This window comes from Semicossyphus pulcher, unplaced genomic scaffold, assembly GCF_022749685.1.
Source record: "Semicossyphus pulcher isolate SPU_LCO1_2020_fin unplaced genomic scaffold, fSemPul1.0.p SCAF_14, whole genome shotgun sequence".
Taxonomy (NCBI): Eukaryota; Metazoa; Chordata; class Actinopteri; order Labriformes; family Labridae; genus Semicossyphus; species Semicossyphus pulcher.
The window spans coordinates 20,288,988-20,565,000 of NW_027211648.1; the positions used below are offsets into that span (position 1 = coordinate 20,288,988).

Below are 276,013 nucleotides of genomic sequence, written 5' to 3' on the forward strand. Positions count from 1 at the left end.
AAAGCTAGTAACATTTGTTGCAATGATAGATAATCATATTTATTGATTCACTTAACAGAGTCATTTGCTAGTTATTAAGTTGCTAGCGGAAATATTAGCCATTAAGTGGAAAGCCCTGTTTAAGGAGTGTCGCTTGTAATTCATAATAGAGAAATTAATGCAACTATTGTTGGGTATTGAAGTCTTTCAATAGCTGTCTTGCCATCATCATGCTCATCATACCAATGCATTACACTGAACAAAAGAGCTAAAGACTAATTATTGGAAGATCCACACAAACTAGTGAGCTAGCGAAATATTGTCTACTCTAGCCAAATTCCCAATCTTCCTCTATTAATTAAGCCATTTAATCATCCAGCACACTAATTGCATAATTAAATCACTGCCTCCTGGGTGCTACTGATGTGCACTGGGTAATCTGGTGCAAAAATACCACTCATCAACAATGTGGGTTGGTTGATAATGGTAATGGATGGCTAGGACCACAGCAACTCGCCGATGACAACTTGCTTCATAAATACTAAAAAAGGTTATGATCAGTTTCATTATAACCTGGATGTGACAAAGTAGTAGAGAATAGTAGTAGAGAAATGAAGAATAGTGTTAATGCAGATGAATCTTCCTGCATGTGCCCTACTCATCTTAAAGAAGCTATTCAGAATTATGTCATATTAAACTGTCAATTAAGAAAAGAAAATTTTTGTTTTTGTAAGTGAAACTTTTCCGATGATCAAATACACTACTTTTAAACTGATTAATATTCACTTATTATTTTCAATGTTTTTATTTGTGTGTATTTTTTCTACTCTGTATGCGTTGTAGTGAAACTTGCAATAATGAATCCACAGAGTTTTAAGTAACCTTTAGTCTGTAATAATACTTTACACATTTATGATAATTATAAGTTACATTTATTTCAATACATTTTAGGAAAGTCAGATTCAGAATTACCAATACCAAAAAGACAAAAGAAAAACACTTAGTGTCATTTAAAAAAGCCTTAATCTGCACAAAAGATACAGCCCCTTATCCAAATACAACAGCATGCTGTAGCGCTCCAATTTAGCACAATTGTGGTCAGTCGACACGAGTGTGACCAGCACAAACACCTTGTGTGTTGGCATTGTCGGGTCTGCTCGTCTCAGCACAAGACTCAGCGGCTCCAGCCAAGTGTTTAAATTCCTGAAGAGCCTCCAGAAGAAATTAGTATGTAATGGCCACACTCTGCAAGAAGAAAGACCCATTATGGCTTTCCACTGACTGTACTTGGCTTTCATTTGTGAGCTAAATGGATGCGCGTGAAGGTGAGAGTTCACTAGCCATTCAAGTATTTGGCTTTAACTGGCTCCAGCACTCTTGCTTTAATTCAAGCAGAAGGACAAGTATGAATAATCGCTCTGGATAAGACTCATTGTAACCAGCAGCATGAACCCCCCCAACACACACACACACCACCAACCCCCTGCCCTCGTAATGGCTGCTGAAGCTTAATGACAAAATACCATTTACATCATGCCTTTTAATTTGCAATTTGCCAGCTTTTGTTGCTGCTATCTGATTTTGGTTTGTTAGCTGCACACTGTATTATTTTGATGCAAATTTCCTCACAGCTCATCTCGACTGGTTCTAATTTCATGTTTGTTTATCAGAGCTAGAGAAAATAGCTAGGGAGAAATGGGTAACTCTAATCAATGTAAAATAGAACACAAAATATCCAATGATTATGAATCCGCCAAGGCTGGCAGGCTGTGCAGAGAATTGAGGCTGTAGGATGAAACAGCCCATGTGGTATCTTGGGGACAAAGAGACCACACCCAGCTGACACTGTGGGGATGATGTAAAAAAAATAAGGTTTTGAAGAGAAATGTCTGTCATCGGGCCTGTGACGAAGGAGTGGCTGGTTTATTCAAATACACAGGAGTATACAGCCAAAACTGCTAATACGAGGCCCCAAGGGTGTTCATCTCATGTAATATATGCACAGGCTAATTTATTGCACCAGGACTAATTTCCATTGCTTGTGCTTGGAGTTGCCTTGCTAATTATGGAATGTTTTTTTTCTTTTAACCATTTTTTCTCTCCCTGATTCATAATTGCACATCCACATTCAGGGCCAGTGTCTTTGCAAATGAGATGAGGCCTTGCCATTTGGCATTCACGGCCCCCCCACACCCAGGTGAGCCCACAGCCCACACAGGGCACAAGCAACGCTCCGTTTCCTTCCAAAAAACACCCACCCTCCCAATCATCCAGGCTTGGATCTTTGATGGGCTCTGCCCCCAGAACTGCTATGACCATCTCAGAAATATCAGATAGGCTGGTGTGTAATTAGACTTGGGACTTTAATTAGGAAAAGTTAACTGTTAGATGAAAGCTGTCACATCTGTGATACGTACTGCTGGTTCAGTGGAGGGATCCCAGGGGGGTCTGCATCAAAAGGCCCTTCCCTGCTGAGCGGGCCCACTCTAGCATGTTCTCATGCGCCAAATCAGGCCCTCTGAGTGGCAGCGGATGTGAGGGGATGGAAAAACAGAGGCACATACACAAGTTAACTGCAAAGGAGAGACGAAGAGGAGGAGGAAGAAGGAAAAGGGAACGGAGGAAAAACAGAATGACAGAGAAGAAAGGGAAAATATCGCCGAGCCGCTCGGCTGCTTTTTTTTGGTGTCTCGTTAAATGGCGAACACGGCACAGACACAAAGGGATCTGAGGGAAAACAATGTCGCTTAACAAGACATCACTGGCTCATCATTAGCAATTTGTTGAGGGCATAATTTTCCCCTGCCCCTTGCATAATAGGTGCCCTGGGATATTGCCGATGCTTTTGTGTGCCCTCATTTGGCTATTTATTTACTTGGCTCATGTCACAAAAGAGATCTGGCCACCTCGAGCGAGAGCCAAGATAACACTGTTATGGCTGCACATCACAGCCCTATTAAGGTGGAGCTCCTTTAATTGACTCCCCCAGCTCATTGCCTGACCTGGAGTCTCACTGATCCCACCCAACCAATAACAGGCATCGTCTCACAGGGCAAAGCTTAGAGAGATGTGATGTTTTTGTTCCACTTGTTTTGGTTGATGTGGTGTTAAATGGCCTTGTTATTGGGCGCACTTGTTTGTTTTTATGCATCGTGCTCCGAGTTAAGGTGCTAGTTATTCTGTATTGTGATTGAGCTGCTCTCTCTCTCTCTCCTGTCTGCCTCATGCTCTCTCTCTCTGCACGGGAAAAATACAACAGCTGCAAACTGCTGTAGCAGCGTTAAATATGGTGAAACGGCTTGACGGATATCACTGCCATTAATCACAAAAGCGGGCGAGGAAGCCTTATAATTTCATTGTGTGCGTTTCCTGTTTACCCATCGCCACAGATGGTACTGCCAGCGCTCCACAGAGGAGCTCTCACACTGTTGTTCCATCGCCCCCGCTTTCTGTGGCCCCTTTTGTAACAGTATAGACATTGAGTTGTCATTTACATTCAACAGACACATACACAGGGGATGGATGGATGGGTGAATGGATGGATGGATGACCAGAGTCATGGCAACAACGCAGCTATTTGGAAAACAAAACGCATTTTTCTGGAAATGGAAAGAAATTGATGATGCGAGCTTGGCGCAGAGCTGACAGATTGCGATGAGTATAATGATGTGCATAGACTATCTGAGGACCCCCGGACTTCCTGTGACTTGCCCCTTTTTTCCACCCATCGTTCTTTTTGAATGACAGCATTCACATCAGTGTGACTGTAATACGATTGTGTCTGCTGTTGAGGAAATGAAAATCAAGTATTTGACCTTGGAACTTACAAGTGGCTTTTTCTTGTGCTGTAGTGGCCTTCAGACTGTTGCTGCTGCAGCATTCCCTCTTTATTTTTTCATAATTGTTAAGCCTTCATATCAAGACTAAACAGCTTTAATGTATTCTGTCCATAGCATAGCTGGAATTTGCATGAATTTATCAGGCTTAAAGCCAGGCTGCCTGTTCTTAGTCCTTCATTGCGTGTGTTAAATGTACGCACATGCACACAGCAGCCCCGTGTCTGCTGCTTTGACATAAAACTGTGCTTCGGCAAGGCCAAATGAGAAGATAGTGAAATCGATTTCCACATTGTATTTCACACCCTTTCATCAGGCCCAGCCCTCGTGGCTGGAACGCTTGTGATTTCAAAAGCACTTAACATACGCCAGCCCCTTTGTTCAAGAAGCAAACTACTTCTGAGGAGACATCAATGCAAATAAAACCAACTAGCAGAGCGAAGGGAAACTCGAGCTGAAGAACAACCAAATTACCCGTAGTTAATACGTCTTCATTACAATTTCTCTCTCTCTCTCTCTCTCTGTCTTTCTCTCTCTGTCTCTCTCTCTCTCTCTCTCTCTCTCTCCCCAGCATACCAAAGATTCTCAGCGCTAATGATTTTCTGGGTATTAAAGAGGCACCCACTGCTGTCACTCTGGATATGAAACAAGAAAACAGATTATTGTTGAGATCACCCACTGTGAACACCCAAATGATACTTAAAAAATAATGATGTTCTTAACCATACTCATTAACAGCACAGTGCAGGAAAGAACAATACTCTCCTCCAGGAAAGCCAAACAGATTTCAAATTAGAGCATAAAGCAGAGAGGCAATCAGTTTGGAAAAAACACTGAGGATGGAAACAAAGCAGACGGTGTGGTGATATTCTGTTTCCACGCACATGGATTTGTGTACACTAGCGGTGGTTTAAAGTGACGGAACATTTGGCTACGGTTATTGTTGTAACTCTGCATCTTTTGTATTTTTTTTTTACACATGAAAGGCATTCAGATATAACCCTATATAGTAACTTGTTGCAACGCATATTGACTACCTACTATCTGTGGGACGTGCGTGTAGTTGATGCCGTATGCATCAGAACATATTGATAATTAATGTTCCCTCACTGTTCTTCACTTCAGACAGGTTACACACTGTATATTAAAATACATCTGCTATGTTTTCCCTGCTGAAAGATTTGGCATCACACGATAAGAGAAACAGAAAAGTAGTTTTTGTTTTGAATACAAGGTGGCATGTAAGAGAAATTATTTTGCTTGGCTAATTTGAAACTGTAAGTTTAGAGCTCACAGCTTGACAGGAAGTCCATTTCAACGAGCTGCCAATGAATAACCAGAGCCTCATTTCCATTACATAGGAGAACGATTCAAATATTGGCCTATAAACAGACAGTAAAGGAAGTCCAATGTTCCATAACTCAAGCCTTGTAATGGCGTACTTTCCTGAATAGGACAACTAGGGACACAGTGGGATTGTTCAGTTCTCGCCAAGCCAAAACGATTCTTTGTCAGCCAGGCATAAATAACATAGTGTTGATTGTTCTGTCAAAGTTAATCTGACAGCTCGTGGAAGCAGTCATTTATCTAATGACAGAGTTTCTATGACGACAATCGATCCTCCTGCAGCCTGGGATGTGTGTGTGTGTGTGTGTGTGTGTGTGTGGTATTGAGGAGGGGTGCTAAACACTTGCTGTTGCCTGTGTTAGTTACACAGTAAAACACATTGAGGAACAGGAGACAGAGACGCTTTGTGGTGATGTGCAGCTTAAAGTAGTTTCTTTAATACATTCTTAAACTAACACAAAGTTTTTGTGTGCACTCTTTGATCTTATACTAAAACTATATAATTATATCAGCATGTACAACATTGGACATGTTTGCACTTATCCAAAAGCTAATAACTTCAATTACACAGCATTTTTGTTTCCACCATTAAATTCTACCTGCCAATCTGTGATAGGATTAATTGCTGCTTGCATTCACAGAGCCAAGTGAACACTGATTACTTTATCTCAAGTGTAGTTAATGTAACATTTATTTTAGTATAACATCATCAAACATTCATTCTTGTATTTTTGTCTGAGGCTGGATCTTTTAGAGCTTCTCTGTTAGAGGCATAAAGTAAAGATACACATTTTCCATAAAGTTAATAAAGGAGAATCAATCATCAGAATAGAATCATTTAGAATAGTTAGATTATTATCGAACTATTAATATTGATCCATGTAGATTAAAAAATTATTGTTGCCTTGTGATATAATATGTTGTGCGGCGCTACAAAGTCTGAAGATTTGCAAATTTTAAGACCAACATTGAGAATTTTTTTTCTGTCTAAAACATCCTATATTGCCTCCTTCTCTTTTCACTCCTTCAGTCATGGCTGTGGTAACTTTAAAACTTTCACTGTGAGTAAATGACTAAAGAGAAACCATATTAATGTTGCCATTTCTGCCGTTGAGGGCGCCTGGCTGTTGTGTGCTGCTTGAGAGAGAATATGGAGCAGCTCACATTATATGTCAGGAAATGGAGTCAGAAATATCCCCACTCTTGGACACTCCAAAACACTTAGCTAAATTCTCGCTGTTACATTCTTGTCGCACCAAACAGGTCACTGCTATGGCTGTCATATGACCTTGATGAGTCATAACAATGACTATGTGGTTTAAGGTAGTGGAGGGCCAGCAGGAAATAGATTGAAGTATTCTCGGAAAGGTGTCCTTGGATGTCTCCGTTATCAAAGAGTTGCTATATAAATGTCTCTTTTAATGCGAGTCCCCCTCTTTGGACTTATGCTCGTCCCCAGAGAACTGTAATGACAGCTAGAGGAAGCACACATGCCTTTATGATGATATGCATCCCTCGTAATGAAATGCATTATTATTGCGAGAATGCTGAACGTTGTCGAATGTATTTTGGATTATAATGAGTTGAAGGACATTGTGGAGCACTGAATGACCCAGAAGCACTGGGTAATAGCTAGCAGCAGAGAAATTAAAATATTTTCTTGGCAGAAGTCTGGTTGCATCTGCTTAGCCCTGTCAGTACTTTTAACATCCTATTACTCTGAGGAACATTCAATGTAGTATCCATTTAATTCCAAAAACTGCACTGCTGTTGCAACTTGTTTTGCTTCTTTATGAAATGAGAAAATATAAGACAGACTTACTATCTGTGTCTGCTTTCCTAATGTCCAAGTGTTCTGATTCTTGACAGCATGTCTCAAACAGGGTACGTGCTGGAGAAGAGGGCAGACAGAACCTTGACAAATATCATCCATAACATTAAAATGGCCCCTATTGTCATTACGGACAGAGAGATTAAATTCATCTCATCAGACGTAAGTATGACTGGTGCCTCAATAGGCTGATGCCAAGCGGCAAGCCAAGAAGATTAGCAGGGCACTGATATCATTATTTCCGCCTATCAGGGATTTAGCAGGGAGGCAATTGTAATTTCTAGGCTTATTAGTTCACACTCGGAGGAGAGAAAGCCCAGTGATAAAGCTGACTGTGACAGCCGGGCATTCCAGCAGCAAGTGCTGTCACTGTGACACTGACCAAATGCCAGTGTGCCTCTGTCCCTGTAATCCTGCCTAATGGAGGTTAACACACAATACAAAGAGGTCCTCATCAATGATCACAACAAGCAGCACATTTGCATTTTTAAGTTATAAGAGCGGTCACAGAGAAAATAAAAATTAGGGAGGCTGTGACTTGTGGAAATGAAGAGGAGGCGTGGGGAGGGGGGGATTTCATTGGGCGCACATCGAGATGCAAGCGCACACGTACACACAGGCGCATCAAGTGTATTTTAAAGTTGTGTGGAGAAGTGGAGCAGCAATCTTGAGGGTGGCAGGCAGGCAGATCCTCTTGGCAATTCAAGACATCTGCCTCTTCTGCCTGGGCAGCCTGTGCCAACGCCGGCCCCTGGAGAGAGCCCCGTTCCCAGCACACTAAAGCCCAGAAGTGTTTGTCTAGCCTAATAAATATTGCACAGCGCTTCCTCTTAATCTCATTAATGTTTGTGCATGTCTGTTGGTGGCTGTAGATATAAACAAGGGATGAGCATTAAGCCCTTAAAAAAAAAAAAGACGGCCGTCATCGACGCCACCGGCCACCTCCCTGGATATACAACTTTGGTCGGCTTGCTTTAAGCCAGCGAGACGCAGAGTGACTGAAAGACTTAAAGCACACAGGCATCACTATCTGCTCCCTAACACCTGAGTTCATCCCCAGTTAGATTCGTCTCTGTAAATCCAGCATAGGATTTGGGGGCTGTCATATTTGGGCCAGATGAAGATATCTGCGGCTCTGTTTGGCAACATGTCTTCTTAATTATGCCTAATTTGTAGACCAAATAGCCGCTTATCACTGGCACTGTCTGTGACAGCTTAATAATCTCCAACCTCAGTGTGGGTGTGTGTGAGAGAGCGTGACCGGGACCTTAATATGATTTGTGTGTTTTGGTGTCATGGTTTAACAGCTTTATAAGCCAGCCCGGTGATAAGTATCATGTTATTAGGGAGTTACATATTTGACTTTATTTTCCTCAAAGGAGGCCACATTGTGACCAATTCGTATTATAATAATGGCATTAATCAGGGTCTCCTGGGAGGAGCAGAGAGGTGATTTGCATTGCAGCAGCTGACTGTTCTGTTAATATCTTTGCATGCATAGACTCCAAGTGTACGCTCTAGAGAGGGTTAGGGGCAGAAGAATAGAAGCAACCTAAAGGATTATGTGCACGTCACACAAACTATTAAATGTCATTGTGGTGATTATTGATGACGAATTGTGGAAGGGGCTGCTGATTGCTTTAAAAATCAGCATCGTTGTTTTTCCTCTCTTTGTGCATTCCTTCTTTCGACATCGTTTCTAAAGTGATTGTGTGTGTGTCTGTGTGTTTGTGTGTGTGTAACATAAGGAGGGGGTATGGGAATGGAAGTAGAGGTGGGCGAGAGGGCCCTGATGGCCCTGCAATGAAATCTGCCTGAGCTTGCCTCTACCAGCTGCAATTATCATTAAGCCTCCAATGGAACGGGTCCACTCCAGAGACACCTAAAAGCCGTCGTAGACCCACACATAATATTGTATTAAATGGGACCAAAAAAATCAATACACAATGCAAATGAAAAGCAGGGGAGTAGGATCCACTCAGTATGCATATTTCCTGTCAAGTACACTTTCTGACCCGCTGAACGCCGTTCGTGCCGGAACTCAGTACTTTTGAAAATTACTGATGATCTCTTGTTATGAGCCCCTATCTGCCTGCCTGCCACTATTTGTGATACGCTTGTCTAGCCGCGTGTGCTGAAAACCTGCTCGCTTCCTCGCTGAATTAAAAGAGTTTGTCCATGAACTGAGGAGAATGTGCTGCTTATGTCCTTTTTGTACACAGTAAATGGAAATGTTGATAAATACCTCCTCCCATGAAGCACTTGTTTTGTGGCGGCTGTGTGCGGCGCACAACGGCACAAGAGAGCTAATTATGAGAAGGATGAGCCGGGGTGACGAGCGGGGTGGGCAGCTACTTATTTTGCCGCCTTTCTTTCCATTGTATGGAGATATTATTTCTGGGATGTAAACATTTGTGTTGCATTTGTGTGTGTTTGCCTGTGTGTACATGTGTGCAGCATTGGAGGGTGCATACAGCACATGGAAGAAATGCTCCAGCAGGAAGGAAAGGAGCCTCTGAATGCATGTTCTCCGTTAGTGCAAACAGATAAGTGCTTATCATATACCTGTAGCCAGGAGGTCATATCCAATATAGCCAAGCAATTCCTGCGAGCTCACTTCCCCTGGTTGAATTTGCAATCTTAACTGGTAGGGTGGTCCCTTCTATTGTAAACAGGGCACACACTGGGTTGTCAAGGTATTCTCTCAGAGGCCCACATTCACTCTGTCCCACAGAAGCTATTTATTCTCTCTCTCCTTCTTTCCCTCTCTCTCTGTGTGTGTGTCTCTCTCTCTCTGTCTCTCTCTCTCATTCACACACACATAAACAGCTGGACACAACATGCACATATGATTTGAAACATTTCTTATTATTTGGAAGCATTTTTAGATATATACATCATAAAGCTTATCTGTTCACCAAATGTCACATTATTACTCCCTGTAGTGGACTGTGGGGTGTCAGTATTACAGATCTCCAACTTGTGGTAATAATCTAATGCAGCGGTTCCCAAACTTTTAATGCAACGCACCCCCTTCTACATCCCGACCAGGTTGATGTACCCCCAACCCCCAACAAAGAAACGCAACATAGCCTATTTATAGGCGCATTACAGGCAAATTTAATTCTGCACAAATAATCAAGATATTCAAAACATTCAACACATCACTGCAACAAACTTACGCACAAGTCCTTACTTTTAAAGAGCAAAGAAGATGAGTGAGGGCGAGGGGAAACGCACAGGCAGACAAGCCCATCATAAGTGAAGATGGGGAACATGCTGTCATATTTTCAACCGCTTGAAAGAAAAATGGAATCGAGTTTAAATTACAATTACCAAACATAGCATAGCGGTTAAGGAAATTAGAACATCAGCAGCTGAATTTGAATTTCCAAGTGAAAAATGCCACTTGACATGAAATAAATACACCATTACACCACCATTACATTTTTCCTCACGCGCACCCCACTTTGCGAATTGCGGCCATGTCAGTAGTGTGTGTATTTAATCTTTAAGAATAATTATAATATAATTTACAAAAATATCATTAAAAATATGTTATTTATAGACTAGCACTCTGTGTACTTGGTCATTTGTTTCAATATGTAAAGTATTTCACTAAAGAAAAAAACACTAAAAATAGGCTTCTGAGAAAACCAGTTTTGCAATGTAACATGTACATTTACTGTAGTAAAGTGCAGATTTGAGGCACTTTTATCAATGCTACATTGTACATCCACATCATCCAAACGTCATTTTTACTTCACAGCAGATATCTGACAGCTACAGGCAAGTGAAAGAATTAAGAATGCCTCGTTCATAACATGTAAGGACCTTCTGAAATATGTTCAGCATATTTCAAGCACTTCCTGGTCCCAGCTTCACTAATGGGAAGATTTGCTGCCTTTCCTTTTAACTTTTTGGATTGTTTTTAATAATTTTGAGGTGTGTTGAGGAAAACAGTTTGATGGTGGCACTGTGGCCTCTGGGTAGTTGTGGCAGCATTTGTCATAATTTTAGAATCTTTACAAACCAGCAATCAGTCGGTTATTGGAGATAATAATCATTGTATTAATCCCACAAGACAAATATCATTAGTTTCGGTCTTTTTTGGAGATATTTCAAAATCCTACTTTTACATACGAAATAACAATCGAAAGACATCATATATAATAGTATAACCATCACCAGGGGCATTACAGTATGATAAATGTTCTTAAAGGCCAGCTCCAGTCATGTTTTAAGACATATAAAATGCTTAGCTTGAAATAATAAATTGTGTCTGATATGTTACTGCAAAATGCATTTATTTACCTTTAAAAATTCTCCCAAGGCATCTCCTCCTTCTCCCAGATAAAAAATTCCCAAATCTACATAGTCCCCGCCCACTATCGCATTTCCATCCGCCCCCTCCGTCCTGAAAACAAAACACGTCTCTGCCATTGTTAAGTGTCAACTTGTTGAAACCTAAGTTCCTTTTTACAGTGCCAATTCAATGCGGGATTATTACGCCTGTTACGTTCCGTCTTTTATGCAAAATGCACGGAGGAGGAATGGTGGAGCGAAGTTGTTCCACCTCTGAGCCGGCAGTGGAGGTAGTAACAGAGCTATGACGCTATGTAAAAACACACACTGGGGCGGCTGTATGCCAGTATAAAAAAGGCTGCAGGACATTGGCATTACGGCGCTATGGTGGAACCACAGTGTAAAAAGGGCTTCAGCTAGCCTGAACTTTAGTAGTAGTAACATTAACGTTAGTAGTCAGTATTGAGTTTGCAAAAATTACGATGACGGTTACAGCTGGCTCGCGCATCGCCGAAGTGGTTGCACATAATGATGTGCTTAAAGTCACCCCGTCAATTAACGGGATTGGCTCCTTAGGTTTGTGACGTCTCAAACCTGCCAATCTGAAGACGTGTTGTTCAGCCTGTCCTTGGTGCACTGCAGTTTAAAAGCAGACAGGCCCAGCCATGGAGATGACTGCTGATGTTGTCTCTGATATGTCTTGTAGCACATGAAAAACACCACGTGGAGATGTTTACAAGGTTAAACACTGGATTTTTACTGGAGGGGGTCTTTAATTACTTACTCCAGCACCGGAAACAACATCTGACTGACTTGCTGGTCAATTAATAATGATTTTTAAGTGTATTTTTGAATGTTAATCAATTTTTTCTTTAAGAATTCAGATAATTTAAGAATCTTTTTAAAATCTGTCGGCCTCTTTATGACACATCCAATTCATCATTGCAGAGCAGAGATGAGCTGTTATCTAATTAGCCCCCAGCTTACATGCTTGTAAGTACACAAGAACAATATTAGTCCCACACTTGGATTTCTCTCTCACTCCTGCTTTCCTTTTCACACTTTCGTTTTTTTCAACTGCATCTCAGCGGTGGAGAACATTTGTGAATTTGTCTTAGGTCAATGGTTATGATGTGAACTCATTATAGGAAAGGTCAGACCCATACATAAATGTATACTAGGCTAGTGTGAGCGCAGCCCGTCTCAGAGAAGGATCTCAGGATACTTAAAGGACTTCGCCCTGGGAAGAGAGAAGGGCAGACCTCACAGGAGGTTCACAGGAGCTCACTGTCTGTCTCAGCCAGGCAGCCAATCCCGTGTCTCACTTCACTGATTATGCACACTTTGCCCACCACAGTGGAGATACTCCACAGGGAGAGGGGCGAAGAAGCACGATTTTCTACGTCGCCGTGTCTAAATAATGATGTTGGAGCCATGAACAGGGGTGCCCGCTATTCCCCTTGGAGTTTTGGTTCATGGCCTGTCGCCTCTCTGGTTAAGGCTCCTGTCTCTAATGACCCATGTCAAAGACTAGCCCGCACTGCTGTAATGACATATCGTATCTCATCACTTAGACCCCACACTGACAATTATAATCATATATATAGCTTTTGCTGCCGGATCAGGCCACTATTATGACAAATTGATATGGTGATGAGAGACGCGGCCGAAGGAGAAGGAGCTGGGAAGTGGAACAGAGAGAGCAGGGGAATATGTCCAAGCACAGCGCACAGCAATGAGAGATGACTGAAGACACCTAGTGAGGAATTGCAGTATCAGTGTTCCTTACACAGGGTTTCATTCTTCACACAAGTTATTGTTCATTCACCCCCTCGCCCCTTAAAGAGTCATATCCTGCTCTGTTTGGGTAAAGAACACTTTGTGTCTGTATGGGCCCTGTCACTCCCCTCTTGTTTTCTACAATGGGGGTTTTTAAGCTGCCACACTAGATGTGTAAAAACCCTTCCCTTTCTGATGGGGCGAGGGCAGGGACCACCAGCATACTTGGCCCCTCGGCCCCGTGATGCACCCGAAACAAAAGTGCATTGAGAGTCTCCCCAGTTTTTGTTCGTCGACCCGGAGGTACCAACACCCACAAGGCACTGGACTCACTTCCTGTGCTGCGCTTTGCTGTACATTTATTACCCTGTTCTGCCAATAACATGTCCTTCAAGCTCCAAGATGGATGTTTGCTGAATGAGTTAACCTTGTGTACATTTGACAGTGGCGATTGGTGGTCCACTTCTTTGAGGCTGTTTTGGCACAAAGAGGCTTTTTGTCCTTGATTTTCCGTTTCTCTTCCTTGTGTTCTTCATGTTGTTCTTTGTTCTGTGCTTCCCCTTCTTCCATCCTAAAAATGAAGTACCCTTAGGGGCAGGCTTTTCAATTCAGCATCTTTTTATTTCCTATGCTACACAATGTTTATACATCCACAATATCTCCCTCTAGTCCCAGCCCCCCGTTTCTCCTCAGCCCAGCCTCCGTGCCCCAGCCCTGCCTGTCCTGCAGCAGATTTAGCTTTTGTTGGCTAGTGTTAATAGGATTAAAATGGGTTACTAGCTCAATCACAGAGAGCTTCAAACCATCCCTAAATGTAAGTGTCTCATGGGGGTCGGGGGGCATTGTGGTTCTGTCTTTCCCCCCTCTGGCAGCCCTCCTGATCGGAGGAGAAACCCCAGGCCTGATGGGGGTGGCAAAGGTTTGGCCTCCAGGAAAATCCGCAGGATTATGTCAGCACTCATTACAATGTACACAAAGACCACAGGATCAGTAGGAGCACAAACGGAGCAGTTAAGTCAAATAGGGTGGGCCAGGGGATTCTCCGCTTCCACCCTGACATTGATTAGCCTTTGTGCTCCGCGACTCCCCACATTCAGGCTGCAGCCGCTGGGTACGATGATCGGCAACGTCTAAAGTTAGCGCTACACTACCTTAAAATTGACTAGAATATAAATTGTGGGGTTTGGTCTTACGTTTCATTTTGGGATTACAAAACGAAGTTGACCTGTTAGCAGGAACTGCAGGATTTAGCCTGATGTTTCATCTAAAGTCACAGATTTTTACCAAGCAGACAAAAACAGCTGGCTATGATAGAAATTAATTCAGCTTTGGCAGGGTAGATATTGTGGGTATAGTGCACCGTGCCCAGCACCCATACATAATTAGACAGTGGATGAGAATAGTGGGGATCTATTGTGATAATGTGAGGTCACATCGCTCTTGAACATCCATGATAATGACCATATCCAATGAAGTTGTATCCATTAGGCATGCTGAAGTGTCCAGCAACGCATTCACACAGCCCTGAGACTCACACATACACACATGCATATACCTCATTAGCATAGCGCTTAAACACGAGTGAAAACAGATAATTAAAAAAATAAAGCACAATAAACAGCCGGACAGGATTAATATTCTGCTTCTCATTAAAACACTACAAATGCATGCTGGGTGGTGCATGTGCGTGACTACTACAGTGTCGCCCTCCAAGGCTACAAACATGAGGGGCCGGCCTGAGATGGATGTTTGTGTTCATTTGAATAGGCACTCACGGGCAATGTGTCCCACCCCTACGTTTAGCACACATTCTCATATGTGACGATAACACACTCCTCCATCCACTGACGCACACACACTCAAAGACTGAAAAATACATGTTTTGTGTTTATGCACACGGACACACACACCATCTTCAACAAAATGCTTTTGTCTATCAGTGCGCACACTTGTGTTAAGCAATGCAAAACGCCACATTCCCAATTCACTAGTGCTTGTGCATGCTAAAAAGGGCTGATTTATCAGCAGTGTGTGTTTGGCTACTATGGAGGCATCGCTGCAGCGATGTTCACAAAATATGCATCGAAGCTATATCTACAAAGAACATGGGTTCATTTTACTGACCAGCAAATATAATACAATATCCGTGTTCCCTGCGCTCAAGCCATTTCACAGATGTGGCATTGCCAATATGTCCTGACTTAACAACAGGGAGCGTATGAGGGGATTTTGTTTCCATTTTGCTGCATCAGGTTAGAAAACAATGCACTTGGTCCGCACAGAGAGTACACAGTGATGCCTGTTAAAGTAGCTTCTCAGTGAAGATTGCTGAGGTCCTTTAAGAATATTACAGTCATATGGGTTTTCCTTCCACACATATCTGTTTATTTATTTACCTAGATTAGATCATAAAATCATGAAATTACCCTAAAATTGCTTTTTTGAGACTGCACACAGCATATATATTTATATATTTTGCCCTATCCCCTCCTGTCAGCGTATTCATAAATGTTGCTGGAAAATTTCTTATTCTAGCAATCCTCCAGATAGCCAGAGCCCATTTCCATAGCTTTAAATAATGTCAATCTGGGCAAACCCTGGATTGAAGCCCCTGAGCCGGAAGGCACAATTTCTCCTTTGCCTACAGTCTGATAATTTTCGGAGCTATTGGCAACTTGGGAATTTTGCAGCCTTATCACTTGGGCTCAGCGAAGTTCACTGCCACTAATCGGTGCAGGGATCACTCATTCAAGGATTGCATGATCATGTTTTTTTCCAGGGCAGTGACAGCTGTCTGCACCGGGGCATTAGCAATGCAGATGAAGCAGCCTAATAGGTTAATGCGTAACACACGAAAATTAGGTTTAATCCCCAAGCGAAATAATCTAACATTTTCAAATTCCTTGATGTGGGAATAGAGACATCGCCTGTGACTCAATTAGGTGCAATGCAGATCAAAGCAAATTTACCTAGAGCATGTGCCCTAGATCCCCAGCACGCAGGCATGTGTATGTGTGCAACTGTGTGTGTGTGTGTGTTTGTGTGTGCGCATGTGACAGTGAGGGATATGGCAGCGTGCCTGTCCTCATAATGCTGCAGGCAAACCCGGGGCGGCAATAACATCATCATGACAGGACCTCTGCCTGCTTATTTATTCCCTTTACTTACCTCACTGCTCAAATAATGTCAATGCACACATGCACACGGACATACACACCCTGAAACACACACACACACACACACACACACACATTTGAAAATGAATAGCCTTAGCGGTGGAACCTGCAGAGAAGTGATAACTGAGACGGTGTGAGCAGCCTCCGTCACAGCGGCAGTGTTTTCAGCCTAATTGGAACTAAGTACCAGACACATGTGGGAGCAAATATATGTGGCGATTCATATGCATGTGGTCAGGTTGGGATATATTTCTTATTCAAATCTAAATTGAATGGGGGCTGGCTGAATCCATTCCAAATGTAGCACTAATGTTGGACTCTATCCTGCATCCTGCCCCATGATTACTGTTAATAAGCTCCTGCCATGTGTACATCGGGAGACCCTATACAGTGCACTGTAATGGGAAAGGAACATCAGGGTTGTTTGTGTGTATGTGTGCACATACGTGTGCATGTATGTGTGAGTATCATTAGCTGGGTGCAGCTGGCCATTAGGGTCCCAGGGTGGGTGTTGTTTTGCTCTTCTCCTGACTGTAACTCTGACCACCGGCACTTTGTTAAAGGACAAAACATTTCCTCATTGCCTCTCACACAAGTGTGTGTGAGTGAGGTCGAGACTGATTTCTCAAAGCAGGTAGCGAGTAATGAAAGACACACTCTAAGCTTTCACGAATTGGCAATCGAGAGGGGAGAGAAGACTTCAGAAATAAGCACTGTTTGGGGGTGGGAAGCGTCAAAACGCACCAATTACTATCCCCAGACAGTTACCCCTCCAAAAAAAACCCACACACACTGAAATCAATGAGGACACAAACTGAACAATCAGCTGCAACTAGCTATCAACAATGGAGTGGAATATGCAAAAATGCCAATTAAATGTGTTAGCATACGCGCAGCTTTTTTTTGTATGATATCCCAACATCTGTGGCATTAGCCATGGCTCTCTTTATGTAAAATAGAGACAGGGAAATGAATACGCAATCTACCACTGTGCTTTCATCATTAGTGCGCTCCAACTCACGGCTCTGCTGCCTCCCAAGCCGCCTGAGTGGGGAGCGAGAGGAACATTTGTGTGCCCTCGCTTGCCAAATTAATTCTTGTCTTGACATCTTAATTCTCAGTTCTTGTGTGTGGTCAAATCAGCCTACTATAGAAAAGCAATCAAGCAATTATTCCCAAATTATATTTGCCCAACACACACTGATTGGTTATTCTTTTCTTATTGAGTAAGCTCATTAATTCTGAGCAGCTTGCTTGTTATGCCTCTGCCATTACTCCTTTCCCCTCTCATCCCCTCTCTCTCTCTCTCCTTGTCGCTCGGGCTCTCTCACCCCCTGCTCTTCATCATGCACACTCACTCCCAGCTCTCACTCCCACTCCTCTTTCCCTCTCTCTCCAACAGATGCACCCTATCTTCCAGCCCCAGCCTGCTGATGTTTTGGAGATGACATACACTACAAAAGCCCCATGATCTGTGGCATTGTCTAGTCGGCCAATTACTATTCCCATCTCTGATTAACTTTGATGTGGAACCTAATGAGATAAGGCAGCTTATCAAGGCAGCAGCTGATAGTGGTCTCATTTATTCCTGTGGCTGGCACCCAAGCAAGTGACAAAAACTAATGAGGAGGAGTTTATAAGGAAGCTCAGGTCTAAGAGAAGTGTGAAATTGTTCATCTGCAGTTCATCAGCTCCCGCCTGAAACGGCCTCGGCATCGTCAGAGCGCAGCGCAGGGGACACTCCACATAACAGCAAAGTGGCTCGCGCTAGAACAAGAGCGACCGAGTTCCTCTGTTTCTGTCTTCCTCTCGTTCCTTCCCCCTCAACCGTCTTTCTCTTAACAGCTCCTTTTCCCGTCTCCAGGATCTAATGTTGCAGCTAATTGCTCAGGTTGTTTAGTTGTGAGGAGTGGAGGAGTGTTTGTGTGTGTGTGTGTGTGTACGAAGCTGCTGCCTTTGCCTGATTTCCAAGAGGTGAAAGCTTAATTTTCCACTTCTGTCGTCTGTGTCTATTTTTATTTTGTTATTCGCTCCCATGTGTGGGACTATGATATTTTTTTTTCATTAGAAGTCATTTGAATTACTTCAGATTGTAGTCCTTTATAATATATTACATTTTAAATGATTTTTTTTAACATACACATTCTGTTTAAATCCTTTTTTTGTTTTAATGCTTAAATTAATCAACCTTATGGCTCGAAAGAATCAGTTAAAATACACATTTTGCATTAAATAACATCAGCTGAGTTGAGGTAAAAATAGTTTCTTCTTCTTATTGCAATTTAAATGCACTACCTTCTCTAGTTTCTGTGCCAGCGCGAGGCAGTGTAATAATTCCTTTTCTTTAAAAGGCTTGTTAATATTTTCTTATCAACAATACCACTACATTGTAATGAAACAGGCCTTTTAAATAATACTTTTGTTGTGAAGCAGCAGCACATTCTTGAAATGCAGTTGACGAAGGAGGGAAAAAAAATACCCTGAAGTGAAATGAACTGTGAATTCTCCTGCACGGACTGTGTGTAGAGAGGCAGGAAGTGTGTGCCTTTTGATTTGGAGTATAAAAGTAAATAATATTTGTACATCTAACACATACTCGAAGTGAATGAGCAGCCCCTGAATGTGTTTCTATGAGCAAGTGGAGAGCTCTACAGACTTTAAAGCCGGAGCCCAATTAAGCCTCGCCTCATCGGGAGAGGGAGAGGAGCTGAAAGCTGAATACATAAGATAATGCAGCCGCACTAAAGCAGCCAGCGCGCTCAGTGTAAAATTAGAGAGGGAAGAAAAAATCTTGATAAAGAGAGAAGAAAAAGCAGGGACAGACAGTAGGGGGAAGAAGAGGAAAAGAAGTTCCTTTGGGCCAATTTCCTTTGAAACTGGTTAACCAAATACAGCTATTCATATTCAACACAATTAATAGTGTCTCTTTCTTGTTCAGACGACACATCATAACGGGCAGAGGGGAAGAGAGAGAAGAGGATTTCTTTCTCCCTCCAAATTGTAGCCAATTTAAGGACAAAGCGGTACCCTCTAGTTCCCCAGAATAGGAGTCGCCCGCATAAAAGAAGACTGACATCCAAATCTCATTCAAGGACGCAATTTCCAAATGCTAATCATAATCTGCAGATGTTGGCCACTGATACATCCATTTATTTATTTATTTTGGAAGCGTGTCTGTGCCCATTTGGACGGCCTGTGAAATTTGAAACAAAGAGGGAAAATCCCTTCTTTTTGAGGCATGTTGAACAGTGTGTGAGACCAGCCACAGTGTGGACATCTGCACCATGTTCAGATGGTGTGTGTGAGCAAACACACACAAAAACAGCCATTCAAACACACCGCGCAGATGAACGCTAAGGCACATGCACAGAGGGAAACTGACAGACAACACTCACTCACATACACACCCATGTCCTCTTTTTTTTATTTATTTTTTTTACTTCTCTGGCTCTCCCTTTCTCTGTGGGTCGTTTTAGAGTACCTCAGATGTGTCATCAGACATTGGTTTCCATCTGAACCTGAGGGAAAAAAGAAATACTTGACAGAAAGGTATATGAAAAGAGGACACTCTGAATTTTTGACATTCTTTGCACAGCTGCTTCAAAATGAGGAGGATGGAGAGGCAAGGAAAAGCAACTCCAAGACGTGTTTTTGTTTATTTGCTGCCTTTTCTCCCTTCCCTCTTTCAGGGAGATGGAGGCGAGCACAAGGCCACAACTCACTCATCCTTGTATAGAGGGACTCACTGCAGTGCCGTGAAAGAGAAATAGGCATGGCTAAATTAATTCTGGGATCTCTTCTATTCAGCCAGACTCAAAAAGGGTAACCCCTTTTTTTCCATTTAGCTACCAAATGCAAGGTGAAACTCAGCTCGACTTGTCAGTTAGGTGGCATTAAATATGCTGCTGCCTTTGATAGGTAAATAGATACTGTGGTAACTGCTGCAGCTAACAAGTAATTAGATTCATTCAAACCAGGGCTTCAATTGAATCAGTTCTGTTTGTTGGCTCCTGGCTTCTCATTCTTAACATAATTTGCATCTTTTTCGATCATTTTTGCTCTTGTTTTCTTCAGTTTTTTCGTAGGTAAATATACTGATAAATGTCCTTGATAAATAATGCATCAGAAAACATCCATTTTTATTGCTGTTTACTATCGCTCGGGCATACTCTCTTTGAGATTCTAGCTTGTATATGAATACAGACAGTACATATAAATGCTTCAGGAGTGTGCTGAGAACATGGTGACCCCTCGTCATGTTTGCAGTCATGCTGCCCTCCATCATCACTGATTGACTACCTCGGCTCATGTCATAATTAATATTCATACTTCTCTGCATGTGATCCATGCTGAATCCATTCTGGCACAGTGGGGTTAATACTTGACTACAAAAGCCATTGATTGAGGTGCCACTAGAGAGATGAGTATTCTGTTGCTATTTGTCATATTTCATGGTGGCTTGGACGTTCTGTATAGACGCTTGTTTCCTGTGAAGACAGTTCCTGGACGTTTCCAGCGCCACCGTTGGCTCCTGGCTCCCTTTGTTGACTTTGTCCTGTCTCCCCCCCAACCCCCCCCCCCCCCCCCCCCCAATAAACAATCCTCCCAGCTGATAGTGTGCCAGGTTCTGTTTGAAACAATCAGTACTCATGCCCCTCTCAAGCATGCCAGGCCAATCAAAAGGCAGGGGAAGACAAACAGAGCTGTGCAGCTGTCCTCTGAAAACAAAATGAAGCACTTCCGGGGCCAGCGCGGAGGACCGGGGATCTGGGTGCACCCTAAATGGACCATTGTACTCGTCCTGAAAAACCTTCAGGATCACACAGCACCCAATTGTGGGCCAACTGACACTCCACCACACCCATCCACTCCCCCACCTATAAATCACACATTTACCTTCACTGCCAACCCAAATTTGTTTTATCACTAATTCACTCCCTCCTTCTCCTGGTTGCCGAGACGTCGTTGTATTCTTCAGGGAAGAAAAGACTCTTCCTGCTACAAATGGCTGCGGTATCCCCACCCACCCTTCCTCCAGTCAGCAGCAGCAGACTCTGTGAGGCAGACACCATGTCCAGCCGCCAAAACACTCAACATGCCACAGCGGTCTGACTGGGTGCTGAAAGCGCGTCTGCATTTTAATATTCAGTGCACCAATTCATTAACATTCTATTTGAGCCTACAATAGAGACTGGAGAGGCTCTGACCCTGCAATTCCCTGATCAAGGTCAGTAACTAAGAAAATAAAATCTGAATTGCATCCTGGCACACAATTGGATCCTCCAGCCCTGCCATATCCCCGCTTAAGAAAATAAAATTACCCCCCCTCCTCCTCCCCCACAGCATGATGAACGTATTCACTATGTTCTCAATAGGGGCACTTTGGAATGAAAAGACTGTGCTTCAAAAGTAAAAATTATTATTTTAATCCTACAATATAAAAGGCAAATTCATCTTCAGGACAAGCATTCGCAAAGTACTCCTGTCATCACAGTGACCCTTGTAAATTAGGGATTTGTTAAAGTTTGAAGTTTTTCTATTTAGGCTCGTGCACACAAATACATGCGCACACAGGGGAGTGTAAAGGCACTCATAAAAGCGCCATGGCTTTTGTAGATCACCCAAGCAGTTTTACAACCCATGCCAACTATGCAGTGCAGTGTCTGTAAAAGGTCAGCCTAACTATTTACATCCCTGCACATATGGACACACACACACATACACACACACACCAAGAGTCAAGATAATAAATCTCGCCGACCAGTCGATTATGTGATTGGGTGTTTGACAAAGGGTGAGCATGTTGCTAACACGTTCCCTGTCAGTAGAGGGGCTATATGTGGGTAGACACAAAGCCTCATTAAAATACATACAGAGCCGGTGCTGCTCCAGTGGGTGGGAAAGATGCTCCATCAAGATGTCGTTACAACAAGGCTATCTCCACCCACTGGCATGTATCTCCCTCACACTGTCCTCCCCCATGCCTGGCCGGCACAATGGCAGGCTCCTTTATAGCCAGTGTGGGCCATTCCCTCCATTCCCTGCGAGGTCAGGGCCTAATCCTCGGGGAGTTCTCACATTGTGTTTTAGCGAACTGGGGTCAAACTGTTTGAAATGAGGGGGTTTAGTTAAACATCTATTAGGCAGGCCCAGTGTGTTGGGGTGCGCTTGATTTATGTGCAAAGCTGTTGTGTTCAGCTGTCGGGATACTCAGCAACGTATTGGGCTGCGTGTTCCACAAGTCCTGTATGTGTCACAGCGGACAAAAAAATCCCACGGCATACGTCGCCTTAAATAATACACGTTGACCCAAAGTTCACCTTAACACATGTCCACCTACACATACAATGTGTAAAGAGTGAATATGTTGCAGAATAGTTAATGTGTCTCTCTTCTTCTTTGCCATTGAGAGGCGCTGTGCCGGGCAAAAAAAAAAAAAGGGGAGGGGGGAATTAAAGAATAAAAGTTGAAAGTGTAGCTGTGTTGTCAGCAGTGCCGTGTAGGCCAACTGCCCTGTTAGTGAGGCTGACATTCAAAGAGAGTTGGGATGCCGACAACAATCCCACAACCTCCTGCTGCGAGAAGACATTTCGCATGGTGGCCGAGTGCTTTGATACAGCTCTTGTGATCCTCGCTGCCGTGGCTTTGAGAAAGCGCACACACACACACACGCGCACAGCACAGAGCCCAGGCCACTACCATTACATACCATTTGAACACAGTGCTTTTTATATATTCCAGAATTTTTCCCTTATTATTGTCATGAAACCTCCCTCCTCCAGCTGGGCATTAAACACGTTTGTATGGAAATTTGGATTGTTCGGTGCACTTTGTTGCTATCGTCATTCTCTGGTTTGTCCATTTCTGAAATAACTAAAAAATGTATTACACATGAAACTGCTTAGTATTTCCAGAGAAAAGACTACTTCATTGAAAGCATCCTCTTGTCATAACTAAATAGAGAAAAATTAAAACATGGCACTGTCCTCATGCTACCCATTAATAGCAAGGCTGTCTGGATAATAGCAATAAGCAGTAATTCAGGTTAGTGAATATAGAGCCCACTTTTAAGACTAAAGGCAAATAAGCTCCAATAATTACCGAGGCACTATGCAGTCATTTTTCTGAGCAGGGGTTACTGAATGGTTGCCTATTACTTCACTCTCTCTGCACCAAATGCTTAAGATAATGACCAGTTACTAATTGGTGCTTATACCTTATATCAGTTTGTGCAGAATATAATTGCAGCTATTATGGTACTAAATAATCATTGGAATTAGCATCTTTTAGCAAAAACCGTCCTAAATAGAAGTATGGAGCATTTTCCAGGAAGGGGTCTTCGTGTCGATGCACCACCGGTTGATTCATCATTAACTAGAGGGTTCAGGGCAGAGGGAATGCCTTTCCAATCATGTTGTGGTGTCAGTGCATCTTCTGCACCAGCTAATGGAGGCACTGATGTAGCACATTCACATCTGTGCGGTGTGTGTGTGTGCCTTCTTCAGTTGCATATTAAGCATGTTTATGTGCATTATGTGTTCATGTAGCTGCTTGTGCGTGCTCATGGAGTGCACAAGCTCAGCGAAGGATGGGAGGTCTATCTTCTATGCAGATCACGCTCCTCATGCTTCAGCAGCTCCTCCTTTGTGTTGGCCCTTCCGTCAGCTGTTGACTTCCTAAGTGTCTCAGACAGCCATGTTTCTGTCCGCGCCTCTGTCCACTGCCTTGTCCCGCTCACATTTCTGAAGTCCGCTGACTGCTAATGGCCGTGTCCAGACAAAGAGCCCACTCTGTGGCCACTCTGTGGGGCCAGGCTGGGGGCCGTGGACCACCAGGAGGGAGGGGGCCCAGAGAGGAGGAGACACTAGGAGGGCTGGGTTTGGGAAAAGGGAAAAAGGGAGGGTTGAGGCTGGGAAGAGCACCGGCTCTGCCTGCCTCTCTACACTCATGTCACGCTTGTGTGACAACCACTCCTCTGTGCTTGTTTGAACTGTCCTTCCCAATTAGCACTAATAAGTCACTCTGTAAGGATGAGCAAGCATAGTGTGCCCAATCACCCCCTAATTTACATACACATAAACAGATTTGTACACAAAACACAAACACACACATTCTCTGTTTCCCCCTAAGCTTACGAGCCCATGAAAATCCCAGGAGCACAACCCCACTAATAGACAGAGAAAGCCCAAAAGGCATCTCATTCCCTGCAAACAAGTGCCAGTAAAGAGGCAAATTAATGGAAAGTCGTTTGAAGGGTTTGCTTAAGAATAATTTTACTCTGGCGTCTCACTACCACTGAAGAATTGATTAGATCCACGCTCAATCAAAGTGCCTGAATCAATAAAGAGCAGAGCAGGCATGCTCCAGCCCAATTTATTCTCAGCATCACTCTAACATAAGTGTCACAGAGAAACAGAGAGAGGGAGAAAGAGGTAGAGAAAGCCGCTCGGACAGGTGATAACAGGAAGGCCCAGCTGAAACTAAAAGCTAGTGTAATGGCGGAAAGGCAGGTGTGCCTACATCACATTAGCTCAAAGCCTTACAGCCTCTTTAGGGATGCAGAACGCAGCTTTCAATCTTCTGAGATTGTTTCACTAATACACATTTTGTTCAAAAAGTACGAAACCTCGAAGAAATAATGACTGTTTATACTTTTAAGAGAAAATGTTGAGTTGTAAGGACAGACATTCAGCACCGGGAAGAAAGAACTCTGGAATAATGACTTCACTTGTGTTTTCTCAAAGTACAGACTGGAGGTCTTAGTCAAGCTCTGCTGTGCGCGCCTGTTTATTGTTGCCTGCTTGTTTATTGTCATGCAGAAAGCAGAGGAGGTATTAAAGGCAGATTCCGCCCTTATTTTAAAATGTGCTGCTGAAGATTAGAGCGCTTGCCAAACACTGTGGAAACACTTAATTGATTTCCTTTGGACTGTTTACCTCGACTGCGGCCCTCCTAGAGCCCAGCACTCGCTCGCATGCATGCACACACAAACACACACACACACGTAGAGTACAACCCTGGCCCCATTGACGCCAACACAGGCCTGCCAAGAGCCTCATTAGTATTCACAGCAGTGGCATTTGCCAGCCCGAGCGTTGCCGTGGTGATGCTGCCCACACAAGTGATGATAAATGGTGCTTTCAGCTTCTCTGCCTTCCATAGAGCAGAGCAGGGAGCTGAGGAGTTGCTGGCTAGGACCCAGCTACAGCCGCGGCTAGCAAGGCCTCATCCCCAACGCCGGGCAACTGACGCATGACTACACAAGCCCGGGGCGGCTCCAAGGCTCTGGGCTAAGGGGAGTGGTGGGTAAGAGGGGTTTGGTGCCCAATGGGTTGTGTGTGCCTGGATATGGGGGGGAAGAGATTTAAGTTACATTTTGTGTGTGTGTGTTGGGTGAGGGGGAGGAGGGGGAGGAGGAGGAGGAGCAGGCATGTTGGGAAGAAGTGTGTGCTTGAACTTGTTATTGTTGGCTGAAAAAGTAATGTCAGCTTCAGTGTTTCTCGAGTGTGTTTGTACTCGGTATTTTTCAGTTATGTGATAATCTGATAACAAGTTAGTGACATGAAATAAAAGTTTATTCATAGCCTATAATTAGTGACATAATATAAAATTAAATATCAAAATTTGAAAGATGTATTTTTCATTATACATGAAAATATATTTAATTTCGTTTAAAGATAAAATACAATTCTTATTTATTTATTTTGCACAAGTTTTGATTTTTTGTGAAATGTCTCAGTGAAACTCCTTTTTAATCATTAGAAATCATCTTTTGATGTTGACGCTAAATGTCCAGAAACACACACTATTCATCTTTAAGACAGCTTTAAAATTATACATAAAATGTATATTAAACTTTAAAAATATGTTTTAATAGAAATATTTCATCATTTAAATACTTATTATTTATTTAATTTAATAAATCTTACATAAAGTTAAAGAGTCAAACGCTGGACTGGGATGAATATAAGTACTTTGTTTTATATGTAGTTCATTTAAACCATGACTTCAGGTAAACTATTCTGTTTACCGCACAATATGTACGACAGCAAAAATAACTGATTAATGTGTGAATACATGTTTGATAGACTAAGCACTCAAATCCAGCGTCAAATGACTACCGCGGACTGATTCAGTCCCCTCCTGTTTGTTTTACAGCAGGTGTCAGCATGAAGGCTGTTTGAGCCTTAAATCAGCGTAGACAAACAGAGGGTTAAGGTATCCAGCTACACTTTCCTTCCCCAGAGCCCACACATACAGACGTGTAAGCAGGGAGGACGAGGAGGCTGGACTGAAATCCTCCTGATCCTAGTTAAACAGAGGAAGACGGTGTGATTCCCACATTATGGTGCACCGATACGAAGCGCATTAAGGGCCGGTCTGATTTGAAATCATTGTATCTTATTAGAAATAGTGCCACAGCAGAGATGTGGGAGTGTATTTACGTCTGGTTTTAGTAATTATAGCGATTATGTAAACTGCATTTAAATTGCTTCAATCGTTTTGTGTGAGTGTGTGTGTGTGTGTGCGTTTGAAAACTCCCCTTTATGATAGAATATAAAGGTACATAAGAGCATAAATTATTTATATTTTCTTTAAAAATGGAGACATTGTACTTGGAGGCAGGAGTTCAAAATATACCGAATGCATCATAAAATACTTGATGATCTACAGAGCCCACATTGTCTTTATTATCCAATCTTGCATATTCTTATTCATTCTGTCTCTTTTTCACAGTTGAATCCACAACAGAACACTTCTTCCAGCATCAGAGTTGTCCACAGGCAAACACAATATCTACCTCACAATTACCGCACAGCTGGCATTTGCATTATACAATCTTCTTACACAATCCTTCTCTCTATTCGCAGCACAACCAAAACGCTCTCTTCATCTTTGTTTATCAGTATATTGGATTCAGAACTTGGTCGTGAACATGTCTGATGAAATTACAGTAATTCTTACTCAGTCCTTGGTCGGCCAAACTTGAGGATGACCGCCCCTTCAAAAGATGGCTTGACCCTTCCAAAATCAAGCCTGATTACCCATCTCTAGGACACTAAGAAGCGCCCAACTTCAAAAGCAGCAGAGACAATCAGGGGTGGGAGGGGGTTGGGGGGTCGGGGCAGCGCTCAGAAACCTCAGCCCTGTTCTGTGGCAGTGTGGGCCAGACTGAACGGTCTCAGCCAGGGGGCCGGGGCTATTAAAAGATAAATGTATTTCTCTCTTCCATTATTCATGATGTGAGGAGGTGGGGAGGGAGCAGGGAGCCAGAGGCTTAGCGCAGCAGTGGATCCCTCCTCGGCCTCGTCAGGGCCAAGGCCCCCTCTGCACCCGCTGCACCCAAACCCTGATGCAAGAGAGGGTAAGTGGGGCGGGGGAGTACGGGCGACAGCTGTGGGGTGACAGAGGGAGATAGAGAGATAATGCAAAAGTACATATTCCTACACACACATTAAATATTGCAATTAAATGTCATTATAACAACTGCATATAATACATTTGAAGCAACTGCATAAGGACGAGTTGTCGCATCATGTGAAAATAATCTCATCAATTTCTTCTGTGGAAATGTTTTTAAGTCACTTTCTCTGTCACATAAATATTATGCACACAAATCAGAAGCCTGGAAGCAGCATCTGAATGAATAACCTCTCAGCCACTGATTAAGTAAAGGGTTTGGGCAAATACTTTGAGGACATCTTCTCCACCAGAGTGAATGGGAAAGTGAGCTTTTGTCCAGCTCGTCTCAGATGTGCAAGAAAAGCAGATTAAGATGACCCGAGTGTCACTCATTTGGAGATGAGTCACTGTTGAGAAAGCCAAACACATGAAGAGAATGTCAAACAGCAGAAACAGCTCAGCCTCATGTATTTGCTGCTTTTACTTAAATGCAATATTTTCCTCTTGATAACCAAAGACAAACACTTTTAAAGTTTTTGTATATCCGTAATGTGAATAATATGACGTTTTTCTCATTGGAGCAAGACAAAATAAAGGAAAGTTTTTCCAATATGTAAGAGAAACAACACAGATTTATATTTTGATATATTAATATTTTTGGTACTGGGTATATTTTTAAAAGATTAAGTGATAAAAAATGATTCAATTGTGCTTTACAAAAACATTTATCTTGCATGCCTCGTGATGAGAGAAACTACCTGTTCATGTTTTAATCAAATCCCTTCCAAATTGTTTTATAATTACCTATAATTGAAAACACACTGTGCAATTTTGCTGCTTCATGCCAATATCTATTTTCTGCTGGTGCTAAAATCATGCTGGCATTATGTTTGTCTCAACAATGGCAATCACTGTTATCGCTGCTGTTCGTTTTCAAGCATACTTCCACAAATTATTTTCTGGACGAGATCACAAATAAAGCAATACATTTCAAATCTATTTCCAAAAACTTCTTTCAAATAAGGAAAATGTCGCTGACCACAAAGCAGTCAATTAAAATGTGTTCATTCAAAAGAGGCATTCTTACATAATAGTACAATGTAGTTTTCATGTCCATTAAAAAGTGCTTTTCCCTCGGCACAAGTGGTCCCCATCGCTTATATTCACAAATTTGAGATACATTATACGAGCATAAAATGCACAGCGATGCTTGGGAGAAAAGACGAGCTCTGTGACAGAGTGGAGGGTGGTCTGAACACATCAGTACTCATGACTCCGTGCTGGGATCATTTGTTTCCAGACAAGAGGGCGTGAGGGTGGGAAAAAGGAATATAAGGCCGCCAGGGAGGTGTGGGAAGGGTGGCGAGGGGTGGGCTTGTTGATCTGTTTGTGTATGTGTGCGCACTTGGACAGATGAGTGTGTTTTATCTGTCTCTGTGTACTGTGTTAATGTGGATCACTATTCTTGCTTTGCCACTTACGCATTCTGGCTTGAATTAGACACAAGAGACAAAAGGCTTCATATTTGCGCTTGCATGTCAAGGATTACTTGTTCCATTGAATGTGCCCCCCTATTATCTGCTTATCACTCTCTGTGCTCTTTAATCTCTTTCTTGTCTCTGCTCAATGGCTTCCTCTCACTGTCCTCCCGTCACAAATGTAGCCTTTCTCCCCTTCTATTTTTTAACACTTACAAAACTGAAAAGGCCTGGCCTGGTCTGGGCCACCTGGAAGCACCAGTGAAGCTTTCTCCCAGGCCTGGCTCCCTGCCACTAGCCAGCTGTAGCATTGTGAGTGGCCCATCTCAATTAATTCCATGCATTGCAATTGTTGCCGGGCACTGTTTACAGCCACCTCCTACTCCGCCTGGGTAGCCTCTCCGATTGTCCCGGGGCCTCCCTTGTTTAATACTGTTTTGCAAGTTATTAAGCCCTGGAAGTCCATTAATCACAGTTCACGGGCTGTGTAAGCCCACACAAGGCAGTCAGAGGTGGGGGATGGGGAGGCACACTCGCTGTCCTCAATGGGCTTAGACGGTGGTCCATTCAGATCCCTAACGAGATCATTACCACTAACTAAATACAAACCTGACCCCACGACCCGCTGGGAAATTACGTAGGAGCTCCCTGGTGCAAGACATTAATATACACCCTCCTCCATCTCCACCCCTCCCGTTTTCCTGCAACAGTGCGTAAACGCCCACCCCCAAAGTCTCCCAATGCAACCCAACCCCGCTCCCCCACCCCACCCTCTTGTCCATTCTCACTTTCTTGCCAATGGACAGAAAACTAAACCTGTCATCAAAAGGGGCCTAATCACTGCTGTGGTTGTGGTAAACCAAGCCTGACAGACATTTCACTGAGGCCTCAATGGCCACATCAGTGCCACCTCCCTAGCCAGCCCCCCTTCTTTCTCTCGCTTTCTCTCAGTCCCTCGCTCACTCTTTTTACCAGGCCTCTGGCCAATGAGCAACAAACACCCAGGGGCTTTTCAGATTACTTGACACACTGTGTCCACTTTTGGGAGGGAGACCACCTGGTAAGCTCATTTTAATACAAAACCAGTTCAGTCTCCTCTCCCTTTTTTCCCGACTCCGCTAATTCCGCCTCTCAAGCCAAGCTACCACCATGAATTCTGTCTAATCCAGTGACCCCCACAGAACATTCCTGGTTTTACACTCCTCGGAAGAGGCTGGATTTGGGCGGATTACATGCTTCCAGTTCTGTTTGGAGGCACCTGTGACTGGAAGTGGAAGGAAGGACCAACGATGAAACATAGAAGGGGAAGAAATGGAAAGAATCCTCCTTTCTTACTAACTTCCCCCATTTTATTCTTCACTTTTTCAGTCGTTGGTAGTTCAATTCCTCCCCTCACGTTTACTGCAACTTTTCAATTGTAGAAGTCAGGTTTGATTTCCAAGCAGCCATACATGGTAACCTTTGGGGCGGGGGGCCAGGTAGGGTAGGAAAAGACATGACAGAGCAGGGGTGAAGGATGTGGGTTGGTTTGGGGTTCGCGCTGACTTTCACTTTAGCCCCTCAGCTTATGTTAAGATGTTGTCACTTTCACCATCTCAAGTGTTTCCACTTCAGATGCCGGAGCTTAGCTCTTGCAGTGGGCCTTGGGGGGGTTGAGGAGGGAGCGAGGGCAAGAGGGAGGAAGTCTGGGAAGATTTCCATTTTAAACAAGCACAACTTTGTCACACTGTCACCTGACTACCATGGCACCCCCTTTGCAATGTTCCCCCAACTTCCTGTCTCCTCTTTGCTCCTTTCGTGCCTCCTTCTCTTTAGCTGCCTCCCTTCATCTTTTTCAAGAACTCTTTAAGGCAGAGTTTCCGCCCTGAATTCCTCTGCCAATGTGATGAATTGTATCTCACTGCCTTTGGAGTATTTTGCGCAAGGCACTTAATTGTTTCGCTCTTTTTTTTCACAATATCATGGCGGATGCTTAAGCTGTGCGTGCAGTTGTAGATGTGCATATTTTAAATTAGGTGTAATATCCCCCACTTTAATCCACGATAAGATCTCAATTGTTCCATGATGTGAAATGGAGATGCGGCGACAACCGGGGCTGAATTAAATCGAAATCTTAATTTACCTGGATATTATCCTCCAGTGAAATATAATCACTGACTGAATAACTGGGCACACCAGCAAATTCTTAATTGACTCTTAATGAGTGTCATGGAACATATGCCTCAGTGCAGATGCAGAGATTAAGAAAAGGCAGCTCAGCAGGCTTAGAGAAAAAATATGAGCCAAAACATGAGCGTGACCACAAACAAACATACACACATAAACGCACTCATATTTTCAAATTATCCACTCTGGAAAACACAACTATAAATATATAAATACAAAATTACAGACAAAAGCTCACACCATAGGCTGGTTGTTGAGTGTCTACCTGGCGCTGCATTGATTGTTCCTCAACACTGACCAATTGTAAGCTCATAATGATGATCTCTGGCACGACAAGTGATTTTAACCTGCCTGTGGGCCGCCCCCGCACCGAGTCACAGATCAGCTGCCCCATGTAAACAAAAACATTAGGAGAGCGTTCCACATTTAAGAGCACACTAATTACAGTCATTCCCATCTGAAGTACTTTCTGCTGCAATTTGCTCAGATCACCAAACCTCCAATCCCTCTCATGTAAACAAATAAACTCTCACGCAACAAAGAGATAAAGCAAATAATAAAATAGACACTGGCGCTATCGTAACTCGCTGGGGGCACTGTGTTTGAAGTAGGCTTCAAATAGTATCATACTACTCTACAGTGTGGAGTCCTAGTGTTGTGCACATCCCCAGTGAGGAATAATTACAAGGGGGGGGTTGTTGATGTGCTCAGGAAAACAAATCATTTACTTTGCAACGGCAGAAAAGATGTATGCATTCCAGATGGACAACATGAAAATTTATGTTGTGCAAAAAATCTTTAAAACTAACATTTATTTGTATCTTTTACATTTGAGATGCTCCATATCTAGGTCATAATCCAAGGCTGTCTGGGTGTGTTGAATTGAAGACGCCCAACAGGTGTTAAATGGTTCACTTCTCCCTCCAGTTTTTTCTTGATAACAATTACTAAATTACCAGTTGCTACTCAGCATCCCTTCATTCTTAAATGGTCTCAACCTTTCACCTAGGCCCATAGGCACCAGGGCTGTTCCATGGCAACAGATAGGGGAGTGAATGTCACTGCAGCCCTCTCAAGCCCTCCAGGTGAGTGTGTTTCTCCAGTGGTAGAGGAAATGAAGCAAAAATGATGGAGTGTTTGTTTTCTGACATTTTGTCTCTCTGCGGCCTCATCAGGGCTGAGCCTCGCAGACGTCAAGTGTTAATTTAGGGTTCCTGCCGAGCGTGAGCCTGTCAGCGGTTGAGGCTTGGAGGAGGGAGGTGTGCTCTTGCAGAAAATGACCCTTCTGGTCTGATTGTCTTCTGGCCCGCAGACTGGCACTGAGAGGAAAAACAAAGACGCGGCGAGGGAGAGAGAGGTGGCTGAGTGCTAATGCACCTCGCAGCAATTAGAGAGGCTTACCTGACTGTGTGAGCACAGCACGCAAACACACACACATCTGAAGGTACACTCAGTAAAGTAACCCACCCACCCCCCCAAAAAACACATACTGCACACTCAGGTAAATGCACACACACCAGCTGATGTCAGCACAAACACTGACAAAAGGAAGACTCCTCCTTTTGAAGAACTTACTCACTTACCAAACACATACACAAGTGGACACTCACTTTCACCATGGCTCATTCCCAGTGGATGGCTTCCCGCCATCTTTTAGCACAGTGATTAATTGGCCTGAGTTTATGATAGTCCAACCCTTTATTCTGTGAAACTTAAACAAAAAAGACAAGCCTCTCTAAAGATTACAGCAGCACATTAACCACAGAGTGAACCATGAAATTGCTTTTTCCCCTCCTGCAGTGTTGTGACTCTATAGTGGTCATTGGCAGTCAGGGGGAAGTTGCACGGGCATTAGTGTTACATCACTGATGGAAAACAAAACACAACATCTTGGTGGAGCTTAGCTGACCAATGCAGGTCAGCTGACCAGCTTGGACCAATAGGAAAGTAGATGCAGGTGTGGCATTGAAAAGAAATCGCCTCTGTGGAGATGATAGGTAATGCTGTTTTATTCGTCAGAAGAGTCAAGTTTTTTCAAAGGGAGTCCAGAACATCAAATTCACTGTGATAAAGAGGGTTTAGGGGCCTGTCACACTGGAAGGAAAGGTTAATTCTGTAATTATTTCAGTGTGAAAAATAAATAATGTACCCTTTGCCGTTTCCATCATTTCCTAATTCGCTTGGAAATTCATTTTCTTTTCTTTTTTTTTCACTCCACCTAGCCCAATTCAATCACTTGAGTTCATCTGTCTGTGTTATGCAAATCTGAGCGGCTGAGATTGAACCCATTTGAATACCTGGTTCAACTCGCGAGCGGCGGGGCTGATAGAAAAGATGAATTCTTCCGTTTCAATGTGCCTCCCTTTTGCACCCAGTCGCGTAGTATCAAGGCTACCTTTTTACACGGTGCTCTCATTTATTTTAGCCCATTGCACAATGCTGCTCTGGCAGTCAAATGTATGAATAAGGAGAGAGAGACAATCTCTCTCTCTCTATTCCCCGCTCTCTTTCTCTCTAATCCTCCACAGAGAGGGGAAGTATGTATGTAAGATCATGGACACGAGCAGAGGAGACCGAAGAAGATCATTTTGACCACATTGGAAGGGGGTTTATTTGGAGCTAAGGATTGCCTAACATCCTCAATATCTGCTCATCTTTCCTAATAATAATAAAAAAAACATTTCGTCCAACTGGTTAGGATTTTGATTGACAGCCTGCCCCGGGCCTTAGTAAGGCTAAGGCCAGTGTCTTGGAGGCATGCAGACACAACACAGGAATAAGTCCAGGCATCCAGGCGCACAGCGGGAGGCTAATAGACTATCACAGAGGAGCCCCCCTGAAGCTCGATGCATTGTGTCAGGGCCTTGTCTACTTCACGCACATTAAGGATCACATGCCACAATTTCACAGTACAGCGGGGGGACCGACCCCCACCCCAGCCCCTGATTGGCCAGTGATGGATGGTGTTGACAGTTACAAGCTGAGTACCAAGTGGAGCAACACAAAGGTCAAGGTTGACGCTGCCAGTGTGGTCTAGCTAACAATGGAAGGTCTCCATAGTAGGAAAAGCTGTTTATACTAAACACTAACTATGCAGTGTGTTGTATGGGCACAAGGGGCTTTAGTCATTTGAAGCCTTGGTTTTTTTAAACAGCCGGAGTTGCTAACCGCAGTACTTTAATCCAGGTACTGCTTAAAAAGTGGAAACAAAATAACTAAAAGGTTGCTTTTTTAAAGACACTTAAAGGCACATATGTGTGATGAAACCACCTTGCTCCTGTTGCAGATAGCAGGTGTTGCATTTTGTACCACATCACTCTGAGAAGAGGTGAATAAAACAGTTGTTCCCACTGCAGTGTCCTGCAGGAGTGAATTTTTTCAATATAGCACTTCAAGTTGAAGACATTTCTCCGGTCATTTTCCTCCAGTACTTCAGTGTAATTCTTTTTTTCTCTCCCCTCCATTTTTTCCCCGGCGACTGCAGTATGTGGCAGTCTGAATTGTGTGTTATTACCCAGCAGGAGACAATATCATTACCACATATTTGCTGTCAAGGGTCTGCAAAGAATGGTGCTGTCTTGGGCCTCAGTGATCTAACAACCTCACACAGGGCTCCAGAATTACCCACTCCTGGCTGGGGGAAGTCAAACACTACCAGTTAGAGAGGGGAGTGAACAAAAGAGAGGTACCCTCTCTCTCCCCCTCTCTTGCTCTCTCTCCCTCTCTCGTGAAGATAGAAGGGGACACACCTCCTCTGCGCCAAACAGAGGATGCTATTCTCCCGCGCCTTGATAGAAATATATGTTTGTTTCAAGTGCTGAATGATATGAGACTGCAAGGAAGATGTGCACTGGCTGCATGTATGACAGAAAGGAGACGTATAATAATCTTTGTGATATAGTGTTTGATGAGAAGCTCATAATTACAAGCACTTTAACAAGTTCTTGCTTGATACTACCTCTAAATTCTTCATGAAGAAATAAGAGGGCAGCATGTCAGGCTGTGTTCCGCCAATAACAGTGTATGTGTGTACAAGAAATGTCAAGTTTCTTTTCTGCTTTCCTCTTAACATATCACATTGTGACAGGGTTTCAGCATTTGAAAGGGTTCATGGAGATTTGTCATATGTCTGACGAAAATAACTTCAGAATGGACAAACAATCCCTTTCATGAAAACTGCTATTCAGACTTTGTAACAATGTCTTTCTCATAAGACAAATAGAATTGCTATCATTTCTGGTGACAGCTTACAACAAACAGACCAACAGTTTATGCATACTGAGTGACAAAGCCATCTATTTTCTTTCCGGAAAAACAGGCAATACACACTGGCAATTGAACCACAAATGAGGAGTGAAAAATTCAAACTTTCTCTCCCATCCACCATCATTTATACAAGCCATAGAAATATTTGATTGCTCTTGCATATCTCCTCACGCTTAAGGAGGCAGCCAACCAATACCCATCCCTGTAAACAAAGTCTGGGACTCTATATGAGCCTATCATTTAAGAATCCAAGCGAATCAAGCTTGCAAACAATCAGGAGGGAGCGGGAGAGAAACTCTGCGAGAGCTCTGTCTTTCAGGGCTTTGAAGGTGTAAACAGAGACCCTTATTTAAGGTAAGATGCGGCTGTGCATCCTTGATACACCTCTGCGCTGAAACAAGGCAAGAGTCCTTCATTTTTTTTTTTTCGCACAACAATAGGGGTTCAGCTCTTGAGGAAGACATTCATATTCATGAATTCAAGATGTATAGTGGTAAATTATGAGCATGCGGCTCCGACGTTACTCATAAGGGGTGGAACGTTTGGAACTTGCAGACCATTTTCATAAATAAACACAGAGTATGAATTCATGTTATTTATAAAAACAGAAAAAATATGTTATTGTACATTTGTGGAGTGTACACTTTAGGAGAAGAGGAAATTCTTAATCATTTCTTTAATTAAATGTAGTGCCCTTATCGGAAGATGAAGAATAGAGAAATGTAGAAACCAAGAGTGTTGCATGGTATACAACTTAGGAGGGGGTCATCTGCAGCACAGTAACATTCCCTTTATTCAAAGGTGGACCACCTAGCTCATTGTAATAGAGAATTTAATTACTGCGCTCTTCCTGCATTCACCGTTCTGCAAGTGATATCCATGCATCAGTCAGATCCGGTATCTGACATGATATTAAATTTGAACATTTACACCTTTACAAACAGGGAGCACTCAAAGACATCAGGTGATAGGACGATATGATAACGTTTTGAAATCGTTGCCACTAAATTAACCTGATTCTAATAGGATTGGAGGTAGATAACACGGAAAATTACTGTTTTTCTTTTCAAGGCGATACACAAAATGGAAGCGCTACAAATTGATTCCTATTTCCTCCCGAGATGCCCCCCACCCCCCATCCACACATTTTCATAATTTCAGATGAGGCGATATGGCGTTAATATTCCCTATCTTATCTTGTCACATCCTGAAATTGTTGGAGAGGATATGATTAGCTGAACAATAGCATGAGAAATGCACTTTATGAAGGCTATCCAGGTTTTTATGACAAAGAGAGTGGAGAGGTGGAGAATGGGCCAGGAAGCAGACATGATGGCAGTCAAATGCCCTCATTTCTGGATCTTGACTCGTCACAGCAGGCATTCAGAAGAGCCCGGGGCTTCACTATACTTGCGTGCCCACCGGTGTTGGCCATTCACAAATAATTAGCATTTTATTATTGTTTATAGGCCATTTAGGAAGCAGGAAGACAAGCCTGAGCCAATGGTGCAAGGAGGGCTCCAAAGCACAGTGTTTTGGACTGGTTAAATGCACCATTAAGCCTTTTAAAATGAGCTCCACCCGTCAGAGACTAAAAACAAACGTGGCTTTCTGGCTATCAATGGGCACCACTTAGAGGAAACAATGCCCTGTTGAGGCCCACCAGTTTCCTCATCAATGAACATCAAAGATGAATGAGCCCTGGCTGACAGCTTTGTTTTGACTCTGATACCCACAAAGCCCTGCTCAATATCATCCCGGTCCCGCTCCTCTGAGCTGCCCTAACAGGTGCGACCGCTCCTCTCAATGCATCGTTTGACAAGACCACGGATGGGCAGGGGAGGTGGGGGGCTTTGGTCCACATCCGCCTTAATCCATTCTACTATAAAAAACACTTTGAAAAACAAACGTTTGTTTGGCCAAAGTCAAAGCCCTGGAGCCTGGGGCTCATCCGTCTGTCTGCCCAGGCTTTCCCCCCTTTATTCCTGCTCGGTTTTGTCAGAGCTTCTACCCTTCCCTGCTTATTTGGACTGGACATTAAACAAGACCCGAGAGGATCTGATTCCCAGCCATTTCCCACAAGAGGAATACACACAGTTACAACAGCCAATTGTTTGGATTATGATAACAGCGCCTAAAGAAGAAAGTGGGGGCAAAACACTTTGTAAAGGAAAACAACCTCTAAGATTAAAAGAGGCAGAAACAGATCAAACCTGATTACCATTTAAGTTTCTCTTTAGACGGGGAGCATTTTAAGCCGGGTAATTTCTGAGCTCCCCTTTTTCTGCAGTGAGAACTGTGCGTTTTTCTGCCAGTGATAGGCTCCCACTACTTCATGGGGAGATTAGAGCTCCTCCACTCAGGGATATAGAAAGGCCTTCAGCCTGGCAGAGAGAGAGAGAGGGAGAGCCAATGTTGAGCATTTTAATCTAGAGTCACAAAGATAAGATGCAATGGCAGATCAATATGTGCTCTATGGTGGCAGCTCCCTGAGAACTTGTCTCTCTGGCTGTGTACTGAGAAGCCTTTTACCCTGTGTGTCCCATGGCTTCATTTCTCCAACGACCAGCTATCTGTAGTGACTGTCTCACAGTGACATCTCACGCCGGGGCATGTTTAAACCCAGACACCACGCAAAAACAGAATGAATATCTAAATAGGATCGCCTGTGAAATTTGCAACGATAAATCTCTCCAGGAATCATCCAGTTTGAATATTTGATATCATATCTGTCCTTGGCTACCTCAGGGGGCGAGGCAGGTGTGATAAGGGATATTCAGAGGGGTGATTAGATAAAAGAAAGCTAAATTCTTTCTCTTTGATTGTAGGAGATGCATAGCAATGGTATTTGCACTCTGCCACGTCTGTGTGACTGAAGTAAAGTGTATAGTGGCATTTCAGGATGCCATTTCTACTTAATTTGCTCTCCTCTGCATCAGTGCGGCGTTCCATCATCCCAGCATCATCATCAGATGCCCTGTCAGTGTTGAGGCGTCAAAAAAAGATAAAATAAAAATTCCTCTGTGCTTTGGAGGATTGGCACACTTAAAAATGAGACACCTTGAACTCCTTTAATTTTCAGCCAGATAAACTGCTCCCACAGCTTGTCATTATGTTTTAAGTAGACAAAAAATCACTCATACAGACATTGTTAGCACACACAAGTGGGTTACGACTTCTCTCTTTTATGTCAGTTTCGAGCAGCCCGCATCCTTCTGTGTTTACCCCCGTCCTTCACATTTCAGCATCCTGCCTCCGATGAGGCTTTTGACACGACTGTGTCCCAAACAGAACGAGATCATTAAAGGAGAAAATGCAAGGTGCTGTCGTTTGTTTTTGTTTTTATCCCGGGCAGCAGTTCAGATACAGCAAAGGCTCAGAGCCAAACTGAGCGCTGAAAAAAAAAAAAAAAGGAAAGTGCTGAACCAAATCTGCGTTTGTGAGCACAATACACGTAGTGTAAAAGACAACTGCAGTGCTTTGGGTAAAGGGTGGATGCTGCAACTTGTTTGTGTGTGCATGTTTGTACACGCATTCGCTGATGCACGCGCATGTGTGTGAGTGTTTGTAAGCCGGTGTGACAGCAGACCTCGCTGAGGAGGACTAGCAATCACTCCATTCAGCATCTGCTGCCACACAGCTCATATTGTCATTCCCCAGTTTAAAGGAACCTTGAGCGGCTTCAAAGATCTTTTCAAAGCCTTAATCCTAATAGGTCGCGGTTTGTTCTGTCACATCAAAAGGGGGAGAGAGGAGGTAGGGGGAATAATGCATCGGGGCTGGCAGAGATTCTTAAGGGCGGAAGATTGGCAGAGGATTTGCAGTGCGGGGAGGACTGAAATCTGAAATATCGGACACAGAATGCCTGCTGTAATAGATATGAAATAGGTCTTCTCAAAAGCATGAAAGGCTGACATTTCCAGAAAGTTTGTCATGAGAAGGCCCTTTTATTCCCCTTCGTCTATCTGCGTTTGTACTGCCACCTTGTCCACAGTGGAAATACGCAAGTGTCACTCTAACAGGTTATAGAATAAGATTGGACATTTTAGATTTTTTTGAACCCGCCTCTTCCCTTTTTTATTGAATGTTTAGAATTTCCACTGAGAGACCAATTGAGTTCTGCCTTCTGCTTAGCACTCAGCTTAAAATGTTATATTTAGCACTTGTGTCCTGACCCTGTTACAGCCAGCTGAATGAAATATCAGCCTCAGACCTTATACATTACATATAAATATATATAGTATATACTATCTGCGAGACTTACTTGATAAGCATTCATTGCCCTCAGTGTGAAATGTTTCAGTGACATAGCCGATAGAGTTTCAAATCATTGCTGCTGCAGCATATTGTGGCTGTGAGACGTGCTAGACCATAAGTGTCACTTGTGTGTTTACTCGTCACCTCTCTGACACTTTATCAGCTCTGAAGGTGTCTTTCATGCATTTCACCTGATCGACTAAGCAGACAAAGAGATCCGGCCCGTGTTTCAACAGTGCACAAGTGTCCAACTAATTGGGTGCTCATGGGAAACCAAGCATTGATTTTCTGTCAGCATGTCTACCACCCAAATAGTAACTGGGCTGTTTGTCTTTTCCTAATGATGCACCATGTCCCATTGATAACAGCGATAAAACAGGGCTGGGATGTCGCATAAGCAAACGTGGACACACTATACCCGTGGGAACCCGTATATAATGCTGCTTTTAATTGTATGGGTTTGGGGAAATAGGTAGGCAGTGACTAGTGGGAAGTAAACAAAGTTTGTCTGGGATGGAAATGGACTGAGTTGTCTGACAAAAACATACCTTTTCAGCTCTGTAAAGGCGTGAAATCCCTCTTGTGCTTGTTATTTCACACTCCTGTGGCTCCAACTTGGGCCAGCAGTGGCACAGTAAACAAACAAACACATGTGAATTCACGCAAAGCACACGCGCACACACACACACACACAAACCCACACAGTGTGCTAAAGAGAGGGGATTTTGGCAGAGAAGTCACTAATGACCTCATGTTTTCAGGATCCTTGCTCACACAGAATACGAATCCTAGAATCTCACAGAACATTTTTTGCAAATTATTCCACAACATTACATCTCTAGAATAAATGGAGGCATCGTATATTGGTCGAGAATTATGATATAACCAAGGCTGTCGTCTGTCCTCCATACATTCCCTCTGAGCTAGGAAACATGGCTCTGCTGAGCACACAGAGAACTGTTATGTATAAATAATGGTTTCAGTATCAGGCTGGACAGTGTGCCAGCCACCTGCTGATCTAACCACACACAGGTAGAGCCAGCCCGGGTGACACGGGGCTGCAGACATGGGCATTCAATCTGCCAGCAAACTAATCAGTGAAAGGGATGAACTCCAAGCTTATCAGAGGGGGTCATGGATGTAGGTGGAGGAGGCAGGGAGGTTTTTTTACGCAGCCCAGCAGGGTGACACGAGCCCTAGAATGGGAAAATTCAAAAACCCAGTGTAGGAGGTTGGAAGAGCACAACCCTCGAGGAGGTGAAGGAAGCTTTGCTGCCTACCACCCACGCATTACCTGAACATGTCAGCCTCTGATGCTAACACCTTCAGCTTAACTATGATATCATGAATGCCTGGTTCACTTGGCTTGCAATGGATATCTAGCAGACACTGTATTATTGGCAATGGGCATTTGTGGGTCTAAATGCAGTATCATTACCAACAGCAATGTTAGACTGATAATGAAATTTCAATTGTTCGGAGGTGCCTTGAATCCCATGTCTTGAACTAAAGGCGCATGCTCAAGTATTGCATTGTCTCTACCCTGCACTCCCCTGTTAAAAACAACAATTCATTTCACAGGATAAATGTCTGTCTTTGAAGCACAAGGCCCCAGGTTGAACAGTTAGTCTTTAAATTCAAGAATATTCTTTTGCCTCCGCACAGTGATGCAGCGCTGAATGGAGGCATTATTTCAGCTCCTTAACTGATCACCACTGGAAACCGTTCCGTATCAGCATTTAAAGGTACAAGACTGTAATTCAGGAGGTAATTTCACATCTTAACAGAATCCAATTAAAAGCATGGACGTTTCAATTAAACATCCCCCTGGCTGGTCGCTACAGTGTCACAGCACAAGTGAAATTGAAATCAGATTACGGTGAGAACCTGGAGAAGTATTTTTCAGTGCAATAAGGATCATGCATTCCTGATAGAGACCCCTGTCATGCATACTGCAGGAAAAAAAACTAGCCTTTCTTTGCCAACATTAGTCATTTAATTCTCCCTCCTTATTAATTTCACAGCAGATTACCTGAGAAGATACAAAATGCTGTCAGCAAAGAGTTTTAATTAAGTGTGGGGTATATTGCTATGAGTGCCTTATGTGAAACTGCTGCCTTATAATGCTCTTGTTTTAATTACTTCAGAGTGCCCCCTCATTAACCTCTGTGGAGATGTGCTCCAAACTACAGTGTGCATTACAAACACCAGATTCAGAAATAGCTTATATCCATATACTGAGCTTCATATTTGTAGTGTGTGGAAAATATGACATTAGCAGAATTTAATGCAGGACCAAGAGCTGTTTCCTTGTTATTTTTCTTTCCCTTTTTTTAAAAACATTTTAAAATAAAATAAATAGGCATTTACAATTATTAACATTGGGCTTTGAACTTGTTAATTGTGCGATAACCTTGGCGGTTAAGGGCACCATGACGACCCCTGGTGGGAGCTGTAATCTTCAATTACAGGCTCATGTTTGTGTCTTATTTAAAAGTAAAATCTGCAGTTAACAAATGATGTTTCCAGTGTATTACCTCTTTATTACAATGTAACAGTTGGCCTAAATGTATTTCATGAAATGTATTTAATAAAATTTTATCAATATTATTTTTATTTTTCACTCATCGTGACAGCATAAATAATAGGTGGTGTACAACAAGTTAAATTAAAGAAGGTGTTCTTATTCGATACTTTATGTGTGTGTGCAGGTTGAGTCAAATACAGATTGGTTTTGTCTCATCGTTTCATTTCACTATCCATGTCATGCAGATGTGGGTGGTCTCACTGCCTGAAAACCAGGAACCACTGTGGACATTTCCCTTTTGATCATTTTCATCCTGACGTTTGTGAATGGTCACACATAGATTTAAAAAAAAAAAAGGGGTCCTAAAGAGAGCTCCTATTCACAATATGAGGAAGGATAACTGAGCCACTGTCCACCCCAACACCTTAATGTGGTTTAACAGGATACATTAGCTTTTAATGGCACTTAATTGTACAAAAAGGAAATCCATAACCACATAAGGAGAAAAGTCAAGTATTTCCAAGCTCTTTATAAGAACAATTTAGAGCAGACAAGTGCTTTTCAAACCTTGGATTGGAATCAGTCCGGCAGCCTGGCCATGATAAGGCAGTCTCTCATTTGTAAGGCTACAGTGCCACCATTTGGTCACATTGAGGTCTTCACTTCACTGCCAGGCCTTGGTAATTGGCAGTTCTAGGCCTGTATGAGAAATAATAAATTACAGTGGTTTATACTCTGGAAATCCCATTTTGAAATAAATGATCTCATTCAAATATAATGTCACAGTTGGTATCGTAATTGTCTAATTCTGCATAGAACTATCTTTGAGGAAGCAATGTGGGGCTCTACAGCAGACTATAATGTGGAATTGTCTAAACCTACGGTATATCATTTCAGAAAATAGCTGGACCCGAAAATACCTCCAGGTGCAGGATTAGGGAGGGAAGAAAACATCCAGTCCCATTGTTATTGTTGATAGATTATAGTAGGTCCATGCCATCTTAGATAATGAGCAATAACCTGCACTTGAAGAACAGGGAAGGTTTGCCAAGAAGGAACGGTGATTACAATCAATTAAGGATGGTGACAAAGCACCAACAATAACCCTGTGTATGTGTGTGTGAGCTTGTTTTTTATTCACGCATCCCTCCAAACTACCCTGTTTTGTGTAATCAACATCTGTTGTGACAGGCAACCTCCTCCTTTCTTCGAATGGCCCACTTCAGATAATGAGTGTCATACCAAACTGCAGGGCAAAGGCTGATTTTACTCCTCTTTTTAATCCTCCTCTATGGCCTCCGCTCTCGCTAGCCTCTGTTCTCTCTTCTATCATTCAAGACATCCATTGTGGAGAACCTTGAAAAAGAGAGACAGACTCTCACAACATTGTCAGTGCTCAGTTTGTGGGGGTGGGAGATGTAATAAAATGCAGTCTTGCCTTCTATAGTGAGAGTACAGGATCCTTCAAAGAAGTGGCCTTAACACTTGTAAATGACACAGTGATTGTCTTAATTTAACTTTCAGCATTGAGTTATTCAGACACAACATATTCCTTTATGAGACCTTTCTTTCATTTTCTTTGGTTAAAGTTTCCACTGCTATTGCTTTATTAATTATTGTTATCCCTTTGTAAAAATAATAATAATACTCGTATATTTGTTGGCCATGTGTAGAGTACATTCTATTTATGAAAATAAAAAGAAACTTGATTGTATGCGTAGCTTGCATTTGTATTGTGTTGTTTTTTTTGGCTCAAATCACCAAAGCTTCAGGCGCCATCTCCTGGTCATCCCCGAACCTCACGGTGAATATCTCTTTTAATTTTTGTGAGTGCGATAAATTGAAAATGTATCTACTCTTTCATATAAGTAGACTTGATATTATAAGACTAAGAATGGAAAAACACCATGTTGCATAATGAGTGTGTAATGGGGGGGCACAGTGGCACAGTTATTAATATGTCTACTTCTTTATGATTGGACTTAATCTAAAAGTCTGAAAAGATTGCTCAGTCCCAAACTTGAACTCCATTTTAACTCTACAGTCTAAGCTCTGTCTTCAATGAGATGTGAATAAAATGTGTAAATAAAATCATTTTCCCAGCTTAGCCTCAAAATTAATTGCCTCCAAAATAAGACAGATAGGTTCAGACAAGCGAAAGTGTAAGATTGCACAGAATGTCGGTTTATTGGGGCTGATTAACGGATGCATCCAATTTCTTCAAACTTAAGATTCATCTCAGAACATAAACACTTTTTTTTCATTTGCAAAATGGAATTTGCTGCTTGCACAACCATGTAGAACAGATTATTCTGAAAATCCATTAAAGTCATGAGCACACTGAACTCTGTTCAATTTAGCATAACCCTAAGTTTACTTTAAGTGCGAGAGAGCTCCTCTATTTGAAAATTCCCTTGTATTCTTACATTCATTCATCACAAGCTCCAGTTTAAAGTGTCAAGTGGCAGCAGCTTGAGTGAGTAGTGAAGCTCTTCTACCTTTTTTCTCTTTGTAAGTGCAACTGTAGCAAGGTGTGAATATCAAAAAATACAGGTTTCTTTCATCTGGAATTTAGGTTTCCTGGTTCATCAGAACTATTGAAACAACAATAGCATTTAGCTATGAAAATTAAAAGGAAGACAGACTGTATTCTAATACAGGCTTTGACCATGATGTGACCAGGTTCTATAACTGGGGGTAACCACAGTATTTTATAGTGAAGGCACAGGCATCGCCTTACATGTATACATCATGAACAAAGTGATCATTTCACATTTAAACTAAAGCACATTGTCTCAGATAGAACTCATCACCTACATTTAATTACTCTATTGCACTGCAGAAGTAATTACTCTATTTATACTTCACATATTAGGAAAAGCACAATTGTAATCAATAACATAGCAGTGACTCTATTCCATTTTAATGTTTCAGTTAGCCGTCTACCAGCAAGAGCCCTGTAACCAAAGCAATGTAGCCATATTAGTTACTAATCACACTTTATGCTTATCATGCTTGACAAGTCCAAATGTCTGCTGTGAAAACTGCCTGACAATAACAAAAAGTGAGCAAAGATCATCTATTTTATTCCTAATAACAATGTAATAATGTATTAATGACAAATAAAAAAATGTGGTTATCCAGTTCTGTTAAATATAAGACATACAAGCCAAATGTGTACAGGCTGCACTGTATACACTCCAGAGCACCTTCAGCGGTAGACTGAGACCACAGAGGAGCAACACAGAGCGCCACAGGAAGTCTTTTCTACCTGTGGCCATAAGATGAAAATGGAGCATGATGGGACTGTTTTTTTTATCACCAGGTGCAACTTCTGATATCATGTGCAATAACACTTTCTATATCTGGCTATATTATGTTCATTAATAACAATAAATAATGCAATAATACTTTTCTGGCCACATTATTCATGTTGATATTTGTAGAATGCATAATCATGTGCAATACTTCTGCTTATTTATTAGTAACATATTCAGTATCAGGAGCAATACAATCTTTTCTTAATTATTGTGTACAAGTACATTCTATATCATGCACTACAGTATCTTTAAATTCATAATCTTGTGCAATAGAAGCTTTAACTACGTAATAACTGTCAATTTGAACTGCCACCATTACTTCCTGCCTACTTTTGTAGATAACTATTGTAATATTGTTTTTCTTTTAGGCACTGTGTCTTTTGCATTAACCCATACACTTTATATTTTATATTGTCACTTATATTTGGGGGGCGGGGGGTTGTATTTCTCTAATTTTGTACTGTATTTTTTCTGGCACTAGAATTTCCTTTGGGATTAATAAAGTTGTACATTATCTTATCTTAACATTTACATTACATTATACATACAATATATAATGTTATTCTACCGTCGAAATGTAAACATTCATTCTGAATTAATTTTTATTTTATTTTAAAATAGTAAAAAAGAAAACACCTCCTGTGATACATTCACATTTTTTGAAGCTAGTCAATAATAGATTGATAAATTGACAGAAATTAAATTGACAATATTTTTCTAAGTAATTATGTAATCTAAAATGTCCCAAAACAATCAGTATTTCCAGCTCCTCAAATATGTATATTTGTTTGTTTGTAGTATTTTATAATATGAAGAAGCTAACAACGATTGGGTTTATTCCAAACATATAATCCCTCTTCTGCATATGTGTTTTCCCGGTGCGTTGCATGATCAAATGAATCATCAAAAACGTAAATTCCCATCTCCTCTCTGTAATGTTGAACTATATCTAACACCAGAGGGCGCTTGGGAGCTATTGTCACATCCAGACCCCAACATCCTTTTGATCAAACCTGTATTGTATGGGAGTAAGTGGTATCGACGTTATTGACTGTTGATGAGAGCAGATTCATGCAGGACATTGCATTAAAGCTTTTAAAAGTCTCAATAAAAAAAAAAACAACCCAGTATTGAACTAGACCAAAGTATCTCCGCACAATGCAGTGTTTTGCAAATAATAGAGGTATACTGACAGGGGAAGTGGTTAATAAAAAATCAAGAAAAAAGCTAAACACTGGAGTTGCAAGGTGGATCGGTTATAAACAAGGAGGCGTATTCATGTTATTCAACCACTCCTCTCTGTCAGGCTGTGCTTCCGTGTTTACACACCCACAAAAAAAACACAGGACACTAGCGGCCGTCGGATGAATGTTTACCGAGCAGGCATAGAGTGGTGGTGAGGGAAGTGACAGTCACACTGGAGGCTCCGTGCATGGTGAAACACAGGTGATTTCAGCGTCCACGGTTGCATTTTACAGCGGAATGTTCACTCGAAGGGGGCATGGAGACGTCAAGAAATCAACACAGAAAGTTCTGGACCCAAAGAAGGATGTACTGACCCGGCTCAAACACCTCCGGTCACTGTTAGGTGAGTGAAATGTCACCGGGCTTTTGATGCTGCATCGCCGAGGCTAAGCTAGTCGAGCTAGCTCAGCTAACGTCAAACAACGCGTCAGGTTAGCTGACGGTCTGTCACCGCGGTGACTAATGAAAGCATGCTGACAGGTAACGTAAATAAGCACAATGAAAAAAACAACCATTGCAATTTGAAGTATTTGATACTGTCCTTCCGTTTTCATATATTATTGTGATATTCCGATATAAGACGAGTGACACTGTGTTAAGGCATGGATGCTAGCAAACGTTAGCTAGCTCCCCTTGCGGCTAACCAGCTAGCCAATGCTAACTGATGCTGCCTTGTCAGTGCATGAGAAGCAGATTCAAGCACAACATTCAGTCTTCATTCAGTCCTGTGTCATACTGGCTTTTTTTTAAAGAACAGTAGCAAATGCAACTCTCTGGCTCAACACAGTCACTAGTCACCGTTTATTTACTTTGAGCAGAAGTGAGAGTGCACCTTGCAGCCAGCTGTTTGCCTGGTTGAGGTGCTATCAAGTGACTCTAACTTACCCTAGAGATACATTACACAAGATAGAAGCATAGCAGGCATAGAAAATGTAAATCTGCCACTCATTTTTTTCTTTCCTAGGACAAGGAAGTGCAATAGTTATGACAGTCATAAAACGGTTTTGTAGCTGTTGTTCCAACCCTGTCTTCCTCCACTTCTTCAGTAGAGGTTATGAGTTTCTCTGCAGCAGCCTGGGTTTTCCTGCACCTTAGTCTTGTATTGCTCATAATGGAACCTATTTTCCAATTCACTTTCAATGTTTTATTTATTGATCAACTATTATGATGCTTGTAAGTGTCCATATAGTGGATTTCTTTGCCGTTGAGTGTCTAAATGCAAAATCCAATTGGCAAACCCTACAGCATAACTTCTGTTACAATAGTTTTACATATTTATTTACTTCCCACCTGAGTAGACTCATTCTCTTACAATCAAGGTGACCTTTGTTGTATTCGGGACTGTAGCAGATTCATCGTTACGTCACAGAATAAACAGGGTCAGTGGGTCCTGTGGGATACATGTGATTGGACTAAAGTTGTCAATATAGAAAAACTGCAATGGTCTCATAATACATCAACTGTATGATGTGCGCTTCCCCAGTGTTTCGGTCAAAGTAGGTCACTGGTGCTCAGGTATTGCCCTTAGACTTTGGCTGTATTGAGGATGAACTTCTAGTTGTAAAACAGTTAAATCATCTATCAATTTATCATGTATTTTTACTATACTATCTTACTGAAATAAGTTTTCTGATAAATATTACAGATTTAGCACTTTTGATATGCTTTGATACCAACATATACCAAAATATTAAAAACATTATGGTTGTATTTAAAAAAAAATATGAACTATCCCTAAAGCTTCAAGATATCTTGCTGTCACTGGCTTTAAAAACATTTAACTTTAACAGGAATCCCTGTGAATATAATACCTTCCTGTTGTTAATGGTTTGAACCATTTGTTTGAATGATGCATGCTTGCTTGTAGCCTTTTCATAGTGGTATGTTTGCTTTTTTATTGATCGCTTGCATATTGGTACAGCTGCGGCAGCCAGTATCAACCTAATAGTTTTCATAAGCTTGAGCAAAACAGTTTTACGTTTATATGGTTAGATCTTTCTTCTACCATAGCACACTTTCAATGTCAAGGGTTGTTCAACCAAAGTGGAGGTCAATACTCGACTACATGGCCTTTCTGTTTTTCTTTCCCTCATGTGCAGTTAGAGATAAGACTGGTCTGTTTGTCCAGCAGCTGATAGTAGGGCCTACATGTTGATGTCCCCCAACCACCCTAATTTCACTGTGCTTTCAGCTAAGGAAGGATTTCCTCCTGGAGCTGCTGGTTCCTGTGTGGACAGGAAGCAGTGATGAGAGACGGGGTGCTGTGGCAGACAGGACAGGGACTATAGGGAATATTGCTGGCCCCCGGTCATTGCTGTCACCATCTTGTATGTTTGTAAATCATACTATTAGTTAGTTATACTTGCAAGAGTAGCATTTATCTTTGGTGATGGGAGAAACTTTTGAGCTAAATTCCCTGACATTATGATTTTGAAATATCAGCTGTTATAGAGTATGTATAACAGTTACATTACACAAGTTTTTTGATAGAGCCTGTGATGTTTAGAGGGCTCTGAAAGTTTTATTGTTTAACACACATGCATTCATTTTTAAGATGAGATGCTACTTTATTGATCCCCCATTGGGGGAAATTTACATAGATTGGGCAGTATCCAGCTTAGCTTTCCATACAGTAAATAGTAATAGTAAATAATATAATTTTACAAGTGAAATGTCTTATATTTCAAGGTATCCCTGAAAATGTGTGCAAATGTTGAGTTATTATCACATTGTTAACCTTGTCAAAGACCCGTCTAAATTCACTGTACATTTACCTTTATGAAGAGTATAGCCAAGTATTTTGTAAGCTTTGTCTCATTGTGTCTGGGCCTTTGTAGTACCAGAATCAAACATCTGTTAAACAAGCTTGTTGAATTTAGAGGTAGTTGTAGTATCAGTGGTATTGGAGTTGAAAGGACAATCTATAGTCTGGGCTATTTTCAGAGTGGCCCTGTATTGGTTTTCTGCTCACTGAGCAGATCTGTGGGATAGAGTGTGAAAGCTGCTGCATGTTAATTTGCTGGTCATGCCTGGCTGGATTTGGCTGAGGTTGTTAATTACAGGAGCCTGGCAAACCACCTGATCACTCACTGCTTCCCTCAATGGAGGCACAAACAGCTATTCCTCTGTTTCTGGTTAGTGTTCGCTGTTGCATACTACTAACCAGATTTCTACTAAAATAAGCCTAGAGTTAAAAAAGCAGGAGGGTTGCCTGGGAAATACCCATTGATTCCACAGAACTTTTTGTACTTGCCACTTCCACATGGAGGTCGGAGGTCAGGGTCAGGTGTAGTAGAACAGTTGGTGCTGCTGGGGCAAGTAGTGATTCGATGTCCAGATCAAATAGCAAATGGCATGGCAAAATAAGGGCTGAAGCACAGCCCTCTGGTTGAAGGACAAATTACAACATCACCTAAGCAACTGAATACAACAAGCTATATCCTAAGGAGGTATTGTTTGTTTCCCTTGTTCTCTTCAACTTATATAAACAAGCTCATTCTGACTCTGTTGGTGACCTGCATGGGGACAACAGTTAATGTGTGCAAGTGTTGATAGTGATAACAGCCAGGTGTGTTTGTTTGTGGGTGTTGGAGTGTGAGCCAAATGTAATACTTTTTAAGGAAGCTCTCTTCAGAAAAAATGCAATATAGTGTCATTACAGTTACTTTTCTCCATTTGAGTGCTTTTAAGTGTTGCTGGAGTCAGGGTCAACTGAAAGCGCTGTTGTTATAAGAGGAAATCACAAGGTGAAGCACCAAAGGAAACAATGAACACAACATTGGAAGGGCTCTTCAGAAGGTCTTCTGTGTGGCTGAAGTAAAGGCTGACATCACTCGACTTCTGATTCTCCCCTTTTGTAAAACACTTAGCTTAGACTTTTGAATAACTTCAGGCTCTTATCATCTTTTATTCCACACTATGTAGGCATGATATCGGCACTCAAGTGTGGTGCAATATAACCATCATAGTAAGCCATCATAAATGGTTTTATTAACTTTTCAGGGTCTTTTTTCTCTTGCAGGCTATCACGCACAGAAGTCGATAGACATTGAGTCTCTATGCTATTGTGATGAAGGATAGAAAGAAATGCCTGATTTCTTTTCTTCAACAGTTATACAGTATTGTCATTACAGTTTTCAGTGTTCTGTATTACAATGGTAATACAAGACCTCTTGTGGATGAATTAAGCCTTTTGTCACTGATAAGACAAAAATACTATTTTATTTCTAAGTGAAAATGAATCTTTACAAAGTGATTCACACTACACACTTGGCCAAAATATCAGAAAATGTACAAGATAAAGCATTTGAAGCAATATTATGATTTATTGAAGATATGTCATGTTGAAGATATGATAGGCAGTGATTAATAGGTCATTGTCTGGCTTTGCCTATTACCATAATAGCTCCCGTTATTGTGCTGCTGGCATCTAGCGTCTAAGCTCTTGCCCATAGCATGCTATCTGTGGGGCTGCTAGACAAGGGGATATATATGCTATACATTTACATTACTTAGTAATCTAAGGGTGCATGACATTGTTAAGAGCGAGGAAGAACCTTTTCAGGGATTAGATTCAGATCGGTTTTGGTCAATGATGTTTTGTAATTTAAATTCCCCGGCCAAACTCACCACCAGTCCAAACCCATACATGCTATATATTATATCTTTTATGAAGACCCTTAAAATCTTTGTCTATGAGAAGTGTCATTGTGGTACAGATAGTGCAGCTGAGGCTAGCTAGGAAAGGAGCCAGACATGTTTGCCGTTTACATTTAGACTGTTTATCAGCAAACACTTATTAGCAGGTGCATGCAGAGACTAGTATGTTGTGAAGCAGCATTACTTGGGAGTGCTGAGTTCTTGTTGCTGGAGGTAAAAGGTAAAGGTAACCGTTTTGCAGTTGGTACACTGTAAATGTTCAAATGGACATCTTTTTTTTTATTTAAATCAGATTTGTGAAGCTCTTTAATGAATACATAAAATGTTTCTCTCTTCTCTTAGTCCTGCTTTTTAGGTGGCATGTGTGGCTTCCTCTTAACTGGTAGCAAGACGAGCATTTGGCAGTATAAAGACGCCCTTTGTCCCGCAATTCCTGGGCCATTAGAATCGCAAACTATGCCATTATAAAAAAAAAGTTTACTTTTTTTAGGCTTTTGGCTGATTCATTTTTATTTTATGCCATTTCTTTCTTTTCTTGTCCAACTACTTTTTCTAGAGTGGAATCAGAGCTTAGTGGTTATGTAATGGTTCTTTTGTTGTTTAGCTATATCAAGTAATAGATACGTTTTATATATGTATATATATCAAAAGATATCACAGGAAGCTTTTGAAACATTCTTCATCTTGTTTTTCTGTTTTAAAGTCCTGTGGTATAACTGTCATGTGTTTCAGAGCTTCCTTAAAACGCAAATTTCAGATGCTGTATGATAGAAATCACATGGTGTTGAATGAAAGGCTTTTTTCTTTTTGCTGCTGTCCTGATGGAGAGCCAGAGATAGGAAAACACCAGTGCTCTGTGTTCAGCTGTGGATCATATCTGGTGATTTAACACAGCCTGTGAAAAACCAGTTTGACTAGTTACACTGTTTGCCCGTCCTGCTTTTATAATAGCCAAACCTAGCCCAGAACCTACGGTTTACTGTCACACCACTGGCTATCGAGAGTTGATCTTAAGGTGGATTTATATTCCCCTGCTAATCTGTTTTGGATTTCCAGGTCTAAAATGCAAGGAAAACAAACACTTGGCTTTGGGTAACAGTATTACAAGACTTGTTAAAGAGCAGGCTTGCAACAATAGTGAAATACTGGGTGGCAATTGAGAAAAACAGGAAATCAACAAAATCTCTTTATACGCTTTGTTTTTTAGGTAGCACCTTTGTCTTTCCCTTCTTTAAACCCCTGAGTATTTTTTCTAGAAAAAGAAGTGAGGGATTATTTAAAGTTGTAGTTAAAAGGCCATCACAACCAATAAAAGTGTTTCTGTAGGACTTTGATTTTAAGTGGATGAAAACAAAGATGGTGAAAAACTTAAAACACATTTTTTTTAAGTGACTGACAGTGAGAGTCAATAAAAAATTTGCTACTTTAGTTTTGGTTCCTGAGAGTCTGTTTCTTCTACTGTCCCTACGGTGTCCCTACAGTGTCCTTGTGACTTCACATTGTATCCCTTTTGCTTGAATTGATGACAAATTAGCAAATTGTTTGGTGTTTAACTTGGCTTTTCTTTAAATATTGTCCGCCCCCCAGTTCAGGGAGGGTGTCCCTAACATCCCAAAGGAGTCATTTTACAGGCCAACAAATATAACCCATACACTGACAAAGATAAGGATTTTAGGGCATCCTGAAGAGTTGGAGTAAAAGTTGCCAGTTTAGCAGCTCTTCAGTGCTAAGCTGCTGAGATAAGCCACTCTCTCATGTGTGAGCTCAGACTGGGTTAAGGTCAGGCCTGCCAGTTCTGCTGTGACTCTTTCACACTGTGCTCAGTGTAGAGCCATAGGCCCCAATCTGTTACACAGCTAGACACTGACTGCAAGTTGAGAGGCATTCATGCAGCTTTTGGCACAGTGGCATCAAAATGAAATTATATGCACCAGAAGTGTTATGATTGACAGAAAGCCCATTTCATAATGATTACAGTTCTTGCATTTGTTTTAATTCAGCTGAAATTTGCACTGAATATGTATCATATCTGATGTATCATATGTCTTAATGACACTCTGCTTTAGCATTATCCTGAGCGTCCCGTTACTTCTTCAGAGACATTACAAGCCTGTTGACATTTAAAGGTTTTGTTGTTATAGACTGCCTTACCTTATATGAATTGTAGCTCATGCTGTGCTTCTGTCAACTCACAGAGCTCTGCATGCTTTGCTCCATTGCTTTAGCCTGGCAGTATGTCAATCATTCTCTGTGAAAACATTGCTCCCATAGGATGATACATTGCAGGGCCAAAGCAGTAATTCATGTTTTCTCCTAGTGAGCTCAAAATCAAACCTGGCAGATCCACATGGCCATTAGTCCACTATTTAGCTGCATATTGAAATCTTTATGAGCTAAAACAATCCGTAGAAGATGAGGCTATAGAGAAAACTAAGTGACTTGGCTCCAATCGACCCCCTGATAAGAAACATCAATTTGGCTCAGTGAGTGCTGAATTATGATTGACATCTCCAGACTGGCACATCTTGGAGCACATTCAACAGAATTAAAAGCAGCTGTGTGTTATCAAGGCTTCATACGCTGATCAGACATAACATTCACCGTTTCCTCCAGACTTTTTTTCAGCAGCGGGGGTAGAGGGTTTTGTTGTACTTGGATGGTGCGCGCATGCCGGTAAATGCCAGTGTTCGGAGTGAATGACAAAATGACTTGACTACAAAACAAACTTTAAAACACATATCTGTATTTACACAGAAGGCACTTTGAAGGCTCAGTGGCAAAGTTTGCAGCCTGGCTGAGAGCACTGAATTTTTCTTTGTTTTTTAAAGAGCTCTAAGGCTCAAATGGCTCCCTGATTATATATATATGGTTTTTAGGCCTACTCATGCATTAATGTAAAATAATTCAAAGGAAAAGCCGTGGGGTGTGCAGTGGTAAGAACCTACCACAAGTGGTCCAAGGAAGGAAAACTGGTGACCGGCGACAGGGTAATGGGCAGCCAAGAATCACTGATGCATGTGGGGACAGGAGACATCTAACAGAAGAGCTACTGTAGCTACTGAGCTACTGCTCAAATTGCTGAAAAAGTTAATGCTGGTTCTGATAAAAAAGGTGTCGGACTCAGAACACACAGTGCATCACAGTTTGTTGGGTATGGGGCTGTGTGGCCTCAGACTGGTCAGGGTGCCCATGCTGACCTTCAATGGGCAAATGAGTATCAAAACCAGACCATGGAGCAATGGAAGAAGGTGGCCTGGTCTGATGAATCATGTTTTCTTTTACATCATGTGGATGGCCTGGTGCGTGTATGTCGCTTACCTGGGGAAGACGTGGCACCAGGATGCACTATGGGAAGAAGGCAAGCTGGCGGAGGCAGTGTGATGCTTTGGGCAATGCTCTGCTGGGAAACCTTGGGTCCTGCCATTCATGTGGATGTTACTTTGACACATCACCTACCTAAGCATCATTGCAAACCAAGTACACCCCTTCATGGAAACCGTATTCCCTAATGGCAGTGGCCTCTTTCAGCAGGATAATGAGCCCTGCCACACTGCAAAAAATAGTTCAGGAATGGTTTGAGGAACACAACGACGAGTTGTTCCCCAGATTCCCAAGATCTCAAAACAATTGAGCATCTGTGGGATGTGCTGGACCAACAAGTCCCACCTTGCAACTTACAGGACTTAAAGGGATCTGCTGTCTTAGTGCCAGACACCTCAGCACACCTTCAGAGATCTAGTGGAGGCCATGCCTTAATGAGTCAGGGCTATTTTGATGGCAAAAAGGAGGGCCTACACAATATTTGGCAGGTGGTCATAATGTTATGGTTGATTGGTGTATGTGGCTCATACAGCGTGCTACATATTGAACATTAACTCTGTAAACTGCATCATGTGACGGACTTGCCGTCCTCAGCTGGTTTCAGCAAATTTATGATTAAACTCATTTTACTGTGGTCAAACATCAACCTCCTTACTGAGCAATGGGCTGCAAAGCACTGCCTGCAGTTAATCTGTTCCTGTTTGCTCCATATCATTCTTTTTTTAACTTCTCTGTGACTAAAGAAACATTACAAGAGAGAGCACATACAATACAAAATAGAGTCCAAATGTACTTTAAGGAAAAAAAAAAAGTAAAAATCATGAAATGTGCATTTAGTCTATTCAGTTAACTATAATGTGGCTTTTGTAGCTTTCTTTTTCTGAAAAAAAGATTTAAATATGTTTTGTTATCATTAAACAGCACATTATTTGTACTGAAGTCTGTCTTTATTGAAAGAAAACAACTCTGATCTTTTAAATGATCAATCTCTTGCAGTTTCTTTTAATTTACTATGGTGCTTCTTTGTTTGTCGACCACCATTTAGCAAGGGAAACGTCCTCTATGGTGCATACATCAGCTTCCACATTAGCTACCACCTCTGTATCTTTTCCACTATGTGTTGGCACCCTCCAGGCATCCCTCTGCTGGGGCCCTTAAAGAGTCCTCTGTGTCTGATGTGAGCATACTGGCAAAGAAACCTATCAGTCTATTCTCTCATCTCCTTTCTGGCAAGAATCTAGTGCACCTGCAGTGTTAGCCAGCACAGGCCGAATGCAAATGACTGTGTGTCTGATCAAAGGCCTGATTAAACTGCTTTTGGAGTATGAGGTGGCATATTAATGAATTTGCTTCAGGCGGCATAAACGCATACATTGTAAGTTTCCTGAAGAGTTAAATTTGGTTTAATTCAACCTTTGAACGTTAAATGTGAGTACTTATGGTACATGTGTCGTGTGCGGATCAAGTTTGAACAGGGAGCTGCGCACAGAGAAGCCAGACGTTTGGTTTTGAATGTGTAAATATACCATAGGCTTCAACTGACTAGATGACCTTCACCCGTTGGCTAACAAGGCCTATGTGCACACTGCTGTGTGCACTCTCGGTGCTTGCTGGGCAAACCCAGTTCAACATCAGTTCATTAGAAGAGCAAGCAACAGAAAAGGGTACTAAATAATCTGTTTAGGCTTAAAATTATGCTGCTGTGCCCACAAGATGGATGGTTTCCGTTGTTCCATCTTTGCCTTATGTAAAGTTCTTATGCACAAATGCATGCAATATGTTCTATAAACTGTGTGGGACTCAAGAGTTCATTCGACCCTTTCACCCTTTGCCACAGAGATCAGTCTGACCCTCAGTCATGTGAGGACATATGAAATATCAGAATTGTATTAATCCAGCCACAAGTGAGACAATGATGGCCGAATCTTCGATCTGACATTTGGGTGGGATAATTTCCTCAGAGTTTTTGTCGAAATGACAGTGGTGTTATAAAATCTACTTCTATAGAACATTTTGAGAAGATGCCCATTTTCCTGCCATTTTGGCCTTTAGCTTTAGCTGAACTTCATTATTTTCCAGCTGGTCCTCTCACATTAGGTTGGAACATCTGCCCTTTCCTGACACTTAACAGGAAACATATCACAAAGGAGAATATTGTCATCTAAACCTGATGGTCTGTCTGGCATGTGTTTATTAATTCTACAAGGGAATATTGCAGGTCTCTTGTCACTGTCAGCAGAATCCAGTTTGTTTTTCACACAGTTTTTAGGCAGTTTATTTTGTATGTGGTCTATTAAGTCAGCCGAATAGTAGTCAGCTTTTTCTCATAAGCTGCCTAAACCAAAGTAAGCTGAGCACTTAGCATCAATCAGCAAGAAGTAGAATTACTAGGATAGCATTTTGAGCAATAATTGACCCTTGGTTTGTTTTGTTTCTGAACTTTGCTCTGTTTCCCTGCACCCCTCCATCCCTTCTCCTTTCGCTTTTAGTAGTTCTTCAGCAACCTCCCTTTTACAAGAAGTGCTTTATGTGTGAATCATGTCCTTTAGAGTTGGCATTAACTTTGTTTTCTCAAACAAAGGCATTCTTAAGCTCATCAGCTCATTCAGTTGCTGTCACCAGTGTTGGGGCACAAGGTTTCCACCCACCATAATAGTCCTGTGTGATCACAGCTCTCTGCAGCTGCTGTTCATCCTGTGTAGTTTCCCTGTCTGTGACATGAGAGTCTTGCAGAAGGAGGGGTGACAATTGGAGGATACATCTATCTTGTTGGGCTCAGAGGATACAGTGTCATCCCCTGCATTCCCAGGGCCCGAAGAACAGGTTCTGTCTCTTTCTGTTCATATGCTGTTACCTGAGAAGTCAGAGTAGGCCAATGAATGAAGGGTCTCGCTGGAGATAGCAGCTTACAAGCTGACAACTGCTCTGTAAAACTTCAACCAAACCTGAACAAAAAGTCTGACCTAAACCAGACAACAGGAAAAAAACAGAGCCAGTAGAAAATTACTGGGTGTCATTTATTTAGTCTATTATTATTTATTCTATTATAGTTGTCATTGCTTTTATTTATAACCTTTTACTACTAAACCTCCCCCAGGGAAATCTGAGGTAATAACCAAAGGGACCAACTTATTCAGCCAGACAGTTCTTGTGTAATTGTCTTATACACTCATATGGAGAAATTAATTTTGATGACAAGAAAGATCTGTTTTATTATTTTTGATCTCATGAATTGCATTGTATGTAAAAAAAAAAAAAAAAAAATAGTAAAAAAATAAAAACAGTAGACAACAGATGGCTTTTTAACGCATGAGGATTGATGCTCACCTTTGACAGAAACTGAAATATTTTATCCCCCCTGGAAAGAAACTTCTAATCGATACACCTTGAATTGTAGATTTGGACTTTGTCTCACTGTTACTACTGGGAGGCTTATCACTGTCGTGTAAGCCTTTTTGATTTTTAGCATCCACCTGAGATTCTTGCTCCCTGTCAGAGGGCCTCTGATCTTTTTTTTTTTTTTTGACTTTTTTGTTTTTCCCCCCTCTAGACCTCTCCATCCATCCGTCATGCTCCAGTGGTTGGTTAGGGGCGTTTTAGCAGATGGGGAGCAGTGAGTTTGAAGGCTGGAGTGCATAAGATGATGGCTCTTTGAGCAATGTGTGCACAGCATGACATACAAACAGGATTATCATAGAGACCACACATTTCTCTCTCTATCTTTCAAATGTTCACAGGCAAATTATCATCACAGCTCCGACCTGTTTTATACGAATACATTACATTTTTAGTTAAACATGTTCATGTATTGATTAAGAGACAGACAGGCCAAAGCTACTCTTAATTGTTTTCTGAGAGATTTTGGTGATTGTTAAAACATTAAACAAGTCAGCTTGTTTTGTTTTATCTACAGCAGACCACCTAACATGCATGTGCTGTTTTAACAGCAGCACACATACACTTTTCTTATCCTCTTCTTTTATTTCAGCTATATTCTAAAATTGCTGGTTAACTAGCATTTAGGGAACCCTCCCAAAAGAATAATCTGTTTTGGGTTTTTTTAAACTAAACCATGAGATGACTAAGGCTAGCACCTTCACATGTTGTATATTGGTCTGGGTCATAATTATTTTAAAATAAATAGAAAACTAAACACCATTTAAATTCTGTCTGAAAATGTATCTGGCACACACAACTCAGGTAGTACATTAACCATAACAGTAGTTCACCACTGACACACAGACAACATGCACATCCTCTGGTGTTGTCCGTTGCAGCTGCTGCCGGAATACAGAATTGCAACATTTGCTTTTCACTGGTCTCTGCATGGACAATGCATACTCCTGTCATTAAAATCTTCCACAGTTCCACAAGTTCCACAGTGAGTGTGAGGTTGCACAGAGGTGTGTGGTGTCAGTGATGGTCCCTAAATGTATAAGTGTTTCTTTCTTTAAGAAATAGAGTTCTTGCACTGGACATGCTTTTTTTGTGTGCAAGGCACAATAAAAGAATGTGATGAAAAATTAGATCAGATTCCAAAAGTATTAATAGAAAATCTGTCTCCGGCTACCTGGGAGTGTAGTGTTTTTTGACAGTTGATATTGCACATCTTTATCCAGTTCCTAGTTTTTAACTTTGGTTAAAACTGTTTTTCACCATTTCAAGGCTGAAATACAGTCGTGCCTTTTACTTGATATTCCCATAATCCATCTTCATTATCTTTGCTTGAATCTCAAGGCAAAATAAGTCATCTCAGTATTTGTCACACACTACATCATTCCAGCACTCCCCTTGAGCTGGACTGCCTCTGGGAGTCTTCCAATTTGCCATGTGGTAGGGGGAAAATCTCAACAGAAGGTGAACCTTAATTGCTGTTATTGTGCCAGGACTCCTCCTGGCCTATATTTGATTATTCAGACCAGGCCTATCTCATTACCACAGTATGAGAAGTATGGCAAATAATGATGTTAATCACATGAAGAATTTGGGATTTTGTCAGTGCCAGTCTGTTCGTGACTGTACACATGTACCACCTATTTCTCTGATTTACTATTGCAAAATAATCGCATGGAGCCATCAATGCGTGGCTTCATTCCAGCCCAGCCTTCTCCATTTTTAGATGACCACAAGAAATAATCCCCAAACTCATGCAGGCTGAGAACTGTAACTAGCTTCATGGCTTTTTCTCAAATTGAGAAAATCCGTGGAACACACTGCTGAAGTTAACAGTAATCAACATATTGCAGAGCAGAGAGTGGAATAATCTCTGTACGAGAGTTGAACAAGTTTTTCCTTTTTTCCACAGATTTCATTGACAAGAGTGAACTGAAGGCGTTCTTCGAGAGCAACTGTTCTCAGGTTTATTTTATCTTCTACGAAAGTTTCATTACACTGGAAAGCAACTTAAAACAAAAAGGTGAGTACAAACAGTTTTTTTCTCTTTTGTGAAGTACACACTCAGCAGCTGACTACTTTCATCAATGTGGTTCAATAATTAACCATTTCCCTGCTCTCTCTGGAAAGTGTTTCTTCTTGTGCTTATTACCCTCTGCCCCACATTAATAGTGCAGGAAGCATAAGCCTACAGAAAAGCAGGTTCTCTATATGTCCAGTATAACTCCAACAGTTTTGGGGTTAGGGGATTAATTCCCACTGGGAGTATGCTCTCATGGCAACACAAGTTTCTTTGAATGAGTGTTCACCAAATGGCCTGTATTACTGTTACATTATTGATGAGGCTAATGCAGTATAGCTCCTAGTTGTGTGTTTAAAAACCTAAGTACTTTCCTTGTGTTTCAGGGAACAAATCTCAAAGGGAGGAGCTGGACTCTATTCTCTTTATTTTTGAAGTAAGTCCTTTGTGTTTTTCTGTGTTGCTGTCTTCATATTGGATTTCCAGTCATAGCGCCTACAGCCTTAACCTGTTTACTGTTGAATCCTGGGGTGGGACTGTAGTTTCCATGGTGCCACACTGCGACTCTGACTACTTCCTGGTTTTCCTAGAAATCATTTGGATATTGTGCTGATGAAAAAAAAATATCCGTCATTTTCCAAACTGCCTGTTGTGAGACAGCTTAAAGTAATTTCTTGTTCTCAGAAACTAGGTGTGTATGCAAATCGGGGGAGGTATGTCTCGTTTTTTTGTGTGTGCAAGGTATTGTTGATTCTGTGGCCCCTCCCTCAGTTTTTTTCTGAACACTCTAATGTTGCATATGCAGGTTAAAGTCCCTTACCTTGTTTTCCCACCTGACTGCAAAGGCAGCTCCAGTTTCCAATACAAACAGTCAGCTCTCCAGTTACATTTGCTCAGGGCAGGGCTGTTAGGATGGCAGCAGATCAAAAAAAATATGGGGGGCAGGCTGTTTGTCCCTCTTTGTACAGTTTGTCTTGTCCTAGTTTACTGATCACCTGGGAGCACAGTGTGGGGAGTGTTCCTTGCACTATATTGAACATAGAGTAATCATTCTTAGGAAGGATTTTTAACTTCAGATTCAGACCCAATAACCAAGTCATTTGTTTGTCACATTAAAATCAGGTCAGACTCTAGTATAATTCAGACTGTATTCTTATGTTATCAGGGCAGATCTTTGTGTCTTGGTGATGCTTTATGTTCTAATGCATGCATGATGTATGTCTACCGATGAGACTTGGGTCAGTCTTTTGTAGATTTTACACTCTGATATTAAAGTTTGAATCGGGGCTCCCTATTTGTAAAAGAAGACAAATTCAATAGATTTTCCTCCAATCTTCTCCCCTCCTCACCATGACACCTTTCCTGTCTGTCAGCACACACTCAATCGTCTAACCTGTGAATAAAGCCTGGACTCATGCTTCCTACATATTTATGGAGTCATCTTTTAAAAAAGAACTAACATTGAAAGCAGCTTAACCCTCATTTGTCCCCTTTTAGCCCCTGCCTGTGACGACGTGTGCTTTTACCCGTGCACTGAGAAGATAAGCTCACTTTGAGTGCTGTGTACAGGACAGATACAGGGTTGCTTTGATCCTGAGTACTGCTACACCGTGCGGACATTTCTTTATGCAGTATTAGATTAGGCATGCTGGATCATACGTGGTAGTGAATATAATATCAATGGATACATTAGACTTACAAACATGCACTACTAATATTTATCATGGAGTCCTGGAGGTTATATTATGTAACACAAGGACATTTTGTGTATCCCAAACATTTCCTTCTCTGTAAAAAAAAAAAAAGCAGTCATGTGTAACCTATGTTAAATTTAAATTTTTGTCATTTTTATCTTCCCAATTTCTCAATGCAGGGTAGTGTTTTTGCTATTTTGTATCTACTGTATATCTGTCAGAGTAACACAAGTCAACCAAACAAAACTTCAGCCCGAGCGGCAGTGTGTGTAGTAGACTATAAATGGATAACGGCTAGGACAAAAGCCATTTTTGCTTTTCAGCAAACCTAATGTTGTATGACAACATTGCTGCACCTCTGATTTTGTGGAAGATTTTTCCTAGAAAGCTACAGTGATGTCCTTATCCCTCAAGCGACCTGGGAAATGTAGTCCCCCTCACTTTCCATCACCTGACTTTCCTTGCATTCACATCTAGCTGACCCATACAGTAGCCTGTGTGTCCGCTTTGACTTGACTGAGTGCGGATAGCTTTTCTACCATAATAAGGTATGTGACCCCATTTTGGTGGGTAGCTGTGGGGGAGTAAGAACCCCGATGCTGAGCTTGCTTGAGTAATAGATATCTAGAGGGGTTAATCTTTTGTCCCTCCCCCTAAACTATGCTGGAATACCCCGCCCCCACCGCCACCAGCAGCCATCATCATCCCCAAGATCTCTTTGTGTCTGCTGCCATGAAGGCATTCACCATGGCTGCACGTGATTGTGCACCAGAACTGACAGAGAGAGACCATATCTTTGTGAGAAAGCAACATTCAATGTTGCTCTGATTCATGTTTTACCTGTTGGTATCATTAAAGAAAGAGGTTTATGTTATTTTTATACATTTCTAGGGTTAGTCTCACTGATGTGAAATTTAATGTATGAAATTACTGCATTGCATAACTATTCAACCACATATATTTATTATGACACACCTTCATCAGCACTGGTGCTACTAATTGTTTTTAGATGTGGAAAAACAAGTTCCGTGGAGACCTGTGTGTAATCTAGGTGTGACGGTTGATAGAAAATGGCCATAGAAACACAGCATTCCTACCACAAGCATCATAGTGCTTACACCATGGTGCTGTGGGAACAATAAGACCTCGCAGGCTTGTGAAGGTGATGGATAAACAACAGAGAACTCCTGGTTGGCAATACTTGCAAGAGAACTCTGGCTTGCACGTAGGTGACCACAAATGTAATGTAATACACAAATCTCTGCCTCCCAAAATACTAAAATAGTTTGGGAGTTCCCCTTCAATTTTTATATATATATATAGGTTCCTAACAAAAAGTGCTATGATACAAATTTGTTGGTTGGACAATGTCTGCCATCCTTTGGCAGCTATTTCTAGGGATGTCCCGATGTGCTTTTTTGGCCCCCGATCCTGATTGTTTTTAACATTGAGTATCTGTCGATACTGAGTCCCGATCCGATACTTGTATTTGCCTAGATAATTATTGTTTACAAAAATAACTAAAGTAAACAAATTAACTAAAAGATGTCTTCAGTATATTCCATTTAACATGGTCCAGCTAGCATTATTGTAAAACTCACAAATCCATGTTGTGCTGTATTATAATAATTTAAAAAAGTACATTCGAATACAAATCTTACATCCACTTAAAAGTGGTGTAAACCGCTTGACTTGAATAGTCACAACAAAAAATTACTTCAAGGTAGTGTCTGATATGTAGTGTCGAGAAGGCAGGACATACCGTAGATCCAAAAGACGTCAAAAACCAGACAGATGGGTTGGTAGTTCAAAGCGATTAATTCAACCTTCATGGTAATCTAATTTGGCCTTTTCGCTCTCTCGAGGACATTTATCCTTCCTTTTAAAGTCCAGACATTGTTGCTGTAGTGCAGCAGACTTTCCGCTGTTGCTTTAGTGAACGTACCGAATTCCGTGTTATGTTTTGTTTTTAGATGTCGTATCAAATTGATAGTATTGAACGCAGCTCTACTGCTACCATCTCGCAATATGATCATATAGCATATCTTGCAAGTGGCTGTTAGACTGTTTTCGCTTTCTAGTTTAAAATATTTCCACACTGCTGACATTTTAGCCACCGGGGTTCGTAATGCTAGGTTACTCACGGGTTTGTGTCTTGCCGCATATTTTGCTCAGTTTATGACAGCTGACGTAAATGATTGAAGTGAGAAGATCGGCTCAAATTGCTGATCCCACATCCGTTAAAAAATGCCCAGATCGGCTCCAATCCGATAGTTGAGATTGGGATCGGGACATCCCTAGCTATTTCTACATTGTACTCGAGTCAAGATTCATTCAATCTGTTGTCTGCTGTAAAGAGAAATAGCAAGCAAATGTAAGTGTGTTATTATAAAGGTACTGAAAGCCGGTGTAGAAAGAAGCTCTGAATGTTTGTCTAAGTGTCCTAGATATAAAGCCATATGAGACCACTCTCTGTCTTAGAAAACTTGTTTTTTTTTGTATGTGTCACAAGACCAGATCGAGCTTCCCAGGCCTTAAGCGACCCTAGTTTGTTTACGCTCCTGTATGACTGTAAATGACCTCTTACTGTCTGTCAGCAGTTTGATCCTGGTGCCACTAAGGTTGTGGGACAGGTTATTGGACAGCTCTGAGACCAACAAAACTCACACGGAGGTCTGTGCATAGCTACTTTCTTTCCAGGATATGACCTCATCATGACCTGCTGTCCCTCATCCGGACCTGAATCAGCATTTTCAAATTCCCCCCCGGCATCCTCTCTGTAAAAACTCCTCATTTAGATCTCAGACTTTAACTACTGAGGTGCATTATATGGGTAATTCTTCCTTTTAAACCCAGTTAACCTTATTTTGAATCGATAGCTGCGACTTTAATTCACCTAAGAGGCAATACAAGGCTTGTGACTGATTTACTTTTTATGTAATCAGGACGGTAACCTCGGACAGAAACATAAGAGGTTTGCTGGCCAAATTGACATCACATCTAGATTCAGAAAACTACAGCAAAATCACCTGAAACAACAAATAATAAACTATAACACAACTTGGAGGATATAGGGGAAAGAGCCCAAAAGCAACATATTGCTATGTCCTAACAACTACACATTCCAACATTTGTATAAGCCCATGGAAGCCAGAAACATAATATTCATAAATGAAGGCCAATTAAGGATGAACGAGGCTTATTAGCGTCTACCTGCTATAGCTCATGGCTAACACACAATTGATTACTCACTCATTTAAATGCCACTCTGAAATGCACCATTAAAGTGTGGTGTAAGTAAAAGTGGGTATTTAGTAAGTAGGTAATTTATAACACAGTGTCATAACACCCATAAACAGTCTTGTTTCTCTGTTATGGAATCATTCTCGTCTTGATGTACATCTTAGGTTGAATCACTGAAACTTAGCTCTACGTTGACTAACATTTTGCTGTAAAATAACCTCGGGCCATTTAGCTAAGATTGATCTCTTTTCCTGCCTCTTTCCTCTTTATGCAGCGCTTGGTATGACCTACTGGCTAATGCATAAATGCAAATTTGCTGAGTGTTGCTTGGGTCTGCCCACAGAGCAGACAGAGTCTAAGGGTATGAGTAAGCCTGTGCTTATGTTTGGCCTTCGTAGCTAAACTATGTAGCTAAGTTCTGAGGCACATTTTTTAGATAGCTATTTTTGCCACTTGCAAGAAATGTAACTTATGGACACTTATATTTATTTGTATATGTGTAAAGTTTGAGGACCTGTTACAGCTTGGCTGAGGAGAGAAGAACACTGGAGGCAGAGCTCAGTGGCAGTTTGACGCAGGGGAAGGAGTTTGATTGTACTCTTCTGCTGCCTCCCACTGGCTACAGAGGAAAATGAACACACCTTAGGTGTGTTTTTTTTATATAATTAAAAAAAAAGTGTAAAAAGGCTTTTCGGCCTAACACATTCTATCTCAGGGAATATGGCTGGTATATGTATTGACCAAGCCCATTTCTAACAAGTAATGAGGGCAAGCTAAGAAATTTGGTTATCATGTAAATGAGGGCTCTGGCTTGGCCTATTCTGTTTAGACTTACCCTTCTAAGCATGATAAACAAAGCAGTTGTGTAATGATGTCTTTCTCTCATTGGACGTGATGCCTAAAGGGACTTTAGAGTCAGGGTCTTATTTTCTTTGTCAGGATTTCAGGATAAGGGTTATTATTAGGGACGCGTGATATTATTGGCACGTCAACGGTATCTGCCGATTATGGCTTGAAAATGTCATTTTGCCAATGCCGATATGTCATTTTTCAAGGCTTTAATTATGCCTAAATGCTTGTCGATTCCCTAAAAAAGCTTGACGAATATTACAGTTTTATTTGAAAGAAAATGTTACATACAAATAGTTATTGCATTTTGTACATAACCTAATTTTAAGTACTTTCTTATCTTGCCTAGTGAATGTGTATTTTTAAAAAGCACTGTATTATGTTATTTCTGCATCTGCCAGTGGGCCACTACAATAAGAGCAGGCATGATATCAATTCCACTGTAGGGGAGACTTGATGTTCTATGCAATTAGGTGGAAAAAAACATGTGCCTGATATATCGTATCGGTATCAATATGCGTGCATCCCTAGTTATTATGGGTTGTTGTGTACTTGTAGACACTATTAACAGTGTTTACTTAAGTAATTTATGTCTCAGTTTTTTATGGGATTGCCATACTTCTGTTGTTAGCAGGTTTGATGCATATCAGCAGGATAGTGCTTTGTCTCCTGTCTCTTTGTTTCTCTCAAGACTCGTCATTGTCCTTAGATGGTAAAATCATCTCCAAGAACCTTAACAATATGTAAATGTCACATTTTTTCTGCAAGTACCGCATGTCTGTTGCTGCCATCAAAAAGCCCTTGCAGACCACCTCTTGGGAAAGTATATTCTGTGGCATGATCAGGCCCTGCGACTGGAAACCTAAGTGCGGATCATGTAAATGTGTTAAGGCTGTAGTTGTACCACAGTAATGCCCCCATCTTTATGCTGGAGTATGGCTGCAGATTAGAGTAACTCCACCAACCCTCAGTCCATGTATTCGCCTCATATCAGCCAGTAAATTCCTCATTGTTGCGGCCGCCATACCAGCTCCACAGGGAGTCTTTCTGAGCTAGCTTCTCCATCTCATTCCCACTCTCCCATCCTGGTGCTCTGTAAGGAGAGAGAAAGACAGTGTTATTGTGTCTGCTCGCGCACACACACTGCGAAAGGCTTAAGCAGGCCACCCTGCTGTGTTACCGCCTAGCATAATGTGTCTGCTGCCCCAAGGAGACTGAGTGAAGGAGGCCAGTACAGAGCCTGTACGGAGATGTTATAATCCCATGCGGGATCAATAGCAAGGTGCAGCCAATGCTTGTACACGCATATCATCACGACTGTGGATCAGAGAGAAATTGAACAGCGCCGATAGTCATCCAGCACCCCCTTAAAGTGATGTATGTCTTTCAATATCTCAGCTGTCACTGATAATGACAGGGATTTAGTCACAGAGGACACGAATGGAAAGTTAAAGATGGAGGATGACAAGGAAAGAAGGAAGTTGTTGACAAAGTGAAACCCTCAGAACATGAGATTACTCTGCATAATGTGATGTAGCCTGGGGCAAAAAATAAGTAATCTTTCAGACTGCTTCTGTTGTGTCAATAGGATGTATTTACCACAGAACGGATCATTTGATTTTCTAAAACAACAGAAAACAAGCAAACCAAAACCTCCTTTTTCTTGTTCAAAAATGTTATATTGAAATGTCTTTTTAATAAGCTATCTGGCATTTGTATTCACTCACAGTTATCATTTTCAGTTCCACTGATTACACATACTTATCTACACAAACCTTTTTGTGTTATCAATGTCAAAAAACTCCTTGACAGTATGAAATTCATTTTTCTTTCATATACAGTGAGTTTCGTCTCTAAAGCAGAGAGGCTGAAGAGGAAGTAATTTTAAATTTTTATGCTTCTTTCATGCACATTTTTTTGCCTTGCTCTGTATCCTTCTGCCTGTTTTCTCGCTCTCCAGGGCAGATGAGCCATTTTTTATGCTGACAAGAGTTGGTTGTCTGGTGGAGTGGGTCAGAGCTGCATACGTAAAGTAGCAAAGGGCAGACTTGACCCCTACATTGCAATCATGAAGTCTTATTGGATCAGTGATTAGGATTTGATGAGAAGTGAGCCATTGGGGCATCAGTTGCTCACAGTACACTGATTATTAACTAGCCATGCGTGCACGCGCACACACATCTGCCGGCCCCCAGCCTTTTTTTTTCCATCTCTCCAGAGGGACCCAGTTAACCTGTTGCCACATTCAAGAATAATGATAGGCTGCTGAAAGGTTAGGCCGCTCTAATTGAGTTGTAAAGTGATTGTTGGGGAGGTGATGACATTTCTCAGTGCTGTACCGTGTCACATGGATATGGTGACATGCTAGGCCAAGTGGAGGGAAATTAATGTTGCTCTTTCATAAGTCTCACTTACCAAAACAAAGCCAGTTGTTCCTCCTCTCTCTTTTGTTCTAGGATTAAATTATGAAGGGCAGTTGTTTCCAGTATTATTGAATACACCAATTATTTTCTTGATCAATCACTTTCATTTGTTTGTCTCTAAAATGTCAACAAAAATATCCATCATGAGTTTTGATATCCCAAGGTGATGTCAAGGTGACACAGTTTTGTCCGACCAAAAGTCCAAAACCCAAATTTATATTTTATAAATTCAGAGTAAAATCTGCAGCTTAAAGAGAAAAGTAAACCGTGAGGAAAAGACCCTTTTGTGTAACCCGCTGCAACCATTATGTTATTTTGATTGCTGAAATGTGCCAAACTCATAATAACTATTCACTAATATAACAAAATCATTAACTTTTGCTTTTTTTCCCTCAGAAAATTCTCCAACATCTGCCTGAGAAAATCTACAGCCGATGGCAGTTTCACAGTATAGGTATGTATTGATTACTGATCATATCAAATACTTGGCATTTCTTTGAATGCTATGCTTTGTCTCTGTGTTGCACCTTGACGGGTAGTTATGCATTGTGTGTGTCTTTCCACCTTGTGCTTCTGTAACCTCTGAGATACACTTCAGGACAAAAAATGGCTCCACTAACATGCCTAAGCCTTCCATAATGAAGAGAAAATAATTAGTCCTAGAAGGGGATGTAAATGGAAAATGCAAATGAGCACTTAATTTGAAATGCAAATAAGTAATTGAATTATGCTGGCATGATTTCAGTCCAACACAAAAAAAAGGAAAACCCTTGCAAGAAGTGATAACCCCAATTATAACTGTTGTTTGTCAGCCGTTGGCAGCAGCAATCCAGGTTTAGATCACTGTTGAAGATTGGCCTTCCCCTCAGGCTTGTAATTCCAAATATCAAAACTCCTCTGGGGTTGGATGCCCCAGACACATTCGCCATTTTGTCAGTCAATGGACAACAATCATTAGTGCCATAAGGCTGCCTCCTGGCCTTTTCCTGAACTCACGTACAATGTTCTTCTGCGCTCATTGGTGCTTGTGTCACTGGTCAAGATGCTGCGCTGTCATGGCATTCTCCTGCTCTGAAGGATTTGGTGGTAGCTGGATAGCTTCTTGTCATACTGAAGTCTAATTGAATTCCTAAGATAGCTTTTTCTTTTACATTATTTCTATCACATTTTACCTGTGGTAGCACTGCTGAAAGGATTTAAGTGCCTTGTTACAAATTCATTTTGGTGAGTGAGATAGGTCAGAAATGAAGTTAATAGTTTGTAGTGTCCTTCTAGCTAAGTATTGCAAGGTTACAGACATTTGACACCATCTGCTTACTTCTATTTCCTTCTTTCCTGAGCCAAAGATCTATGAAAGGATTTATTTACACCTTCATCTTTCAGAGGAAAAAAAATAGAATTGATTTAGACTGATGAGAGGAGAATAATGAAAGTACCACACAGGCACACTTATAAGCATGCTCACATGCAATCATGCCAGCTTTGCTATTACTAATCCTAAACTTGAAACCTTAAATTTAAAATCCCTCTAAATACTAGCCAACATTTCTTCACAGCCCACAAGGACCTCATAAGAACAGTTCTGTCTGCAGGCTGTCAAGAGTATGTCCTAATTCACACACACGCAGACCTCTTCCGCCCAAGGTATTTAGCAATCAGAAAAATGTCTCATTTGATTACAGCGGAACCCGATTGCCTTCATGAATGAACATAGCTGCCAACTGGTGTTAATTTTCATCAGGAAAATATGTAGCCTTGCCACTCACCCCACTGGTTTGTCAGAATGTCATCAAGGTCAATTTTCCATAGTGGAGGTGACAAGCGGATCCCTTCCTGTCAGCTTTGTGCTACTTGTTGTGTCTCTGCTTGTTTTGTAGGATTATTTTGAATTTGGTATGCAAAAGGCTTTTTGTTCTTTCTTCTAGGTTCTATTCTAAAAAAGCTTCTACACACTGGAAATTCATTCAAAGTAAGTGCTGTTGTTATTGACAGAAGATTGTCATAAATCATCAAGCCACATGTTAGCCTTTATCACATTTAAAGATTTTAAATGTATTTAAAATCTGGAAACACTAACTCACATTGAACTTTAAGGAAGGATTCCATATGTATCTGTTAATATTTCCCATTCTCCTCTTGCCTAGATCCGCTGTGAGGGGATCCGTCTCTTCCTGTTGTGGCTGCAAGCCCTGAGGGACAACTGTGCTGAGGAGCAGTTCCTTATCTTTGCCTGTCTGGTGCCAGGATTCCCTGCCGTGCCCTCCTCTAGAGGGCCCTGCACCCTTGACACCATCATTTACAACCCCTACTCCAACCCCCCTGATGGTGACTATGAAAGCTTTTACATGTGTGACACTGGTTATGAGACCTGTATTTTAAAGAAGGTGGCCATTGAGGTAATCTACCACAAACTATTGTGTAGGTTCCTTTTTGGCGGATGAGTCTTGATTTTTACACCTAAATGAGGTCTCTGTATCTCTTGAAATGAACAGCCAAGGTGGTGCCTGAAGAGATTACCCCGCTGGTTCCAGCTGTGGTCGGAGAAAAGGTTGCAGATGACCAGACATGTTACATCCTGGAAACCCTACTCAAGTACATGGTCATCCAGGTAATAACTAATCATGCTAGGAAGAGACGACAATACTGTTTCTTACATTGAGCGGTGGCAATGCTTTTTACAATTTAAGTAAATCCCTTGTCAGTGCACACTGTATATTGTAGTGCAGGGATACATGTAAGAAGATGGAAAAAAGGTTAGTTGGTCATGATTTTACTCATCAGAGGTTGGGTTTATTGGTTTGTCCTTGGTAGCTTCAATGCTGTCACGATAAATATGACTAAAGTGGTAATCTCAAAGATCTCAGTTTCGTTCTCTTTGGCGGCACCTATGGCGATAAACAGTAATTGCCGGAGCACATTTCCCAGATATCCAAACAGTGTTGCATGTGTGACATCCACGGTTGGCTCCGGTTGTAACTCTTGATTTTCCTCGCTGACAGTCGCTTTCCTTTTTAAACTGTTTGCCTTCATCTGAGTGTTGAATTTGTTCCTTTGTTTTTTCTTTGGATTTCTGTAGTCATCGATCTTTTCTTTGTTTGTTCAGCCATAGTAGATTACTGTTTTTTACTCGCAACACTAGTAGAGACTGGAAAAAAAGCAGCTTTACATTGCGTTAGCTCCGCCTACCCTACTCTGGCAGACCAACCACTGCTAGGTGATGGAAAACATGCAAAAAACAAACTAACTGGGCGCCGCTTGTGATTTTCTTTCCATTAAAGTCGCAACAAACACCCAGTCCATAATTCTGCAAATGCAAAGGCTTCCATCAGTGGGCCATACGCTCAATCACCAGTGTGTTACCTCATTCGGCGAAATACTTACCAGACATTTATTTAAAAGAAAATCTTTGAGATTGTCACTTTAAATGCCTCTTTTTTTTTAACAGCTTCATTACTTCCCTACTACTTGTGAGGTGTCTCCCAAAAAAAGCATCCACATAAAAGTTCTTAAAAAGAAAAAAAATCTCACCAAAAACTGGTTATCAAGACAGAAACACCTCTCCTCAATGTATATTTTGGTTATATAGACTGCTCAGGTAGTGTGTAATCTTTGTCTTGTACAACAGTAAGATGAAAAACTAAATACAATGTCAGGTGTTAAGTACTTTAGAGTCTGTTAATCTTGTACCTAGTCCTCTGTGTACTCGTTGCTTGTGCAACCTTGAAACTATTGTGTTGCCAACAATATACTGCCACTGTCGGAGTGATGCTGGAACCATCTCCTCTCCCTGTAGCCTGACCTTGTCTGCCTTTGTGCTCTGTCTGCCAGGCATCCAGTTTAGAATGGAAGAACAAAGAGAACCAGGACACAGGCTTCAGGTTTCTCTTCAGCCTTTTCAAGAAGTACTACCTTCCACATCTATTCCCCTCCTTCACCAAGCTTACAAATCTATACAAGCCTTTATTAGGTAAGATGGCATACAGTATATAGGTATATATTTCTGCTGAAGCCTTTTCAAACAGAGTTATCTTTTATTGGTTCTTTTTATAAAGGTTTACACACTGTACTTAAACTCAAGGGCTGCTACTTGGGTAGTAAAACCTCTTCCTATTTATACCACCTTTATATGAAACACTATTTATTTACTATTTATTTATAAACTGACATTCACAACTTTGTCATTAGATCATAATGGGCCGAACTCAATTTAAACAACATTTTAGGAACAACAGTTTAATGAGTACTCAGCTTAAATTTGATTAATACAGTCTGGCTGTGACAGAATTAGTGAGTTTGTAGCCCTTGCCAAAGGAGGGAGGGCAAAGTTAGTGAGCTTTATATTTTACAGGCAAGAACTTAGAAGCAAGTTACCTTTTTGATTTTTGAAATCTCAAGAAAAACCTCAAGTTACTCCTCTCAGCCTGTAAATTAATTTGTTGTATATCCCTGCACTCAGGAAACTCGTGCAGAGTGAATACCTTTCAGTTAGTAAAACTGCTTACAAATAACACATGGGTTTAAAACAAAATGCATGTTACTCAAAAACAACACACATGGTAAAAAAACTAATGGTATAACAAGTGAGCAATATGATAATATCACCATCATAAACAAAACACTGCTTGTTCAGTTCCCAAGGCTTTATGGTTGATTAAAGACATTTTGAAACACCTCAGCAGCAAGTAATTTGACTTTTCATCGTTCCCCCTTCCTATTCTTCTTTTGTCCTTTTTTTCAACCTGATTCTCTCATCATCCTAAACTCTTCATCCTTTTGTTGTGCTCAATTAGACCTCCCCCACCACAGACCAAAACCTTTGTATGTGCCAGTGACGCGGAACAATGAAAGCACCTTCTGCACCAGGGACCAGTACCTGGCACCTCGTGTGGCCTTCATCACCTGGCTGGTCACCTTCTTCCTGGAGAAGAAGTATGTCAGCAGTGCTGCTGCAGCGCAGAGCGCCAAGAACGGCACTGAGGTCATTCCCAAACTCATCCAGGTGAGCATGATGTACCATCGTGTAGATTTCTCACACTCATTGAGGGTGGTGGATGTGGGCTGCTGTGAAGGATTTTTTTGCTTTTAAACCTCTGAGAAAACAAATTTTCACTCACATGTATCAATTTTAAATCCTTTACAATACTACAATAAAACATGGGAATATTGAACTGTAATGACCAATACAGTTGTTTAATCAAAATAGAGATGGTCATAAAAACAATTCATATATTAAGGAGTTTTAGTCCTGAGACGAGCCACCAATTGTTTAAGTGTGGAGGCAGCCCCATAGTGTACCAAGTCACTATCATTTCTCACCGTGTCTCCTTGCACAGACTGTCACTGCAGGCAGTAGCAGCCAGGAGAAGGATAAGGCATCAGATGGGGATCCAAACGGGCCAGCGGGGGAGCCTGAAAAAAGCCACTCGAACAGCAGCACTCTGTCAGACCGACGGCCCAGCGATTCCAGTTTGTGTAGCATTGAGGAGGAACACCGCTATGTCTATGACATGGTGCATGCCATCCTGATGTCCACCAGGGACAATGTGAATTTTGTCAACGAGGTCTTCCACCAGGTACACTGGGGTCACCCAGCAAGATTTCTTTTTTGATTTTATAAAGATTAATTACTTTGCAGGTATTACAATGTTTTCATTGAGGATCATGATGAGACAGCTGAATGGATACTGACGCTGTGATAGCCTGTACAATGTTGCCCTCTGCTGGACGTTTGTCGACATGACTTAAAGATCCTTCTTCCTCTGTCATCCATACTGTAATAGTTCCGTATTCTCTTTCCTTAGGCCTTCCTGCTGCCGTCCTGCGAGGCATCAGCAACCAGGAAGGTGATTAAAGTGTACAGGAAGTGGATCCTGCAGGACAAGCCCAACTTCATGACTGAGCCTGACAAAACTACCACGATAGATGAAGTGGATGATAGCTCTGCACAGACTCTCAGTGCAGAGACTAACAGCATGCACGCACAGGTGAAACATCTGATACAGATTGTGTATCGTTATTCAGAAACCTTGTTTGGAAGTTGGATACAATTATATACATACAATATAAACTAGTAAATCCCTTGTAAGCCACATGATTGGTTAACTGGTGAGCACAGACGTATGAAGAATTTGAAGCCAATTTATCATATTATTGCTTCTATCAACAACAGAGAACACCAGCTTTGACTGAGAGTGGCTTTTTCCAGGGGAGAACTGCTCCTTTAATATCTTTTATTTAAATTTGTGATTCCAACTTCAATGACAGATATTACATGATATACCTATAAATCAAACACACTTTTGACAGTCTCAAAAATATGGGTGAAGAAGTTTAGGCCATGCAACATGCAAGCTCCTCTCTATTCTGAGTATAGTATCTCGTACATTATGTCTACTGCTCGATTGACATGCCTGCTGTGTCCTCTACCAGACAATAGAGAGTCACGGCCACAAACGGTCCTCCAGCTGGGGGAGAACTTACTCGTTTAGCAGCGCCATCAGTCGAGGCTTTCTAACCGAGGAGCAGAACAGTGATGTCAAGGCTGGTATCCAGCCAACACTACAGGTCTGTCTCAAAATTCAGAGGTTTGTTTTTGTCCTGAGATAACGGCACTTAGTGGCAATAATTTTACTGTATGCTTCACACTTTACTGTACAAATCGGTTATTATTTGGTCTTTACTTACTTTACACTGTGTTCATTCACCTGTGATTGTAGGTGTTCCTGACCAACTCATCCAATGTGTTCCTGTTGGAGCCCTGCCAGGATGTACCTAAACTTCTGGATAACCAGGTTGAAGTTTGCAAGGGTGTTCTCAGCATCTACCGGCACATGATCATGGAGCACACAATGAATACACAAACATGGTCAGTGTGATCTTCAAATACACATGGAAGATTATTCCAGTTATTCCTTTATGTCTCCTACATTTCATCTAATTGTATTTGATGATTTTTTTATTTTTTTATTACTTATCTTTTTTTCTTGGTCTATGTTCTACAGGGAACAGTTGCTGCAGGTACTGCTGAGGATCACAGAGGCAGTGATGAAGAGGCCGCATGAAAACCAAAGAAAAGACAGCTTTGCTGAGAGTTTAGCCTCTATACTCTTTAGGGTATGTCTAGTGTTTACATCAACAGATTTATTAGGTATTTTAAATAAGAGGAGTGAGTGAGTGTGGGTTTATCATCATACCTACTCAAAGTATTCTATTATTTTATCCTGTGATTACAGAACATTGAATGTACATAACTCTTCATGAGTAACCTTAACAATTTGTTGCTCATGAACCTGTAAATATAGATCAAAGAAACTCACAGGCAAAGAGACACTACACCAACTGAGATACATCAGTGTTACAACTGTGCTGTCACATCGTATCAAAGGCTGGAATGTCAAAGCTAATTCATCTTTCCTCGTCTCATCTTGCATGCAGACCATCATTGTGGCATGGGTGCGAGCCAACCTGTGCGTATTTATCTCCCGGGAGCTATGGGACGAGCTGCTGGCAGTGCTGTCCTCTCTTACCTGCTGGGAGGAGCTGGTGACAGAGTGGGCCAGCATCATGGACTCGCTGACGGCTGTGCTGGCACGCTCCGTTTATGGCCTGGACATGGCCAACCTGCCTCTGGACAAACTCAGCGAACAGAAGGAGAAGAAGCAGAGAGGACGTGGTGAGGGAGTGATATGGGGTACAAATTTGAAATGTTTGAATTTGGGTGAAAAAATGCTTAACATTGACTTTTGGAAGGTTCTTGTTAATAAGCGGTTTAGCTGTTACACTGCTGACTAGTTTCTTTATGTTCTAAAACAATAAAACAATTGAAAAGGTGCAAAGGGGATAAATACTCTGATAAGCTCTGTATTGGCATAGTGATTATTGCCAAGCTTGTACCTGAAGAACTTTGGTTGGTTAAAGTAGCGTAAAGCCTTTAAAGGTCTATGTTTACGTTAATCGCACATTAATCAATAAAGAATGAACAAATAGAGAATGTCAATGACTTTTTGGGAATAATTTTAGATCCACGGTTTGAATTTGATAAACATATAAAGAAAATCTCAAAAACAATAAAAAACAACATAAATTGTTTTAAACTAATTAGGCACTATATAACAAATCATGCAGTCAAGGTATTCATGCATTCTATGATCTTTTCTCATTTTTCATATTGTACGTCAGTATGGGCTCAAGCTTCACCCTCTATAACCAGAAACCTGTCATCTTTATACAATCAGGCCCTGAAAGTAATGGACAAAAAACCCATCCGGTGGCATTATTGTCGCATATTAAAAAAATACTGCCTATTATGTTTTGAGAGCTTCATGCACCTATCTTTTTTGAAAATTAGTTTACAAATGTATAAACAATCCCCTGAACCTCTTACCAGATATATCCAAAGACAGGACTGTAAGACGGCAACAAGGAGCATAAATAAGGGTAAATGTAAAATACAACATCGCAGATCTAAAATTGGACAATCAGCCGTGTCCATAAAGGGCTGTTAACTGACATCAAATTAATCCCTGATATGAAATCTTGCTTGCTCAAAGCAAACCAGAGCTGTAGTAATTTTTAGCTTATTGAATTTTAGATTACTTAATTTGTATCATTGTATAATATATGTGTGTTGGTATATTATGACTGTACTTTTAAATCTGTAGTTTTATGTGGTTTTATGATACTGACTGCTTAATTTTTTTTATTACACTGTATATGTAAAGGCCCAACTAGGGACAAGAGTTAAAAAATTAGCAAACTCTCTGTGCAACACATCAGTTGTGTGCTCTGTACTGGGACTACGTGGTAGTCTACATGGTCCCTACCAAATAAAATAAATTTAAAAATTCAATTCAACTTGAATAGATTTCAATCATATATCTGAACATATAGTGTTTAAGTGTGTAAAAAGGATTTTCTGAATTGATGTTTAGAAAATAATTAATACATCATGACCTCTTCCTTTAATGGATGCAGTCTCTTAAACAAGTGCATAGTGCTGACCTTTTATTTATATTCCAATGACAAAAAAAACAAACAAACAAGCATAGTGACAAATATATACAGATATGGTCTGTTAATTGGTTTTTAAGCTTTTCAAATGCAAATATACTGTATGTATTTTTTATATATACTGTATATCATTCTATGTTTAGAGTCAAAGAAAACTAAATACCATTGTAGTTCTATTTATGAGAGTGCCATGTCTGTCAGAGTATTGTTTTTGATGCTACCACTGGTGGTCGCAATAGTCCGATATTTTCTGACACATTTGTGCCTAAACTGTGTACAATGAGCTCATGCTTCAGTCATAAATACCACTACCATTATAATCCTTTAAAGGCTCCTTGTGTTCCTTAAAGCCATATTGAATTGTCTTGCATGTTCTAACAGGTTAGTGGTGCTTAATACAAATGCAAAGCTAATTATTGATAAAGAAATATGTGTGCTAATACATCCATAATCAGAAAGTGTTCCCTGCTTGCAGGAGTGATCCAGGACTCCCAGAAGGCAGCAGCTGTAGCACGCTCCTTCTCACTAAGTTGGAGGAACCAAGGGGAGCAGTGCGGGCCAGGAGTTCAGGAGCCAATGAGGATTCGCTCTGCCACTACATCAGGAGCTCCTGGTGTAGAGAAAGCCCGTAACAACGTCAGACAGAAGGCCTCTGGTACGTGCTTGTTATTCATTGATAAGAGTATTGTTGCTGTATGTAACAACACCAAAAACATCCACATGTATGTACTATTCTATATCCATGATGAGTTAATCTTCTGGCTTTGTGTGGGCCAACAACATAGTGCTGATAAGCCTCAGGAGCACAGGGTTTATCAGATGTATTGACTGTGTGTGTAAGCTGTCAGACAGGCCCATGTGTATGCTAGCCCAGGTGTCACTGAAAGGTCCAACACCATAGACAAAGAGGCCAGCAGATGGCACCCATTGTTACCCTCACATGTCACTGGCCAATGTCAACATGTTTCTATGTCAGCTCAATTGCAGGCATACAGCACAATCATGCAGCACGGCATGTCAAAGGCCAGCTTTGGACACTCATTGTCATTAGCTCAATTCAGACACCGCAAACAGCCCTTATCTGATGGGAACGTGGCAGGCTAATTATAAGTTGAGCTGGAAGGCAAGGTTGGGAAGTAACTAGCTGCAGTGCCTGTCTTGCTTGTCTTAATTTTGTCTAGACAGAATCTTAATGTGGAGGATAAACGACAGAGATGAACCCTTTGCGTTCCCTGGCCTTCAGCCCCTCAAGTTACCACCAACGTAGTAAAATGACGAGCTTGTTGAGCTAGGGGCAGATGTATTTGTGCCTGAAGGATAAAGTCTTAGAAGAGGTTTGTGTGTGTGTGCTGACACATCTATTATGTGTCTTGCATGCATGTTAATGCACCTATTCTGTTAGTCTGCTTATTTGTATCTGTGTGCAAGCAAAGATGGACATTAAACACTACCGCTTCAAATTCCCTTCCCTTTCTTTGGCCTAATTGGATTTCTCCCACATTGATCTTCAAAGGCCCGACAGCCCTCCTCCCTACTCCTCAAGAAAAGCCCACACATCAATAACACGGCAGTTTTTGATAGTTTCATTAAGAGTGTAATTAATGCTCATTAATATGCATAAATGGGAAGCAGTGGCAGGCTGTAGCAGAGACGATGTATCTCTCTCTCTCTCTGAAAGGCATAATTAAAGTGTGCTGAAAACAGAGAATAGAACTGTCCTCTTTCATTGCTCTCTTTAAGATTAAGTCTGAAGTGCCACCCAGACACAATGGCAATGCTTCAGAATCGACAACTGTCAAAACCTAACTGTATTTGTGCATGCAAATACAAACTAATATTGTTGTGAAATCTTGTCGTGATAATGGATAAAGAAGCTAGATATTTCATTATGATACTTATTAGGCTTCTCCAACTACAGAGAGCCACTGGAACCAGTTCTCAGTCTGCCATTCAGATACACCTTTACTAATTATTATCCAAATTGTAATATATAAGATAATTAGGGATGCACGATATTATCGGCACGTTATCGGTATCTGCAGATAATGGCTTGAAAATGTCATATCGGCATAGGCAGATATGTCATTTTTCTGCCAATATTTTCCGCCAGTAAAACAACGCATTAATTATGCCTAAATGCTTGATGATTCCCTAAAAAAGCTTGACGTAATGCTACTACATTAACTCTGTGTGAGTGCGTGCACCACCCCTCTTCCGTCAAGCGTGAAGAAGGGTGCAAGCTGTAGTATGGCTGCGGTATGGCAGTTTTTCAAAGTTTCCGAAACGAACAGCAAGGTTGTGCTCAGCATCGGTCATGCAAGGAGGTGCCAAATCTCATTCATTTAACACTATAAAATCGAATCACCCATCTCAAGAATCTGCCAGTGGGCCACTGCAATAAAAGTAGGCGTGATATCAATTCTACTACAGGGGAGACTTGATTTTCTCTGCAATTAGGTGGAGAAAAAAACATGTGCCTAATATATCGGTATCGAAATCAGCTAAAAGGGTTGGAAAATATCGGAATATCGGATATCCCATATCATGCATTCCTAAAGATAATATAATTAATACGGAAATGACATAAAATGCAGTAGTTTAAGCCTGCACACAGTTAGTTCTATGCTCAAGGTATTTGGCTGATTTAAAGGAATGCGATCATATTAAGTTACACTTCTTTTGGTAGAGCGGTATTGCTAAGTGACAAATTATAGTTTACTCTCAAGGCTGTATTGAACTTTTCATTTGATCTGTTTTAATGTTATATTTCATGTAAACCCGCACTGACTTAAAACAGTGGTCCTAAACTGGTCTCGCTTCAGACCCACCACCACCACCAATGGTGCAGTTTGGAACCGAGTCGGAACGTAACATCACAGTATGTCAGCATCACAAAATACAACAGTATAATAGTCAACCAAAATGTTGGCAGTGCATAAGGGGGAAATATTCCCTTTACTTAAATATGCTAAAACCTACACATAAATGCAACTACTGTAGGGCTCATCAAGTTTCAAGCATGTAACTGTAGCTGGGATTACCCAATCAGTGAATACGTGGAGTATGACTTTACTACTGCACGCACGTCAAAACAAACCTATGTCCTTCAAAATAAAAGCGCAGCATCGACTTTTTGACGCAACTTTTTTTTTTGTCCAAGCACACATCCGAGACCCACTGAAAACAGCTCTGTGACTTACTTTTGGATACTGACCCACCAGTTGAGCACAACGGACTTAGAAGTGCCAGTCTATACTTGAGCCTGGCAAGTCCTTCAGATGGCTGGGCCAATTTAGTGGCCAGAATAACAAAAGTTGGGGTTTCCATTATATAGACTTATCAAGCTCTGAGAAGTTAATTTTCATCTGTAAAAAGTATTGCTCAGTGCAAGCAGTTGCTCCTCTTTTAGTAACGATTTAAGAGATTGTTTTCAAAAATGTTGCTTTATATTACTTGACAATTAACAACATTAGTTAAAACTTACACACTTACATATTTTGCTATTTTGGAAAAAGAAAGATGTCCCAACTTTGAAAATGTGGCTCACAGAGCTGATGGACACACTTTATTTCGAGAGAATCCAGATCATAAAAGACAAGCTAAAAGATTTTGAGAACATTTGGCAACCTTTAGTCTCTTATCTCTCAGAATCTTAACTGCAGCATGGGTTGGGGGTGAGGATGGAGTGGATTAAGGGAGTGTGGGAGGCTGGTTAGGGGATAGAAGTCTGGTACTTGTGTTTTGTTTGTTTTCTGTAGGTAAGTACTGTTGCGGTCGGTGTATTGCGATGGTCAATATAATTATTATGATTAGTATTTTAAATTTTTGTATTACTATAACAGTGGTTTATTCACCTCATCTATTTGATTTATCTATTTATTTTTGTATTATTATTATTATTATTTTTAAATATGTGTTTCCTATGTTTTTGTCACTGTTTGTCAATATGAAAAGAAGCAAGGCAATGAAAAAAAACAACAACTTCATACTTAAAGCTCCCGTGAGGAACTTTTGGTTTGTGTTGATTTCGGCACCCCCTGTAGACAAAGCCGTACCTCTGATCTCTTTGCTTTTGACGTCGACATGTTGAAGTGGTGTTTTTTAACAAATAATCTCATCCTGCTTTCTTTAAAAGTCATGTGTATCACTCACTTTAAATATTTGCCCTGGAAAATGTAAACAAAGGCAGCGTGCAGTTAATCACTTCGTCTGACACCTACCCCGCCAGCAGTTTCAGGCATTAAAAATAACTATTTAGAAATGATCAATCTTGTCGCTGATGGTATGGTTTGCTTTTGTACTTCATATAAAGTTATCAGAAATCATTTCAGCCTGTTTCATAACCAGCAAAAAACTCCTCACATGAGCTTTAACTTTTCTATTGTAATGCTGATTGGTTGTCCCATGTAGGGCACTTGTTGCAATGTTGTTATTTTTGACACTCAAATATCAATGCTACTGTCCAGTATTGGTCTTTAGTCTTAACATGTGTCAGTGTGATGCTGCATCTTGTACTGATTCACATTATCAACACATGAAACAAGTCAGTAACTTCAATCTGAGCTTTGTTTAATTTTTTTCTTCAGGTATGAATCTTATTTAATCTTTTCTTATTCAGAGTAACTGTCCTTTTTTTATTTTTATTTTTTTTGTCTCATTCAGATTTGAATAAAAACTGAATCGACCTCATTAAGGTCAACATCTGGTTCTGCTGTGCTCTGTACTTTGCTGTTATTGAATACTGTCTTTTCCCTTTACCTCTTTTCTGTTTCCACTTCTTTGTCCTCTCTTGTCTTTTTCTCTGATTGAAGCTAAGCGAAGCCAGTCTATCAGCAACTGTGTTCATCTATATGAGGCTTTGCCCACTACTAAAAGCGTTCCTATGCTGCTCCACACTGTGAGCTCTTTCTTGCCTGGTATCTCTTCTGGTAACTCTGCTTGTTCTCACAGACTCTCAGGTAAAGTGCATTCTGAGAGTTGCATGTCTTTATGTGTTTGTGACCTCTGCCCTTCCTTCCCGTCCATCTGTCACTAATGAATAATGACTTTCTTGTGCTTTCTTATTGGAAAATGTAAAAAATACCTGTATTGGTCCTGTATTGTGTAGGAATAAACTCTATAACAGTAGTATGTCTGCATCATCACTGCATGTGTGTGTGTCATGTTTTCTCTCCTATGTTTTAACAAATGTGTGAATACTCGCATCTCACATATACACTCTCTTAAAATCCCTGAAAATCACAAATTATGCATCTTGTTGTGTTTGCCTTTGTTGTGTTACAGTTTGTGTTTGTGGCTCTAACCATGTCCCTTCTCTTCTCCTGTCCGTCAGATGTGGAGGAGTGTCAGCTGTCAGAATGTGGGGGAGAGGAGGAGCTGGGAGGGGGGGAAAGCCCTCTGCCACGTAGCAGCAGCACCTCAGACATCACCCAACAAGTGTCTGACAGTTTACCAGGTAGAATCTGAGGCAGTCCTTGTGACATATTTGTATATAAAATTAAACATTTAATATAGATCTCCATATCCTTTAATTAGTTACTGGGGACAGTTTTATTTTCTGTTATTTTTTTCTGACGCAAGTTGCTTTTATGTTATAATTAGAATTCCTTTAAATATGGAAGTTCTCCTTAACTGTTAAATGTGTTTTTGTTCACATTTTTATACTGTCAATATTACCTATTTTGTTAATTACAAAATAATATTCTTGAGTCTGTCGGATACCAGTTTAAAGCCTATTTGTAATATCCCATCTTGCACTTCAGGCCAGAAGAGAGAGTACTCCCCTACTTCCTGTGGCTCTGATAGCAGGACATGTGAGGGGAGAAGAGAGAGCAATGAACCACCAGTGGTGAGGAGACCCATCTTCTACTATAGTATTATTTCAAAGTAATGAAACAGGATTTGCCTGTACAAGTATCTCCTCTTCAATGTTTGTTTCTGTATTTCCAGATCCTTATCCAGCGGAGCAGCAGTCCAGCTGAGACGGAGTGCAATTCTGAGGGACACACAAACAACATAAGACCCAAACTGAGAGAGAAAAGTCAGAGAATACATCACTAATTATTACTTTAAATAATAACTACTGTAACATGTATAACTGCTTTTATATATATAAATATTCCACAGGAAAAATGACTGTATATCAGTTAAATCCAACATCTAAGTATTAAATATAACCTATTCTTTGCATGGATTCATAGTTTTCCATAAACAGCCTGTACCTTTCATCTCCTCCTTTCATCCTTTCATCATTATTCTCTGTTTTCTTTCTTTCACGTTTTCTGTTTGTTATCCCCCTAAATCACCCACCCTTTTAGGTGAGAGTATAAGCAGTGAGACGTCCAATGGCTACCTCAATGAAGCTGAGGTTACCTGGCAGACCTTTGATGAGGAGGCTGATACTCAGTCCACACAGTCGGCCCACATGGACGTGACAAGTGACCCCCAGAGCCAGGGGAGTCTGCTGCTCAGCCACAATGAGGCTCTAGCAGGTAGGCAACTGATAAGAACTCAGTTTAAGTTATAAAGCAATGGAGTCATTTTGACCCTTTTTTATTCCAGTATTTAATAATCTATTTTAGTCAGCTACAGTTTGTTTTGTGAAGTATATGTGTATCCTTTAGCATCCTGATAACTTTCCAAGGACCCCCTCATAATTGTAACAGCAATTAAGCATATACTTACTACCAGTTTCTATTGGCCCAAAGCTAATGGGAGTAATGGACACAATATGTTTGCTTCATTGGAGCAAATGGCCCTCATGTGTTGACATGCAGTTTTTAATGATACAACACAATTATTTCGCGGACCCCCAGCGAACCACTTTGAGAACCACTGCTTTAGGATACATAGGTGAACCCGGATTTTAAAATAAGACGATTATGCTGTGACCTGGAGATGGTTTATTTAAGCGTTAGCCAAAGAACTGTGGGTTTCAGTCCTGTTGGCCAATGAGAAGGTAAAGTAGATAATGTCTTTTTCCCTCTTTTTTGACTTTTTTGTTAATAATTGTATCCAATAAAGACAGAAGATTTTGATACTATAGGGCAATCCTTTGTAAATGTTCAGCACTGAGAAAAATTAGTTGAAAGAGTTTAACTCTACTGCAGGTTTATCTGAGCTGTGTACCCTCTAGCTGGGTTATAGTGGCTCCCATAACCTTGCTCTTGTTGGATTAGTCAGGATAGACTGTCCCAGTAAGGAAATTTGACCTGCTTGTCTCTTGTCTGCTACAGTACCTCTCTGGCTGAGCCGTTTAATCTTTTAAAGCTCCTGACAGCTTGTGTGCTTGCAGTTTGAATGTTTTTGTAGAGAAAGTGGCCCGGTGTCTCCAGTTTGATTTGACAGAAGTTTTGTAACTGAAAGTTATTTTTATTCTTGTCGGAAAATATTCAAGATAATGTTTGTGCTGTAACCACTCCAGCTTTTAGTTCACCCACTTTCCATCATTTTTATGGAGAGATTGTCATCACTATACATTTCCCACCCTTCTATGTAAACGTTCTGTTTCCCACAGTGTGATTATCATAAAGTTGTCACTCTTCCCGATGCTCCCTTCATCAAGCCCAACTTTATCCCTCTACCCTTGTTGTTTCTTTAGGTCCTGAGTCTCCCCTTCCTCCCCACTCTGCACCCCCGTCCTACCACCACCACAACCACTACCACTACCCCCAGAACCCGCCCGCCTCACCGGCCCTGCTGGTGCACCCCGAGTGCCCGCGGGACTGCCCCCTGGACGACAACATGCATCCGTCTGTCTTACACATGCCTCACCACTTGGGTACTGCTCCCCAGCTGCTACTCACCATATAGATCATAGAGGCCTCATTTGCCATTGACTTTCCATGCTCTTTGTTTTTCAGCCTTACCTTGACTTCCTTTGCTTACATAACTCTTGTTTCCATGTTTGTTTGTCTTTTGTCTCCTCAGAACCAAACATGCATTTGTGCTTTTTCTGTTTTAGTTGCACATAACATTTTTCTTCAGAGGTGAAACATCTTTATTTAATATTCACCTCTGATCTGCTACACATGCACTTCATTTCTTTCTCTTTCCAGACCTTAACTTCCTCTACTCCCCCTTGTTCTTCTGCTGCCCACTAGGTGGCAATGTCCTCCCAAAATTCATCCTTCATTTGGATGATGCATGTGACTTTTGCCTTTTTTCCAAAAGTGCTTCAGTGCTGTGATACGGTTCATTAGATATTAGAGCTTGGACACATTTGGAAAAATATGCACAGAGAATCAAAGGAATTGGTCAACAAATGCTCAAACAATGACAGGGGTACTTCAAGAGTGTATTAATCGGCTATGTAATACAGACAGTCACGATTCTAATGATTTATCAAATCTACTCTGCATTTGTTGACTGAATCCCATTGACTCTACATGTGGTTCATTTGTAGTAGGTACTTGCATTGATAAAGAAAGGTGTTACACGATATTTTACTCTCTAACGCAAACCACTCAAACTCTGTCTCTTACAAATGCAGACAGCAGTGAGTGTCTTGCTGATGATATCAGCATCATTGCGGGTGGGACGCTGACTGGTTGGCACGCTGACTCTGCCTTCGTTCTGTGGAGGAGGATTTTGGGTATCCTGGGAGATGTCAACAGCATTCGGTGCCCCAAAATCCATGCCAAGGTCTTCACCTGTCTTTATGAGCTTTGGCACAAGCTGGCAAAGGTAAGGGGGGGGGTTATCTAAAATGAAAATAATGAAGCACTCAGTGACTTAAGTCAGAGATGCCGTTACCTTAATTGACTAAGTGAACATGTTCTTACAGATCCGGGACAATCTCGGGATCAGTGTGGACAACCAGTCCTCTCCTCCCCAGCCTGCCTTCATCCCTCCTCTTCGAATGCTGGCCTCCTGGCTTTTTAGGGTATAAAGAAGACAGCAGACAACATTTAGAAAACACTCACAATAAATAGATACTTTGGGCAAATTATGAAAAATGCTGGGACAACTAAGGTTCTGTGGTAGGGCTGCACAATATTGGATTTATTGCGATTTTATACAGTACATGAAATTATACCAAATAAATGCAGTCTTTTCATTTCCCTATAAACAATTAACAATCATACATTTTGTTATTTGGGACTTTTAAGTGTATTTTCTTCTAACAAAACAAAGACCCTCTTCTACTTTTACCACACTCGTTCAGTGACTCTCAGACCCTTATGAAAAAATTGAGAGCTCAGGTGGAGCAACACATTATAAAATAAATACAGACTTGTGGGCTTCAGTTGCGTTACTTATACGGTATGTCATAATACCATGTCATATCGTTTCTATGGTGTTCAAATATATGTTTGATCAGCTTGATCAGCCCCATGACAGTAACTTTTTGAAACAAAAGCTCACTTCTACTTCCTGTCGGCACACACAACCTCATGCCATGTATGTGCTGCAGGTGTAGCCGCTAGAAGTAAACACTTGCGGCACATCCGCTCTATTTATGTGGCCACAGCATTAACCAGCACAGGTTGAGGTGCCGCTGATAACAGGAATAGTCTCACTTATAAGCCACCTCGCGTAACGGAGTGTCTGCCTTGATCATCCAGTCGACATGATCCGTGACGGCTTGTTTACAGTTTACAGGCAGGTGACACAGACTCTGCAGCACAGCAGTCAGTTCACTCTGTGCTCTGGTGAAGAGCTGCACTAATGTGATATCAGACGGTCTTTCCTGTAGATTAGTTATGGGAAACAAGAAACTGGCAAGTTTTCATTTTGCACCGAGCAACAATACAGTAACAGCTTGACGTGTTTCAGTTGATTTGCTTCACGTCCTGCGATGTGACTATTGCACATGCGCACAACGCAACTGCGATTGTTAAACGATACCGTGCAGCCCTATTCTGTGGGTTAAATTGAAAGTATGTTATAGTTTAGTGGCATACAGAAAAGTGTATGGACTAATGCAAAAGAGACAGTCGTAGGTGTTTTCCTGGGAGAAGCCTCTTATAATCGCAATTACATTCCCAGCGGCTGCAACAAGTAATTCAACAGGACTGAATAATTAGCTTTAGCAGCAGCAGACGCCATGGCTTTAGACATTATTAAAATCTAATTATAGAAATAAAGGAAATATATTATTGTCACACTCACTTTGAAGTTTTTGTTTTGAATGAAGTTCCACTAAATGAAAATGAAAATGAAAAAATAAAGAAGCAGATTTGATAAACTTCCCCACCACCCCTGCAGCATAACAGACGTCAAACAAGTCAAGGTATTCAACTCTTAATTATTATACTGAACTGAGCGTCTCTCTCCCCTCCACAGGCCACCATGCTGCCTGCTGAGTACAAGGCGGGCAAGCTGCAGGCCTATAAGCTGATATGTGAGATGATGACCAGGCACCAGGATGTGCTGCCCAACGGGGATTTCTTGGTACATCTCTACCACATCATGCATAAGGGAGTCACCAGCGACGACCAGGTACAGCCAGTAGGGGGCACCCTCAGTAAGGCAGCCACTTGTTTTTTTTTTCACCACTAGATGGTACACCAGACAAACACTTTTGATGTTTATGTGTTAGCCCTTTAAAAATCAGGAAAATATTGCCTTGTAGTTGCCTTCTCCTTTTTCCTGTGAGACATGACTCAGTAATTCCTAATCACTTGTTAGTTGTTGATATAAGTAACCATATCTTGGGCTTAAAAGCTGAACCTAATATGTGTCAAGTGTCAGATGTTTGCAGATAATAAGAATCAGCCTTTAACTGGGGTTCATATAGGTGCAATGTAATGTATTGTCGAGTCTTTGTTTCAGCTAGTAATTTAGAAAACTACGAGCCAACATGTAGTGATGAAGAAGGCTTCTGTGTTTTGGCATCTCCCACATCCTTCAGCCACACCCTTCCTTGTATTTAAATCTGGCCAAGCTCCATTCCTTCCAGATGAAGCTGAGTAAAGATGAATGGATTCCCCAAAACAAAGGGTGGGGATAAAAGTGTGTGGTTGGGGGTGTTTTGGATGCCTCTGTGTGTGTGTGTGTGTGTGTGTGTGTGTGTGTGTATGTATGCCCTCCTGGCTTGGTTTCTATTGCGCCTTGGCAGTGCGACAAGCTTATTAGAATGTTTTCCATGTCGTTAAATAATGTTTTGAGCCCCTGCCGCGTATACGTGATTAATTAAGGATTGACGTCTGTCGCGCTCCGTTAGACTGACACGTCGGCCAGGGGCCCAGAGTAGGCTGGCCTGCCTGCCTGCCTGCCTGCCTGTGTGTGAAGGAGCGGGAGGGGAGACTGGGGAACGTAGTGTAGAGTAGAGCAATGAGGGGGGCACACTGAGGGACGAGGCAACATTCTCCAGCTTTTGTTGTGGCTCTGTATAATGCGTCGGGGGGCCAGAGCCAGGCTGGCCACTGAAGCATGCTCAAATTGGCCAGAGAAAAGAGTCCTCACGCCACACAATAGAGGACAGCCGCACGCCTGCTTAACATAAGAAAGTGGCTCTTACACTCCCCCTCCTCCTTCCTCTGTCCCTTTACCCGCAACCCCCACCCCAATAAATAACAGAATAAACGTATACTTTTCTGAATCCATCATACAAATACACATTTAATTCTAAATATTTTTGCGTATACTGATTTTTCATTAGCGCACATGCTAAAAGTTACTATTAGTACATATAGGTCTGCGAATACTAATTTATGATTGTGCTTTTGCAAATAATAAGTTAAATGTGTGGTTACTGTTTTGTTATGTTTAAACAGTATAGTTTTGTATATTACAGGACTCTAACTTACAGTTTAAGCATTTTCTTTAATCTACCTGTTTCTCAAGTCATAAAGTCTGCCTTAACCAGGCATGTTTGCTAGATAACACGGGCATTCCCAGTGAAAACCCTCAGCACTAAATTTAAGCTCAGAGAAAAATGACAGTTCCCTCGGAGGGATTCTCCTCCCAACTGACAGAGTGCCAAGGTCAGGGCTATTGTCCTGATTGTTCCCTGGTCACTGGTCTTACAAAGGCATGTCCATAGCACAATAGCAGTAATCTATCTAATAGGTCTACTGTCTGGCCTGCAGTAGTTAAAAGCATATTTTGTGATGTATAGTGAAGTGCACACAAACAAACCTGTTTGTTTTGCTTATATTTGTTTTGCATAGGCGGAATAAAATATACAATATACAGCTGTGCATTGAGAGTAAAACTTGCTTGTTGACTTACCGTACATCCTCTTGTCACTGCAGAAAGAGAACAATTTATAATTTAATTTATGAACTGCTGATTAAATTCTGACAGTTGACCCCTAAGTCACAAATATGGCTGTTGATTAAAGCTCTCACCTCATAGTCATACAGGTGGGTTATATCCCTTCATGACAGCCTATGAAGGGAAAACCCCAGATACTCATAGTGATAACAGTAACAGTCCCTTTCCCATGCTAAACTGGAAACATCCACACTCAGTAAATAAGACCAAAAATGTGCCTTGTTGTGCTGAGTGATGTCATACCGGACTGAACCCTGTCACCCAAGGGACAAGCAGGTGGACAGCGTGTGCTTTCCTGGAGATGAGGCCAAATGAAAAAGCCTGAGGTATTTCTATTCAGAGTTACGTTAATGCACCTTTTGTTAATGCAGGGGCCATTCCTACTGCCAACACGGAGCCACATGCAGGGCTCAATTCCCATCTATACACACACCTCAAATCATGTTCCCTCTACTTACACATACAATGGAAAACATTTTGTATTCTACATTTGTGCCTTCCTCTAAAATGCACACTTCAGGCAATCAAGCAACAGTTTGTTGCATGCTAATTACCCCTGACTGCACTGCACATTATGTTTCAGAGGTCAATTACCAACAAAATGAGGGTAAAATGGGCACTCAATCCTAAAGCTCTTCCCTACAATTTTCCATGTGCGGTGCATCGTGTTGGTTTGACTTCGTACTTATTGCCTCGCCGTGTTTATTTTATTCCTCTTTTTTTTTTCTTTGGATGATTAATATCACAAATAGATTGGGCAGTGTATGTGTGTGTGTCTGAAACATTCTGTGCATGTGTGTTTGCTAAGGTGTCGCTTCGGTTCAGCTGGAAACTGAAGGCTGATGTTTGAACTGTCTGATTTACACAAGTTTATTGCCAAGACGGCAGGTGCTTCAAGCTTGGACCTTGCCTTTGTACACAAATGTACACGCGCACCTCTCAGATAAGAGAGAGAGCAATGTACCTACCTTACTAAGCTATGCTGCATTCTCACACTAATATTTAACCAATATATAAATATTATGTGTGTTTATATATTTATACATGCATGAATTGAAAGTTTTGTTTTCAATGACAAATTAATATTGTTATTTTTTGGGGGGAATGGAAAAGTAAATGTATCAACTTCATTTCTGCAACCATACCATCTTAACGTAGCATGGGAAACCAGCTTTCCATGCTTTTGTCTACCATGGTATTACACTGTACATACTTGAGCAGTTTGTGCAGAGCCCTCTGCAGTACAGCATATGTTAATGTTGAAAGAGCATCCATCTGCTTCTGAGCTGTCTGTACCTCAGCAAAACAATACCTTGTCTCTGGCTTTAATTACAGGTTTGCTTGTGTGTGTATAAACACGTGATTCACGAAAGTTGGGGTCTTTTGTTCTGCCTCTTATCCTCTGTGAACAATCCATCTGCTGCCCCTTTCTCTCTCTCTCTCTCTCTCTCTCTCTCTCTCTCTCTCATTCTCTCCTCTCTTTCTTTTGAACTCTATTTTTTTCAGTCCTTTGGTGACATGTACTGTTTGAGTGCCTTACTCTCCTCAACTTACTTAAAATGCTTAGCCTACCTGTTGGAGGAAAAAGCTTTCTCTCTGCCATGTCTCTCACAAGGTGGCCCATTTACAAAATATGTCTGCTTCGCTCCAACCACTCTGACACAATCCTTTGCTCATACTAAACACCAAAATACAAGCTAACAATAAACATATTCAAGCATGCTAAGCTTTTCATTTATTGTAATGATATGAGTTTTTTTCCTTCATTTATGTATCAAGTCAGTTTCTGATGGCTTATAATATAAATATCAATATAAAAATCACTGCATGCCACCCACATGTGTAACACATGTGTTTGTGTGTGCTTGTGTGTGTGTTTGTATGTGTGCATGCATGCGTTTTTGTCATCAGGATGTTTTGAACACCATGATCCGTTCCTGCTCTCCTCGTTTCTTCTTCCTCGGTCTGCCGGGCTTCACTATGCTCGTTGGAGATTTCATCACTGCTGCTGCCTGTGTTCTCAGCTCCGGCTCCTCAGAGGTACACGCACACTTTTAACATTAAGATTGATATGTGAATGAAACAGGATACTACTCTTTGTTTTCAAATATTACAAAGTCCTCAGGAATGTCACTGCACCTTGTTGTATTGAAACAAAAAATAATAGAAACTTCAACAAAATGCAAAAACAGAATTCCACCTTGTATCTTTTGATCCCTGGTTACTGTGACATTCATCCACTCATGGCTGATAGGTCTATCAATAACAATGCAGCCTTGTACCTTTTTGTGTTTGGCAGCTTTTTGTCATTGAAAGGTTCAAATTGTTTTTGGAATTCTAGTATTAATTAAAGAGAGTCTGAGGGACAAAATAACACAAATGTTCGAAACTTCTGTCATTTGTTTGGCTTGCACAAAAATCAAGAGAACTCCCTTTTTGTTTCACTGTAATTTAAAGGTATAATAAGTAGGATTTTTCCTCGAATTTTGTCAACAACACATTCAAACCGGGCCCCTCCTCCTGGGCTCTTTGTCACCAGAAGCTCACACTCACTCTCTCGTGCGAGAACACGACCACCCCACCGAGCTAACACCGACAGCATCACGGTTACCTTTGCGCTAGCATGCTTACTGCCAGTTACTGTTGCGCTAGCATGCTAACCGCCGGTTACCTTTGCGCTAGCATGCTAACCGCCGGTTACCTTGTCCTACCCGGTGTGAGGCATCTATCTGTCCAACAGAAAGAAGGCCAACTCTGCATCGTTGTTTCGCCATGTTTGGTGGTCTGAATGGGGCCCAGTTGCTAATTTGAACCACTCCCACACTCACATTTATGCTGTGATTGGCTCAGGGAACCACAACAGCGCCCTTCATGAAAATGTTCCGTGCAAAGCAAAACAACAGAATAGATGCAGAGGGAAGGGTCTCACAAGGGTCTGCACACACAGTCACCGACACACATGTATAGAGGCCCATAAGTGATGATTTATATTATATTTGTAAAAGTCCATATTTTATTTTTCTAGGAAAATCCTACTTATTATACCTTTAAAGTTAAAGCTCCTGTGAGGAGTTTGTAGCTGGTAATGAAATGGACTGAAATTAATACTAATGCCTGTATATGAGCTACAAAAGCAAACAAGACCATCAGCGACAAGATTGATTATGTCTTTATAGTTATTTTTGATGCCTGTAACCACTGTCCCCCCGACAGTGGTTACAGGCATCAGGTAGGTGTCAGACGAGGCAGTTAACTTAGCGTTGCCAAATCAGCCTTTTTTAAATATATTTTACACAGCAAAGATTTGCAGCAAGTGATAAGTTTGTATGATTAAACAAAGCAGAAAAACACTTTTTATTCATATACAGGACATGATCATCAAAAAGATACCGCTTTGTCCACAAGGGTCGCCAAAATCAACACAAACCGAAAGTTCTTCATATGCGCTTTAAAAGAGAATTTTTAATAATAACATTCTTATAGTTAATATTGAGTATTTGGTTCAATCTTGTAATACATTTATTCATTATGATTTTTCCTCAATTTTTAGGAGCTAAATAAGAATATTGCACAATTGACTAATAATTATCTTCAGTTTCATAATGTGCTGTAACTGTTTAATAAAAATCCACAAACCTATAAATAAAACCTGTTTAAATTTACAACTCAAAAGCCTGCAGCTATATTTCACAAAGTGCAGTTAATGACAGATGATACATTCAAACAAAATTAGTTTCAATAAATGCAAAATGTCTTATTTAAATGAGTTTGACTTATTTTCTTAATTTGACTCTTTTCTTAATGAATTGTTTGCAGTTATTGTGGTCTTTAAACAGTGTGCATTTTCACCTTTTCTGTGAAGCACATGCAAACAGATGTATTGAATATATTGATGTATTATTTTAATTCTGTGCTAATTACATGAACACAGGCTTGCAACGCCAACATACTACTTGGTTATGGTCAAATTTGGAGCAATTAGTAGAGACTGTGTTGATGGACCAATAAGACAACCACTCCCTGTTTAACTTATCCCCAGTGTGAACTGATTTCAACCAAAACATAGGCAAGTTAGTATTAACTGCCTTCTACTCTAGATTATATATTAAGTCAAGAACAGGTTACAGGGATGTTAATAGGGTGTTTTTTTCTTACTGTGATTTTTTCGTATCTTCCAGCAAATATTTATTATTAGTATTGTCAGGGTAATAGCTTAGTAGGTACAACAGGATCTAGGAACTGCTTTAGTGCTCAGTCCATAACACATTTAATCAGTCATTTTGTTGTCTAACCGTTTGCCAAGAGATTCTGTTAAACATCAGAAAAATCATAAATAAAGACCCAGTTAATTCTGCAGAACTCCTCCAATCCTCTCTCCTATGATAGCGACCTTCCTGTTTCCTGAAGGTGGGTTGTGTTAATATAGCATGAATGAATTAATGATGGCATGTGTCTGTTTTTTCCTCTTGTCTCTGCCAGGCCCCAAGGTTGGAGGCTCAGACAGTCCTGGGCTCCCTAGTGTGTTTCCCCAATCTTTACCTGCAGATTCCTGTGCTGCAGCGTGTACCTGGCTGTGATAACATCGTTGTTGGCAATGAAGATATCAAGGTAAACAGTCAACATATGAACTGGGCATTGCGGATTTGTGACCTGTAGTCTGTCATACTTAATTTCTAAACATTTATCCAAAAAAATTTGATATAAAAAAAGTCTTATCTTAGAATGAATCAGGTTTTAACAAGTATTAAATAAAGGTCATTGCCTACATTGCAATTTGAAAACATAACATAAGTCTCTGTTTAGGATTATCTGGTCAACATCCTGCTGGAGACTGCAACAAAGGAACACTGTGAAGGGGCCAGGTATGATTGCAATATTGGCATTTTTGATTTTATTCTTATGTCAGAGTGTTTATTCTTCTATTAGTTTGATGTGAATGTGTTTTCATATGCAGGTGTGTATATGCTTAATTGCTTAATGAACATTTGAATTTGATGTATCATTAAAACTCTGTGGGATGCATTTATCTAATTATAATATAAGTTTTTATTGTAACTTGTATTATTGTATGATTGTATTATGGCTGTTATAAGTATTCTAACTGTTTTTTTTAGGTGCATTGCTGTGTGCAGTCTGGGTCTGTGGGTGTGTGAGGAGCTTATGCAAAAAAACATACACCACCATGTTAAAGATGCCATCAATGTTCTGGGGGTAACACTAAAGGTTAGTGTCCTTCTGAGGGAAGACAGCTATATTTGCATTTCACGTACATTTGAAGATTGATATCTGCTGATTTACGTGTACAAAATTACTAATGAACCACTACCGCTCTGATTTCATCAGTTTGTTTTGTTTACCTCACAAGCCTTAAAGTGTTAAGCTCTTACAAAAATGATGGTTGATCACATATAAGGACTGCAGAACAATTTCAGCATTTCAACAAAAAGTGTGAGGACAACACGTCCAGTGATGTGACTCATGGGTATATTTCGATAGAGCCCTCTTTTTCTCCCTGAGTGAAGAGATGCAGAGAGTCAGTGGAGGCTGGTTTTTGTTTTTTCTTTTTTCATGGAAAGGGGTTTGGGGCGGTAGCGTAATTTCCAGGCTACTCACTCGCAGTAGATGTGGGCCAATTTAAGCAGCTACATCTCCCAGCTTCCTGCTCGAGTAACCCCCCACCCACCCCCCTCCCTTCTCTAATGGAGCAGTAATCACTCCCCTGTACAACTTGACACACAGACTCAGCCAGCCCAAAAATAGAGGGTATAGGCTGGGTGGGGGATCTAGGGGGAAGAGTGGCACTGAGAGTCTCTTTTCTAAAAGCAGGTGCTGAACTCTCAGGGCCCCTTTTTGTGTTTGGCCATTTCTGCACTCCCCACATTGTCTGCCCTTGTTACATGTTGAGAGGCATTCAGCTGGAAGAAATGGGAAATTCTATTTCTCCACAAAGAATTTCAAATCACTGAAGAAATCCACATTTGAAAGAAAATTGTTAACAGCTCAATTCTTTCCTCCAATGAGCCTGGGGAAAATTTGCTGTGGTTTGAAGTGGAAATGAAATTATGCTGATTATATGCACATCAAGTAAAATTACCCAGAATTCTCCCACAGTCAATGCGTGCATAAACTTGTCCAGCATTGTCCCTCTGCCTTTTTTCAGACTTTGGGTATTTAGGTGACACAAATCCAATAAGGTAAAGTGTAGCTGGTTTAAAAATATGTCATGTGTTTTTTCCTGGATATAAAGACAGTATTAACAATGATGTACTGCTGGGGGTTAGCATTACAGACATAGACTGCCAAGATAATGTTCCATTTGTATCCTAATTGATTCATTCATCAATAAGCCATTCAGCAACAGTATAAAATATTCCTTTATTATTGCTTTGTGTACAAAAATTGCACATTTTAAACAGGTACATAATGTATATTTTCGTGTTTTATAGGACCCTTGTCTGCTAGCTCCAATTTGGTTGCATGGACACAAACAAATAAGAATTGAGAATACAGTCGCACTCCTGACCTTTAGATTTCTCTTCGCAACTTTGTTTTCACTTTGAAACTAGGAAGAAGTTATCTCAATCGAAATCACATCAGTATTAATAATTGATTTGTTTTGTCTTGCAGAGTGAAAGTGCAAAGTTTCACAGCAAAAATGTTCAGGCAGCTGATAATAAAAATCTCTTTTCAATGCACATGCACTGTGTTTAAAAACCATTTTTTCTCTACATCTATGCTGCTTATGGTAAAAGAAGACAATTTTTGTACCACTGATCGTATCATGTTTTGTCTTCTTGAAGTTTGGGAACAAAGCAGTGGCTCAGGTAGCCTGTGATGTGTTCCAGCTGCTCATCTCTCACTGGGAGCATCTCCAGAGGTTGGAGCCCACTCTGCCTAAGAAAATAATTGAGGTAATACACACACAGACATTTGAATTGTTTGTACCTATTAATGGCTTGTGAGAACAAACTTTTTGTAAAATCATTTCACTTTAGCTTTTAAATGCATGTCTTACATGAGCTATTACTCATCCATATGCATACTCTACATCCTGTAGCATCACATCCATTTTAGCACGCAGCCCTGACAAAGCTGATGAATAGGAGTGTGTCATCCAATTATCTTTCGCCTTGTTTTGTCCCAACACAGATCTTTGTGGCCACAATAGCTTTTTTGTTGCCGAGCGCAGAGCACTCAACAGTGGAAGCGGACAAAAAGGTACATGTTGGAAAGGAGGGGACATGAAATAGCTGACATCTAAAGGCCCTTGATCTATCATGTTGGAATGGTGCACTTGCACAGGAATGTTCTACTGATGTGATTTGCTCTCTCCCCTTTTTTTCTTTGCCTCTTTTTTTGTCTTTGCAGCTCTCATCTATTACTGTTGTTTTTCTGGAACTGTCTCTTTCTTTTCTGCTGTATGAGAAATACTTTTGTATACTGTTTTGATGTAGAAAGACTTAACTAAAAAAGGAACTCCTCTCTACTTTCTCACTTCGTCAGTTGATGGTGTCGCTGCTGCTCTGCCTGTTGGACTGGTGCATGGCCGTTCCTCTGAGTTTGCTGCTTGAACCCATCACCATGCCTTTTCTGGAGGACTGTGCATCCCACAAAGCCCCACTGCTGGACTATATCTACAGGGTGGGTGGAATCACTGGCTGCTCGGTGTATTTTGCAGACCTGATGGATTGCCTCTTTCAAAAATCCTCTGAAACATAAGATCTATCTTTGCCAACAGACACAATAACTTCAGCTTTGACACCTTCACCCCCACCCCACCACATAGGCTTGCCACTTTAATTAGACTCACCTCCGGCGTGACCTCATGACTATGCCTCATTTAACATTATAGTGGCACAACAGCATAGAGGCGCCCATAACTGACGCTTGCAGTTGGCATTTATAATGTCCAGGAAACTCTTATTATTTAGTTTATAGTACCATACACTTTATTTATTTAGTTAAGGCAAAATATTCAGTATTCAAGCTATTTCTCTGTATTTGTGTCTCTAACCCTTTATTTTATGGTCTGACCCTGAGCATAATGGCCAAGCTTCAGGCACAAATGAATGAGGTATTATTCATTCCCTCCTGTCTGGGCAGATGTGGTCAACGGCAGATCTTTGTAAGGATGTCACCCCTGATAAGAAATGGTCCAATTATTCAAACAGAACCCTTTGTCCTCTTGATAAGCTCCAGCTATAAATGCTTGTCCTGAAGATTTGAATTGAATATGTCTTAATATGAGAGCGACTGCAGCTGCTATGAAAGCAAAGACAATTAGGCATGATTGGTTGTCTATCGGCACACAAAAGGCATGGGCCCTCTGGATTTCATTAGGAATAATATATTAAGGCATTACAAGGTGTGACAAAATTAATGCAGTATCAAGTCAAAAATCTATGCATTTCCACAGATACACTGCCGCGAATTATTCTCTATACCAAGCAGATAATAGCTGCAATAACAGGAACCATCTCCCTTTTATTCCATTGCTGGCCAGTGTCACTAAGAAGGAAGCAGGGAGCATCCATTTATTTTTCATGTCACCTTTCCATAATTACTGTTTTATTTTTAAATAATCTGTTCAATCAGAAGACATCAGACACACAAAAAGGATGCCATGCCATCCATCCCGAGAAGAAGAAAAAAGTGAGAAAAGACCTTTTGATGGCGAACAGTATGCAGAACAGTGTAAAAAGCAACATTACACTCGACCTCATTGGTCCACTGGAGTTCTGTTCAAGCTTCTCCATCTGCTCTCTCCGCCTGCCTCAGCAGCCAGCTGCACCACCCCTGTGTGTGAATGTTTGAGGGAGATATTGTGTGTGTTTGTGTTAGAAGGCGAGGGGATAGGTACATTTTTGCGTGCATCCACCTGCATGATTCTATTTGCGTTTTTCTTATTTGATTTATGTGTGTACATGAGCGCACTCATGTATCCATACAGCCCGTGCCAGTCAAACTACAGTATTCTTGTTTCACTATTGCAGGAACTGTTGCTATGTTAGGCGCAGTCACTTAGTTGTCAAGCACAGCTGCGGGTTTTCCCCCCTCCCTTTCGGTCTCTCTACCTCTCCTCAGAGGAACCTCTTTGGTTCTTCGGCGTAGCAGCTGTTTGGTTCAGGTCTTTTCAGCATCAAGCCTCCAATCCCTCCCCCGTGCACCCAGAGGTCTGCTTGGTGGAATCATCCACATACTGTCTACATTGCCCCACACAATACTGTTTCAGATGGCAGAGCCTGCATGCCTCTCTGAGCATGTCTCAGACGAGAGTCTGTGTGTGTGTGTGTGTGTGTGTGTGTGTGTGTGTGTGTGTGTGTGTGTGTGTGTGTGTGTGTGTGTGTGTGTGTGTGTGTGTGTGTGTGTGTGTGTGTGTGTGTGTGTGTGTGTGTGTGTGTGTGTGTGTGTGTGTGTGTACTGAATGGGATAAGCCTTTGCATGGCTTTATCCATGTTGCTCTACTCTGAATAAGAGGCCCCCCTCATTTACATACATTAGGCATATGTTGTACCTACTCATATGCAGCACCTAACCTCCACTCAGATTATAATGTATACAGGTGTGTTTGTGTGTGTATGTGTGTGCATTTGTACGTGGCAAACGTGCATGTTTGTGGTGGGAGCTGAGCACAAGGATAAAGTCTTAATTAAATCAAACAGTGTAAACCTGTCCAATAGCTGTAATCAACTGCCCCAGTGCGCCTTATCTAGCCCTGCCAACGGATGCTCTGCCATCTGTTATGTAGATCGATACACTCGCACATCACAGGAGAAATGGATTAGTGGCAATAAAGACCCTCTTTTCTCTCATTCCCCCCCTCCCTCCCTCCACATCCTTATGATGTAAATAGACCTTATATTTCCCTTTCATGTGCTCCTGGATTATGTCAATCTAGAACAGCCCTGCAGAAGTATCACTGTGCATTGTCTCACCAGACACCACCATATCTAATAGGATGGTGTCATTGCACATCAGAGTTCAAGTTCTGTCTTCAAAGAGCATTTTAGTGTCACACTGTAGAAGATCCACCAAGGCACATATCCTCTGGATACAATCACTAAGTCACTCCCTATTTCTACTGCTCCTCAGGTGCTGCACTGCTGTGTGGCCGGCTCTAACCTACACACCCAACAGAGCCACTACCTCCTCAGCCTGTCAGACTTGTCCACTGACTATGACCTCATGCTGGGTCAGGTGAAGAGCTTTGAGCCGCCGCCCTCCCAGACAACCAGCACTGATTTTGGCAACCTGCTCACTGTAGCTGAGGGTAAGAACATAAAGTTATTCTGAGCTCCCCTTTTACTACCTGCTAGGCGCTAGATTTCACTTGGCAGACAGATAATATGATGATGCTGGATTTATTTAGTGCATCATTCATGCGTCCATATTTACACATACACGTGTTTAAGAGAGTAAATCGGTCAGCTTTTACATCATTGCTTATCCCCCATGACTCTGATGACTCTAACTCTGATCACGCTCTGCACATGACTTTATTCCAGCACCATAATATACTTCTGAGGGACCTCAGAGACGTATATATACCCCCCAAAAAAGATTAAAGGGAAAAGCAAACTCTAAGAAGCCCATCCATTCGGAGAGTCTCCATTAAATGTCAATATCGTATTAAAAGTATGAAAAGGAAATCAACCATCACAGAGAGTGGAATGTTCGCATTAGTACTCAGCCCTAGAGAGAAGACCCATTATGGGGTTTTGATAAAAATGTGGTTTTTTTTTTCCTTCTTTTTTTGACCTTGTGATTCCATTAGGCAATATATTCCTTTCTCTCTCTCTCTCTCTCTCTCTATCCATGTCCTCAACTTCTGAAAAGTCATTATAATACAAATATACAGCGCACATGTATTCCGAAACAATGTTAGAAATTTAAACACAGGCTATTGCCTGGAAAATTTCACCACACCTTTGCTTTTTGGTTTCACAGCTGCACAAAGTCTTATTGGAAATAACAAAACACTATCAAAAGGGCAAACCAAAGAGTGCCGGCCTAGTTATATTCATGCCCCCACCTCATATTGATCAAGTCACATCAAAGGGCCAGCACATCTCTAATGCAGCTTGGCTTGCTTTCTAAAGAGCTTTCTCCACTTTGATGGGGGATGATGGTATTGATAGCACTGTCACAATGCAAGAGTGCATCTTCTTGTTTTTTCCAGCATCACTACAAAATAAAGCACGGCATGCCTTTCACTTTGTAGTAAAAACCTGTGCATTTACATAAATGCAATTCACTAAGTAGAGTCCTATTTAGCAGCCTGTAAAGAAGGTGGTTCTCATTAGCACTCAGCCAGTCCCAATGCTTGTGCATTGTAAGAAGACTCAATGGGCTTTTCAAAGTTGTCTCTCATGATTAGATGCTAGCTACTTAGAGGTGTGCTCGCCAAGCTATTGTGAGAAATGAATAAAGTACCCCTATTAGTAGTCATAAATGAGATTTGGCTTTGTGTAAAGAGCTAACAGAGATGATAGCATGTCGACACACAAATGGGGGCTTATAAAATACGGTTAGTAAAGTCTGCACTGGGCTACTATATAAGACAGCCACACATTTTTTTATTCTAAACCCATCAATCACTTTTACCATTAATTACGTTTTACACTTTCTTACATGTATTTTACTTTGGAGATGTAGTCATTATTTTTATCTCAATACCCGCATTCTTCCACCAGAAAAGCGACGGCGGAACATGGAGCTTATTCCCCTGACAGCACGGATGGTCATGACACATCTGGTGAACCATCTGGGCCATCATCCCCTGAGCGGTGGCCCTGCACTTCTACATAGTCTAGTCAGTGAAAATCACGACAACCCGTACGTGGAGTCGTCAGAGCTGTCATCCGAGGTGTTCAAAAGCCCCAATCTGCAGCTCTTTGTCTTCAATGACAGCACGCTGGTCTCCTACCTGCAGATTCCCTCTGAGACCCCTACTGTTGGGCAGCCACCCCAGCCTTCCTCCCAAGTGCGTGTCATTGTCCGGGACATCTCGGGCAAATACTCCTGGGATGGTTCAATCCTCTACTGCACCACCCAGGAAGACCCTGATGACGTTGGAGTTTTTCATGCAGTCGATCCCCCCCTGTCCACTACCACTACTGTCACTCACAGCAGAAACCAGCCAAACTCTCCAACAAAGGGGCCGTACAAAAGTAACTGCTCGGTGTCGGACTCCCTCTCCGACTGCTATGAAGAGGAAGAGATAGATATTCTGGATAGGCTTTTAGAGGACCTGGGCCACAGCAGTCCAGAATGCTTGCCCCAGCCACAACTCATGCTCAACCAGCCTGCCCCCTCTCCCCATGGCATGAACCTGGACCAAGAGAGTGCCATTCTGGAGGCCATTCTGCGTCAGACCCAGCAGGAGGAGGAGCAAGTGAAGAGGTGGGATGCTGATGTAAGCTTCCGGGCCGCCTGCCAGAGGGAACCCTTCCGCCAGGAACCAAAGGCTCCTTTTTACTTCTGCCGGCTGCTGCTCAATGACCTCGGCATGAACTCTTGGGACCGCAGGTACACTGCTAACTGAAATTGCCTTTCAAACATTTGCCTGGTCTGCACTGTACTAGAGGAAGAGAGTAATAACTAGACGGAAGGGAGTATGGAAGAAGTCCACAGGGCTCTATCATGTATTTGTCCCTCAGTGTATTGAACAAATCACATCTTAAATGTAGCGAGAGAAGCATTTGTTATAACCTCAAGATTCTATTTTTTAACCCAAGTTACTTCCTTCATTTTCCAAGCAGCTGTTTGCTCATTACTCAAATAGAGAAAGAGTGAAGTTAAAAGCACACTGGAGTCTGCAGTGTCTTAATCTCCTCTCCACAGGGTAAAAGTGTCCAGCTGTTATCACTAAGGTCTACCTTGCAGAGGCACATCTTTGCAGTGCCTCCCCGTAAATTAAAAGCTTACACCTCTTAATGGTGATGTCGCAAACGTGCACACAGCTAGTAGGAGATTGCTTTTTGCACCTGTGCCCATTTTACCTTTGTTAATCTTGACTCCAAAACAAAACTTTGTTTAGCAATTTGTTTGTAGATTATGCAGCTTTTTTTTAAATGGCTTTTCATTTTTGCCATTATAGCAGTTTCCTGAATTGTGTTTTATGTATAGACTCGAGAATATCTCATCTTAAACAGACTGTCTCTCCCAAACAGGAAAAGCTTTCATTTGTTAAAGAAAAACTCCAAACTATTACGGGAACTGAAGAACTTGGATTCCAGACAGTGGTAAGGGTTTTATATTATCACGCTGATCATATTGTTTCCAGTAAAATTAAGTTTGTATGAGATACGAATAAACACAAAGAAGTGCCCTCTGATAATCATCCGTCTTTTGGTAAATCTGTCTCTACATAAGTCAGATTTACCCATTATGAAATTGTACAGTGGGCCAAAGCAGCATGTGATTGCCTTATCCCTTATTTTGTTCCTCATGATTTTAAATTTTTGTACCTTCTCCTACTGAGCCAAATACAACTCCTGCTTTCCCTGTCTTTCTGTATCTCTCTAAATCCAATCAATAAGTACTCCACATATCGCTAATGACAGGAGCTTATTAAAGAATTCCCTCAGGATTGGAGGTTATTCTCCCAGATGGCCAGACTTGGTTGGGCAATAACAACCTGTGCGCAAGCATGCAAAGTGCCCTAAATCTACCCCAGCATGATGCACTGCCATGGCAACATTGAAAGCAGAGAGGGGACTTTGCTGCCTGTTTTTAAATTATATTGAGGCTGGAGATATAATGGAAAAAAATTTGCTAACTTGTATTTGTCACATTCTGCTCTCCTGATTTTAATCAATAACTCAATTACACTGAGACACACAATTTGCAGTGTAAAGTAAGGTGTAGTGTTCTGAGTCATTGCATTCACATTTCAAAGCATTTTGTTGCTGGAGTAATGAACGCTTTTCAAGTTGTGTTGCGTTCATAAAATTGGCGGCTGTGTTGCTGTTGTTGTTGTTGTTGTTGTTGTTCTTCTTCTTCTTCTTCTTCTTCTTCTAATATTTGCTACTTAATGTTTTGTTCTGTAGTCGAGAAACTCATAAGATTGCTGTGTTCTACATCGGAGAGGGCCAAGAGGACAAGTGCTCCATCTTGTCTAACAGCGCAGGCAGTCAGGCTTATGAGAACTTTGTGTCTGGACTGGGATGGGAGGTGAAGACAAAAAACACCATCAAATCAACAAGCCCTCTGTATTCACAGATACAATCTGAACATGCTCACACAGATGTGCGGACACAATCTGAACACACTAAGTTGATAATGTATTCCTCAGGTGGACCTGGCCACACACTGTGGCTTTATGGGCGGCCTCCAGAGGAATGGCAGCACAGGTGTAACGGCTCCTTATTATGCTACCTCCACCGTGGAAGCCATCTTCCATGTCTCTACTCGCATGCCATCTGATTCTGATGACTGCCTCACCAAAAAGGTAAAAACCACTCAAAGCTGCTTTTACACTACATGTCACATTCACCTATTCACACACATTCATACACTGATGGCAGAGGCTGCTACGTTAAGTGCCTAACTGTCAATCAGTAATCACATTCATACATAGCCATCAGGAGCAAGTTGGGGTTCAGTGTCTTGCCCAAGGACACCTCGACATGTAGACTGAGGGAGCTGGGGATCGAACCTCCGACAACCGACTCTACCACTGAGCCACATCCATTTGGACAATTCCTGCCTGCCCATGACATTTGAATTATTGTAATATGTATTGTATAAATGAACACCTCAAAGTCAGAGTATATCAAGGTGATAGAGACTGTTTCTTCCCGTTTGATGCAGTGAAATGGCTACACAGTTCTGCCTGACCATAGCAGTATGTTGTTGTAGCCTTAAGCTTTGTGTTAAGCTCTGATCAGGAGGTGTGACTTCAGAGTGCGGGCATTGATTAGTGACCCCAACCAGGCAGGCCTGAGGAGTAGAGAGTTGCAGGCGCGTGAGTGAAGAGAGGGCATGTGCGGCGGTGGTAATGACTATGATTCTGCTAGCCCATGCGCCCCTCCCTGTGTGCTGTGACCAGGGCCTGGATTCAGCCATTAGCTCTCCCTGCTAGGGCAGGCGCCGGCCGGATGCCGGCAGGATCCTTTTATCCAATTCCTGCTGCCGCCACAGGAGCAATCGATTGGGTTCTGCAGTGGGATTCTGAGCTGTAGTGCACCAGTAGCAGTTAGCATGAAGAAATGAGCCGCAAGGCCCCTGCCCGTGCTGCCAATCTTCTCATACAGTACCCTGCTGAGAAGGGAAATTCATCAGGCTCTCTTCATATCCAACCCTCCTCCAATCCTCCACAGATCTCCCCCCTCTCCATCTCACAAATAACCCCCCACTCATTCCAAACCCATCTTGAACCTCTGCTTAGTGGCTGTAAAAATTAGTTAGACTGAGTAAAGATTTTGACTTTGGCTGGCCAGAGTGAGGCGCTGGAGATGCTGCCATACCTAGAGAGGAGTGTGCTGCCACTCCACTTCCATTCATTTCACCAGCAACTTCTGTAATTTCTGATGCTCACCTTGCACAGATCTCCACACCGGTCACAGGCTGCAAAGAAATTGGCAGGCTGACTGCATGCACGGATGCTTCAGAAAAAGATGGGAGGGCAGAGAAAGTGGTATGAAGAATTGGAATGAGAAACTGGCTTTGTCTGTAGGATGTTTCCCTGTCAATTTAAAAATAACACTTTTGGTCCAGCACTCATCCACTTTGCTGCCTGTAACCATAGAGGCATACTGTGGGGGAGCATTGGATGGGGCAATTCTTGCTGGGCAGATTATCTGTTTGTAGTCGATGGACGGGGGACCGCTAAACTGAAAAGAAAAGACAGAAAACCATGAATTCCTCAATCCAATTGTGAGTTTTACGGCAGTGAAGGCGCAGCAGTAGCAGCTGGCTTCAGTAATGCAGTTATAGAAGTGACCTGCAGGGTTGGGGTCAGACTATGTAGACCGCGTACGTGTATATGTACTTCTCTGAAAGGGAGAGGGAGATAAACGAGTGCCCTGGCTATCACATTCACCCCCAGGCACCACAGTTTAACTGGGCTGCTGCAGGTTGTTTTTCTAAGGAGCCTCTTGTGTTCTGGGGTGCTCTGGTCTGCTGTCTCCATGTGTGTGAAGCCATTTTGCTGGGTAGGAGGTCAAAGTGGGCTAATTGGACAAGAGCCTTTGACTTGAATCACATTTTATTAAAGAAGTCTTAAACATTTGGAGGTCATTAACAGGAGTAAAAAGAATGGTGCAGAAGATGATTGACTAGAGCGTAAGCATCCTCATTAAAATTGTTATTAAGATCATCCAAATGCTAATATCTTAACCCAAATTAACATCCCAGTGTTAATTGTCTAGCACAAATGCATATTCAACATCTTCTCTGAAATTGTCCCAGTGACTGACCTGGTTGGTACCTGCTGATCCTTGGACAGACACACTGAACTGGCAGGCTTCAGTAATCAGCATGCCGTGGATTTGTTTAAGATTACCGTATTACCATAATTAAGGGCTTATAATAGAATGTGCTAATTGCATTTTTGGTGGCGAGGGCATGTTTCTTAATGGCTCATTAGGCCCACAGTACATTGGCAGATGTTTTCTTCTGAGGAGAGGCTCACTTTTCAGTGTCCATGATACCCCAGAAAACATCACTGGACTACAAGGTAATAAGGGATCTACATGGGGAATATAATGTAGCTGTGTCCTTCCGTTTTACTTTGGTAAGAGGAAAGCTGTTTACCTGTTTCAGACTACTATCAGTCAATTTCCTTTCATTTAAGTGTATCTTCTTGCCCTGCCCAGTTTCATTTGTGTTTGTGAATAGGGTGGAAATTGGAAGCAATTTAATCTCTGATGGGTGAAGTTAATTGGATTTGAATTATTTGGTTTTGAAATGCTCAATTTTGTGCATTTTGTGTTTGCAATTTGAATTTGTAATGAAAAGGCTACAAAAATAGTCAAAACCAGTGTCAAGACCCCCATTTATACCATTGTTTTCACACAAAGTTTGTCATTTTGCTTTAAATTACAAACTCAGCTTGCCCTTACACCTGCTGCATTTATTTATTTTTATCGTTAGAATACATTAACAGTACTTATAAATGTATATTACTGTATGTACTGGTAAAAGACAGTTATGGCACTTCATGTTTGGAAAAGCATGTTTTCAGTAAATAATGTTGTATCATCAGTCAACCACTTCTTCATACCTCTTAAATCTCAACTCAATCAAGTGGTGTAGGCTGAAGATACCGACTAGACGAACCAAGAGACAGCCCTCATCCTGCTTAATTTGTATTCCAGTCATCGTAACCATAGGGATGAAAATTACCTGCTCTCGCCAGGCACTTGATTAAGCTGATTTTGTTTGTTTGGCAGTTGCGTCACCTTGGAAATGATGAGGTGCACATAGTGTGGTCGGAGCACACCAGGGACTACCGACGTGGCATCATCCCAACCGACTTTGGAGACGTGCTGATAATCATCTATCCAATGAAGAACCACATGTATTTCATCCAGATCATGAAGAAACCACAGGTAAACTACGACAGTTGGTGGATTTTGCTAAATCTACTTTCAGTTATAGACATAAAGCGTGGGTGAACTCACTGGAAGTCAGAAGTTAATTAACAACTCTTGATTTCATTTCATTTTTAGTCATTTGCTTTTTATTTTCTACTTGGATTCAGTTTCTTATTTTCCAGACACAAGCTATAAAACAATGCAGGCTAATTTCACTGTGCACTAATTTTAAGTCTTTGATCATGAGTTAAGGCAGTTCCTTTTCCTTGCTTCCTATAAAGATTTTGCTGTGCTTTTTATGGATTATTTTTCCTTTCATGGGTTGTGTCTAAAGGATTTCAAGTTTCCCCTACTTCAACAGTGTATTATTACCCACACTGTGGGTATGTGCTCTCAGAGATGGTTTCTATTCTTTCTTGGCATGCTTTCATCTTGGACACTCTGTAGTACTGCCCGTGATATGTGGCCTCTTAGAGGAAGTGAAATTTCTTTGTCCGGCAACTTGTCCACGAAGATCCACAATATGTTCTTTATGTATATTATTGCTCAATCTACCTTTACCTTCATTTCAGCATTTAATTTGAAGGAGTTGTACAACTTTAATATAACAGAAAGACTGTGTGCATTAATTTATAATAGTTCAGTGGTTGCAAATGGTTCAAAAACGAGTCTGTAGAACATACTCTGTCCTCAACCCACAAGAGGGTCTCTTCAGCCAAAGCACAGTTGGGAGAATCTGCCACCGGCCCCCACCTTACCCAACCTAACCCCACCTCCCTCCGCCATATTTAAGTCTGCATTTTTTTCCCAAATTCTACAACTTAAATGTCTTGCAACTCTACCAAACTAAAGCTATCTACTCATGTTTTGTATTTTACTTTACAGTGTCACCCCTTTTCTGATTTCTGAAGTTTATTGTTCAGTACCACTTCCAGTTAAAATCTGTTTGTTGTATATTTTGACTGGTCATAATCCAAGCTGATCTACAAAGTTGAAGACAGAAGGACCTTTTGGAGAGACTTTGACATTCACGTCAACTTCCAGGTCAACGACCATTGAGCTTCAGTGATTAAGGGCCCCCTTCCAATATGCATGAACAGACGCGTGTACCCACACACACTCACACGCTGCCCCTACAATGCAGATTGCCCCTTTGTATTTGTTCGGTAGCTCAATATGAGGGCATTGTTTAGTATTGATTGTCATTTTAATTTAATTTACCTAACATTGATTCACATTAGATATGTGTGGTTGTCATGCAAAGTTAGGTAAAAATCCAATTTCAACTTGAACCCTTGCCCTACACAGATGGAGAAACGGTTAAAAAAAGAAAAACAAAGAGGTTTTTAATCAACCACTTGCATATACAATTAAAGGACATTGACCAAATTAACTTTGAATCAGTGTGAAAGTTTTGATCTGTCAAAATCTTTTGTTTCTTAACTTCCCCAGGTTCCTTTCTTTGGTCCTCTGTTTAACGGCGCCATCATTACTGGGACGCTTCTACCAAGCTTGGTGCGGGCCACCTGTATCAATGCCAGCAGAGCTGTCAAGTCCCGGCTGACTCTCTACCAGAGCTTGTATCCTTTTTGATTTAGTGTTTACTATCCCATACTAGGATGGCTCATCAGAGAAATGAAACAATATTAAAAGTCTTTGACTACACTTAAATCACCCCTACAACACCCACAAAGTGACAATTAAGGTTCTGAGCATATATGTTGTACTATTTTTAGAATGGTTCTATAAAATGTTTAAAACCTCTTTTTTTCTTATTTCAGCACCACTGGTGGCCCATTTTTATAAATTCATTGAGACATGTGGCATGCTTGTCATGTCAGCCAACGTACACAGCTGAGTGCTGACAGTGATCTTTATGGGCTGGCTGATTTACATACAGCTATTAGGATGGGCCTGTTTCACAGCCTGGAGCATCATGGGAGGTTATGTGCGGCTGTTTTGGGTGGGAGCACAGATAATGTGTCATCATCTATCACTACTGTTTTATGGAGCACAAGGAGAGCCAAAATAAGAGCACCCTCAACAAATACAAGTGCATACAGACACAAGCGCACTAACTCTCATCCCTCCACCCATCCATCCAACAGTATGCCGTTAAGAGCCTGACTCCAGCTGTAGTTGTCAGTTGGTTTAAAGGGAGTGTAATCACCAATGGAGATGAATTAGCATGTGAATGCCAGCAGCACAGAGTTGGGGGATAAAAGGGGGGGGGCAGAGTCGGGATGGCCCCTGGAGGGGGAAACCTGATCTCCCTTAACTCCCCGCTCCTCCTCGGACAGCATGTATGGCACCGCCTAACCAGAACCACGCTGCCCCTCTGGCGGTTGCTATAGAAACCTCCCTGAGGAGGTTTCACTGGGGTGGAAGAGTAGTGTCTACTGTGTTTAGGAAATTGACATATTTTAAAAAAGTTGTTCCCAAATTTGTTATCAAATCCTTAAAGCATAGTCTTTTACTACAAAGGCTCTTGCTCTTTATTAAACTACAACACGCTGTGTATGTGGTTGACAGTCGGGTGTGTGTAAGTATGTGTCAGCCTGTATGCGTTTCACAGTGCATCACATCCCCTGGCCCCCCCATCCTGTATCAGGCCTTGTCTGTGTGTCCCTGGGGGCATCCTGAGTGACAGATGTCTGTTACCCGACGCCAAGTGAATTAGCCCAGTGTGACTCTCAGTGCCAGAGGGGGGCCAGCCACAGGCCTGCCTGCCTCTGTGAGCCTCAGGGGCTAGGGGATGGGTTGGACAGTACTGGGCCTGTGGTGGGCCACAAAAGCTTTACCTGGCATTCCTTAGCAGAGGAGCAGACAGCACAAAGACATGATCTATGAGAGGAGATAAGCGCTGCCTCTGGAGTTCTGGCACTGATAGGCTGCCAGGCCTTACACACTCCAAGAGAGGAGATGAATGAACGTGCCAGGCAAAGCTCTCTGCCAGCATGGGTATCTGCATGTCTGTTTTTTCTACTGTTTGTCTGCCTAACTTGAGAGGTTGTAAGTACAGAGGCAATGTATTAACTATTGAATGACCAAAATATTCCGTGTGGTGCATACCACTTGAAAGTTAGGAGAATGGTATAACATAATTTCCTGACTTACACAAACTCAAACGGAGACATGAACCATGAACTAGTCTTTAGTGGCAGGTGGAGTTGTATTTCACCACCCTATTGTGCTTTGCACTCTCCAGTTGTCATTCTTCCATCTGCTCAGGTTATGTAGCTCTTCATCTGTCACCGGTTGGAACAATGACCCAACCGTTTTTTGTGGGATGTGTATTTTTTCGTGCAAGATGAAAATCCTCATCCTTAGTTTACCCCATCACAATGCTTCAACAATCCTCGGCCTGCTCTCTGCCTGTGAGGCCACTCTCAAAGGTAATTAGTTGAATATTTCTTCAAAGAGAAGCTATATGACCCCTGTGTGTACAGATAAAAGGCCAGTATGGTGCTGTGGCTCCCTCTCCCGCTCTGTCACAAGGCTCGAGAGGACTCCAGCAGTCTGCTGCAACGCTCAAAGGATCTCTCAGGCTAATAGGATTTGATATTGAAAAATGACCACCAGGAGTATTTTCAGAAAATACACGCACAGATAGGCTACAAGAGTGTTTTTCAAATGGATATTCCCCTCTCTCCGTAGTTCTCCACATCACATACTCTATCTCTCCGCCTCTCCTTTTCCTCCATCTCTGATTTTTTAAATCTATGTAGTTGTGTTTGTTTTCTTGTATTGTTACCGTCTCATAGTCAGATAGAATTTGTGTCAATTCTGTCTGTCAAGCAACCGTGGCCTCATGGACATCATATCACAAGCCTCTCACAGACAACTCATAATTTATCATCTATTATTTATATGCCTGATGGAAAATGCAGCTGGTCTGGCTTTGTCTGGTCGACAAGTAGTCCACTCTTCACTGATGCATTTTTTAATTTTGACCACAAAATGTTCAATCTAAAACAACTGAAGTTTTTATTAAACCAGCATTCTTATAAGTGATTCATCAGTACTAAAGTAGAATAAGTGAAGTGTTGCTCTATTAATGGCATTTATGACTGTATGCATACATTTGTAACATATTGCTTGAAGGAGACAGTTAGTCTGTTTCTGCCACCTGAACCAGAACCACTGGATGACTCTGCTGCCATTTACTGTATGATGAAGATCCTTCATACTGTCACTGTAGAATAATGTCTCCATGCTGGGATTCATTTCTCTCTTGAACGAGCACTTGAGTTTGATGTGGCGTCCATCACTCTTTGTGATGGGGGTATTGTTAAGGCGAAAAGTGTGTGCGTGTGTGTGTGTGTGTGTGTGTGTGTGTGTGTGTGTGTGTGTGTGTGTGTGTGTGTGTGTGTGTGTGTGTGTGTGTGTGTGTGTGTGTGTGTGTGTGTGTGTGTGTGTGTGTGTGTGAGAGTGTGTGTGTGTGAGAGTGTGTGTGTGTGTGTGTGTTCTGGAGAGACGGCAAGTTTCTAATAGGTGAGATAGTGCGGAACTGACCTTGATTCAGAGACACAACCTCCCTACTGGACGGAATCAATAGTTTTTGCACACTGCCCTTAGTCCCCATCCTCTGTTCTGACACACACATAAACACACACACACACACAAAGATCCATCTCCAGGCAGCGATCAATAACCATAATCTGTTTCTGCCCATTGCCAGTCATGCGAGCCAGGCTTTTAGGTGGTGTGTGTGTTGTGTGTATGTGTATGTGTGTCTGTGTGTGCAGAAAGAAGAGAGGGAGCCTTGATCCTTCCAGGGGAACCCAGAAAGCTGCTGAAGTCTGTCATGTTTCCTCACAGGCTTATGTGAGCATGTCTACAGCCCCCACCTCCCCTGTTTGCCAAAACAACATGTACATAATTTCAGTGGATGTCAACTGAAAATCTAAGGGACATGATATATATGATATCCTGTATGCACTCCTTTGTGTTCTGTTGCCCCCCCCCCCCCCCCCCCAGACGCCATCATAATTATTACAGTCACTGCTTTGACAATGACACGTTCAGTGTGTCTTTGTCCGACGGCAGCGTGTTCTTTTGTATACAGTAAGATTCCTCACCTAGCGGAGATGAAAGTGCGCCTGTATGCATGATGGGATGTCATGAATAGGATCTGCCATGTTAGTGTTGTCTCACATGAATTATTTAGCATCACTGATAGGTCTAATTTGCCAGCTGTTGTGCCATAACATTCGGTAGTCTCATAGATAATACTCAGCAGTCTATATCACTGTGGAACACAGTGCTTGACTGGGCACAGTGAGAAGCCAAGCTAGTCATTAAATGCTGGATTCATGTAACGGTCGAGGCGGATATGAGTAAAACTAGCCAACTTCCTGTTTATGGAAAACGTGGTTGACCAACAAAGAGTCTTCTAATACGTCACATGTAGTATACAGTGAGCTTCTTAAAGGGAGCCTAAAAAACACCTTGACTTGTCACAATAGTGTTTTCCTATTACTGGATTACAGTCTCTTAGTTGTCGACTGTTGGGTGTTTCAGGTGGTGAGGTGGTTGGGGGGCCTTTTCTGAGTTTTAGGGGGCCCTGCTTGGACTTGGCCAGAGTGGTTTGGGCGGAGGCTGGCATTGGCTTTGATAGAGCAATAGTGAGTTTACGCAGTATTTGAAGGGCTTCACAGAGAGGAGGGGTCTCTCCCACACTGAATGTTTTAACCTAATCCCATTATCAGTGTAGCGCACTGCCTCCCATCTTTTCCCCTCCTTATCCCTACCCCCTTCCACTCTCCTCTCCAGCTGACCAGCTGTTCCTGCCGGGACTCACGACAATGTCCGATGTGTTCAGATCACTGAGCCACCCCCCCCCTTCAACACACATACAAATACACAGAGCACAGTCCATGCTCAACCCAAGCAATTGCCTTTGCTTGGAGCTTAGGAAGGCCTAGAGGGAGGAGGCTGTTAGTTAAGGGGGAAAAGGGTAGCTTTGGGGGTGAGGAGGGGGCAAGCACAGGCCTGTCAAACCCAAGAGCCCTGACTCGGGAGGCAGCCCAGCTCGGATAGCATATGGCGTCTAGCTTCATACAACATGCAAAAGTATTCTCTCTCTTCGCTCCCCCTCATCCTTTCCCTGTCTCCCTCCCCTGCTGCTCATGCAGAATGACTCATAGCATTACTCTTTTTTTTTTCTCGTCCATCCCCCCCACCCCCCCAACATCAGTTCCTCCTCCTCCTTGCCACCCAGCCTGTAACAAAAGGCGTCCGCTGCATGGCACCCACACCCTGAAAGCCCTGGGGGCCCAGCCCATCCCAGCCTGCACTCTGAGGTCTGAGCTTCATGGGGGCCGCCCCTTTTAAACACAGGTAGAGCAGGCGTGGAACCAGACGGCCAACAGCAGGGACCCAGAGCCCCGCCTGGGGTAGCGTACACACACTGCTGGTGTCAAACTGTTATGCCTGTTGGTGTGTTTCTGTTTGTATGTGTACAGAAGCTGCCTTCATTTTGTTGTAAAGCATTATTCTTTGTGTTTTGGGATGTGTTTATGTATTTGTAAGCACTATGTGTCCTGTATGTGTCTTTATGCAGCCTCTCTGAAAAAATAAGCATAATCTTTTTGTTTAATTAATTTAATGATTAACAGACGTGCTCCTTTCAAGCGTAATGTGATTCTAGTTTGGTTAACTTTATTTATTATGCGCTTTTATTATTTGTGACATTGTGACAGGAGCTATCAGTTGCCATTATAAAAATGTTTTAAGACAGTACATTAAATAATAAGAAACCATATAGATTTAATCTAGCACTAGCAGAAAGTCCATAGCCAAGAGTAACCCAAAGAATGTTGTGCTTTGTGTATCTTTAAACTTGAACCCCCACCCTCACGCCCTTCCCCTTCTCTCTCCGTCTGTTATGCATTTGTGTCTGACATCTGTCTGTTTGTGAGCGTGAGCGGCAAAGTGAAAGCAAGCAAGGCTGCCAGTTTTTTTTTTTTTTGTGGAGGCCTCTTCTATGTCCCAACCACAACTCAGACTAAGGGTATCATGTAGAATAACGTAAAGAAGACCATAGCTGTTGGCCCATAGTATTTTCATTTTTCTGAAAACATTTGAATTGAACCACAATGTTGAACATATCCGATACTTTACACTCAAATCAAATTAAACTCAAAGAACATCTCTGTTTCGCTGTTTGCATGTAAACAAATAATATATCCTATAAGTGCATGCAATTTCAATTCCAGGTGCTTTCTTTGCTTGTTTTTAAAGGCCTAACATTAAATTCTAAATGAAAAATATTTAATACAATTTTCAAATGGAAGACCAATTGTTTTTAAACAATGCTGCATGTCACACAGCTGCCACTGAGGAAAGTCTCCAATCATCCTCTTTTACAGCTCAATAGAGAAGATTCTTACAGGTCGAACAGGAAGGGAGGATAGCATGACTTTCATCATTCATGTTTATAATATTTTGCATACACTTGAACAAGTAGACCTACTGTTGAATACATTTCCCAAATGGGCTACTAATATGTAAAGGAATGATGCTGTTGGTCCTAGTGTGAACGCTCCTCAGGACCAGAGCGTTGGAAAGAGTGTACAAAAAAACTACAAATGTCCTCGCTATGTATCGGCCAGAAAAGTAATTGCCAAAAAGGTGTTTTTGCTAATAGATCATTGGTCCCTCAGCCAAAATACCCTGACCCCAGTGTCACCACTGGACTAGTACATGTTCATTGGGATTGATGTGTGGTGATGCTGCTTCTAGCACGTGGGTAAAAACCTGTCTGTCTGCTTTAAGTGATAAGCATCCAGCTAGCCATTCCATCTGTTCCCCCTAGTCCTGTTTAATTAATGAACTTTCTTTCTCCGCCCCTTAGCCAACCATTGCAACACTAAAGCAAAAGCTGTTAGCCCTCTAAGGTTATCCAAATGGATGCTTGTTCTTGCCCCCCAAAAATCCACCCCTCCTCCTCAATGGGTGCGTTCTCATTGATTAGTTATGTTTTGTTTTCCCCTCTTTTGTCTCAGGGTTCTTGAAGGGAGGGTTAATGAGCTTTCCTGGCAGGCTGTAGCGTTTGGAATCCAGGGATAAATGGGAATAATTTTGTTGTTTTTTTGTTTTGTTTTTTGTCATGGACTTGGCAGTGATGTGAAGCCTCGTGCCACCATGTGTGTTTGTGTGTATAAGTGTGTATGTGAATGACAATGTGTGTTTGTTTGGATGTGTATGAATGGCTTTGAGGCAGGGTATATTGCATTTCATCCCTGCTGGTCCATTATTCCTCTTCAGAAGCAGGGAATCTGGAATACTCTTTAACAGTTTGCTTTCATCTTCCAGCCATCTCAGCAAAACTCTTGTCCTGTCCTCCTTTTACCACAAGTATTCTCTCTCTTCCTTTATGTCCTCTCTTCCTTCCGTGTCTCTTGTTACAAGGCAGTGGACAGGCCTTTGTCCGGCTGAAGCTGCCCTCTTTTGTTTGTGCGGCCTTTTTTATCCTTGTGCTAATCGCCATGGTCGTGTGCCTGAGTTAGACCCCATATTTCACGCTCAGCTCTCCTTTGTTTGACACACCGCCCCTGATAAGAATCCCAATTCTAGGGCCCCTCTGATATTGAAATCCAACAGCGGCGTAGAGAGAGCCTTCAATCATCCATTATCTGTGCTCCAGTGATTACCATTCAATCTCCCAGGGTCCATGCTCCTCATCACTGGCCCCAGAGCTGCGGCTGTCCCCTGAAAGAACCTGCATCCCTTAACGCCTGTGTCACATGCAAGCATATCCATAGATATTTCTGACGCCGTCTTGAGACAGCCCCGCATTGAATGCTGCTGGGAAATGTCAGCGAAATGTCACTCATCATTCTCCGCTGGATCAGCGAAATGTCACTCATCATTCTCCGCTGGAATCTCTTGGTCTCTGATGTGGCCCTGGGTTTTCAGGACTCTTGTGAGGACACCTTGTGACATTATTGGGTTTCTTTGTCCCTAAATGGCCATTGAATTTTCAATTCTCTTTTTTTGTTAGGAGACTACGGTTGCTCTTTTTCTTTTTACATAAGGCCACGTTGCTTATAATGTCACAGACTTAATTGGCTGTTTTAAGAAAGTATTAGATGATTATTTATAAGTTGCACATTAATGCCTCTTTAAATGGTTCAAAGGCAGTGTCTGCTCCTCTGCTGGCCTGCGGTCATTGTTCTCTTTTAGAGGATGTCCTTGTGCCTCCCAGCATTTGCATTTTTGTACTAAATGAAATTTTCTGCCTAGATAAACAAGGCAGGGCAAACAAAGCCCTAACAAAAACAAAACATTTAAGTGTCTCTGTACATTGTCTGCTTCTTCTTGCAGAAAGCAGCCTTTGATGTGTTAATACCAGTAGCCTGTGTTTTATTGTCAAGTGGTGGCTGTGACTAGAAGAGATGCACTGAGAAAAATTGGCCAAATCTTCCTGTCTATCTCCTCTGCAACAGGCTGTAGTAATATTGGGTTTGATGTCAAACATAGAGAAAGTGTTCAGTAATTGGTTGCAAAAATAAGGCACGTCGTATCTTTAAAACTAAACGCATCTTTTCTCATACACATTAGTTTTAGTATTGATGCCAAACATGATTATAATTTCTGTGTTTTCCTCATTCATCGTGCTTATGCTGATTGTTGTGGTAGAATTGTAAGAGCAGCTTTGTGCTGCAGAAGTCCACTTATCCAACACCCTCTGTTTAGATACACAATAGCTCTCAGTACCTTTGTTTAATGTAGTGTACACATCTTCATTAGTTATGTATAGCTTCTAATTACTATTGATGAGACTCTGGCTGATTTGGGTACAAATCTATAGCTTTTGTTATTCTAATGAGTGTTATTTATCCTCAGATCTCCAAGCCAGGGGGCTTTGGAATGGGGCTTTGTGCAGGCAGATATAGCTGGGCCGCTCTAGCTACACCCACTTGTTTTTGTATCTGCCGACTTCCCCCACATCATCACCAGCCTGCATGGATGTATAACACTTCCCGCTCCTCCATCTGTTTTTGTCCACCCATGAAAAGGTCCATTATAATCTGCAGGATGCACAGTTGACGTGCGGCTAGCTATGTATGAGCCAATCAAGGCAGAGCACTGAACTTAGACCACAAACCCAAGAGGCCCTAACCCCTCCCCCAAGTTCATTCTTATTATCTGGGCTCTCTTTCTGAGATCTTGTGTTGAAGAAGTTTTTATAACAACATTGTCTCCAGCATCCCTTTTCCACTATAAAAGCTTCAAGTCTGAATGGGACTCTAAGCATACCCACTGGATGATGGCAGGGTCCTGATTAACCCTGGAGTGACTAGCTAATGTCATTGAAGGAGGGCCACCTGGCTGTGAGACTGTACAGTCAGCTGCCACTGAAGGGCCAGAATAGGAGACGACCAGGTGTTGGGCTCCAGCCCCCCTAATTGTTGCCATGTAATAGCCTGCTTGACTGCACAATATAGCCCAGGGGCGAGGATTAGGAAAAAGCTGTTGCCAACACAGAAGTCCATTTTCTTTTTTGTGCAAGGTTTTGTGTGCGAGTTTCTCTCTGTGTGCTTGCTTGTGCATCTCTACATATATTCTACATGTATATGAATGCGTTTATGTCTATTTTTTTTACATCTTCCTTTGCAATCTATCTCATCCATTACTGTTACGGTAGGTAGAAAACCAGGCCTTTCCAGACTGTTAGCAGTTTCCAAGTCCCTTGCACGCACAACACATTTATTTGAGATGTACAGCAGTAAGTTGCTTTCCGATTGGATAAAAAGGATAAAAGACAGAATGGAATAAGAATTTAACATGAGCTCTATGTATAGTTTTTCGCTTGTAAGTGACATACAGACTTTTTGCTCAATGTACAGAGAAAAGATTCCCAGAACATGATTGACTTGTAACAGCAATCTTTGTAACAACATGATCATCTGTCAATATAAAATTTATTTTGAATATTTACTTTAATAAGATATCAACAAATTGGCTTGACAGTCCGATGTCTGCACATTTTCATTTTTAGATAGTTCATATCTCATTTGAATCACAATGGCTTTGATCGAAATATGTCCACAATGCATATACGAGGGCAAACGAAATCACTCTTGCCCTCAGTAACTAACCCTCTCTGCTCTGTATTCACCACAGCTGTGATCATATGTAACCTAGTGCTAATCATTATCATTCCCGCTAAATGCCTGTCATTTTGCATAAGGCCAGGCAGCCTAATTGGCCCGATGAACCTTTCATAGAGGGGGCAATAAAGTAACAAGAGACTATATGTGCAGCATGTCTTGGCGGAGAGGCAGACTGGGATGCTTGGCGTTAAGGCATCACAGTTATTCTGTTGCACATGCCACAAACATCATTAAAATTGCATAAGCCTCTGTTCATCTTGTTTTAATATTTCATCAGGGCTTGTCTGAACGGTGTTAACGTATGGTTAAAATCAGAGCCATTTGGCATGACCCAGAGTTGGAACGCTCCTTGTGCAACTGAAGTGTCAGACTGGTTTTCTCGATGTGTCAAATAGATTATAGAACATCAGGGTACCCTGATTGCTGCGCTGCTTTGAGGTGGGTACAGGTGGGCAGAAAAGAGTTTGAGTCTGAAGCCAGATAATAATTATCACACTGTTAGTTTCATCATGAAAGGTGAAAGAAAGAAAGGTGAAATGCCTCGTAAGTAATCAGATGGATTTCAATCAAAGTCGGAGTCCAGTGTGCCCTTCCCTGTTTCATCTTTGACTTTTTATTAAAAGTTCAAATTGAGATCAGATAGATGCTGTTGTTCCCATTCTGGATTCTGAACAATTCAAATATCAGGAACTGACAGAAAAAATGACGCATATTCACCTCAGAGAGCTCATAAGATGTGCACCTTTGTCCTGACCTAATAATGTTTCTAGAAGGCTGAGGCATTCATGTCACCCTGGCCATCATCACTGACAAAGGGGACCTTCAGAGAGAACTCTCACCCAGTCACAGAACTGTATCTGTTAATCTTCTTCCCCGTGAGCCTTTTTGCTCATCTTATTATGACTTTCTGTTAATGCACAGGGGAGGCCTGTGTGACTGTCTGGCTATAATGGGCCTGTGTTTGATTAATCATGTCGATCCATTGTGTTTCACATCTAAGGCTGCTGCGTTAGGACTCATCAATGGAGACCAGAGTCCTTTGAAAACGAGATTGGTTACAGACTCAGCTCATCTGAATACACAAGCCCAGCAGGCTTTGATGGTCGTGTTGTGTGAAACAAACCATGCTACAACAAATTATGATGTCACCAAATAACTTGTGGCTGTCCTGTTTCTCTGTGTTGTGAGGATAACTTGTTGCTTTATCATTTATACGCTGTGAAGCCCCTCCAATCAGTTGGTCCGAACAAAGTTAGAGGTCAGCATTGACTTTGTTGTAGGTGCTGGTCTTATGATTTGTTGTGGAGCAGGAATCGATTTTAAGCGTCCCCCAGAGGAACGGTGGGCTGCCAGAGACTTGAGAAAATGGGTGACTACTTCCTCCAGTCAGCTCATAAATATCCTGCTCATGCCAGCTAGCAGACATCAGATTTTGTCTGCAGCAGTGGCAAACCTGTGTGAAATCACTGATGGGCAGTGATGATGTCACAGGTTAGGAGTGATGTCATAGCCATAATTTCCCTTGCCGCTGTCTGAATGCCAGATGGACGGTAGAGAGGTGTGGAGGTTGGAGCTTAGAAAGCTCTTGCTGTGGGAAACTCACCCCTCAAGAGGTGTCATTAACCTTGGCTTACTGTTTGACCCGACTCCGTTGGGGCCTCTGCGCTCCAGTTTCCAGGACCAGCTTCTAATTAGGCTACTTGTTAAGACTCTCTGAAAGCAGCTATTTCTCTAGAGCATCTGATGTTGTGTATGTCTATGCACACCCAGAAAATGGACACAGACACCTCCACTCATCATAATGCACCTGTGAGACATTTCTGTCCTGCTGCTGTGTCTACAGCAAAAAGCTGTTTAATGAGACACCAAGGTTTGAGTAGCTGCCATATAAAATAGGAATGGGACACACACAGTACATCACCCTACTGTCTACTTTCTGTCATACACACTCACACTTCATCCATCTCAATCTGTTGTTCCTTCCCACTCAGCCATTATTCCAGTAGCCAGCTTTATTGCCACATTCACTCTCTCTGTCCCTATCTTTCTCTCTCTCAGTGTCTCTCCATCTAAATGTCCCTGTCCTCCTCCCCGTTTTCCCATAATCACCTCACACCTCTAAGGGCCTCTGCTGAGACGAGCTTCACACCTCAGCCCTCGCTGTGACAACAGGTACCGCTGGCACTCACTGCCTGGCCTCTCTCCAATCAACACCTGCTCAGCTTTATCCCTCTTTCTTCCCATCCTCTTTTCCTTCTTCCCCACTCCCTCTTTTCCGTCCCCACTCTCCTATTCCCCGTGTATCCAGTCTGTACATATTCCAGCGTCTAACTGCCATTTTGCTGCTTCTTTTCTCCTTACAGTAATATGTAACAGTTCATTCATATGCAGTCAAATCTATTTCTCTTTACCAATGCCTCCTGGAGATGGCACAGGGATCTCCTTTTGATTTCAACAAGTTTATGTTGCACCAATTTGCTGTTATTACTATCCTATAGTAGCTAGAGTAATGACAGCAACCACAAGTTGTATGCAAGTCATTAAAAGGTGTGTCTGCCCAATCTCTGCCACCAACCATCTTTCAAATGTACCTTTTTTGCTCTTAATTCACCACCGATCCAGGTGACTTTACCCCTAACTATAGTCGAATGGACAGACAGTATTTGTGTGGTATCCAGTGTGTAGGTGGTATGCGACACAATAATGATGAAAAAAAAAACTAATGACCACATTTGCTTTTTTACTCTGCTTACACTGGCAACCCATCACAACCAAGCACCCCGCCATCCTTTCCTCTTAACAGGCCAATTATGTGACTGCTCAGAGTCAATGGCGCTGTGAGCTACTCCTGAGCTCTTCTCCTCACCAAGGTCAAGCTGATTGGCCCAGGTTAATGGGCAGATGTGGGGCTAAGAGAGGAGGGGGTCAAGCACCTAGAGGCACCCTCCACCTCATCTCTAAACTGTCCCTCTTCACTATAAGAGCCCCCTTTTTCCACCAGCGCTTCTACAAACAGGATTAACCTTGGCTGCTGCCAGGGAGGCCCGAGGAGCATACAAGTGGTTCCTCCCCCTTGAATGGCAAAGGTTTTTTTTATTGTAGTAAAAGTCTGTGTTAGACTTTAGTCAGCATTTCCCCGTGATGAGGGTTTCTCAAGGTAACAGGGATAAAGCTTAAAACATAGAGAAGACTGAGCATTAATGTCATTTTTATAGCCTTTTTTATTTTCTATAAATAACACGGCCACAATCCTGAGGTATGATGGTCACTCCTGTGTTCTCTCTGAGGAAAAGGTTAACCTGTGGTATACCTATATTCAGATTTTTTTTTTCTTAGACTTAAGTCAGCATGAATTCATAAACAGTGTATCTGATAACTCAGATTACAGGGCTCCGGTCGGTCACTGGAGTTAAAAAGTTTTTTCCCTTAATTAGTTTATTATTGATATTTTTACCCTATTCAAATTGTGGGTCGAAGGATAAGTGTGTCATATACTTCACAAATTAATAAACTCATTGAGCTAATTTTGTGATATTGGGCTATATACATAACATTTCCATTACTTGCATTTTAAACAAAAGGGCAGGGAGCAGGCAGCCTCCTTGTACCCCTCCTCTTGTGTGACTTAGAAGTGGATATATTGGAGCTTAAGTGATGAAATGTCAGTATGGGGCTTCTTAAGACCCCTTCTAATGCTTCTTGCATCTGTCCTGCCACATCAGCAGAATAACCATGTGTGTCAGCCTCTATCTATCTGTCGTATTTGTTCTCTTCATTTGTAAACTGCAAGGATGTTTTAGACTATTAACAAGAACTCCATTTACTGTTTCCCTCTCTCTGATTTCATGGTTTCAGTGTTAGGTCTGTGAACTCTGGAACATAAACAGAACAGAAAAGAGAGACTTATTTTAAAATCCCTTTTCAGTTCTGTTGCTAAGGTAGGTAGTCCCGTAGCAAAGATACAAAGATAGGCGAATGAGGTACTTCTTTAAAACTTTGTTGCTATGTTTATTTCGTTTTGCAGTCTTGTATATCATTCCCTAATAGCACAAGCACAAGGATGCATATGTATGAGCACCAGCTTTGGGGTGAAGTTATGAATATTCTTGCTTATTCACGCTTTTCTGTTGATTGACAATTTCAAAGTCTAATGTTGTAATCCAATAACAAAGCAAATATATTCACTTGTTTGTGCTCATGGTGAGAAAACACTTAGAGTGTCTTTGAGAGAAGTACTGTCTGAAACCATGAATGTCCCCGTTGGCTGTGTGTGTTTAAAAGATGTCGAGTGTGTGTGTCAGAGGCCAGTTTGGCGTGAGGCCTTTTGTCAGCAAGGGGACATAAGAGCACAAAGACGGAGGCTGTATGGTGTGGATGCTGCTCTCCAGAGAGACACCAGTTCAGAGGTCAATATAGGCTGTTTTGAGGAACAGTGTGTGTGTGGGTGGAGGGTGTGTGTGTGTGTGTGTGTGTGTGTGTGTGTGTGTGTGTGTGTGTGTGTGTGTGTGTGTGTGTGTGTGTGTGTGTGTGTGTGTGTGTGTGTGTGTGTGTTGGTTTTACTTATGCACAAATGCTTATGTGTGAGCATGTGTACGTGTCTAGATTGTGGGTGGGGTCACAAACGGCACAAAATAGATCCCAGTGGACAGGCAGTTTCAGGACAGGTCCCTGTGGACGGACGGGGGAAGAAGGGAGAGAGATGATGATGAGAGTTGGTGGCGGTTGGCCGATGGGGTCCAGCAGGGATGGAGCAGCCTGCTAATGAAGAGCCATCTGAGGCCTCCATTCACCTTGAACATGGGCCACTGCAGCTGCCCTGACCTTGGCTTTGATCCATAAAGATTCTTGACCCCCACCATTCCCCCAGAGTTACCCCCCTGCCATCTGGACAGCAGGCATGCATATGTATACATACGTGCACACACCCACAGATACATATGCATGTACACGCTGGCTGACTCAGATACACATGCACATATGCCTTCACAGGTTGGATGTTGTTTTATTCTGTCTCTGGTGATGTTTTTTCTGCAACATATACACTTTTTGGCTGCATAATCGACCTGTGAGTTTGACATGCACATCTTCACTCAGATACCACATGCCAACCCTGTCTTTGTCACCACTAGTGTCCCTGTCTTTGTCACCACTAGCGACAAAAGAAGAGAGGGTAAGCAGGGGAAAAGCTGTTAAATGGCCGTAACCGCGTTAAAACATATAATCCCAAATGTGTAATTGTTGCAGTTAATAGACTGTGTCCGAGCTTTTCTCTTCAGAGCCAATACTCTCTCCCTGCCTGCCCTAACCACAACCTCCATGTCACTACAAATAGGTCTAGCTAACTAAAGTTATTTGGCATTGCCTCAGACCTGGTCCCAATGGTTGCTACGCTCCACAGTCAGTCATTGGTTTCCCTCTTTTCTCCCTAATAGGAATTCAGCAGCTTGGAACATAGGGGTTCCTTGGAATTTCCCAAAGTGGTGCAACACACTTTCCTCCCACACACCGACTTGTCTTGCTTGTCGCCCAGTTTAGCTGTAAATGACAGTTATGTCAAGGATGACTTAAGTTGCTGCCCATCTGTGGAAATGTAGACCTGTCTGCATTTTCCTTTTTTATATATTATATCCCAATCTTTCTGAGAATTTTTTTATAGCTCAAAATATAGTGAAGCTTTATTCTATACAGTAAGGCAGTTCATCAGGCAGGCTTTCATAAAGAATAACACTTTAATGAAGTGTACTATTTTGTATTTCGTGGTGCACCTCTCCAGAGAAGTTTGTCACACGAACACAAGGCTTTGCCAAGCACGCGTCGGCTGCAGAGGCTGTCGCTTATATTTTACCAAAAGTAGGTCAGTGTCAACAGGTTTGGTGTCCATGACATGGACATGTTCTTTGCGTCACTGATGTGGACGTGCCCCTTGATTAAGTTACTGCATGGAGGCAGCAGCATCTGTGCATATGCAGGGGAACAGGCTGTGCCCATGGCTTAGTAATTAGAGACAAACAGAAAGATGAGGGAGTATGTGAGAGAGAGAGAAGACGAGATTACCTCTCACTGTGCAATAGGTCTGATCTCTGTGCAGCAATTTTTTTACCCACAGATAGCATCGTACATTTACTTAAGTGAGCTGATTATGGCTCTCGCTTTCACTCATCTCCAAAATACCTTTTATTAGTCTGCCTCCCTCCCTCACTGCCTGTCTTTCTCCCTGGCAGGCTGTCGTATATTTTCTCTTGTCTCTTGGTAATTTTTCACTATTTCCCTTCATTTTATTTTTCGATTTTTTTTTCTCACCCACTATAATCCATTTGTCTTACTTGAATAGAGGGCAGCGGACGGAAGTAGTGGAGGAGAGGCGTGTGTCGGAGTCGGAGAGAGCGCCTGCTCCAGCTGGAGTCAATATTTGCTTTAGGAATCTCAATAACAGGCCTCCAGTCATCTGCATCTCTGATAATGGACAGCCATATGGCTCTGTTGACCCACGCTGTGCCGGGGTTCTCTTTCTCTCTCCTCATCCTTCTATGTCTTTCATTTGTCGGCTCCCTTCTAACTTCTCTCATTTCTTTTCATTAAGACCTTTCTGCTACAATATTTTGTCTTTCACTTATTACCTATTTGGGTACATTTTGTTCTTTTACAAACATCCTCTCTCAGTCTGTCATCCATGAAAGCCTGGATATGACCCACCACACAGAGCTGTGACCCAAGTAACCATGGCAGCAGAGACTGGGATGCCCACTCTTTGTCCAATACTGTTTCCAGCAAGTGACAGAAAACAGTGACGTTGCATGTCTGGCTATGACTGGAAGAAAGATACAGAGCTCAAGAGGGAGGTGCTGTTACATGCTTTAAGTTGTGCTGCTGTGTATCTCTTAAATGGAGGAGTTAGGCCTGTAGAGAGTTGCTGATAAGATACAATTATTAGGTTAACAGGTCTTCTAGGACTACAATTTTTGTCGCTCCTTTTCTGTTTTTCTACTTCAGGTAGGAAATTTAACATTTTTAATTTTTTTAAAACAGACATACAGGACTGTAATAGTTTGGTTCATAGGGAGTGTGAAACTGAATACCACATAAACCTGTCCTGCTCCAGATCTTCCTCTGTTACTCTTTTCTTTGTCTTATTCTGCCCTCTGTCCATCTCTGTCTGTCCCTGTGAGCAGCTTGGCCGTGGTACCCCCTAGTGCCTCCCGGCTCAGGTGCCCGTCACCCCAGCTTTGCCACGGCTCCCTCAAAGCCATTGGTCATGGCTGCCTTGGCCCCCGCTGTGGCGGCATGTGCCCACAGCAGGCCTTCTGCCCAGTCACTGTCTCATCCTATCTATCTAACCCAGACCGGAGCCTCTCGGTCCAGTCCAGCCTATCTCAGCTCAGCCTGGTTCAGCCCTGGCGTCAGCAACAGCCCAGTGCCACTCCACCCTGGCAGTGGTAATGAGATGAGGGGGAGGAAGGTTTCTGTGCTGAGGGACTGGAGCTCTGCATGTGAGAGTGAGAATGCGTGTTTGTCAAGCAATTTGTTGGGTGTTGTCTATCAAGGAAAATGGCCACACCAGAACACTGTGAGGGTAATCTGTCTCATTGTCAAACAAACAAATACAGTTAAATTTCAAAATTGCTTGCTATCATTATGCCATCAGATAGACCTTTAGAATCCAATACTTTCCTGCACCATATTTTATCCAGCACTTCTCATCATTCCACAACAGTCTTAGCACCATATAACTCTGATAATGATATGATAATGGCCATCAGAATATTTTCCCCCCCTCACCAGACAGCCATTTTGCAGGTTTATTTATTTATTTATTAATTTGAGCATTCCCATTTCAAATCCGGCCATCCATCCTGCATGCTGGCTGCCCAGGCTCCAGTCGTTGCTTGTCACTCTGAATTTCAAATGGCTCCAATTTTCCCCCTGATGGCACGGAGAAGTGGCAGGCAGCACATCGGGGAGGGTGGTCCTAGACATGCTGCCTGCAGCAGGGGTTCTATTAGAGAGAAGAGAGGGATGAGAGGGGGGACAGGAGAGGTTTGGAGCATCACGCCAGTAGTGATGTATTCTTTCTGTCTTTTTTTTATGATTATTTTGGAGACTGCTTTCTCATTTGGGGATGTGTGGCATGGCTGATTGTTCCATCTCTGCTTCTGGGTTGCTGATGTTGGAGCTGCCCTGCCTGCTAAAGCTGCCTCTCCCAGCTCGCTCTCACAGTACATTAATATACAGTGAAAAATATGATTTTAAACGGTTGTTTTCATTTGGTCCTAACTGACAATTGTGCTATTATTGGATTTAATCACTTGTACAAATTGTGCTGCCTTGTTTTTTTCTCCAACATGCCATTATGTTTGGTTTCTTAACCAGAGTTTCTAGCTATGAGGAGCGAGCACTCTACTTAGAGGCCATTGTTCAGAATCACAGAGAGGTCATGACCTTTGAAGACTTCGCCTCGCAGGTCTTCTCCCCCTCTCCTGGCTATCCAATGAGTGGAACAGGTGAGAAATAAACCACACTGCACGTCTATCCTGCTTTATGTCCTTTCCACTTCATTTGCTTCCATCTCTTTTGCCCCTTTTTATTCGGTCTCTAAATCCCACCATTGCTTCCTCCCATTCCCACTTTTCCCCCTTCTTGCTCATCTCTTTCCTTGCCTCCTTTTCTGTGTTGGTTTCACCTCTCCTCAATAAACACACCTGTTTGACCCAATTGTCTCCTCCACCCCCTTCCCCTTCTCCTCCTCATTCTCTCCACTCTTCTTCCACGCCGACACTCACTGATGAATATCAAACGATGGGCCTGGCTCTTCACGCTATCCGACCGACTTCAAACACTGCTTTCTCCACTTCCTCGAGACCCACTCACACTACTTTGTTCATCTCTTCTTGTTTCAAACTGAATCTTTCCATGCAATTACTTTCCTATGAATATAAGCAGCCTTGTTAAATGGTGGTTGCAGAGTGCATTCATGTGTGTGTGTGTGTGTGTGTGTGTGTGTGTGTGTGTGTAGGCGCACATGTGTGCACGTGTCCATGAGCTCATTCAACAACACTTAAGAGATCCAACTGACAAACAGCATCTCGCGGATGTCAGCACAGCACTCTTATCAGTCCATGATGAATAGAATGGAAAACGTGTCTTATCTTGTTCTTCCTACTTGTAGCAGCTCTGATCGATCTGCAACAGCACTGAAATCAATACAGGATTGCACTTTTCCACTCTATTGGATCCCGACACACGTTCTGTTTTGACAACGAAAGTACTCCACAAAACCACACCATCCTGTCATTTCAAATCTGTCAGTGCGTATACGTTTTAAGTGTATGTAATATTTTGTATAATGGCATGTGAGAATTAAATGTCTGAATTGTCTACACTTTCTGTAAATGGTGTGTAGGACTTCAGATTGTCAGACAGCAGGTGCGATATTCAGGCTGTTGAAGGCAGCCAAGAGGCAGTTAGCCACATTACCATAGTGTTTGCCCATCTCTCCTGCACAGGTGTAAAATCCCCCCAGACTGACCTCTAGTCACCTCTTCTCATCCTCAGCACCAAACCAGCCATGACAAAGGGACTGAGGAAAGAAATAAAAGGGGGAACTGGTGGGAGTAAAGGATCGAAAAAGAAAATGTAGCAGAGTTTTGGGGGCTAATTCAAGAGAGAGAGAGAGGTTAGCCGGGCTTGAGAATAATGTTTCACAGCATCAGACATGTGATGTGGCTAATGTGAGAGGCCATGGTCTGATGAGGTTGTTGGGCCACCATCACTGCTGTGGAAATTCATCCTGAAGAGCAAGAAGGATGCACGGTATTATCTGCATGTTATCGGTATCAGCAGATTACGGCTTGAAAATGCATCGGCATCGGCAGATATGTCATTTTTCTGCCGATATTTTCCGCCAATAAAACAACACTTTAATTATGCCTACATGCTCGATGATTCCCTTAATACTCTTGACGTAATGCTACGACATTAGCTCTGCGCGAGTGTGCACGCGCACTGCCTGCACCACGCCTCTTCTTTCAACTGTAAAGAACGGTGCAAGATGTCTGCGGTATGGCAGTTTTTCCAAGCTCCCGAAATGGACAGCAAGGTTGATTTCATTTTATGCATTTGTTCTGTGCAATAGGTAAAATGCCCTACTTGTGGCTATTGTCAGGATTATCTCAGGGAGCGCATCATCCAAGCCTGTCTAAGTTGTATGAATATTACAGTTTAATTTAAGAGAAAATGTCACATACAAATAAATATGGCATTTTCTACATAACCTTAGTTTAAGTACTTTTTCTTGTATTGCCCAGTGAATGTGCACATTTTAAAAAGCATTGTATTATGTTATTTCTGCATCTGCCAGTGGGCCACTACAATAAGAGTAGGCGTGATATCAATTCCACTACAGGGGAGACTTGATGTTCTTTGCAATTAGGTGGAAAAAAACACATGTCTAATATATCAGTATCAAAATCGGCGAAAAGGTTGGAAAATATCTGCATCCCTACATCGTGTGTTTGTTTGTTAATTAATCTTTAAGTACCCAGTTGCTCTTTAGGATACTGTGCCACAGTCACTTTCTTGTAAGTTAACCATTATAAGAGAACTGTTGAGTCATTTCAAACATCTTTGCTTTGTTTTCCCTCTGAAATACGGCCATGCTCATTGGGGGGTGCATCTTTGTTAAATGTGGATGACAATTGTTCAACCTACCAGGGCTGTTCTTTTTTCGACCTTTAAAGTTTGTAAATAATTTGGAAGTACAAATTGAAGCAAAATAATCAGTTTCATGTAATGCTGCAGCCCTGAAAGCATGGAATATTGTGTTTGAATATTTTACTGTCCAGTATAAGAGTCATAAAGCTTCACTACAGAGCCAGGACTAGCAGACAAAGAAAATATACTGATTGTGAATCTGTTATTAAAGGTGAAACAAAATATTTCCCTCTAAATTCAAAGAAACCTTGCAAATCTTAAGAAAATATCTACTAGCACTGCCACATTTAGTTTTATATGATCAATGTGTTATTGTGATTTAAAATCTTGATAAATCATAAATCATAAATCACCTGAATGATCCCAGGCTAGCAAATTTAAAGCAGTCCAGTTTAGAATCATAGAACACAAACAAAACATGCTCCCACTTCAAACCAGGCTCAAACCAGCATTAAGAAAACAATTAAACTATTATATGATTGTCAAAATAATTCCACATTGACTTTCTCTAAATTATTTAATTAATGCACTTTAGCAACTGCTCCCAGCTAGCGTAGTTGTTTGTCTTTGTTTCCATGTAACATATTAAATGTGTCTATACATTGTTGGCTGCTATGTAAATAGACTACGTTTCAGCTTTTTTTCAAAATCATAGGTATGATGTATTTTATGCATTAGGCCACATATATAATGTGTCTATATATAGTGCATCTATATGTAACGTCACCTGTGTCCCGTTAAGCACTCACTGTAGCTGCAGTGTAGCAGTGCTGGCTGCCTGACACTGCTCCTCATTCTCACCCTTCTACAATGTGCTACTGCGCTTTCATGCCCTATGTGACTGTGAGTGTGTGCGTGAGGTGGGTTGGGGGGGGGGGGTTCCATCCATATGTCTGTCCGTTTCAACCTGCTTTGGCTCCCACATTGCTGCCACTAACATGTCATCCATGCTCCATGACAGCGTGCAGGCGTTGGCCGGGGATGGTTTGGGACATGGAGTACCCGTGGGCCAAACTGGACTGTAAGACTCTGCCTGCTTCCTCCACACTAGGCATGACGCCCAGCCCCAGCCCACCAACATCCATCCGTCCGTTAATACATCAAGGTCACCGTGAACCCCATTATCATCAAATAACTTTTATTTTTTGATGACGATGGTGTTTATTAACTTTTTAGGCTTTTTCGATTTAGACATTTTTGTAAAGCAAAGCAGGTCTCGAATTCAAGAACACATTCTGCATGCTAATATCTAAATGAAGTAATCCTGCAGTGTGTTTGTTTTAAGGCATCTAACCTCAGCCCTTTCCTCTTCGTCCTCCATCTCTTTGCCTTTTTGCTTGTCAGTATCATCCATAGCCCCATCCTCCATGATCCTGAATGCAACTTCATTCTCATCCAGTCCAGCCACTCATGGCTTCCTGCATGAGCTAGTCCATCTGTGATACCGACTCCGTCCACAGTGCCCTGCCCTGTTCTCTTTTGTTTTTAATTATTCTGTGGTCTTCCTCTAAACTTTTTTTGAAATGAGTTACTGGACACAAGAAAGCAATACTACAACTTAAAGCTCCCCTGACCTCTGGGGGGCCGCAGCATCTTTTTTTTACACCCTAACCCTCTCTTGTGGTAAATGTCTCTAAACCTGTTGTTGCCATGTGAACTGCCCACCATTCACACTTTGGGTTTCAAAAGAATTTTACTTTTGAAATCTGTGAATTGGACAGATTTGGTCATCTTCAGTAAAATGCAACTTGTTGATTAACTCACCAACCAAATCAGTTAACCTTGTGTGACTTTTAAACCTTCCAGTGACGACTAACCTCGATGCCACACAAGCTGTTTGAATATCCCTCCACTCCAATTATGGATTTTTCAGCAGCGTTGTGTTGTGCTCTGCTGCAGTGTGGTATGGTGTGTGTCCACTGCTCTCTCACATGATGCTCTACTCTGTTTTTCCCTTTTTAGATTAAAAATATCTTAAAGCTCCAAATACTGTATATGGCGAAGGTAAGCCTGAATCAGACCGGAAGCTTGTTTCCGTCCACGGACTACCTACTCTTCGCTCGTTCACTCATCCTGGCTGTTTTTCCCCACCTATCCTTTTTTTATTCAGCACTAACCATGCTTTATTTACCTTGCTTTATTTAAGTGCTCTGACAAAGGGAAGGGGGACAGAGAAACCAGGCTGTTTATTTGGGGGGTGTCCTACTGTTCAGGCCAGGCTGGTAATTGAAAGTGATGCACGATGGGGACAATTAGCACCTGACTAAGTAGCAGCATGAACAATACGGCTACACTTCTGGACCTCGCTTCTGCATGTGGCGTGCCTTTATCTCTTCCCCCAGCAAACACTATTTGCTTTCTTTGCCTTTTTTCCCAATCCCTCCACCCCCCTCATTTCCTCCTGTTGGAGTGTGCCTGTTTGCCCGGGGCAGACTCTGAGACTAACACCTGCCGCACTGGAAGATGTCTTTGTCATCTAAAGCCGTGTTTGAACTGCTGCAGAGGGGGCCAATGGGATGGCAGGGCCATTTAAAGACTCTTTGTTTTCTCTCTCTCTCTTTACCTTCTTCCCATCTGAAATTAACCTCAGTGCAAGGAGTTTTGGGCTGAGTAAGAAGCGGAAATGCTGGGGGGAATATTGACGATGATAATGACACATTAGCCCATTAGCCTCTTCAGGATCCAGATGATTTTTTCACTCAGTAACTGACTATGAAAATGTATTCTTACATAAGACCGTACAGTGAAGAACATCATTTAGAAACCGATGCAACCACAGTCACTAAGTGCCACAGTGGGAGTGATGACTGTTTAGTGCAGCATGTTTTAATGGCCGTTAAACGAAAAGGGAAGTCTGTTGAGTGGGTGGTGAACCGTACCGCACTATTGTCTGTGTATATTAGCTCTAATAGGTGATTGCCTTCCTCATGTCGATGTCTTTACAGCACATGCAGCTGGAGTTTTTATAAAACAACCACTTTACTGTAGGAATTAGAAGAAGAATACGGGAATGCAGGATTTCTTCCATCCATAAAGCCAGCCCACGTTTTTAGCCAAGCCCATCCCTTTTTTTTATTCATATGCAGATTTGAGAATGCGCGTTCAGACCCCCTCACCTCCCCTCAAGCCCTTCACAATACACACACCCAATGTGTCATCCGTAGCCCAGCCCTCTCCTCCCAGTGAGCCGCGGCCCTGGATGCTGCCGGTGTCCACTGTGCTGCTGAGTGTCTGTTACTCCGGCCATCTGCCATTCCTTTTAGCCGCTGCAACTTGAGATGCTTCAGAAAAATGGCAGGAAATAAAAGGATAGGAAAGAAAATAGGCAACCAGATGCTGCCTCGACAAAGCAGAAAAGTTGTTTAAACTCAACGCATTGGGCACAGGGGGGGTTTTGGTTTGGTCAGGGGCACACTGAGGATGTCAGGGCCCCATTCACAATACTTGATTGTCCTCGCCAGTGTTTGATGCCCACGTCCCAGCTTATTACTATTTGCCATCCCGTAATCATGGATGTGAAGTTTTTTGAAAGAGCACAATGTTTGACAATGGGAACGCTCCCCATGTTCACAACAAGAGCATAATGTGTAATTTTGTTTTCATTCAAAGCATTCTGCTGTCACACAGCGAACTGAATTTTTTTTTTTGCCCTTAGCTACAAAGGTTATCTCTCATTTTTATGTCCTATAAGCATCTGGGAAACTGTATTGGGGGTTAAGGCAGCTTCTCTATAACAAGCTTTGCTTTTCGACAGCATGTGAAAACGGCATGTAATTTTGGAAATACATCATTGTCATTCTCACATCTTTATTCTAATCATTTAAGGAGAAGAACAAACTCGAATCCTAACTCTTTTTTTACAGTGTGCATTGGAAGATTTGTGGATGTTGGTGAAAATCTAATGAACTGGGTAATTTTGATTGTGGGAGCAGCACATGCATGACAAAGCATGCTGGGATAAACGGCAATCACACAAAGGTCAATGAGTACCTGTCATGTCTGACCCGCTCTGTCTCACCCAATTGTGTAATTATTATTTTCTGTCTACAAACTCTCCCCCCATCTCTCCTAGGCTCCTTCACCGGCAGCACGAGCACCGAAGCAGGAAATACCACAGGAATGACGGACTCTGTCGACCAGGTTTCTCCCACAATGCCCCGTGCCACGAAGAACCGAGTTTCAGGAAAACTCCGCCGATCAGCCAGCGCTATAAGCAAATCCTCCAACTGAGCTTTTCAACCCGTCCCACTTTTCCCCCAGAGCAGCCTTTAATCTTTTCTCGAAGAACCTCACACATCCCGCCGGGACTGCAAGAGTTGTCTTTTTGTTTGTTTGCCGTGTCTTAATTTTCTTGTTTTATTTTGTGTCATGTAACTGGAGCATATTGCAATTTTTAATTTAAGTGGCAATCATTGATTTTGTTGATACATTTCCATTTGTTGTGTTAACTACTTAATCTAGATGGACATGTGACTAAGCTATTTATGTTCATCCAGATGGTTTCTGCTTAAGGATCAGCAACATAGGAAGACTGGACTGAGAAGTCTTAAAGCAAATGTAATTTTTATTCTCATTTTCTAGTGCAGTCTGATGCACTTGAGAAGAAAGTTCTTACTATAGTAAGGGAAGGGGAGACTGCTTTACCCTGTTTCTAGAATGCATTTAACTCAACACTTAATTAGATGAAGCACTGAATGACAGCTGTGAACGGCATCATGCAAAAACTGCACAGGAGATTGGTATCCATTCCACGTATCTGCCTTTTTTACCTCCGTCTGCGCCTGCCACAACCTTTCTGTGTCAAAGATACCACTTCAGTTAGTGACAGGATGATGATGCTGTCCTGCTCGGTAGCACCAGTCGGGACCAAGTTTGTGTACCATCTCCTACAGTGAAGAGGAGAAAAGATGCATGGGGAATACCTCCCCTTAATGATTTATACTCACTGCACTACTACACACACTTCCTGTGCACACAGTCCCTGTAGTACGTGCAGCCAGAGGCTTTTTAATTGTTTTGAACTCAGAGTGGACAATCAATGATGTCTATCTAACTTGTATTTTTCTTTTATCTCTAATTTTCCTTTTTAAATGAATTCTGATGGATTGTGTCATGATTTGATTTATGCAACCCTGCTGGAATGAGAAAAAACTGCGTTTGTAATTGTTTTCTGATGTAGTTAACAAAGGCTCATGTCCTATAATCGAATAAGTTCCTCCTGTCTCTTTCCTCTGCTATCAGTTTCCCTTTACTGTGGAGCTAAGACATCGACATTCCAACGTTTCCAGCCGACGTTTTTGCACTCACTGTCATTGATTAACTACTGTCGAATGTTTCTCTTTGTTCTTGGATGTAAATTGCTTTAAGTTTTATTTGTCTGTGTTGATGTATATAGAAAGGACTATTTGATGATTTATTTTGCTGTCATGTTTTATGTATTCATGTGCTGTTAAGAGGAAAAATGCCGCCAGAGCCTCAGGTGACTCTTAACTCCATGCACTGGTGTTTGTGTGTTTGAGAGTGAGTTTGTGCGTGTATGTGCGAGTTCCTGAGGGAGCTGATTTCTTACAGTGCCTGTGTAATGTCTGTCCTCTTAAGATGCTGTCACATACCACCTCTACTCCCCATAATCAGATTTTAGTTTATCTTCATTGTCGTGAGACAAACCATGGCCACCCTCTGTCACATCTCCACCTTAGCGTTTTATAAGAAAGCATTTTACTCTCCTGTGTTTCTAAAGGTCTGTGTCTCGTGCTTCCCCACAACAAAAACATCAGATGGATTAGGAATCATGTCATTCACTGTTCAGTCTTTATTGTTAGTGTTGTGCTGCTCCGTATTTATCTGTGAATGGACTCCTCTTTCCCATGATCCTCTCTCTTCCCATGTCGCCTCCTGCGGCCTCCAGGAGGTGTGGTGGGCTGTTGGGTTTAGGTGGCATGCCAGAGCTGAACTCTTAACAGCCTTCCTAGCAACAAACAGACCAGCGATCTCACTTCTCCAACCTGCCCCCTCAGGTTGTCATGGTAGCCAGGTGTTCCCCACACACACGCACACTAACACGCACCCTCTGAGGGCTCCACCCAAGCTGCAACACTATCCCCATCTGTTGCACTACTATGCCTTACTTTCCCCGTGCTCTCCTGCCATTTCAGCTCACATCTCGCCTCCTTTTGTTTGTACATTCCACGAGCAGGAAACAGGGAATCCAAACAGCAGGAGGATTGACATTTTTTTTTTCTCTTGTACTTCTGTTTGTTTGAAGAATGTATAGAAATATAGGCCTGGATCTCATCTATGGTTTTTATTGTCCCCAAAGCCACTTGAAGGAACCTCCTAGGATGCTGATCTAAAGATTGTAGGTTATAGATGATGTCTGTTGAAGGGGTCTTTGCTCCCCCCCTTTGGTGGCTTAGTTGCTGGAGATGTTAGTTCAGACCCAGATAAGGATTGTGTGTCTTATATACGTGAAGAAAATGAGCTAGTGTTAGTCCTAGTATGATTTTGCTTTTCTTCTCGTTTTAGAAATCCTTGTACATTGTGTCAAATTTGAGGGCCTCAGCTCCCTCTGAATATAAATATATGAATTAATGCCTGTAATATAATCTTTGTATAAGAGAAAGATGGAAAAAAAGCTTGAAAATTTCATCATTACCTGTCAACATATCAAACTGTTTTTAATGACCGAAGTCCTGCTATCTTTATTAGAAATGTGAAAATTGAAACATTTCATTAAATCAATTTGAAATTCTACAGATCTTTGTCGTTTTTACGCCTCCACAAGAACACATCAGCTTATTGTGTATCCTCAGTGTGTGTGTGTGTGTGTGTGTGTGTGTGTGTGTGTGTGTGTGTGTGTGTGTGTGTGTGTGTGTGTGTGTGTGTGTGTGTGTGTGTGTGTGTGTGTGTGTGTGTGTGTGTGTGTGTGTGTGTGTGCAGACATGATGGTGCTGTTACCATGGGCTTCCTGACCCTGGCCTGGCAGTGCTAGCAGCAGCAGGGGTAACCTGACCCCCCTCCCATCTGTCTCCCCTGCTGCTCAGCCCTGCTTAGGGGAGGCCGGCATAATGGAACCTCACCAGGAGGTACAGGTGCAATTGTTGCAGCACCTACGGGGTGACCTGCCTCGTCTGGGTCACATAAAGGCACAAGAAAAGCACTTGACCGTAATTGGAGCCTTGAAACTGTGTGAGAAAGGAGCCTATGCTGCCTCATTTTCAGCCGGCTCAGCATTGACTCTGAGAGTTTTCAGCAGAACTCAGCAGGAGCTGGATGTCCCGGCCCCTCTGAGGCTCATATTCTCTGTGATTACCATCAGATTGTATTATTTCATGTGTTACACTGATGGATGTGTCCATTTTCACAGTCTTGATGTATTGTCAGTGAAGCCTTAAGCGTGAGTGACACTCATTTAGTTAGTGATATTCTTTTTGCCCTTGGACAGGTGTGTAGTGTTAATGAGAGGGAACAACTCTGCAGTGCTAAAAGAAAAAGGGAGTCGGTGTAAGTGTGAGTTTTTCAGCTTTTAACAGATAAAGAAACTTTCACCATCACCAATGACTATCTGGAGTTTATTACAGTTGACAGCATGTATCTTAAGTCTGAAGTAGCACAGTGAGAAGCTGCCTGCTAAATTACAGCTGACTTCATGCTTTACAGGTTCTGGAGGTCAGATGTGAAGCCAGCTGAACCCTGATGTGTTCTAAATCAGTATAAAACCAACAAAAATCGAAGTGCATGAGTGGTGTAAAGCAGACAGATGTTTTACAGCTCCAGAGGTGAGCTCTGATCCAGCACCTCTTTGTCCTCCTGTCGTGCCTGACTCGGTATTACGGAGGGAATTTATGATTAGGCCCTAAGTGCCTGTCCATGGCGGCCAAACGGCGTCTATTGAGCCACTGTAGCAATGATTTACTGCCAATCAGTCTGATAAACGGGGAATCGAAGGCAAAGGTTTGGCCAAGGGGGCCTCTAAGGTTTTTTTTTTCCTGTTCAGGACGACTAAATAGATTAACCCCATTCTGAGTGTGACCCGGAGTGACGGAGACTGCAGAGGAGAGAGGGGAAGTTACAAACTTTTGAATGCAGATATATAATGTTTTACTTTTAATGTGTGAAATAATAATATTTATCTGGTTTGGCAGCCGGGAGGCCCGCGATCTCTATTTTCACTTTTTATAACATGACATTAAAACTCGGTGTTATATAAAGTAGGCCTATATAGGCTACAGTATCAGTATTTTGTATGAAATATGGTTTTAAATACGTAAAATAGGCAAATGTGTTAAATGATGAACTCATAATGGAGAGAAGTGCAAATAGTTTTATTATAAAGGTAATATTGATGCGTAATAAAGGTTTTAATTTGCGCGCAGGATTATTTCAAGTCCTGAAAATAAAACTCCAAAGCCAGAGGCCTTTTTCCCACTTCTTAAAGTATGTTGTTTATAACCAGAACTTGTAGGCTACTCATCATGATTCTATTCTTAATTGTTAACAATTAGTCAAGAGCTTCCCTAAACACACCATGAGAAGACTGGTCACTTCTACAAGTTAAGAAATAAAGTTCAGGCCATCCTACTTTTTTCATTCAGTGTGAACAAGTGAAACCACCCTGAGACATTTCTCCTTTTGAAAATATTTTATTTCGATAGACAACAACGATATACACATACAATCAAAGCGCTATAAAAGCCAACATTTAAGAAAAATAACTTGTCCTTAAAAAAGATTGCATCTAAGGTAAGAGCTTTACGTTTTTTTTCTTTAACAAGAGCTGTGGAGATTGAAGATTAAACCCGACCCACGACAATTATCACAACTCAAACTGTAAATTTGACCCCCAAAAAAACAACAAAAAAACCTTTTGGCTATACGACATGTAAACTGCCAGAACGATTCACAGAAAAAATCACAACAAACACAACAATAAGTTACATAAAATAATTAGAATAAATAAATAAATAAACATATGATGAAAAATATTGCAACAATCTTCAATAATAATAATAAAATATGTGCCAGCATTCAAATTAAAACAGTCTATGTTGACTTTTTAAGGCAGTTATACAGCACGATTTGGATGTGTATGTAGGCTATGTCGGACTAGGCTTCTTTGTATACTAAAGGCATTTGTGGTTCTACTAAACAGGGAACGCTTCACTCACTCTTTTTCCCCACCAGCACAAAGTTGGTAAGTTCTGTCACTCACAAACTAGCGTAAAGCTACAGTGATGGAGCAATCACGGTCGGTGAATCGAAAAGGCTTTGACAGGGGAAAGGATTTCTGAGAATTTAAAGACATTTCTTAGGTCTAGAAGCTATCATTGAACACATGTGCTGTCCTAGAAAAATACCCTTTAACAGTCAAACTAACGCTTTGTACTTTTTTTTCTTCATAAACTAATTTGAGAAAGAAAATCTCAAAATAGGCCTATATGTAATTCAAATATAGAGAAGCATTCAACAATCACTGATTGGCATGGAAAAGACACCTCATTAAACACCACTGAAACATCAAACCGCCCTGCCTTCATTGGCCTAAAGTTATGGCAGTGAGCATCTCAAACTCTTTTTTTTTAACCCCAAAGCCACTCTTTTGTTTCTCTTCTTTTTTTTTTTTTTTTCTTTTTTTTTTTTTTTTTTACATTTCCCCACATTAAAGGCACGTGTTTAGTGTTGTCTTCAGCAGGCGGGGCGCACCGGCATTTGGAGCAGGATCACCTGCCGGTTCTCCGAGGGGTGGCACTTGTTTATGTGCCTGGTGAGCCCCGGCGAGCTGTAGAGGGTGGCGGGGCAGTACTTGCACGGGTAGATCTGGGAGGAGTGCATGAGGCGCAGGTGTCTCTCCTGGCCGGCCCTGCTGGTGAAACTCTCCCCGCACACCGGGCACAGCAGGCAGTCCACCGGGCTCAGATTGAGAGGGCTTTGGTTCGAGGCTTCCTCTGAGGATGATGATGATGCTGAGGAGGAGGAGGAGGAGAAGGAGGATGAGACCGGGGGCTGCTCTGCCGCGCGGTCGCTGGTTTGAAACCCGTGCTCCTCCAGCACTTTCTTTTGCAGGGCCTGGTGTCCCATGATGTGTTTTCTTAGGTATGCCTGTCGCTTAAACCTCTTCCCGCAGAACTGGCAGTCATATGAGCCATCTTCAGAGCCCGACTCGGACAGACCTGGACTCGGGGTGTCTCTGTCACTCATGTCTTTGGCTTCGTCGGAGACTGACTTGACACCTAGGGGAGGCATTTTGGCCATTTCAGGTTTGATGCCCTGTGCGGGGGGCATCGCAGGGACGCCGGTGGTTCGGGGTTTGTGCCAGCGGCGGTGAGAGGCGAGGTTTGCCGGGCAGCTGAACATCTTGTCGCACTCGGGACACCGGTACTCGACCCTGACGATGCGGGAGCACTTGTGCTGAGCCAGAGAGAAGGGATCCGCGTACGCCTCCTTGCACAGCTGACACACAAACTCCCCTAAAGGCTTGTTCCCTCCGGCGGACTGCGCCCTCGGCTTCATCTCCACCGGCCCCTCTTTGATTTTTAGACCCAGCACGGGAGAAGTCGTCATCTCGTCTTCAAAGTTGAGTTTTCTGATGGCTTTGGGTTTCTTGGGAGCGGGTTTAGATTTGCGCTCTGTTCCGTCACCTGCGGGTCTTTTGGTACCGACCCGGTTGCTCGGTGCCGGGAGGCTGCTGGTGGTCCCGCTGCGGCTGCTGTTGCTGGTGCCGATTTTCAGGTCGACCGGTGCATACAGGAGGTGGTCCAGGCCGGAGAGGGAGGCAGGTGTGGGGAATGACTCGGCAGAAATGGGCGAGCCCAGATTGAAACTTCGCTCAAAATATCCCCTGTCGTGCTCCTTGCTGATGGGCCGGGTGGGGCTATAGAGCGCTTGGCACACCGCCTCTGGGTTGCCGAACTGTGCCGGCTTCTCTATTCTTGGCACCGGCGCTTCGGCTGCCCTGAAACCCGGTGATGCTGCAGCGCGATCCGGACTGGACGCCACGGACATCGGCGGCGAGGGGTCCGTGTAACTCGGCAAGGCAGCTGGGGTGGGAGGCTCCTGGAGGTCATCTTCGTCCGACCGAGTCCTGTAGGAAACATGTGCAGATTTCTTGTTTCTTTTTACCAGGAATCCTTTGGGCATCTTGGCGAGTTACAGCAGAAAGGCACTTCGGGGAGGTGGGTGAAGTCTCGAGTATCCAGGTTTGTTAAAAATATGGCAACACTAGAAGCTTATGGGACTTTATCTCCCCAGTATATCGATCCTTCTGTTGCTGAAATGTTTTCGTCTCCAAGGCATAGCTCCACTCTTTTTATGCCGGAATGATGCTATTGTTCTTGCCCCCCCTGTTGCAGCATCCCCGACCAATAGGATGAAACCAAGATCCCAGTGGATTTGATTGTGGGAGGGCTTAGAGCCTGGGTTTGGTGGATTTCGTTGGAGGATGTGCAGATAGCTTAGCAGATGTACTGGCGGTTTATTACATTAATGTGTGCGCTCAGCCCCTCCCCGACAGAGGCACACGCCGGGACCCTCCTCTTTTTACGGTCTGATGGGCCCCTATACAACTGCACACGTGCCACGGCTTTGTGGCTCTCCTCTGGGGGCCCAGACACTGCCAAAAGGAAATGTCCGTCACTGCCACAATCATCACAGTTTAGTATTAAGACGGGGATGAGACAAGCTTTGTTAAATACAAACCAAAAGCTCTGTTTCTTCTATTTCGGCAGTTCATCTAAAAGACACAACTGTAAGATCAGATTTTCCGATTTCAGTGCTTCACTTGATTTTTTTTTTTTTAACTCCACCTCGTTTACAGTTGCTTTATTTTTTCTATCCATGCTCCAGCCACTTTTACGCGCGACCTTTACGCGCGCGACACAGGCCTCCAAACAAACCAAATAAGGCAGTTTTTAAGACCTTTATTTTATTATGTCTTAAATAAACACTATAGAGGGAGTGTTTCTTTATTTTAGGGCACGTGTCTGTCTCGGTAGTTTAACTCGACATATAAATCAGACATCTCGCTGCATACATAAGTAATAAGAAGGCCCTCTGGTCTTTGTGCACAATAGCCACGTCTGCCCGTGCTCAGAGATCCCTGTCTTTTTTTTTCGTTTGAAAGGCAAATTGACCTCTTAACTGTGAAACGGGACTCACGGCCAATCTGGCCCACAGAAGACGCGTGCTGGGCGGAATCAGTGCTACAGACAAAGAAGGCCGCGGTCGAGGCCTGTGTTGTAAAACACTGCAAAGATATCCAAAGCTACAAATGAAGCAGCTTTTGTTGCTGGGAACAGTCTGCAACCGTTTTGTGTAACGATATGTGGTTATATTTCAAGATGTTATTTTTTTCACTCTGCCGAAAGAAGCGTAGAAGTTTTTGGTTTCTAGGTTTCCTTTGATTTGAATACAATAGTTAAAGAAGTAAAGATGCTGCATGATTTGTACTGGTGCTATAATTTTAAACAAAACTCAACACTTTTATAAAGTATTGAGTCTTATTCTGCAGCCTCCTGTCTGCCTAACAAAGACAACTTTTTCCAAAAAAATGTGGCCTATTTTCTTTAGCAGCCCCCCTGTGGTTTCTGTGCATACCTCATATATTGTGTATTTGTCCTTTTTTTCGTTCTAATGGCTAAATGTAGGCTGCAGTGCGCCACTTGGCAGAGAGTGCATTCTTTTTCCTTTCAGTCGGCAGACCAGGGAGGAATTAATCTCCATCGTCGTACATTGTTCCCCTCATTTGCATAAAGCTGCAGTATGACCAAGTCAAATAATTACACAATCGGAGCTGAGCCGCAGGCCTGCGCCTTCCTTTCAATAGGCCTCTGTGTCCCCGTGCCTTCTCACCTGCCTGAAAGCACACCGTTATTTTAGTCAGATAGGGTTCAGTGACAGAATTGCTATAATGAAAATAAATGTTTTAAATTTGTGCAAAGATAAGATCAAACTAGATTGAAACTTTTCAACATTTTTGATTGAATGCCAAAGTTTGAACTTTTAAAGAGTTTTAACGAAGGCCTTTTCAGCGGAATCTCAGTTTTCTGTAAGATTTCACATCATATTCGTCACAAACTGTTGTAACGTTTTTGTTTATATTCTGTTTTCCCATGGCGTCACTGTCTCGCCCAAAGTAGTTTATATTTGCTCTAAAATATAAATGTTATCAAAACTTTTTCTTCAGTGTATTTCGTGTTTAACTCCTCTTCTCTGTTACTTGTTGTCAGTTTGCATCTATTAGTCGTGGTTTGTTGGTACTACAAGCTTTGATGGCATTTTAACGAGTTCCTCTTTCCCCCGTGATAATTTCTGTAGCGCGCGTGGGCCGGGCTGCTGGTCTTGGCTATAAGAACGCATGCGCGTGTTTGATCAGTGGCGCGTGCTGCCCTGGCGGACGGGAAGCATAGGCGCCTAATTAGCATACAGCTGCAGCTGCTTTAAAGCAGGCTCAACTACATCCTCCCAAACCTTATCGCATTCTATGGGATTTTAAATGTTGCTCTCATTTTCTTCCTCACGACAGGCTATGCTTTCACTGTAATTGCTCAGATTATATGAAACAAGGTTAAAATATATGTAGATAAGAATAAGTAATGCTTTAAAATGTTTCATGTGATTCAAAATCGCTGGTCTTTACAGCAAGCCTAAATGTGAGCAGCATTCTACAAATAGTCACTTTAATATGATGCCTAAGCTGCTAAAGGCCTGATAGTTCACTGTTTAACTGTAAAACCAGAAGTTTAAGTAGAAGGCTTACAGTTTCTGAGCTTCTGGCCTCACGGTTCAGTTCTTACTTCATTGCACCACCTACAGGATGAAGAATTAATGCTGAGAACAGACAGAGCAAGTTTATCTCCAGCATCCAAAGCATTGCAATCTCTTTACATGCAACCCAGCAGGCTGTTTCTGTCAAACATTATCCAGGTTAGCAAAGGAGCTGTGGAGCAGTTTGGTTATTTCACAAAGATTAGATTACCCCTCTCCTCACCATATGAGCAGAAACCTCCTGTACTTCCCATATGAGTGATTGGCTCCATGTGCTTTGCCAACCCGAGCCCATTTGAAAGAGCAATAGGACATGACTGTAATTGGTGCTCACTACATGGCCACCTTCAATGCATTGTCAATCAATTATTGTAATGGATTAGCTGAGGTCCTATTCTGGCTGGGTGTAATCTGATAGAGGGCTCTTTCAGCACCATGGAGAGAGCCAGCGAGGGACCCAGATTTAATCAGGCTGGCTGTGGACACAGCACAGCCTCGGCTTTAGCCTTTGTCCCTGAAACTGAGAGCAGGCGGGCACCAAAAAGAGAACAATGACACAGTAGAACAAAAGTGCCAGACTTTAATGAAGTGATTGGTTTTTAAATATAGTTCTATGTGGGCCGGACCAAAACACATTTAAACTATTTCTACAGAGGGAGAGCAGCTTCTTCTGTTTCTCCTTTATTCTTTAAGGGTATTTTCAAATGTGTTTGTTTGTAGTATATTAGTTGTTTGTTTATGCTGTTTTTATGGAGGAACTGAGAAACTGAGAAGTTTTGTGCTTTATGAGTTTTCAGAGGAAATCTGCCAATCACTATCTTTTAAATCTATTCATCAATTTCAGCTGAGTCAACTGTCTTGGTCACCCATCCTTTGTTTCCAATGAAAGTTTCCTGTAGATGTCCTGGAAAATCATCTGCAGGCAATCTCAGTTGAGTCAACAGGTGGCAATGAAACAGTCAGGCTGCACTTGTAAAGAGCAACAGTAGTAAAAGGTTTGTTTGAGCCTTGAGAAAAGAAGTCAGACCGTAGCTTCCAGCAGATCAATGGGGAAATGCTTGTTTGGCCATGAGAGTTACACAGAGGTCACTGTCTAGACTTTAAAGTGTACTTTAGAAGGATGCCCACGAGAGCAGGTTATGTTGAAAAGCTCTGTAGAGTGGTATGGCTCTGAGCTTAAGCCTAATGGACCTCCGTGTTGACTGGGAATGTCCCTGATGCCATCTGCACTTTTGACAGTGATGCTTATGAACCTGTGCAAACAACAACAGATGTTTCGAAGCTTTCCTATGGAGTTTCTGCAAATGTTCCGTAGGGCTGTCTGATAAAATGTTCTTTTTGCAATTTAGTATATCCATAAAATATATGCTACAAACTTTATCCTGCAGTGCATCTTTAAAATGGGATAACGATCAAATTCATTGGAAACAAGTATGAAATGCCATATCAAGAATAGCAAGGTTGCTAATGACTTCAGGGAAAACCAGATGCTTTTATTGGTTACATGTAATGTTGTGTGTGCACAAACATATATGAGCAAAGGCTTCAAAGGGACAGCACCAGGTTTTCTCTTCCTTGTAAAGAGCCTCTTATTAAAAAGAGGCCTTCCTGCATATCAGGCATATCAGTTGCTGGAGTCCCAGGGGCATGTTTAGCTCTAATTTACTCATCAAAAACATCAGAGTGTCTCTCGATAATCTCCACAGTCCATTGGTTGTTTGGGGTAGAGTCCCCTGTCAGAAAGCATGCCCTGGAATGTTAAACACTAATTCACCTCTGAGCTGTGGAGGTGGATAAAGTGATTGTTCTATCTGGTAGCTGATTAAAACGGCTCTGGCCTGTTTCTCCCCTCTGCGTTCACCTCTGACGTCCACCACATTCATTTCTGTATTCATGAGCAGATGAGAAAGCGCAGGCAGAGCGGCTGCCGTATTACAGATAATAAGGCCAGCGGGCACCACATTCGCTGCCACAGGTTTCCCCCTGCCCCGGCTCATTCAATTACTTCACAAGAGTCCTCTGAGGCACAGCTGCACTATGGGGGTGAAGAGGAGTAAATTGAGGTACATTCATGTAGACACACACACACACACACACACATGCACACACCTCACAGACACAAAGAAGTGAAGGAGGCACACGCGCCGTAGCAAGAGAAGCCAAGATCTTACTGACACACATTTGGTTTAGTAGTCAATACATTTCTTACACAAAAAAAGGTCCATCCTCTGTTGCTCACTGGCTCCCTGAAGGCTGTAATGATATTGATAGTGACTCCATGTAAAAAAAAAAAATGAAATCAGGGCCATTGCTCATGGACTCCATATATGAGGTCACCATTATCTTGATGAAAGTGTAGACAGCAGCTGTATCATCTAGTAGCATGAAGGATGGACTCTGGCAGACCTAATGGGCCATATCCTTAATCTATTGACATATGGAGCCACACATTTCTCATCTATCTCATGGGCTTTAACTAGTCAGCTTATCCCACTTATTCATACTTTCAACTAAAGTAGAAATCTCTGCCCTGTTTATTAGATTTATATTCTTGTTATGATCTAAACAATAGCTCTAAATGTTGCGGATGTGTGCACGTTTGTCCACAGGGAAATACTGGTTGCTGTCCATGGTACTGAAATTCCAAGTTTTCCATTGCAGCTGGCTCTTATCGATTCAGGCTCTATAAAATACACAGGTCCATTGGGGAATAAAAGTTGGTGCCCTGACGGTGGATTTAAGCAGCTGATTTTTGAACATAATGAACGTTCACAGTTTTAGGATAGGATAATAAAATTACTACCACTTACAAGTCTGTGCGGTTGCCGCTTACCTTTGCAAAAAAAAAAGAGTAAAAAAGTGAATGGCTCTGTCACCGCTTCCCGTAAACCAAGGAACACTTTATATCTCGATTATTTAATCTGTACAAAAAATAAAGTGTAGAAAATGTCACATTCTGGTTTTATTTTGTGTCTGCAGGAAATATCTTCACCTGGTCAAGATATAGTCCAGTGCATAACCCCAGTAAGACAACAACTTGTTGTAAGAACACCTGAGGTCTTCGTTTTTTTCATTGGCAAGAAGGTGAATAAGTGTTTGGTTTTTTTTAAGTCAAACTATTCATTAAATATACAGAGTTTACTTAAGAGTCATCTTAGCTTGTGACTAACATTAGTTATTCTTTTTCAATGCTTATTTTATGCTGATACCGTGGCTGTCGTCCATAAGGGCTTAAAAAAGGTCTAAGAAATGTATCAACAATTTGGGGCTCAAGCATTTAACTACATCCTTGACATATGTACATTAAGCTTTGTTGACCTTTGCCTTTGGAATGCCACATTTTCCAAACCAAGAATTCCCAGAACTGGCACACTCTTTATTAGACCGCACAATTTGCATTCTCTTATAATTGTGCTGCTTCCTTGATTATTAAATGATCACCCTAATTAGGGAGAATAATAGGGTTAATCAGACTCTGCTCATCACACTTATTATTATTCCTGCAAAAAAAGAAGGAAAAAGATACAGTCCTTGATTAATTATATCAGCCTTTTCATCAGCTGGGCTACCATTCCCCCCTCTGAAATTAATATCATGTTGTAAATGGAAGGAAGGAGCTGGCCGGACACAGACAGATGAAAGATTTCACTCAAATTAATTAAGCACTAATTATGCGGTGGGAGTTGGGAGCAGTTTGCATAATGAGCTCTATCAAAAGAGATCAGTCATGGAGAGGCGCTGTAGAGATTCTATACAGCCTTCAGATGATACACAGACACAACTGCGCTGCATGAAGAGGGCTACCAGAGAAGTGGAAAGAGGGTTAAAGCACGTTGAGGATTGAGTCATGAGGCTGAGGAGTGTTTTGTTTGGTTTGTCAGCACACTGTGAACAAGAAGCTTCCTTGCTTAGCATGTTTGTGCCATTCTAACTTAAAGATATTACATCTATCCTGGGGCTGTATGTGTCTTTTTTTACTGAGCTTAAGTATCAGATAATGAATTCCCTCCTCCAGCGAGAGGCAATAAGAACAGAATGTCCCTTTAAATTCGAGCTAATCACAAACAACCTGCACCCATACTCCAGGGAGCTTTAAAGACCCTAATCACCTCTCACTTCAATTCTTGTGGTCCTCAGTTATTGTTGTTCATGGACTAAACTGTGGCTATATCTCTTAGACAATGGCCAAAGGGATAAAATGGACTCTATGTCTTAATCGCCTGTTTAATCACAGCCACTGTCTAGGGTATGGAGTTGAGTTACTTGAACTGATTTGTGCCACAGCAGCAGCAATCATGCATAGGCTAATCAGGGAGCACAGCCCGGTGCTGCCCTTCAAGGTCTTCCGAGTGGAATTACAAAGACTATGATTAGTTAATCAAATGAAGAACCCAATGTCCTTTCTTTATTTGTGTATACACCTTATCTAAATGGAAATTGTATAGCAAAGGCACTTCCACAAGGACACATCTACATGTGAATGATCCTCCTTGAGCCTTTGGCAGTGAATACAGAATAAGATCTTTTATACCCAATCATGTTGTTATGGCATCATGGAGACTTTTACATGTCTGAATGATATTTGTTGTCAATGCTCATGTGAATGATGCAATCACTCAGTCTGTTTTGAAGTAAATCAGGAAGCACTAGACAGCAACTCTTCAAATGCACATGATGATGTGAGGCAGAATGTCAAGACAGTATTATTCTGAGAGTGGAGGAAAGAGGGAAAACAGGCGGACAGGAGAAGAAAGGCTTCTTATTAAGACATAAATGAACACAATCAATTCTGCAGAAATATACACGTCTCTGAGTTTCTCTGTGTGTGTATCTTAGTGGATAACGTCTTAAGGTTCTTTATTTTGGTACACAATTGGTAGCCCTAAAGGGGTCATTATACCATCTTACAAGGTTAATTGGTATGCTCGGGTTCATTATATCAATTATGAATCAGTGTATGTTTTTTAAGTAGCAGAAAACATCTAATCTTAATAATTTTGAGAAACACAAGAATCAATTTTACCCTTTCACTGAAAAGAGCACAAATCAGTTTATTTTCAATAAAAACAAATCATTAACCAGTTGGGCCGACACCTGTAGTGAGACAACGGAAAATCTTGTCAGGACATATTTTGACAACTATATGATTATTTTAGCAATATGCAGTATGGATTTATATCTGGAGGATTTACTATGCCTCTGCTATTCATGTTTTTTTGGTTCATCAGCCAACTACTGCAACTGCAACAACTACTAACATCAGTCTCCCCCATAGTATCATTATTGTTGCTGCTAATGCTAATAGTAGACCTGTTGACTTCAACTGTTACAATTACGATTACTACAGCCTTTATCATTACTCTGCTTCTCGCGCCAATTTATTTTTTGCTAATTTTCACACTAGTGTACCACTATTATTGGCATTGTAACCATAAGTATGTATTACCTGTTGTTGTTGATGTAACAAGGACATATGTTGTTGTTGTAACAGGGACATGTTGTTGTTGTTGCTCTCTTTGCCAGTCTCTATCCTGCATTTCCTTCTATCCCATTTTCAGCCCATCCAGTCGAGGCAGATGGCTGTTCAACATGAGTCTGGTTCTGCTCGAGGTTTCTGCCTGTTAAAAGGAAGTTTTTCTGCCAATGTGCCAAATATTGCTAAGTGCTACTCATGGTGATTCATGTTGGGCCTCTCTTTAAATAACATAATAAAGAGTCGGTCTAGACCTGCTCTTTTTGTAAAGTGTCTCGAGATAACTCTGGTTATGATTTGGCCTTATACAAATAAAATTTGACTGATTGATTGAAAAATCCTTATAAAAAAAGCTTTATGTACAGTTCATCCCATAAGACTACTGTGAATGTGTGATCCTATTGCATAAACAGTAAAGTTGTTGATTGGATCCAGGACTTTTATAAAAAAAAAAGAAAAAAGAAAAATCTGAAATAGTTCCACTTCAGGGAGGGATCTGGTGGCCTGTGGAGTTCCACAAGGATCTGTGCTTGACCCTGTACTTTTTGCTGTCTATATTAATGATTTGCCAAGCTACCTAACCACCTAGCTAAAGGTTAGCTTGTTACAGACTGACTTGTAGGCTGAAATACACATGGATGACACATTGCTCACAGTTTGCATGTATCTTAAATTGAGATGCTCATGCTAAATAAACAAATGAATGTTCAAGAGATGTATGTACATAAAATGGAGTGACATCACTTATCCAAGCTAGGATTATCAAACACTGCCTTGGTACAGCCCTGTAACTCTCCTTTCCAGGAGCTCACACACATATTAAAGGTTCTATTTTCTGTTAAAATCCAACACTGAACTTTTTAAGATTTGACTGGATTGGATAGACACTCATAAACTGATGATGAGTAGCAGTAAACAACACTTTGATATGCCCCATACGAATATATTGAAAATGTGCATTGAATTACTTTTAGAGAGCTTTAAAAATTATAATAAAGTATTTTTCAGCATCAAAGAAAACCTTTCTCGAACCACACAACCTTCTGTCAGACATGCTGTTAGACATTGTGACTGTTGTTCCTAAGGAGAAAAGAATTTCCCTCCATTGCTTTGTGCTAACTTCCTTCCAGGGGCAGCAGACTTGACCTGCTCACTCCTCCTAGAATCACCTCTATTATTTGTCAGTGACAGCAGCCCTTTGCAGGGTGGGGGCCTCACTGAGAGTTACAGGGTCGTGGATGTCCCAATCCATCTCTGTCTGTGCAGCGATTGATTGTGATTTAGTGCGTGGGGCAGGAGATGGTGGGGTTCCATTCTGATGAGCGATAGGTGGGAACCCTTTGACTCCCAGCACATGGCAAGCAGAGGCAGGGTTATGATGAGGGGTCAGAGGCAGCTGGTGGGGGTAACTGGGGTGGATCTGGGGGTTGGATGAAGGCAATTGGGGGATTGCATGGATCACAAGATAGAAGGTGTCAGAGATCCAGGACAAAGCCCCCCAACCAACTGCCTGAGTCTATCACTTAGCCCATCCATCATCCGTTGGCTTTGCGGTTAGCTTAACATTTCCAACTAATTGTTTCACAATCAGTTAGCCTTATGACAGTAAATACAGTGTAGCAGCGAGGGCACATCAGGAGTATAAAGCAAAGGAAAGTGAAGAATTCCCTTACTGGTCTCCTGCCTGAAAAATGAACGCTGTTTGTGTCTCAAATGGAGCCTTGCATTAAAGGTTTACCTCTTAGAAATACAGGCAAGGTGACGTTTGTTTGAACATCAGTTAATGGTTACACATGACTGTACGATGGAGCCGGCTGGAAGCTTTGGAACGATCAGCTGCATTGGTTTTTCATTCTGAATGAAACTAGCATGACTCTGAGGGGATTTTCCCCATATTGTGCTCTGAGAAACTCAGCGGAGATCCCAACCCTGATTAGGAGAGTAGAAACTTGTCTAGTGTGAAGAGGATATGCTTGATGTCCTGTCAGCTGTTATAATTTCCCAGTTCTCCGCTAAATACCGCAAGACTCCAGATATGCATAATTAAAAGTATTTAGCTGGAATCAGAGGGAAATGGTTTATTCTTAGCTATCATGTAATCTTTAAATCTCAATACTCAGGAGCAAAGTTCAGAGAGGGTATTCATCCCATTTTTGACTGAGAGTTATCTCCCAGTTCAGGAGCTGTGTAACATACAAGCTGTCCTAGGAAGGATGTTACACCCAGCCTCAGCTTGCTTCAGTGGGCCGCTCTGGCAGCTTAACTCCATAATCAATCCCGGAGACAGATGTGAGGTTTGTGGAAATATGATGAGTTATACTTCTTGTTTGTTTTGTTTTTTTGATAATACAGCTTTATGGCGCTTATTCCTAATCATACTGTTAAAAAAAATTAATTCAAATATTACTTTTATTTTTATACAAATCATTCAAGTTTAATCCAAAAGGCAACTGAACTTGGTTGAAGATAAGTTCTTAAATTTAAAATCACTTGTTTCTTGTGCACAACTTTCCTCATTCTTAATGCAACATCAGCGCTGTGAGGGCAGCAGTGGACAAAGACTGATGTATTGTCACTCACAGGAAGTTGTGTCAGCCAGGTGAATGCGTAGCCGGTAACCTGATCTGCTGTTGACAGAACAGGGACAGGTGCTGCAGCCAAACTAATCCATACATGTATGCTTGGAACAGGTCATCCATTAAGGCAGATTGATTCAAAGCTTTAAAAGACTGCTCCTCCACAATCCCAGGCCTGGCCTTACCTCTGCGGTTGCCATGATAATTGCAGTAATGCGAGATGGCTTGCTTTGGAAAGGGAAAGGAATGTTTTCTGTTTACTCAGCTAATGCTGGAAACATTTTGTCACACAAGGGACCAGGGAACATCTCTGGAAATGTTATCTGAGTTTTATGAAGAGAAAATGAAATAGCTGGGTGGTTTGTCATCAGAAGCTTTAGATAAACAGAAATTTACTTGGCTTTATTTAACAAAAGTTTCTTGCCAATAAAATATATAGTCTTTATCTATGGGTATATGAACCAGAATTCCCTTTGATTCCTTGTTATTATCAAACCCACTCCCATAAGGCCCCAAATGCCAAATAAAGGTTTACAGGCAGAGGCCAGACATCTGCTGCACTCTGATTGGTTGACAAGCCAGCAGCAGTCTCACCTGTTATCCACAGCCCAGTGCATGGTAAACACCCTCGGTCAGAGCTCGGGGAGAAGGAGCCCATCTGGTCAGCAGCATTAACAACCAGCTCTTTAACAATGGCTTCCAGGAAAAGGAGAAGGGCACAACAGGCCATATCTGCCAATAAAAACAGGCTATGCATGACATTTAGCGCCTGATGCGGGGCTTAGCAGTATACAGGTTACCTACTGTCCGCACCAGCCCCTGGCAATAAAACAAAAGGCAATCTCACAGAGCGGGGGGGAGGCTGTGTGTAAAGCTGCCTGTTTCAGCTCTTGATCTCGTAATTTGTGTGTAAAGATGCAGACGGAGCGTGAAGTTAAAAAGCGTGAAGGGAATCATTTTCAGGGTGCTTTCACATAAACATCAAACAAACACACAGGCGATAGTTATGCAAACACTACAACTCACAACCTTTCATAGCCATCCCAATGGGGAGGTGTCATTTCATGTGCGGTGGAAGGACTGTAAGAGCTTATCTTCTTCTGTGAACAAAAGCTTTTTGGAAAGGGTATAAATAAGAAAAACATGAAACAGAGCAGCATAAAAAAGACCTGGCTGTCAGAGCAAAAGCATGGTCACTGCAGAACGTTGAAGTGGTTTTATGACCAAACAGTGCCACCTTGTGTTCAATTGTTCAAGTCAGGAAACCTGGTACCTGGGAAAAGACTGAATTAAAAAAACATATAGTAGTATTTTTTATCAGAACAACTATTCTGTGGGCATGCCTTGTCTTCTTACAGAAAACTTTTAATTTTTAGATAAATAATAAATCTTACATTTTTAAAGTTTTTTTATCTGGAGGAGGGCTGCAGAAAATTGGTAACCTCATACACAAAATGACTAACAGAGAAAACAGGGGTAACTCTGGCTGGTTAGATATTTGATGTCTCTATTTTTACAATAGTATCCACCTAGCATACTAGGGTGGAGACAAACGTCTCTAAATGAGATCTTGTGGATACAAAGAGGGATGGGAAGACAGAAAGGTTTGGGATGGAGTTTGAACAGCAAGCAATGGGCTCTCTACAGCTGCTGGCACTAATGAGGATAATTACCCGAGTAATAACATTAGCCTATCTGAGGGAATGGAGGGGAAGGACAAGTGGTTGTGTTTGTGTGTGCGTGGGTGGGTATGCGAGCACGTGTGCGTGCATTTTGCTGCTGCATGTGTATGTGCATGTACTGGCTGAGCGCGTGTCTTTCCTTGTATCTCACTTGCAGTCTCTCCCTCATTCCCTGAATCTCAATATCTCTTTGTTAGCCCACAATAATTGTATTTGGGGCTCATATCCGCCATATCAGATTCGAGTTTGTACAAGGTAATTAGCAGGGGAAGGGAAGCCTCCACACCAGGAGGACAAATGCCCCCATGACATCATTCTGGCTCCACTCAGGAGGAGAGTTTTTTTCTTTCCCTCTTTCTCGTCTTCATCACTCTTGTCATTCAGCTGTCAGAAAAGAGCACTGAATAGGGGCAAAAGTGTAGTGGCAAGCGAAAGTTGATGACATTGAAAAAGAGGAGAGTTGGGATTAAGAAGATAAAGAAGTGAAGAGAAGAAGGAGAGATAAAGGAGAGAAAAGGGGTGGAAAGTGATTTAAGATGAGATGGAGGGCTGTGTTTTCGCTGCAGGCCTGTAATCTCCAATCAGCTTTGTCTAACAGACAGCAGGGGAAGGTTCCTCGCCGTTAATGCAGCTTGCCATTCAGAAGGAGCCGGTGTATCCAGCTGGGAGTCGAGGGATGAGGGGAGGATTAACCGGCACTCAGGTGGAGAGAGATGAAGAGAATCAGACGGAGACCCTGTGGATGGTCACACCCTCTCTCGCTCCCTCCATTACTCTTTTTTTTCCTCTGTGAACGAATGTACTGTACTCAATGTTTTCTGTCTTTTCATTTCAGGGAAAATGCTTTTTTTGCTATTATTAGGTTAATGAAACATACAAATTAAGTACATTCGATTCAGTCAATTAAAAAGTGTCGTTTATTTGTTTGCATGGTTACTGCCTGAAGGTGAGTAAAAGTAGTTTTGTGATGTTTAGTTATAATGAACAATAGCTATTCCTGTAGCTGTAACTAACAAACATCATGCCCATTGTTTGAAATATGTAAGCGTAATATTTGTTAGTTTAAATACTTTTCTCTCAGAAACTTTTTGTCTGGTAATAAAAAATGTCTTCAATGAATTAAAGTTAGTCTTCCGACTACAGCTGTCCATCACCACTGCCTTCTTCCAGATCAAAGTGCTCCGGTTCCTCCTCAGCATCACCCTTTATCTCCTCAACCACTGTAGAGCAGAAAAGAAGAAAAACAATCATGTGAGAGTAACACTTTCCAAATAAGTAAATTAATTAACTTTCAGCTGTCTGCTGTGCTGCTATAGCACCAATCAAATTCACAGCTGACTATAGTGAATAATCTGCAGTGTGATGCTTCAGGACCCACCCTCTCTCAAGACTTTGAGCTGTGCTGATGCTAACGACTCTCCCAAGGCATTGTGGGAGATGCAAGAGTAGACCCCTGCATCAGAGACTTGGAGACCCTGTATCTGAAGCCAGGTAGAGACTGTGTAGCGCTGGGGACCGCCTCTAGTCTGACAAAAAGGCAAAGAAAACACTTTTAAATCTATTAATTATTAATTAGTATTCATTAGACTTTTTAGAGCAGTATGGGTGCGAGTAGAAAGCAATGCTATTACATACATCATCGATATATTACAAACCTAATTGATACACTAGCCCCAATATAGAATTATTTAGCATTGTTCAGGGCAGTTGTCAAACTGTTGCTTTTTCAGTGAGCATTTATTCAGTGCATGACTGTTAATAACTTAATGCTTGCATGATTGCAAATTAAATTTCAGGGTGGGTGTTTAAAAAAAGTCTGCTCATTTTGTCACTGCTGTTAATGACTATCAACTAAATTTAGTATGTTAAGGAAAAGTCCCACAGAATTTTTTCTGTTGGAGGTGGAAATACAAAATTTGCTGTTTAAACTATAAATACATGTGGCTAGACCAAACCAAATTAATATTTTTGATTTTGAATATTTATCATGCCTTGATTGTTTGACAAAGTCATGTTTGTTTTTTAAAAACTCTAAAAATTCACAAAAACAAGTGAAACATTAATTTGTCATGCTAAATATTCAACTTACACTGAATCAATTTAAGTTGTTCTGAATCCAATGATACCAAGCATTTGATTTAACTCCTAGTAGTTTTTGAGATACAGCCATTTCTGTAACATACTACTATTAGTTGATAGACACTAGGGTAGTCAGGTTTTTTGAGTTTTTACCAAACAAACAAACAACAAAAAACCCACTGGACAGGTTCCTGTGATCACATGTTCAAAAACTATCATGCACCTAAAGACCAGATAGACTCAAGTAAGAATTAATCCTAAAAAATATTTTCCAATCAACTTTTAGGAAGAAATGAAGAGAAATGTAGCTTCAAAACCAGGCGTTTCCAACAGGGCCTCCATTCAGTTCAATGTATTTCAAGGATGCATGCAAATGGCTAACAGGCCCATAGGAATGAATGTAGTCTGATTAGCCAAGACCTTTGAGGTGCCTCAACAACTAGTAAACACATTTACAGACAAACATACACACGCAAAAACACATGCACACATGCACACATACACACGCAAAATCTCAGACACACTCACACACGCACGCACACACACTCACACACACACACACACACACACACACACACACACACACACACACACACACACACACACTCACACACACACACACATTCAGGGGGAGAGAACAAAGGCCATAACCACACACCTTTTGACAAACATCTTTGCCCTTTGAAATGCAAGTGCAGCTGTTTTTTTTTAGTTATCTTGTTTGTTGCCCAGTTGGTCACTGCTAGTCTAACTATTATTATACCTTAAATGTTAAATCTAAATCAGAGGATTGTGTAATAATGGTGTAGTAGTAGTAGTAGTAGTAGAAGTAATAGTAGAGTGTGTGTGTGTGTGTGTGTGTGTGTGTGTGTGTGTGTGTGTGTGTGTGTGCGTGCACGTGTGAGAAAGTGAGTAAGTGAGTAAGTGTGAGTAAGTGACATGGATATCTAGTTTGGATGAATCTGGATTTGTTCATAGGATAAACCCAATAGGACAACATAGAAACACCATAGAATACTAAAAGGTCCCTAATTTCTGCAAAATATGAATACTGGACAAAGAAAAAGCAGTGCATTATCAAAATTCTTTTTGAATATAAATTGTAAGAGTCTAGACTATGCGTGTATGAAGAATTATGAAGATGTGATAATCCTAACCTGTTGGTTTAGAGCGTTTTTTGTGAAAAATCAAAAAACCTGCTAACCCTTTGTGACTAACAACTAAAAATAGTCGTTTAAGAAAAACTGGTGCTGTGACCTCATACTTTGACCGATTTGAAAAATGTCAATGGATTTGTTCTTAGCTCAGCTGGTACTTTGAGAGCTGTGAAATCATAAAATTCCACTGTGGACATTAATGGGTTAAATCTCAGTACAGATCTAATAAAGGAGAATTGATTAAGTATATGCTTGATTTCTGAACACTTATATGACATATCACAAGATCCCTTGCTTGTGATATCATTGCCATCTTGGCCAATCTATTGTGATAATTGCAGCGGAGGCTCAGACAGCCCGACTTTAAGTACATTGTATGGGTAAAGCTCAGAAAAGACTACATCCTTTATTTCCCAGACTTTAACATAGTAGTATATTTTATTGCATATTATTATTATTTATTATTATTACTATTTATTGTTATTATTATTATCATTATTGTTAAAGATTATTTTCTTACAATTTGGAATGCTCTTTAAAAAGCCACAGACTCCTCATAAGGAATGAAAAGGGTGCTCAAAAAGCTCAGACCCCAGCCAAGACTATTAGTCCAGTCTATGATATAGAACTATAACAATTCAGTAAGGTCAGTATCATTGCTTTTTCATGAATTAGATCCTCTATTGTTTCTTGTTTGTGATCGGATCCAGACCAGTTTTTAAATTCAACAAGCTGTACACTGGCCAATGCTGAACCCCTCCCACCAAGTTAAATGGAAATTGGGCAGAAGTTTCAGTAATACTCCAGAAAAACAAGCAAACAGTACAAAAAAACTGCACTGTGTGTGGTAAATCAGTGGAATGCCTCTTTAACAAAAAACATCTTCATCCAAAACTTGGACAAATGCCCTCTAAGACAAATATATTACAGACCCATTGACTCAAAGAAGAAATTGTTAATCAAAATTGTATTGATACATAATATATTAATTATCTTATCAAACCTGGACAGAGATGTGAGGATCATCTCCTGGCAGGAAGTTGTCACTCTTCCTCTTCCTCCAGCTCAGGTTTGGAAGAGGGTAAGCTGAGACCTCACAGCCAAAAACAGCATCATTCCCAGTGTAGTTTGACAGGTTTCTGGGCCCTTGAAGGATACGGGGAGCTGTGGTAGAATAAAGGAGTACCCCAAGGTTTAATTCTAAGAACCCTAAAATTGATTCCAATCAAGAAAAATATTAACACGCATTGAAATCATTAAAATGTTGACTTTAACTGACTGATAAAAAGAGTTCAGTTACCAGAGTGGCAGGGTCCTCTTCCAGTGAGCTTGATGGTTGTGTTAAGGCGGCTGGCGGCCTCTTTCATCTGGCAAACATTTGGGTAAGTCCACCCATCTGAGCCACATACAGGGCCCTTTTCCTGACACACACATGAAGGCTCTGGCTCACCCTCGCTTCCCTTTTTTGGTATTTTTTTCAGGCAGACCAGGCCTTCTCCACAGCGACCATAAAACTTCTGAGCCCCATCCAGGTCACACTGTTGCCCCTCCACATTTGCACACTGCTCACAGCATCCACAGTTGTCCTGCACGCGACCTGCAGGGCAGTCATCAGGGACTGTGGGACATAGGTGCTGGTTGCACTCTCCACAGCCATCGCCCTCCTCCCACAGCCGCAGCCACCCACGGTGCTGAGGAGGCAACCCGAGGGAAGTGTGTAGCCAAATGCTCATACATATACCTATAGCCACATTATTTAGATGCATCATAACACAAATTCAGAAACAAACGTCTTCACAATGTCACTACTTCAAGGAATGCAGTGGACCCCAAATCAAATTTTAAATAGTTACAAACTGAGCCTAATTTAGTCCTGCTTGTTTGCCGTTCTCTGTAGAGCAGTCACATGTTGATCCTCCTCTGAGTTTTAAGTGTTTCCTTCTGTCTCTCTTCTGAATGGCTGGATCAGTTGTTGTTATTTTAACCATGTATCCCTGCTGGATTATTTTTCCATTTCGTTTTCCTCTTTGAGATTTCTTCATCAGCTCCAAGTCCGTTCTAACAAAGAGACGGCATTTGCCGTGAGGAGAAGACAGAAAACTTCATCTCTAAGGTATCCAACTCGTCTCATCTTTCTTTTCCTCCCAATTCTGTGCTCTTTCTTCATGTGCCAGAGTCTCTGGGAAGGGCAGGACTGGCAAAGGGGCTTCAGAAATGGCACCAGATGCATAAAAGAATCCTGCTAAATCGGAACTTCCTACACACAACTTTTCTTTATAAGCTCTCTGTCTTGGGCAGTAGTGTGAAATTTCTGTATTTGGAAACATTTTTAGATGATTACTGTCAGTGTTGTGGAGGTTTTGCATGAATGCGTATCAGAAAGGAAGTCAGATCATTTTTTTAAAAACTTGAGTTTGTTCAGGCTATATTTGTTCAGACTTGAAGTTGTCATACAGTCAGTCATCACTTTAACCATTTACTTATTAGGCATATAATGCCAACAGATTTTCATTTTAGATCTAAATTTCAAGATAACTACCTCTCTAGACATTATTTGCCTCAAGTGGTGCATGATAGAATGTAATAACATTTGAGGGTTGGTATTTACACAGGAATAAATTTAATACATTTCGGATCACATGTTTACATTTTTTGTTGTTATTGTTTATTTCCCTAACAAGCCTGCACACAGAAATGGCTGAGCCCCTGAAAAGGTCCAGTGAATGGGCCCTCAACTAATCTATCAATGATTCTAGAGTCAATTTATAGAGTCATAGCAAAATTAATAAAGTATTTGCTATTATTGAAATGATCCACTTCATTTACCTTCTCAGAGAAAGACATGGTGGTGGTGTGGTGTTGCCTTGACTAGCGCTACCAACTTCCTGGTTAGTCAGATTAATGTTAGCCTCCTGGTTTCCTGGTTATAGTTTGCCTCTAAGCCTGGCTCGGAGCAGCTTTCTGAGATTACAGAAAATTACATTTTTGTTTGGGTAAAAAGCCCTTGCCAGCTACATTGGTTATCAATGCTTATACTGTATCTAGGATGGACAAAGTTATTGTTTGCCTCAAGTAAGATAAAAGATATTTTTTGTGTGAGTTTCTCAATTTATGTTTTTTAAAAGTTCAAGTAGGCTATTATTAATAATATGCACATGAATTCCTGAATAAAGCCTTACATATATAAATGCTCTTGATTTCCTTTCTTAGTAACGTGGCACTTTTCCCTACCATCCGGTATGTTTGAGATTGAGACGAAGGCGGATGCGCAGCACAATTACCTCTCTGTATAAGTGGCCAAAGGCGTGGCTTTATTAGACTGCTGTCTGACGTCGTGGCATGTGAGAATCTGACGTACACCCGCAGAGAACTAAGAGGACCATACAGTTAGCGAAAATGTACAATGTGAATCCGTTTAATACTTCAAAATAAAAGCATAATACTTAATTAAGCCAAGATTAACACGCGTTTATTGTCTTTTTTGGTAACCCTACATGGTATTCAACCACCCACGGGTCAGTTTGTTTAGGTCCCAGTTCCAGCTGAAGAAGATGTGATGTGGTGTGGTTTGAATTTAGGGAGGCTGGTGTTTTAATTTGAAAAACAATGTGCAGGAAGTCGCACGCTTACAGTTATCATTACTTTTACTCCACGTTTAACAGGAAGTAAAACATTTCTTGAGGAAGAGAGGCGAAACTTCACGGAATGAACTGACAGGTAAACCTTCATTCAATATTCCTACTCTCCGTGATTGTCCCGACTAGTTTTATAGAAACTCCGTCGAGAACGACATTTTACCGCCTTATCGGGAAACTAAGTAAGTCTTTTACTGACATTCTCAATCATTTAACACGATATGGTCTCATTTTGACAGTTTCAGAAAGGAGTTGTATAGTTGCTTACTGGGTTAGAATTAGGTTGCAGATATTTAGTTCTTAGTAGAACTGACAGACATGCCGTGGTATTTTTTAAAAGAACATTTTAAAAGGTTTAAATTACACATAAAGCATTAGGCTACTTTCAGATTTTTTATTTCAATTTCAATTTTAACAGAATGAAATAATGTAATGGGGAAAAGTTGAAGAGTGTTAAGGATATAGCCCGGATTATATTGCAGTATCAGGTAGCCTGAGTTTCTAGTGTTACAGCTTCTTTTACCAAGTAGCATTAAGGTGTGTTCAGGACTGCGGTCTTAAATAGAATGAAATCATAAAGATTTAACTATGCAATGTTATAGTAACTTTATTTACAATCGGTTAGGGTTCACACATGCTCTCTCAAAAGATAAGAATAGCTTGCAACAATGGAAAGTAGTTGTCAATGACGTTTAATCTTGCAGGGACTATAATTGTTTTATGTGGTTAGACAGGTTAAGGCTTGAACCTGCTGATGTGGGACAATATGGGTGGGTCACATATCTGTCAAGTGGGCTTTCAGGTGTCCTCAAAGCACCCTAGACAATAGGATATCCTGTTTGACCAGAGCAGCTCTCTATTGTGCCTTTAAGTCATTCTGCTTCTGCTAACATCAGGCACCACAACATATGCCAACTGGAACAGAATAAGAACAGGATTTTGAATGGAGGATTGATTGCATGTTCTACATTGTATGTTGTATTTGACAGGTCCGAGAATGGCAGAGAAGGTGCTGGTCACAGGAGGAGCGGGTTACATCGGGAGTCACTGTGTGGTGGAACTCATTGAAGCAGGTTTCCTGCCAGTTGTAGTAGATAACTTCAGTAATGCTGTAAGAGGTAAGCTACCACACCTGAAATACGGGCTGATATATAACTTTACATCATTATAAACTTGACTGTTTCATATGTGTTTGTTTAGTTGAGTGATACTCAGGTCTAGAATTATTGTGTGTGTGTGTGTGTGTGTGTGTGTGTGTGTGTGTGTGTGTGTGTGTGCGCTACTTCTACTCTGGGACTTGAGGAGAAGGTGATGTACCAGAGAGCATACGGAGGATAGAGAAGCTCCTGAACACCAGCATTGAATTTCATGAATTGGATCTTTTGGACCAACCTGGTTTGGAAAAACTCTTCAAAAAGGTATGAAAGTTACTACAGTTGATTCATAAATCCTGTTAGAGCTGGAGCAATTAATCCATTGTTTGCCGAGTTGATAAACAAAACATTTTCTTCCTTATTATGGTGATTAATTAATTTGACAAGTATTGAACCATTTTAATAACTATTCGGGCAAAATGTCTTATGATGATGCCGTCATACTGGATGTGCATATTAGTATAGAAAGTCATTCCACATTGGTCATACCACTGACTGTATCTGTGTTGCAGCATTCTTTCAGTGCAGTGATGCACTTTGCTGGGTTGAAGGCTGTTGGAGAGTCAGTGGAGCAGCCGTTACGCTACTACAGGGTCAACCTTACAGCCTCCATGAATCTCCTTGAGGTCAGTTTCAACTTTTGTCATGTGTTCTGACCATCTGTGCTCATTAAAATCTGCACTTTACTCATCATTTCAGTCATCCCTCTGAACTGATCATTATTTGTCCTGTTTTTTTATTAAATTAACTCAATTATTTCGAGGAGAGCATGACAGTGTGTGCTTGTCGATAGTTTGCTCATTCTAACACTCCACCATTCATAACATTAATGATCTGGAGCTGACCGTGTCCACCAAACTAAGCAGCTACGCTTACTCTTTAGGTGTTTGTGTGTGTGTGTGTGTGTGTGTGCGCTTTGGAATGCTTTCTCACTGGCCGCTGACTGTAGGCGTGTGCCGTGTTTGTGTGAATCTGCATGTGTCCCAGGTGATGCAGGCTCACAAGGTGCACAATCTGGTCTTCAGCAGCTCAGCCACTGTGTATGGAGACCCTCAGCAACTTCCCATCGATGAGCAGCACCACGTGGGCGGCTGCACAAATCCTTACGGCAAGACCAAGTACTTTATTGAGGAAATGATCAAGGACCACTGTAAAGCTGAGAAGGTATTGATCAGGGGGTAGAACGGCATTCACGGATAAACACATAAAAACAAATACTATATATACATGATGTCTCATTATTGCCTCTATGTGAGCAGGACTGGAATGCAGTGCTGCTGCGGTATTTCAACCCAATTGGAGCTCATTCATCTGGCCTGATAGGGGAGGACCCTCAGGGTATCCCCAACAACCTGCTGCCATATGTTGCCCAGGTACATGAAGTCTCTGCCAAATACACAGCGAGATCAGGGCATGGATTGCATATTCCAGTGTGTGTTGTAGTTGGAGCTATCAGACGATTTGACATTGTTCCATTGTTTCATTTATCTCCCTCTAAGGTTGCCATTGGGAGAAGAGAATGCCTCAGTGTATTTGGGAATGACTATGACACACCGGATGGGACAGGTATTGAAGAAGACCTTTAACTACAGTGCACAGATAACATTGTGGTTTGAAACATCCCTTTGGTCAATGTCATAATCATCTTACCAAGTTGTTTTTTTAACACTTGCTAGGTGTAAGAGATTATATCCACGTCGTAGATCTGGCCAAAGGACATATAGCAGCTCTGAAGAAACTGAACGAAGACTGCGGGTGCAAGGTACATTTGAGAAAAGAACAGAAACTATACCATTTTAAAACAGGTTTTCTGTTTCCTTGTGCATTCACATGTATATTTATAGGTTGCTGGCATGTGATCATTACTATGTCTGTAGGTCTACAACCTCGGAACAGGGAGAGGCTACTCTGTGCTCCAGATGGTGAAAGCCATGGAGAAGGCATCAGGTAAAGAGGTGAGTGACAGATGAGCTCCTTTCCTTGTAAAGTAAATTGTCTTTGGGGTAGGGGATTGTCTTTTGTCTTTTAAAAGTAACATGGAGTAGGAACCATTCTTGATTTTGTTATGTGGGGCGTGTAAGAATTGCCAGACTGATAGTGACTGTAAAGGGGGATCATTGATTGAAATTCCCATTTTTCTGGTTAAATTACCCTCCTTTATGTTTATTAAACTTTCACTTAATGTGTCCTCTCATAGATCTCATACAAGGTTGCCCCGCGGAGAGGGGGAGACATAGCTTCCTGCTATGCTGACCCTTGTCTTGCCGAGAAGGAGCTGGGCTGGAAGGCCAGTTTTGACCTGGAAAGAATGTGTAAGGATTTGCTTAAAGATTGTGTTGTTTAGCAACATTTCTTGGTCTGTCAAAAAGTCTGCATGTATAATATTCATGTCGGGTTTTTTTGGATTTGCCCCACTATATGTTAATTCACATATTTTTTTATAGGTGAGGATCTGTGGCGCTGGCAGTCCATGAACCCCAGCGGATTTTCCAATGGCACAGCCTCTTGATGAAACTCCAGCTTTGTATTCTGTCACATCCAAATCACAGGGCCAAAGGGAATCATCAACTTCGTCATTTTTGGATATCTCATAAAAACATGAAACCTTAAGAGTAGCCAAATGCTTTATGTTTTATTACACTTAATTTTCTATTTAATCAATATTTGCATTAGAAGAACCATGTAAAAATGTCTGAAGGGTGTCTCTGTGTTACTGTTTCTAGTTAACAATATATTTTTTTTCTCCATGAATGTAATGAGCTGCGAGCCATAACAATACAATAATAAATTAATTTTCTTATTGAAGAAACCGAAGCCTGCATTTCCACACCATTGTGAAACAGGGCTGTTTTGAAATTGTGTAATGATTTATAATAAATGAAGATTAAATGGTACAATGTTGACTTCATTATGAGATTAAATCATAATGCTTTAGTGAGACAAACCCATAACAAAATATTAAGAATATTCTAGGGGAGGATTCAGTCACCAGTTAATAAGGTGAGGTGGCTGTAAAGTCAATATTGAGCAACACAGAAACACAACAAGTGCCTTTAGGATTATCAGAGTGATAGATTAAATAAATCTACTGGTATGAAATATTCACTGAGGGTTTGAGTATCACATGAATCCCAACAAAATGATTTTAGAACCTTTGCTTGTTTTTTCAGGCTTGGGTCTTCGTTGTTTCACATTATTTTTTCTGTCCATACACTGCATGTAAACGGTGCACTAGGGCTTTAAATGGCTCCTTGAACCCTCGGGCACCCAGTTAATAAACACCCACGTCAGCACAGTGCTTCAGTTGCTCTAACCGGGTTTCGGTCTTTAGGGCTGAACAGGAAGTGCCTGAGTGTGGACCCTGGACGAGAAAAAAAGAACCAAGAAAAAACGCAAAACAAATTGAAAATGGATATGGTGGCGGACTTGGGGGCGAGTAGACTCTATCGGGCGCCGGGTGAATCGAGTCACCAGTGAGTATCGATGGATTTTGACAGGGATATCACGGCGTGGGGCGTAAGCGGGTCCTGCTGACACCTCACGCCTGAGAAAGAGTCGCTGGGTTTGGGCAGCAGGCAAATCCTCCCCGCTGCTCGCTGCGCTCCGGACCTCCGGCGAGAAGTGAGGGTCGTCTTGAGCATGGAAACGGGCGTATTAGTGCGTCTTATCCCCGGTGTAATACACTATTTATTTAACCTACAGCAGCATGCTCAGTTGCTGGAGGTTTGTGTCTATTTTTCTATTGTGTGCTGGTTGTAGCCTGAAGTGGGCGTCGCTCCAGGACAGACTGGGCTGCTCCGGTGCGCCGCTGCCCGCTTTTTTCTCGCAGGACTGCAGCACTCTGGTGTCGTTTAGTAGGTCGACTGATGTCTGAATTAACGTAGGGGAGCTCGGGTAGTTATTAGACTCGGTTCCATGTGACATGAAGAGCACCATTGAGTCAGGCGGGCGGGCGTTGCACCGTGGGTTATCGGGCGCTGTGGCGCTTGTCAGCAAGCTTCACACAATTAAAAATGAATGCGTGTATTTCAGAGTCTGCATGAGGATGGCTAAATAGGTTACTGTAGAAGAAGATAAATTATTCTGAAATTTAGGTTGCGGCATATTTTTTTTTATCTTTGGAAGACATGTCCAGCCACAGCTGTCTTATTTTCTCTTCCCATCCGCCTGGTGTGTTCACAACATCAGATATTTCACGCGCGCCTTAGCTTCCCTCGGGGATGATTACGGGGTTTTGTCACCCGATGCTCTCTGACTGGAGTCGGGTGTTGCCTATTAGAAGAAGATTTTGATTGAAGGCTCCTGCAGCCAATCATTATGCAGAATGGAGTACTGGAGGCGGGCCGCCTGCGGAGCTGGAGATGGGCCATTGCAGAGACAAAGACAGTTGATAATTGACAACAACATCAATGGGGTGTCACGGCTGTGTTTATAATGTGACCTGCAGTTTATATTTGGGGTCTGTATAGTTACCTCTGCCAAGGTAAGCTGACAATGTCAAATGTCCCATGAATCACCCTCCTGGAGATTTTCCTTCCAAAATGTGTGCAATTCAAACGATATGTTTTGTGGGTCATAGCCTACATATAATTTAGCAGATGGTTAATTCAGCTCTATGAAAATGAAGTGTCTCAATTTCACTAATAGGTGTTTGAAAGGTCTGCACAATGTCTAGGATTTGTTCTTTTCTTGCACGCTCTGTGCTGCAGGCACAGCCATTGTGAGTTCTGTTATTGTTGTGTCCTGCAGGCAACCTCAAAGGTGGTTCAACACCGCTGACATCACAGTGGCTCACCAAAGCAACCTTCTGAAGCAGCTGAACCAGCAGCGCCGCCAGGAGCTTTTCTGTGACTGCAATGTGCTGGTGGAGGGCCAGCTCTTCAGGGCCCACCGCAACGTCTTGTTTGCCAGCAGTGGCTACTTCCGGATGCTGCTGTCCCAAGGACCTGACGGGCTGTCCGACTCTGTCAACGCCACCTTTGATGTCTTCAGCCCGGAGACTTTCACAGTCATCCTGGATTTCATCTACTCTGGGCAGCTGGACCTCTCCAGTCACAATGTGATTGAGGTGATGTCTGCAGCCAGCTACTTGCAGATGAACAATGTCATCAACTACTGCAAGAACTTCATCAAGTCCTCCTTGGACATCAGTGTGAAAGATGAAGACAGTGAACGCTGCCTTAGCTTGTCTGAGACCTGCAGTTTCACCAGTGGAGCAGGAGAAGAGACCTCAGAGCAGCAGCAGCAAGGCCCCTGCTCTGTCAGTCCACCACCAGCACTCTGGACCCGGGACAACTCTAGATCCCAGTCTGGTTTTTTGGGTAAGGACTCAGACCAGGAGGGCTTGGCCTCAGCCCCAAAGACTAACCCAAGTAGCCCTGCAAATGACCTCAATGCAGAAGCAGATGACCTGCAGGACCCTCAGGACCCTTTATACACTTTGCCTGGATCAGAGCGCCGGCGAGGTAAAGCAGGAACCAAGAGGAGAACACCCTACAGTACTCGCTCAAACCAGCACGAAGATTTGTCCATCCAGGAGGCGAGGACACAAAAAGCTGAAAAAGCAGAAGAGCTGTACGCTACCCTACCATCTATTGTGGGCGTTATTGGACACTTTAATAAAGGTGAGTTGGACTGTATGTGAAAAAATGAAAAGTCAATACTTCTTTGACCTTTCAAAAAAGTGAGCAAAGCAATAGAGTACTTCGTCACAAGCAGACTGGCATGTGTGTTGCCGTCAAACAAAGACAGAAATAGTGGCATCTAGGGAATATACAGGAAATCCAAAGCTCTAAACATCTCTCTTCCTCTTTTCAGACTCCAACCCCATTATGCGCTTCAAATGTCCCTTTTGTACACACACGGTGAAGAGAAAAGCAGACCTGAAGCGTCACTTGCGCTGTCACACTGGGGAGAGGCCGTACCCTTGTCAGGCCTGCAATAAACGCTTTACTCGCCTGGAGCATCTTCGTAGCCATTTTGAGACCGTAGGTTTATTTACCACCAGTAAATCAAGGCTGGTATCAAGTTCTGATCATTATTCGTTCAACAGCTTCAGAAACATATGAATAATGGCATATGGCTCAAAAAAAGGATGCATTGTTCATAAACAGCTACTCGTATCCTCAAAGCTACAGAAACACTGGTGTCACTTTTTTGTTTCTCCACAGATCCATCAAGCCAGGAAGCTGGTGTGCAGGAAGTGTAAGTGTCATGTGACTGAGGAGACTGGGCATGTGGTGTGTGAAGGAACACGACGCTATCGCATGTGCACAGCATGCATCCAGGAAGTGGGTTGCGACGAGATGCCCATGGACAGTCTAGAAGGGACCAACGAGGAGCCGGCCCTGTTACTGGGGGTGGACGGGGAGGAGGAGGGGGACACCAAGGGGAGCTGGATGGTAACCGATGATGATGACTTGGCCGAAGACTCAGGAGCTGACCTCATCATCCAACAAGTGGACGACAGTGACGAGGAGCTGCAGTGAAATAGAACCAAAATGTGTGTGTGCAGATGAAGGCATGAATATTGACTGTGTGTTTGTTGAAGCCATGCAAGAGAGTATATGCATAGAATATCTGAGTCACTTTTGTAAATAAACACATTTATGTTATATTAGTTGTCTATTAGTTAAATGCAACTTGTTAATCTTTATTTCAAGAGATTATTGACCTTTGAGACAAAATTGAATGCTTTTTGTTAAACTTCATAAAGATATGCAGTATCCAAAGCATGATTATTCAATGTTTTCTTTGCTCAAATGATAGGATTACTCTGTCAAAGATTTTTTTTCATATGCATGGGAGAACACCTAGCTGCATTTTGGGACTATTTGCTTGATAACTGCTGACGTTTGAGCAAAACAAAGTGTCAAGGACAAAATAATGTCCCTGTTATGTCCCTTCTCCCTGAGGGGGAAGTCAGGAGCAGACTGCATTCTTCAGTGTCTCATGGTTGCCGTGCTTTTGATGATTATGTTTTATTATGATATGCACTATGATATAAAGCCATTATAATTTATTTGTTGTTGTTTTTTTACTTTTTGACACATTAAAGATATTTTTATATGTTCCTGTGTCAGTGTCTTTACACCTCATCTTTTCGGTGCATTGAAAAGTACATCAGTTCTTATAATATGAAGTTATATCAGAAGAACATTAATAGGTGAAAATGCGAAAAAAATAAATCCTATGGAATAAAGGCAGATTGTGTTTTGTTTAGTTTTTTTAAAATGGAACTTTAGCTTGTAATTCATATCCTCTTTGGTTTTATGTAGGCTAATTTTAAAAATCAGACTCAGAAATACTTTTATTTATCCCCGGGGGGAATTTGGGCATTATAGACATAGAGAGAAGCAAGAAGAAATATAGGAAATTTTAATAGATGCAAGAAACATGTCAAGTATGTGCAGAACAATAATAAGAAATAAGATTTAAAAAATGCTGAGAAATGGGCTCTATGGTGATTTGAATATGAATGTCAGAATTAAATACAGTATAATTGCCAGACAAGTAAAACAACGCAACATTGTTGATTAACAGTAGGAAATGCAGTATGTCAGATTATTGCACAGAGGACTTCGCCGTTTGGTTGTCTTTGCATTCCAAATATGGTGACATCTTTCAATTACAGCTTTAAAATGTGTTTACGGTTCAATATTAAAGCTTGACCATATGTATGTGCCATGAGATGTGTGAGTGATTCAGGTTCATTTCTATAAGCAGTGTCCATGTTATGTGGATTTTTCAATATACTTTCGAGTTTTAGGTGTACAAAACGTAAATAGTAATAGGTGTTTTATTTCCTTTACTATCTGTCATAAACGTAGGCAATTTCAAAAGATTGTAATTGTGAAGCCTATAGATGGCGCCCTATCGGTGGTAATAAGCCTGTATTGCTCTCCCAAGGAAAAAAATAATTGACGTCACACTGGAGGCTGGACCATCATGGCGGCCGTCATGAGACTTGTCCATAGAAGCACTTTAAGTTCAGCAATGGGTCAACAGTATCTGGCGTTTAGCTCTGCATCAAAGGTCCAAACAGTGAGTTTCGCCTGCTTTTATCTTCCGGCTGCTAGTTATGTGCAAGTTTAGCTATTAGTCATTACAGCAGGACTTCTCAGCTAACTGTTAGCGGCCTCTACGGTTAACTCGTGCTTGAGACGTTTTGTAACCGAGCCAGTTGTTAGCTGGCTTTTTTTTTTTTAGCTATTTCTAATTTGACGTTAACTAATAACGATACTGTACACTTGTATTAACTCTGTTTGTGTAGGCTGGCGTAAGAGCAGGTCAAGCACTACCTGAAAAGGTGAAAATAGTGGAGGTGGGACCCAGAGATGGCCTTCAGAATGAAAAGGTAACGTTTGAACAAATAATTGGTTAATTTAATTACTCATTAATTATTACAATCAGGAAAGACCTGTCTAACATAAACAAGGCTCAGACCTGCCCAGTTTTAAAGTTAAGTGTTGTACTGAAACCGAGCAGGTGCTTTTCTGATGTGTTATGTAACCAGGTGATGCACTAAGTGTCAGTGTTTTTAAAGTGTTCCTTATCTTGTTGCTTTACTACTTTCACTCTTAGACCATCGTGCCAACGGAGACAAAAATTAATTTAATTGATATGCTATCAGCGTCAGGGCTGCCAGTCATTGAGGCTACCAGCTTTGTATCTCCTAAATGGGTTCCACAGGTGAGTTTGTCCTCTTTAATGCTGTTCACATGGAAAGTGCTGACACACCCCTTAGAGAGCAATACAGAAAGTGCGGTCGGTAGGAATGGAAGTGGACTGTTTTCTTAATTGGTTTCTGTCCCCTTTGTCCAAATGTCAGATGGCAGACCAGGTGGAGGTGATGAAGGGGATCGGTAGGAAACCCGGAGTGTCTTACCCAGTCCTTACCCCAAACCTCAAGGGGTTTCAGGCTGCTGTGAGTGTGAAGAATCATAATCCAACACACTTTCCTAATAGTTACAATTACTGTTTACCCAGCTTCTTATTCTGTAGGTATGTGTCTAAGAATTTCTAGAAAAATATCCCTTCCTTGCGCTTTCATACTACAGGTTAAGGCTGGAGCTTCAGAGGTAGCCATATTTGGTGCTGCATCTGAGCTGTTTAGTAAGAAGAACATAAACTGCTCAGTGGATGAGAGTTTACAGCGCTTTGACGAGGTCATGAAAGCAGCCAAAGAGGCTGGTGTGCCAGTAAGAGGGTAGGATTACTGGGTTTCTTTACTGTCAACAAACCTTTAAATCATTTAAATTATGGTGTTTATTTTTATAGTGCTTTTTGTTTCCGCTGTGTTTCATTTGTGTTTCTTGTCACTACAGTTATGTGTCATGTGTTCTTGGATGTCCGTATGAAGGCAAAGTGGCACCTGAAAAAGTTGCGCATGTGAGTTTTCGTACTCCTTTACCTTAAATCAAAAATCTTTTGTTGTCATCATTTGACTAAAATGCAGAAACAAAGAAACAAACAAAAACAGCAAAAAACACAACACAGTATCTGTCCCTTCATGCAAGCAGTTCAAGCTTTGTCTCTTTTCTTGCAGGTAGCAAAGCGTCTGTATTCCATGGGCTGCTATGAGATCTCCCTCGGTGACACTATTGGAGTGGGGACTCCAGGTAGCATGACTGAGATGCTTGAGGCAGTGAGCAGAGAGGTGCCAGTTAATGCCTTGGCTGTACACTGCCATGATACCTACGGCCAGGCCCTGGCTAATATCCTTGTAGCATTACAGGTCAGTAACGGTTCTGCGTATCTTAATCAGAAAAATGTCCATATTGGTTATGTAACAGAAGTGCAGTGCTAACTTAACTTAAGTACTTAAAGTTTAATATATCCTTTGTTTTGCAGATGGGAATCAGTGTGGTGGACTCTTCAGTAGCTGGACTGGGTGGCTGTCCCTATGCCCAGGGTGCTTCTGGGAATGTTGCTACTGAAGATGTAGTCTATATGCTGCACGGGCTTGGAATTCAAACTGTAAGTAGTTACACATGTGCCTCCGATAATGTTTACCTGCTTTAGTTGCTGCTCTTGCTTTTTTGTTTACCTGTGTTTAAATGGTAGAGGACACTGACTTATTGTTCTGTTTACTCTTTAGTCATCAACGTTTAATGTATTTGTTTTGTTTTCTTATGAAGAAAAAGTGATGTTTCCCTCAAGTTTCACCCTCTGACCTTCTGTTCACTTCTCAGGGGGTTGACCTCCCAAAGCTGATGGATGCTGGAGCTTTTATCTGTCGCACCCTCAACAGAAAGACCAACTCTAAAGTGGCACAAGCCACCTGCAAACTGTAAAGAGCCAAACGGCACAGACTGAATGACCATGTAACCTGGTGCAATCATCTTTTCTATATTCAGTTTCCCCACTTATCATTATGGTTGTAATTTATACTCTACTGGTATGAGAATTTTACTGTGATATTTTGATGGTACAGACACCTCCCTGTGTTTAGAATAAAACGTCTGATCAGATACTCACTAAATGACAGCAAAGCTGGAATAGTGCCTTATCTATAGTCAGTCTCATCCTAAAGATCCTACCTATCACAAGCCTTGCCTGCACCTGTTTCTCTAACAGTGTGCTTATATTACTCTCTGGGCATTGGGGGTAAGCCAGATGGACTTTGTTTATAATGATAAGTTAGCCAGTAAAAATGTCTAAGGAAAAGATAAACTCACTGTTGATATCATACAGAGACAGAGGTATTGTTTTGATTTCTATCATCCTTAATATGCAGTGATCACTGTCTTAAGATAAATCATCTACACAGGCATAGGGAGCTTCTGTGGAAACTATCTGTCTGTATGAACTTGGGCATTGTGAGCTGTTTTGAAAAATAGATGTGCAGCATCTTACTGATTTCAAAGTAGTTTTTTTATATATATAGAAATTGTATTTTAACTTTAATGTTTAAGTATTTAATTTAAAATGTCTGTCTCCAAATTCAACATGTGCATATAAAACAAGGTTGGGAGTTTTTAGAATAAAAACTATTTCATAAATGGCACGTGTCACTGACCTGAAATTTTCAGCATTGTGACGAATCTGATGGCGGCCTGGTTGTTGCACTCTCGGGTTTAAAGATGCTTTCAAAGATACTCACAGTTCCAATATAAGAAAAAGAAAATGTGAACATACTTGGCTAATAGAGCAGATTCTGAAATGCATGGCTCTGAAACAGAGTTCTGGGCAATCTGAACGGAATATGGAGTATAAAAAAGATTGTTACTTATATTGTGTAAGTTTAACAATAGATGTGTTATTCCTGCTGCTTTTACCGTCGGCATCAGATCTACAAATTTCTTTATAGAAAAAAATGATTTAAAGCCACCATGTAAGCCACCATGTAAGGCACTTATATAAGGGTTTTCTTTAAGAATCTCCATAGTGATTTTGCAGTTTGTTGCGGAAATGATTCAGAATAAACAAAACTGTTTTCTTTGCCGCACCTTGTAAAAACCTGACTGACAAGTCCAGCAGGCAGACTGAGATTCTTACTGCAGGCCTCCGCAACATACATCATATGTATCAGAGGCAGGAAAATATCATGTCATAATGAGTCACAACAAATTTAAATGGGTAAAAGCTAATTGACATGCCTGGTGGTGTTAAGTCAGAAACTTGGTAATGAGTCAGCAACAATGGAAAAATTCCACTCCCTAAATTATCACAAGGATCAGACATGTCATGGGACAGAATGTTAGTTTCTAGTTGGTATCTAGCTAGTGATCATCCCACATGTAACCTGTTCAATTGTGAATAAAACCACAAAAATAAAACAATTTATCAAAAAGCAGCCCTTAAAGTTAAAACATACAATAAAAACACATTTATTCAATTTAATATATTTAAATTTATATTAAAAAAAAGACATGAACAATAAGTGCAGAAAATATATTTTCCACCTGATGTCCACATTTGGTGCTTAGACTCTTATTAAAATGTGTAATAGTTCAATGAGCCATTTGTTTGTCCAGCCTCCCCCTGTCTCTCAACTGTGCTCTGGCTTACAACACAGAAGGAAGCAGCAGCAGCATTCCTTTCGCCTTATTTAAATCAACAGTGGACTTGGATGAGGAAAGATTGTGTACAAGTGCGTCAAAACATAGACACTATGAACAAGGTCTGGCTATGCAGCACAAGAGCAAGAAAATGCCCACAAAGGCTTTACAAATAGAAATATACCAATGTTATATGCATTTTTTGCTGTAATAAATCTTAACTGAGAATATGAATACAGTAAAACACCATTCTTTAGCCAATTTGCAAACCTTCAAGTATTACTCAGCCATGTTTCTTTGACTCTGGAGTGTCAAAATCTTTTACAAATCTTTCACGACTTGGGGTCATCGTCATAATTTGCTTTAAATTATAAAGATACAGCTATGACCTCAGTTCAGGTAAATAAAACAGATAGCTGAAATGTGCATCCAACATTGGACGACAACAAGGTGCCCTGACACAACACTGTCGTCACTGGCAGGGTGGGTGAATACCTCTGCCAGGTGTGTCCTGCCTACTTGTGTTCAGTGTTTCCTTTCCTTCCCCTCCCATCTTCAAACTCCTATCACAAGAAAGACAGAGAAAACGCGCTGGAATGTTCTAATACGGGTGAAGGGGTGAAGCTCAAGAGCCACACAGACCTTTATTGTATTCAGAAAATAAACCCACATATCATTAACAAATCAATTTGGCTCAATGTGACTTGTAAATATTGTAGATGTTGACTTGGAAACCAAAGTTCATGCGCTCAAAAAGAGTCTTAGTTGTGGACACAGGGGCCCACAGGAAGAATCCAGTACTGATGACTCAACTTCCAGGGTCTGACACATACTAAAGTTTGGCTCATAGTTCTGAGTCTGATGTCTGAGATTTCTCTTTGGGTTCTAGCCCAAGCACTGCTGATCTCCTGCCCTTTAGCCTGTTTTGTTCTCAATCATGAAGAAATGGACAGATTAGGAGCTGAGGCCCGTATCTTCTCTTCAAGTATCAGTCGAGAAGGCTGGAATGAAGGTTTTAACGCAGTCTTAAAGGATGGAGGCTCTTCTCTCAGGTCCGTCCTCGACACAGGCAGGTTGCAGTTGTTAAAGGGGTCGTCGTTGTAGTTGCCATGATGCACAGCAGCGCTCCGATTTCGCCTCTTCACCTTGTTTGCACATCTTACAATGCGTTTGGAGATGAGGTAAATGATCTCGCAGATGTTCAGGACGATGCAGAGGGCCGAAGCTCCAACCATAAAGTAGGTGAAGACCTTCTTCTCGGTTGGATGGCCGATGTAGCAGTCTACCTGGTTGGGGCAAGGCGACACCTCACACTTTACCAGCCTTGGTAGGTAGAAGCTGTCGTAGATGTGATGGAGGATGTAGAGGAAGGAGACCTCAATGCCTGTCTTTACGAAGAGGCTGACCAGATAGGTCCACCACAAGCCGCCATGTTTCTTTCCTGTGTTGTTGTAAAGCTTGCTGCTGTCGCCATGCTTGGCCTTGTACTTGCGCTCACGGTCATCACGGTACGCCACGTGCATGACCACCATAAAAGATGGGCAGGTGACAAAGATGAGCTGCAGGGCCCACAGGCGTATGTGGGAGATGGGAAAGAAGTGGTCATAGCAGGTGTTGGCACAGCCAGGCTGCTTGGTGTTACAGTCAAAGTCCTTCTGCTCATCACCCCACACACGCTCCGCTGCCACCACATACACCATCACCCTGAAAACAAACACCACAGACAGCCATACCCGCCCAAACGCAGTGGAGTATTTGTTCACCCCACTGAGGAGAGCTTGGAAGGTCTTCCAGTCCATGTTGTTGGCTGGCAGTCAAATTATCTTGTCTCTTGCTGTGCTTCTCTTGCTGGTGATAATTTGTCTTCTGACCTGGACGTGACAAAATGAAGATTGGTGAACTTCTTTTCATTGTGATTATTTTGACCTTTCAAGTTCTTGATATCAATCAATCAAATTTATCAATCAAATTTTATTTATTATATGTCTTATGTGTCTTCAAAAGTTGATTTAACGAGAGAAAACACCTCCCACATTCTCTCATTTATCAACCCTACCAGACACAACCACTAACAATACCACACAGTTATGTGTAGGCCCGAGCCAAACTGTTCTTAAAGGAAACAAGTAGGACCAACGTTTTAAACACACCCAAACAGTTTTTTGTGAGCATCATGAATACCTTACAAGTTTTATAAAAATATCTATTCAAGATACAAAGTAAATACTGTCAGCAGGGTATCTATATTTCAAGGATACTTCGGTCAAATGAGTATGTCTGAGTCAAACAGCTTTTTACGCACAGACTCTTTGCGTAATTTGGACATGTTTTCGAAACAGTTTTGGCCTTTTACCGGCACGTCTCTTCTACAACCAACTGTGAAAAATATCGATTCATTGATTGCCGTATAAAGATGACGAATGTGCACATTTAAAAACATCTATTTATGTTTGGCTCAAACGCGAACTTCACGAAGCGTCACTCATCTGACACACATCAAAAATTCCCTATAGTGAGTTTTTTTTTTACTTACCAAAGAAGTTTTAGTCCATTTTTGATTAAAAGACGCGAGATTACAAATATTTCGGCGGATTTCTTGCTGCTTTATTGTCGTTTCAGTCCTTTAACGCACAGAATTAGCTCCCTTCGACAGGTAGAGCAGCGCAGTGTTGAGAAATGCGCCTGTGGGTGGGGTTAAAAAAGAAAGAATGGAGCAGCCCCAGATGTTCCTCTTTCTCTCTCACTCTTTCTCTCCCTCCCTCTTCCCCCTCTCTTTCTCCCACTCACACACCAGTGTTAGGTGGCAAATTAAATATTTTTACATAACAGTTATCACAGTACACAGAAACCGTCTCCAGGTATTTTGGATGTGATGTGAAAATGACGTTGAAGCCCACACATGGACAATGTTTTGAACAAAATAACCAATCACAGCCTTGGTGGTTTAGGACACATATGGTTTTTGTATGTGATTGGCAACATTAGGACTACAAGGGATCCTTGTGAGGGTCTGTTGCAAACTGAAGGACGGTTTAGTTTTATTTCACAACCAATAAAGACTAACAATGTTTAGAACTTAAATCAAAGCGTATCTGAGCTCTTATCAGACAGGGTTAAATGAGGCAAATTGTCTCATAGGGATGTTTGTTCTTTGACAAAGTTTAGACACATCAGATTAAAGACATTTTTTTTATGTTCCATGTTACCAGAAAGGGCTGTCACCATGTCTCAACGTGTTTCTGAGTACTTCACTCAGTATATGTAAGCAGGCACGCCCTGAGGTGAATGCATTTTTTTGTTGTTGTGCAGCCTCTTTTTGTTCAAAGTTTCCTAAAGTATTTGGAGTGTTCTGCCGTGGGTGTGGGTCGGGGAGATCAGAGTGATAGTTCATGTGTGAAAGAAGGAATTTGTTGGCAGCTAACCATAAAAAATATTCAATTTCCCTGTTCCTCTTTCATTAATTTCCTTCACTATTAACTTGTACCTATTTCATGCAACACCCACAAGAGTGCCAAAAAGGTGGATTGTGTTTCCTTGTGATTCTTTCTTAAACTTAGCTCTACTCAGATGACACTGTCACATTCATGACAGACTGTGGCTTTTTGTCTCCTCTTTACAATACGTTTACTTTCACGACCTAACTTTACACACTTTTCTTACACTCCAGATCAGATTTTCAAATCAAACTGCACTGTGTCTCTGCTCTGTAGGGAAAACAGCATATAATTTGTGATGAATATAAGTCCTCAGATGCTGATCAGAGGTCATAGCTGTACCCAAGCTAGCCGGTTCTTGCAGACTGTAGCCCACATTCACGGCTATTGAAATCCTGGGTCGACATGACATTAAAGGTTTAAAGATGTGTTCGTACATCACAAGTGAGGTTATGTCAGGTCATGGTTTATTTGTATTGCTAGTCATGACTGTATTTTTTCAAGAATGTGCTATGAAAGCTATTGAGAAGTCATCTGTTTAGATTGCAAACCAAATAAGCTGACTTTAGCTTTTTTCACTTCATTAAATTGAGCGACATAAGCAAGATGTGAAACTGAGATGTGGACAGTAATTCATTTGTTTGGTGCCAGGCTAAAAACATGGTTAACCATGAGTAATTTAATCAGCCTCATAGTTTCGTTGATGTATAAATAGCCCTTTTCTTCTATTTTAAAATGTGAATATGTCACACCTAGAGTATAAAGTAACAATCTAAAGAGATGCTGTAGTCTGGCCTCTCTAAATGAAACACTCCGTCTCACAGCCAAGAGCTAAAACTGTCAGAAGATTGCTAGAAGTATCAAATCCAGCTGTGCTTTTCAGGAAGGTCACCTTAAGCTCGAACACGTGAGAACAACATCTGCAATTGCAACATTTAAAGCAGTTAAGTATAGACAAGAATTACAATCGAGTGGGGGAAGGGGAAGAAAAGTTGCTTTCCCAGCTCCAGATGAAGAACTGGTCCAGGCAGTCTGCAGGGACACACCTGGAGGAATGCACCGTGTGACTCAACCTCTGCCAGCCGCATGTCTCAACAAGACGGACCAACACAACTGGGATAAACAAATTGCTTTTCACTGCTAGTACTGTGAAAGGAAGGAAACGTACCAGAGAGCAGAGAAAGCAAGGACGATGAGAGAAAAACTACCCCAGAAGAGTTGGGAGGGTCTTAAAGTGGGAGTGATTGTTGGCTCATTTGGAGAACCACCCATACAGGCTGGGCAAACACAATGAGAACAAAGAGAATGGCACAGTCTGAAGTTTGCCTATTTTCAGAGCTTGTAGATATTACACTTTATAATATTTGCTAAAACACTTAAGCTTGGATCCTGTTTGGATGATATTCTTACCAGCACAGAGGCCAGTAAAAGTGACTGACTTAGTGTCATCCCTCCTTGTTTGGTTTCATAATCCCCCTCTTCTCAATAGTTTCTCACAATTCATGTAATTTTGGTTTCATCTGCTGAGAACTCATTTATCTGTGACACCCTCATGCAGCAGATGACTTTTTGGTAGCAACTTGTCCTTCCCGAAACTGTGCCCTAGTTACTCAGACGATCCACAGACCTCACTTGTTAATCGTCATCAAAACAACTGTCTACTGAAAGAGACATTAATGGTTTCAATGAAGCCTATCAACTGAAGTGCTTGCGTATTGTTCTCTCAATGTTTGTAGAAAGAGAAATTGCTGTTTGATTTTTTAAATGTCATCCCTAATGGCTCTGGGCAGAAGAAACTATATTTATTCTCCTGCATCGTACTGATGTGACAGTGGAAGCACAAGTTTCAGAGGAGCAGAGGTCAAATACTCAGCAAAACTGCTGAGGTATTTTCTCTCTCCTGCCAGTGAGAAAATATGCCTTTTTACTCTCACTACATTTCTCCTATTGCATGTCGCAGTGTAAATACTGGAATAATCCATTGAGAGACTACAAGGACTGACAAATTCCTGCGCTGGGTGGGTCCAAACCCGTCAGCACGGATGAATCAAACTGAGGAGTGGGAGGCTCCTCCTCTGCCCTCCTCAAAGTACCAAGCAACCTAAACGAGGACGGTGCTGCTCCTAGCAACACCGCAATCTGTGTGCCAAGGAGGGAGAGCTTTATGAAACACATGGAAAAAGTGTAAGAACAAAGAAAGTCTGAGATCTGTGTTGAACCACATAACTTCCTTTAACTGGTTTTCATTATAGTGATTTGTTATGCACAGACTTTTACATGATGTGCAGTTACAGTACTTGTGTAAATGGAATGCAGAAGGTACTTCTGTGTAAAGACATCTCTGAACTGTATCTAGAGGGGAAAAAAGACATTTTCATTCTCAAAACATAAACATTATTATCTTTAATGGAAAAATATGAACAACTATGCAAGCATGTGTATCTCAGCTCTGTGAAATATACACATCCTGAAATCATCAACTGTTTACACCACTGCATTTCAACTTCATTACTCTCCTCTGCTTGTTTACAGAACACAGTTTGAAGCAGCTCCGAACAGTAACATACACAAAATCACAATTTTAAATTATGTATAGTACACTATTGACAAAGTCAGATATGAACTTGAGTGAAGGGGGAAGACGGTTCATTTTAAACAACAGTTGTAGGCTGAGCAGCGAGCAGAGGGAAAATCTTACACAGAAAACCACATGTGTTTGTAAAACCATACTCTCCAGACCAGAGGGTGACTCATGTAATTGCTATCAAGGCTAAATCCAACACTGCATCGCAATAACTTGTTTTTTTTCTCTCTGCAGCGGCTATAAAACTTCATCTGTAAAATCAACTCTGACCCAAGCTCACAATAGTGAGCACATTCCAGATCAATGACACGTGTCTTGTAGTCACAAGAATTTCTTAATGTCTGACAGTGGACACAGAAACAGTTAGGAACTATCTCGGTTGTAGTTCAGTCTCTAAGCAGACAAATGTCTGCCTTTAAGTGTCTGTAGATTGAGGTGAGGCACATTTCCTCTTCCATGTCTTTGTTTTTCAGTACGTCTTTATTCTCACTATCTTCAAGATATGGCAACCATGTATGAAGGAGCAGGTGTTTCAGGTGTGTTTTTGCTTAACAAGTGGCTTCCACTGGACAGCGTGTTGGTCATGACTTGGCGAGACTGATGGAGTGTGGTGAAACATTCACGACAGCGTTTGCCCACCAGGTAGACGATTTCAAAAATGGAGAGGAGGATGCAGACCAGGCTGGTGACCACCATGAAGAGGGTGAAGATCCGTTTCTCAGTGGGCCGAGCAATGAAGCAGTCCACCTTGTTGGGACAGGGCTTTTGTTCACACTTGATGAGCGAGGGGAAGTCGTAACCCTCGTAGATGTGATACAGGAGGTAGACGAAGGTGGCGTCCACGGCTATTTTGAAGACCAAAGTGAGGACATAGGTCCACCAGAGCCCTCCACGCTTCTTACCGGTGTTCTGGTAGAGACGGCGGCAGTTCTCGCCATACTTGAGTCGGTTTTTCCGTTCCCTGTCCTCCCTATAGGCTACATGCATCACCACAAGGAGAGAGGGACAAGTGACAAAGATAAGCTGCAGGGCCCAAAGCCGGACATGGGACACAGGGAAAAAGTGGTCATAGCAGACATTGTGGCAACCGGGCTGAGCTGTGTTGCATTTGAAGTCTTTTTGTTCATCGCCCCATACTTTCTCTGCTGCCACCACAAACACCATGACCCTGAAGAGGAACACAATTGAGAGCCACACTCTGCCAAAGGCTGTGGAGTACTTGTTCACCCCACTAAGGAGGCCCTGGAGGAATGCCCAGTTCATGACGAGGTTTGTTCACAGCCTGTCTTTTCTTCCTGCTGATGGAAGACAGAGGAAGCACTTCTCAGCTGTAACTCAGCCCTGAGCTCGGACAAAACTCAGGTATCCGTCACTCTAAAAAAAAAAAACGAACACACCGTCATACCACAAATAGAATAAGGCTAAGACATCAAAGAAACAAACTGAAGCGAAGCTGCGTTACTATGAAATCACGTGTAAACATATCTTCAAGGTAAAAAAGACCCAAAGAAATAAGGGTAATAAAAGCGCTAAAAGTGCCTTGAAACACTTATTAAACAACAAACTAAACGTAACAGAAACTTTTGAATCCGTCGCTGTCCTGAGATACAGTGAGACTTTTACTAAAATCAGCCGTTCGCTTCCCTACTAATTCGCCAAATGCGCTTTCAGGTTTGTACTTTCCGTGCGCAATTACGCGTATCCAAACTATCCATGTCTAAAACTTACTAAATCGAATAAATCCAAGCATCTTCGCGTTACAATCCTGTTCAGTACTTTACAAAATCATTTGAATACTTACAGTTAAAAGGCTTTCGTTGCGGTTCAGTGTCGAAGCGGAGGAACAGGCTTTGGGATGGACCTCACCGATGAGAGTCTCAACAGATTTCTCAACAGCACTGGAGTGGAGGGGGTGGAGTTGTTTCACTGCCATGTCTTCACACTACTCAACCTGCTCAGGTGGGGCAGCCCTGCTCCACCAAATAATTGTTTGTCAAGTAAGGTTCAATGAAATGAACAGGCGACGTTGATTTTTTCGAAACTATGTGACGTCGTCGAACAGCCTCCATGCACGTGATCATTATTTTCATGTAACTGATTAAAATTACAGATTTAAGCATGTATGATTTGTGAACAGGAACTTTTCCAAAACTAACTCAGGGTTTTTATGCAAAACAGCATATTTATGTGACATATGAATTGTGAACAGTAAAAGACAACAAGCTGGTGTCTCTTTATAAAAAAAGGTGTTTATTGAAATATTTACATGGCAGATGATGTGGTTTTGAAGTACAAAAGACCATGAACACTCTCAGACACACATTGCCTCCATAGACATGCACTAACAAGCACACACTTCTGTTTCCTTCACACATATTCTCCACAGTCAGAGATGATGACTTTCTGCTTCGCCTTGCCATCTTTTGATCCCTGATCCTGCAGAAAGAAAAAAACATGGATACAGATGTTACTTGCCAAAATGCATCATGAAAACACTGTACAAAAGGTTATTACAAGATGACCAACTAAAATCACTATACCAGAAAGAAAGAGATAAAGTAAAGATAAAGATAAGTTGTGTAAAGTAATTTTCATTTGATCCATAAAGATTTATCAAAGCACTGAAGTCTCCTTTGGTAAACCTGTTGACGCGTCTACTAAATTGAAAGTCTGCTCATTTTGATTTGTTGCTTTGTTTATACGTAGAAGAAGTGCACATAGTGATGAAATAAAGTTTAAGAACATGCCGTGTAGTAAATAAAGTTCCTGTTAACAGAAACAAATGAGGACTTGGTAATCTGATTACAAGTGGAAAGCTCCTATTATGGCAGTTAACACCTGATATAAGAATGCATCTCCAATTACCTATTGTGATAGCATGCACAAGTAGCCTTCATCAATGTTGTAAGAAACATCAACTGATCAAAAACTGTGCAGTAGACTAGAGTGAGAGGGAGAGGAAAAGTGTAAATATAGGATAGAAGTGTGAGTTCGGGGCAAAATGGGGTCTCTGTTAACAGTGACAAATTGACCGATAGACTCATATTATATACGCTCATCTCCTCTTTTCTTACTGCCCTGCATTGTTATAAACTATGATTAACTGCTCATGGGTCACATCTGACGTCTGTTTCGAGGCGCCGTCTCGCCCCCTTCCATCAGACCTGAACAGGGTCATCTTGAAAATATTGCACTGTCACTTACTGAGTCAATACTAGACGTGTACTAGGTGTGTTTTCACATAAATATAACATGAGAAATAATAAAACCAAAACAGTTCCACCATACATAATGGAGAAGTATTAAATCAGGCGAGGATGATAGGTGAGGTCATTGTTGCCCTGGATAAGGATACTAGGTGATCCTTCAACATGGCCCATGACACATCTGCCAGAACATCAGTGAAAGAATGTGTATATATGCAAGCAAGACAAACTCCAAAAGTGGCCTGAGTGAGCGGTTCTGAAAGCACCACACTAGGGATGCACCAATCAGGATTTTAAGGGCCGATACTGATTACTGATTTTCTAATAGTGAGATCTGCAGATCACCGATCCGATCACGGATTTAAATGCATTTTTCCCAAACTTCCTAAGAATATAAAAATCATAACACAGAGGGAGAAATTAATACATTATGATCTTAGTGTTTATTAGCCATTGCAGTTAATAACTGCACTGTTCACAACAATTAAGTGTGCTGCACATATGTAGATCTGTAATGCAAATAAACAAATATATAGACCATCAAATTTTGCCTGAAACCTGGAGGCTCTGCAACCATATTAAACAAGTAAATGGGGCTCTCTGTATCAGCTGTGTCCACAAGAGACAGTTCTGAAACACTTAACCGTACAATGTTATGGATAACAATAGCAAAAAATAGAAATTAATAATAAAACGCGTAAAAACTGTTTCTGTTTATCCTGTTAAAAAACGACTTGTTTTAAGAACAAATGAACCCATTGTCTGTAAACGGTTGAACAAAAAGCAATATTCAATCAGGCCTATGTCAAAACATGGTAGACTTTAAAATAGGTAATAGAATATTTGCTGTAAATTGCAGGCTGAAATGAGGAACATTATCTCGGCGGGTCACAGAGCGATGACGCTGCACCACTGGAGCAGGAGCAGGAGGAGTGCATGCTGTGGGATTTCCTCCTTGTAAAGCGAGCGCTTGCATCCGTTTAGTGAATCTTGCTAACTTCTGATCATTTCCCTGTTGCCTGACTTCTAAACTTTGACTGAAGTGGCGCTCTCATTCCAGCAGAGTGCGGGTTCAGCCTCAGAACATTTTGCAGAGAAGTTTTCTGCCCGAGGCAAAGACGCAAAACCAAAGGACAATCGCCTCTCCAGCAATCTCCCCTGATTACACACAAGCTAGTGTTACATTTGCATTCTCTGTCACTGCGGAAACCAATCATTAATGTGCTTGGTGTGGTGTGCGAACGTGTCTCATAATTTTTACTTCATGCGATCGGCTGGAGTGATCGGCACTTTGAAAGGTAATTGGCTGATCACAATCCCCTAATTCGAGCCTATATCAGCCGATTTTGATCGGCATCCAGTGGATTGGTGCATCCCTAAACCACATGTTTTGGATGTGTTCACACCTGTACCTAAACCTGGACTGTAGAGCTGTCCACTTGAGATCAGATCACTTGCTAATACCATGTGTGAACAGGGCCTCTGTTAATGAGAGCTTTCTCTCTGATTGGTTCGAGGCATACAGCCATGGCCAAAAGTTTTGAGAATGACACAAATATTAATTTTCACAAATTCTGCTGCCTCAGTTTTTATGATGGTAAGTTGCATATGCTCCAGAATGTTATGAAGAGTGATCAGATGAATTGCAATTAATTGCAAAGTCCCTCTTTGCCATGGAAATTAACTTAATCCCCCAAAAAACATTTCCATTGCATTTCAGCCCTGCCACAAAAGGACCAGCTGACATTATTTCAGTGATGCTCTCGTTAACATAGGTCAGACTGTTGACGAGGACAAGGCTGGAGATCACTCTGTCATGCTGATTGAGTTAGAATAACAGACTGGAAGCTTTAAAAGGAGGGTGGTGCTTTAAATCATTGTTCTTCCTCTGTTAACCATGGTTACCTGCAAGGAAACACGTGCAGTCATCATTGCTTTGCACAGAAAGGGCTTCACAGGCAAGGATATTGCTGCTAGTAAGATTGCACCTAAATCAACCATTTATCGGATCATCAAGAACTTCAAGGAGAGAGGTTCAATTGTTGTGAAGAAGGCTTCAGGGCGCCCAAGAAAGTCCAGCATGCGCCAGGACCGTCTCCTAAAGTTGATTCAGCTGCGGGATCGGGGCACCACCAGTGCAGCGCTTGCTCAGGAATGGCAGCAGGCAGGTGTGAGTGCATCTGCACGCACAGTGAAGCGAAGACTTTTGGAGGATGGCCTAGTGTTAAGAAGGGCAGCAAAGAAGCCACTTCTCTCCAGGAAAAACATCAGGGACAGACTGATATTCTGCAAAAGGTACAGGGATTGGACTGCTGAGGACTGGGGTAAAGTCATTTTCTCTGATGAATCCCCTTTCGGATTGTTTGGGGCATCTGGAAAGAGGCTTGTCCGGAGAAGAAAAGGTGAGCGCTACCATCAGTCCTGTGTCATGCCAACATTCAAACATCCTGAGACCACTCATGAGTGGGGATGCTTCTCAGCCAAGGGAGTGGGCTCACTCACAATTTTGCCTAAGAACACAGCCATGAATAAAGAATGGTACCAAAACATCCTCCGAGAGCAACAATGCCTTTTCCAGCATAATGGAGCATCTTGCCATAAGGCAAAAGTGATAACTAAGTGGCTCAGGGAACAAAACATCGAAATTTTGGGTCCATGGCCAGGAAACTCCCCAGACCTTAATCCCATTGAAAACTTGTGGTCAATCCTCAAGAGGCGGGTGGACAAACAAAAACCCACAAATTCTGACAAACTCCAAGCATTGATTATGCAAGAATGGGCTGCCATCAGTCAGTATGTTGGCCAGAAGTTGATTGACAGCATGCCAGGGGGAATTGCAGAGGTCTTTAAAAAGAAGGGTCAACACTGCAAATATTGACTCTTTGCATAAACTTAATGTAATTGTCAATAAAAGCCTTGACACTTATGAAATGCTTGTAATTATACTTCAGTATACCATAGTTACATTTGACATAAAGATGTAAAAACACTGAAGCAGCAAACTTTGTGAAAACCAATACTTGTGTCATTCTCAATACTTTTGGCCACGGCTGTATATTATCACCGAATTAACCCTGTGCATTATTTTGGAATAGAGTTTCTATTCTACGCTATAAAGAAACCCATTGCAGTCTAAGTAAACCCTTTCATCCCTTACCTCCATTGCACGGAGCACATCCATCCCCTCAACCAGGTCTCCAAACACTACATGTTTGCCATCCAGCCAGTCCGTTTTGTCAGTGGTGATGAAGAACTGAGAGCCATTAGTGTTCGGCCCAGAGTTGGCCATGGAGAGCTGCCCTGTGAGCACGACATACACAAGGTTTAGCCACTTACCTACAAGATATGCGAGTAAACATCAAACATGGAGCTCGTTCACAAAGAGACCACACACTCAGACACTCCCTCTCACAGCTGCATGCAAAACTTCTCACCTGGAGCGGTGTGTTTGAGGACAAAGTTTTCATCATCAAACTTCCGCCCATAGATGGACTTGCCACCGGTGCCGTTGTGGTTGGTGAAGTCACCTCCTTGGCACATAAACTGAGGGATGATGCGATGAAAGCTGCTGCCCTTGAAGCCAAAGCCCTTCTCATGTGTGCACAAGCAGCGGAAATTCTCTATAGAGGATGGAAGAAAGGATTTCAATGTTTGCCAACCCATTTTTTTGTGTTTGAAAGGGGGGTGATACAGGCACACACTGGGGTGTTGTGTTACTCTAGAAGATTTGTTTTTATTGTCTTTTACAATTGTTTACATAGCACATGTAACATTGTGCAGCTAAAGCACATATTTTTGTCAAAGATGTGATAACAAGCACACGGCATACACACCTGCAGTCATGGGAACAATGTCCGCCCGAAGGAGGAAGCGTAGTCTCCCTGCTGGCTTGTTTCCAATCTTGATGTCCATGTAGATCTGAGGATTAACTCTGCCCTTTTTAGCCGGAGGCTCAGTCTGCAAAAACAAATCATCCTCATGTTACTATCTGAAATTGGTTAAGATTTAGTGGCACCAACATACTTAATAAAGAAAGAAAGTCATCTCACCTCCTGTGCGGCTGTGTTGGTTGATTCTCCACCAGCTGCCTCCACCTCTGCCTCCTCCGCTGTCTTACCTGAGAACTTCTTCAGCCAGTCATCATCCGACCATACTGAAGGGAAAGCAGAGGCAAAATCAGAACCAAAGATTTACGTAAATATCAAGGTAAAGACTTCGACAGACAGGTTTTTAATCAATCACCTGGTCGCGAAGAACCTTCTTTGATTCTCATGGGCTTGGCTGTGTTGACCCGAATTGTTCGTCCAAAAAGCTCAGACTCATTCTAGCCGAGAAAAAGTAAAAAATAGAAATAAGCTCAGAAATAAGCCCTACTGACATACAATTGCTGAAAAGTGATCCACTTACCATATTATCAATAGCTGCAGCAGCATCCTACAGAAGTCAAAGAGCATAAATAATCAAGTGTCACTACCAAACATGATTGAATTGAATTCACAACAATCAAAGCATTTAGTTTGCCGATAAATTTATTCAATTCATATCACTTTTTACATGCTAGAGCAGAGCCATAATAATGACTCCTTATAGACCCCCTGAAACTCAAACATTTTTTCTTTTATGTTGCTATTATAAAATACACTTAGTAGAGTTTTTGTAATGTGCATAAACATATATATTTTAAAACATGTCAGCAAGCCCAGTTTAAGTGTTTACTCTCCTCAAATCTCTCTTAAGAAAGCAAAAATACATCCTTAATTGAATTTAGCTTACTCTGATTATTACCTTATTCAAATTAAAGTAATCAACTGGTTTATCATCAGAATATGCCAGACCTAAGTTTGTCAGTACTTCAGCACAACAACCAGTACATACCTCTCCCAATTCAAACTCAATGAATGCAAATCCTCTGTGCTTTTCTGAAAATAGAGCATAAGAAACATTAATACAGTTTAATATGTATTTTTCCCCACAGTGTTTGATGGTAAATAGATTGAGGGCAATTTCTATCACACTTCATAGAAAAACTCCAAGTCTTACCCGTTTCATAGTCTAATGGTATCTGGATGTCTGTGATGTCACCAAATGGAATAAAAGCTGCATGTAGCACCTTCTCATCCACCTCCTCTGCCAGGCCACCTGACAGAATCACACCATGTTACTGAGACTGAGCAGTAAGGTACTGACACCAGGCCTACATCCAGATATAATTCCCTTTATAACTCGGCTGACCCTCCAGTAGGAAAGACGTGTTTCTCACTACATTCCCTTTGTAACAATAGAGCCATGCATGCCCTATATTAAAGAGATCTATTCTGCCACCGTATATTGGAATCAGTTTGTAAATGATACATAGCAAAAAAAGGTGTGGATGTTTCCTTTTTAATACCTGATTGTCAAAAAGGTGAAGGAGATGTCCTCTAAAATGATTCAGTTGTATTACCCATCTCACCACTACATGCAGAAATTTAGAAGGGATAAACCTTGAATATTACCTTGAAAATGTAGTGATTTGTTTCATCACCCCAAAACGAAGACAAATGTTTTATATAATTCATTTAGTAGGGTTGTAAGCAAAAATACTCATACATCATACATGTTTTTGTTTCTACTTCAATCAACTAGAACGCTATCAAGGCTTTTAGTAACTGTGTGTTTTACTATATTTTTTGTAATACGGGTATGTTACTGTATATCTCTGGTTCCTCTGATCGCGTTGTATTTGTATGCCATCTCTTGTATGTTGAATCTGTTCTGTATGTGTATAATTGTTAATTCGAAATCAGTGCCGAGACCAACAGAAACATGTGTATGCCACTACAGTTAAAATATGCCAATGAGGAAATATGAGCTTGTATGCAGATTCAGCGGATAACGGACTATATTTACGTTTAATACACTATCAGCCATGATTTGAAGTGAGGCTCTCATGTTTTACCGGCTTAATCTTTACATATTTACGGCGTTATTTACGTTATCTTTTAGCAACGTCTACAAGTTTAGTTGTGTGGTTTTCTTTATTTAAAAGTAATAACCTAGTGCTTTGCGAAATTTTTAGTAAAAGTAACATCAACTTACCAACATACAGAACTCGTTTGTTAGCCGCCATATTGGATTTAATCTTTCAACTCTGACCCCGGCAGCTTGTCATTGGTGCAGTGAGACTAGAGCCCGCCCCCCAAAGTCCAAATTCCCTATGTCGCCGCCTGCTGGAGGAATCCCTTTGCAGCTGTCATCACTCAGATTTCACTGTTTATAGCCTGGTATATTAAATGGTTTACATTTAGCACACGACCGTTTTCAATTTCAAAACCTCTTCCTCCACACAAAATGTAAAACTTTATGGGCTACTTTTTTGTTTTCTAACAAATTATTATTATTATTATTTTTAAAGAATCTGGGTTGGCAAGTTGGTTTACCAAAAATGTGGTGATCTATATTTTAACTAAACCTGTATGGGTGTTGGCATAAATAATAAAATGAATACTGGCTGTAAAAAGAGAACAGATGTTAATAATAATAATAATATAGATGGCTCTGTTTTATTCCAGTGTCCCAATGAGCCTTGACAGTTTGCCAGTGACCTGTAATGGACAATATCACTACCCTGAAACTAAAGTAGGTAAAAGGACTTTAGCCATTGTATATTTACACTAGCAGTTTTCCTATATGTTTATTTTAATTTCTTGTGAAATGAAGCACTATCAAGCATACACCACTGTCATACTACTATACTACTAGGGCACTTGAATAAACCAGAGTCATCATTGATGTCATTGGTTACACCTGTGCTGCTCCTACTATGACAAGACCTATTGTCTTTAATGTTAAATATGAAATTTTAAAGAATAGACAAGTGGCCAGGGTGTGAAACATACTTTAAACATATAATGTTTCACTAAGATTGACCAAATAAATTATTTGATGTTTCCAGTAAATTAATTTAAAAAAAATCACAATTATCAATACCCTCTTTTTGTAGGCGATACTATAATGTTATCAGGGAGTTCTCCATCAACTCCTGTTAGTCTCCTGTTAACAGTGGTATTCTACTGTTTGTGGTTTTGTTTGTTTACTTCCTACCTTGAATACCTGCATTTTTTTGTTTTGTGGTTTTCTTACTTCATCTTATCTGCTGCTTGATATCTGACTGAATTTCATTTCTATTATCATCCTTCATACCAAATAGTTTAGCAATTAAACACAGTAGTACATATTCTAGGAATATGCAATTCATATGTACAGGTTGAAAAATATTCCCATTTTTGTGTGCTCAAAGCCAAAAAACAGTTGTTAGGATCATATTTCTGTAGTGAATTTCAAACATATGAGTCCAAAACAGGTCTGACATAAAGAAAACTTCCAAAGAGTATTGCATATAAAACTGTTGGCCAATAAAGGATAACTTAAAAATGACAGTTTGACCATGACGTTGAATCCTATAAAATGAATGTTTATTGCAAAATTTCATTGTTCTTATTTACAAAACTGGGTGCATTTAATGATTCATCATTCTGAGAGCTTAATATAAAACCATGCAAAAGTGACAGACGTTATGGCTATGTCGATGCGACTTCCTGTTCAGAGCTTGCTCCACCCTTTGTGAATTCATGACAGTGAGGTCAATGCAATTATTTTGTCCACACTTTTCTGCCAAGGCTCAGCCAAAATATCTCTTACTGATGATTTGGCCAGTCTTTCTGTCCAAAGCATATTTTAAAATAGGCAAATTAAACATCTTCTTTTCCTTTCTTAGATTGCTTTTATAAATCAAGAGTGAGAAACCCAAATAACAGCCTAGAGAATAACAATTGAACCCAGGCAAAGCAATTATATTTTAAAGCATAATTTATGCTACTCCTGCAGTGCAGATACACACACTTCAAACTAAATAAATAAATGTTACATGTAAGCATTAAAGTAACACAAGAGTGGTAACCTTGATGTATCATCCCTTTATTGAGAATACCACACACCCATGATAACATGATAGGATGGAGGAGCCCGTCATTTCAAATCAAACAAAACTGTCAAGCAAAGAACAAGGCTCATGTTCCTTTTAGAAAAAGGTTTCTCTCCTTTGCCAAAAAATGAAGGGCCTTCATTCAAGGCTTATAAGCATTATTGCTTCTGGTATGCAATTTAAAAGTATTACAGAACTAGAAAATTATGAACTGTAACTTTTTTCAAAATGTCCTAGTAGATTTTTAAAACTAAATTTCCTTTTTTTTGTAATTTTTGCAAAATTGTTCAGAGGAGTCAGGTGTCGAGGGTCCCTCCCCATTTCTGCTCAGTTGTCTGTGTCCTGAAAAAACACAATGACTTTTCATTACTACCTCAATACTTCACATACATTATGCATGACCAAATTCGCAAGTATGAATAGCTTGACTCATTATGTGTTATCATACCAACAGTTTTCAAGATGTGGCAGCAGCAGCAGTAGTAGCCATGCTGCCCACTTTTTGAGTAGCATCTTTCTTTGCCTGGTGGGCTTGTAGCACAGCGACAGCTTCTTCCACCTGTACAAACATAACATCCAACATAAGTAATGGACACAGTACAATGTGGAAAAAATATATATTAATGTGGCAAAATGGCAATGATGGAGGTAGTGAATCACCTTTGAACGCAGAGATTCATGAGACTCCAGCATATGTAGCAGCTCAGAGTTGTCAATCTCCAGCAGCATACCAGTGATCTTTCCTGCCAGGTTGGCATGCATGGCCTGAATCAGTGGGAAAAGACGCTCACCTATTTGGAATAAATGTAGATTGAATAAACCTAATAAAAGTTGAAAAGAATCACACAGATGATCTATTACGTAATGGGATTTATACCTAGCATCTGCTTCTGTTCCTGAGGAGGTGCAGCAGCCAGCATGGAAGCTGTGAGAGGCTCCTGGCCCTGAACATGCACAGCTGGCTGAGCCTGGAAGAGACAGATAAAGAACATAGAAAGGAAAATGTAAAGCTTTGAAGCTTTGATATGATTGGAACACAATGAGGTGAGATTGGTCTTCGGCCATACCTGCTGTAAAGCAATAGGTTGCACCACCTGGGGGTTGGGGTTACGGACACCTGTGGCATATTTGTAAGGAGGCATGGCACGGGGGCCGGGGACTCCCATTGAGGGACGAGGAGCCATGGCCTGGCCAGCAGCTAGCACAGAAAATAGAGCAGAATGTATCTTCACATCCTGCACTGTTTGTGTCGTGTCAATGAAATGCTAAAGTCAGATTAAGTTGTTAGTGATCATACTGATCACATGTCATTAGTGAACACACCTCTTGGGCCTTGTGTGCCGCTGCCAGGTGACATGTGTCTCAGGTTGGCACGGGGTCCTGGCTGACGTAGAGAGCTGGGTATCCCTTGGAAACCACCTGGAGATAACAGAAGTAGAGACAAAAACAGTGGAATACAGTATATATACGTATATTAACTGAAATCATAATTGCATATATTTTAAAGGAGCATAACAATATAATACAAATGTTGGTCAATTACAAGTATATCAAAGAAAAAAACACTATAAAAAAGTCACAGATGCTTACCTTGACCTCTGCCTCCTTGTTGCTGCCATCTTGGGTTAGGTCGCATTTGGGCAAGCTGATTGGGTGCATAGTATGTCGTCCTATTCTGGGCCTGGAAACACACGTATGAAAAGTCTGTCAAGTGTTCTTTAAACTTAAATTAGCTTGAAATTGTAGGGAACCATTATAGCTTTCTTGACTTTCTCGACCTAAATAAATAATAACTGTGAACTTTTGTCAACAGAATGTGTTGGCCATTTTTGGGTGTACACACAAAACTGACTTATTTTCACCTTTAACGTTATTATGCAACATTCCTCAGACCATGAGTCACATGGTCGCCTGGTAAAAGCATTTTTGAAACCAGTGCTGACAAACTAAAAAGCTTTGTAGAACTGAGGTGAACTGTTAAACGGTAAATGGACTGTACTTATTCACCTTATTCTAGTTTTTGTGACCAGTCAAAGCTGCTTTTACACTACATGTCACATTCACCCATTCACACACACATTTATACACTGATGGCATAGGTATGTAAAGTGCCCAACTGTCAATCAGTTATCACATTCATTCCCGTTGCCTATGCCACCAGGAGCAATTTGGGGTTCAGTGTCTTGCCGAAGGACACTTCGACATGTAGCCTGAGGGAGCTGGGGATTGAACCTCCAACCTTCTGATTGAAAAACAACATACTCTACCACTGAGCCACAGCCGCCCCAATCAAACTGTTGATTCGGTGTCAGTTGGAGCAACCCCTTCAATAACACACATCCATTTTGAACATTAGAGTATAGATTACAGACATGCTCACACACGCTCACACTGTCATCTGGACTTTGGTTCACACACCTGTGGCACAGCTGGCATGAAGTAGCCACTTGTAGGCTGGAACTGATTAATGATGGCGTTAGCAGGCATGGCCCTCATGCCAGCAATACGCTGCATGTATTGGTTAGTGAGGTGAGCTTTGCGCTCCTCTTTGCGCTGAGCGAGAGCCACATAGAGGGGTTTGGAGCCAACGATGCGTCCGTTCATCTCAGTCACAGCCTTGGTGGCCTCTTCAGGGGAGGAGAAGCAGACAAAGCCAAAGCCCTTGGAACGACCCTCCTCTAGCATCACCTAAAATACAGACAGATTGTGTGTGGGTAACTTCAAAAATCTGATAGCGCCATGCTGTTGTGATATTAATAATTGCAATTATGAAACAGATCATCTTTATTGGTAAAGTAATTCAACATCTGTGTGGTCTCTCTCACCTTAGCACTTGTAATAGATCCAAATGGAGAGAACTCCTTACGCAGTTTCTCATCATCTATGGTGTCATCCAGGTTCTTAATGTAAAGATTAACACCCTAAAACCAAAGACACACAGTCACGAAACAAACAGATACAAAGCAGCTTCTTTAACATTGATGGACAAGACTGATTCAATAATGGATTAATTCAGGGATGAATGCCTACAGACCTGATAACGACTGATCCTCTCTTGTTTCAGCAGCTCAAACTTCCTCTTCAGCTCCGCCTGCCGCTCCATCTTCTTCTGAGCCCGGCCCACAAACACAGTCTTGCCATTGAGTTCGGTGCCATTCATGTCCTCTACAGCCTATGGATGAAATCATTATCATCAGAGGGAATAACCAATGAGGACTTACATTTATACATTTCCATGTGACCAAAGTACCTTGTTAGCATCCTCATGTTTCTCGTAGCTAACGAATCCAAAGCCTCTGGATTTGCCAGTGGGGTCTGTCATCACCTTCACACTGAGTGTTTTACCTGCAGAGGTCAAAGGTCAGGTAAGTTCATGTGAAACAGCAGAAATGAACCACATTAGAGTTTGGAGTAATTTCTATGAATGTAGTGTAATTTTACCATATTTGTCGAAAAGCTCCTTCAGCCGCTCATCATCCATATCATCCCCAAAGTTCTTGATGTAAACATTGGTAAACTCTTTGGCTTTGGCACCAAGCTCAGCCTCCCGTTCCTTGCGAGATTTGAAACGACCCACAAACCTGAAAACAAAGGGAAAATAGCAGCACACACTCTTTTAAAACAGCCCTGACAGAGACAAGAAAACAAACCAGGATCCAACTCTTGCTTTTTCCCGTTCTAAAACACTCTTGGTCCGGGTTTCTGGGTACAGAAAGTTCTGCAATGACAGAGGAAGACCTCACCACGCAAGCAGTAAACGGGTAAATTATTTTACAAAAAACAGGGACAACAACCACAAAACAAATTCACAGCTACATTTCACCATGTGAATCATCATTCCTGGGGTACATAATGAAAAAAAAATCAACCAACTGCTGTTAATATCACCAGAGGCAGGCAGATATGCTGGCATGCTAGACAACACAGTGACAACCATCTTAATTCTTGGTCCAAAACTTGAAGTGGAGGTGGATGGAGAGGGGTGGAGGAACAGAGTCTCACAGTACAAAGGAAAGCTGAGGAGGACCAAATGATCTTATATACCTTGCTATGACGACCTGTCTCTCCTTCCGCCATCCAGTATTGCATTCCTGCATTCGATCCATCACTAAAACACACAAGCGTTGTCATACGCACACACATACAGACACTCCAAGACGGGTGACCAGCGAGTGGACAAATGAGGCAACAGAAAATGCGTCTGGTTGGAAAGATAAGAGTAAGAAGGAGTTTTAAGTTTGTTATCTATCAGTTTAGAAGTTATTGTCATACTGGTGGTAGTGAGAGGTGAGCTTATTAGTCAGATTATTCACACACAAACCCAAAAATTGAAAAAAGACACATAAGGTCAGTTCACTCAACACAAGTGTAAAACAGTCAGGTTTATACCTTCAGACACAAAATACATAACAGTTTGATACACATGAGCAACTATTGTTATCACCATACGCTCAGTACATATGGAATTTCAATGTCTTAACTTTCAAATACAATCAAGTTTTAGCTAAATTCTTCAACTCTTTTCCAAATGCTATCAGCAGTGAACACCCCCTTGACTCCAGTTTCTAGATGATCAGACACTCACACCTTGCGGTCATTCAGAAGCATTCCGTTCATCTTCTCAATGGCACGGTCAGCAGCATCCTGGGTCTCAAAGTGGACAAAAGCATAGCCTTTGGAGCCATTTTCATCACACACCACCTGGAGCAGAGGAAGGCAGGTGGGTTAAAATGAATCCAGGAGATAGGCATCATAACTTATCCAGGTAGTTTTTTAATTTTGATTTTTAGTTCAAGTAGGCCTATTTGCTTTTTTTGCTAAGTTAGATAAGAAGATTAATAATTTCCTTTATAAGCTGTGCAGCCTGTTAGCCTAGCATAGCATGAAGACCGCTTACAGAGGTAAACAGTCCTCTGTTCAATTTTACAAATTTAATCTGTTTGTGTCAAATGCCAAAGAGGAAATACGACATTTAGATGGTAGGGGATTATTTGTGATGTAACTCACTGTATTAACATAAAGTGGTTTTCATTGTTTTCACTTCAGCAAGATATGAAGATGAGTTAATTACTGGATTTTAGCCGTTTCCTCTGTTTCCAGATTGTTTGCTTCACTAAGATAACCTACTGCTGGCTAAAGCCTCATATTTAAATGCCACCCATTAGTGTGGCACAGTTCTTCTGGTCAAACTTTCTGTAAGAAAGCCAATGAATGCGTTTAATAAAATGTGAAAGGACAATGTAAATAGTTTTTTGGAACAAGAGTGCAATATTAGTATATTATTCATTTTTTATATCTAATTTAAGCACAATTTGTGTGAAATCTCCCAGCAGGAAAATAATTTTTTCCAAACGTGGGAAAAACAGCATAAAAGAAAAATTATTTCTGTAGTAAAGTCCTTCAGTCACTTTGATGACAGCCGTACCTTACAGGAGAGGATGTTTCCAAAGGCAGAGAAGGTGTCGTACAGGGCTTTGTTGTCAATGGACTTGTCAAGGTTCTTGATGAACACGTTGCCTACCCCAGACTTCCTGAGGGAGGGGTCTCTTTGGGACCACATGATTCTGATTGGCTTCCCCTTCACCACGTCAAAGTTCATGGTGTCCAGGGCTCTCTCAGCTGGAGGGTAAAGGGGCAGATAGGTGGAGGAAAGGTCATGGGTGTTTGTTTACATGGAGCCATTAGTCTGAAAACATGTTAGTCACTCAAGTACGTTACTCCATACATGCATCATGCATTTGATTTGTCCATCAGTACCAGCAGCCACGTCTTTAAACCCCAATTCCAGCATTGCTTTATAAACACTTCATCAGAGTGTATAAAAACAGAATTTCCTTCTGTGCATTGCATGCTACAATGGTATTTACACAGCCAGCCCATTAACAAGCCTCATGTATCATGGTTAAGATACTGCAGTGGACCATGTGGCTGATGAGCAGCTGGGAAGTGTGGGGGCAGCTGCAGTGGGCACGCTGGGAGCACATGGCTGCCTTCTCTAACTCACTACATGCTGCTGGACTCGTCCTACCTAGGCCAGTTGCATTGGCAGTACAGCAGGCCCCTCCGGTATAACAAATGAGATTCAAATGTAGTGTTAAGAAGTATTGTTTCATTTTTCCTTTGCTCAAATCAACGTCCTCTTTGGGCCCATTTTAATTCCTCAGGTTTCATTTATACTATTCTCTTTGGGTGTATTGCTTTAACTCCCATATAGGCTTTCATGTCCATGTTGGCACATATGCCAAACATCCTTTTGTTCAGTCACTCCCCAGTAACACACACACACACACAGGGCAGGCTTTCCAACTGAAAGTGTCTGGTAAACAAAACGGAGCTGACTTGCGTCTGCTGGCATCAGCATTTTGGCTTGCAATTGTCCTTTACTTCACAGCCCGCATGCTCAGATAAGGTGTGTTCGCTGTCAAACATGTGGACCTCTGGAGGTTCAAAGTGGGAATATTAGTTTTGAAAAGGCAAGCTTGATCTGAATAATACATTGAAGTTATTAAAATATTAAGTGATGTCATTTAGGATGAAAGTTAGACATTCTTTTAAATGTTTACAGTGTCGAATTACTTATTGTTAATCATTTTGTCATGTCAAGAACTTAACAGTATTACAGGCAGGCAAATGTTAGTCTGCTCAGAAAGACCTTCTATATTTAGAGAGGGGTCCTGTGAGGTATGTGCTGGCATGGAGTGTGAGTTGAGCATTCTCTACCATTGATGGGGAAGAGACACATTCAACAAGAATGCTCAGATGAGCAACACCAGATCTTATGTGTGTTTACACATACGGTTCTGACATGAAGAAATCCAACAGTTATTGCAAACTATCTTGTTTTACTCCCCATGAAATCAGCCATACGCGCCGATAACAACTCTTAATTTTCCGAGTTTTGGTAGTATTTTAAAGGCTGCACACTGTTGCCTCACAGACACATGCTAGGACTCCATGTAAATACCAAAAAGCTACCATCCCCCATGTCTACACCTCCAATAACAAATGGTGTCTTCTCACTTGTGGCTCTTATTACATTTACTCAAGTGAGAGATACTACCTTCTGGAAGTGAGCCATTACTCTGGCTTTTGGTAACAGACACACGCACAGAAATATTGTGACAGGTGTTTAACGTTGATACAAGAGGCAGAAAAAGTCCAAACAATGTAAACAGTATACAACGACCTCCAGAAAACCACAACACCTGCTACTATAACTCAGTGCTCTGATGACATTAAATGTAATTGGAAAGGCCTTATAATAACGACTCCTACCACACATTTGTTATGTGTTTTCATTACTTACTATAGGGTTATAAAATATTAACATATTCTATAAGCAGTTTAAGTGTTTAAGATATAACAGATAAAGTAAGCATTAAATTCAACTAATCCTTCAGAAGTTCAAAAGTGAAGCTGGAGTTTAAATCCAAATAGTAACAGGAACAAGTTTGTGATATTATTGCCAGACAATACACATTTAAAGCAGACATGCTGCTCCACAGCAGGGGGTGGAGGGGTTATTGTTCAGCTGTTCTTGTCTTTTCCCTTGCTTTCAGTGAATGTAGCAGCAGAGGGCAATGGGAATTTGTTTCACTCTGTGGCCCTTTAAATAGGAGCAGAAATGGGTCATTTTGGGATGAATAAGTGCAATCTGCAAAACGAAAATTGTCCATAATGCAGTGCTGTACATGGTTGGCATTTTAAGACTGATAATATATTAAGTGAAGGTCCAGCTCTGCATGTGAGGGTTTTGATTATGGTAGTGACATGTATTAGCAGAGTACACAAGAACTGGGGCATGCTTATATGGGTCAAATGAGTGCTCCAACCGGTCTGAAGAACGGCTGTAGATTACTTAGACTGTAAAAATAGCACTTCAATCATAATTCATGCAAGGTCAGGATTTTTGTATTCAGTGCCAGTGTATCCCTGAATTTAAATTGATTATATAGACTCTCATGATTGACATTGAAAGCATATGGTGACATTGTCAGTATTTGGAGGATGCATGCACTACACGTGCAAGTAACAGGCTCAAACTGCACAATGATTACTCCACGCCTCATCTCTTACCATCGGCAGGTTGGGAGAAGTTCACATAAGCGTATCCCAGGGATCGCCGGGTGATCATGTCTCGGCATACCCGAATGGAGAGCACCGGTCCGGCTGGGCTGAATTTCTCATACAGCATAGCCTCCGTGATGTCGGGGTGCAGGTCGCCAACGTAGAGAGAAGCCATCGGATAACTCCCCGTCGCTGTTGTGTTCATATCTCGGACTTCAGAGAATTAATGAACGCAAAGCTTTCCTCAAAAAAGCAAAGAGAAAAATACCGGAGCGAAGTGTATTCCGGGTCCAAACTGCGCCTCAGTTCTATCCTATTAAAGACACTGACAGCTGGCTCTCTACTCCAGCGTGCTCAGAAAATATCAAACCTGAAAATGTTGATTTTAAATCGATATCTTCCAAAGTGTTTCTTCCTTAAAAGACGCCAACTTCGGGTTAAGCCCGAGGCCTCCTGTTTCAAGTGTTTTTTTAAATTACTGTTTTGCTATTTTTTTTAATAAACGTTTGTTTTTCTTTAAGTATAACGGTACTTGTTTTTATTAAGATTTTGTAGATTTTATATTTTTTTATTTTTATTTTTATTTTTCAAGAACAGTGAGTTAGACACTCACGGTTGTTTTGTGGTCGGGGAAAGAGACTGCGTGAGGACAAGCGTGGGCACTTTATAGAGAGCGGCGGTGCGGAGGAAATAGTGGCCAGGGTCAAACTCGGGATAGAAAAAAACAGAACACCTCACTGAGCATGCGGCGTAAAAGGGAGAGCGCACACTGCACTGCCCCAACTACACAGCCCGGCTCCCCACAGCGACATCTGGGTGGGAAGACAAAAGGCTCATGTAGCTTTTGGCTACTGAGTAGACATGCCCTAACATCATAAGAGAACGTTATAGAAATATTTAACTATTAAAAAGTGGAGTAGACTATGTGTCCTTTGTTAAAGTATAAACCTGGATTGCCATTAGTTTCAATGGAAAAAGAAAAAAAAAACAGAAACCCAAACTTAGATTTTTGCCTGATACCTTTATTTATTTCAAGTAGGCTACTATTAAAAAAAACAAAAACATGAAGCAGCAATTACTCTGCCCTGTCAATCCGCCTGAAAGTAGGAGAGAGAAGTAAATTAGTCACATGCATGAACCACAATCCTTAAAGCAAAACCAAAAACTGAATAATCTAACAAACCAAGTTTAAAGCACCTCACTAAATCCAGGAAAGCAGAGAACATCCCCCTCTGCCCGTGCCACTGTTTTCCTTTAAGTCCATCCATCCCAAATCTTGTAGCCACACCTTCTCCCTCTTGTTGCTTCAGCACTTCTTCCTCATAACTCAGCGTCTGTGACCCATCAGCGCCTTTGGAAAGCTGAAGCTTTGATTGGACTATTGGTTGGGCATCATTGGTTCCATCTTGCACCACAGCTGCATCTGCCTGCCTTTTAGCTGGCTCGTCTCTCCTGTGGCCAAAATCATCCTGGTTTTGGACAGTCATGGTCATTTCAGCTGGCAGAGGGGAGTCAACTTCTTGTGGAGCCTCTGCACCAAACATGTCAGATCGTCCAAACCACTTTTTTCTTTTGGCTTCCACTGCAATAGCTGGTTCTCCTGGAACCCATCCATCTAACAGTATAAGAAAATTCAAATTTTTATCTCCAATCGTATTTGTTCTGCTATGCAGAGGAGATTCCCGATCTGTGTTAGAAGGCTGCAGCTCAAGAATGGCATTTGATAGCCTGTCTTCGGACTCAGAACCAACATTGTCCTCATGTTGAGCATCTTGCACCTGTCCAGGTAGCCAAAGAGTTAGTCTGGCCACTGGGTCCTGACTCACTACCACAACACCCTGAGGTGGAGAGGAGAACTTGCTACTTGAAGTACCAGAAACAATCATTTCCTGAGGTGCTGCACCATCAGAAGCATCAGACTGCATTAAGTTGGTGTCAGGAAGCCTGGAGGTTTCTTGTGGTTCAGAGACTGGGGGCTCAGGACTCATTGCTACTTCTTTGTTGACAATGACAAAAGGGCCAGTGCTGACGGTAGCCTTGGCATCTGAAATGTCAATTAGCAAGTCAATGTTAATTAAGTAGAAATAGAAAATTCTATTAATTGGGAAACTTCTCAAAGAACAAAAAAAAAAAGACAAAGCGCTGACCTTCAGGAAGATGCTTGATTGACAGGCCTTTACACCTTGAGCTACAGCACTCACACACCTCTGCAGTTCCACTCAGGTCCTCCCATCTGAAATGTGAAAAAATTCATCAAGTAATGATAAAAATATACCGAATACAGTTTTATTTGTGTGAAAATACCTTGACTGGATCACATTGTAGTTACAGGATTTGGAGCCAAAGGTGACCCCCTGGTCTGAGACTAGGACGCTACAGTGGATGTATAGCTTCAGGGGAGGAGAGAGTCCACAAGATCATACAGTGTAACAGCAGAAAAAGGCAGTTAAACGTATAAAACCTTACCTCAGAAATAAGATAAGATGTGTTCAGAGCTAATTTAACCACATCGGCTCTGTTGGAGGCCACAAATTGTGTGACAGCATGAGTTGAACCCAACGGGGCTGTGCACCTGGCAGGGGGCAACGGTAAGACAGGTGAGTCTAGCATCACAGGAAAACTTTACAATCTGTTGCTGAATGGCTGCTCACCCTTTATTCATAATGACTGCATGTCTGGGTTTAATCTGAGGCTCAGGAGACGCAGACACAAAACAGGACTGGATGTAAAGCTGCTGCTCAGGCCTGGTTCTGGCTGAAACCTGGAGGTTAACAACCTGGCCTCTTTTATACACATTAGACTCTGCAGTGCTGGTCCACGATGCTGCAGGAAAAATATATAGATTTTTGTCTATAATGCCACAATACAGGCTAAAAGCATATTTTTTGACTCATTATTACTCACGATTCATGGCTTTCATATGGAAGGTCTTGCTACTCTTAGGAAGGGCTTCAGAGCTTAAGAAGTTTACATTATTATACGACCTGAAAAGAAATGCAGTCCCCATTAGTGTGTTTATTTTTGGTCACTTATACTTACTTCAGTTACACAATGGATGCACCTCTTTGGGAAGCAGGAGATATGCACTGTGGAAAGCGTTTGCCAAAAGTTTGGGGGAGGTTTTTTGAGGTTCAAGTGGAGAGAATTTGTGAACGTCCCCAAGCCGTTCTGCATCTGTAAAAGAGTTTGCTCTCAGAAAATCACAAGGTTTGGAGATAAGAGTAACCAGTAAAATACGTGGTCAACTCACCACACGTGTCGTTCCGCACTTATCCAAACTGTAAGTGAAGACGAATTGGTTCGGTAGCTCTCCATTGCTATAGCAGCCATAACCCAACTGTATCTCCTCTCCAGTGAATACCACACCATTGGATCTCTTATCAACCAGCACGGTTAGCTTAGATTCATCACAAAACACCCTCACTTTGGGAACGACCATAATGGGAGGTAATTCACCAAGCATGTGAAATTCAGGGGTCCGAGTTCGCCATGAGCTGAAGATGGTGTCATATAGAGAGAAATCCAAATTTCTTTTAAATGGAGAGGGGATTATATTGTCAAAAAGTCCTGGAAACTCCTGAGGGAATATGGCATTTTGCTCATGTATTACTGATTGAACAGCAATGAAATGTCCAACAAAAATGCAAAGAAAAAGCTCCTTTGTCCCCATTGCAAACCTCAAAGTTAGCTTGATGCGCTGATCACTCTCCCACCCTGATGAGTCATTTGTAAGGTGCAGTGTAGGAGAGGACAGGTGCTGGCAATCAAGCTAACGAGGCTGCAGCTTTTGGGGTGCTTCATTGTGAGACAGGTGGCCTTGAGCAGCTATAGATCTGTCTATGTTGTTCATTTTATTCTCATTGAAAATACTTAATGTATACTCTAATCTAAGATCTTTGGTAAATTGTATCTTTAGTAAAGTATTTTAGTCTTACCCATCTACAATAACAGCAGAAGCCTATACTTACTTACATCTATCTGGGTCATGGATAATAAAAATGTACTCTGCCGACAGATGCCCAATACAGCAAAGCTTGGTGTGACAGTGTTTTTTTGCTGGTGTGATTATCTTTAAAAAATAAAATCATATACATAAGCTACACCGCTTTTTCAAAAATTTGAATTACATTTTTACATATTCAAAGGACTGAAGAACCACAATGTTCCCCAGTCTCTTACAGTGAATGTGACTGGGGGCGGAGCTCCCCCACAGGTAGGCGGAAGGTTATGCCTGTTTGTCCGCAGGTGAGCGGCTGTGGAGAAAGACAACGACCTACGAGGAACGGACTGTCAAAAACGCCGTCAAAAATGACTCAAACGTAACTTGTTCCCTAATATGATTTAAGAGGAAATAAAATCCACCATGGTTAATTTAGGTAAGTTCAGTTTCATGCGTGTTTCACTAAAGTTACAGAATATATGGGTGTGTTGCCTACTGAACTTTTTAGGCGTGGTCTGCGCAGTTGTTAACGGAGCTGAAAGGAGAAGGGACCCACGTATTCCGGGTTTTGGCTATCGGAACGCAATGTAATGTTCTTTTTTGTGTTGATTTGTGGTACTGAAAACCCGTTCAACTCATAACGTTAAACAGTACAGAGGTGTACTATTTTGTTAAGAGTATACTGTCATGAAAGTGAAACTTTTTGGGTAGCTGTCGTATAGGATTGCCCATTGTTATTCATGGTAGGTCAGACATGTAGTATAGGATATCGTACATTTGTACAATACAAAAGGCACATTGTCCCCATGGAAAACATATTTGAAATTTGATAAGGTGTATATACATTCACTTCATGAATTATATTATGATATTATATCATAGTGTTATTACAAGGGTCTGTTTGTGACAATATGTCATAATGTGTACTTAAATGGCAGCAAACATCAGCCTTGCAATATTATGACTAAAAAACATGGTGACACTGCAACCAGCTAAGACCAGCATGACACAGGCTACAGGTTGTGTTCCTACCTGAGCCCTCAGGTCAGATAAATGTTGTGATAATTGTTTGGACAACCCCACCCAAAGCTTTGTTCTGTTTGGCGTAAGGAGGGCCATGGCCTTTACTGGGTGGGTGCTTCAGCTTTCCTAAAAGGAAGGAACAAAATAGTGCAACACAATCCCCCTCAGTCCCCATCTCTGAACTGTCAACATAGCTGCAGCATCTTGCCAAGTGCAGTGAAGAGCTTCAGCCGTCTCTGCAGGGGTCGGGTATAATTGTGGTTACTGCCTTTTTCTCAAGCGTTGTCACGTTGCTAACCCCCCCGCCTGCTTCCTTTTGGCTTTGCTGAAACCGCAACACTGCAGTAAAGTCAGCTCTCACACAAGTTCTCACTGTACTGCACTTTCATCTTGCTCTGTGTTTCAAATCACTTATAATATTCCAATGTGTGTATTGTAATCTCATCGTATACACTACATTGGTTCCTGTGAACAAGTGATGTACACACAGCTGCTATTTACATGTTCTTATGCAGTAGAGTCACATGCTGAAGTCTGACAATATGGACCATTGTACAAACAAAGCAATGAACTAGTTGTTTACCTCTTAAAATCTTTCCAAAGGCCGTGACGCTTAAGTTGTCATATTTCTGCCTCCCCTAGGAGTTTGCTGCGCCAGCCTCAAGGACAACAAAGCCCTTATGAAGATGGGGCTGGGGCTGGTGCTGGTGGGCCATGTCAACTTTCTTCTTGGAGCACTGGTGCATGGGGCTGTGCTCAGGCACATCAACGTGCACGCTCAGGCCAGGACCATGGAGTACGCCATTTCTAATGTCATTGCCATTGTGGCAGGCCTGGTGGTAAGTGGTGTTAAATGTGCATTAACTTTAAAAGCAATTTGATAATAGAGTAAGTTATGACTCACCAAACTGAATAAAGTGTTTAGTAGTAGTAAATTTTAGTATCTATATGTCATAAATGATTGTTCTTTTTTACTGAGCGTTCTGTTCTCCTTAGGGAATCATTAGTGGAATAACGGCCATTGTCCTGTCCAAAAACAAGAAAAACAGGATCCTGGTAAATACTGCCTCCCTCTCTCTGCCACAGCTTCTCCCTTCTCCATGCAGCACACACATCTGTCATTTGCTGGTTCCTGTTAGAACTTGCCCCTTGTTTCTGAGTGAGTGCAGTGTGTAAAGACAAGGAAAAATATAATTTTTGAACAAAGTGATAAACATGTTCATTCAAATGTAGAAATCATTTGAATACTGGATGTATTTGGTTCGAACATGGACTCAGTTTTGATTTTTATTTCATGTTCCGAAAGTATTTTCCTTTTACCTTTACTGGAATAGCATTACATTTCCATGAGGAAAAATGTCTCTCACGAGATAAAGGGTTTTGTTTTGACTAACCTACTGATGTCATGTTGTCCTTGCAGCAGTGGGTCTTGTTGGTCTTCAGCTTCACGGCAGGTCTCTTGGCTGTCGCCTCCATCCTGGGCTTGTCAGTTTCTATAGTGAAAGCCATTATTAACAACGGAGTGAGCCTGCTAACACATTGCACAGTTTCTGGTAAAGAACTCAGCTTCTCTGCCAGCATCACCTACGAATGCCCCTTCGATCCCACCCGTATCTATGTAAGTGGAAATACATTTTTAATTGATCCTGTTTGATTGATCAGTTGTGTGATGTTTATTTAATTTGTGTGTGTTGAACCAGGGGACTACAATCATCCTGTGGGTGCCTCTCATCTTGATGTGTGTGGTGGAAACGGTGTTCTCCTTCCGCTGCTTTGCTGCCTGTACTTCATTCCTCTACCTCTGTCCATGCAGAAAGAGGCCGATCCGGGCAAAGAGGGTAAGCTGCTGTCAGAACACTGACTCTGTAGACTGGCACTATTTGTCATGGGGAGTCTTTCTGTTTTTAGTGTTCAAGAGCACTTAGTGATATATTATTCTCACTGTCACCTTTTGAGATTTCGTGATTTCAGTCAGACAGGGGCTTGAAACTGTTGAGTGTTTTAGCATTAATGTAACTAGCAAAGTGAACGTAAAAGAAAATCTATACGTAAAATGGATATTTACTGTATTGTTACGCTGTTTTGCTAACGGACAAATATATGATTATATATGAGGAATGAGCACTTTTCTACCCATTGTTATTAAACTGTACATTGCAATGTACATCTTGGGGTACTTGTGAATGTTTTAGAATTTAGTGCATCATCAGAATCAGCTTTGTTGGCCAGGTATGTACACATACAAGGAATGTGACTCCGGTTTGATGTACAAGCATTAAATATTAAACTAAAAACTACAAGCCTACCTTAGACATGAAATATTAAACATTAAACTAATATGTGCATGCTACAAGAGAAATCATAATTTTAAGTAAAGCTAAGTATTGGCATGGATGCAATAAATCATAAACTGAAAGTAAAACTGCCCTGGTCTCAGCATATTCACAAAAAGCAATGTGACATTGAATTTAATACAGACAAATAGAAGCCAGTGGTTGAGAATAGCTCACAAAGCAACTTAAACACAGCACTGTGGTACCTGTCTGTCATTCTGTCTCAGTGCATGAGCACCTGGCTTGATCTTGAACGTGATATTAAAGTAGCAAACTGAGAATCCACACATTCTAAACAGTGGTTTAGTATTTTCACCCTCACTGGATTTATCTACACCTGGTCCTCTCAAATAAAAATTCAGACATGCTCATGTATTTGATGTTATTTGCATTACCAACATTGCAATAATATTAAAATATTTATTTAAAAGAGAAAGTCAGTTAACTTTTTTTTTTCAGTCTGTGAAACACATCACAGACTGAGACGAACTGGCACGGATCAAACAGGCAGCTTGGGGTCAATGTTTAACCTTCAGCTTATTGAAATATTTTGTATGAAAGAGGACTTCCCTTTGACCCTTTGATGATATTCCAACTCATATGTTTGTTCATCATGTTTCAGGTGCGTATCCAGAGAGCTGTTCAAACTCCATCTTCACCTCCAGCTCGAGATCCACCGACAGATGTTGAAGCAGAGCCTGCAGAGCGGGACGAACTGCTGGAAAGCAACACTGCAGTGGAGCAGAGTGAATGGCTCTGAGGCAGCTACACCTAGTGACATAGGTTGAATACTTCTGAGCTTAACTTTATAAAACGCACTGTCAATTGTGAAGTTGTATGATTGCCTGTTACACATTAAATGTCTGAAGAAGACATTAGAAAGTAAAAGTAAAGGCATTTTATCCCCATCTGCATCACCAGGAGGGACTTTTCTCTGATACAATACTGACTGTTTTTGTGGACTTGAAAACACAACTGTTCCCTATATCTTGATAAAAAAATAGTTTCCTTTTTAAAATGTGTCATTTTTTCTCGAGAACAGACATTACAAATAAATGATCTTATATTGGAAAGCTTATAACATTACAGAACAAAGCTATGTTAATGTTTTAGGGCAGTTTTTATTAGTTTTAAAAGTGTGTTTGACACACACTGGGGTCAGATTTAAAGGACATTTGCAAGCTCTCTTGTGGAACATTTTTACTCATGTTTCAGGATACAAATATATACAGCAAATTATTTCTGGCATTTTTTTGCCTCCCATTTTACACTGAGCACTACTGGACATTAAAGTCCAAATTTCCTTAGAATATAACCCTGACATTGGCAGTGACTTCTTGACAGGACTCAAACACTTTCAGTGTTGTGAGGCAGGAGTCCAAAAACCTTGCCAAAGATGTTAATGTGTCAGTAAAGGGCGAATACTAAATAACATCCTAAAATATAAGACTGTAATATACTTTGACTGTGACATGTAAAAGGTATTCAGGTACCACACTTGGTGACCTTGGCAGGCAAGACCAGTGACACAAATGTATTACAGAAAAAGATCTATTGTATAAACATGCTTCAACTACATATTCAAAGACAGGACAAGAGTGTGACTTAAAGACAAAACAGAGTAGCCAAAATATCTATGATTTAAATAAATTAAATCGATCAGATATATAAAAGCATACATGTACTAAGCCATTTTTACAGAATTGCTTCACAAGGGAAAGGCAAATGTCATAGCATAAAAAGATAAAGGATAAAAAATGAGAAGGCATACAAAAACAATACTCAGAAACACTGACTGACTTCAGTCGATAAACAGCAAAGGTTGAAAAGGTGACCTAGAAAATCTTGTTTGGTTCCCTGTCCCATTTTAAAGGGAGGGGGAGGTCTCATTACAAAGGTATAGTCCTTCATGAATTCCCACAGCAGCAGCCTGGAAAGATGAGTTATCCGAAAAATCTTGTTTGAAGGTAGAGAAAGAAAAAAAAGGATCCGTCCTGATCAGTTGCACTGGAATCATTGGCTGCTGAGGACCTCAAGGTGTCTTGGACTCCTCTTTTGGCCTAAAAGGACACAGAATAGGAAAATATTGAATGCTCCCAATAAGCCACTAAAAAGACAACACTGGTTTTAAGTTTGCAGCGTTTTCTCACTTTGATGTGTCCATTTTCTCCTCCTCTGGCACCTTCTCTTCTTCTTTTACTTCTAAATAAACAAAAAAACAAAATCATAGTCCTCGTAATAACAGCCTCTGTATCATATGGGATGATATAACTGAAAATGCTAACTCGTGAGAAATGATACATTTTCTTCATTACAAAATTACATGAGCATGTTGAGATAAAATTAAAAAAAATAAGTGAATAGATACCTTTTGTTTCCTCCTCACCTTTCTTCTCCTTTTCTTCTCCCTCCTTCTCTCCTTCGGTTTTGGCTCGCTTAGCTTTCTTGAAGCTGGCTGCGTTTCTGCGGCCTCCTTCGCCCTCATCCTCTGAGTCAGAGAACTCCTCCTCACACGCTATCCTCTTGTCATGAGCACGGACTGAACGTTAATAGAAGACAAAGTTAAAATAATACATGGCACTCTACTGTTTCAGAGGCTGGAGATCTGGTATGAATTTGCGGAAAATGAGGCCTATGTCAGATGTTCTTACTGGAGATGCGTTTGTTGGGGTCATCTTCCTCTTCGTCTCCGCTGTCCTCCTGCACTGCATCCTCAGGGATAGCCTGCATCTGAACTCCCGGGGCGTGGGGCAGCATACGCAGGTTTTCAAACAAGCGCTGCCTAGAGGACAGAACGCAAGTTGAACATACTGACCAATAGTAACGATGAAACCACAAACAACCTCAGACATGAGCATGTGTCAATGATTTGGCCAAGTTCTCAACTTTTCAATCACATTACAAAAACGTGAAAGCTCCAGGAACTACAGCTGAAACTAGATGATAATGCTGCAAAACATGCATTAAGCAACTTCACATTTTACATAATACATACAACACATTATATTTCATGCACTCACTTGATTTTCTCCAGGTAGTCGTTTGTGTTCTGATTGGTCATGTTGGAAGGGCTGATGTGCAGCTTGAAGTCTGGTCCAAAGTACTCAAAGTAGTCATTGTATGGGAGCTCTGTAAAGTAGAAGAGAGAGAATTTACAAACACATTTATATATTTATCATTATGATAAAATGAATACCATGTTGTTTACTTGTTTGTATGAGGTGCTACAAATGTTCCATGTCTTTTGAACTCTTTTTCAAAACAACAGGTTCAGTATGTAATTTTATACTCATTATGCTTTTAACTTAGCTAACCAGAATGATTGTATTCAGTGCAGTAAAGGCTAAAGACTCACCGTTAGGGATGGAGGTATCAAGGGCTACAGCAGTCTCATACGTCCAGCAGCGAGCCACATTGCGGATGGTGTAGCCTCCTCCTCCCAGCATAAGTAGTGGCAGATTAAAACTCTTCATGTACTCCACACACTTAGCATGTCCTGAGTGCATAGCAGGAAAAAAAAGTCAAATTAAATTGCTGGGGAAATTATTTGGATTCTCTTCTAAACTTTTCTCGAGACAGCAAAGCTCTTTGCTCAGTGTTATCAGGGGACAGGGTTGTTTCATTAACTGACCTTTAATGGTGAGGTTAAAGCAACCAAGCCTGTCTCCTGACAGAGAGTCAGCGCCACACTGCAAAACCACCGCACTGGGTTGGTACATCTCCATCACCTTGGCCATGATCTACAAAACAATAACATCCACTCACTCAAATGCTTTTGTCCATCAAGGGAGCTCTCAACAACAAAAAAACATCAAAGTCAACAAGTCATATTTACTCACAGGTTTGAATATGGCTTCATAGGACTCGTCGTCAATCCCATCCCTCAGCGGGTAATTCACAGCGTAATATTTTCCCTTACCAGCACCAATGTCCTGCAGAGAACGAGGCAGAAGTCAGTTCACTGTATGACAATGACAAAATGACTTTCATCTTTTTAATAATATCAATGCATACCCTCAGGTCGCCTGTGCCAGGGAAGTACTCTCCATACTTGTGGAAGGAAACTGTCATAACACGGTCTGTGGTGTAGAAAGCCTCTTCCACACCGTCCCCATGATGGATGTCAATATCTATGTAAAGTACACGCTGGTGGTATCTGAAAAGAGGGGAAACCGCCTTTAAATCCTAAAACTTTATATTTATGAAACTAGAAATACAGTTTGTGAACTGCTGAAAAGTCATTGTTTTAAAACATGCATGCCTGACAAAAAAAGAACTGAGCCTTAAAGGTTTCAGTTTCCAAACATGTGAACCACTCAGAGAATCATCCACCTTTACATGTACTTGAGTGGCAATGATAGGGCTTTTGTACTCACTTCAGTAACTCCAGAATGGCCAGTACAATGTCATTGACGTAACAAAAGCCTGAGGCCTCAGACTTCTTGGCGTGATGCAGGCCTCCAGCCCAATTGATAGCAATGTCTGTCTGCTGTTTGTTCAACTTCACCGCACCAGCTGGAGCACAGTGAGGAGGGGGAGAATTAACAACCACAGCTTTCTCTAAACTTAACAGATAACTGTAGCAATGATGGCATGATTACTGTCCAACACAATGCGTCTGTCTGAGCAGTATGTAAAGAGGAACAACTTACCAACAGAGCCTCCTCCTGAGAGCTGGCAGAACTCAAACAAACCATCAAACACAGGACAGTCCTCTCCCACATTAACTGCAAAGCAAGCGCAGAGAAGAAATCTTAATTTTGCCATTATTGATGTCAAGAAAATTCCACGAGCACAAACTCAAATATCAGCTAAATAGACCACTTCTTTGCCCATACTTACATCTCTGCATTTGTTTGCTGTACTCAGACATGTTGTCTGGTCGAATTGAACGGAGGAATTTGATGTAATCATCACTGTGATACTTGGTCATCTCCTCTCCGCTGGCTTTGTGTGGACGCTGTAAAACAAAGGCTAAATTAGTTCCAGAGAAACAGAAGGAACGTTGATGAGATCCATACATTTGAAACTGTAATTTAACTTACATATATCTCCATCTTTCTGTATAGGCCATAGTTGAGCAACAGGTTGTGAGTCATGCGAATTCGGTGGGGCTTCATGGGGTGCCCCTGACCATAGTAGTAATTTCCAACATCACCTAAAAGGAAAAGAAAAAAAAGAACACACCAGGTAGTATTATTTGCTAGTTTGCGGTGCTAAATATTTACAAATAAAATAAATTAATCTGTTAACACTCATATATAAGTTTATGTGTAGCACAGGTTCGTGCACTTAATGGAAGTGAAGGTATCCAGACATACGACCATGCATGTGTTATGATGCTGCACCCGGAGTTCTACGTTAACTTAAACATACTGAATTCAAATCTTCTTTATGAAACTCTACAAACTACCCAGCTACACTATCAGGGTGGCACTTTGTTACATACAGCGATTAACGTCGATCAAAACAGAATTTTACGCCGAAGTACCCGGCATTTCATGCTAGCAGTGTGACCCGATTGAGTGTTAGCTTAGTGTAGCGTTAATTGTGGCGACAATGAAGAACTCGTATCCCCTTTGTTAGCGCGCTAGCTAGTAACCGTAACTAGTCTAGTTAAAGTACTAATATGTGGTAGATATATGCCTATAAGAATATTTTAAGAGCAATCGGCGCATTTAACGAGATTAAGTACATGATATTATGGCATTAATACTCAGTGTGGACTCAGCGACACGGTATTAGACTGAGATGAAGACGGTAGCCTGCGACTTAAGCTAGCTAGGTTAGCTAACGTGCCAGGTTAGCAAGAGGTGAAATAAACTGAAACCTTTGTTGGCGCAAAGTGGTGGTTCTCAATTTAAGTGCATCCACTGTCTACAGAACAGGTACATAAAGTACTCACCATCATAGTAGTAGCAAACTTTTTTCTTTGTTCCTTGAGAAGTAAGCGCCATTTTAGTGCTCTTTGGCTGGCTTTTACCGCACACCGCAGGAGACAACAGCGACAAGAGGCGGATAGTTTGTATCACGGCCAATGAATGGGATGTTATGTGAGCTGCTTTCAACAGGGGGAGCCAGAGTGAAGGTCTGCCACTCTTTGTGAACTGGGTCTTTGTGTGTTGCTTTCAGAATCAGTTTTATTGGCCAAGTATGTTGGCACATACAAGGAATTAACTCCTTGTTTTCTTTGCTCTCAATGTACAGACACACAAATTGACATTGACAAAAAGGTCTTATCCTACTCTGCCGCATCAACCTAGAACATACTACTGCAGAATTTAAAGGTGTCCAGCTTAATTCCCCAAGGGAATTTTAAAATATTTTTTAAAAACATGGAGAGCGTGTCTGTGGGAACTTGCTTATGTACCATGTAACTTTTATTGACACTTCTGCATTTATTACTTTAATGATTTTATTATTGTTTTGTGTCTCTGTGTTGAATGTCCTGTCTATCTGTAACTGTGTTGTTGCTGCTGTCTAAGCAGGTCTAACTTGAGAATGAGACCATGTGTCTCACTGAGATTACCTGTCTAAATAAAGGCTAAATAAATCAAATAAAAATAAGGTTGAATGATAAAGTAAAATGGAAGTACTCGTGCATAACAAAATTTTTAGTATCTGCAGAATAGATTACCAACAGCACACACAATCAGAACTACAGTGTCCTGTATGCAACATTAATAGATTTTGTACATTCTGTACATCTAAATGCACGATTTAACGTTGTAAATATTATTGCATAATATTGAACAAATCACCAGATATAATGTTGCTGATGCTTTTTCGGTTTGGTTGAAGTGGGTTGTGATGGGTTCTGCTTTATTAAATGTAGCAACAAACAAGTGTAAAGATTTTTAATACAAAAAAAATTAATTGGATAACATTTAATAAACTGCAGAGGCGAAAACACAGCTGAAGCAGTTTGACAGTATGAACATAATAATGAGCACCAGGAGAACAGCTGCTTGTTCAGATACATCAGAGAGTTTGCAGTCTCTTCAAGCAGCATCATGATAGCTCTCCTTTCTGCTCTGCAGTGATGGAGCTGTTACACGACTTTCAGGTTCACAGTTCCATGTGAGACTCAATCATTTCAATAAGGCCACTTCAGAAAAAGACTGATGCAGAAACAAAGTACTTTTACCTGGAAAATCTCGGCTTGTACCCTATTAATTCTGTATAAAGGCAAGTAATGTCCAAGAAACAAAACAAAATCCAGCATTCACCTTCACAGGCTATGCCATTAATTTGAGGTTATATTTATTGCATGTCTGTATGTCTCTCTGTCCTTTTAGGGCTATTCCTGGTACTGCCTCTCTGTGGCAGTGAAGAAATCCTCCAGAACGCTCCTCAGGTACTCGAAGGTGGGCCTGTCGTCTGGGTTTTCCCTCCAGCACAGACACATGATGTTATAAAGCCCCTCTGAACAGTTTTCTGGCTTTGGCATTCTGTAGCCCCGCTCCAAGTTCTGGATTACCTCTGGGTTGGACATACCTGAACGATGGGTAAAAAGTAGAGAAGAAGGCAATGGATGTGATGTTTTAAGAAATTATAATCCATGCTAGACTACTAGCCTGTGCTTTGGTGATAGTATGGTAGTATAAGTGCAAGGAATTAATATTTACCAGGGTACGGTATGCGTCCATATGTCACAATTTCTGTCAGGAGGATCCCAAATGACCACACATCCGATTTTATAGAAAAGGTGCCGAAGTTAATGGCCTCTGGGGCTGTCCATTTGATGGGGAACTTTGCACCTATAAAGACAAGAGGAAACTTTATTCCATTTAAAATCTTTCAAGGACAAATGCATTCAACAGATGAATAGCCATCAGAAGGCAGGCGACATTACTTTCCATAAACCCTATTATACAGACTAATGATCTTGAAAGAACATGTGACATAGCGATCTTGACAAGGTATTTTTACCCTCTCTTGCTGTGTATTCATTGTCCTCGATCAGTCTCGCCAGTCCAAAGTCAGCAATCTTACAGATGAGTTCATTAGACACCAGGATATTGGCTGCTCTCAGGTCTCTATGAATGTAATTCTTCTGCTCAATAAAGGCCATTCCGTCAGCCACCTGCAGGGGGCAGCACATCAATAGACAAGCACTTAATGCATGCATGAGTCTAAGCCTGAGTGTGAAGAAACTGTGCATGTGTTAATATTGTGTAAATCTGTGTGTTGGACAGATGAACTGAAAGATTTCCAAAGCAGGGAGTTTACCACTTCCCCAGGTCAGTTCCTTACCCTTTACCTCTGTACTCCACCCAGGTACACCGCTGTGCCTGCTCTACTTCCTGAAACGAACAGCTGCAGCCCTGTCTGTACTTTACCCCTGACTGTCTGATTATTCTAATGACCGTGTTTCTGATTCAACCAAAAACTACATGAGTCATTTTCTTCATGTCAGCCCTCAGATGGAAACTGACACAGCTAATGTATAAGGCCACTGGTTTGTGAGGTATCTGAATCCAGAAAATGCTGATGAATTTCCCTAAGTTTACCACCCACACCTACTGAGCATCAGTGTGTTTTATGTCTGTGTGTGTTCGAACATCTAACTCTCTCCATTTTGCTGGGGCAGTGGTGTATATTTCAGACATAAGAATCTATCACATAGGTCCCCGTGGCCCGCGGGTCTCGTCAGACACGTGAGATGTACGTATGTCTTTGTACTTCAAAAGCTTCCACCGTCGTCATGACTTCCCACTCAGGGAACTTAACGTCTCTACTCTTTGTTCCACTTATTTACTTTTTCAATCAATTTAAAACTTTTAACTGTAGAAAGAGGTGTCTGCTGTGCCCTTTTATAGTAAACATTCTCTGATTACGTACATGTCCAGTAATGCTGAAAGAACAAGGTCATTAATCACTTGAATTGTTATGACCCGTCCCATGATGGTTTAAGTTTTACTTGCTTAGCAGTGTGTGACGACTGGCTTGAAAGCATCATTCTATAGGATATGTTCACCACAAACTCTTAAAACTCTACCGCTCTGCGCCGAGCTCTGAAGCGAGAATAACTCCGCATGAAGAATCTTTTGTCTTGAAGTTGAACCTTCAGTCTGTCTTCCTGTGGTTGTGTTTTCCATTCCCACACCCCCAATGCATGTAAGTCAAACTTCCTTTACTGACATGTGACATTCTAAGAAAAAGTTGTGGGCATGATTAAAGTTTGACATTTCAAGATATACTCTTATTCACGTGGTTGCAGGCAGGTAGAAGAATATTATTGCCGCTCTCCGTTCCATGGCTGTACTTTCAAATTTAAAAGACAGGTATAAAAGTGATATTACTTTTCTTATCAAACTCTCGATAAGGAAAAGAATAAACCAACTTCAAAAAAATGTCCACTTATCTCTAAAAGTTGCAGTCTGTATCACATCCCACATTTAAACTTCATTCATTCGTTAGGTTTAAAATTGTATATTTACAACACTGACCTTCATTGAAAGTACACAATAGTAACCACTTTGGCAGACTGCATCATGCTGTGGATTCAACAAAGCCAGCAAGACTACTTCTGAAACATTAATCAGGAATTCAGCATCACATACATTTCCAATTTTCGTCCATCTTTTATTTATAGACTGCACCTTTATGACTAGACAAAACATCCAGTGTCACATGCACACCTATCCAGCTCTGCTTTTACAATATAAGCGTTGTGGCCAGTTTCCTGTCTATGAGGATCATGCTGAGAGAACAGGAAGTTGAGGATTAAATGAAAGGGAATCGTAAAAAGAGTACCTGAGACGCCATGTCTATCAGAGTGTTCATGGGCACATTGCTTCCCTCTGTGGTTTTCAGGTAATCCACTAGGCTACCTGTGGAAAAAACATTCAAGTTAAATCAAATATTGAAGTTTTTCTTAAACTTACTTGCCGTCTGCCTGAACAGATAGATTCCAGCCAGCTATTTAGCAAATAGAGAATCGGTTAACAGTACATTCTGATAATTACAGATGCTTGTTCGCTGCATTGTACTTAAAGGCGCAGAAGACAAGCAACAATGAAAAGTGATATTAACTGGTAAACTGGTAAACAAAAGTAGAGGTTGTGGTTATTAACATCATGAACCCTCATGAACATAAATAAACAGAGTAGGTATATAAATAGAACAGCAGATTAAATCAGGGAACATAACACTGTGAGGAAGTGCACAGAGCATCAGTCAAGATGATGCATAGTTTCTGACAGTTGACTTTGTGTTAACTTTGATTACACAGAACAATACGTCTGCAGGCCAGCCAACCAAGTCGATCCAAAGGAAATAGTTTAAGAGGAATGACCGTGCCAGGAAAGAGGAGGCCTTTGCTCTTCTGCTTAAGTCCGGAAGACTGCTTTTGAAGTCTGAGAGCCAGAGGAGCGCTCTTTGTCAAGGTCACAAAGGGAAGCTGGGATGACACGCCTGTTATTTTCCATCTTTGTCGTCTTCAGTAATAAAAAAGAACAAATTGAAAAGACGGGAACTCCGAGCCATCCTTTCTCTTGACAACAGAGGCTACAATTGTGTCCTGTCCACACGTGGACCCGAGACAAAGAGGCAGCCTCATGTAGGGCCACTGCTGCTGGTTTACAGGCCACACATGCACAGCTACACAAAGGCACTCCATTCAATGCAGCTGGATGGTGGCTGCTGTGTTTGTGACAGCATCTCTTCTATGCATTTTATTATTGTTTCTCTCAGTGAAAAAGAATAACAAAGACTTTTGAGGTTAAAGTGAAACTTGTTCTGTATCACTTTCATATGGCTGCTGCATTTTGGTATGGAGTTAGAGTTATGGAGAGTTGCTTGCAGCTGATACCATGACTCACTTTATAACTTGTTTTGTGTTGTGATAAGAAGCAACTAAACATGAATTTCTAAAAAGGGAGAGGAAGATGGTGCACAAGCTGCCATGGTTGAAGATTGTTCTACTGTGACATTATAGTGTTTCAGTATTTGTGTTTACGTCTTTGTGTTTGTGAGGGTCTGTAGATGCATGTGCGTAATACAGACACTGGAAAAGAGCCAGGCCTCATCAGAGGTGAACAATAACCCGGTGAATCACCCTCTCTTATTTTAACACCCCTCGTCTCAGACCGGCCAGTAGAGACTTCCCTTCTGTGAGTAAACACCAGAAGTCTATGTGGAGGGGGCCTGGAAAAGAAGTGAAAGTTCATGTTTGCTTTGAAATATTTTAGCGCAGAGCGGCGAATACATAAGGGTCATGAGGAGAAGCTGAAAATAGCATATCAGAAGGCAGGCCACTTCAGCAGAGCAGCATGCTTTGAGAGGCAAGGCTCATGACTTAGCTCCCTTATTTAGTTTTTCCTACACTGCTGCATTCATCTACAATCACATGTGATTATGATACTGTGTAGTTCCAGTAATGTGCGTCTTCACTTATAAAACACAAACAGGAAGGCAGCTGTAGTTGTGTGATTAAAACTTAATTCAGAAGAGTCACTGAAGTGGAGCACAGTCTGAAAACACCATGACTCATTAAAGGGTGAAATACATGGGGCAGCCCAGTATGCTGTTCAAGCTTGTGCTCTGGCACTCAGAGTCTGATAACAGATCAACATGTTTGATCCTGAACGTCTCAGGCACTGACTACAAAACCCTTTATTTGTGTTTGCTCCAGGCACGGAGCTTACCGTGACTTCTTCTTTGGTGTTCAAGGTAAGAGAGCAGGAGATTAAGGAAATGATTGTTTCAAACATTTCAGACAGGCTTAGACATATTTCAGGTGACTAAGCAGAGATGAGCTGAGCTGGTGTGATTACACATGACTTCATGTTTTATGTCTCCCGAAATGAGCATCCTTTCAATGGAAATACCCGTCAACCAGGTTTTCCTTTTCTTTTGATGCCTTCAATTATTCCCTATTGATGGTTAGTGTCATTAGTGAAATGCTCCAGGCTGTGACGCAACGAGTATTTCTACCCACCATTTTCCATGTACTCTGTGACAATGTAGATCGGCTCCTGGGTTACAACAGCAAATAGGCGGACGAGGCGTGCGTGTTGTAAGTTCTTCATCATGTTGGCCTCTGCCAGGAAGGCTTCCACAGACATGGTACCAATTTTCAGGTTCTTAATTGCCACCTTCCTGTCGTTGTTGTAGAGACCTGAAATATACATATAAACATTACTGGTTTTCTGAAAGATATTCATTAAAACAAAAGTGTACAGCTATGCTAGCAGCTGTCTGAGGCTCTACCTAACTTGTTTTGAGCTAAATGCTAACAATCTAGATTCATTATCTAGATTACATTGCTAACATGCTGCTGTTGGCAAGTATTGTGTTATTCATTCAGCATGTTAGCATGTTAACATTTGCTAATTAGCACTGAAATTACAGCTGAGACATCTTGGACTTTCCTTAGTTTTGCAGTGATTTAGTCATAAACCAAAGTATTGGATTCAGCTAATCAGAATTTAGAAATAAAATTGAAAGTTAAGAGCTCTTTCTGGAGGAAATAAGTCTTGAGTTGTTTGGAATTGTCTCCCTCAAACTAAAATGATCAAGGTCATGATGGGGCTGGAAGGAAAGTCAGGGGATTACCAAAGTCAGTGGTATTCATTTTATGGGAAACATGAACTTCTGTAACAAAAAAAAAAGTGAATCCATTAAGTACATGTTTAAATATTTCACTGGATAAATAAAAACGTTGATCTCCCGGTGAAACTTAGTGGATAAGTCAGGGTACACCTTAAAGGAAAATATTTTTTTAGCTATGCAATAAATTTTCTATTATTCTAATGTATTTTTGAAACGTTAGTGAAGTTGTTTCATTTTAAAAATTCTATACATATTTTAATTTAATTATTTTTCAGAGCCTCTCCTTCCTCCTGAAACAAACAAGCTGTTTTGCCATTCAAAGGTTTGACCTTAGCAATGATTGGTTGACAGTGTTTGGAGTGACTGCATAGCTCCTACCTACCCCCAGTGTGCGATCCCACGTCAGGGAGTGGCCGCACTGCACTGTCACTCCAAAGTTGTAGAAAACATGGCTGCTCTATGATCAGTTATTCAGCCTTATAAGTACGAGCCAGAATTGCCAGGAGGTATCGGAATGGTAAGCTGAAATCTTGACAACGACTTGACTACTAGCTAGTGCCAGAGGTGAATGTATATATATATAATATATAGAATATAATGTTTTTAAGAATGTTGCGGAATTATGCAGTTTTCACTTTTTTACTGTGAACAAAAATAAAAAATGTGAAACCAATGCAAAATATGAGAATATCCATTCACAAGATATGGCCCCTTTAAGTCATTGGGAGTCCTCCTCTTGGGACCATAACTATTCAGTGCCAATTTTAATGGCTATGCAAAACTGCCGATTAACTCAAAACTCTATAATAGAAGTCAGGGGATTACCAAAGTATGTAGATAATCCGTGCATGAAATGTTGAGATATGTTAATCTGTCGGACCGACCAGCGAAGATCACCGTCCGAAAGAGCTATGCCGGTCACATGACAAAGAAACGTCTCGAATTTATCATCACACTGTGTCTAATGTAATATCCAGATGTGCTTTTATCTCAGCTCTTTTGGGTCATAGATACAGTTGCAATGCCATGAGTTGTGATTGAATATGTGCTAAACTAACAACAGTTGAACATGACTGTCATGCAAACAGGATCTCATTCCAGCTCTGGTACACTAACACTCCTGTATGTTATGTCAAGCCAACCCACTGCCAACCTGTTTTCTATTAAGTTGTACACGACGTTGAGCATGTCACACCATGGATGAAGCGTAGCAATGATGGAAACAAATTAAGGTCACTATTCAAAGTATTCCTCCGTCTCTTTTATCTGCAGTGGAAATCTTCTCACTATAAAGGATGGATATCACATATCCTTGTGATAACTAACCAAAATAAACATTTCATTGCAAACGTCAGTCCCTCCCATTGTTCAAGTTTGTTCTTGAGCCAGTGTTTGTATGAGGATAGAGAAGCAAACACAGTGCCTAGAATACATGCCAGAAGATTCTGTGAAAAGATAGTTGCTGTGAGGACAAGTTCCATGGCTGGCAATGTTAAGCTCTGCTACAGTGGTGTGTCTGGGATGTTGAATTGTCCTGGCAAATGAAGATGGAAAATAAGGGAGGAAGGAACCGTCCAATTGAATAATAAGGGGGTTGTAGCACCGATTATTTCAACTGATATCCTTGTGATCCAAATATCAGGTCTTTTTGTTTAACTTATTACTCCACAATGACAAAAGACATCCATCTATTCCATAAATATGTGACCTCACCGGAAAGGTGTACTTGTAGTTTGAGTGGTGTTGGATAGCAAGGAGAATACCTCACATCTTCCTCCAGTGAACCAGCTCATACGAGCCTACAATTAAGGCTGTGCTGAGGAAACTGTTCTGCATACACTGCAGAAAAAACCCTTGGTAAAGGCTTTCTAGCAGACACACAGCCAAGCCCACAATGTTATTGAGCAACTTGGCTGATTACATGTGAAGTATCTGTGCAAAATGTTTAAACTCCCATGTATGAAATGGAAAAACAATACTTAAATGAAAGTCTATAATATCTACATACTTTTTGACTAAACCCATGAACAGCTTTTCCTCCTCTCAGTCCTTTATTAGTTTTCTCTGTCACTCACCCATCCAGACTTCTCCAAACTGTCCTGCTCCCAGCCTGCGCAGGAGCTTCAGCGACTCACGAGGAATCTCCCACTCATCCTGCCACCAGGGCTTCTGTGGGGCCCTCGACTGACACGGCTTCAACAGCTTTGTGCACAGCCCATCTGATTCGCCTAGACGAGAGAAAAGAGACGGGGTTGAATTTGTTCTTGATGAAGACTGCAACTGTGATCAGTAAATTTGACAAAGAGACTACGCACGTGAGTGATGCTGGACAAGCTCCTTCAGCGAGTTAAACGATATTTTGGCTGTGATGTAGAAGCCGCCATTGTCCATGTTGCGGATTCTGTAGTGCTTGACTCCTTCCCCAGTGTTGTGGTCCAAGTCCCTGATTGATAAGGAGTAAGACCCTGGAACATAGAGGAAGCATAAATTATTGTGTGATCTTTTTTCTGTATTTAATTTGTAAAAGAATCGTATACAATATTAGACATGAATGTTTCCATTTTAAGTATCTAACAGAGTTAGCTTGAAGCTAGTTTTCATCTGAAATACCTGTTGTTGAATTTTAAGATAATAATAACCATTTTTAACCAAGTTATTAGTCTAAATAGAGAAGGAAACTGTTTCAAACTGTTAATTAAAAACTGATTTCATTATGAGGATCTCCGGATTTTGGTCAGCTCGACTGCTCTACAGTTAAAAAAAAGCAACCAGCATTCACCTGTTTGTGCTTTAAAACATACGTGTACAGGCAGAAAAGCAAAAGTGAAATTAAATGAAGATGAAGCTTGTTGGGAAACAGGAAGGGGGTTGTGTTGGGGAAATGAGTCTTGTTTTAGAAACACTGCCAGAGAGAACAGTGGGTGATCAACAGGTTACAAGTTAATTTATGAACCTTGACTCTAACAAATATATGTATGTTTAAAATGCTACATGTAGCACCCTTGATTCAATATACCATACCCAGATACACAGCTGAAAACCAACCTTATGAAATATAAGCTATGATTATGTGTTAGCTCTATGAGATGACTAAAAGATGACTTCACCTGGGGTTGTCTCACTCTCTCGGATCAGGAAGGAGCCCAGCGTATTCCCGGGAGCAAGGAGGAGCCTCATGGCTTCGTTTCTAGAAATGTTCTTAAAGAACCACCTGCAGAACAGACACACAATATGCTTCACACTGTGAGCTAACCACTTCCTTTCCCTCAGGGACACAGCATGCATCATTTGAGAAAGTGTTGAGGTTGAGAGGAATGGAGTTGAGAGCAGAATGATCATGTTTCCTGTATGACGTACGGTTCAGTCTCCACTGTTGTCATTGCAACAAAGTTGTATGGGATGTAGCCCTGCTGGCCTGTGGTGAGAGACTCTGCCAAATACCACTCTGGATCATCCCTGAATGTCAAAGGAGAGCAGTGAGTGAGTTAACATGTCTGTGATGCATCACAGCCGTCTAGACTTTCTGGGTTGATGGATGAACCTTCAGAAAACAGTTTCAATAAGCTCCAGACGGTATAGCGGTTCTTTGCAATGTAAAGACACCCTGCATGAAATGAACCGCATCACATTTGGTAAGCAGTCTTTTCTTAAATATCAGAAGAAAAGACAACAGCAAGAAGAGACATGCTTGTATAAAAGTAACCACATTAAAAGTAGTTTGTGAAACCTTAGTTCTCCCTGTTAACTCTAATATTTTCATGCTGTCGTCTGTCTGGGCTGTAGATTGTCACCAACCAAACCCTGTACAATTATAGTATTTTTTAAAAATCTAATTTTATTTATGTGAACTAAAAAATATCACAACCAGAAAAAAATGGTATATGATATATGTGTGTGCTCATAAAAATGTAAACTTATCTTTGTGTCAATATAACCCTCTAACATATCCTGACATCAGAGAGGTCATGACCTTATGGTCTCAAAGGCCTTGACTGAATGAACACATGATACACTTGAGTTTGCTGGACCTAAAATTAAATCAAATAAGAAGTCTTCTGATCATTGTATTTATAGAGACACGTTTTTAATCCTCAAATAAATTTAATTAATTTAAAAATGTGTAAAATTTTAAGGAGCTTGTTACTCCGGATCTGTAAGCACAACATTACCTGTATTTCCTGAGAGCCTATTTATTTATGTAACCAGGGTTCGTACGTTCATGACTTTTTTTTCTGACTTTTTTAATAGTCGTAGTGAGAGACCAAAAACATGAAGAGAAATAAGGGGGATTAACATGCAACAAGTCCCCAGTCAGAAATGTGATAAGCCTTAGACTGTTAGACCCGCGTGCAGAGGCTTGATTCTTGGAGATGCTAGTGATAGTAAACATAGCGGGTAAGTGGGCACAGGGGTTATCTTGTTCAATGCACAGTGGTCCGACATGCTTACACAAAGTCTGTGCTGTGCAGGTGACAGGACGTTATTGTAGTCTGGGGCTGAAAGGTAGTTAGGATTTTTTTTTTTTCCAAGCTTTACTACATGTGAATCGACAGCTTACTTGTCGATGATCTTGAGTTTGTCTCCCTTCTCAAAGCCCAAGTCACCATCATGGTTGGGTTCATAACTGTATATGGCCACCACAAGGTTGTCTGCAAAAGGAACATACAGTATTGGTTTAAAAACATTTAGAGATTTAGAAACATTAGAGATTACTCACAAATATAACTAAACAGAAGAGAAGGCTTGTGTTCTTCTCTGGCTGTTTGAGTTTCTTGTATTTATTTTGATGAATAGAGAGATGGAGAGTCGGCATGCTAATCTATGCCCCCCCTCTACTGTGTGAATTTGTGTTGGTTGTGTTTGTTGATAACACTGTTAAATTCATATTTCTTTTGATTATTCTTCAATTGTGTGCATTAAACTGTTTTCCATTATGACTTTGTGATCACATTTTGTTTTAAGAAGAGAGTACAACCCTATAAGGAGTGACTTGGAATCTCAACTGTCAGACAGAAATTCATTGCAGCAAATGAAGGATGATGATCTGGGACACGAAGAGAATTCAAACCCCATTGACAGCAACTTGGGCTTAAAGGCGTTATGATAACTTAAAAGTGTAAATAAACCACAACTACATCTTACAAGGATGTAAACAATTTTAATTTTGTACAAAATAAATATATGAATTGAAATAGTTAATTGTTTTTTCTAGGGATGCACCGATACCACTTTTTTTCAGACCAAGTACAAGTACAAGTACTTACATTTGGGTACTTGCCGATACCGAGTAACGATATTAGTACTTGATAATATCATTACACTTGTCAAAATGACTTTAAAAACAAACAATTTTCATCAGATGTTCCTCACTCTCTGTCTGTAACAAAGTAAATCGAAACAATGATGCAACTGCAACTGTTGCTGACATTTTAACACTCAACTTTGCTTCTCCGCCTACCTGCTAAACTAACGGGAGGCTAACATCAAACTCAAAAGTGGTATTCAGGTGCGGTACTAGTCGTAGTTTTACAAGTACGAGCACTTAAGCTCCGGTACCGCCTGATACCTGATACTGGTATCGGTGTATCCCTAGTTTTTTGTATACAGTGATTAACCAGTGCCAGAAAGATACTATATCATGTATGTAATATGTGAAATGTAAAATGTTCAAAAAAATTGGAGTAGAAAATGGAAAATGTTGTGCTAACTAAATATAAAAAGCCTCCTTAGGATGATTTATGGAGTTATAAGGATATTATAAGTATAAATATGTATGTGCATATATTATAAATATAATATGTGATTGAGCTAATACTTAGCTTTAACACTTACAAATACATATGGAAAAATATACTGTATGTTTTTACCTGGTAAAGGAGACGTAGGAGGTGAATGCTGGGATGGAATCAGCTGGTCTGTGTACTGATGAGAGAAAAAAGGATTAGGTTTGCATTTTAAGTTCAGCTTTCCAAAGAAACTTCAACAACAGAAAATTAATGTGGTACAACAGATACTATCACACTATTTCTGCATTAATATGCAGATATTGTTCTGTGTTTTTTCCCAAGACAACATGTCTCGATGTATTATGATGCACACACAGGTGTTTTTCTCCTTTATCTGTTATCTAACGGGACATCTAGCTCATAAAGAGGAAACAATTACACTCCAATTTAATCACACACACAATTTTCCCTCACAGCTTTTAAACTTCTTTGGACTCCATCATACAATAGTGGATTGTATTCTCTAATATTCTCAGTAATGGTTACATCATTTACACAACATGAAGTGAATTGTGGGAACTCATGTTATGTCAAAACCTTCTTACTTGTAACTTGTGTGTGTCCTCAAAGGGGTCATTCACATTCGACCACACAAACAACTTAAAACCCATTCATGTCAAGCTCACTAACACAGCCTTACTCTACAAAGTAGTGACACATGTGCAGACAACTCTAAACTCTAAGATGCACAAAGACACTTACTGGATTGCATGACTGGGGAGGTATGGGACAGTTGCAGTGGTCACAGATTTCATCCAAGTTCTCGATCCAGTCGCTGTCTGAGTAGTCCGAGCTGCAGTTACACCCCATCTTTTCTGGAATTTAGAGGTTAGTGTTAGCTCAAATGATCTATTGGGAGTATTGGCATCTTAGACAGCTATGGTTTCACTAAAGAAATCTCTTTCCTAGAAATCAGAGCACGTTTTCAAAAAGTATGCATTTTGAATAAGGGACATTAAATACTGGAAAAAAACCCCACAAAAATAATCATAAATATGTCAGAAAATTGACAATATTTTTCATGTATGGCTGCATTTAGGACACAAACAGGAGATACAGAACCTTTTACTTTCCGAAAACTGCTTTAATCGGAAATGACTGAGGACCTCGCCTTAAAATGGAGGCTCAACAGTGAACCTCAGAGCCCAACAAATGTGAAAGCATTCATTTTAAACCCTTTTAAACCATTTGACACCTAATTAGCATGCACAAAACAGTCAAATAAATAAAAAACAATGCAAAGAATGTAATTGTTAGTGCCACTTTTCGAGATGCACATCACAGGCCTTTACGTGTTCTAATTTGGATTAAGATGTGGAAAACAGGGTCTATAAAACTGTACAAATGCTAATCTCATGTAATCCAACGACTGCACGTGTTCTGCATTGTGCTTCACTCTGGTGCGCAGTACAGACCAGCTTTCTCAAGCTCACTTGGCTCCCAGCGGACCGCTCATGGAACAGGGTCAGTGGGCTAATCGCAGCGGCCGTCTGTCCCAAAGGCTCAGAGCCGTGAGAAAAATCTGGGGACGCCTGACCTGATAATAACAACCCACCACTGTACTGAGACCCCGAGGAATAAATCTCAGCCTTTTCTTTATTTTTCAATGACCATCACTCCTACGCCTACTGGCCAGCACTCAGGGAGTCACACAGAGTCAGCATTTTCCATTGAGGGGCTACCCTCTTCTTTTTATCAGCTGCTACTGAGGCCTTTCCAAAAGAATACTGATGATTGTTATCGTTTGCAAAGTATTATGGGTATGTAAATTGTTGAAGTGAGGTATGACTGAAAACATTTGGCCTTTTTGATTCACTGGCAGTGTCAGTGAAGAAGTGGGCTAAATACTGTTTATTTTTAAAAGGTATTGAAGCTAGGAAAGAACATACTCATAAACAAATAAGACATTTTATGTGGAAATTTCTTTTTTACTTACTTACTTTCAACTACATCATCACTCGCTTAAGAGACATGTTTGTGAGAGAAATAGGAGTTCACAAACATAAAAACATTACATTTTATTTTAATAATTAACTAAAAAATGGATACCTATTACAATGCAGTTGTGTTTTATTACAATGGTAAAGCATCTTATTGTCCTCATGCGGTCTAATCTTCTTTGTAATACACATCTGATAAACAATGTAATGACAGAAAAAGTGTCTGAATGTATTTTGTTACACAAATGGGAATAAAATATTGGTTTACACCAATTGGGCGGTACTTCTGGGTGCGGACATTTTATAGCCAATTCTTCCATTTTCAATGTATTTTGTTTTTTTTACATATAAAGTCATAAGATCACACCCAATCTCTGTTATTTATGTAAGATATTTTATATAACAGCAATAAATACAGGTTAATTGAGATGTTTGACTATCTACCAAAAGTAAAGCATTTTCTTTGTCATCTAAACCAACGTTAAACTGAAGTCTGAAACTTACCTCTTGAAATATGAAATGTCTCTTCAAGCATCCAATAATATCAGATTTAGAGTGTCGCCATGGAGATATTCTTTATAAAAAAGGTTATTCTTTTAAACGAGTTATTTAGCAGTTTTTGAGTTCAACACAGGAGCCGAGCTGTGAAGATGTCATCATCCGCTTCTCTTATCATCACCTACTCAGTGCTACAATGCTGATGTGTGACTGTGCACACACGCAAACACACGGTTTAGAGGAGCTGATGAGAGCGACCCAGAGAGTTTCCTGTCGTTGGGTTGAGGGTTGCTCTGCAGGCTTCTAACAGGTGCCTCACTGTGCAGCTGTGAGTGAGCAGAGGGAGCGTTAAAAGCTCTATGTTAAAGGGGTCAGGACAACACCTTTGCCAAAGTGGGAACACAGACATGAACGTTCCAAAATAGTTCCAAGACAGTGGTGAAGTTATATTTGTGTACAACATCTGTGAGTCTGTGACCTTTCAGGTGAGGGAAAATGTGGGGTTGAAGTGAAGGTCCAGGGTTTTTTTAAAGAAGTTACCCTGTAAGAGAGTACTGAAGCAGTAATCAAATCAATAATTTTAATTTATAATACAGATATTACAGATTACAGATATGCCACATAAAAGAGCATTTTGGGGGATTTGGAACAGATTTGTTCTCTGTAGGGATTCAGACCCTTGGTTTAGACTCACGACAACAACACAACAAGGCTATTTTTGTCAATCACACTTGCGGTTATGGTCTGAACTGTTAGTGGCCAGCAAACCATTGAAAAAAGGATTTTGGCCTTGGTTAATACAACAAAGTCAAACTTGAAAAAACACTTGTATAGTCACAGAGGGCGAAAAAAAGAAATGTCAATCAGTCCATTACTTTCTTACAAATCAGCATCTTGACCAAAGCTCTTTGTTGAATGGCTGCCGCAGCATGGTCACATTTAACCCTGACAGGAGACATGGCAGTAACACACTCGACTGTCATGTTTTCTACCTCTCAGAAAAGTCTGCTGTGGGCCACATCTCTTCTCTTGTGGTAAACAGCTGCTGCTACAGAGCATGCACCGGCAGGAAGTCAGTCCAAACATTACAGGAAGTGCACAGAGATGTGTACTCAGAAGACTGCCACAGCATAGATTAAGTCACTTGTGATGAAAACACCTCAGCTCACTCTTTTTCCGTTAACGTAGAAGTGAGAATAAATCTAGAACGGTGGCTCAAGCAGTTTCCCTTTCTTGACATTTTGATATATGTTACAAAAAGGCATCTAGAAAATAAAATAATGCTTAGTATTACTTCAGTTTCTGATTGCAGAATCATATCAGGCAAATTCCTCATACATATGATCAAATAGTGCCGTAGATTATCTGGCACATAACTTAAAGAACCCCGCATCTTTGGAGATCAGCTTTTGACAGGCCTTATGAACTTTTAAGGGTATCCCTCAACCACAGTTGTCACTACTTCCAAATGTGGTTGGAAATCACATTCTGTTACGCATTGAAAAGAGATACTATCAATGTGCAGAAAGTTTTCCAACCCTCCTACCACTGGCTTCACGATGCAGGTGCTGGCCTCCTTCAAGTGCACGACTGCAACTTGTGTTTTGTTGCTGATGTGTTGATGATTGCTCAAGTACACTTATACAGTCTTAAATCACCTAACTTTTAGTTTAGTTTCAAAACAAACTGATGATGCTTTTGCTTTCTGTACCCTCCTCTATCAGTGTCTGCTCACATGACATGTGGTATGATATGGGGAATAGGTCAAGGGAAAGTATCTTCCGGGCAGAGCTGATTGCCCTGAGAAACACAAGTCTGCAGCACTTTATTGTAAAAGCATTCACTGAAGAATGAGGCCTGGAGGTACAATACCTCGGCCTCTTTGCATTTTCCTAGGATATTCATTTCCACCATTGAAGTCTGACGGCACACATGAGGTCACACATGTCCTGAAGTATGCCACATTATGATCATTGCAGTAATCCTAGTTGTGCTCTCGTTTCACACAGTGACTGCACTCTGCCAAGGCATATTTGGTTACTTGTTCGACTGATTATGTCAAAACAATGTCCGTGTTATGCACATCCCTCGAGGGCCCCATTCATATATTTGGTTATTACACCAGGTCATGCATGTCTCATGGACGGAAAGAGGAGACTATTGTCCATGGCGGCTTTAAGAATGAGGAAGGATGACGAGAATGGATCATATGGAGTAGTGATGGCCAGATAAGATAAGATTGATAGTAGAGTTTGCGTAGACGGACACACAGAACAAATCCAAAGTATGAGTCTATAACCAATATTCTAAATGCTAATAAAATATTATTCAAGCAGCAGAGATAAAGTAAAGTATCTTTAATATTTTGTTGTATATACAAAATAAAGTATCCATTTACATTTTGCGTTTATGCTAATTTGTCATAGAAACGGTCTTATTATGCTAACATTAATGAACAATCTGTATAGAATGACAGCAAAGATAAAAGTAGTTTTTTACACATAACACAGTTATAATCAATGTAAATTTCACTTAACAACCATGTTTAATTCATGCTATCCCATATGCTGTTAAGTAGTTATGAACCATTTAACTTGCACACTGAGCATTAAATACACTTGGTCACTGTCCAGCCATATATGGTTACTAATCTGTGCTCTGCAGCATCTGAACGTGGTAATGGAAAACAACATGCATTAGGCATTGCCTCCCGGGTCCTGAGTCTGAGGAGATATTTTTGGTTTGTGAAGAAGAGTGGTGTGAAAAATGTGGCCCCTCACTTCCTTTGAGCATACTCTTAGAGACATTATAGGCTTCCATAGTTGGAAAATGTTGCAGTTTTAAAGGACTCTATGAAGTATGAAGTGTTGCCAAACATTTTATTTCAATCTTGTCAGATCAGACTGGACCAGACATGCCATCTCTATATTTTACATTTCATTTACCCCTTTACCAATACGGTGAATTGTTTCCCAACCTTTTGACCTTGTGACCTCTTACAATGAAGCTATGCCTACTTGCAACCCTCATAATTGAATGTAACCGGTTCAACCACAGAGTGGTCTGAAAAAATAAACTATTTTTTTGCTAGAAAATGGAAAAGAGTAGAGAAATTTTCTCTGGTTCTGTCTTTTAAATTGCTTCATCCTGGAACCCATTTTTCATTGAGTCCCGACCCCTAGATTGTGACCCCCTAATCAAAAGTCATCTGACCTGACTAGTTCCCTTAAAAGCTCTGTCCTGTACGCCAACGATGAAGACACTGTCTTCTATTCAAAAATTAGCTGCTAAGTATTACAACAATTTCCCCTTAGGTGTTTTACACTTACCTAACACATATGAAACTTTCTTTTTAGAAAAAGTTCAAATGATTGGATATAAGGTAATTCAACGCCATTCCATAAAATTCTTTATACAGTATATACGCCTTCCACTCCCACAAACAATGCACACAACAAAAAAACTGTCAGCAGCAGAGCAGCTAAGACTCAGTCCAACAGGAAGGTCACTTAAAGGTGGTCCCCTGCAGGCCTGCAGACTGTCAACAGAATCATTTTCATTTTCACCCAGGGCACCAGTAGCTAGTAGTCACTCTTCACTTCTCTACAGAGTATTCGATATAAATGTCCTCAGTTACATGAATAAAGGTTGAGGTTTTAACACAGGGAGAAGCGTCTGGAGTTGATGTTCATCTTGGTGAGGCCCAGGTGTTTGAGCGGGGTGGAGAGAGCGAAGGTGGCCTTTAAAGGGATGTCACACAGCAGGTCCGACTCCTCATCACACTCCTCCAGCTCGTACGTTGCGTCGTCCAGCATTTCCTTGTGGCGATCGCACACCTGCTCCACCTTCAGCCGGTGGATCTCCCCACGCAGGCGGATCAGCTGACGGGCCAGATGGTTGTCCTGAGCCTGCATCTCCCTCTGAGGAGCAGGAGCAGGGATGAGGGGTAAAGAAAGGAGGTTAAAGATAAGGTCAGTGAGATACCAGGAAATACTTGAAAGTTTGGATTAAGATTACTCTCCTCCTAGATTGTTTATCATCTTATTCAAGTGTGAAGAAAACTGGCATGTGGAACATAAGGGCTGCAGCCTGAGAGACAATACAGACATCACATTCTTTCAAAGCTGTTTGTTAACAAGGACTGCATGAAGTCAGTTCCTTAAGATAAGTCAAACATTGAGCTGATCACTGACACCTGAACAATCTACCTGAGAGGTGAAGTAGTACACATGTGCGGATTTGGAACTTGACTTTTCATATTGACGTGTTATCTAGCCTCTTACTGCATTAAAATGGATAGAAACCTTTTTCAGAATACGCCTTTTGCGAATAAATGGCATGCTCAGAAGTCACTCACCAGCTCTTTTCTCAAGAACTCCAAAGCATCATCAATAGTTTCAAAACCACAGATGTTGCGCACAACCGCTTGTGAGTTCTCATTTCTCAGAGTCGCAGGCATGGAAACAGCTTTGTCTCCAGATCCCGGACTGTCTGCGGAGTTACTCTGCTTCCAGGGTCGACTCTGCACCCGTTCCTGCCACTCCAGATAGGATGGTCTGCGAGTCTGTAACTTCAGCTTCTCTGTGAGTGCTTTCACGCTGTCCAGGTCCTCCGTTTCTCCCTCGGAGGACTCCCCTCCAAACTCTTTAAAATCCATCGCAGCAGTGATAAAAGCAGTCCTTGGGATAGCGCGTTAACTTGGCTCACTGGATTGGCAGCTGGGCGGTGAGAGCGCAACAGGTCCTCACCTCCTTTATATGGCGATAAGAGGGAGTGACCGCCCATCCCGCACAGGACACAGAAGCAGTCTAATAACATACGCTTTTTTTGATGACGGGAATCAAGACATCCAAATTCCAGGTGTCGCTTGTGGTTGAAAATTAAGAATACCCCAAAGTTATAAATATGATTTCTGAATTTCAAAGAGGTAAACTATTGTGGGTTTTTGGATACAAGAGTGATTGCGCAGATTACTCAGCTTCCTCTGCATCTTTTAGGCCACTTATTTGTATTAACCTAGTTATAATCAGAAATCCAGTGGTGGAAAATAGCTTTACTAAGTACACTACAACTGTAAGATACTTGTACTTTATATGGGTATATGTTCCTTTATACTTCACCCGTGGAAGAATTGTGTTCACATTATTTACATATTCTACTAAAAGTGGCCTATAATATTACAACAAGTCCTGCAGTCCAAATCTTACTTAAATAGTATTATACATTCATATTCATTTATTATGGATAAAAGTATTATCAGCAAAGTATTCCTAACATATTAGGATTAAAATTAGGCCTGCATAATGCAATGCCAGCTGTTTTATTGTCCATCCCATTTTAAAATGCTGCCTTAATATTACTGATGAATTGTATATGTAGTGATGGGGTTAGGGGTTAGGGTTACTTTACTGATGTAATGTATAAGAAGTTCACATTATAGCTGCCCAGTGTTACTTTTAAACGGCTATTTGTTCCTGGGTTGTTTAATCTAGGATATTACAATGACTTCTTCCCTTCCATATGTTTTGTATGTTAAATCTATGACACAGCACAGTAACCTGTAACAAAAGCTGTCAAATAAACAAAGCTGAGTAAAACACAAAATAGCCTATTTCTATATTTCTAAATCATATGCCTAGAAGTACAACGCAAAGTACAAGTAGCCTACCTAAAAATTAGGAATTAAGCGATGCATCAGACAACGTAATGGCTTTCTACCACCGTTCTTCTACATTCGACAACATTTCAGGCGGAAAAATTGTACTTTATCCAAGTGGTAGACTACATTGAATGTAAAAAAAATAGCTTAAGCATTAATGAGAATGTATATTGCACTACATTCCCATTAAATACTACTACATTCCCATTAATGCTTAAGCTATTTCTTATTTGCATGCAACATGTTTTTTAAAAAGTTGATTATCTTAAAAAAAAAAAAAAAAAAAGATGTAGCCTAGATTAAATGCTGCATTACATTAAAACTCCTACTGCACTCTTGTAGAAATATTTTAGCCTGTATAACAATATAGCCTTTACAGGCTACAATTACTAGAGAAATCATTGAATGTATCTTTTTAATGTAATTAAATATTCTAATATTGTGTAGGCGAATTGTTTCATGCGTTCGTGCAGATCAGACATACTGAGTGAGACGAGCTCTCTACGTTTGAGTATGCTGCCATCATGTGGCCATTTGTTGTATTGCAGGTCCATCGCCGCTGCTGTCTTCACCCCCCACAGCGTACAAAGTTTTACCAGCAATTTGTGTCACATTTCAGTGTTGCGTTTTCTCAGGAAACGTGCACTTCCGCCTTCTGTCTTCTCGAGCTACACGTCTCGTGCTCAACCAGGCCCCTATGTGAGAGAAGGTGCAGCAACATCAGGGCTATGTCAGGAAAAAAATGAATCTATTTATAGACACCTTATCTTCAAACAAACAGAGCGCAAGTGCACTTCTATACCCAACTCACTGAGAGAACAGCGGAGGGAGTCTGCTTTCATTTTGGTGAGAAAGTGATTTGAAGTTGTGCGCAGGGACACTTCTGCAGTAAGAAGTTCAGCAGCGGAGAGATTTGGTTTGTGAAGAGGGGCTAATGGAGTTTTCTGAACACATAAAGACCGCCAATGTGGAGGATGTTGTCCTCCGACAGCCGCTACACCCGCCTAGCAGAGGCACCCTGTGCATCACCGGCCACCACCTGCTCTTCTCGGACAGGGAGGAGGGCAGCTCCCGCCAGGTTTTACTGCTCCTCAAGAACATCGATGCCATTGAGAAAAGGTGAGGGAGGAGGATTGTTCATCACAGCAACAAAAAGCATGGTCGAGAAGGATATCATAAAATGAAATATACCGAACAATAGTATACAGTAATTTGCTTCATTTGTTTCTTATTTCCAAAAACACGAACCTTGTTTCACCAGAATGTAATTAACACCCGTAACCCTTTTGATGGATTAAAACTACTTATTACAGCATTTATAATGGAATAAGGGATATGTAGGACTAATCTTTTTCAGAGGTTAAAAGTTAAAAACTTGGGTCAGGGTTAAAGGAATAACCACTGATCAATGTAACAGGGTCATATTTGAAGCTGTATCCTTCTGTTACATCAACATAACTCATTAACATCAAAGGTGTCTACTGTTCCAGGGAACGCTCCCATGTCTGATTAATGTCTAATTCCATTATTCCTCAAATCTTTTTAACCAGTGTGGAAAACCTTTTGGCCTATTCCGGCCTCTTCTCTAGTGCAGGCCACACTGAAAGGTTGGACATCCTTTGTGTTGCCATGTGTCTGCTGTGTGCTGCTCTTTTTGCCCACAGATGGAAGAAATAGCAAACTTGCTAACATGTTTACTGCAGCTCTGTTTTCTCATCACGCATCATCTACACACACTGTTTTATTTTGCTTACTCCTTACAGCTTCTTCTTAAACCTAAGCATCGCTGAAACCACTTGATATGTTTTTGGTCAGCAAAGGGGGGCGAAGGGTTGCACACCCATTTGTCAGCAAGAGAAACCCCCCTCCCACACCCAGCTGGGTTTGCCTTCCTTTTCAGACGCAAGTCACACTTTCCGCACTGCTACAGTCAAAACATGTGTTTGTATGTGTTTGGGCTGGTGAGGGTGGTGGCCAGGGGGATATTGTTCCAATGTTTTGCCTAATAGTGATGGTGGGGTGTGGTTTTTAGGATATCTGGATCTTCGGGGACGATTACTATGAAGTGTAAAGATCTGCGTGTGCTCCAGCTGGACATCCCAGGCATGGAGCAGTGTCTTAACATTGCACACTCTATTGAGGTATTACAGTGATCTAATAATCCTTCTAAGCCTGTTAACATGGATAAGGAAATAAGTATTTGGTTCTCTTCTTACATCCTCTCTTTTAATACACTTGTTTCACTATTATCTACTTGCCCTCATGAGGGCTTTTAATCTGATAAAGTTTCCTTTCTCTAGACTCTGTCCTGTCTGGACCGTGCCCCGGAGATGTATCCTTTCTTTTACAGACCGTCTGATCTCAGCCTGCAGGACCAGTGGGGTCTCTCATCCCCTGAAAAGCAATACAGTCAAATGAAGGAGATTGTAAGAAACACATAAATCTGTGTATCCTATAAACCTGATTCTCCTGGACAGGAATGTAATGCCACATGCATAAAAGTAACACACACACACACACTATCTCACAGACAACTTTTCCTAACAATGGTCCACCAACCATATGACAGGAAAATGCCAGGGAAACTGAATGTAGGGGTCAGGATTCAGGATATCCCTGTTGCTTAGCTTGTATTTGTTTTCCCTGAACTCCAGAATGTGCTGCACACAGCTTGTATTTGTGCTTAATAGACATACACCTTCCTCTTGGTATAGCATGTTGCTATGGTGAGGGGCAGACCCTGAGGGCGGCATTGTTGTATTTTATTCGGCTCAACTTTCCCAGAACATGTAAGATGTCTGTAGCTGGTACATTTAGGTCTAATGTAAAATACTAAACTCTAATGAATAATTGTTCTTACAGATAGTTTACCATCTTCTCCTAAGCTCACATATGAACATGTTATGACTCGTTTGTGTGTAGTGTAAAAACGAAACTTTGGTTTTATGGGAGGTTATGAGCGTAACTATTTCCTGGCCGGGTCTTCCAGGAGTCTAATCCTGGAGGAGGAGATATCCTGATGTAGCTTTTCAACAATTTACTTTGATTTTTAACAGGTTTTCAGCAAAGGTGATATCACGTGTTCATAAGGGAGCTGTAGCTTTGGCTTTGTTTTTAAGCAGGCATTTTCTTTTACTTCTACAAAAAGACCCAGGCTAGCTGTTTCTCTGTTTCTAGTCTTTGTGCTGAGCTATTTTATCATAATTGGCTCCTGGCTGTGCCTATGAGTGAAGTCATTTTTGTCATCCAAATTTATACAATAAAACAAATGCATTTTCTAAAATTGCAAACTATTATTTTTGAGCTCCTGGTATATTTTGAATTCACATTGTTCTAACCCAAACAGCAAAGTGGCATTACAGAATAGCTTCCCTAGTTGTAGTTTTGTTATTCGGGTTTAAAGTGTAGTTTTTGTGTTCTGTTTTGCATCTTCAAGATCTATATGAAAGGACAAATGATGAAAATCAAGAGCGAAACATTACATTTATATTCCCCACAAAGTTTAGATTCAGAATAGGCAGATGCTATGTTCAGAGAAAGGTGGACTTCTGTAACCCACGGCAGAGCAGTTTCCTGTATCCTTGTCCTTTGACTTAAAGCCTTAATAGGCTGAGCAGGGTGGTGAACATGATTGTGCTGCGTAGCTTACACATTTTTTCGTTTCAAAACATATGTGTATTAAAGTTAAAATTCCCCAGTCACTATTCTTCACGATCCTCTCTCTCTTCTGTTTGCAGCATGATAGATGGAGACTCAGCACTGTGAACAGGGACTACTCAGTGTGTCTGTCTTACCCTCCAGCTGTCATTGTCCCAAGAAACACAGGTGATGAAGTGCTGAAGAAGGTGGCCAAGTTCAGACAGGGGGGACGCTTCCCTGTCCTTTGCTATTACCACAAGAAGAACGGCATGGTAGGCTGCTTTTATTTATCTCAACGGCCAGCCTACAATTCTCACAAGCTACTAAACACTTCCATCAAACTAAAACCTTTCAGGTAATCATGCGCAGCAGTCAGCCACTGCCGGGAGCCAATAGGAAGCGCTGCAGGGAAGACGAGGACCTCCTCCAGGCTGTGATGGACGGCTCAGACAAAGGTTACATCATTGACACACGCTCCAGTCAGCAGGCGCTGCAGGCCCGGATGACAGGCGGAGGGTTTGAGTCCAAATCGTGTTATAGCAGCTGGAAGAGATTGCACAGACAGATGGAAAGGTGTGTGTATGAAAAGTGTTTTGTGGAGGTGGACACTGATCCGTTTCATCCAAATAACCTCATTCACCTGTGTCTGCAGAGGTAAAGCACTGCAGGAGAGTCTAATTAAGCTGGTGGAGGCCTGTGGTGATGAGTCCCATAATATGGATCGTTGGCTGAGTAAACTGGAGAATTCAAAGTGGCTTTCTCACATCCAAACTGCTCTGTCAACTGCTGGCCTCCTGGCAGAGTGTGTGGAGAGGTAGGAACTGTAACCAATGTGTGTGTCTGTGTTGTGATTACAGATGGTATGCACTTATCTCTTGTTTGTGGAGACGCAAAGATTTGCAGAGAAAATAGCTTTTTTGTGAAGTTTTTTCCTTTAAAAAGCTTTTCCGCACGATTTTAATCAACAATTTTCACAGGTTCTATAATAATATTATATTCCTTTATTATATTAATTAATGTATGCATAACACATAAGCAGAATACATTAAGAATTAACACTCAAGTCTCAAAACTTCTGTCAGCTGTATCACCTTTTATCTAAGCAAGTTAACATGAGCAAAAAGTGAAGAGACAAGCCAGCAAGCTTTTTGCTGTTTAAATTAAATGGGAAAGGAAGGCAGAATATCACAGAAGACAAAAAGCCCATAAAATGTTATGTTCAAGGACAACAGGCATAGGCTGGACAAGCATGTAAGGATGTGAGGATAGAATAACAAATAACTTAAGAATTTTAAAATATCTGCAGCACTAATAGAGGGGCTACTGTAACTGCTTTGCTAAAAAATTAATGCATACTTTACTTTTTTTTTATACATGTAGAGGAACGGGACAGTAGTATGCCGAATATTGCTAAGTGCTACTCATGGTGATTCATGTTGGGCCTCTCTTTAAATAACATAAAGAGTCAATCTAGACCTGTTCTGTGAAGTGTCTCGAGATAACTCTGGTTATGATTTGGCGCTATACAAATAAAATTTGATTGAATTTGATTAATAGTATATCCTTGTGTTTTGCGCAGGGACGGTCATTCAGTTCTGGTTCACGGCTCTGAAGGGAAGGACTCCACTTTGCTCATCAGCACTCTGGCTCAGCTCATCATGGACCCATGCTGTCGCACACTGGAAGGCTTCCTGGCATTGTTGGAGAGGGAGTGGGTACAGGTGAGAGTATGTGTGTGTGTTCAAATAACGGAAAGTGCCTAAACGTACATTTTTTAAAAAAGACTTTTGAATAAATATTGAGCATTCTGTGGATGTCCAAACTTAGAAAAAACACATACCTGAAGATAGAGACATATGAACATTAGCATAGGGTGGCTTTTTATAGACAACAGAGTGTGTGTACTTCATTTATTAATTTTTACATACAGAATACTGCCTCTATGAAAAGTTTACACAGCTCTCTATGGCTTACATATAACTGGGTTACTGAGTCTTGAATCATATTATTGCTCTGTTATGCCGAATTTATCCACAAAGGTAGGAATTTTAATCTAAAGGAAGAAGTCTTGAAACATAACTTCACATGGTTATTACCAAATCTCTTGCAAAAAGGATATTGCTCCACAGACTAACCCATAACAGGAAATGCCTCAAGAAAAAAAAAAATGTCTGCTGCATGTAGCGGTCATGAATTTAACAAAAAAAATCCATCCTCCAACAATACAATGTCCAGGGTAGCATCATATAAATTTAAAGTGATTGGCATTAAAAGTCAAAACCAAACATTTAGCTTTTATTCAACCATCATCCTCTGTTGTATACACTTTATTCTGCTTTTGTGTTCTGACATTTAAGTAAGAGTTTAAGAATATGCTTTGTCATGCTTCTGAGAGAGAAAAAAAACAAAACAACTAATGGTACAAATCGATCAATAAAATTAGTAATAAGAGTGTTACGACCTCAAAGGCTCAGAACAAAGAGGTCAAACAAAAAGAAGAGTCAGAAGAGTTGCCAAAAAAACTATTTATTAAATTTCAACTGAATAACCACAAGGAACCCATACCCAAAACAAAACGAAGCGCTGATGGGCCGGCGAAACCAAAAAGACCAACCCACAAAGGGCCGTAGGGTCTAAGTGCTTCCCTCTAACCTAAACCCCAAAAAACTAAACCCCAACAGAAATGACTGCCGGTCACATCAGAAAATATACAAAAATGCCAAAATACAAAACCAAATGATCTGCCGTAGCTCCTGCTCCTGCTGTGAGGCCATGAAGAGAGAGACCAATGAATTGCCTCCTTCCTCCTTTATTGTCCGTCAGGTGGATCATCAGCACCTGAAAGAGACAGCAGGATCAGTCAAAATATTCACTTCGTAGCTTGGAGGAGCGCATGTAACAAACAGTGATATTTCCGCTTATACCAAGCATGAACTCCTTTTGATATTTCAATAGCCTAGTGTAGCAATGGAGGAGAAACCAGACTGGCACACAGAGTTTGATTAACAAAAAAGTCACAGGTGTATATTAATCCCGGGGAAAAGGGGCAGGGGAGCAAAAAAAACTTGGGATCTTCCTGAATCGGGGTAGTCACTTCCCTTTCTTGGTAGGGCTGTGGTCCTCCTGGAGAGAAGAGAAAGATAAACAGGAGTCAAAGTTTCAGGTTTCTTCTCCTTACTGGGTTGCAGTCCTTTCAGCTCCTCTGCTTCTCTCCCTCTGTCTGTTCCTGCTCTTCTCTTTATCCAGCAGCCTCTAATTGCTGATTGTCCTCAGCTTAGCCCTCTCTAGGTTTGGGTGAGCTGGCAGTGTCGATACGTCTGATTACTAACTCTGCCCAGCTGGTGCCGGCTCCACTCTGCTCTTTGGTGGCCTCTGCTGGCAGTGAAGCAACAGTAGTGAGGAGAGCGGCACACCTAGCTAGTAGTACAGTTAGACAAGAGAAAGTGTGTTTGTTTGTTCAGTATATGTTTGCTACAACCCATCTGGTTTTGGTAAAAAAAGAGAAAAAAAAGACAAGGAAAATAGGTTGACTCACAAATAAAAAAGAATGAGGCAAACTACAATGGAAAAGGCCCGTAGGAGCTGCTCAAATCAATGAATAAATAGCCAAAAGATCTACTGATGACCTGACTTTCTGATTTCTTAAAATAGAAATAATAACTCTCCTAACTCACCTTACCTAGAAAACCAAACTGCAAAAGAAACAGCTCCCCTGCACCGATTGTTCTCTAACAAATAAATAATATTGGACTTTGTTTGTTATCTAGTTAATTTAAACTGTGCCTGTTCCAATCCCAGGTGCTTTAGTGGGTCCTTAAATTAAGTTTTAGACTTGAGAATGTCTGGCTGGCCAAGTTTTCAGTTCTCAGTTCCAAATTGCACCCTCAGGAGTGGAGTGTTGAACTGCCTTGCCGCACCAATCAGGATCCTCCAAACGGCGGCTGCAAGTGGAAATCTAAATCTTTGGGAGTGTGCTTGACAAACACAAAGTGTTCTTCTCTCCAGGCAGGACACCCATTCATGCAGCGATGTGCCCACTCAGCCTTCTCCCATGCCCGTCTCCAGCAGGAGTCCCCTGTCTTCCTGCTGCTGCTGGACTGTGTGTGGCAGCTGTGGCGTCAGTTCCCCCTGGCACTTGGTTTCTCTGAGGCGCTGCTCCTGAGGCTGGCCACTGAGGCCTACGCGTCCAACTATGGCACCTTTCTGTGCAACAACCACCAGGAGAGGTCAGTGGTACTTCCAAGTATCACTGTGAATGGGGAATTGATGGCTGACACAAAAACTAGTCTTTATCCTCACATCCAACCTTACCTTACCTTACACCTCACTGTTTCCTCTCAGGTGTTCTCAAGGAGTGACGAAGAAGACTCACTGTTTGTTCCAAGCTCTGCTGAGGCCGAGGGAGAGAGACTACTACTCTAACCCGCTGTATGAGCCCACTGAGCTCGCAATCTGGCCCTCAGTCCACCCTCAGTCCCTGCAGCTTTGGAGAGGTAAGCATTGATTGGCACATGTTCTCAGACTTATTATTATGTTTTAAGACCTGCGTGCCAGTGATAGCCCGGCATTAAGTTTTTGAGTTGTCAAATCCGTTTGTCCATCTTCTGTACGAATATGCGCCCCGTTCTCATGAGCGTAACATTTCAGAAACACCAGGAGGACATTTCTGACTCATTCATTCATTCATTCAAACCTTTATTTTACTGTAACTGTGACCTCATGTCTGCCTCATTCTCAATTTATCGGCATCGCTTGGAGGGAATTTTTTTTACATCTGTTTTTTTTTTTAATTTATCAATCCGAGAGTGCAGTGCCATGCACGATCAATTAGTCAATTATTATTGACTAATTATTATTATTATATTATTATTATTATCAATCAAGTGTCACATACCTGTTCCTGTCACTTTCAAAAGTTGATCTACTGATACTATTTCTCTCATTTTAATGACTGTGGTGTGAGATCTCCTGGGTAATGTAGGCCTAGTTATTATGTTGTTTGTTTATAGGGTAATGTTTTCTTTCAAATATTTTAAATATACACTCACCGGCCACTTCATTAGGTACACCTGAAAAATCTAATGTAATCCAATACACCAGCTCAGCCACAAGATTTGCTTTTATGTTGCCTGTAATGTGCAGGCTTTTTTCGAAGCTGTCATAGAGATGTTAATTCAATGATATTTCAGCGTCAAGGTCATAATTGGTGGTGGGGCTGTACTGAACTGCATTATATTCAGAGGTGCTTTTAATACTCTGGCCCCCTCATATATGTAAATAGGGAGGACAACAAATTAGAGACACATTTAAATATAGTTTAGTTCAGTACAACACCACCTTTAACTATTGCCGCAGTGATAAACATAATTGAATTTACACACTTCCGACTCTCAACAAAACAAAAGTCAACAAAAACTATACTTCATAAAAGCAGAATCCATGGCAGTGCTGTTTTATTGAATTGCATTAGATTTTTCAGGTGTACCTAATGAAGTGGCAGGTGAGTGTACGTTTATGTCCCCTGTCCCCACATCCTTTTCCAAACCTACATTGTAATTTGTGAGAAACACATGACGGGATGTAAACTGCACCTTCGAGGTTTTGTTTAGGTCATTGATGCTAATTCAGTATGTAATTACAATGCATTTATTATTTCGTGTTACAAACTCATGGCATTTTGATCCTTGATGATTAAAGGATTTTGTTAAAGTTTTGATGTTGACTCAAGCCCATGTCTGATTCTCAGGGTTTTTTCTGAGATGGACCAAGCAGACTCGTCATCTCGAAGAAGCTCAGGAGGAAATACGGAACATGGTCATTGAGTGGGGGAAGCTGGCACTCAGCTGATGCCCTTTCAGTACATGAACAATTAAAGACTCAGCCTGAACATGTGAAGCATGTTTTAAGGTGGAATGTAACCAATGTGCAGTGCCTTTTAGTGTAGAGTATTTGTGTTAGGCGTTTTTTAGTAACCAATTGTGTTTAAATGGAAAGTTTTTTTTAATAAGAATTTATATAAAAAAATGTATTGTTGATGTTATTTGAGACTGTATTTTTACATCATATTGAGGTGCTTTACAAAGTGATACATTTTCTCTAAATTCTACATTGTTATAATTTTCTGACATATATTCACTCATTGACAAATATTATCAAAAGAGGAAGGCTGTATAACTGACACACCTCCCAGTCCTGTTAAGCTCAGCTAAACACTCTTCACAATACAAATCCCTGTGCACAGCAAGTCAGCATGTTTGCACACATGGAGCTTTGCAAGCTGGAGACTGTAGTCCGGTTTAGTCAAGAGCCACAAGCTGGTGATTATTCAAAGTGGACAAGAACCACATAGCCCAGCATGACTTTCTGCACCTGCTTATTTAACCAGTGGTTAAGGGTGAACTGAAACCGGTCACCAGACGGATAATAATCTTCTAATTCTAACATTTAAATGCCTGGAAAACTGTCTTTGCTGATCCTATTTAGTCATTTGGTTTAGAGCAATAGTTTGGGATTTACTACGTTGCATCGACGGATTTTGGACCAAGAATTATCTATTTGGATTTCTGATTTTGTCAGCACACAGGTAAGAATTATTTTCTGTATTTCTGTAATTTAACTTCAATTTGTGTCTGTAATGTTATTTTTAACAAAGCAACTAATGATCATTTCAGGATGTTGAAATTCTGTATAATCAGTACTCTCTGGTTAAGTTTGATTTTAATTTTCCAAGGACTGCTACTGGACATGCAACCAGGTGTGCGGGTCTCTATGCCCACTGCGGCTACGCTGGGCCTGTTTTGCCGAGGCTGTCTGAGCAGGGTGCGAGGTTTGCCCAGTCGCAGCTTCAGCTCTTTGCCCAGGCAGATGAGCAGGTGGAACAGTCAGGAGACCTGCGGCCCCCTTCCTCCTCAGGAAAACCCCCGTGTCCTCATCACGGGTAATACATTTTATTTTCTGTCATAACTGCTTCCTTCTCGCATTTATCCATTTGGGTAAAGATGGACTTTTCCACCACTACAAAAAACTGTACCTGTGAAGCTACCATTGTTTTCTACCACTTTCCCTTCCAACTGTTTTGTACTGTTGGCTGCAGAGCGGTTACAATAGGGGTTGAGTGCCTCCTATACAAAACCTTTTAAGGGAGCTGAGAGAGTTACTCAACTTGCTTCCAAGCAGATCTTATGTTTAAATGAAATGAAATTGTTTTTTAGTAAGGATTCATAATGTGGCATCAACAACATTAGTGGAATACTACAGAGGTGTGGTGTGTTTTTTTTTCTTTTCGAGTTGTTTTCACTGTGCACCAGCAGCAGGACCCCATTTTGCCTCATCACAATAGGCTGCGCACAGACAGTGCTGGTGATTTTAAAGAGCCAATGAGTGACTGCGGTGAGGATAATAGCCTGCAGTCACTTTTTGTCCCATGATTAAGCTGTGGGACAAACAAAAGCTGAAGCGTGGTGCACCAAAAACATTTATCTCATTTTCATACCAAACTGTAAAATCTCATCTTGTTTTGTGAGACTAAATATTAAAAGTTGTCTCTGTATGCAGGTGGTCTGGGACAGTTAGGTGTGGGACTCGCACAGATACTGAGGTGAGATGCGCACAAATTCCTTTGTGACGGACATTTAAGTTTGTCAAAGTGTTAAAAATGTGAATGTCATTATGTCTATAATATTGTCCAGGAAACAGTATGGAACAGAAAATGTAATCCTGTCAGACATTAAGAAGCCTCCACCTCATGTTATCAGCAATGGTATGCAAAACCATATTCATATTTTTCTTTCACTATGTATGCTGTTTTTTACTCACTCAGTTTCTATTTTTAACCAACATTTAACATAATGCCCTTTATTTCTTTGCTGTTTAATCATAAGGTACTTTCTTTTTATCTTTTCCCATTAGGTCCATTTGTATATGCTGATGTGTTGGACTACAAACATCTCCGAGAACTGATTGTAAATAATCGTATCACTTGGCTGGTCCACTACAGTGCTCTGCTTAGCGCTGTGGGCGAGGCTAATGTGGCTTTGGCACGGAAGATCAACATCACAGGTCAGTTGACTAAAAACACCGTTTTAATGTGTAGCCTGTTACAGGGAGGATTTTAATTCCACTTTGGATCTGCTTTCCATCTATAGGCCTTCATAATGTGCTGGACTTGGCCCTAGAGAACTGCCTACGCCTCTTTGTCCCCAGCACCATTGGGGCATTTGGTCCCTCTTCTCCACGTGACCCGGCCCCTGACCTCTGTGTCCAAAGACCTAGAACCATCTACGGCGTGTCCAAAGTGCATGGAGAGCTGATGGGGGAGGCGAGTTATTCTTGAACATATCTTAAAACACAGACAAAAACACATGCAACCAGTAAAACTTTGTGACATCTCAACATTGTTACATCTTTTTCATTAGTATCTCCATCACAAATATGGTCTGGACTTCCGCTGCCTACGTTACCCAGGTGTGATATCAGTTAACACTCCTCCCGGAGGGGGGACAACAGGTATTGCATCACTTGACATCTGCGTAGGCTACATAGAATCATTAGTATAAAAAAGATGTTTGGGACTGAACACTTCCGACCTCTTTCTTCACAGACTACGCAGTTCAAATCTTCCACGATGCTCTCAGCACAGGTCACCATGAGTGCTACCTGCGTCCTGACACCCGTCTTCCCATGATGCATATCTCTGACTGCCACCGTGCTACAGTAGAGTTCATGCAGGCTCCAGAGTGCCAACTTTCTCTGCGAACGTACAACATCGCCGCGATGAGCTTCACTCCAGAAGAGGTGGCCCAAGAAATCCGCAAGCATCTCCCTCACCTCAAGGTCACCTACAATCCTGATTCTGTCCGCCAGACCATTGGTATGACTTAACACGTGCTACATGTACCAACATGTGTTCCATATACGGTGTGAGGGATGATAAGTCAATCAGCAGTCAGAAATATAGCACTTGGCAAAATTGAAGTTAAACTCACATGACACAAATCCAGCTCTACAGTAAACATGCATTATGGCGCCTACAGTATATAAACACAATATTGATTGAGGTTAATAAACAATTGGTCTTATTTTAATTCAAACTGACTTTCTCATGCATTTCCTCAAAACTGCAACATTGCTGATAACTTGCTAACTTGCTTAGAACACATATATAATTCATGTCATGGTAGATGGCATGTGAACATGTTAAGATTAAAATCATGTAATGGAAGTAATGTGGTCATCTTTTTTGCTCCTTTGCAGCAGACAGCTGGCCTGTGAGGTTTGATGACTCTAATGCGAGGAGAGATTGGGGCTGGGCACCAGCCTTCGGGCTTGAGGAGCTGGTGTCAGACATGCTGCGCTCAATTCGTGAAAAGAGGACCAACGAGGGTTTGCCAGTCAGCTAGCACAGCCTTCACTCCCTACCCCTGACTTTTTCCAGCCTTTATTTACCAGCAGTATACTTCTTTCCACTTCACTTTCACAAGTTGTCGACCTGTGTCCTCCGTTACTCTGGTACATGACAAAACTGAACCAGGAACTGTTTGTAAAGTAGGAATACTCAGTCATAACCTCCTATATACATTGTAAAATATGACATATTCATGCAGTCAAACACACATTTCAGTCTTTTTCAGGGAATCAAATACTGTCATAGTCAAAGCTTCTCTTCATCTTTGTTGTTTTTAATTGTTATCATGGTATAAGCATCATGTTACATACTCATGGGTATGTTGCATCAGATGGAACACAAAAGTACTTATTTCTTAATTTTTAGATATTTCAAACTGTTACGTTGAAGACATCCATAGACACAACTGTCTGTTAGAATGTTTAATGAAATGTCTCTCACAATATGGACCAGTTGTACATTTAGAATAAAAAATAAGGGGTACACTTTGATTCCGGGATCACCTGGAATAGCTGGCTCAGTCAACTCTGGACTGTAATGATCACGTATTCTGGCTGCTTCAAAAGGCAGTCTTTTAAAATATATTCCCTCAATTGAAAATTACACACTGTATACATACCCACTACCCTTGCTGTGGCATATAACAGGTAGCCTTAATTTAAATTATTTTCAGCAGTGTGATTTGGGTTATGAAGGAATATAAATAACAAATAACGCCTTAATTACTGTAGATTACTTTTGAAAACAATTTATTTAAAAAATGCAGTGTTCTTTGAATCAGACCTTGAATAATAAAAATGTTATCTGAACTGCAGTGATTATTGTAAATTCTTGATCTCAATCTATTCTACATGTTTAATAAAGAGGAATTTTTATTACTTAGTTGGCCCTGATCATGTGTATGATGATGCTGACAACTACAGGAGGCTTATTCACTGGGCTTGTAACCAGGTACAATATTGAAGTACTTCACTTTTACCATTTCAATCTGCTTAGTACTTTACTTCATTTCAGAGAGTAAACAATTTTTACTCAGACACACTGAGCTTTTTCACCACCATAATTGCTTAGCAGATTCAGATTTTCCATATTAAACACATGATGTACATGCAATATAATGTATTGTTATAGATTCAACTACCAAGCCGTTGATGAAGTATTTAAAATTGGTCCCATCTCATCTTGCCCACCTCCACCAGCTACATGAAAATGCTGCTCACTCGTGAATGCATCAATCAATATATAGCGATGATATAACCGCAACACGTAGAAAGGGGGCATTCTGTTTAACACAGATTTTTCTGGGTACATTACACTGATTATCCTTATTTAACTTAGGAAATGTTTGTAGAGCCTTCACTGTATTATTCTATTCATAAACAGGTTGGAATTTATTCTTCTCTTCACTAACATTACAGGCCGGCCGAAGTTTAGTTTAATATTTGTCGTTTTTTGCTGTTGTTGACCTCAATAGCTCCGTGTCAAAGGCTTGATTTTTCCTAGTTTCGCTGGTTTGATTCACTCTAAATTATCAAATATGACGATGCAGTTTAGAGCGTAATGAACTGAATGTCCAGCGCAGGGCAGGTCCAAGGCTGTATGGGGCCCTAAGCAGAATTTGATTTCGGGGCCCCCTATCGCCTCTGTGTGTCGGCAATAACAGTGCGAAGGGCACGAGTCGAAAAATCTTTGGCAGTAATTTCAACACTAATACAGTTTTTGTAATATAAAGAAAATCTGATGATGCTGAAGACCTTCAAGACACTTTTGGATGTCTTGCTGACACCTGCCTCCTCAGTTTGTATAAGCACGTCACCACTGCACTGAATCAAAACAAGACCAGGCCAGGCAAGCCTCTCATTCTAACACAACACACCTGCGGGCACACACTCGAACCGGACACACACGCACACACACCTGTGTGTTGCTTTACAACTTTTCACCTTATGCTCAGCAGGTCTATCACAAACATTTGCAACAGCACCAAAACTATTGACTATTGTCTACTGTCTTGAAAGTGATACAGTACGCAAGTGGCATTCTGAACTTAGTGTACAAAATAATCCAGCAGACAATACATTTACTGTAAACAAGTTAACCACTGTAACTTAAAATTTGCCATGTGCAAAAGTTCAGAACTACAATTCAAATCGAATAGCTTGGGTAAGGGTAAGATAAACACTACCTCCCTCAGTAAAGTTTACTTACAAGATCTGCTAACTAATTGTCTGTAGGTGTTCCAATCAACCAGCTCTTCCAATCAACCATTACACAGTGGACAACAAAATACAAAATACAGCACTCAGTGCAAATCAGTGCACCATTGCTTGTCATTGTAGCCTATTACTGTACGTAGCTGTCATGCCAGTGCCATTTGTTGTCAAATATGCCTTCTTGCAAAGAATTGGATCCAGAATCAGAAATGCTTTGATGCAAATTTTATTGATTCCATTGATTATTATTACACAAAATACATGTAAACCAAAATAAAATCTATTAGAGTATAAGAAATGAAGAAAATAAAAATAAAATCTATTACAGTAAAGTATAAAAATCTATTACTGCAGAGTATAAGAAATAGCCACTATTGATACTCAGTCTCATCTGCCTTAGACCTCTTCCATCCATGTTGGAAAAGAACAACACAGACGCTGCACCTTTTAAGGCCTGCAGACTGATTGCTAATTGAAGATTTGTGTGAAGGAGTGTCAAACAGGTGCTTCAGTGATTTCATACTGATGTAGGTAGTTTCTAATAGTTGGGAACAGATGGTTTCTGTTTGGTTACCATAGCTAAAACAATGGAGTTTGGACTGCTTGAATGACATCTGTGTTAACTGTTCTGCAAAAAGTTGGGGGAAATGTGTCAATCCAATGAGAAAGGGTTAACATATTTGCAAGAGGTGTCTTGTGCTCTGCTGAGACAGTGATGATGAAAACCGAGTGGATCCCAGTTTCTTTAAGCAGGTCAAAGCAATCAAGAAAAACTGTAATGTGTATTAATGAACTGTCTGTCAACAACAATAAAAAATAACAAAAGGCATGCTTTTATCCATATGAATGTACTAATCTGGAAAAATGGAAAACTCACCAGCTGTATCATCAGCTGAGGAATTGGGTTGCAGTGCTGCATGTAGTGGCAAGATCATCACTGACATTGGCACTTGGGGAAGAATCAGGGTCAGGTGGCGCTCAAGTTTCATATAATGCACTGTTAATGGAACAGAATTATTATATTATATTATATTATATTAGAGATATATTATACTCAGCACTTAGGAATTTGTACACATAACACAACAACCAGTGTTTCCCATCCCATATTTTAATTTATTTGTATATATTAATGCTGAATGACACATATTGATTTTCTATTGTCATTTTTACTATTTAGGCATCAATTTAAAATGTGTAATATATTATTTTATTGTGGAGCTCCTCCTTGCCCCTCTCTCACTCTCTGTCTGTTTAACAGAACACAAATTAGACAAGAATTAGCTAGCTAGAGCATCCCCGGCCCACAGTTGTCGTCCCCGTTTGTATTAATATAATCACTACTGTCTCTTCATTATTTAATAGCTACAATTCAATTGATAAGAAGTCACTGACTGTAGACTAAAATATCATACTCTTAGTTCAGTATAACCCAGTCATAACAATTTACCTAAATCATAAAACTGAAATTGTGTGAAAATCTGCAAAAAACAAAATTATATGGGCATGATTATGATGTATAATATAATATGCAGTATGTGTTATCAATAATAATAATGATAATATGACTATATATGTCTAAAATAATATAATATAATATACTATTATAACAACAGTAGCTGTTATAATATTGATTATAATATAATGTAGTGCAGTAGGCTATAATGTGGAGATAAATAGTAAGTATATGAAGATATAACAGTAACAGTAGCATTTATAGCGATACATGTACAAACATTAAAAGTATGATGTCTGATGTGGAGTAGATTCAGGTCTGTGATATGCAATATGTTTGCGAGGGAATGCAAAAGTATTGCGAGGGAAAGCAAAAGTATTGCTAGGGAACTCAAAAGCATCCCTCAAAAAAACAATCCTCGTCATGACCCCTCGGGGCTCCGTAGAAATGTCTTTTGACTAACACTCTCTTTCTTTGTTGAAAGAGAAAAACATTGAAGAATGAAAAGGGTTGCATTGTATTGCAGTTTTACGACGGTCCCTAACTGTGCGTATGGCGACAGGTGCGCTGGACATTCAGTTCATTGCACTCTCAAATGCGTCGTCATCTTTGATACTTTAGTGTGAATAAAAACTACGAAATGTCTTACTGAATATGCTTTCTAACATATTCCAAAACTAGGAAAAATCGAGCATTTGACACGGAGTTATTGAGGTTAACAGCGGGGAAAACAATCTCGGGGAAAAAGGCGAATATCCAAAATACATTACAAAGTAAATTACAGTGGGTGTAATGCTTGTTGCTTCCCGTAGAGGTGCATGCTTCATCCGGCTAGCCTCTTAAAATTTCACCGGAGCAACACACGTCTTTCTCAACAGCGCCTGATAATATCCAGTATCTCCGATAATGGACGCGGGATTCTTCCGCGTAAGATATTTTTAAGTCTTTCTGACCTTTTCTTACTGTTTAGATAGATTGCATGGAGCTATTTTTTATCTTTAGTTAGAATTTTAATTTGCAACATGGATTTAGGTGGAGGGCCATACAGTCAGAAACGGCACGGTCAGGGCTTCGTCTATGAGCTGATAACAAACAATCTTTTATTTCGAAAATGACCGTTGTTTAACATGGCTATTTCCAGAGTTAACATAGCTTTGGAACTATTTATTATTTCCCTCTGTATTCTGTTATGCTTTATTACTTAGTGCCGTTGCCATTCTAGATTAATTTGTAGATAGAAACCTTTGCAGGAAATAGACAAGCCAATTTTGCTAGCTGGCTGCTGCTAATTTGTTAGCCTTGACTAAAGATGGCGTCCAGGCGGTGCATCGTTTCTGTTTCTGTGAGGTAGTCACGACTATTAAAGGTAAAGGCAAGCTAGCACAAGTATACCTAAAAATGTAATGTTTTGCGACACTGATACTTTCAATATGACGTTCATGTTAACGCTGTTGCCAGCCACCGTCGTCTACGAACTGTGGCTAACATTAGCCATCAGGTTCCGTTGGAGGATTAATCAGGCAGTTGGCTAAACTAACGTTAGCTTACCTGACTCAGTTTGACGGTTTAAGTACATCGTGGTACTGTGGTCACATGCTAAAGTTAACTAATATTTTGACTTTTAACGCAACGTCAGGTGTTAACAAGGGTAGTGTACTGACTATAACTTTACTTTAATTTAAAGACCTACTTTTGACACTAGTTTAACTTAATGATGCTTGTAGACATGATAATGAATTTACATTATATTTGATTAATGTTTCTTTAGGGTACGAGTGCGGAGCAAGACAATCGTTTCAGCAACAAGCAGAAGAAACTGCTGAAGCAGCTGAAATTTGCAGAATGTCTGGACAAGAAGGTACGTGATCATCCACATTTACAGAAGTTTTGCCACTGTGTTAGTACTCAATTCTGCTCCAAACATAATTTCCCCATGGAAAACGCGCACTGGTTATATAAGTGATGTACCTATCAATGTTGTGTATGTTTATAAAAAATGTTTGACTTTAGTAACTGGGTGTCCTTGTTTGCTTGCTTCACTCTTAGGTGGATATGACCAAAGTGAACCTGGAAGTCATCAAACCTTGGATAACTCAGCGAGTGACAGAGATTCTGGGATTTGAGGATGACGTCGTCATAGAGTTCATATTTAACCAGCTTGAGGAGAAGGTAATATCTTTAATGGTGTTTGTTTATTTTTTTCAAAGCTGTCATGAATTTGAGGGCATTTTTTGACAGTAAGAAGGGATATAAGCAAATGATTGCACATCCTAGTCAAATTACAATTGAATGGGTAAAATAACAATTGGTTTAAAACTGATTTTATAATGACATAACCATGTTTTGCTGTTATGTGACAAAGTGCCTTTATTCAGCAGTCTTCTAATGATGATGTGATTTATGATTTAAAAGGCCTGAACCAATATGGATGTTATACCTTGCATCAGAAGTATAGCACCAACACCTAATTAGCTCTCTCCTGAGCCCAAAGTCACTGAGCCCAACTCTCCCTTCATGATGCAGTGTGTGGTTTGAGGTGAGTTATATGCAGGGATCACCTATATCATGTCAGTGAAAGAAACACCTAAACAATGCCATAACCATATTCTCTGTAGGTACTTGCAGTGCATCATTTAACTGCCAAGATCCTTGAAATCTAACTGGAAATATAGGTTGAAAACGAGAGGTTTAACAATATGCCATAGCCAGTTTTTAAGAATACTGTAAACCCTCTTTACATTGATTAAAGAGTAGATTTAGGAGCAATTAACACCAAGCTGAAAAGTATTGTCTCACTGATGACGGCTGATTGAAAGTTTTGGGTATTTTTCAGCTCTGTTGGATGTGGTCAGAAGTGTTGCGCTTGTAACCACATGTAACAGTGATGAGAGGAACACACCCCAGGTGTCTTTTTACATCACTGTATCAAGTTGATAACCTCAACTACTGGAGTTCAGGAAAAACAAAATAATCTGGAGAATTTGAGCTATTTTCAACAAGTACTTTACACCTCTGACCACATCCAGCATCTCTGTCAGTTGTGATCAGATGTGTGGCATGTGTTACTATAAGTTTAGCATTAAGTAACTCTCAAAATCACTGAAAAGTTATTTTGACCCTAACAACATCCCTCCTGCCATTAGAGCTGTAATACTGAGCTCTACTGATGTTATGTATTTATATATTTATGTATAAACTAAATCCTGCATGTTTTTTCTTATCCCATAGGCTATTGGCTTATAATGTCAGACTTTCATTTAAAAACCATACTATGTACCGCAATAATATGTCAAACCACATTGACTGCTTGGCTAATGGGTAATTTCCATTGCACAGGCTTACTTATAGACATAGGAAAAAATGTTGACGGGGAAACAACCAATGTAGTTTAATACCCTGCATTAGACTATTACAAGGATTCCATCCCACAGTATACTTCCATGCAAGTTTTGGTATGTATGGATGTAAGCCTCATTAATGTCCTTAATTTTCCACGGAGGCTTAAAAGCACATTTGTTAATGTAATGATGGTATATTTGTCACCAGCACTGCACATAAATATTATTTTGAGCTTTTATTTTATCATTTGCTTGCCATAGCTTTTGGGGATAGGCTGGGCTGTGTAAAGCTAAGTTTTAAGGGTACTGTTGCATAATGGTAAGAAATGGTAATTGAATTGAGATTACGGTATCTCACAATAACAATTGTTGAAATAAAACTCCTTTTTTGTGTAACTGTGTACTCATTATTGCTTGTTCGTCTCTTGCAATTTAGATAAATGATATAACATTAAGCTCAAGGTGGTTGAGTCTCAAGCAGTAGGGAGGCGGAAGCAAGCCAAGGGAGCTCCGTGCCCACTGATCCCACGGGACTCACTGAAGACACCGGAACTGTTCTTGCAGTGTTGGGTTTTAAAGCACTCTGTATTGTGGCTATTTGTTTAACTCCTGAATGTAGATTGTGGGGAGACCGGAGAACAAGGGGTGGGTAGGGACACAGACATGTAAAGTAGTGGGCATAGCACTGAGGAAATCTGATAATGACAGAATATATTTTTTGTTATGGGAGTTTGTTTTGATAGATTGTATATCTGATAAATAAATCAGAAATGGATTGAACAGCAGTATTGCATGCAGTTTTATATTACTAGATACGTCTCCCCTCAGTTAGCTCGCATTCTCAGTTTAATGAGTTTGTGAGTAAATCAATCACACTTTTACTTTGTTAGGTTAATGGACCCAGGTATGTTTAACTATCCTAGTCAGATTCTTATGTTTTTTAATATGATTAACTACATAGTCTCAGGTATAGTTAGTGAGGACTAGAAGGTAGGCACTCCCATTTGTGGGATCCTACCTCCCCTTGATGTTTTGCCTTCAATTATTTCAATGGCCATATGCTCTTTTCTCTCCCCTCTTCGTGTGTGTGTTACAGCACCCAGATAGCAAGATGATGCAGATCAACCTGACAGGCTTCCTGAATGGGAAGAATGCCCGGGAGTTCATGAAGGACCTGTGGCCCCTGCTGCTGAGTGCCCAGGAGAACATTGCAGGAATCCCTTCTGCTTTTCTGGAACAGAAGAAAGAGGAAATTAAACAGAGACAGGTGAGCTTTTGCCAAAAGCTGTAAGAAGGTCATGGATTTGTGGTTGCTGACAGTGAATTGGATGTTGTAGTAGTCGAGGCAGATTAAGACTGGTGTAAATAAGTGGACAATGGCTTGGTTAAATAGAGTGTATCCTTTTGCAAAATGCTATTATCTCATCTGTTTAATATAACGATACCTAGTGACAACAACGTTGAACACAGTATTTTATGATCATATTGTTAGAATGTTATAAGTGATGTTTGTTCTCCACTTATTCCATTTTTGATAGATTGAGCAGGAGAAACTTGCTTCTCTGAAGAAGATTGATGAGGACAAGAAGGACATCAGAGAGAGGGCTCAGTCAAAGAGCCCAAGGAGGTAAAGACAAAATGTCTTAATTGAGATCAGTGGATGGAAGTTGATTTAATGTATCTATCCAAGAAAATGAAAAGTAATTCTCTGTTTGCTTTTTCGTTCTCCAGGCGGAAGACAAGGTCACCGTCACCGCGACGAAGATCGCCACTGAAGCGTGAAAGGAAACGTAGTGCATCGCGCTCCCCAAGGCGTAAACCCAGCCCAGTTGGCGGCAGTTCACCCCCTCCACCCCTGATGCAGTTGCCCACAAAACCTTTGGAGCAGCTTGTGGAGCCAGAAACGTCAGAAAGAGCCATGCCAGAACCAGTCATCCAAGAAACATCTTCCGCTTGGTTAGTGGAAAGCTCTACTTTAAACCATAAATTTTGTGTTGGAATCAAAGTCAGTAGTAGTTTATTGTTAATTTTAATGCATGCCGGTTTTCTAGTGTCTTTTTTTAAGTTTAGTCTGTGTAGCACCCAGTACTGTGGTGACTGGATCATAGCTATAATTAGTGTTGTTTAATTTTAGTTTGGAAAGGGCTAGGACAGTGGTGTCTTTTTTGTCTTTAGATAATAATAAAAGCATGGTTATTTCTCTGGCCTGCAGTGACACAGTAGTGGAGGTGGTAAAAGCAGATACTGTGACCGAGGTCAAAGAACCCTCACCAGAGAAGACTCTCAAAAAAGAGGAAAGGCCCAGGTCCCGGGAAAGGGAGAAAGACAGCAGAAGGGAAAGACCTCATCACCGTTCTCGTTCTCATTCCCGCTCTCGACGACGACGCTCCCGTTCAAGGTAATTTCTGACGCTATTAATTTATAGGTAATTAAGGTGTCTTATACTTGAAATAGGGACCTTAAAGTAAATTAGAATAAAAAAGTTTAAAGTTTTTAACTTAACTCTCTTCTCTATACTATTTCAGATCGTACTCCCCTCGTAGAAGACCGAGTCCAAGGAGGAGAATGTCTCCCCGTAGAAGGAGCCCTCCTAGACGTGGCCCCACTGGCTCCAGACACAGACATAGACGCTCCCCTGTTCGCAGGTTAGTGATTGCGGCCCACTGTTTAGAGGAAAAAAATGTCCAATATTACAGGCTCTTCCAATTTTTACTTGTTTTTACTTGCAACCCGACAATTGTGTACAGATAATTCTGGCCTTGACAATGATGGTGGGCCAGCTTTTGTAAACTTAAAATGTTTTGTTTTTTTCATGCAGGAGGCGCTCTCGCTCTGCTTCATCCTCTGGCAGCAGCTCCTCTGGCTCTCGCTCACCTAAAAAAGCAATGAAAAGAATATCTAACACACCACCCCGAAAACAGGTCCATCACCCTGACCCCTCCTTTAGCCCTGCGGGGAAGGACAGACGGTCTCCATCTCCACGGGCCAGAAGAGGCAGAGGCTCTGCATCACCAGCCAGATCATCTGGTATGACCTATATGATCTGTTCAATGTTCTTTGAAGCTATAACATCATCGCCTTGTACTCAAAATCATATGCCGACTTCAGCTCCAATGCTCCTGTGTCTTAGAAATTAGAATTGATTTAAAAAAAAAAAGAGGTTTCCTCTGCATTTAAATTTGCATGGTTTTAGGACTAAGCTGTTATTTCAAGAGCTATAATTGCGGATTGTGATTTTCGTAAGTGCGTCTAAAATTCTTGGTGCCTTCTTTTTCAGGGTTGAAGCGAAAACAAGGAGGAAGGTCTGATTCCCCATCTGATAATGCTAAGCCCAGACCTTCTGAGGGGTCTGATTCAGGTGAGCAATGTGTGTTTGTCTGTTTTTAAAAAAGTCTGTTAAAAAAATTATAATGGCCTTCCACCTTACAAATTGGGATGATCGGTCCAGTTCTCAGAGACTTTTGAGAAATGACACATTTTGCCCTGCCCATGTTGGTTTGTATTTCAACATAAGGAATGAATATTCTACCTATGGCTTTGTACTAATAAAAAAATTGACTGCAAATGGACCTTGTTTGCAATGCAAAATGTGTAAATGTATGCCCAAGAACCTTGATACAGTGCTTTCATTCATTAACCTGCTTTGCGTGGTCAGTGTGTATAGATCCCATTTAGGCCATAACTAACTAAAACATGATAAAACACACTTTAAACTAACACATGGGACCATCGTTGTATGAATATAAGGTTAAATTGCAATTTACCATGTTGAAGTTGAAAGATAACTCAAGCCACAGGCATATACATCCATTTTTCTGTAAAATTTAACTTTTCCATAGACGCTGTTTTAATGGTTTCGCAAACAGTGACAAGACACTCAATGTTCTACATTTCAGAGGAGGATAAAAATGAGAAAGGGGCAACAGCAGATTCGGTGCAGCAGCGACGTCAGTATCGCAGACAGAATCGTCAGTCTTCTTCAGGTTATAAGCGTTTTTATCCCCTTCTGTCCTCTCCCATTCCCAACCCTCTCTAACCAAGTCTCTGTCCATGTCATCTTGCACATATTGTCTCTTGGACTTGAAGCTCTGCCCTAACCCCAGCCTTGGTGTGTTTTCCTCACCGCATTCATTTAGGCTACAATAAAATAGTGGTTGATGTCCTTGATGTCTGTTTTGTTTCAGATACAGGGTCTTCGTCCTCAGATGAAGAGGGGCCCAAGAGGCCAATGGCAGGACCAGGTGCAAGAAATGGTGAAGTCAGGAGGAGACGCAGCCGTACCCCCTCCCCGCGGAGGAGACACAGAGATGTCTCTCCGAGGTCAGATACTTAAAACAGGACTTCACATTTTATCTGAATGTTTTGACTTGATGTTAAACAATAATCCAAGTTGTTTTGCGATGTTCAGAATTTTTTTTTTTTTAATATATATTTGTACCTCCTCAGGAAAAGACGTTCTCCATCTCCTGGACGCAGACGTCGCTCACCTTCTCCCCCACGTCGTCGCAGATCTCCTTCTCCTCCCAGACGAAGGTATAGAAATGTTCATTAACTGTCATTTGAATATCAGTGATTCAAAAGTAAAAAAATGTTTAATTTTTTGCTCCACAGGTCTCCTTCCCCACCTCCTCGTCGTCGTTCTCCATCCCCCAGACGATATTCTCCTCCTATCCAGCGTCGCTACAGCCCATCACCTTTGCCTCCACAGAAAAGGAGGATGTCTATGTCTCCCGCAAAGCGATCGCCTCCAGGACCTAAGCGCCGGCTCTCCAGGTCCCCCAAGCGCAGAAGTTCTCCTGCACAAAGGAGACGCTCACCTCCATCCTCTTCGTCTCCCCCCAGACACAGAAGGAGCCCAATGTTGCAATCAGTAAGGCCAAGCAGGGACACAAGATCCCCCATTGCAGCAGCCAGTCGCCTCTCCCCATCCCCTGCTAAACGCAGTCGCAATGTTAGGGGTTCCACCAGTCCGCAGGGACGTTATGAAACCTCCAATGCATCTCCATCTAACCAGCGGAGACAGCAGTCTCCTTCACACAGTGGCAAACCCATCCGCAGAGTCTCTCGCACACCAGAGCCACGCAACAACCAGAGGTAATGAAAGCATCTAGCACTCATCTCCATTATGAGCATATCAGAACAATGCCATCTTATCTTTTATCCACAATAGGATGTTTTGTACATTTCCCATCTACCTACTTTATGTCATCTTTGTCCTCTCAACAGACCATCTCCCAGTCCCCAGCCTTTGAGGAGAGCATCTTCTAGATCCAGATCTGTTTCCCCTCAACCAGCAGCTCAGAAACGTCCAGCCCCAGCATCTGCCTCCCCCTCACCATCTCACTCAGCCAGTGGTTCTCCACCTCCAGCCAAAAAGCCTAGCAGTGGTTCAGCCAGTCAATCTCCAAGCAAGGTTTGATATTACAGCTTTTTAACTAATATGATTTAGAATTGGCTGCATACATGCAAGTTGAAGTATTTTTTCCAGTGTCCTGTGGCACTTGAAATTTGGGCTTTGTCAAGGAACGTGGTTGTAATGAAAGTATTCAGATACCTTGCATTGCATAAATAATAATAACATGCAGCAAACCAGAAACCTTTATAGTATCATTTTAGTCAACATCAAATTGTCGTGTGTGTGTGTGTGTGTGTGTGTGTGTGTGTGTGTGTGTGTGTGTGTGTGTGTGTGTGTGTGTGTGTGTGTGTGTGTGTGTGTGTGTGTGTGTGTGTGTGTGTGTGTACTTCGCAGTTTTAATGTTGACCTTTTTTAATACAGAATTCGGATGTTGATGGAAGTGGGAAGAAAAAGAAAAAAAAGAAGGAAAAGAAACACAAGAAAGAGAAGAAACACAAGAAGCACAAGAAACACAAGAAGGAGAAAAGTGGTGGCACAGTGACTGGAGATGGACAAGAGAACCAGGGTGTGGAGGAAGATGGAGAGTCAAGAAAGGTTAAACCTGTTTGTTTTTAGCCTCCAAAGCATCCAGCTATCTTTTTAAGTGGAAGGAACATTAAGTGTATAAATTGTGTATAATGGTATTACTGAATATTTAGCTCTTTAGCAAGCACCATCATTGTGTATTTGTGTCAAAGTGGCTAAATGTGGAAAAATGTGTATTTCATGCTGTTTGTTTTTTAGGAATCAGACAGTGAAGTAGAGGACAGCTTGGATGATCTGGAAAAGCACCTCCGGGAGAAGGCCCTGCGCTCCATGAGGAAGGCCCAGATGTCTCCATCACAGATGTCCTGAAACCCAGGGGCTTTCTCACTAATGAATTTTTCAACTCACTCTTGATGTTTTTCATCAACCTGGTTCAGCTTTAGAATGTACAAATTGTTAAATCTTGAGTCTTTTGTTTCCTTTTTACTGGTTTGGTACATTCTGAAGTGTTTGTGTCTCTCATTAAGAGCTTGCTTTGTCAGTTAGTGTATTATCTATACTGTAAAGCAGCTTGTATTGTCCATAATTTTAAATTGTTGAGCAGGGGAATGGTTTAAGCTTCAGAGGTGTATTGGGCAGGTTTAAAATTATTTTCCAAAGCCTACAGTATATTCCATTGAGAAATTATTGCATGTGCAGTGATTGACTCTGATGTGCATGAACCACTGAATATATGGAGTGTAGACAAAAAACCAACATACACACACTGTTACTATTGCCTTTAATTAGTGGAAACAGTTGTACAACTGAGTGAACTGTTATAGGCTGTAACAGAATGTCTTGTCCCATATTGTAACTGAGTAGAGGTGTTTGGTAGTTTAACCTGCTGATTTCTGACTTTGAAATGGTCTTGTTTTAAGACAATAACAATCTGATATGATACAGAGTATGCTTTAATTTTTCTTATTGGATTGATATGCAATTATTTTTTAAACCATTGCACCATGCTAATCTCATTTGGACTGCTATATGATTTGTTTAGTACCCTTGGCTCTTGTCATCTTGTCATCCTTTCAAAATTAAAACCTTTTTATAGGAAGTGTGCTGTCCTTAATTTTAAGATCATCTGGGTTAAGTAATTTAGGTGAGTGAAGTAATGTATAAGTTAGAATAGTATACGAGGCTCACCTGAAATCTTTATTGCAGCTAAGTTGATAAAACTACATTTTGTTACACTAGTACAAGATAATTAAACCTAAATTTGATTAATGTCAGTAAAAGTTAATCTGACTGATTTTTATGCTATTTTAAGAATCAGTATGTGGAAAAGATAAAGTAAAATAGATTATGGTTGAAGAAGTAACTTGAATAAAATCCTTATTAGGATTTATTTGTAAAGCAAATGGTTGGAATGAAAGTGTTTTATTTTCTGACAAAAATCTGTTGGATTACACAGGGCGACGGGCGATTTCTTGGCTTGCACTCGCAAAACGGCTTACAGGGATCTTCATTCTGCCTCCTCCCAAATAGGAGACTCCCTTCTTAAACCCTCCCACATTTTTAGATGTAAGCGCTTCAGATGACATCACAGCTTCAAATATTCCCGTTGCTTCTTCCCACCCGTCCTCATCACTACTCAACCAACATAAAAAGAGCAAACAAAGATGTTTCTTGTAGTTTAGTTAGGTTCAGGTTATATAGCAACGCTGAAACAATAGTATCTGCCAGACACCGCTGCCTCATTGTCCGCTGTGCATATCCAGCGCCAGGTCGTCAGTAGGGAGAAGAAAAAAGCGCCTACTGGACTTCAGTGCGCAAAGAAACGAGTGGTGGAGAAGAGGACGGAACTTGGTCCGGGCGTGGTAGCGAGGAAAAAACTAACCTTTGTTAACAAAACTTCAAATAGCAGCATCCACGATGTCGCTGTCGGTGCCGCAGAATGGAGTAAAGGCGGATAACGAACCCGTTATCGAGCTGTTCGTGAAGGTAAGACCGCAGCACGAGTCGCAGGGGAAAAGTTTATTTTTGAGTTACTTAGCTGCACTGGTTACATCAGAAAAGAGTGTGAAAGAGTTGAAAAGGATGTAATGTTCGTTTTTTTTTTTTTTTTTTTTACAATTTTCAAGTTAACGTTAGGTTTTTATTTGCTAAGATCCACTATGCTTTCTTTACGTTGGTGATAAAATCGCTGGGGTTCGTGTATTTGATACAAAAAGATTTCCTGTCCCATTTTGGAAAGAAAATGGGTTTTAGGTCTTTTAACTCTTTACGCTACTATGGCCATGTGGAGCACGCAGTGTCACAAGAAGGGCGGATGCAGCCTTGAGGGAAGAGGAGCCTGCCATGCTGAAAGCTGGGCGCTCATTCGTTAACAAAAGCTCAGTTACGTTAGTTGGAGTCCTTAACAGCAGATTCATCACTGCAACGTTTACTCGCTTGTTCGGTTGCATTTTCATGCTTGTGAGTAAAATTGTTAAAATGTATCATATAACATCTCAAAGTGATGGATTTCGTTGGGAGTACATACGTTTTTCTACCCAGCCATTCATGGATGCTGGAATAGACATTTAAGTGTTAAATGTGGTGCCGGGGTCCACTTGTCGCTCTGGCTGCAATCAAAGATATATGAAAGGTTTGTGGTGATGATACGATGAACATTTTTCATTTGAATTAACAATAAGAGAATGAAGGGGATATTGATAATGTTTGTTGTGGGAATCTGTCATTAGTTGTGTCATTTTATGCCCCAGAGCTTTAAGTGTAGCTTTCTGGAGAGCACAATTCACCCCATTTTAGATATGGTTATAGATAGGGGAGCTTAATTGATGGCCTTCAGATTAAGTGTTTTTTTTATATATATATTCGGTTCTACAACACATCAGACTTCCCAAAAAAATGTAAACATGCATTAGATTATCCCTTCCTCAGCAGTGACTATGGGGATGATGGATGGTTGTGAATGGCTGTTTTCCTCTATTCAGCCTGCTGCTTTTCAGGGCGGGAAAATGGCAGAGGAGCGAAAAAGGGGGAGCACTGGGCTGGGAGGGAGCTATGGGTATGGGGTCCTTTGACTTTGGGTGAGGGTCTCACTTACCAGAGCAGTAAACACTGAATAGTAATTGTGGAAAAAAACACTAGTAAATGCTACATGTGAGTGTTGTGGTTGTACTATTTTTAAAAGAGTATTATCTGGAAAATGACTTTACTTACATCTTGAATTTGTTACATCATGTACCTAGGATACTGTTAACTAGGGCCGGTAAAAGTTGTACTCCTTTGTTTCCGAAGCAGTGAATTAGTGTCTTCTATCTTTTGGTTTTCCAGATTCAGTAGAAACACAAAAAAACCTCTGTCGTATTTGCGTTGTCCCTGTTTACTTAAAAAGAAAGGCATTGATGAAGCTGAGCAGCAGATCCCTCAGTGTAGAGGCAGACGAAAATGGAAACATACTGCCCAGAACGATTTCTATGAACTACCCTTCACAGCCTACAGGAGAGGTTACATCATTCCCTGGCCTGGAAGGGTTACACATGTGGCCAACTCTTCCTCTCTCCGCTCCTCCCTCCTTGGACTGTCTGTGTAGCCTGTTGTGTACCGACCAGACATTTCTTCCATTGTGATTTTTCTCTTGTGTGCGCGATAGCCTGACAACTCTATCACCCTTGTGTGGCTCTGTGTTATGTGCCAGCGTCTGACATGTCCACATCTATTATTGATGCCGTTGTTCTTACTGTGTAGCATTAAACACAGTCATGGGAGACAATGGAAGGCACACAGGTTGCCATAGGCACATTGCTGCGAGCCAGGCCTCTGGGAACAGCTGATAACGAACTGTGTGTGCTCTCCACACACAGCGGTGTCAGATCTGTAAGGGCACTGCCACTTCTCAAAGCTGACTAATTATGCTTCGAGAACATGTGTTACCTCTGAGTCTGACCGGATGGACTGAGCAATGTTTACCCATCAAAAGTAGCTGACTGTCCCAGTTTAAAGATTCTTTGATGATTATGCAACTTTATTGACCTGAGTGTTTATAGCAGCAGTTGTCACATTGCTATGGGAACACCGGTCATCTTCAAGAGGCGTGGACATGGGGTTTGTTATTGTCACTTTTTATTGCTGTCAGTTGCAAATGAGTGCGCTATAATGACTTTGTAATAGGGAGGATGGACCCTTGACCTCAACACAGTACAGCAGATTAGGTATTGTTTTGCACTTAAGTAGAAGTCTGTGTCAGTGTGCTGTATGACTTCCCAGCATCCACCCATGTATGTTTCACTTAGCAGTACCTTGGATTACATGACTTAAGTGTTAATATGAAACTCTAAATCTTGGTGTATATATTTGATGTGATAGTAAGGAAGTCTATCTCTACGTCATGAAGCTGCAAATGATGAAAAAGTGCTACTTGGTATAATTATGTAGAATTGTTGTGATAGCTTATGAAATACTTCCGCCTTCATTCATTCCTATTGGTCCCAGCACTGCCTGAGTGAATCAGACAGACTTGAAAGCTGTCCTGACATAACTTATACCCCTTTCCCACCGAAATTAGCGCATTGACACAGGTTTTTCAGACCTGGGGAGACCCACTCACAGATGGCGATTGTCTCTTTTCTCATTACCAGTGAAGTGTACTTCTTTCTGTCTCTTTTCTGCTGCGTCACAGTCTGACGTGACAAATGCGCTTAAACAGGGTTAGTAAACAGTGAAGATGTTACGGTGGTTTCGCTTTATTGTATCTATTTATCAAACTCGGTGCTGACAAATTTGGAACGATGTTCGAGTGCAGCTCGGACGGAGACGGGTGGAATTTGTAGCTGAGATGACAAGGAGTCGCATAAGTTACCGACGGAGCATAGCATCGCGCTGGAGAGGGGGCGGAGATTAGCGCGCCGACCCGGGCTTTGTGTTCCCATTAATCAGAGCCGAGGTGATAATTACCCGGGTCTACTGCAGAGTAATTTGACCCAGGTCTGAATGCTGATTATAGCCTTTCCCACTAAGCAAAAAGGCCTAGTGTCAGTGGGTGTTGGTGGGTTTTTTGACCAGTGGGAAAAGGGCTTAAGGTGGTCGAGTAGTGTCACTTCTCCATTCATTGCTGTCCTATACCCATTCCCATTGCTAAATCATTACAGGTTTGATTATGTTTTCATTCAGTTTCACAGCTTTCATAAAGCTACTCTGAATTAATTCAAGCATTCTAGTAAGTCATGCATCACCAGTATGCCCTGACTGTATGGCAGTGAATGGAATACAGATGAGTCAAGAGAAACAGACAGGCTTTATCTCTGCTTGTGTACGCGTCTCTTTGCTGTGAGTGTGCCAAGGTCACACAACTGGTTGCGAAGCCTTCTGCTGCCTCCAGATTTTCCTTGCTCTTGCCAGTAGAGATGGCAGAGCCAGTAAGCATGTTGCAGAAGTGCTTTTAAGTCTGTTTGGCATAAGAGCCCGTCTGTGTTTGTGTATGTCCTTCGAGACAATCCCATGGGAGCCGTGGAGACGGAAGCCTCAGGCATGCCAGAGAGAGAGATCCAACAAAGGAACACTTCTGTAGGGATGATCAGGGTGTGCATTGTCAGACCACTCTGTAGAAGCAAATAATGATCAAAACACATCAAAATGCCCCCTCAGGTTTAACTCCCTCTTCTATGGGCATGGTAAAATATGTTCCAGTTCATGTGTTCCACCATAAAATGTTCTTTTAAGTTCAGTCAAAGGGGTTGGTGGAGAACTGCATGTCGTATTGTGCTATCAGCTGCAACATGTGACTTGTGCCTTGTGATTTGCTGTTCTATGAAACACAATGACCTTTTTTTTTTTTTAACATTAACTATGCTCCAGTCAATACTGCTGAATGAAATTTCATGCAAGGTTGAGTGTGACTTGTATAGTCTTTGCACCATTGTACCATTGCATGGTTGATCCAAAGGTTACCTCGTGTAGATGGTGGCAATCATGCTTTTAACCTGCCTTATTTTCAGGCAGATTGTTCGCATGTTGCTTTATAGTGTAAAATTATCCCTCTTGGGCTGTATTCAAGGCAATTGAATACTGCTTCTCTATAGAGAAATCAATTGAGCAGTTTATGTTTCCCACATGTAGCAATGCTGCAGTCAGCATCACGAGTTGGGGAACAATAATTAATGGGTTGTTGTTGTACAGTGCTGAGCTCTGGCTGGGAGCTGTTTATTTCTGCATATAGGGGATTTGCTTTTCAGCACCTGGCCTGTCACTGCTTCTTCATTGTCACGGTTTGGTTGACTGACTTTGAACACTGGCCTAATCTGCCTGGCAGAGTGTTATTACACCAATTTGGGCTTTCCTATAACATTTTGAAAAGTCAATTTATGTTCTTGTCCGTTGAATATGGGCCTGAATATGTTCTGTCTGAATATATTTGTGCTGTACAAAATCCTGTTTTATATCCAGAGGAAGAGCTTAGTTCAATGTGTCACAACTAGGAAAAGCTTGTCTCATTTGTGCTGCCCGACCAGGAAGCCAGTTGCTAATGAGGCATTTCTCCTATGAGCTCAAGAACAGGAAGTGAGGCCACCCTAGAACAACATGGATCAGAGACTTTAAAGATTTGAGTCCTGTTGGTTCATGGATTGCTGTGTCTTACTTTATAATCCTACAGATCAGGATACAGAGGAAAACAAGCCCCTTGCTCTTCCTCTATCTCTCTGTTACATCATCTTCACTGTCAGAAGAGCTGTGTAACCCCTAAAAGGAGGAGAATCTTCCCTTCTTGCTACACGTGTAACTCAATCAGTCTTAACATGATCCAGTCTGCTTGTGTTTCACGTGCTGTGTTCTTCATAGCACAGAAGTGTGTGTAATCCAAAGTGTGCTACCTGAACATGGAGGATAGGATGACAGGTGCATTTTTTCTCACTCACCATCTCTCCATTAAGGTGCACAGAGGACCCAAATATCAATCCAGTCATTAAAGAGTAATGGAGGAATTCACTTTTAAGTCAGGCAACTGACTGGTGTTATTATTCTGAGCATTGGTTTGGTATGCTACTTGATATTATGTTGTAAAGTAATACATTTAACATATTAAATCTATACGCATGCAAACTCAAAGGCTTGTGAGTGAGTTGTTCTTTAAGTATTTTGAGTATTTCATTTTCATCATGTGAAAAACCAGACACTAAGTCTTATAATGGTACTGAAAGGCAATGCAATAACAGGTTAGAGCATTTTCAAACAAAGAGGGGCTGCAGAGAGCTGTGCTGTCTGCTCAGAATTACTGATGAGGCCTGTGTTTGTGTGGCCATGCTGCAGGCTTTTCCTGCCATGCATATGTGGCACCAACACAATGCCAGCATGCCATTACCGCACATATGCCAATGTGTGCTTTGCAGCTGTCTAGTGAAGACTTTTGTCCAGAAGGAATTGCTGCAGTGGTCATTTAGGTGAAAAGAGTTGTGGAGGTCAGTTTTCCATGTTATTCTAGATGCAAATATGAGGAAACCCAATGAGGATGAAGACAGAAGTGTGGGTTCTGTGTTTGAGGATGTGTATACATACGTCTGCCCAAGTCATCAGCCCTAGGGTCTATGAGCATGTAAGTGGGTGGAGAGTTGGAGCTGGTGCTGACTTCAGTATACAGCTTGTTGTTTGTGCTAGACACTTAAAACAACAGTTGTAGCGTAGGGTGCTCGTTGCTTCATGCTGATCTCCCACATGGCTGTCTGCTTGTTTTTCCATCTCTTTGGACCTGTATTAATCATCATCAAACGGCTGTCCTTTTCCTTTACAAGAAAACTGAACTTATCTCTTCTACACTGAGGCTAAATACAGTAGTTGTACCTTAATTGAATCAGCTTACATCATGGCTGTAGGATGGCTATGCAGTAAGCCTCCTTTTAGGCTTCAGTCTCCAACTTTCCACAGAAACTGGAGGCTGTCAGATGGCCCTCATGTGCTCCAGCACAGTAGGCCTGTGTCTGACTGGAAGTCTTAAAGTTTCCACGGTGATGTCAGCCTGAGTCAGAGCCACACCAGGGATGTGATGGCATTTCCATGTTCCAGCAATATCTGACTCCTCTGCACACTCATCTGTCTGATGGTGGTCAGACTCAGGGACTCAGCTCTCACTACCCACCCAGTGTAGTCCTGCTCAATGGCACAGTCCCAATCTCCACCCTAAAGCCTAAGCACTGAACCCTCACAGACTTTAATGACGTCAGGCATGAGTCTGTGAGGGCTTGAGAACTGTAAATAAATGAAGAATTGACACACTAAAGTAATTGGACACACTAAAGACAATAAAGTTTGTATACGTGACCAAGTTGGCTATGAACTTTGGGTAAGTCCCACAGGAAAGTCTGTAGGCATGCAGACTCATGGAAATTCTTTGGCATTGAAAAAGTCAGCATCAGAGCCCTCACACACTTGATGATCTGACATCGGAAAGCACAAAGCACTCACACAAGCAGGAAGAAGCTTCTCAAATTCTGTGAAGGCCTGAGTATGGAGATTGGGATTGGGCCATTCAGACATAGGGCCAAACCTCAACACTTGTTTGGTGATGGTCAAGATTTACCCTGTTGTGTACCGAAAGGCCTGGTTGTGTTCTGGCTCATCTACACTGATAGTTTTTGATTTCAATCATAATTTTGCCTGTTTTTTTACTTAAGGCTGCTTGTGTTTATACTATGGATATTTTATAATTTGGCTTCTTTTATTTAATAAAAAAAGGGTTTGTAAGGTGTCTGTCTTTGAAAGAGACTAAGACTAGCACTAAACCAGCAAGTTGTGGGTTTAATTGCTCAGTCCAGTGAGTCACAGGCCTAACCCCAGCCCAGTCCGTATACATGTCCAGCTAACAGGGAGAGGCGTTGCTATGAGGTTACCATGACTGCCAACTCTCAAACGGACATTCCTGCAGAGTGTCAGAGCAGGAGGAGAAAAGGAGCTCGATACATCGTCAGTTCCTTATTCGGTCAAAGTGTGGCTTGAACTTGCTGAGCAGCCCACCCAATTTAGAAAAAGAAGTGTGTTGGGGAGGGGAAGGGCCTCCATGTTTCTAAAATTAGGCTGTGAGTGGAGACTTGGAGGACTGTGCCCAGCCTGAACAGGATCCATTGTCCCTGAATGCCAACTACTGTAACTGTGATTCACATCACAAGGCTACATGAAATAAAACTGTCTTAAATACTGATGAGAGCACAAAGTCTTTGTAAACATATTAGTAAATGGTTGAGAAAGTGGAAGAGTCGGGTTGAACAGCTCTTGTGTTTTTTATATGCTTGCTTGTAAAACGTTAATAGGACTGGACTTGTGAAGAGGTTACCTTCTGTGCTTGTTTAGAGTGTACATTCCTTCAACCAGTGTTGCCAACTTCGCGACTTTCTCGCTTAATCTGGTGACTTTCTAAATCCTCTTGGCGACTTTTTTTCCTCAAAAGCAACTAGCAACAAATCTAGCGACTTTTCTGGTGTTATTGGAGACTTTTCTGGTGTTTTGGAGACTCTGACGTGAACGCGCGTATCGTTCTGAAGTTACTGTCCTCAGGGTGTTTTTTACTCACTTTCTGTCTCTCCCACGACAGTATTCCTCTCTCCTACAGCGTCCATTACAATTACATGCAAATGATCAATTATGCAAATTAGGCGATGGCGTCATTTAGCAACTTCTAGCAACTTTTAGGGCAGCCAATAGCTACTTTCCTTACTGAGGAGTTGGCAACACTGCCTTCAACTCTAATTAGATCAAGCCTAACAACATCCTCATTACTACTGAAATGTGTCATGTTGGTCATTACATCAGTGGCTGATCAGTGATGAGGGGAAGTGATTAAGAGGTATGACCTCACTTGGTGTGTGTTTGAGAAAAGAAATTGTTTTAAAGACTCCACTGGCTCCCTTCCTGACTGAGGTCTCATTGTGCGGCTGCGGGGCCGCTCCGTCGCGGACACCAACTCCTAGATAACATCCGACTCAAGCATGAGCATGACTCACACCCTCCACTGGGCAGCTGTGTGTGTTTGCCATTAAATAAACAGGCATCTGTTGACTCATGGTCCATCCATTGAGCCTAAATAAAGCTCAACAGTCTGTTGGCAGTAGTCAGCTGTTGCTGCTTCCGCGGCCTAGACGTTATTCAAGCTGTTTCACATCTGAGAAAATCTTATTCCAAATCTGTGTAAAGGATGGTGTAACCTTCTGCAAGATGTGAGTCGTTTTGAACACAGGAGGCAAAATGGCAGGATACACATTGGGCACTGCTAAGTGTTGCCGTGACCCTGTTTGTGTTTCTTGGAAAATGTATTTTTCAACTGATGTGCTTTTCCTTATAAGGCCAATTTGCAATAATTTCTTGCCTCCCCGGTGGGATTTTATTAGGGTGTGTTTTTCCTTCCCCCATGCTAACTGGTAATGTGCCTAAAACTCTACAAACAAAAAGCGCTTTGTGTCGAAGCTGTATTGAAGGTTCTCCAGAAGCCCTTTTGTGAATGTCACACCATAATAGTGGCACTCTGGAAAGTGTTAGCAGGGTGGAGAAGGACAACATTTGGAGGGTTGTACTAAACCTTTTCAAACAAACCTTGGGCCAGGGACTGTATATAATAATCTAGTTAGAATTTCTACTGAATCACTCTCTAGAGGGCTACTTTAAAATGTAATTTAGCTCAATTATTGCTGAAGAATACCTCTCTCTGGGTCCATACAGTGAAATGTAGGGCAGCAATTTCTTACCAGCACAGCAGGGTATATGCCACAGGCAGCGGAAATACAGCTCCACCAGCATCATCATGTAAACTAAACAGACTCTCTTCGATTGGAGTTGCAGGACATTTCTGGAATAGTTTCTCCCTCCTCTCCAAATGCCCAGCCCCCCTGTAACTTCACAGAGGGGCCCAGGATAAGGGAGGAGGAAGAAAGGAGGGAGAAGAAGAATCGCCTCTTAAGCTTGCTACCTATCCTCTTCCTCCCACCTAAAGCATCTATTACCTCTTGTTTTCCATGATGTCCATTAGCACTACCTAAAGTCCCTAATTCTGTCTCTATTTCCTGTAATATCTTCCTCTGGCTGGCTGTTTCTTTCATTGCAGCAGATCTGTGCTGTCAGTGTATTTGGAAGAGAGCTGCAGTCCGCTCTGCTGCAGACTCCAGAGGGTAGGGCCCTGGCTGCTTGAGCAGACTGAAGGAGAAAGAATTGTGTGAAATGTCTTACTCAGCTGCTATGGCCGCCTTCTTGGCCACTTGAGACACAGAACTTAAAGATGAACTGAGATTAAAATCAGCAATTGTTTCATGTTTACATTTTGGCCTGAAAAAATGAGAGTTAAGTTCAGACGGTTTACCTGTGAATTGGTAATCCCTCCATGCTTTGTACTGTGCCTTCCATGTCATGCGTGTCTGGCCATTGCCATGGGAACTGCTGCTGTGCTGCATTACCACCCTTGATCCAGAACTGAAGGATTCTCTGTAGGTGTAGCGCTGTGGGGAAAATGGAGCAATCATCCCATTGATGTCTTTCTGATCCCCTCAGGATCAGCTAATGCTAGTCTAGTCTGGTGTTGGCCATGATACGAGCAACATTTTAGAACGCTTTATTTTAGAATTGAATCATGTAAGGTGAAAAGGGGACTTTCATTTCATGAACAAAAGCAGTGATCTAATCCAAGCTTTTCAGATATTGAATTCAGAGGGGGGAGAGGGAGAGGCTTAGTACAATGGGAGCCAGCAGGCAGATCAAACAGAGCCATCCCACTGGGCGTCACACAGAGGACAACAGCAGCCAGCCTGTCCGCATCAGCAAGGAGCTGCAGGACTGGCTGAACGCTCGAGAACAAAGTCCACTATTGAAGACAGAACCTGCATCTCTGACACTAAACAAATATATTTGACAGTTGTTGAACCAAAACAGATTAGAATTTTTTTTTAATGTTGTTTAAATGCATGATGTGTGTGTATGTGAAAAAAACGTGAATTGATGCATGTCTTTTGCATCATTATGCAGTCACACTTTGCATATGAGAGCAGATGCAGACGCCAGAGCTGCAATGTGTTGGAAAAGAGGAATGACTGACGAGAAGAGACAGTCAAACACAAAACATTTCGGACGTTTAGCAGAGGCCCTTCAACAGTAAAAAGCTGAATGAAGAGGTGCATTCCAGTGAGGCAATACTTGAATGACCTCCATGAATGTCCTTGTGAATAGATGAATAAGGTGCATTCTTTTTTCTGCCTGCTTTTGCTTGTAGAATGGCATACCTCAACAGGCTGTGTCACACAGAGCTATGTCGCTCTGCACCAAGTGTTTGATAAAGGTCGTTATGTATCTGGTGATGTATTTGACAAGAAAGTATCGATTCAATATGATTTGAAAAGGAGCAAATGTGAACAATAACTGACTTGTGTTTTTACAGTGATGGCTCTCAGTTTTGCCATTAAGTTGTTAAACTAGGAAGCACGGCAGATTTCATTAAGATACTGCACAAAGCTCAGTTAATCAAATGATATGCCTAATCTGCCCTCTGATGTTGAATCCAAACCATATTTGTCCTCCGCTACACCATTCTCTGTCCATACATGGCTGTGAGTTGAGCACAGAGAAGGAAGGATGCTTTAGACTTGGGGGAAAGAGAGGAGAGCGCGTGACAGAGAGATGGATAGTTGTTGGGAAGACCGGAGATTTCTCTGACAGTTTGCAGCATCCTCCTATTGCCTTTCTTTTTAGTACTGTGTGTGTGCGTGCGTGCGTGCGTGCGTGCGTGCGTGTGTGTGTGTGTGAAATCCAGCTGCTCCTACTTTTCTGTTAATATTTTAGTTTAGATTAGTTTAGTGGAAAAAAAACCTTGTGAAATCTGTTCTCTGAACTGTTTTTGGTGCTAAACAAGACTCGAGCCTCTTATCCCATTCTCGCTGCCACCATACTTTCTTGTGTTTGTTCAGTGCAGCTAAAGAGGAAACAAGAGGCTGCCTGAGTCTTCATCACTCCAGAAGTCTCCTCTTACTCTGACACAGTAGCTCTGCAGATTAATGGAAGGAAAGTGTGCTGCAGCATTTAAGACAAAGAGGTCTGCTCTTCAATCTTTCCCTCCTACTTGAGTCTTTTGAGGGCAGCCTGTAATAACATTCTCATTGTCTGAACCGGGCCCTCTGTGGCTGGGTGCAGTAAAATGCCCCGGGTCATAAAGTTTGTGCAACAGAGATGTGATCTCTATCACAATTGCCTGGACCTTTTTCTGTTACACTCTCAGCTAGAGGTCAAGAGCTATCAGTGGACGAAACCTGTTACAGATGTTTTGAAGATCTGCTATCTTCTGTTTTTATGCTTGCACTCATTCAATCTGAGATGGTTCCACCCTGTCTTTAATGGTCCCCAAAAGATAGAAACTATGTGTGCACTCAGTCTTGAGGAATGGTACCTGCAATATACTGCTGATGGTTAATCTGCCCCTTTTATAACTTGCTATATGTCTGTTTGTTTAAGGCGGGAAGTGATGGAGAGAGCATCGGGAACTGCCCCTTCTCCCAGAGGCTCTTCATGATCCTGTGGCTCAAAGGAGTAGTCTTCAACGTCACCACAGTCGACCTGAAGAGGTGGGTCCTACTCCCATTTCCCCTCCCTCTCTCTTTCCTCTTCCTCCCCTTTAGACCTCCTTTTATTGGCTGGAGAAAAAGATTCATCCATTTCTTCCTTTGCTAGACTGCTAGAGCTCTCCTGGGCGTTTCCACAGAGGCCTCCATAAAGCTTTGATCCAACATCACCTCTAACACGCTCCCTGCTTCCGTACTGCTTATTTGGGTTTCCCATGACGCTTTCCCAGGCTGAGAAGATCCGATTAAAATAAACATGCAGACTCTGGAGAGGCTATTTATATGGTTCTTTACTCAGCTTACTTCCTGCCTTGATTTTGGTGGGAAACATGTTATTTTTCAACCCTGGGATCAGAAAAAGCAGCGATCCTCTTCAATTTTTGCTCCCAGCTGCAGCGACCTTGCTTTCACATGTGGATACCAGAAGCGCTTTACCAAACCCACTATGTTTCTCCGTATATTATTCATCCTTATGCCCCCTTGATGTTTTTCCACTTACACTAGTGGACAGACAAGTGGCAGATTTTTTTACAGGCATGATCAGAGGGAAGTCTGTTTTTTATGGTCGTCTTCGGCATGTGTGTTTGACTCAGAGATAGATTTCCAATGGGTGTCTCCACCTCTGGGACGTGGAGACCAGTGCTTACTAACACAACACAACATGGATGCAGTCTATAAATACCGTGCCTTTTTATGCAGCTAAAAAGGACAACAGGAGTCCTTTTGACTAGATATTTGGTTTTCATGCATGCCTGCACAATGAAGATTAGGGCGGAGTTTGGGGTATATTTGCATGTAGTTTCCCTGGCAGAGGGCGTGTCCCATAAAACAAAGCTCGCTGATATCCTGTAAAAGGCAATGAAGGATGTCCGCCTACTTGGCAGTGTCTGTTTACCCCTTGTTCCTCAAACAACCCTTTGTCAGCTGGAGTGACTACTTGGTGCTTTAATTTTTATTTCTTTCTAGAGCAAGAGGTGATTAAGGCTTTGAGTTTTCCAGCTATATAGTGTCTGTAATCTTGAGCAAAAATAAAAAAACAACTATTGCGAAAGACATGTGGTTGCCATATTTATGGCTCTTTTATGGCTGTATTTAAATTGAAGAACAGTGCATGTTATTACGCCTGTCAAAGGACGTGAAAGTCACATGCCACTGCCTGAGGTTTATATGTTTTGAACCCAGAGCCCCCCTTGGTTCAAGGCTATTGTGTTAATATGTATTTCTTTATTGAAAGCCTCTGACTCTTAAGGCAGTATGTTATCCACTCCTCAGTTATATCATCGGGTGAGGTTGCCACTTCCCCTTTGCATGCCAGAGAGTTGAAGTAATTTCCCGTTTTTTGTGCCCTTAGATGGCTTGTCCCAAAAAAATGGCCACCAGTAATATCATTGTCAAATCCTGGACCACCTAAGAGTCTCTGTGGAGTGTTGTTGTTGTGGCTAGTAACATAAAAGTTTAGTGGATTCACAGTGTCTGCTGGCTTGCACTAATAAATTCAGTAAGCTTGTTGTTTAGACACTGCTATGTGTAATAGGATTTAAGCTTCTGTATTCTGTCAGTTGTGTTCACACTACTCAATCAACACATGCTCATTTTTGTTTGTGTGTCAGTGGCATCTGCCTGCCAGAGACATCTGGTACAAAATGTGCTGGTTTGAAGGCTGCAGAGAGGAAGGGACTTACTACACTCAGTGAGACAGACAAACACACACAGCTAAAGAAGAAGGAGAAGAATTGGATCACTCTCAAAAGAGTGGTTTACAGTGCAGTAGGCTATCAAAGAGATGCACAAACAGCAGACTCAAACCAAAAACACCGCACTAACATTTTTTATATAACTTTTATATCTTACCAAATGGGGAGATGTAAACTATTCTTAATTCATAGATCCACAAACATTGTAAAACATTTTGAAATGGTTGTATGGCTTAGTCTTGTTTGCTTCAGTCACTAAAGTTGCTCCATCTTTTTTTCAGGAAGCCTGCAGACCTCCAGAACCTGGCCCCGGGCACACACCCGCCCTTCATCACCTTCAACGGTGAGGTCAAAACTGATGTCAACAAGATCGAGGAGTTCCTTGAGGATGTCCTCTCCCCACCCAAGTGAGTGCTTTCTCACCCCCTGCATCAACCCTGTGAACACATTGTTAGCTTTTAAGGGCATGTAATTATGGGGAGCAGCTTTATATGGATTTATATTGAATAAATGTTTAACTAAAAGGATGAGGCTTGTAATACACTATATTTGCAGACTTGCAGACTAACATTTAAACAACAATATTTAGCCAAAATCAGCTGGGCACTGGAACTAAGGAATAGCAATAAATAATAGCATTATCCAAACATAGCAAATAGTGCATTTGATTAACTGTTTTTAAAGAACATAACCTGGGTTATCCTTTAACCTCAACCATACATATGCAGTGTGTTTACTTGTATGTGTGCTTACCTGCAGGTATCTCAAGCTTGGTGCGAGACACCCTGAGTCCAACACAGCTGGTATGGACATCTTCGCAAAGTTTTCAGCATTTATTAAGAACTCCAAACCAGACGGAAATGAGGGTAAGTTACCTTTATTTGTCTTTGATATACAAGCGCATGCGTGCACACAAACACACATGGGATTGGGTCCACAGGTTATGAGCAAAGATCCCCTTCTAGTTGTTTAGGGAGAGTTCTCTGGTTGCTAGGCGACATTGGGAGCACTCCTCTTATTGGTGCATTATAGCCTCACTGGGGAACACAGAGCTTTTGTTCGGCTGACTCCTCCTGTCCCTGTGCTCCTTGTCTCACCTGGTGGAGCTATCTGGAAAACCACAGAGCAGCTAAACTGGAGAGTAAACTAGTGCTCACAATCTCATCTTTCCTGTTTTTTGCAGCCCGGACCCTGCTGTACGCAGGTCATATCACAAACCTATCGGATGAGATTATTATAATAATATGAAGTCTATTGTCTCAAAGATTCACTTGCATCCTGGAACAAAAATTTTGTGGAATTGTTTTTGTAGAGCAATGTAGATGGTATTTAAAAAAAATACCAAGATTTTGTATCATGTTTTAGTTGGCTGTTTTCCACCCTGGGAAAATATTGAACCATGGTGAGCTGGATGTGAAAGCCAAGGCTGTGTCAACAGTGTTTACGGCTGAATCGCATGGTTCAATGATAAGTGCTCTCCAAAGTAAAAGCTCCAATCTATTATTGAGCTATGGAATGGAGCATGCAGTGAAGCATGCAGCAACATTCATGTCATACTTTCCAACAATGGAGGGAGGATAATGTACAACACCTGTGCAGTCCATTGAAAAGTGTGGCTGGTAATGAGTTTGTCAAAGATTTTTTACAGATGCAGGTTATTGTGTTTCTGATACTGTCAGCTTTTGTTAGATTTTACAGTTGTTCATTTAATAGCTGTTTTATGTATGTACAATGTACACACATAAAACAGCTATTAAATGAACAATATTTTTTCTTGATGAAATGCTGCCCCCATGTGGAGGAGAAGGAGGCTCTACTTTTAACTGAGTAAAAGCCTGATGGTTTAAATAGTTTTTAATGTAAATATATCTCTTTTGTCTGCAGCTCTGGAGCGCGGGCTTCTAAAGACACTGCAGAAGCTTGATGAGTATCTTCGCTCCCCACTGCCCGATGAGATCGACCACAACAGCATCGAGGACATCAAGGTATCCAATCGCAACTTCTTGGACGGAGATGAAATGACCCTGGCTGACTGTAACCTTCTGCCCAAGCTGCATATAGTCAAGGTGAGTGAAAGACATCAATGAACCATTGCCCTGTCAACTTGGATATCTCAACTGATATCTCGATTTAACATTGAACACACTTACAGGTTTTTTTTCGCTCAAATACCTAATTAGACTTCTTCTCGGTACTGTGTTGGAGCAAACAGACTTTACTTATAGAAATCTCCTTCACTCTGCATTTGCACCATTCTGGGAGCAATAACAAAATGTAGTTATTTAGCGATGGGCTAATCTGCTAGAGTTTGTGAATTCACCTGTGTGGGTCCAGAACCATTAAATGTGCTTCATGCTTTTACCAAACGTTTTGGACTAATAAAAATTATCAATGCAAACAAGGCTTTAGCTATAAAATGCAGATTACAGAAAGAATTTTTCTCATGCTCTAAGTTCATAAAAGAGTTCATAGCTTATTTAGGGAGATGTATAATTTCTGATACGTTCCCCAGGTGGTGGCCAAGAAGTACAGAGGCTTCGACATCCCCAAAGAGATGACCGCCATCTGGAAGTACCTGAACAATGCCTACACACGCGAGGAGTTCACCAACACTTGCCCCAGCGACAAAGAAATCGAGATAGCTTACGGAGACGTAGCCAAGAGGCTGGTCAAATAAGCCCCTCTGTCCTGATCCCTCACCTCATATCATCTCCCCCTCCACACACCCCTGCACTTCCTGCTCCCCAGCACCTGGACTGATGCGCTTATTCACGAGAAGAAAAAACTCTGGACTTCTTTTCCTTCTCTCCTCATTTAGAGCGAACCCCAATGCATGAACCCATGACCATCTTTTTTTTTTTTTATCTCATTCTGCAATATTTACAAAGACATGTTAAGTTGATCCAGCAAAGGTAACCTTTGTTTCACCTTTCATTGTTAATAGCTTTTTTATTTTCTGATGAATGTGAGAGGTTGAGGTGACGAAGAAGCAGCCACACGTGTATCAGAGCTTATCAATGTTGGGAGCCGCATCAGACACTCCCTGATAAGTGACCTTCTAGCTGACCTTCTCTCTGCAAGCAGGCAGAGGGTCTCAAGCTGTTAATTTTCTGTTGTCTGTCTATTATTGAAATAGCTCTTTCTAGGATTGCTATAAACACTGAGAAGCATTTTTTCCTGTCTTTTGGCTTGTTAAGAG

The 276,013-nt window shown here is 41.4% G+C and overlaps 18 protein-coding genes across 28 annotated transcripts in view; 9 read left to right on the forward strand and 9 right to left on the reverse strand.

Annotated features, from left to right (window-relative positions):
* Window positions 1–47,074: 47,074 nt before the first annotated feature.
* Window positions 47,075–135,829, forward strand: ralgapa2 (Ral GTPase activating protein catalytic subunit alpha 2). Of its 4 annotated transcripts, none has more exons than XM_069661249.1 (41): window positions 47,075–47,258; window positions 60,201–60,311; window positions 60,695–60,744; window positions 68,914–68,971; window positions 70,443–70,486; window positions 70,662–70,842; window positions 71,010–71,125; window positions 72,346–72,484; window positions 73,308–73,516; window positions 73,851–74,090; window positions 74,319–74,501; window positions 74,947–75,081; window positions 75,234–75,382; window positions 75,519–75,630; window positions 75,952–76,189; window positions 78,002–78,181; window positions 82,859–82,981; window positions 83,289–83,374; window positions 83,476–83,566; window positions 83,844–84,017; window positions 85,127–85,306; window positions 86,018–86,211; window positions 86,312–86,410; window positions 87,814–87,969; window positions 91,660–91,788; window positions 94,228–94,356; window positions 94,552–94,610; window positions 94,863–94,971; window positions 96,549–96,659; window positions 96,898–96,966; window positions 97,252–97,389; window positions 99,841–100,018; window positions 101,442–102,276; window positions 102,921–102,992; window positions 103,800–103,923; window positions 104,045–104,200; window positions 107,145–107,303; window positions 108,741–108,868; window positions 126,788–126,909; window positions 130,080–130,139; window positions 133,191–135,829. In XM_069661249.1, exons 1-41 carry the CDS (start codon window positions 47,153–47,155, stop codon window positions 133,346–133,348), a joined length of 6,090 nt encoding a protein of 2,029 aa, XP_069517350.1. In that variant the 5' UTR covers window positions 47,075–47,152; the 3' UTR covers window positions 133,349–135,829. The 4 variants fall into 4 exon arrangements, with proteins under 4 accessions (XP_069517350.1, XP_069517349.1, XP_069517346.1 ...); XM_069661248.1 differs by lacking the exon at window positions 130,080–130,139 and adding an exon at window positions 131,081–131,122 and having other exon boundaries at window positions 75,952–76,207; window positions 133,191–133,278; XM_069661245.1 differs by lacking the exon at window positions 130,080–130,139 and having other exon boundaries at window positions 75,952–76,207.
* A 1,930-nt stretch (window positions 135,830–137,759) lies between these two features.
* On the reverse strand, window positions 137,760–140,375 carry insm1b (insulinoma-associated 1b). Its single transcript, XM_069662047.1, has one exon. It carries the CDS (start codon window positions 140,252–140,254, stop codon window positions 138,803–138,805), a length of 1,452 nt encoding a protein of 483 aa, XP_069518148.1. The 5' UTR covers window positions 140,255–140,375; the 3' UTR covers window positions 137,760–138,802.
* Window positions 140,376–153,531: 13,156 nt separating this feature from the next.
* On the reverse strand, window positions 153,532–158,690 carry LOC138591240 (kazal-type serine protease inhibitor domain-containing protein 1-like). Its single transcript, XM_069661768.1, has 5 exons — window positions 158,673–158,690; window positions 157,147–157,537; window positions 156,850–157,010; window positions 153,989–154,136; window positions 153,532–153,830 (listed from the first exon to the last, which is right to left on the reverse strand). The coding sequence occupies exons 1-5, from the start codon at window positions 158,688–158,690 to the stop codon at window positions 153,748–153,750; spliced, it is 801 nt and encodes a 266-aa protein (XP_069517869.1). The 3' UTR covers window positions 153,532–153,747.
* An 830-nt stretch (window positions 158,691–159,520) lies between these two features.
* gale (UDP-galactose-4-epimerase) lies at window positions 159,521–163,728 on the forward strand. Of its 3 annotated transcripts, none has more exons than XM_069661958.1 (11): window positions 159,521–159,563; window positions 160,471–160,599; window positions 160,784–160,899; window positions 161,148–161,261; window positions 161,623–161,799; window positions 161,895–162,008; window positions 162,135–162,201; window positions 162,312–162,397; window positions 162,513–162,590; window positions 162,833–162,947; window positions 163,080–163,728. In XM_069661958.1, the coding sequence occupies exons 2-11, from the start codon at window positions 160,479–160,481 to the stop codon at window positions 163,142–163,144; spliced, it is 1,053 nt and encodes a 350-aa protein (XP_069518059.1). In that variant the 5' UTR covers window positions 159,521–159,563; window positions 160,471–160,478; the 3' UTR covers window positions 163,145–163,728. The 3 variants fall into 3 exon arrangements, with proteins under 3 accessions (XP_069518059.1, XP_069518057.1, XP_069518060.1); XM_069661956.1 differs by lacking the exon at window positions 159,521–159,563 and adding an exon at window positions 159,573–159,663; XM_069661959.1 differs by lacking the exon at window positions 159,521–159,563 and adding an exon at window positions 159,573–159,663 and having other exon boundaries at window positions 160,787–160,899.
* A 240-nt stretch (window positions 163,729–163,968) lies between these two features.
* Window positions 163,969–167,735, forward strand: zbtb8a (zinc finger and BTB domain containing 8A). Its single transcript, XM_069661948.1, has 4 exons — window positions 163,969–164,108; window positions 165,385–166,259; window positions 166,453–166,622; window positions 166,806–167,735. Exons 1-4 carry the CDS (start codon window positions 164,044–164,046, stop codon window positions 167,121–167,123), a joined length of 1,428 nt encoding a protein of 475 aa, XP_069518049.1. The 5' UTR covers window positions 163,969–164,043; the 3' UTR covers window positions 167,124–167,735.
* Window positions 167,736–168,578: 843 nt separating this feature from the next.
* On the forward strand, window positions 168,579–172,631 carry hmgcl (3-hydroxy-3-methylglutaryl-CoA lyase). The gene is made up of 9 exons (XM_069661429.1): window positions 168,579–168,678; window positions 168,908–168,991; window positions 169,219–169,326; window positions 169,466–169,561; window positions 169,695–169,843; window positions 169,962–170,025; window positions 170,183–170,371; window positions 170,488–170,613; window positions 170,829–172,631. Exons 1-9 carry the CDS (start codon window positions 168,583–168,585, stop codon window positions 170,928–170,930), a joined length of 1,014 nt encoding a protein of 337 aa, XP_069517530.1. The 5' UTR covers window positions 168,579–168,582; the 3' UTR covers window positions 170,931–172,631.
* Window positions 172,457–175,323, reverse strand: gjb3 (gap junction protein beta 3). Its single transcript, XM_069661430.1, has 2 exons — window positions 175,171–175,323; window positions 172,457–174,508 (listed from the first exon to the last, which is right to left on the reverse strand). Exon 2 carries the CDS (start codon window positions 174,434–174,436, stop codon window positions 173,573–173,575), a length of 864 nt encoding a protein of 287 aa, XP_069517531.1. The 5' UTR covers window positions 174,437–174,508; window positions 175,171–175,323; the 3' UTR covers window positions 172,457–173,572.
* A 3,037-nt stretch (window positions 175,324–178,360) lies between these two features.
* On the reverse strand, window positions 178,361–180,589 carry gjb10 (gap junction protein beta 10). Its single transcript, XM_069662252.1, has 2 exons — window positions 180,457–180,589; window positions 178,361–180,029 (listed from the first exon to the last, which is right to left on the reverse strand). The coding sequence occupies exon 2, from the start codon at window positions 179,916–179,918 to the stop codon at window positions 179,151–179,153; it is 768 nt and encodes a 255-aa protein (XP_069518353.1). The 5' UTR covers window positions 179,919–180,029; window positions 180,457–180,589; the 3' UTR covers window positions 178,361–179,150.
* Window positions 180,590–180,897: 308 nt separating this feature from the next.
* ppie (peptidylprolyl isomerase E (cyclophilin E)) lies at window positions 180,898–187,979 on the reverse strand. Its single transcript, XM_069661305.1, has 10 exons — window positions 187,940–187,979; window positions 186,902–187,000; window positions 186,737–186,780; window positions 186,269–186,295; window positions 186,104–186,185; window positions 185,911–186,014; window positions 185,695–185,818; window positions 185,296–185,481; window positions 185,019–185,161; window positions 180,898–181,091 (listed from the first exon to the last, which is right to left on the reverse strand). The coding sequence occupies exons 1-10, from the start codon at window positions 187,968–187,970 to the stop codon at window positions 181,023–181,025; spliced, it is 909 nt and encodes a 302-aa protein (XP_069517406.1). The 5' UTR covers window positions 187,971–187,979; the 3' UTR covers window positions 180,898–181,022.
* Window positions 187,980–189,359: 1,380 nt separating this feature from the next.
* pabpc4 (poly(A) binding protein, cytoplasmic 4 (inducible form)) lies at window positions 189,360–198,515 on the reverse strand. The gene is made up of 15 exons (XM_069662160.1): window positions 197,901–198,515; window positions 195,250–195,443; window positions 194,410–194,525; window positions 193,266–193,405; window positions 193,075–193,169; window positions 192,859–192,996; window positions 192,650–192,745; window positions 192,243–192,512; window positions 191,415–191,505; window positions 191,148–191,243; window positions 190,892–191,022; window positions 190,702–190,792; window positions 190,485–190,615; window positions 190,273–190,383; window positions 189,360–190,166 (listed from the first exon to the last, which is right to left on the reverse strand). Exons 1-14 carry the CDS (start codon window positions 198,094–198,096, stop codon window positions 190,282–190,284), a joined length of 1,887 nt encoding a protein of 628 aa, XP_069518261.1. The 5' UTR covers window positions 198,097–198,515; the 3' UTR covers window positions 189,360–190,166; window positions 190,273–190,281.
* A 3,600-nt stretch (window positions 198,516–202,115) lies between these two features.
* Window positions 202,116–206,199, forward strand: tmem54a (transmembrane protein 54a). The gene is made up of 6 exons (XM_069662218.1): window positions 202,116–202,267; window positions 203,497–203,693; window positions 203,851–203,910; window positions 204,275–204,472; window positions 204,555–204,692; window positions 205,810–206,199. Exons 1-6 carry the CDS (start codon window positions 202,255–202,257, stop codon window positions 205,945–205,947), a joined length of 744 nt encoding a protein of 247 aa, XP_069518319.1. The 5' UTR covers window positions 202,116–202,254; the 3' UTR covers window positions 205,948–206,199.
* An 89-nt stretch (window positions 206,200–206,288) lies between these two features.
* Window positions 206,289–211,184, reverse strand: hdac1 (histone deacetylase 1). Its single transcript, XM_069661829.1, has 14 exons — window positions 211,093–211,184; window positions 210,233–210,345; window positions 210,030–210,147; window positions 209,840–209,914; window positions 209,564–209,702; window positions 209,202–209,343; window positions 209,027–209,119; window positions 208,819–208,927; window positions 208,543–208,683; window positions 208,208–208,316; window positions 207,839–207,969; window positions 207,556–207,726; window positions 207,338–207,389; window positions 206,289–207,247 (listed from the first exon to the last, which is right to left on the reverse strand). The coding sequence occupies exons 1-14, from the start codon at window positions 211,142–211,144 to the stop codon at window positions 207,220–207,222; spliced, it is 1,473 nt and encodes a 490-aa protein (XP_069517930.1). The 5' UTR covers window positions 211,145–211,184; the 3' UTR covers window positions 206,289–207,219.
* Window positions 211,185–212,029: 845 nt separating this feature from the next.
* lck (LCK proto-oncogene, Src family tyrosine kinase) lies at window positions 212,030–226,163 on the reverse strand. Its single transcript, XM_069661252.1, has 13 exons — window positions 225,976–226,163; window positions 224,234–224,346; window positions 223,613–223,667; window positions 222,304–222,394; window positions 221,103–221,201; window positions 220,853–220,956; window positions 220,061–220,210; window positions 219,821–219,973; window positions 217,132–217,311; window positions 214,947–215,023; window positions 213,120–213,273; window positions 212,816–212,947; window positions 212,030–212,684 (listed from the first exon to the last, which is right to left on the reverse strand). Exons 1-13 carry the CDS (start codon window positions 226,004–226,006, stop codon window positions 212,488–212,490), a joined length of 1,536 nt encoding a protein of 511 aa, XP_069517353.1. The 5' UTR covers window positions 226,007–226,163; the 3' UTR covers window positions 212,030–212,487.
* Window positions 226,164–228,311: 2,148 nt separating this feature from the next.
* fam167b (family with sequence similarity 167 member B) lies at window positions 228,312–230,682 on the reverse strand. The gene is made up of 2 exons (XM_069661852.1): window positions 230,327–230,682; window positions 228,312–229,889 (listed from the first exon to the last, which is right to left on the reverse strand). The coding sequence occupies exons 1-2, from the start codon at window positions 230,624–230,626 to the stop codon at window positions 229,626–229,628; spliced, it is 564 nt and encodes a 187-aa protein (XP_069517953.1). The 5' UTR covers window positions 230,627–230,682; the 3' UTR covers window positions 228,312–229,625.
* Window positions 230,683–232,301: 1,619 nt separating this feature from the next.
* Window positions 232,302–241,277, forward strand: LOC138591691 (myotubularin-related protein 9). 2 transcript variants are annotated; one of them, XM_069662357.1, is made up of 11 exons: window positions 232,302–232,747; window positions 233,179–233,235; window positions 233,661–233,769; window positions 233,929–234,054; window positions 235,366–235,539; window positions 235,623–235,840; window positions 235,920–236,081; window positions 236,847–236,988; window positions 239,273–239,493; window positions 239,609–239,760; window positions 241,014–241,277. In XM_069662357.1, the coding sequence occupies exons 1-11, from the start codon at window positions 232,563–232,565 to the stop codon at window positions 241,112–241,114; spliced, it is 1,647 nt and encodes a 548-aa protein (XP_069518458.1). In that variant the 5' UTR covers window positions 232,302–232,562; the 3' UTR covers window positions 241,115–241,277. The 2 variants fall into 2 exon arrangements, with proteins under 2 accessions (XP_069518458.1, XP_069518459.1); XM_069662358.1 differs by lacking the exon at window positions 233,179–233,235.
* A 111-nt stretch (window positions 241,278–241,388) lies between these two features.
* Window positions 241,389–245,446, forward strand: tdh2 (L-threonine dehydrogenase 2). 2 transcript variants are annotated; one of them, XM_069662361.1, is made up of 9 exons: window positions 241,389–241,850; window positions 241,998–242,204; window positions 242,822–242,864; window positions 242,956–243,026; window positions 243,176–243,325; window positions 243,412–243,584; window positions 243,682–243,772; window positions 243,867–244,136; window positions 244,520–245,446. In XM_069662361.1, the coding sequence occupies exons 2-9, from the start codon at window positions 242,012–242,014 to the stop codon at window positions 244,663–244,665; spliced, it is 1,137 nt and encodes a 378-aa protein (XP_069518462.1). In that variant the 5' UTR covers window positions 241,389–241,850; window positions 241,998–242,011; the 3' UTR covers window positions 244,666–245,446. The 2 variants fall into 2 exon arrangements, with proteins under 2 accessions (XP_069518462.1, XP_069518460.1); XM_069662359.1 differs by having other exon boundaries at window positions 241,389–242,204.
* A 3,731-nt stretch (window positions 245,447–249,177) lies between these two features.
* srrm1 (serine/arginine repetitive matrix 1) lies at window positions 249,178–258,657 on the forward strand. Of its 4 annotated transcripts, none has more exons than XM_069661343.1 (17): window positions 249,178–249,266; window positions 250,108–250,197; window positions 250,386–250,508; window positions 252,774–252,944; window positions 253,216–253,304; window positions 253,409–253,633; window positions 253,890–254,075; window positions 254,203–254,322; window positions 254,496–254,704; window positions 254,955–255,035; window positions 255,574–255,660; window positions 255,862–255,997; window positions 256,124–256,210; window positions 256,289–256,771; window positions 256,904–257,090; window positions 257,454–257,627; window positions 257,817–258,657. In XM_069661343.1, the coding sequence occupies exons 1-17, from the start codon at window positions 249,246–249,248 to the stop codon at window positions 257,925–257,927; spliced, it is 2,580 nt and encodes an 859-aa protein (XP_069517444.1). In that variant the 5' UTR covers window positions 249,178–249,245; the 3' UTR covers window positions 257,928–258,657. The 4 variants fall into 4 exon arrangements, with proteins under 4 accessions (XP_069517444.1, XP_069517446.1, XP_069517445.1 ...); XM_069661345.1 differs by having other exon boundaries at window positions 257,824–257,930; XM_069661344.1 differs by lacking the exon at window positions 255,574–255,660.
* Window positions 258,658–259,148: 491 nt separating this feature from the next.
* The window catches only part of clic4 (chloride intracellular channel 4), an 18,034-nt gene continuing 1,169 nt past the window's right edge, over window positions 259,149–276,013 (forward strand). Inside the window, exons 1-6 of the mRNA XM_069661992.1 lie at window positions 259,149–259,544; window positions 271,014–271,123; window positions 273,096–273,221; window positions 273,574–273,680; window positions 274,699–274,880; window positions 275,327–276,013. The exon at window positions 275,327–276,013 is cut by the window's right edge and continues 1,169 nt beyond it. Of these exons, the coding sequence (XP_069518093.1) occupies window positions 259,476–259,544; window positions 271,014–271,123; window positions 273,096–273,221; window positions 273,574–273,680; window positions 274,699–274,880; window positions 275,327–275,491 (759 nt within the window). The 5' untranslated portion in view covers window positions 259,149–259,475 and the 3' untranslated portion in view covers window positions 275,492–276,013. The remainder of the gene's footprint in view (window positions 259,545–271,013; window positions 271,124–273,095; window positions 273,222–273,573; window positions 273,681–274,698; window positions 274,881–275,326) is intronic.

Bases quoted from the DNA above. Each gene is read 5' to 3' on its own strand.
- ralgapa2 (XM_069661249.1), top strand. From the start codon at position 47,153: ATGTTCACTCGAAGGGGGCATGGAGACGTCAAGAAATCAACACAGAAA. The intron at 75,082-75,233 runs GTCTGTCTCAAA...CTGTGATTGTAG, and splicing joins GTATCCAGCCAACACTACAG to GTGTTCCTGACCAACTCATC. The intron at 94,611-94,862 runs GTATGATTGCAA...TGTTTTTTTTAG, and splicing joins GAACACTGTGAAGGGGCCAG to GTGCATTGCTGTGTGCAGTC.
- insm1b (XM_069662047.1), bottom strand. From the start codon at position 140,254: ATGCCCAAAGGATTCCTGGTAAAAAGAAACAAGAAATCTGCACATGTT.
- LOC138591240 (XM_069661768.1), bottom strand. The intron at 154,137-156,849 runs GTTTGATAAGAT...CCTTTTTGTCAG, and splicing joins ATCCTCACATCTCTGTCCAG to ACTAGAGGCGGTCCCCAGCG. The intron at 153,831-153,988 runs GTGGGTCCTGAA...TCTGCTCTACAG, and splicing joins GCTCAAAGTCTTGAGAGAGG to TGGTTGAGGAGATAAAGGGT.
- gale (XM_069661958.1), top strand. From the start codon at position 160,479: ATGGCAGAGAAGGTGCTGGTCACAGGAGGAGCGGGTTACATCGGGAGT. The intron at 161,800-161,894 runs GTATTGATCAGG...CTATGTGAGCAG, and splicing joins ACCACTGTAAAGCTGAGAAG to GACTGGAATGCAGTGCTGCT. The intron at 162,948-163,079 runs GTAAGGATTTGC...ATTTTTTTATAG, and splicing joins TTTTGACCTGGAAAGAATGT to GTGAGGATCTGTGGCGCTGG.
- zbtb8a (XM_069661948.1), top strand. From the start codon at position 164,044: ATGGATATGGTGGCGGACTTGGGGGCGAGTAGACTCTATCGGGCGCCG. The intron at 166,260-166,452 runs GTGAGTTGGACT...TCCTCTTTTCAG, and splicing joins TATTGGACACTTTAATAAAG to ACTCCAACCCCATTATGCGC. The intron at 166,623-166,805 runs GTAGGTTTATTT...GTTTCTCCACAG, and splicing joins TTCGTAGCCATTTTGAGACC to ATCCATCAAGCCAGGAAGCT.
- hmgcl (XM_069661429.1), top strand. From the start codon at position 168,583: ATGGCGGCCGTCATGAGACTTGTCCATAGAAGCACTTTAAGTTCAGCA. The intron at 169,327-169,465 runs GTGAGTTTGTCC...TCCAAATGTCAG, and splicing joins CTCCTAAATGGGTTCCACAG to ATGGCAGACCAGGTGGAGGT. The intron at 170,026-170,182 runs GTGAGTTTTCGT...CTTTTCTTGCAG, and splicing joins CACCTGAAAAAGTTGCGCAT to GTAGCAAAGCGTCTGTATTC.
- gjb3 (XM_069661430.1), bottom strand. From the start codon at position 174,436: ATGGACTGGAAGACCTTCCAAGCTCTCCTCAGTGGGGTGAACAAATAC.
- gjb10 (XM_069662252.1), bottom strand. From the start codon at position 179,918: ATGAACTGGGCATTCCTCCAGGGCCTCCTTAGTGGGGTGAACAAGTAC.
- ppie (XM_069661305.1), bottom strand. From the start codon at position 187,970: ATGGCGGCTAACAAACGAGTTCTGTATGTTG. The intron at 186,015-186,103 runs GTGATTGATTAA...CTTTCCCTTCAG, and splicing joins AGAAGGTTCTTCGCGACCAG to TATGGTCGGATGATGACTGG. The intron at 185,482-185,694 runs GTGTGTATGCCG...CATCCTCTATAG, and splicing joins CATTGTTCCCATGACTGCAG to AGAATTTCCGCTGCTTGTGC.
- pabpc4 (XM_069662160.1), bottom strand. From the start codon at position 198,096: ATGAACACAACAGCGACGGGGAGTTATCCGATGGCTTCTCTCTACGTT. The intron at 193,406-194,409 runs GTGAGTGTCTGA...CTTTGTTTTCAG, and splicing joins CTTCTGAATGACCGCAAGGT to GTTTGTGGGTCGTTTCAAAT. The intron at 190,793-190,891 runs GTATGGCCGAAG...TGTCTCTTCCAG, and splicing joins AACCTATTGCTTTACAGCAG to GCTCAGCCAGCTGTGCATGT.
- tmem54a (XM_069662218.1), top strand. The intron at 203,694-203,850 runs GTAAGTGGTGTT...TGTTCTCCTTAG, and splicing joins CCATTGTGGCAGGCCTGGTG to GGAATCATTAGTGGAATAAC. The intron at 204,693-205,809 runs GTAAGCTGCTGT...ATCATGTTTCAG, and splicing joins GGCCGATCCGGGCAAAGAGG to GTGCGTATCCAGAGAGCTGT.
- hdac1 (XM_069661829.1), bottom strand. From the start codon at position 211,144: ATGGCGCTTACTTCTCAAGGAACAAAGAAAAAAGTTTGCTACTACTAT. The intron at 209,915-210,029 runs GTAAGTATGGGC...CTTGCTTTGCAG, and splicing joins CAGCAAACAAATGCAGAGAT to TTAATGTGGGAGAGGACTGT. The intron at 207,727-207,838 runs GTAAGAACATCT...ATTAACGTTCAG, and splicing joins CCCCAACAAACGCATCTCCA to TCCGTGCTCATGACAAGAGG.
- lck (XM_069661252.1), bottom strand. From the start codon at position 226,006: ATGCTTGAAGAGACATTTCATATTTCAAGAG. The intron at 224,347-225,975 runs GTAAGTTTCAGA...TCTAAATTCCAG, and splicing joins GACATTTCATATTTCAAGAG to AAAAGATGGGGTGTAACTGC. The intron at 223,668-224,233 runs GTAAGTGTCTTT...TTCTCTCATCAG, and splicing joins CTCCCCAGTCATGCAATCCA to TACACAGACCAGCTGATTCC.
- fam167b (XM_069661852.1), bottom strand. From the start codon at position 230,626: ATGGATTTTAAAGAGTTTGGAGGGGAGTCCTCCGAGGGAGAAACGGAG. The intron at 229,890-230,326 runs GTGAGTGACTTC...CCTGCTCCTCAG, and splicing joins AGTTCTTGAGAAAAGAGCTG to AGGGAGATGCAGGCTCAGGA.
- LOC138591691 (XM_069662357.1), top strand. From the start codon at position 232,563: ATGGAGTTTTCTGAACACATAAAGACCGCCAATGTGGAGGATGTTGTC. The intron at 233,770-233,928 runs GTATTACAGTGA...TCCTTTCTCTAG, and splicing joins ACATTGCACACTCTATTGAG to ACTCTGTCCTGTCTGGACCG. The intron at 236,082-236,846 runs GTAGGAACTGTA...TGTTTTGCGCAG, and splicing joins CTGGCAGAGTGTGTGGAGAG to GGACGGTCATTCAGTTCTGG.
- tdh2 (XM_069662359.1), top strand. From the start codon at position 241,940: ATGTTGAAATTCTGTATAATCAGTACTCTCTGGTTAAGTTTGATTTTA. The intron at 243,027-243,175 runs GTATGCAAAACC...TTTTCCCATTAG, and splicing joins ACCTCATGTTATCAGCAATG to GTCCATTTGTATATGCTGAT. The intron at 243,326-243,411 runs GTCAGTTGACTA...TTCCATCTATAG, and splicing joins ACGGAAGATCAACATCACAG to GCCTTCATAATGTGCTGGAC.
- srrm1 (XM_069661343.1), top strand. From the start codon at position 249,246: ATGGACGCGGGATTCTTCCGC. The intron at 249,267-250,107 runs GTAAGATATTTT...ATGTTTCTTTAG, and splicing joins TGGACGCGGGATTCTTCCGC to GGTACGAGTGCGGAGCAAGA. The intron at 252,945-253,215 runs GTGAGCTTTTGC...CATTTTTGATAG, and splicing joins AGGAAATTAAACAGAGACAG to ATTGAGCAGGAGAAACTTGC.